General features: G+C 35.1%; 7 protein-coding genes across 19 annotated transcripts; 5 read left to right on the top strand and 2 right to left on the bottom strand.

Annotated features, from left to right (window-relative positions):
* Positions 1–1550: 1550 nt before the first annotated feature.
* LOC138692658 (gastrula zinc finger protein XlCGF28.1-like) lies at positions 1551–20898 on the bottom strand. The gene is made up of 5 exons (XM_069815769.1): positions 20731–20898; positions 18184–18284; positions 13463–13603; positions 3765–3847; positions 1551–2600 (listed from the first exon to the last, which is right to left on the bottom strand). Exons 2-5 carry the CDS (start codon positions 18280–18282, stop codon positions 1787–1789), a joined length of 1137 nt encoding a protein of 378 aa, XP_069671870.1. The 5' UTR covers positions 18283–18284; positions 20731–20898; the 3' UTR covers positions 1551–1786.
* Positions 20899–23619: 2721 nt separating this feature from the next.
* Positions 23620–97169, bottom strand: LOC138692655 (zinc finger protein 235-like). 7 transcript variants are annotated; one of them, XM_069815767.1, is made up of 8 exons: positions 87653–87787; positions 83688–83770; positions 65131–65231; positions 60053–60193; positions 55225–55307; positions 35457–35597; positions 32092–32174; positions 23649–25952 (listed from the first exon to the last, which is right to left on the bottom strand). In XM_069815767.1, the coding sequence occupies exons 2-6, from the start codon at positions 83710–83712 to the stop codon at positions 35570–35572; spliced, it is 378 nt and encodes a 125-aa protein (XP_069671868.1). In that variant the 5' UTR covers positions 83713–83770; positions 87653–87787; the 3' UTR covers positions 23649–25952; positions 32092–32174; positions 35457–35569. The 7 variants fall into 7 exon arrangements, with proteins under 7 accessions (XP_069671867.1, XP_069671868.1, XP_069671864.1 ...); XM_069815763.1 differs by lacking the exons at positions 23649–25952; positions 32092–32174; positions 35457–35597 and adding an exon at positions 44855–48761; XM_069815766.1 differs by lacking the exons at positions 55225–55307; positions 60053–60193; positions 65131–65231; positions 83688–83770; positions 87653–87787 and adding exons at positions 38783–38883; positions 39218–39386 and having other exon boundaries at positions 23620–25952.
* Positions 97170–102778: 5609 nt separating this feature from the next.
* Positions 102779–146375, top strand: LOC138693281 (uncharacterized). 2 transcript variants are annotated; one of them, XM_069817138.1, is made up of 5 exons: positions 102779–102880; positions 110113–110252; positions 112168–112305; positions 117371–117447; positions 145744–146375. In XM_069817138.1, the coding sequence occupies exons 2-5, from the start codon at positions 110118–110120 to the stop codon at positions 145772–145774; spliced, it is 381 nt and encodes a 126-aa protein (XP_069673239.1). In that variant the 5' UTR covers positions 102779–102880; positions 110113–110117; the 3' UTR covers positions 145775–146375. The 2 variants fall into 2 exon arrangements, with proteins under 2 accessions (XP_069673239.1, XP_069673240.1); XM_069817139.1 differs by lacking the exon at positions 145744–146375 and adding an exon at positions 139782–140225.
* LOC138693280 (zinc finger protein 678-like) lies at positions 130003–188593 on the top strand. 2 transcript variants are annotated; one of them, XM_069817137.1, is made up of 5 exons: positions 130003–130134; positions 171108–171208; positions 176656–176793; positions 178857–178939; positions 186092–188593. In XM_069817137.1, exons 2-5 carry the CDS (start codon positions 171113–171115, stop codon positions 187350–187352), a joined length of 1578 nt encoding a protein of 525 aa, XP_069673238.1. In that variant the 5' UTR covers positions 130003–130134; positions 171108–171112; the 3' UTR covers positions 187353–188593. The 2 variants fall into 2 exon arrangements, with proteins under 2 accessions (XP_069673238.1, XP_069673237.1); XM_069817136.1 differs by lacking the exon at positions 130003–130134 and adding an exon at positions 170288–170344.
* LOC138692572 (zinc finger protein 180-like) lies at positions 156187–164207 on the top strand. The gene is made up of 2 exons (XM_069815559.1): positions 156187–156504; positions 162955–164207. Exons 1-2 carry the CDS (start codon positions 156437–156439, stop codon positions 163958–163960), a joined length of 1074 nt encoding a protein of 357 aa, XP_069671660.1. The 5' UTR covers positions 156187–156436; the 3' UTR covers positions 163961–164207.
* Positions 188594–196928: 8335 nt separating the features above from the next.
* LOC138692974 (uncharacterized) lies at positions 196929–226060 on the top strand. Of its 2 annotated transcripts, none has more exons than XM_069816400.1 (5): positions 196929–197057; positions 202815–202912; positions 213850–213987; positions 219433–219570; positions 225576–226060. In XM_069816400.1, the coding sequence occupies exons 2-5, from the start codon at positions 202820–202822 to the stop codon at positions 225660–225662; spliced, it is 456 nt and encodes a 151-aa protein (XP_069672501.1). In that variant the 5' UTR covers positions 196929–197057; positions 202815–202819; the 3' UTR covers positions 225663–226060. The 2 variants fall into 2 exon arrangements, with proteins under 2 accessions (XP_069672501.1, XP_069672502.1); XM_069816401.1 differs by having other exon boundaries at positions 196943–197065.
* A 12545-nt stretch (positions 226061–238605) lies between these two features.
* LOC138693453 (zinc finger protein 665-like) lies at positions 238606–261469 on the top strand. 4 transcript variants are annotated; one of them, XM_069817430.1, is made up of 5 exons: positions 238606–238828; positions 242445–242545; positions 245458–245595; positions 251764–251846; positions 254015–257328. In XM_069817430.1, exons 2-5 carry the CDS (start codon positions 242450–242452, stop codon positions 255738–255740), a joined length of 2043 nt encoding a protein of 680 aa, XP_069673531.1. In that variant the 5' UTR covers positions 238606–238828; positions 242445–242449; the 3' UTR covers positions 255741–257328. The 4 variants fall into 4 exon arrangements, with proteins under 4 accessions (XP_069673531.1, XP_069673530.1, XP_069673532.1 ...); XM_069817429.1 differs by lacking the exon at positions 238606–238828 and adding an exon at positions 238945–239062; XM_069817431.1 differs by lacking the exons at positions 238606–238828; positions 254015–257328 and adding exons at positions 238946–239066; positions 259960–261469.
* The last annotated feature ends 4260 nt before the right edge of the window (positions 261470–265729 follow it).

Raw genomic sequence — 265729 nt, 5'->3', positions numbered from 1 at the left:
GCGCAGAGAGCCAAGTAGAATTATGTTGCGCTGTTATAAAAGTTGTTCCTCCTGAGATTCAAGAGTCCTCAAAACAAATTAAAAACTTACGTATCGGAGTACATCCGTTATCAACAAGCTTTTTAAATGATATATTATAAGACAGTACAACATCTTATTTCAAATGGCATTGTTTGGTGCAAAAGAAATACATAAAGTCAATTCTACGCCACCATTTGGAGTTCAAGCATAGGCTTATCATTTAAGTGGAAATCTTCCTCCAGCTGAGAATAAGAGCCTGACCAACTGGCTATTAGGTCTAATATTGTTTTTTATTTTTTGATTTTTTAGTAGGCTATTTCAAGACGCTGTATCAACACCTTAGGTTATTTAGCGTCTGAATGAGATGAAGGTGATAATGCTGGTGAAATGAGTCCGGGTTCCAGCACCAGGGTGGTATCAATCTTAAAAGTAGAGTTGACTGAACAACTTCAGGAAGTATTGCTTGATAATAACAGTCAAATTCAGAGTTTTAAGTACAACTTTCAAAACGATTCAGGAGCAAACGACTTACAACATACAAAACGCTATTATTCACAAAGTAATTTAAAAGAATGTATCTATCTTTGTCAATATTTAATTCCAAGTGCAGCGAAGCGCACGGGTATGACTATAATAATAGGAATAATAATAATAATAATAATAATAATAATAATAATAATAACATACTTATATTATTATTATTACTTTTAGTTTCACTAGTATTATTGATTTTATTATTATTATTAATATTATTATTTTCTATAAACTCACTTCTTAACAACGTTAGAGGACATCGAAATCCTTTGTTTGTTTTGTATAAAATATATATCCGTTTGAATTTATCGTTCAATGTCTAGCAAAATAACTGCCAATCAGTAACGTAAATATAAAAAAAAACCTTGAACTTAAAAAGAAGTCTGTTCCCAGGTACAATGTTATCCGTGTATTGGAGATAATTCTGTGTTCGATACAAGAAAATGTATATTCCACAATCATTATTTGACTTCAAACCTAAAATGAATACCATCTGAGTTGCGGACGTTATAGAAAAGTTAAACAGTTCATTCAATTGTAGAATGTTATTAGTCCTGACATACTTAAAAATTCGTTACTGGTGTGACTTATTTGCGCCAGATCTGTTCCGTCATGTGCTAGCATAATTCACACAATTCACGATTGTATTGTTTTCAGAATAGGTCCAAATTTAGCGATTAAAGACAAAAATAAGCATGCATATACAGGGTGATTCATTATTGCGTGTAAATACTTTGTGTGTGTATTGTAGAGGTGAAACTAAGACTAAAACGTATTATATTTTTTCTCAAAATCTTTAATATATTTAGGGCCGTTTTCTCGAAAGTAAGTTAAACTTGGGATAAACTAAACCCGTTCAACTTTATTATTCAGTTTAAACGTGCTTCCACTTTCATTTAATTTTTTTTTTCATTTCATCGTACTTCCTTGCAGCTGATCCTTACACATGAAATATATTCCATAGATAACACATTTGAAATGCTGTGTGAAGTAAATTGTCTTTTTTTTTTTTATTTTATTTTTTTTTTTTTAGACTTCCACAATGAGTGTAACTCTTTCCCCAGAAATCAAAATCAAATCGTCTCTGCAATGCGTATAGGTGGACAGATGTGTTGTTTATGAAAAAGTTTCTAGAGACATAATTTTTTTGTACTTTTAGAGTTTGTAAATGACTATATGAGTGCCTGAACACGTCTGTTTAAAGACACCCATTTGAAGATACACCACATACTTAACATTTCAATGGCCTTTCGCCTGAGTGAATGAGAACGTGTTTATTCAGAACTCCCAACCGAGTAAAACACTTTCCACATGTATTGCATTTGAAAGGCCTTTCACCAGTGTGCATGCCGGCGTGCGCGTTTAAACTCAGAGATGATGATAAACACTTTCCACACTCCTCGCATTTGAATGGCTTTTCGCCGGTGTGTATGCGAGTGTGTTGCTTTAAATTTGAAGATTCAGAGAAACACTTTCCACACACCTCGCATATGAATGGTTTTTCGCCAGTGTGCCTGCGTGCATGTCTGTGAAGACATGAAAGTCGTGAGAAATACTTTCCACATGTATCGCATTTGAATGGCCTTTCGCCTGTGTGTGTGCGAGCATGTGCATTTAAACCCACCGATGATGAGAAACACTTTCTACACAACTGGCATATGAATGGCTTTTCGCCAGTGTGTATTCTTGCATGATTTTTTAAATAAGACGAAGTTGAGAAACATTTTCGACATACATCGCATTTGAATGGTTTTTCGCCTGTGTGTATGCGAACGTGCGTCTTAAGTTTTGACGATGTTGAGAAACACTTTCCACAAACATTGCATCTTGATGACTTTGTTTTAGTATGCATATGAAAATGAAGTTTCACAGATTGCGCTGTTGAAAAAACCTCGTTGCACATGTTACACTTGATACAATTACGGCTTACATCCCTAACGTCTGAACAGTCTGGTCTGTTGCTATCACACTGTGTCAACTTGTTTTCTTCACTATCGTTGCCCGTGCGTTCACGTATCACACTCTTCTCAGCTTGATTCACAAACCTGAAAGGAATTCAAAATTAATCGGTCTCCACTATGATCAATGCGGTGAGGTCATAATATAGTAATCATTACATTACATTCACATATCAGATAATTACCAAGCGAATATGTTTTGTGTTGGTGTCTAGGTTATTATATTTATTTTGGTGTTGTTTGCGGTGCTGAGTCAGAAAATGACATTGGATAGACCACACCACGCTATATCTTAGATATTGGCTTATAAGGAACTCGGAGGTTCATTGCCGCCCTCACATAAGACCGCCATTGGTCCCTATCCTGAGCAGTTTCTACCTTTTCTACCAGAGCCTGCATTTTCCGATAATATTTCTGGTAGTTCACGTACATATACCCTTAAGGGGAATTGGACGTTATCGAATGCAAAGTAATGGTAAAAATAGTCTATCTTCAAGCGGTCAGAATTGTAATACTATTTATCACAGCTCTTTCATTTTTTAGTGATATATGTATACACATTAAGCTTTAAAATGAAAGAAGAATGGTTAATCTAGTGTAAATCTTACCCTTAAATTAATTTTTGAATTTAATCATATTTGTTATATAAATTCACTACATGTCTGTGATTAGGTACACTCTATTCACTTATCATAGCACACATTGAATTAAAATTTTGGCCACTTACTGCTAATAGATACTAGAACATACCCTACTAAAATTTATTAAAATATCTGTAATATTATGGGCATACGGCTTATACTAATCTGCAATTCCTTTTTAATTTATTGACGGTGATAATTTCTATAAGCCCTATGCCCATAATATTATAGATACATGAATCATTTTAGTAGGGTATGTTTTAGTATCTATTAGCAGTAAGTGGTCAAATTTTCAATTCAATATGTGCTATAATAAGTGAATAGAGTTTACCTAATTACAGACATGTAGTGGATTTATAAAAAAATTGTGCTTAATTAAAAAAATTAATTTAAGGATAAAGATTTACTCTAGAGTAACCATTCTTTTTCATTCCAAAGCTTAATGTGTATACATATATCACTAAAAAAATTAAAGAGCTGTGATAAATAGTATTATATTTATGACTGCTTGAAAAGAGGCTATTTTTACCATTATTTTGCATGCGATAATGACCAACTCCCCTTAAGTTATAATATAATGAAAGAAGCAAAATCTGCACAGTATACTCACCTCTCAGTCAACACTTCATCCTCTTCTGGAGATACTTTCACTTTCTGTTCCTGCTTAACTCTGTCCACATCCAAAAAATCTTTCTGCAAGTGAATAAATTATGAACAGAGCTTTAATTGACGTTACGGGCAATTGCTTTCTTATGTTACACACCTCGCTATTCAAATCTAGTAAATACAATCTATCTGTTTGGTAAGTATGTAAAGACCTTTACACAAATTCCAATAATTAGTTCCCTTAACAGCATTTTTTTACTTCCTGCTACATCCTTCCTCATACTCAGGCTACTTGCTTGTAATATGAGGCATTGGAATCAAGTTTCAACCTTTAAAATATGTGCATGTCATGTATAAATGATCTGCAAAATACGTACCGAGAATTTGCAAGATTAGTTAATGTAAACAAACAGTAAAAATTTCAAAGGCATGTTGCGTGCGATAAGTATAATAATAGAATTACAAATATGTATGGATTTATTACCGTCAGAATTGCTTATCAATAATCAGAATTAAACCATTAGATTATTACATGAAATGGTACATAATGACCGACGAACGTTTTCGCCATGAATATGGCATCTTCAGGTCCCATCGAATTATGAATGACACATAATGAACACTTACAATTATTTCTGGTTTAAATACAATCGTTAAAAATGTTTCAAAAAGTTAATATGATAGGTGGTGTAAGCATATGCAATTAAGAACATACGTGTAACATAAAATTTAAAACTATACAAAGTATAGAAAAAAACAAACAATGTGCTAATGGTTAAATGTACAACAACATAAAATAATTTGGCAATCTTCAATTGCAGATGGTCATAAATCACAAAATGTAGAATATGATATGGTATACAGCTCGCTCGTGCTGCTGTTTGAGCGGTGTATGAAACCAAAGTCCTGTAAAATATAATGGGGAAGTGTAAAAAGTTTGAAATTGAAAGTTAAAAAGCGAATGTTGAATTTAGAACCGTGGTTTTTAATACTCCCTCTGTCCCATAATAATTGTCCGGTACGCTTTTATATCTTGTCCCATAATAATTGTCCGATATCCATAATTTTTTTTTAGTAGGTTATTTTACGACGCATTATCAACAGCTTAGGTTATTTAGCGTCTGAATGAGATGAAGGTGATAACACCGGTGAAATGAGTCCGGGGTCCAGCACCGAAAGTTACCCAGCATTTGCTCATCTTGGGTTGAGGGAAAACCCCGGAAAAAAACCTCAACCAGGTAAGTTGCCCCGACCGGGAATCGAACCCGGGCCACCTGGTTTCGCGGCCAGACGCGCTGACCGTTACTCCACAGGTGTGGACTCCATAATTTTTACACTGGCGTTTACATAGGAGCAAAATGAAACACATGAATGAGTAATACAACTGTATTACTCCGGAATCCGTACAAAATTGTCACTCAATTAGCAAAAGAAAAAAATTATTAGTCCGGGATCTGTATAAATTGGCCAATCATTGAGCAAAAATAAGAACATGAATACTACTCGTACAACTTTATGAATCCAGGATCAATACAAATTGACTAGTCATTGAGCCAAAATAAATACTCCTAGGAGTGCAACTTTATTAACTCCAGGAATAGTACAAATTGACCAGGAAGTGAAACAAAGAAAAACATTCTCCTACGAGTAAAGACGAAAGAACTGCCTGTTAGACCGGGAAAGTTGTTATTCTAACAGCTTGCCTATAACCACAGATCCACTGCTACAGTGCTACTGTGGTCTCGTCGTAAATGTTCCGAGGACACTCCAAGAGAGATGGCAGGACGTTGAGGAGGTCCAGGTGTCCCTTCTGCATATGGGGAATCTTGTTGTTCTTCCCGTCACTGACTTTCATTATTTCAATAAGATTGAACTATAAAGTGAGGAAGACGTTGTTGAGCTTCTTGCGTGTCAGCTGAGAGAAAGCTGTTTCAATGGCGGCGATCAACTCATCAGTAGTTTGTGGAGCTGACTGATGCTGGAGAGACTGAATTACCCGGAAGTAACCCAGATCTAAAACATTCATAGGCCTATCCAGACTGTTTGGCAGTTGGCACACGAGTTCCAAATTGATTCCACTGGCTGCTGCAGCGTCCATCCAGGTGGGGTTATTGGGAGCGATATGCGGACGCGCATTGTCCTGCTGAACTGACACCTGAATTCTCCCTGTGCGCGGTCCAGGAGGCCATTTTGCATTTATTGCTGGGGTTAATTTAGTGGTGAGCATGGATCCACTTTCCAAAGATTGCAGCCCCCGTTGCCAAATGCAGCGTGCTATTCTTTTACTGACATAAAATTTCTCTGCCGCACCTGTTATGCACCTTTCTTCACTACGTCAGCCGTAGTGTTATTCAACAAAAACTCCTATACTGCCTGCCGTTCACTGTCTGTAAGGTTCTTGCTACCCCTGTCACTCAATTCTGCCAGTTGTGTTCCCAGGATGTCCATGTCTGTTCAAACGTATGTACTCACTGCAGGAGTATGCTCTACTAACGATTTCCAGCTTGCTTTGCTACATTGGTTTGTATACAGTGCCATACCGGTGAGTTGAAAACCAATACCCACTTTCGGTAATCTTCTGGGCGGTGTGTGTTGCTTGTCTCGATAAGATCACGTTATTGCCCTGCATAACCTTGTACACTGATCTGCTGCGCTTCTCCTCATGCGTGCACTTCCCATTTGCCCCGTCGTCTGTAATTATTGCAATACCATTGCGGTGTACCGGACAATTCTTATGGGGCTGAGGGAGTACTTCGTTATTTAACGACAATGTATCAACTACTAGATCATTTAGCGTCGACGGGATTGGTGATAGATGGTATTAAGCGTGATGAAACCGAGGATTCGAAATAGATTACCTGACATTATCCTTACGGTTCGAGAAAACCTCGGAAAAAACACAACCAGGTAATAAGCGCAACAGGGACTCGAACCCACGCCCGAGCACAACTCCGGATCTGCAGCCAAACGCGCTTCTGGCCGAGCCACGCCTGTGGCTTCACAAATAAATCTGCATGTGGGAGATTATAGTCCCTTCCTGAATCCGTAATAAATTGGCGCTATAGTTTCAAAGATAAAAAATTTAAAAACTGACATGCAGCCAACAGGCATTTAGAAAGCGAACATAGTGTGAACAGCTGCTTCCGTTATCTTCCGCCAGTGTCAGCACGTCGAAAATGGCCCTACGAGCTCAACTCTGCCGCTAGATGAACACAAATCTCTGGCAACGTGGATATTGACATTATTGTATTTATTGCTGGGATTAAATTGGTGATGAGCATGGATTCACTTTCCAAAGATTGACATGAAATTTCTCTGCCGCACCTGTTATGCACCTTTCTTCACTACGTTAGCCGTAGTGTTTTTCAACAAAAACTCCTATACCGCCTGCCGTTCACTGTCTGTAAGGTTCTTGCTACCCCTGTCATTCAATTCTGCCAGTTGTGTTCCCAGGATGTCCATGTCTATTCAAACGTATGTACTCACTGCAGGAGTATGCTCCACTAACGATTTCCAGCTTGCTTTGCTACACTGGTTTGTATACAGTGCCATACCGGTGAGTTGAAAACCAATACCCACTTTCGGTGATCTTCTGGGTGGTGAGTGTTGCTTGTCTCGATAAGATCACGTCATTGCCCTGCATAACCTTGTACACTGATCTACTGCGCTTCTCCTCATGCGTGCAGTTCCTTTTGCCCCATCGTCTGTAATTACTGTAATACCATTTCGGCGTACCGGACAATTATTATGGGACAGAGGGAGTACTTACAAATTTGGTTGAGGAGATCCTGACCTAAACGCAATGTTGTAGCAACACGACTGAGCTTTACAGAAATACGTTAGCATTTAAAGATAACTATGCACGTGGCAAACCTAGTGGATTACCAGGAATTTACTTCTTTACAATTTTGTAAAGCGGGTTATTTAAATTGGGGAATTGTTCATTAAGTAAATGCGTATTACTATTATTAGAATATGTAGCTATATAATAATCCTCTGTAGCGTTCATGTGTTTGTTATTATTAACTTATATATAATACAGAGTGTAACAATAGTTTCTGGTAGTTTGTTAAAATTATTTTCTTGTTTAGCTCCCATTTTCCCAGGAATGATGACCAAATTTTATGATGCAGGAGTTGGTACTACTTGATTGTGGTGTCATCCAATTCTTTATTAATAATTTGGCGGGAAATGACACATTGTTGACGACAGGCGTTCAATATCTTAACAGTATGAGTTAATTTGTAGTAAAATTGGTAGTGTAAATTACGAGATCATGAATGTTTCCTATAATTTGTGATTTTAATCCTGGTGAGTACTGTTTTATTTTCTTTAATCAATAAATTATCGTGTAGTAAGATTGAAATTAAGTGTCATCTTTCAATATTAATTATTCACAACACAAGAATGTAACAAAAGTTTCTGGTACGTACCAGGAATTATTGTTACGTCTTTATTTTTCTATACTTTCCGGATAATAAACCAATTAAATGTAATCTTTAATGCGTAATTTTAATGAACGATACTGACACTTATTTATAATCACCCAGGTCATCATGGCACCAAGAAAACGTGAGCATGCTCGGGCTCAGGTTCAAGCCTTGGTCAAGACTGGAATATCAGTATGTGATATTGCCAGGTTATTGGAAATGTCACCAACAACTGTATTAAAATGGAAGAATCAAACGGATGGTTCTGTTTCTGATGCTAAACGATCAGGTCGATCAAACAAAGTGTCATCTCAAACAAAAAGAAAAACAAGGGAGTGGGTGAAGTACAAGGTTGGTGTAGGAACTCGGGCTATTGCTAAAAGGCTGAATTTTTCGGAGTGTTACTGCTCTACAAAGAAAAACATTTCACACATGACAATCAGTAGGCATTGTCGTAGTCTGGACTGGGGTCGGAAGTCTTATGTACCAAGAATCAAGCCACTGCTGAGTGAAAAGAACATATCCGATCGAATTAAATTTTGTGAAAGGTTGCTGAAAGAAGGATACACAGAGGATGCACCTTCTGCCAGAATTCTAAGGGCTCATATTCTGTTCACGGATGAGTCACGTGTGGAACTTCACTCTATTCCGAATCGTCAAAATGCCAGAATTCGAACAGCGGATCCATCCTCTATAAAGCCTACGCAAGTACCCAAGTTTGGCGTTAAGATTATGGTGGCCGGAGCAGACTCGCGTTATGGAAAGACACAACTTGTTATAGTCAATGAGAAGAAAACTGTGAATGGCGAATATTACTGTACACACATTCTCCCAGCACATTCTGAAGTTCTAAGGGATACCAAAACAACATATTGTGTTCCTCATGCAAGATGGAGCCAGAGCCCACACAGCTAAGAGTACGCTGGACACAATAAAGAATTCTGGCATCAAAGTCTGGACAGACTGGCCTGGAAATTCTTCAGCTTTAAATCCCATAGAGAACCTGTGGAGAAGATTACACGACAGTGTGTTTCGAACACCCAGACCAAGAAATCGCAATGAGTTGATTGCCCACGTGTTCACTAGGCTATGAAGTGGCGTTATTTTGTGATATTTACCACATAAAATTAAGAAATAAAGTAAAATTTTCATTGCACCAGAAACATTTGTTACACAGTATATATATATATATATATATATATATATATATATATATATATATATATATATATATATATATTGTTAACGTTCGTCAGCCATTATGTACCATTTCATATAAAAATCTAACGGTTTAATTTTGATTATTGATAAGTAATTCTGACGGTAATAAATCCACTCATATTTGTAATTTTAAACCGTAAAAAGTTCATATATTGAAACATTAATATATTTCCCTGCTGAAAGTCTTTTATTACCTCAAAATGCATACTCTCTAACACGACTGTTCGCTTTCACATTGGATAGCAGAAAATAAAGGTTTCGTAACCACACCTTGCAAATTTATTTTTAATATTGATTTTTTCTGTAGATTCAGAAGACTCATAACCACAAATGAATTGAGGTATGGAACCTGGAATTAGTAACCATTGTGGAAGGTTGTAAATCAACTGAAGAGACCGGTTTCGTGACGGACACAGAAAGTTTTAGTAGAGCGAAGTCCGTATGAAACAGTGTAAATGCCGATTTAATAACTGCAATATCAAAACATTAGAAAAATCTAAACATCGAATATGAATTATGAATCAAGTTGCAAGGGACAGCAGATAAGCCGCTCAACAGAATAGCATATTTTCGCAGCTTGTATCTAACAAACAGAATATACCCATCTATTTTATAGAGATGATGATGATGATAATTATATTATTATTATTATTATTATTATTATTATTATTATTATTATTATGTTGTATAAACTCACTTCTTAACACAATTAGAGGACTTCTATATCATTTGATTTTTTCTACAAACCTTCATGTGTTTAAACCAGAGCCTTCTTCAGTTACAAGTCGGAGCTATATGTTGGCAACGCTGAAATTAACTGTCAAACGCAGGTCTACTATCCACAACATGTGTTGGTGATAATGCCGATTTTCAATTTAAATTAATGTTACAATACAAGTGTGTGTCGATGGAATTATGTTCGCGGTTGTACCAAACGTTAATTGTTGATGTATTATAAACTAAGTGCGTGTTGGCGATAAAAACAAGACAATAAATGAAAATATGGATGCAGTCTTTGGGAATTTTTACACTTATTATTAATGACAAAGTGATAGACAATTCTTCTAAATACTGAATATTGTATAAACTACATTTTTATAGTCTTACTTGTGGTTTGTGCTGTATCAGAATTGAGGCCAAATTGTTGGGTCTCGCCTGCTATATCAATAAAGTTACGCTGTTGATTTTAAAGTTCATTGTAAACAGTTGTTTTGTGATCCCATAATTGTTGCAGTTTTGTTGAAGATTCGCAATGCCTGCTATATATCAGAACTACCTATAATTTGTAGATGCATATAATCACTTTGTTGGTTTTAAAGGTTTGTTTATTAATATTATTTCTCTTGTAATAAATTACAATAGTTATAAACATGTTTCTTTTCACTTCGTATTTACAGAATTTAAAGTTAACTGAGTTTACGTTAATTGGCACATACTTAATAGATAATATTGTGTTTTGTTATGTATTATGTTGATGGTATCTTTCTTAATTTTTTCATAGATCTTTATACTCGGCCTTGGCCAATTTAAAATTGTATTTTAGGAAATTTGTAACAAATAGTTTAGGATAACAGTATTCTTATGGTGACTGACGAGGTTCGAACTAAAACTCGCTTCCTGGGCATCTAAAATATTTATAGAAACGTACGACAAATATTCACATGAAATTAAAATGTATATGATATCCTAGACCTTTCACATCAAAGGTAAAACAACATAAAGCGGCAAAACATTGTCAATTTACTAGCCATATTATGGTTAGTTGATTGGAATAGGGTACTACGAAAGTACGCCATTATTTTATTTATTTTTGGTACAAGTAACATTCCTTTAAGTATTTATTTATTTATTTTCTCTTGTACCATCAATAAAAAACACGTATGCTTTTAATTTTTTTTTAATTACAAGTGGCTGTAGGCAAGTGTTTACGCGGTATTCTGAAACTCAAATAAAATACCATTTCGGATTCCGTGATAAATTACGTACATCAATACAATGAATCTTGATCTTATGCAGTTACTTTTGTATCAATTAATGTCGAAAACGTACATATAACGAAATCAAAGCACTAAAACGTCAAAGATCCTGCCTTTATTTCGCCTCTGCTCACCTCCACTCAGCATTGCCAAACCTACCTATGCTCTGGCTTGTAACTGAAGATGGCTCTGGTTTAATCCCACTGATCAATAAGTATCAAAGTACACTCAGGGACAAAAAAACCGGACACTTCTATATTTGCTTGTATTTTGTTGCCAATTATTTCAAAATGAAACAAAACCCATTTAAACAAAATAATGTTTCATTTAGCACCTTATACGACAACATTTGAAATAAAAAAAAAACTCTGATGAGAAAATTTACAAAAAATTACAAAGTGCGTATAACTATGGCATCGTTTGGTCTAACTGTTTTTTCATTTTAAGTTGCCTTAGACATTAAAAACTCTTTTTAGTAACGGGTATTACCCCCTCTGGCTTGAATAACTGCATCCACACGTCTTGGCATGCTCTCAATTTGGTTAGCAATGTCTTCTTGATGAATAAGTTCCCATGCTTCGCCAAGTGCTCGTCTCAACTCTTGTAACGATTCTGGTCTCAGTCATCTATTCTTAACATGCCGTCCCAGTATGCCCCACACGTGTTCAATTGGGTTCATGTCTGGACTCCTTGCTGGCCATGGAAGAACATGGATTCCCACTTCTTGGAGATAATCTCCGACCGCATGGGCAATATGCGGCCGTGCATTATAATGCATTAAAACAAAATTATCACCTAGAAATTGGCCAAATGGCACAACATGATCAGCCAAACATTCATTTATATACTTATCAGCTGTTAGTCTTCCATTTTCAACAAAAACCAACTCTGTACGAGCATCTGTACACACTCCTGCCCAAACCATCACTCCACCACCTCCATACGGCACATTTTCGGAAATGCATCAATGTGAAAATCGTTCTCCCCTCCTTCTCCAAACTCTTTCACGTCCATCAGGTGAGCACAGATTGAAACGGGACTCATCGGTGAACAGAACACAGCTCCACTGTCCATTTCCCCAATCCCTGTGATCATTTACAAAACGCAGTCGTTCAACTCAATGCATCCTGAGAAGTCTGGGACCAGTTGCAGGTCTACTTGATATCAGTCCACTTGCTTTCAACCTTCTTCTAACTGTTTTGGCTGAAATTGGGCGTCCATGCATGTTAACAAATTGCTGGGCTACACTAGTAGCTGGCAGGTTGCGCTCCCTAAGAACTCTCAACACCATATACCTAACTTCATTTGGATTTGTAGTTCTTGGACGACCCGAACCTGGTCTTCTCGTATATTCTAGAGTCTCTCTATACCGTTTTATGGCATCGTGGTTTGTGCTTCTAGCCATATTCATAACATTTGCAATGTAACGTACACTGCGTCCATCATCGTAAAGGGCTACAGCTCGAGCCACATCTTCAGGTCGTATCTTGTTTTAAGACAAATGTTACAACCCCACTTAAACTCAGAAAATGTAAAAATAAAGAAATAACGAATGTTAACGATAATGAAGCACAAAATGGTTGAGACAAAATTGTTATAGCTGAGACTCCGAAAGCAAAATTGGAATATTTGGTTGTAATGACTTGTTTATAAAACAAAAAACAATCAACAATGTATACACGTCTCCATAACAAGAGATGGCTACCATAATATTTTATGAGAAGATAATATTTTGCAAAATACCAGCAAATATTAAAGTGCCCGGTTTCTCTTGTCCATGAGTGTATTTGTTAGATAAGTAACAAGAATATTTAAAAAAAATTAGTAAACTTAAAATGAAGTATGTTTCTAGCCACAATTATCTCCATGTATTCGAGATAAATCTCTCTTCAGCATCAGAAATAAATATTAGAGAATTATTATTTTATTTCAAATTTAAAATGAATCCCTACAGTTTAAGTTGTGAAAGCTATGAGTCAGTTAAAACAGTTAATACATTTCTAGACTGGTAATAGGTCTGATATACTTAAAAATAACCTAATGGTATATGTATATATTGAGAGTGAACCACTTACATCTACTTCAGTTTTCACCATAGCAAAGCTAATAGGCTCTAGTGTGGGATCTTCAACCTTTATCTCTGATTTGATATCGTAACTCTGGTCCACGCATTCTGTCTTCATGTCCGTCACATCCAGGTGCGATAAATTCCCTTCCTACAGAACAAAAACACATCGTGAATAATTTTATTACTTATTTTAAAGATGACTTGATGTGAAACAGCAACAAATCTGGTTCTCCGTGGCAGTCATTGACTAACGTTCAACACAGGCGACAAATTAGACAACAATATTGAAGACAAAATAGGAACAAGGACACTGGCAATGTCTAACAATATGGCAGCTACTACTGTCAAAAATAAATTACACAATGTAATAAATGTAAAAAAAAAAAAACTTATTTATATTGTAGAAACCGCCTGCAAATGTCTTTTCGAATATTACATTTTATTATATTACCTAACTACGATTATAAAACAAATCAATTGAACGACTTACTTACTTACTGGCTTTTATGATACCCGGAGGTTCATTGCCACCCTCACATAAGCCCGCCAATGGTCCCCATCCTGAGCAAGATTAATCCAGTCTCTATCATTATATCCCACTTCCCTCAAATCCATTTTAATATTATTTTCCCACCTACGTCTGGGCCTCCCCAAAGGTCTTTTCCCCTCCGGCCTCCCAACTAACACTATATGCATTTCTAGATTCGCCCATACGTGCTACATGCCCTACCCATTTCAAATATCTGGATTTAATGTTCCTAATTATGTCATGTGAGGAATACAATACGTGCAGTTCTATGTTGTGTAACTTTCTCCATTCTCCTGTAACCTCATCCCTCTTAGCCCCAAATATTTTCCGAAGCACTTTATTCTCAAACACCTTAACCTATGTTCCTCTCTCAAAGTGAGAGTCCAACTTTCATAACCATAAAGAACCGGTAATATAACTGTTTTATAAATTCTAAATTTCATATTTTTTTACAGCAGACTGGATGATAAAAGCTTCTCAACCGAATAATAACATGTTTATTCTGTGTTTAATTTCCTCCCGAGTATCATTTATATTTGTTACTGTTTGCCCCAGGCATTTGAATTTTTCCACCTCGTTAAAGGATAAATTTCCAATTTTTACGAGTATATTTCCATTTTGTACAATATTCTCGTCACGAGACATTATGATATACTTTGTTTTTCGGGATTTACTTGCAAACCTGTCGCTTTACTTGCTTCAAGTAAAATTCCCGTGTTTTCCCTAATCGTTTGTGGATTTTCTCCTAATATATTCAGGTCATCCACATAGACAAGAAGCTGATGTAAACCGTTCAATTACAAACCCTCTCTGTTATCCTGGACTTTCCTAATGGCATACACTATAGCAAAGTTAAAAAGTAAAGGTGATAGTGCATCTCCTTGCTTCAGCCCGCAGTGAATTGGAAACGCATCTGAGAGAAACTGACCTATATGAACTCCGCTGTACGTTTCACTGAGACACATTTTAATTAATCGAACTAGTTTTTTGGGCATACCAAATTCAATAATAATATCATATAAAACTTCTCTCTAAACAGAGTCATATGCCTTTTTGAAATCTATGAATAATTGATGCACTGCACCCTTATATTCCCATGTTTTCTCCATTATCTGTCGAATACAAAATATCTGATCAATAGTTGATCTATGATGCCTAAAGCCACATCAATTGAACGTCACATAATAAAAATCCAATTCCATTGATGCCCATTGTTTTGGTTTTCAGAAAGCTCATGGCAATATTGTGATTCATCTCAAATTTAACATTGCAAGCTTCTTCCCCTCAAAAGTAACAAAGTCATTTTGGTTATGAATATCAGTGAAATAATATCTTCTGCATTAGAAATATATATATATATATATATATATATATACAATTTATTTTTCAAGACGCTTTATCAACATCTTAGGTTATATAGCATCTCAATGTCATGAAGGTGATGATGCCAGCGAAATGAGAAGGGAGTCCAGCACCGAGAGTTACGTAGCATTGGCTTCTATTGGGTTGAACATAGTATAAATAAATAGGTATTTCTTGTATAATAAGGGGATAATATAACAAATTCGAATACACTTATGTATAAATATCTGCATTTACATTGTTATTAAACTGTACCAGTGATAGTAGCAACATTCCTAGCAATAATTTTTTGTGCACATTGATTCAGATTGTAAATAAAAAATGCATTTTATAACTTGTGCTTTTCCTTCTATATTTCCACCTGTATCAATGTTGACACATATGAGGAAAAAATTTGGGTAATGCTTGCTTACTGTTGAACTTTGTCCTTATTTCATAGCTATTTACATTTTTATATATATTGTGACGGCCACGTGATGTTCGATCTCACGACCGACGGAGGAGAGGCATCTGCTTCCTGGGACATGTACTATGGCGGAGAGAAGAGGGGAAAGGGCGACGCGGCGAGGGGAGGTTGCGCACGCATCTTCTGCTTGCCTAGAGAGGCCGAGAAGTCCGTCGAAGTGGAAAAATCGCGAACTCGAACTTTCTCGGTTACGTCGCTGTGGTTATAAATTACGGACGCGAATGAGCGACAGAATCATTCATGATTAGTTCAGTCAGTAAGCCAGTGAACAGAGCAAGCCAGCCACTCTTGTGTAGCAGTGAAGCCAGCTTCGAGACCAGAGCGCGACTTGAGTTGTGTCCGTAGCTGTGGAGCCTGAAGCCCGGAGTTCGAGTGCAGTGGACCGCAGTTGGAGGGACCTGAGTTCGGATGCAGTGGACCACAGTTGGAGGGACCTGAGTTCGAGTACAGTGGACTGTCTCTGAAGGTCTGTGGTTCGAGATACTGTGAACTTGAGTTACTGAGCTAGAAGAACTGTGAACTGACAGTTCTGTGTTGTAAATAGTGCTTTGTGAATATTAGTTAAGATTAACAGTTCATTGTTGTTCGTAATAGTCCAAGTAAATTGTCATTGTCGTTTGTGGAGTGCAATAACGAACGCTGTGTTGCTGAGCGGAGAGCAAATCCCTCTGTTGACGGGAGTAAAATTAAATTGTAGAGAGTGAAGAGTTATTGTTGAGATAATAAAATTACATTGTTGTTCAATATAAAAGTTACAATATGATATTTGTATATATACGATATCATATATGGGCGGGGACTACTTTAATGGTACAGAATCAACTATATGCTCTCTCAATTAATATCACTCAATAAAAGAATTGTATTTCAATGGATACCATAACATTGTGGAATCCTCGGAAATGAGAATGCGGATGCATTAGCAAAGAGGGGCAGCACTGATACTTACAGACCTGTTATTAAATCTACGTATTACTCTGTGAAAAAATTTATTAAATCCACATACTTAGACTTCAACAAACAAAATTTGATAACACAATCTCAAGGGAAAAAATGGAACTCTCTGCATCATAATCCACAGTTAATTCCCGATTTACCACGAAAATCGTCTGTAGCTGCATTTAGATTGGCAACAGGCCATGATTGTTTGGCCAAACACCTGCATAGATTTGGAATATATCAGTCCCCTAACTGTCCATTGTGCAACTCAAACCAAGAAATGGATTCGGAACACCTCAAAATCTGTGCTTCAGTGGCTGACCATGATAATATCTTTGAAAAATATTAGAGTGCAAGAGGTCAAATGACTTTATTGTCAAACGCCTGGCATTAGAAAACAACAACAGGATATATACGATATGCGAAAAATAACTTTGTGATTTAACACACCGCTTATTCCGTCGGATTCTGGCCACTTAGTCACTCATAATGATTGCACCTCTGCACATGTGTGGACATTGTGCCACTGTCATACATCAATGACGCAGTGCGTGAGGCTAGGCCACTAGACAGAATCCAAGAGGTGGAACTTAAACTGAGAGGATTCAATCCGACATCGGCATGGGAATCTGGTATGGCTTAGTGGATAGAGCGCCAGCAAGTAGAGCTGAAAACCCGGGTTCAAATCCTGGTGCTGGAGAGAATTTTTCTCCGTTCCACTCAACCTTTATCAACATTTGGCTATTTTCTGATGTTAGAGCATATTTAATAAGATCCAAATTGATTTAAGCTTTCAAACATCTTTCTCGAGAACAACTACAAGCTAATGTGTATCATAATGAGCACGTCAATAACAGAAGCTGATCTCAAATCAATGTACTTGTGAGCTTTCCACATGTTTAATTCAATTAAGGTCACAGTCAATAAGTGGCAGCATGTGTTTCATAAATACTGATCACGTGAATGAAAGAAGGATATTGTTGTAAAACATGAGGAAGCACTCCGGCTGAATATAATTATGCCTTAGAAATTATAATACAGAAGAAAATGTTATGGGGTACAGAGCAAAATCTCTCTCGTATGCAATCAAATATTCACCTAAGTGTCATACAGAGGTACGAAACAGAACCACCAATGGAGCTGTGGACGGATTACATTAATAACTGTGGCTTTGCATTCTTTCATCTTGATGAAAAGTAGCAGTCATAACTGACTAGTTGATCTTCCTGTGAAAATTTCTTCCCATGAGGAGAGTATAACCAACCCACACTTCATAATGTCAAAACAATTCATGACGCCTTATATCTAAACCAACAGCATGGGGCTGTAATTTAGTCTAATGGATATAAAGTGTGAAATGTTGAAATGAGTGCTTTTCTGGCACTGTTGGACAGACAAATAAACAAAATATATTGTAAGACTTTTCAGTTACCTCTGATAAAGGATCATTTTCTTCCATTTCGTATGTGCTATCATGTAGTTGTAAGTCGAGAGGATCAACTGCAGGTTCCATTTTGATCACATCCATCATAACTGAAAGATAAGGTTATGTAACTGACAGTGATTACAGAAACTCTGCTGTTGAGAAACAGTTATTACAAGTTGCTCCGAAGCATTCACATCGCACACTAACTGACTAGACACTTGTCCAGTGACTCAGACTAGTTCAGACATATTCAGGAAATTACATATATTACAGATGAGCTACTCAACAGTATGGCGTATTTTCATAGATTTGTTTGTGACAGAGTAAACTAAAATCGTTTATAAAAATATATAATTATTTTTATACAGACTTAATTCTTAACAAGGTACGACTCCAAAAAATCTATCGTGATCATTGAATATATCTTGGTATAAGTTTAAACGTTTCGCTCAATGGGTACCACAGTCATCGCAACAGTAATAACAGCAAAATAATTTAAAAAAAATGAAAATGAAATCCTGTTCCTAGTAACAGGAACTTCTTCGATGTATTCCAAATAATTCCCTGTTAAATACCAGGAATATATAGTTGCGAAATATTATCACATAACGTAAAGCTTAAACGACTAAGTTATTAAAGTTTAGGAAATATAGGAAAAAGAGAAAATCGTTAGCACTATTCCAGATTGTTAATGGTTCCGTTATATTACGTAAAAAGCGCTGCCGGTATATCTGTATACTGACAGTGAATCACTTACATGAACTTCAATTTTCAGCATAGAAAAGCTGGGTAATTTCATAGAAGACGGGCACTTAGTTGAATATAGTAAGTATTACCAACTTCTTTATTTCAGAGTTAAATGTTAGTGATCTTTTAGTGACTTTTACATGTTAGTTCTAGGTTTTTGTACTAGGTGTCGCCGTGATTTTCTTTTAATTTTATTGGTTATAGTTGTCATTTGTTCTAGAATTTTCGTTAATTTTGAATGGATAATGACGTTATCAGTTGTTCTTGGTTGTTTGATGTGAGTGGTGTTATGTTGTGTCTGATGGCTAAAGCTATTGAAAGTTTCTCATTTTCTGATTTTTGTGATTTTCTTTCGATTTGATTGGTTATAGTTATCATTTATTCTAGAATTTTCATTAATTTTTCATGGATAATGACGTTGTCCTGTTGTTCTCTGTTGTTTGACGTGAGTGGTGTTACATTGTAGATTTGTCTGCATTTGTCGAATGGGCATCATCATGCTTACGAAAAGCCACTTTTCAGTGCCAATAATTTATTTTATGTGCACAAGGTTGGAATTTTGAAGTAAGAGGGAAAGGAAGGAAACCGTGTTATGAAATGTATCTATTAAATTTTGTGTCGATTTTGGTTTAGTTCTTTCGCTGGTGAAGAAGGATTGTGTTGAATGTTGAGAAGAAAACTGTTTTTCTGTGGTTTAAAGGAATTATTTACTGAATTTTCTGTAGAAGTTAAGATGTAATAAGTGTTCGAAGAGAATTTCATTTAGTGTAAACACGTGGTAGGCTATATTTATGCAAAGTTGACTGTACGACAAAGTGTTGGTTTAGTTCTTTGTTGCCTGCATGGTTTAAGTTTAGAATACCTTAAAGCCGGTGTCATTTATACTGGAAGTGAAGAGATTGTCGTTGAAGACGTCGATGAGAATTGAATTTTATTTGATAAGATGATAAATTATTATGTTTTGTTTTATGTTTTAGTGATTTGTGGGGGTAAAGTGCGGACGAAAACTGCCAGAAAAGTACTACCAACTATGAACTTCGAATCCCACCAAACACCATAAAAATCAAAGATGAAAAATTAAACATATTTTCATTTTTTGAAGGGCTTGTTCTTCTTTAAAAATATGAATATATGTTTGATTTTCCATCTTTGATTTTGTGATGTCTGGTGACATTTGAACTTCATAGTTGGCAGAACGTTTTGGTAGTTTTCGTCAGCCATGTTGGATTTTGCCCGTCTTCTAGGAAATTACCAAAAGCTGATAGGAGTTGAAGTGTCTTCAAAAGAACGCCACTACTTACCTTTTTCAAAATCGCTGAAATAAACAATAAAATGAAAGTTTTCATTTGTACAAATAGATGTGATCACTTGGAGAGTTGTGGGCCCACCGAACCCGCCCTAAATAGGTACTTTACTTATATACGAAAATCGTCGTCTGTGAATGAAGAATGCAGACATATTTTGTTAATTTCATAGTGGGTTTCAATGTCGCCAACATAGTAATAATACTACACATCTAATAAAACCTAACCTAACTTTCCACCTGTAGCAACATTCTTCACGTTTAGTATCATTTCGTTTGCATGTATTGGCAACCCAGCTATTCGTGTCGGGGAGCCAACTAGTTGAAGTAGATCGTACTGCCAGGAAGAAGAACAGTCTGCAATATTCGTTGAGTGGTCAGTAATATACTCCATCTTGGCGTGCCCAAGCTTCACAATTAATCTGTTTTTATATCATAGCTGTGGTCCACGCATTCTGTCTTCATGCCCAACACTTCTAAATGCAAATAAAATTGCAACCTACCTCTTCAACGATGAAACACTTCAACAAACGGAACTTCTACCAGGCTATTATATCATAACATAAATATCAACAAACAATTTGCAACAAACTGTTACTCATATAACATTAATAAATGAGTTTTGATTGATATTTACTATTAACCAAATGTTTGTTGTCCTAGACAATGGCCAAGCGCTAGGATCAAAAGGGCCGTGAAGAAAGGAATATGGCGCTGATATATTCAGATGATGTCATGTTGACATGTTCTTGTTCTTTAGCAGAGTTGCCATATGTACGACTATAGTCGTACGCTTATGACTATTTTGACCAATTGTACGAGGTACGACTGAACTCTAAGTCGTACGCAATTTTGTACGACTATTTTTACTGAAGGGACAAAATTATTTTGGAACTCACAATGTCGGACTATAATTTAAAAAATTAACAGTTAATTTGCCCCTTTTCTAGACAACTTTTCTTCATTCAGTATGTCATTGACTAATATCCCTGATCACACATATACTGTATATGCTTTAAAGGGATAAAGAATGTTTGAAAATCAATATGGTGACTACACTTACCATGCAAGTCATAAATTCATCTTGGGCTCCAGGTTTCATGTATGGTGCGGTTATATCAAAGCAAGACGAATTCAGAGATATGCTAAATTCACTGTGTGTTCAGCAATTAAAGTTTTTGTTTTTATTAATGAAATAGTACCACAGTAGGATTAAGAAGTCTAAACGCGCCGACATTGATTGATAATGAATATCTCCCATTGCGCCGGCCAAAGATAAAGTCTCTGCTGACTTTCAATATAATAATGCTGTTTTTGATCAAACGTCATCGAGCATGCTTTACCGAAAATGACAGTGTTGATGAAGAAATGGTAATTTGAATGCTAAATGTCATTGTGAATATCAACTATAACTTAATTACTAATATTCTTGATTGGATGAAGGAATGGATGCTGGAATAGGAAATCATGGAGAATGCTGGGTTTGCAGTGAAGGACCTGCCCTTAGACAGAACACTATGTATGGATGAATATATATTTATAGTCCTATTAACCATTTTTTGGGTGTTATATGAAATATATTTGTGCGTACTATCTATAAAATAGTATAATGATGAATGTACGACAATTTTATGTTGAAGTAAGACAGTTATTATAAGTTGGTACGACGATTGCGTTTCATTTATCTGGCAACCCTGTTCTTTAGTAAACTGTTCGAAGATACGTCTGAACTTCACAGATGATAGGCTATCAAAACTTATCACTTATGAGGCATCTAGGAAGGAGATAATAGAGTAGGATTGCCAGTTCCTTTTGTCCTCCATTGCATACATCGCAGATTATAGGCATCCAACAAACAAAACTCAGTGCCCAGAAACCAGAGGGCGTGACTGTCTCGCGCAGATGACGTATGCTCCCTTTCCCAGCATGCTCCCAGTCTCCAATCACATCACAGCACGTATTATCTTCTTGTGCTGAACTGAACACGTGTTATTGAAACAGAGTCAGGGAGTTACATAGCATTTTACATTAAATATTAATTTAATGTAATTTAAATATGAGGACAGTTCCAGTGAAGATAGATACAAATTGTGACATAGAAAGAGACGATGTTGACATCTTGTAATGTTAGGGCCTATATTCACCTAATTGGTTATTGTTACAGCTGCTCTTTAAGTGAACATGTCCGCAATCGTAGCCGTTACAGCTATACCAATAGCCGCTTATTAAAGAACCTGCTTACTGCAAGGGGGGGGGGGTTAAGAGGAGTCTGAGCTGAGTTTTTCTTGCAGGATACTTATAGTTACACTAGAATCAGACTTCAGATATATACAAATTTGTTCTTATGACACATATCAAGTGAGATATAATGTCTGATAACAAAGGTACATATGAGCCAGAATCTCAATCTGACGAATATGGTGCCATGGTTGAGATAAACGTTAGAAATTGAGAATTATATGCTGCATTTCAGATACTAAATCTTTATCTTTCCTTAGGCTACTTGCTACTTTCACGTCTAGTTAGTCCTTCGTGCTCGTATAATTCGATGGTTCATTTCGTAAGACTTAGAGCCCCGTCATATGAAGTCACTTTTCGATGCGCTGCAACTTATGAATAAGGATATAAATGGAATCCTTCACTCAGCCACAGCCACAGAGTAGCGGCGCTGCAAACGATCTGAGTAGCTGGCGACAGCTACAAGTGAAGCTTACCGTCGAGATACATGGAATTAAATGTAGGTTTGAGACGGGACCATAGCCAGGCCATTTTAGTCGCACTGCTAACGGACATTCCTTACACAATCAAGGCAATATACAGTCTATTGTGCTACAGTGTCTTTTTTCCGAATTTTATTGGTAATTTCTGCTAGAAGCTCTTGAAATTCTGAAGCATTTTAAAATACGAAAAAGAAAAAAAATAGTCCTCATGTAAATCATCAAACAATGTGTGAAATACTCCTCGATTCAGTTTGTGGATGGACACAGATTCTTTTTCTCTTTTTACTTATGTTCTTTCACCCTATAAGCAAAGTTGCCATTTATCTCCCTGTTTCTAACGAGATATTAATGGCACTGCTAAGCAGCGTCGTCTGAAGAGACTCTTAACATCAACCGTTTATAAAAGTACACATAACGTGCAACAATATACGTCGCTGGTATTGCAAATCAAATTTTCCACTCTAGCTTCAGTTACTGACATCTTGATAAAAAAAAAAGCGCTACCACTGGGGCAAAGGAATTTAATATTTATTTTATATTATATTGTAACATTGCACCTTTATTGGTATATTTCACAAAGTTTATCAACTGTTAGGGATATTTATCAACCGAGTGAAATGAAGGTCATCATATCACCCAAGTGAGTTACGCACTGCAAATGGGTTGAAGACAAAAACTGGAAAAAATCTCAGTACTGTAAATTGTCCCAATGACTTCACCCAGAACTCGCTGGTTTCATAGTCAGCCACACTAACAGTTACTCAAAGTTGTGAGCCATTTATATAGTACTACTAATTCCGACTAATGACAAATGAATTGAAAGGTAATTTCACTTGCTAGTTTCGATTGTATGCCACGGTACAATACAAGGGACATACACTGCGCACTTACAGCCCCACTTCGAGTAAGTTATACATGCGTTTCTTTCTGTAAATTCGGTGTTATTGGCAACCGGAAGATTATTTACTATTAATATCCTGCGAAATATTACAGTTTCGCATAGTATTCATGTCAAAGCCATTCAAAGTTTCGTGAAGAGGTTACTCATAACAGCATTTAGAGTTAAACTTATATTATTTCCATTTTGTGTAAGCTAGCTTTGCGACTAGTTTTCAAATATGTAAATCCTGTTTTTAATAATACGTCGGAAATAATGTGATTTATAAAGTACTGCTATCGAATTAACTGCTAGTTGAGAATATTGCTTTTGTTTCTTTTTGTCGTACAGAAGAAAACGAATCACTTTGGGGACGAGTCACCTGCCAAATTAAAAAAAAAATGGGTACCCCGAACTCGTAAGTTATATAGAAGTGACACTTCCTAGATTTTGAAAATGTTCCTATCTTTCATCCTCTGGTGAAATGCAAATTGGTGACAAAGGCACGAACTCTTTTCTGGGAGACATACGGGACTAATATGTCCATCAAAGAATTTTGATCCACGACATTTGACTCATACATTGGCTAAATACAAATTCACTTGAAAAATTCGCATTCCGTATTCCGAAATAATCATTCAGTTATCGGCACTGTATACAGACAGTGGACTGAGAAACATCATGACTATGACTTGGTTACCGATTGCATCCGATCAATTATTTTCCAGAATCATATAATGAACTTACAAAGGAATATTAAAGACGGCAACAAACTTCGTAAAAGATCAAGAGTTCAAAATATTGAGAATATTTAATGCCCCAAAATTTTTTTGGCAAGTTTTCTCCAAAGTAAGTTAAACTTGGGATAAACTAAACCCGTTCAACTTTACTATTCAGTTTAGACGTGGTTCCATTTTCATTTTTGTTTTCTTTTCATCGTACTTCCTTGCAGCTGATCCTTACACATGAAATATATTCCATAGATAACAGATTTGAAATGCTGTGTGAAGTAAATTGTCTTCTTTTTTAGACTTCTCCAACGAGTGTAACTCTTTCCCCAGAAATCACATTAAAATCGTCTCTGCCCTGCGTATAGGTGGGCGAGTGTGGACAGATGTGTTGTTTATGAAAAACAGTTTCCATTGACAAAATTTTTTAATACTTTTGGCGTGTGTGAATGACTGTATGTCTCTTTAGGTGAACCAATTGCGTGAAACACTTTCCACAACTATCGCACGTAAATGGCTTTTGGCCTGAGTGTCTAAATACATGTCTGCTTAAAGCCACCGATTTTAAGAAACACTTACCACACACTTCACATTTGAATGGCTTTTCGCCTGAGTGAATGAGAATGTGCTCATTCAGAACTCCCAATCGAGTAAAACACTTTCCACATACATAGCATTTGAATGGCCTTTCACCAGTGTGCATGCGGGCGTGCGCTTTTAAATTTCGCAATGATGGGAAATACTTTCCGCATACATCGCATTTGAAAGGCCTTTCGCCAGTGTGTATGCGAGTGTGTTTCCTCAAATTTGAGATTTCTGAGAAACACTTTCCACACACATCGCATATGAATGGTTTTTCCCCGCTGTGCATGCGTGCATGTCTGTGAACATTGCATAGTCGTGAGAAAAGCTTTCCACATGTATCGCATTTGAATGGCCTTTCGCCTGTGTGTGTGCGAGCATGTGCATTTAAACCAACCGATGAAGAGAAACACTTTCTACACACCTGGCATATGAATGGCTTTTCGCCAGTGTGTATGCGTGCATGTTTTTTTAAATAGGACGAAGTTGAGAAACATTTTCCGCACACATCGCATTTGAATGGCCTTTCGCCTGTGTGTATGCGAACGTGCGTCTTAAGTTTTGACGATGTTGAGAAACACTTTCCACAAACATTGCATCTTGATGACTCTGTGTTAGTATGTATATGATAATGAAGTTTAACAGATTCCGCTGTTGAAAAAACCTCGCTGCACATGTTACTCTTGATACAATTACGGCTTACATCCCTAACGTCTGAACAGTCTGGTCTGTTGCTATCACACTGTGTCAACTTGTTTTCTTCAATATCACTGCCTGTGCGTTCACGTATCACACTCTTCTCAGCATGATTCACAAACCTGAAAGGAATTCAAAATTAATCGGTCTCCACTATGATCAATGCGGTGAGGTCAAAATATATTAATCATTACATTACATACACATATCAGATAATTATCAAGTGAATACATTTTGTGTTGGTGTCTCGGTTTTTATATTTGTTTTGTTGTTGTTTGGGATCCTGAGTCAGAAAATGATATTGGATAGACCACACAACACTATATCTTAGATATTGGATTATAAGGAACACGGAGGTTCATTGCCGCCCTCACATAAGCCCGCCATTGGTCTCTATCCTGTGCAAGATTAATCCAGTCTTTATCAACATATCCAACCGCCCTCAAATCCATTTTAATATTATCCTCCCATCTACGTCTCGGCCCCCACAAAGGTCTTTTTCCCTACGGCCACCCAACCAACACTCTATATGCATTTCTGGATTTGCCGATACGTGCTACATGCCCTGCCCATCTCAAATGTCTGGATTTAATGTTCCTAATTATGTCAGGTGTCACTTCCAGGGCGTCGTGGTCTAAGGCCTAGGACTCGCGTTACGGAATACGCGCTGGTTTGAGTCCTCATAGGGGAAGTAAATTTCGCATGAAATTTCGGCCAGTGTATGGGACCGGTGCCCACCCCGCATCGCGATGCACTTGGGGAGCTCCGATAGGTTGAGAAATCGGGTTGCGAATGCCAGCTATAAAGGCTGGGGGGATGATCGTGCTAACCACACGATACCTCCATGCTGGTTGAATGATCGTCCACCTCTGCCTCTGTGGGCGTGATGCCAGCAGCCGACTGGTCGCTCTAGGCCCACCACGGGCTGTAGCGCCACGGATTATTAATTATTTCAGCTGAACAATACAATGCTTGCAGTTTTGTTGTGTAACTTCCTGCATTCTCCTGTAACTTCACACCTCTCAGCCCCAAATATTTTCCTAAGTACTTTAAACACCCTTAACCTATGTTCCTCTCTCAACGTGAGAGTCCAAGTTTCACAATCATACAGAACAACCGGTAATATAACTGATTTATAAATTCTAACTTTCAGATTTTTCGACAGCAGACTGGATGGCAATAGTTTCTCAACCGAATAATAACAGGCATTTCCCATATTTGAACTGTGTTTAATTTCCTCTCGGGTATCATTTATATTTTTTACTGTCGCTCACAGGTATTTGAATTTTTCCACGTCTTGAAAAGATAAATTTCCAATATTTATATTTCCATTTCGTACAATATTCTGGTCACGAGACATAATCACATACTTTGTCTTTCCGGGATTTACTTCCAAACCTATCTCTTTACTTGCTCCAAGTAAAATTCCCGTATTTTCCCTAATCGTTTGTGGATTTTCTCCTAACATATTCACGTCATCCACATAGACAAACAGCCGATGTAACCCATTCAATTGCAAACCCTTTCTGTTATCCTGGGCTTTCCTCTCATTTGAAGGTTTCGTAATAAGTTGTTTTTTACGGTAATGGATTGTTAGCCCTTCGCCCAACCCCCAAGTTGGAGGACCACCCTCATCAGCTGTCCGCGACTGCTTATTCCATATATTCACAGCTACCCCTCGAGGCCGTCTCCTCAATCCGCAACCTGAGGACGCGCTATGCCGTGGTGTTAGGGACCCACAATATATGGATTGGATATAACGCACTATATCTAAGATATTGTTCAATTCATGTATTAATTTTATACAACACAATTTTATTAATTCGGATTTGATAGATTATCCCCAATTATCTCCACATTTATATCTTCATTTGAGTAGACTATATAATTTTGAATATCTTTTTGATAAACAGTTGTTTTCGGTGTATGTTCTTGTGTTTGGTTGTTTGTGTACAAGTTAGTAACTATTCTGATAGTGTACGTGCCTCCAATTGTAATTTTACATCCAAAACATTGGATTCTGAAATATTAGTTCTTAATTATATCATAGTGACGATCGTGTAGGATGTGTCTATAATTACATTTTCACTCTTATATTACATTTTTGGATATTGATCGTCGCAAAAGCGTAGCCAATTCGCACGGTCTTACTTGAATCAACCCCACGTTATTTGCTGACTATGTCGGGAGTACAATCTAAACGTTAATAGGATACCTACCGGCGAGGTTTTGAAAGCAGCACATTTATGTCATTTTTATGTCGAGGTGGAGATGAAGATGAACCATGGGCTCTTGATATGTTATGCTAACTTGTAAGCAGCATTTTCGCCAGTAGACAAATGGAAAGAGGAGTAGCAAGGGTTGTTATTGTTAATATCATAGGCATCGATCGAAATAATCGCTTCAGCTATGAGATCTGCGCTGCACTGGGATCTGGTACCTACACAGTCTAGTAAATACAGTCACGAAGCTCCATACTTATTAAATTTGCAAACATAGACAGTTGAAATATGCATCCATAGATAGTTGCTAACCACCAGGATCGCTACTATCGCCTCATTACAAACCCTTTCCCCAGCAGACGATAAAATGTATTGTACTTTCGATATCGTACTCTTTTGAAAAAATTAACACCTTCCTTCCACTATTGAAATATGAAATACATAAGGTTTGTATCTTATTTTCATCAAGTATATATTATATTTTATAAACTCACCTTAATGGATCTTTCGGAAGAAGGATAACTCTCACCTCTTTTCTTACAATTTTATAGTACCACATACGTCTCCTCGTCCCATATTATTATTCAAATTATTGTATTTTAGCCATTTACACTTATTACAACCGATAACGAATATTTCATAGTTTACGCAACTTTTCACAACAAAGCGAAATACGGCACAGTCACTGCCTTTTCGATCTAGACGAGGCCGTAATGTATGTTCGGGTATTCTATTTCAGTGTATGTAGCTCAGTGGAATATTATATTACAACTTTATTGCATATCATTGATCAGCTTTATTTAGTGTAATGTGTCCATAAGTTCCGTTTACTTCTTGTTGCATAATATGTTGCAGAAATAATTACGAAAGTGTGTTATTTAATGTGAAGAGAATTTTACGCGTTAACATAATGTTCGCATCAACATTTTAAGTTTAGAATGGAAGCTATTTTGAGGTTCAATAAAAAATAATTTATATTGTGATTTTAATTTAGCACATCTACCTTTCTTAATTGTAGACAGAAAATTTACCATAGCATTCCTATGAAAGTAGTGCACGTACGATTGTGTTATGTCGTCTCTTAGGTAGTAGATAAATACAATAATTTAGTACTCAATTGTAGTATTAAAATACAGACAAATAGAATATGACGGCTGTCATACATGACATTATTATGTATTATGTATTATGTATAATTGCGAATATAGGAATATAAGTTAAATATAGTAAACATAACCTATAAATTTTATATCACATAACATACATATTTAGAGGCAGGACATTGGAGACCACTAAAATTAGACAGAAAGGGAAACTGGTACAGTAAACATAACTTACAATTTCAACATATCTAAATATTCGTGCGGTGCAACTGAAAATTATTGAATCGTGCATAAATGAATGTACAAAAATTTCGCAATATTTAATCGAAATAAAGGCAGGTATTACACAGACGAACAACGTAATTTTCACACAATAAATAATATTAAGCCTTAACTCTGAGGAGGGGGAGGTGCACGATCACCCACTCCTAATCTACATTTTTTATACTGGCTGTTGTTCGCCAGGTGGATGGTACATTGGAAGATTAGATGTGCGCAGTGGAAGACTTTTAGAAATAAATAGTGTGAATTTGTATAACAGATATAATTAAATAATAAATAAGTATGAAATAAGCAAATTAAAATATCACAAGTTAATCTGAACAAGTACCAAAGCCATATCTGAATCGTAGTAGTTTAACTAGACTGGGCAAACATACTTATAGGTCATAATACAATCTAATATGCCCTTCTCTCAATAATCAATAACTGACCTATTAATCATCTAGTCATTAAAACACTCTCTGAATATATATATATATATATATATATATATTTATATATGTGTGTGTGTGTGTGTGTGTGTGTGTGTGTGTGTGTGTGTGTGTGTGTATCCAACTAGATATAAAGCTCAACACAAACGCCCAGTCACTACACTAACTCAATACATGGCCCATTCAATTACAGATACCATACAATCTGACTAACCAAACTCAACGTACACATAAATTCAGTATAACACAAAGACTTTACCCAGTACGAAGCATCACATGACTTATCACGGTATAAATTACCAATGTGTCTTACATAAACTATGCAGATTGGACAAACAACAATCTCTGTACTTTACAACAAACAATGCCCAAGAGAAAGAGAGAGAGAGAGAGAGAGAGAGAGAGAGAGATACGGTATATGATAAGTAACCGACGATAATTTGAAATCTCAATGATCGTTTGAATAGCAACGGAAAGTCAATGCACTCGATTCCTGAATAGCGGCGTGGGAACCAATAATCAAATGGAGTAGGGAAAATACTAGAACAATTAAATGAGGCCCATACTATTCTAGTTCATTACAGCGTCAAATAGGACGTAACCCAAAGATCGTAATCGCTACGCTATCACACAAACCGTCTTGGAACATCAAAACCTCACATGTCAACTCAAATTTCATCACGTAATCCCCAATACAATATAACCTCCTATATCACATTATATGTTACTCTACGTAATCACAATTACTTGACCCAAGACGTATCACCAGCGAGCGATTTTTCAAAATACGATCCAGCACAATATCTCAAAGACATACAACCAAAAATAAAAATATCACAACCCAAATTTACCTACTCCACTGATTACAAATCTGACACAAGTAGAGCACGCTAAATCACGAGATATACATCTGAAACAAGGTTCCATATAATCCATAAATACTCAAAAGAAATATAATGACACCCTATTCTCGAACAATCTATCACGATAAACTTAAGTTACCAAAGTAGAATAGAAAACAGTTCGAGCTCCATTTCGCGAGTGCACGTCAATTGCCTGAATGAAACTATCGATGCGGGCTGCAACTCCCAAGTAATATTACCCATACGGCTTCCAACTCCTAAGTGATGTTATCTCTACCAACTTCAACTGCTGAGTGATGTTATCTCTACGGCGTCCGAGTCCTGAGTGATGTTATCTCTACGGCGTCCGAGTCCTGAGAGCATTAACATATGACTACACATAACCAAGTAAACTCGCTTTCCCCCTCTCCTCGTGAGACGTAATCAACCGGCCCATAGGATAATTTGGATAAGAAAAAATGAAAGGATTCATAGTGCTATCTATAATATGACGGCTGAGAACGCTCTGACGGACGAAGTGACGTACTAGGTGAACAGCTACGATGTCGGGCACGGCTCAACTCGCAAGGAATTATGTCTGAAGTGTCTCCTAATCATTGTTTTAAATTTTATTAATACAATGACACTACATTGTAGAAAAAATATATGTTACTCTTTATGCATTCCAATTAATTTATATGGTTGAAATGCCGCCCTTTGTGATCGGGTTAAGCGAGTCACATGGTCTGCCTTACAGCCTGTATTAGATCACGATGGCAGTGACACAGTCTACTGTTCGTAGTACACACAGCGCTCCAAGCGGCTATCGCGAGAAATGCAAAAAATCATCCCAGCTTCGTGACTGTATATAGTAGACTGTGGTACCTATTCCACCCTTACATGAGTTACCACAGCTCTCATTAGATGGAAAATAATTTATGTTTGTGTCTGTGATATAGCACAGAGCATAGAAAGTGGGTACAGCGACAATGATTCTCAAACATCACATAGTGTTGCTTCCACCAGAACTATTTGACTGATAATATCGTGGCCATTTCGTAAAACTTTACCAATCTATCAAAACACAACTTCTCAAATTTTTTTACACTCTATAGAATCTCTACATTCGAAAGCTTAATTTACAGAAGAAGAGGAAATCAATAATAAACTGAACTAATGAATGATGATTTTAACAGTAAAAGTAAAAAAGCTATAGCAGAACTTGCAAATGCAATTAAAATATTGTTAAAAATTAATTTCACACACTTTTGGTATGTAGTAGACAAAAACAGTATCATATATTATACAATTTATTTCCTACGTCATCACTAAATTAAGTTATAATAGAATGAAATAAGCAAAACCAGCACAATACACTCACCTCTCAGTCAATACTTCATCCCCTTCTGTAGATACTTCCACTTTCTGTTCCTGCTTAACTCTGTCCACATCCAAAAAATCTTTCTGGAAAAGTGAATAAATTATGAATAGAGCTTTAACTGGCGTTATGGGCAATTGCTTTCCTATGTTACATACCTCACTATTCAAATCTAGTAAATATAATCTATCTTTTTGATAAAAATGTAAAGACATTTACACAAAATGCAATTAGTTCCTTGAACAGCATTTTTTTACTTCCTGCTACATCCTTCCTTACACTCAGGATACTTGCTTGTAATATGTATGTATGTATGTATGTATGTATGTATGTATGTATGTATGTATGTATGTATGTATGTACGTATGTATGTATGTATGTATGTATTTACACTGCAAGTGGGCATGCACCCGGTGGCAGTGGTATAAACAATACACAATAAAATTACAGTACAATTATACAATACACAATACAATTAGATACACAATACAATTTAACACAATAATTACAATTAATAGTAAAACATAAAATAACCTAATTTTACAATACAACCTACATATGTATAGGCCCTACATAAGTTTCAATAGTCTTTCACTTTACTCTCATCTCACTCTCTGCAGTGGCATTTCACTGACACTTCAGAGGCACTGCACACAATTTTTTTTTTTTTTAGTGATTTAATTTACGACGCTGTATCAACATCTCTGGTTATTTAGCGTCTGAATGAAATGAAGGTGATAATGCCGGTGTAATGAGTCTGGGGTCCAGCACCGATAGTTACCCAGCATTTGCTCATAATGGGTTGAGAGAAACCCCAGAAAAAACCTCAACCCGGTAACTTGCTCCGAAAGGGAATCGAACCCGGGTCACCTGGTTTCGCGGCCAGACGCGCTACCCGTTACTCCACAGGTGTGGAACCTTGAAAATATGTGTCTGTCATGTATAAATGATCTGCAAAATATGTACCGAGAATTTGTAAGATTAGTTAAAGTAAACAAATAAAAAGTTCATACATTGAAACATTAATACATATCGCTGCTGTAAGTCTTTTATTACCTCAAAATGCACACTCTCTAAAAGGACTGTTCGTTTTGACATCAGATAGCAGAAAATAAAGGTTTCGTAACCACACCTTGCAAATTAATTTTTAATATTGATTTTTTCTGTAGATTCAGAAGACTCATAACCTCAAATGAATTAAGGTATGGAACTCGGAATTTGTAATCATTGTGGAAGCTTGTAAATCAACTGAAGAGACCGGTTTCGTGACGGACACAGAAAGTTTTAGTAGAGCGAAGTCCGTATGAAACAGTGTAAATGCCGATTTAATAACTGCAACATCAAAACATTAGAAAAATCTAAACATCGAATATGAATTATGAATCAAGTTGCAAGGGACAGCAGATAAGCAGCTCAACAGAATAGCATATTTTCGCAGCTTGTATCTAACAAACAGAATATACCCATCTATTTTATAGAGATGATGATGATGATGATAATTATATTTTTATTATTATTATTATTATTATTATTATTATTATTATTATTATTATTATTATTATTATCATTATTACTATTATTATGTTCTATAAATTCAATTCTTAACAAAATTAGAGGACTTCTAAATCATTTGATTCTTTTCTACAAACCTTTATATGTGTTTAAAGAAGAGCCTTCTTCAGCTACAAGCTGGAGCCATACGTCGGCAACATTGTAATTAACTGTCAAACGGAGGTCTACTATCCACAACATGTGTTGGTGATAATGCCGATTTTCAATTTAAATTAATGTTACAATATAAGTGTGTGTCGATGGAATTATGCTTGCGGTCGTACCAAACGTTAAGTGTTGATATATTATAAACTAAGTGCGTGTTGGCGATAAAAGCAAGACAATAAATGAAAATATGGCTGCAGTCTTTGGCAATTTTTACAGTTACTATTAGTGACAAAGTGATAGACAATTCTTCTTAATATTAAATATTGTATAAACTACATTTTTATAGTCTTACTTGCGGTTTATGCTGTATCAGAATTCTGGCCAAATTGTTGGGTCTCGCCTGCTATATCTATAAAGTTTCGCCGTTGATTTTCAAGTTCATTGTAAACAGCTGTTTTGTAATCCCATAAATGTTACACTTTGGGTGAAGATTCGAAATGCCTGCTATACGTCAGAACTACCTATAATTTGTAGATGCACACACTGATTTTGTTGGTTTTCAAAGTTTGTTTATTAATATTATTTCCTTTGTAATAAATTACAGTAGTTATAAACATGTTTCTTTTCACTTCATATTAACTGAATTTAAAGTTCACTGAGTTTACGCTAATTGGCACATATTTAATAGACATATTATGTATAATGTTGAAGGTATGTTTCTTAATTTTTTCATAGATCTTTATACTTGGCCTTGGCCTATTTAAAATTGTATTTCAGAAAATTTGTAACAAATAATTTAGGATAACAGTATTCTTATGGTGACGGACGACATTCGAACTAAAATTCACTTCCTGGGCATCTAAAATATTTATAGAAAAGTACGACAAATATTCACATGAAATTAAAATATATATGATATCCTAGAACTTTCACATCAAAGGTAAAACAACACAAAGCGGCCAAACATTGTCAATTTACTAGCCATATAATGGTTAGTTGATTGGAATAGGGTACTGCGAAAGTACGACATTTTATTTATTTTTGGTACAAGTAACATATTTTTAAGTATTTATCTATTTTCCCTTGTACCATCAATAAAAACACGTATACTTTTAATTTTTTTTAAGTTATAAGTGGCTGTATGCAAGTGCTTACATGGTATTCTGAAACTCTAATAAAATACCATTTCGGATTCCGTAATAAATTACGTACATCAATACACTGAATCTTGATCATAACCACTTAGTTTTGTATCAATTAATGTCGAAAATGTACATGTGATAACCAAATCAAAGAACGAAAACGTTAAACGTCATGCCTTTATTTCGCCTCCGCTCACCTCCACACAGTGTTGCCAAACCTACCTATGCTCCGGCTTAAAACTGAAGATGGCTCTGGTTTAATCCCACTGTTCAATGTGTATCAAAGTATTTGTTAGATAAGTAACAAGAAAATTAAAAAAATATTAGTAAACTTAAAATGAAGCCTGTTTCTAGCCACAAATTTCTCCGTGTATTCGAGAGAAATCTCTCTTCAGCATCAGAAATAAATATTAGAGAATTATTATTTTATTTCAAATTTAATACAGTTAAAGTTGTGAAAGTTATGAGTCAGTTAAAACAGTTAATACATTTCTAGACTGGTAATAGGTCTGATATACTTAAAAATAACCTAATGGTATATGTATATATTGAGAGTGAACCACTTACATCTACTTCAGTTTTCACCATAGCAAAGCTAATAGGCTCTAGCGTGGGATCTTCAACCTTTATCTCTGATTTGATATCGTAACTCTGGTCCACACATTCTGTCTTCATGTCCGTCACATCCAGGTGCGATAAATTCCCTTCCTACAGAACAAAAACACATCGTGAATTATTTTATTAGCTATTTTAAAGATGAATTGATGTGAAAGAGCCACAAATGTGGTTCTACGTGGCAGTCAGTGACTAACGTTCAACACAGGCGACAAATTAGACAACAATATTGAAGACAAAATAGGAGCAAGGAACTGGCAATGTCTAACAATATGGCAGCTATTACTGTCAAAAATAAATTACACAATGTAATAAATGTAAAAAAAACTTATTTATATTGTAGAACCCGCCTGCAAATGTCTTTTCGAATATTACATTTTATTATATTACCTAACTACGATTATACAACAAATCAATTAAACGACTTACTTACTTACTGGCTTTTATGATACCCGGAGGTTCATTGCCACCCTCACATAAGCCAGCCAAAGGTCCCCATCCTGAGCAAGATTAATCCAGTCTCTATCATCATATCCCACTTCCCTCAAATCCATTTTAATATTATATTCCCATCTACGTCTGGGCCTCCCCAAAGGTCTTTTTCCCTCCGGCCTCCCAACTAACACTATATGCATTTCCAGATTCGCCCATACGTGCTACATGCCCTGCCCATTTCAAATATCTGGATTTAATGTTCCTAATTATGTCAGGTGAAGAATACAATGCGTGCAGTTCTGTGTTGTGTAACTTTCTCCATTACCCTGTAACTTCATCCCTCTTAGCCCCAAATATTTTCCGAAGCACTTTATTCTCAAATACCCTTAATCTATGTTCCTCTCTCAAAGTGAGAGTCCAAGTTTCACAACCTTAAAGAACAGCAGTAATATAATTTTTTTTTATAAATTCTAACATTCACAACTTTCACATTTTTTGACAGCAGACTGGATGATAAAAGCATCTCAACCGAATAATAACAGCCATTACCCATGTTTATTCAGTGTTTAATTTCCTTCAGAGTGTCATTTATATTTGTTACTGTTGCTGCCAGATATTTGAATTTTTCCACCTCGTTAAAGGATAAATTTTCAATTTTTATATTTCCATTTGGTACAATATTCTCGTCACGAGACATAATCATATAATTGGTCTTTTCGGGATTTACTTCCAAACCTATCTCTTTACTTGCTTCAAGTAAAATTTCCGCGTTTTTCCTAACCGTTTGTGGATTCTCTCCTAACATATTCACGTCATCCACATAGACAACAAGCTGATGTAACTCGTTCAATTCAAAACCCTCTCAGTTATCCTGGACTTTCCTACTGGCATAATCTGGAGCAACGTTAAAAAGTAAAGGTGGCGGACTCTGCTGTACATTTCACTAAGACACATTTTAATAAATCGAACTAGTTTCTTGGGAACACCAAATTCAATAACGATATCATATAAAACTTCTCTCTAAACACAGTCATATGCCTTTTTGAAATCTATGAATAATTGATGCAATGTATCCTTATACTCCCATTTTTTCTCCATTATCTGTTGAATACAAAATATCTGATCAATAGTAGATCTATTACGCCTAAAACCACATCAATTGAACGACACATAGTAAAACTCTAAGTCTATTGATGTCCATCATACCGTGTACATTTGTTTTGGTTTTCAGAAAGCTCGTGGCAATATTGTGATTTATCTCAAATTCAACATTGCAAGCTTCTACCCCTCAAAAGTCACAAAGTCATTTTGGTTAAGAATATCAATGAAATAATATCTTCTATATTAGAAATATATAACAGTATAGTATAAAGGTTATTTTTAAGACGCTTTATCAACATCTTAGGTTATTTAGCACCAGGATGAAACGAAGATGATAATGCCAGTGAAATGAGACAGGGGTCCACCACCGAAAGTTACCTAGCATTGGCTCATATTGGGTTGAACATAGTATAAATAAAAAGGTATTTCTTGTATAATAAAGGGATTATATAAAAAGTTCTAATATCTTATTTATAAATATCTGGATTTACATTGTTATTAAACTGTACCAGTTATAGTACCAGCATTCCTACCAATAATTTTTCTGTACATTAATTGAGATCGAAAGTAAAAAACGCATTTTAAAACTTGTGGTTTTCCTTATATATTTCCACCATTATCAGTGTTGACACACGAGGAAATGATTTGGGTAATGCTTGTTTACTGTTGAACTTTGTCCTTATTTTATAGCTATCTACATTTTTATATATATGATATCTGTATATATATGATATGCGAAAAATAATCACTTAGTGATTTAACACAGCGCTTATTCCGTCGGATTCTGGCCACTTAGTCACTCATAATGATTGCACCTCTGCACATGTGTGGACATTGTGCCACTGTCATACATCTATGACGCAGTGCATGAGGGTAGGCCACTAGAGGGAATCCAAGAGGTGAAACTTAAACTGAGAGGATTCAATCCGACATCGGCATGGGAATCCGGTGTGGCTTAGTGGATAGAGCGCCAGGAAGTAGAGCTGAAAACCCGGGTTCAAATCCCATTGCTGGAAAGAAATTTTCACTGTTTCATTCAACCTTTATCTACATTTGGCTATTTTCTGATGCTAGAGCATATTTAATAAGATCCAAATTGATTTAAGCTTTCAAACATCTTTCTCGAGAACAACTATCAGCTAATGTGTATCATAATGAGCACGTCAATAACAGAAGCAGATCTCAAATCAATGTGCTTGTAAGCTTTCCAAAGGTCACAGTTTTCCTTGCCAATAAGTGGTAGTATGTGCGCCATAAATACTGATCAAGTGAGTGAAAGAAGGTTACTGTTGTAGGACATCAGAAAACACCCCGGCTGAATATAATTATGTCTTAGAAATTATTACACAGAAGAAAATGTTAAGGGGTACAGAATCAAATCTCTCTCGTATGCAATGTAATATTCACCTACGTTTCACACGGAGGTACCAAACAGAACCACAATGGCGCTGTGGACAGGACTACATTAATAACTGTAGCCTAGCATTACATGCTCATGATGCAGGATGAGTAATGGTCACACTAACTAGTTGATCTTCCTGTGAAAATTTCTTCTCATAGAGATAGTAGAACCAACGCACACTTCATAATGTCAGAAAATTCATGACGCCTTATACCAAACAGCAACAGCATGGGGCTCTGATAGTCTACTGGATATAAAGTGTGAAATGTTGAAATGAGTGCTTTTCTGGCACTGTTGGACAAACAAATAAACAAAATATATTACAAGACTTTTCAGTTACCTCTGATAAAGGGTCATTTTCTTCCATTTCGGATGTCCTATCATGTACTTGTAAGTCGAGAGGATCAACTGCAGGTTCCATTTTGATCACATCCATCACAACTGAAAGATAAGGTTATGTAACTGACAGTGATTACAGAAACTGTGCTGTTGAGAAACAGTTATTACAAGTTGCTACGATGCATTCACGTTGTTCAGTTCTAGTGACATGTTACTTCAATGTAGATAAAACATTTTGAGCAGTGGACGGTAAGTGGAATACTTAAATTTTAGCAGTTTATGACTATTTTGTAGACTTAACCCCACAAACAGGCTGAGAAAGAGAATAGGCCTACTGAATATCAGTGAACGCTAGGTTAAACATTATCGTAAGTTTATTTCTAATATATACGCTTATATCTTTAGTATATTTCAAATGCAAAAAATTGCAACCTACCTCTTCAAAAATGAAACACTTCAATAAACGGAACTTCTACCAGGCTATTATATCATAACATAAATATCAACAAATTGCAACAAACTGTTGCTCATGACTTTAATAAACGATTGACTGATATTTATATTAACCAAAAGTTTGTTCACCAAGACAACGGCCAACCGCAAGGATCAAAAGGGCCGTGAAGAATGGGCTGTTGTAATAAGACCATGTCATGTTGCCACAGGGTTGCCATACGTACGACTATAGTCGTACGCATACGATTATTTTGACAAATTGTACGAGGTACGACCGCACTCTATGTCGTACGCAATTTTGTACGACTATTTCACTTATAATGTTGGTTTATAATTAAAACAAAATTGACGGTTAATTAGTCCCTTTTAGACAAGTTTTCTTCATTCAGTATGTCCTTGACTAATATGAAAAAAAAAATGCTTTTAAGAAAGGGTGGGGGATGCTTTAAAACTCGATCTGGTAACTATACTTGCCATGTAAATCATAATTGTCATCTTGAGCTCTAAATTTCACGTATACGGTGCGGTTATGTCAAAGTAATACAGGTTTAAATTTATTAACTTCCAGGAAGTCTTTTATCAATAAAATAGTACCTTAGTAGGATTAAGAAATTAAACGCGCCGACATTATAGAGCTGTCGGGTTTGAGTCTACTGTAGATGAATTAATTTGATGTAATTTTTAGCCGCCGTATTGTGGATGTGAACAATAACAGTTGTCTTAAAATTTACTGCTAGACATATACAATATATAGATTATTTTACGATTCTTCATCAACTGCGATAGTTATCTGGCGTCAATGACATGAAGGTGATAATGCCAGCGAAATGATTCCAACGCCGAAAGTTACCCAGCATTTGCTCTTAATGGATTAAAGGAAAACCCCGAAAACAACCTCAACCAGATAATTTGTTTCATCCAGGACTTGAATGAACCCCGACCCGCTCGTTTCACCAGTCAGACATACTATTCATTACCGGTACTACATAGCGGTGGACTAATATATATATATATATATATATATATATATATATATATATATATATATATTAGGAAGCTGAGAAATGTACGACAATTTTAAGCTGACGTACGATAATTTTCATAAGTTGGTACGACGGTTGTGATTCCTTTATCTGGCAACCCGTTCTTGTTCTTTTGTAAAGTGTTCGATGTGACGTCTAACTTCACACATGATAGGCAACGTCTTTAATGGTAAAAAAATGGATGGAGGCATCTAGGAAGGAGATAAAAGAGTAGGGTGGCCACTTCCTTTTGTCCTCCACTGCATACATCGCCGATTAGTTACGTCACAGTCTGTATACTAGACTGTGGTTAAATGTTACACTGGAATCAGACTTCAAATGTATACAAATTTGTTCCTCTTATGACACACAACGTCAAGAGAGATAAACTGTCTGATAACAGAGGTACATATGAGCCAGAACCTCAATCAGACGAATATGGTACCAGGGTTGAGATACAGTAAACATTAGGAACTGACAATTATTTATGCCGCACTTCAGATACTAAATCTTTCCTTAGGCTACACATCTGCTGAGTCCTCCATTCCTTACACTGTCAAGGCAATATACAGTCTATTGTGCTACAGTGTCTTTTTTCCGAATTTGATTGGTAATTTATGCTAGAAGCTCTTGAAATTCTGAAGCATTTTAAAATACGATAAAGAAAAAAAAAGGTCCTCATGTAAATTATCAAACAATGTGTGAAATACTCCTCGATTCAGTGGATGGACACAGATTCTTCTTCTCATTTTACTTATGTTCTTTCACCCTATAAGCAAAGTTGACATTTATCTCCCTGTTTCTAACGAGATATTAATGGCACTGCTAAGAAGCGTCGTCTGAACCAACTCTTAACATCAACCGTTTATAAAAGTACACATAAAGTGCAACAATATACGTTGCTGGTATTGCAAGTTAAATTTTCTACTGTAGCTACAGTTACTAACCTCTTGAAAGAAAAAGCGCTACCACTGGGGCAAAGAAGTTTAATATTTCTTTATATTAAGGTACGGTACCTGAGGGTATTAAGGCCCAGCATGTTATAAGGCCCACTACCTAGTTTTGCCATTAGTTATTCAATTTTGCAAAAGAGAGCAACAGCTCTTAAGACCTATTTCTTCTTGCATTCGAGTGAGGCATAAAGAAATTGGATTCTCGTTCTTGTTTGTAGCTGACTGGTGGCAACAAGTTATGTGTGATTATTTCTACTTTCTTCATAAAATTCTGCAAAATTTATGTTGATATTTAATCGTTTTATTATGTGTTATTAATATAATATTAAATGCACGTTGTGTAAAAATTAAGAAGTTTCAGGCTACCGTGAAACTTTCGCTAATGGACATATGAGCACTCCATAAATTAAAATTGGCGCCAAGTAAGAGAGCAGGAAATAAGGCCCATGAAATAAATACGTGGAAACGCCCACAAGTTCATAGAAGTCTCTGAACTATAAAGTTCAAACTATGAAGCACAATCTTTTTTGCAAGAAATGAAACAAACAAAAGACTGACAATTCCTAATGCAGAAAGAGCATTGGATGAACCATCAACTTCAGGATTTGTAAACATCCAGGGAACGCGGATGTGTTCTGTCTGCAAAGAGAATTGTTGTACAGTAGATATGCATGTGTGTGTGTCTCTTGTGAATGCTGGGTGCACGATGAATGAGGAAAAAATTGAAGATTTTGCGGAAAAGAATAAATGTAAGAATGTTATTCAAATCAATTATCTTACCAGCAGAATTATATAATGAACTTACAAAGGAATATTAAGAGCAGTCAACAAACTTCGAAAACGATCAAGAGTTCAGCATATTGAGAATATTTAGTTCTTTAATTAATACGTTTAGAGAAATATGAGGAACAGATATTATGTAATTACAAAACTCAAGAACTCAAACATATACACAATTCTTGTTAATGTACCGATATTATTCTTTCAGAAATTGGACGCAATTAGTATACATAGTCTCACCATAAATGCTGTTGGAAACATATGACATATATTGCACATGATGTTTACGGAGTATTAAACCACACTGTTACTGCGGCCAATATTCGACGAAATCCACTGAAGAAGCAACTGGCAGTGTCTCCGAAGCTTTACAATTGGAAAATATCGACGTCCAGAATTCTTAATGATGATCTTGGATCAGTGATGTAAATTGATGCCCATAGGAGCAAGCGCGCGCTTTAGAGCCAGGAGAGCCTGAGTGCTTTACAGCGGAAAGGAAAGAGACAGACGAAAGAGGTTGTATGTGCTGCTTGGTCGAGCTATATTCAGGGATGGCCAGCACTGATTCAACAGATAAAGCGAAGAGAAATTATTACAACTGTATCCATGTTAATTTTTAGATTTGTCTGAGAAGTATAACTGCATTATAAGGCTGTAAGTTTTAATTTTAATCCTAATTTTTCACAAGTTTGCTTTTTATTCAAAAGGAATATTTTCTCAACTTTGTTACAGAAAAGTGATATTTTCAGATATGTTTGTTCAGTAGCCTTATAGGTACTGAAACAATGTTTTCGTAAATCTAATATATCGTAAATACGTATTACTGAAGATATTGTATTACAAATTTTGAAAATATTGGCATGGAAAAATGTTTGTAAGGAAATGCATTAACAAAGCAAATACTGTTACATCACAAACAAAAGATATGTGCCTATATGTTGGTAAAACGTCAGCTCTATAGCTTCAGCAGATTTCGAGATAATTTAATATTCTGATAACAGAAAGTTGCGCACCAATATCACCTAAAAGCATAATGCGATAAGAGTTTTATTATGTAATATTAGTTACAGTTAAAACATATACCTAGGCAACTTTGCTTTGTATTATAATATTGTTTTGGATACTTTTATAAGGCTAAAGATACCATCAATATCAATTTCAACTTATGTCATATTCAGTGTCTTTCTTTGGGATAACACTTTCTTTATGAATGGTGTGTTTAATTCACTTAGTACAGTATAGTTGTAGTTATTGTGAAATGTGTGTGAATATTTCTTCTTTACTCTTTCTTATGTTATTTACGTTTAAAACATAACTGCAATATTAGGCTAAGAAATAGGTGTTAGTACTTTTGTTTTACAGACAATATAGAAAATAACAAACAGAAAGAAGCCATATAAAAATAACGACATAAAATTTCACGTTCTGTTTGAAGTTTGTGCACCACTGTTTTCTTAATCCAACAGGCTGCTTATTCCTCCTAGAATACCTAGCGCTTAATGCCCGTGCACGACGTCAAGGTCAGGAAAATGCGCTTGCTTTGACATCACTGGTCCAAATACTTGACACTTCCTAACTACAGATGAACGAGCAGGGGGTTCTGAATTGAAAACATGTGGCATATAATGCACATGTTGTTTACGGGGTTTTAAACCACATTGATAACGCGGCTGGTATTTGCCGAAATGTCGGAGCCTCTCTTGAAGAATAGGAGCTCTAACATACTAAGAAATAAACTGTGGGGTTCACACCAATTTTCTTCTCGTGCTCACAAGCCTAAAGCCTACGCAGACGTAGCTTGGGATCCAAGTTGCTAATATCATACCAACTCATGACGGGTTTTGTGGCATGGCATTCCCGACCTAAAAACATTGCACTTGAAAATGTGTGTATGTAGTTATTCACAGCAGAGTTGGTATAGGTCAGTTTCTGTCAGATGCGTTTCCAATTAACTGTGGGCTAAATCAAGGAGATGCACTATCACCTTTACTTTTTACCTTTGCTCTAGAGTATGCCATTAGGAAAGTCCAGGACAACAGAGAGGGTTTGGAATTGAACGGGTTACATCAGCTTCTTGTCTATGCGGATGACGTGAATATGTTAGGAGAAAATCCACAAACGATTAGGGAAAACACGGGAATTTTACTGGAAGCAAGTAAAGAAATAAGTTTGGAAGTAAATCCCGAAAAGACAAAATATATGATTATGTCTCGTGACGAGAATATTGTACGAAATGGAAATATAAAAATTGGAAATTTATCTTTTGAAGAGGTGGAGAAGTTCAAATATCAGTAACAAATATAAATGATACTCGGGAGGAAATTAAACACAGAATAAATATGGGAAATGTCTGTTATTATTCGGTTGAGAAGCTTTTATCATCCAGTCTGCTGTTAAAAAATCTGAAAGTTAGAATTTATAAAACAGTTATATTACCGGTTGTTCTTTATAGTTGTGAAACTTGGACTCTCACTTTGAGAGAGGAACATAGGTTAAGGGTGTTTGAGAATAAGGTGCTTAGGAAAATATTTGGGGCTAAGAGGGATGAAGTTACAGGACAATGGAGAAAGTTACACAACACAGAACTGCACGCATTGTATTCTTCACCTGGCATAATTAGGAACATTAAATCCAGACGTTTGAGATGGGCAGGGCATGTAGCACGTGTGGGCGAATCCAGAAATGCATATAGAGTGTTAGTTGGGTGACCAGAGGGAAAAGGAACTTTAGGGAGGCCGAGACGTAGATGGGAAAATAATAAAATGGATTTGAGGGAGGTGGGATATGATGATAGAGAATGGATTAATCTTGCTCAGGATAGGGACCAATGGCGGGCTTATGTGAGGGCAGCAATGAACCTCCGGGTTCCTTAAAAGCCAGTAAGTAAGTATGTATTTATTCACATTGCAAATAGGTAAACACCCAGTGGCAGTGTTGACTAATTACACTCAATAATTACAATAATAAATTACAATTCATAATATTAATAATAAAATAATAATAGCAATATATAATAATATTATATATGTAATATATTAATGTGTTCAGAGCTATAGAGTATTCACTCCAACTAAAGGCACTTCAATGTGAAAGAGTAAAGCAATGCTTGGAGGGGACAATGATAGAATTTCCAACTGAAAACATCTGTACTGCAAAACTTGAAGGTCGAACGATTTCAAGCATGTGAGTACATTAGGAGGTGAATTTGGATAAATGACTGATGTAATGTGTGTGAATCATGTCTATCACATATTAAAACAAATTTAAAATCTTCAACGAAATTTTTTTATCATCCATAAAACTGTATGTAAAAGAATTTATGGTAAAAATATGTAACAATTCCATGAGCAAAAACAATGCAAATAGTATGAATATTAGAGCAGAAAAATTCCTTCCTGTGCCAGGGATCGAACACCTGATTGTACTATGGAGAGGTTAGTTAAACACTGCAAAGTTTTGAAATGATAAATATCTATGATGTTACTACACAGCTCATCACTGTAACAAGAACGAATGTCTAAAGCTCGGCTTATACCGTTCGAGGATTTATCGCTCGCGACAATTTTACCCATCATGCATGTGCGCTACCTATCGGATTATGCTATGAACTACTTGGCTTTCGAGCGAAAACGTCCGATGCAGACCTCTGGTACACACACATAATTTTGTAATCTTCTTAGCTTGCGTGAATGATGTCTCCTTAGGTCTGCCAATTGGGGAAAAAGCTTTCCACACATCACATTTAAATGGCTTTTCGTATGTGTGTCTGAATGTATGTTGCTGAAAGCCACCAATAGTAAGAAACACTTTCCACACTTTTTTCATTTGAATGGTTTTTGGCCTGTGTGAATGCGTACTGTAGAAGTCTCTAATCTTGGAACCCGACAGGAAAGCGACGCGAGCCTACGGTTCGCGATAGTGACCCCTATTAATAATGCTAGTCTGCTATCAGATGTCTAAAAATTATGTTATCTACCTCATAGCGGAAGATATTGAGCAAGTCATGTCAGCGTCACATTTAGGTATGGTGTCACAGTTCTGACTACCCCTACATGTAATGACAGGCGAAGACATTAAATTTAGGCCTAATCAAACGAAGACGTATACGTAAAATTCTCCGGCCAAGGTTTCGAATGAGTCCCGCGCTATACTTCAGAATACCGCATAAGTATTTATATACGAAGACTGTATTTAATAAATACTCGCACTTAAAAAAGAAGTTCCCTGCACCAAAAATAAATAATTCAATAATGCAATAACGACACTACTTGTGCGGTATTCTGAAGCCGTTTAGAGTCCCGTTTCGCTGGAATCTCTCCTACAAGATATGGGACATCATATCCAACATCCAAAAGGGAAAAGTGATGCCCTAACCTCAAAGCGAGAACTGTATTGTTTTGCATTGGTTGTATAGTAGCAGTCCATTCCGTGGGTTAGCAGATAAGCACGGAATTTCTAAGATATCAGTGTGCAAAAGTGCCCACAGGGTAGTTAAGAGTTAAATTCGGGGCAGGTTTTTGATTACCAAAATGTTATTTACTATAGCACAGAATTTTTATGGTGCTGCTGGGATCACTGATGTTTGTGAGGTTATGGATGCAACATTAATAAATACTGATGGATCAACACAAAAAATTAACCTGATTTTGTAGTTAGACATCGTAATTATTTTATCAATTGCATATTTGTACGTGGAATAAATCTGTTATTTACTTATTTGACTGATCTTGGTGCTAACTTTGGTCATTTAAGTAATAGACGTATTGGTATACTCGACCAATCACATCACATGAATTTCTCTTGTCGCGAATATATAAAAATATCAATACTTTTAATTTTATTTAACAATACTTTATATTTTCTGTTGGTGAAATATGAATCAGCAAGCTTAGAATAATCTATTTTAGTACACAATATAAACATATGTATCGATAGTAGTAAAAATACAGCGACTTTAGCTCTGCTCCTTAGCGATTTTTGTAAACTGTCGTTGGCGATATTGTGTAACCAATAATGCGTATTTGTAAATTTCTTTAGGTGATTTTGTAAAGTTCGTCAAACTTTACAAACTAATAAGATAGCATTGTGAAACACAATTTACAAGCATTTGTAATCTTTTACTTGTTATTTGTAATTTGTAAGGATTGTGAAACGGGCCACAGTATGTTATCTGCTGTTTTTGATTCCCTGCTACACTCCACTACCTCACCCCGCAAGTTCCAAGATTGGAGTCTTCAACAGTACATGTACTGTCGGTGACTCAGGAGAAGACGAGAGCGGACTGAGGGGGAAGGGATGTGAACAGATAACGTACGACAACACGTCAATATTTGTAATGTAGTAAGCGGAAACATTAGGTCTCCTTCTGTTCAACTTAGCTTTAATTTCCATACGCATTGTTACTCATGTTTCCTGCACGAGTAATAACCCGGCTACTGGGATGCTTATCTGAGCGATGTTTATAATAATCAGCAGCGATAGTGAAGAAGATCACATTCTTTCCGCTCGTCTTCTCCTGAGTAACGGACAATATGTTTAGATCCCCTGATTGAGAGACACACTTTCCACACAAGGAACATTTGAATAGTTAGTCTTGTGAATGCGGCGGACATGTCTGTTTAGACTTCCTCCTTGAAAGAAACACATTCCACATATATGGCATTTGAATGGCCGTTCGCCAGTATGCATGCGAGTGTGTGCATTCAAAGTTGACGATTCTGAGAAAGACTTTCCACACACCTCGCATTTGAATGGTTTTTGGCCTGTGTGAATGCGTATATGTTTGTTTAGACTTCCCGATTGTGAGAAACACTTTCCACACACTTCGCATTTGAATGGTTTTTCGCCTGTGTGAGTGAGTACATGTTTGTTCAGATTCTTAGATTCTGAGAAAGACTTTCCACACACTTCGCATTTGAATGGTTTCTGGTCTGTATGAATGCGTGTATGTCTGTTTAGATCCCCCAATTTGGGGAAAGACTTCCCACACACTCCACAATTGAATGGCTTTTGGACTGTGTGGACGCGTACATGTCTGTTTAAATCCTCTGATTTTGAGAAAAACCGCCCACACTCCTCGCATCTGATTGATTTTTGGCCTGTGTGAATGCGTTTATGTCTGTTTAGTTCCCCCGAATTTGAGAAACACTTTCCGCACATCTCGCATGTGAATGATTTCTGGCCTGTGTGAATGCGGCGGACATGTCTGTTTAGAACCTGCGAAAGTAAGAAACATCTTCCACACACCTCGCATTTGAATGGCTTTTCGCCAGTGTGGATGCGTTCGTGTGTCTTCAAACTTGACGATTCTGTGAAACACTTTCCACACACCTCGCATTTGAATGGTTTTTGGCCTGTGTGAATTCGGATATGTTTCTTCAGATCATTCAATCGTGAGAAACACTTTCCACAAACATCGCATTTGAATGACCTTTCGTCTCTGTGTATGCGAGCGTGTGACTTTAAATTTGACGATGATGAGCAACATTTTCCACATACATCGCATTTGAATGACGTTTCGTCGCTGTGTATGCGAGCATGTGCCTTTAAATTTGACGATGATGAGAAACACTTTACACATACATCGCATTTGAATGACGTTTCGTCTCTGTGTATGCGAGCGTGTGACTTTAAATTTGACGATGATGAGAAACATTTTCCACAAACATCGCAACTTAATGACTTAATGCTACCACACTGTGTCAAATTGTCTTCTTCACGATCAATGCCAGTGTGTTCTCGTATTACTTTCTTCTCACCATGATTCACAAAGCTGAAAGGAATATCAAAATTAATCGGCCTGCACTATGATCAATGTGGTGAGATCAAAATATATTAACCAGTAATATATTTGTTAACTAGCCGTACCCGTGCGCTCCGCTGCACCTGTCAAAATAAATATAAAGTAATTACATAATTACAATAGGACGTTTGATCCAGGGAACATTCGTGTTTGATAGAAGGATAAATCGTTTAATATGTTACTAAATTTAAATTGTATTTAAATAATTAAATTGCGATCATTTTGGTCCAGAGACCACTCATTTGGTGCAATGACAATTCCTTTAACATGTTTCTTATTTGTTATTACATGCAATCATAGTTTAATGAAGATTGACATATCTTTTAGTTTTAATGTGTATACTTTATATTACTTCCTATATGTTTCATTGAATTATGGTAATAACTTAATTTTAACCCTTGTTTTCTACGTCTTCAGTAAATGGCGCTTGGCCCACTATGGTTCTGAACCCTTCAAATAACTTAAATAGTGATATAGCATATATAGTGATATGTAATCATATTTCTTTCTTTCTTTCGAAAATGTAAGAATTCACGATCTCCTATTGCCATGGAATGAATAAATGTGTTTTTTCTCCCTACTCAAAAATTTTATATGTTGCACACAGGAGTTACTGCAGGAACAACAACGCTATAATCTGAGGCGGCGGTGAAAATGTATTGTATTGTTATTTTAAAAGTCTTGCATATCCTTAAATATCGGTCCTATCAAAATTCTGCATGGAATAAAACTTATCGGAAACCATTTTTAAAAGAAAATTTGTTATATAACATTTTTCACAAAAATCAATAATAAGCGAGATATTTCTATTTATTTAATTCAGCCCCCTTATAACCTCCCTTTTAAATAAATTATTTTGAATGCCATATAGCATAAAATCTAAGTTACAACGAACTTAATTTATATTCCAATTTTCATCGAAATCCGTTCAGCCATTATCGCGTGAAAAGGTAACAAACATCTAGGCAGACAGACAGGCAGACAGACATACATACATACATACAAACAAAAATTTCAAAAGAGCGATCTTCGGTTTCAGGATGGTTAATTATACATGTTACCACCAATTACTTTTGGAAAATCAAAAATTATCAGAAAAATGTTGGCTACAGATTTATTATTAATATAGACTAGCCATACCCGTGCGCTCCGCTGCACCCGTTAGAAATAAATATAAAGTAATTACATAATTAAAATAGGACATTTGATCCAGGGAACATTCGTGTTTGATAGAAGGATAAATCGTTTAATATGTTACTTAATTTAAATTGTATTTAAAATATTAAAATGCGATCACTTTGATCCAGAGACCACTCATTGGCGCAATGACAATTCCTTTAACATGTTTCTTAATTGTTATTACTAATTACTTTTGGAAAAGCGAAAATTAACAGAAAAATTTTGGCTACAGATTTATTATTATGTTTATATTATATTATATTATATTATATTATATTATATTATATTATATTATATTATATTATATTATATTATACTATATTATATTATGAAAAAGTGTGTTGATAACGGATGTAATCGAATTAGAAAGTTTTTAATTTGTTGTGGGAGCTCTTGAATCTCAGGAGGAACAACTTTTACAACAGCGCAACATAATCTGCTTGGCTCATTACCCAATTTTTCTGCATTGCATTTATTGCATATGTATTTTATGTATTTTAACACGATTCAATTGAGCATAGTTAAAATTTGAATTATAAAATAATGGATTGCTAATCTAACATACTATTACTGCATACTAAATCAATACACTCTCGTTGTTCGTTAATTCTCTGAGATAAAAATGAATATGTTCATAAACATTATTATAAGAAATACAGGAAATGAATATACAGAATAACCTATCAAGTTTTCTGTGCATAAGAAGCTATTTTAATCTTACCTGTCCTCAATTCACTCACAAGTTACTGTAATAACATTATAGCATTATGTCCATCTAGAGAAACTACACTTTCCAATGATGAAATAATAATTAATTATACAAATCGGTTAATTTAGCTTCTGATATTACTTAATACAAGCACAGAAACATTGTCTGTAGGCTATGTTTCATAGCTTTCGATTGTTGTGTCCAAGGCCCCTTATAGATGATGTCATTTGTTTTTTATTTCAATACACCGCCTTAGAAGGCAGTTATTTTAATTTTAAAACTCATTTATCTCATTAAATATCAGTCCTATCAAAATTTTTCAAAGAATAAACCTTATCGGAAATGATTTTTAAAGAAATATTTGTTATGTAACATTTTTCATAAAAATCAATAATAAGCGAGATATTTCGATTTATTTAATTCAGGCCCCCTTATAACCCCCCTTTTAAATAACGTATTTTGAATGCCATATAGCCTATAATCTAAGTTACAACGAACTTAATTTATATTCCAATTTTCATCGAAATCGGTTCAGCCATTATCGCGTGAAAAGGTAACAAACATACAGACAGACATACAAACAAAAATTAAAAAAAAGCGATTTTCGGTTTCAGGGTGGTTAATTATATATGTTAGGACCAATTATTTTTGGAAAATCGAAAATTACCAGAAAAATTTCGGCTACAGATTTATTATTAGTATAGATAACATGTACACATATCAGATAATTATCAGGCGAATATATTTTTGTCGGTTTTTAGATTTCATTTAGGGTCGATTTCTAAAAGACGGACGAAATCGTGGTTCCAAACCTCGGCTTTTCAACCGCGATTGAGGTCTGAATCCTTATGCGATTTCTAAAACGAAGTCGAGATGCAGCTTGAGAAGAAACCGAGGTTCGTCGGTTTTATATATGGCAACGCAGCTAAGAATCGATTCACATTCTTTTGTTCTCAGGTAAGGTATTGTTATATTTACTAATTTACAAAATAAACATATGTGCATTTAAAATACTAGCATTACTTAATATTTAATAGTAAACAGATTTTTAGGTACGAGAATGATATTGCCCAAAAAATTAGCACAAATCGAGCGTTCATGTTGTAGTTTATCATTTGTTCATATCTACTACCAACATTAACTACCTAAAACCCAGGTCTAAGGAATTAATAACCTAAGAATTAAATGGATTAAAATTTCAATTGAAACTAAAATGTAGTGTAGTCCTATATATTTTCACATATACTAGACTTAGTACGTACAAAGCCCCAGTAACATAAAACTTAAAATAAGAAGACAAAATCATGTTTGCTTCATATTCTTATAGGCTCACATCAATTTCGCGTATTAAATAAAATGACCAAAACCACTGTAAAAACTAAGAATTAAGTTATATCGTCTTATAGGCATAAAGGTATAATTAATATAAAATATATCTTACTTCCCCCAAAGCAACGAAAAGTTGTGAAAAAATTGCCAACCTGCTGCCTCTTGCATTTCGTTGCAGATTATTATTTAGCATTCTTGCTAAATTTTGCGTTGATTCCTTCGAAAATCGAAATATTCGCCTGAAATTATCGTCGTTATATAGTTACAAAGCATTATTCCTGTCTCTCATCAATCTAATCAGGAGATTTAATATTGGAAGACACAAATGTTCATTTGATAACATCCAGCTGATCTCCTACCTCCATCTTATATACATGAAGCCGTAGTTATAAACCTGCCCCAGCCGTGGTCTCTGCTTCAGACCATGGTTTCAAGCCGTGGCTCAGAAAAATGAAAAAGACCTCGTTTTATAAATCCAAACTCGGTTTAGAGCCATGGCCATGATCTAGACCTCGTTTTAGAAATCGACTCTTAGTGTTGTTTGGAGTGCTGATTCAGAAAATGACATTGGATAGACCATACCACACTATTTGTTACATATTATTGATTTCACTTATTAATTTAATACAACACAATTTTTTTTAATTCTGATTTGATACATTTTTATCATACATTTTGTAGACTACATAATTCTGGATATCATCTTTATAAACAGTTGTTTCCGGAGCTTGTTCTTCTGTGTCCTAGTTTGTGTTTTTGTGTGTGTACAAGTTAGTAAGTATTCTGATAGTTTACATGACTCTGAGATGGTAGATCTTAAATATATCATAGTTATAATCATGTAGGGGGGGGGGGTCAGTATAATTATATTCTCTCTCATATTTCTTCTATTTTAGAGTAGGTTATTTTAGGATGCTTTATGAACAGCTTAGGTTATTTAGCGTCAGAATGAAATGAAGGTGATAATGCCGGTGAAATGAGTCTGGGGTCCAGCAGCGAAAGTTACCCAGCATTTGCTCATATTGGGTTGAGGGAAAACCCCGGAAAAAACCTCAACCAGGTAACTTGCCCCGACAGGGAATCAAAACCGGGCCACCTGGTTACTCCACATTACTCCACGGGTGTGGACTCTTCTTCTTCTATTTTAGAGTCGACCTGATTGGCGCAGATGTTAAAATGTTGGCCTTCTATGCCCAAGGTTACGAGTTCGATCCCGGGCTAGATCGATGACATTTAAGGCCCGATTGTATAAGCCATTTAATCTAAGATCAGAGGTTAAATAGATCCTTGCTTTAGCTGAACTTGGAATTTTGTGTTGTATAAAGTATAATCTGAGATTAATTTGTCTCAAACTAAAGTCAACTTTGACTGAAAAAATTTCTCCGATTAAGTTAGATGATCCAAGTTTAGTTATTTCTTTTCTGTTTGAAATATACGAGTGACAGATTGTGCAAATAAAATATCCATTATTATTAATATTAATAGATATGTTAGGTACATTTACATATATTTCTTTCAATTTCTTGCCTTAATACACAAACAGTCTTATATTTTATAAGGCTCTATCGTGTTCAGCAGTATCAAATAACATAACCTATAATTATATTATGTTTATAACAACCATTAATTATTAATGGATATGATAGGTACATTCATAAATTTTCAATTAACTGTATTACTAAACGAAAATTGCCGTTTTATAAAGCTTTATTATGTTTAGCAGTATCAAACACCATAACATGATAACAACTTGGAGAACAGACAACCTTCTTCTGATTGTACGCCATTAGTTACATTGCAAAAAAAAAAAAAAAAAAAAAAAAACAGTGTCTCCAACAGAGTGTAATATGGAAAGTCGCCAAAAAGTAGTTGTAAAGTCGCTAGATTTCTCATTATCAACAAAGAAAGATTAAATTTTGTCACTATGGGGTGCGAAAAAGGTCATTAAATCCCTATTTAAGCAATATAAAAGTTAAAAGAAATTGTTGTTGAAAACGAGTTAAAGTCGCTAGATTGGCAACACTGAACAAACCTGTATAACATAGTCCGCGCATCACGTATTTCACCTGTTTATGCGATGTTGCCAAATCCTTTTTACGTGAACTTAGACTGCATTTGAACCAAGGTAATTTGATCGCAGAAAAGTTTTATACAATAGAAGAAGTGTCTGAACTTGGTTCACTTTTAGATCTTCAATTAAAGTTGATCTTTAGTCAAGGAGTTTTATACAATTGGGCCTAAGTGTGCTAACATGAGACAGGTTCATGTTAGTAGATTTACTGGCATGTAAAAGAACTTCTGCGGGACAAAATTCCGGCACTCCAGCGACGCTGATATAACCTCGGCAGTTGCGAGCGTCGTTAAATAGAACATAACATTTAACATTTTACAGATCGTCATCTCAAAAGAATGCCAGTTCACAATGATCGTGCTTGAATCATCTCGAAGTACTTTGCTGTCTATGTTGGGAGTACAAACTAAAGTTAGTAGGAAATTTATTTCAGAGTTTGTGAAAGCTGGTGTCGATTATGAAGATCAAGATCAGCACTGGCTCCTCATATGATGTGCTAAACTTGCGTCAGTGCAAAAATATAAAGTGGAGTATCAAGGGTTATTTCCTTATTGTTAATATCATAGGCGCCAATTGAAATAATCGTGATAAAAGGTCACAACGTGATCTAGCTTCAGCTATGAGAACTGTGTACCTATTCCACTCTTCCACGAAATAGCTCAGATCTCACCAGATGAATCTTTTAGTCTGCATGTGTGATAAAGCACAAGGTAAAGAAGTTTGGACAGCGACAGTGACTTTCAAACTTCATATAGTGAATGCTTTGACCGGAATTAGTTGAGAGGTCATAATGTAGCCATTTCATAACACTTCATTAATCTATAAAAACACGACTTCTCAAATTTTGCTAGACATTATAAACTCTCCCTATTCAAAAGCTTAATTTACAGAAGAAGATTAAATAAATAATAAATTAGGTAAACAAATTAGTGGTTACTGGCACAGTAAAAATAAAAAAAAAGCTATAGTAAAATTGCAAATGCAAATAAAATATTAGATGAAGTTGTTAAAATTAAATTTCACACACTTTGTGGTACATAGTAGAAAGAAAAATACTATCATACATTATAAAATTTATTTACTACGTCATTACAAAATTAAGTTCTGAAAGAATGGAAGAAGCAAAACTAGCACAGTACACTCACCTCTCAGTCAACTCTTCATCGTCTTCTGAAGATACTTCTGCTTTAAGTTCCTGCTGAACTCTGTCCACATCCAACAAATCTTGCTGGAAAAGTGAGTAAATATTGAAGAGGGCATTAACTGGTCATATGGGTCATTCATTTCCAAAGTCACACACATCTCACTTTTCAAATCTAGTGAATCAAATCTAACTTTACAGTAATGTTGTAAAGACTTTTACACAAAATCCAAAATTTGTTCGTCCGAATTGCATTCATATACATCCTTCCTTAAATTCAGGTTATTTGGCTGCATTGTATGGCATTAGAATCAAATTTCAACCTTGAAAATATGTGCATGTCATGTACAAATTGAATCCTATAGATTCAAAACCCCCTATATCCATTTTCACAAATTGAAGAATTTTGACAGCAACTGGTGGCAAATAGAGAGAATTTGCAACCTAACAATGACTTTTAACAAACCTTTCTCATTAAATTTAATGGCTTTTCGAATTCGAACTATATAAATCATAAGAATTAATTCTTAGCAAGCAAAATGTGGGCATAACTAAATTATGAATAAAATGGTCTTTAGGGGGTTTTGAATCTAGAGGATTCAATTCATCTGCCGTAAAAAAATCTTGGCTTCTTTTTCGATAATAATCTAAATTGGAATTTTCAAGTTAAAGAAACGATAAAAAAAATCTGTTCCTGCATTCACCGTTTGAGTCGCTTAAGAAACTTCTTGCCCCAGCAACTAAAACTTACCCTAGTACAAACCCTAGTAATGCCGCATTCGATTATTGTGACGTTTGGTTAAGTGACCTAAGTTCTGAACTGTCAGTCAAATTACAGCGAGTTCAGAATATGTGCATCAGATACGTATGCAACATCCGATGATACGATCACATATCACCGTCCTTCGCAAGTCTTTCGTGGCTCCGACTTAAAGAACGTAGAAATTTACACTTCTTGTCATTGCTCTTTCGAATTCTGCACACTTCAACACCAAATTACCTTTCGTCTCGTTCCTCTTATCTATACTCTAACCACGACGTAAATACCATATCACTTATCTGTGGCGCGTTAAGTATACCTCTTCATAGAATATCTCGTTATTCATTATCTTTTACAGTATCCACCTCGCGACAATGGAATTCCCTGTCACGAAGTATTAGGGGCTGCAAGACAATAATCACTTTTAAAAGCAGCTTAAAAGATAACCTTCTTAGCATTTCACTCCAATCATACTGACTTAAACTATCACTGTCTACATTGTTACTCCTTCCTTTAGACATGCATCCTGATAGTGCTGTATTTTCAAAATTGTCTTATAATAATCTCTTTCTATTATCTAACATTATCTGAAATATATTAACATTCTATGTATTTTAGCTTAATTCTGCTACATAGTTTGTATTTCAGTGTTTAATTAATAGTTCATAGTATTTTGTTGTTTAATTCGTAAATAACTCTTGTATACAAGTAGCTCTTATCTAAATCAAATTGTTGAATTGTTTGTAAGTTGATACATACGTATGCATACTTTTTGCTGGTTGAGTGGAAGAGAAGGCCTTATGGCCTTAACTCTGCAAGCTAAAATAAATCATTATTATTATTATTATTATTATTATTATTATTATTATTATTATTATTATTATTATTATTATTACAAATGGCCTACAAAATACATAACCAGAATGTGCAAGAATATTTGAAGTAAATGAACTATGAAAAGTTCATACAGTATATTGATACATTAATGTGTTTCAGACTTTCATTAACTCAAAATGCAGACTTTCAAACACGTTTTTGGCAGATAATGAAAGTTTCTCCACCACACTTGCAAATTAATTTGTAGTACAGATTGTTGCTGTGGACTCATAAGATTCATAACTCGAAATGAACTGAGGTATGAAACCTGAGAAAGCTTGTCAACAATACAAGGGACAGATTTTGACATTCCCAGACACATTCCAGATTGTACCCACCGTAGGCTATTTAATATTACTTCCATTCTATATAGATTGACGAACTAAAAAAACTTAGTGCTACAATGAGCAAAGGTTTATGTCACAGCAATACATACATATAAATATCTCCAATGGCAACTGTTTCTTTCTTAGCACTGAGGGTCGATTTCTAAAACACGGACGAAATCGTGGTTCCAAACCTCGGCTTTTAAACCGCGATCGAGGTCTGAACCCTTATGTGATTTCTAAAACGATGTCGAGACGCGGCTTGAGAAGAAACAGAGGTTCGTGTGTTTTATATATGGCAACGCAGCTAAGAATCCATTTTTATTCTTGTGAACATTCGATATTAGAAAGAAATGAACATCGGGATTAATATTTTTATTGAATTCCAGTAACATTCTTTTGTTCTCAGCTAAGGTATTGTTATATTTGCTAATTTAGAGAATATATGTGCGTTTAAAATACTAGCATTAATTATAGGGAACTGATTTTTTGGTACCAGAATTATATTTACTAAATAATTAGCACAATTCGAACGTTTATGTTGTAGTTTATCATTTGTTCACAGCTACTGCCAACATTAACTACCTGAAAACCCGGGTCTAACGAATCAATAACCTAAATATGAACTGGATTAAAGTTGCAATTGATACTAAAATATTATATGGTTCTAGTTTCACATATAATAGGCCTACTGCGTGGGAAGCCCCAGTAACATAAAACTTATAATAAGAAGACAAAATCACGCTTGCTTCATACATATTCGTGTAGGCCCACATCATATTCGAGTATTAAATAAAATGTCCAGAACTACTGTAAAGACTAAGAGTTAACTTGCATCGTCTTATAGTCATAAAGGAGTAATTAGTATAAAATTGTTGGCCTATATCTTACTTCCCTCAAAGCAACAAGAAGGTGTAAAGAACTTGTCAACCTGGCGCCTCTTGCATTTCGTTGCAGATTATTATTTAGAATTCTTGCTAAATTTTGCGTCGATTCTTACAAAAATCGAAAATATTTGCATGAAATTATCGTCGTTATATAGTTACAAGGGATTATTCCTGTCTCTCATCACTCTAATCCGAGATTTAATATTTGTAATCACAAATTTTCCTTTCATAGTCATCCAGCTGATCTACTTCCTCCATCTTGTATACAAGAAGCCATGGTTTTAAACCTGCCCCAGCCATGGTCTCTGTTTCAGACCATGGTTTCGAGCCATGCCTCAGAAAAATGAAAGACCTCGTTTTATAAATCCAAACGCGGTTTAAAGCCATGGCCATGGTCTAGACCTCGTTTTAGAAATCAACCCTGAAACTTATACGCATATTTGATTTTGGAGCATTAATAAGCAAGAGTTTAGACAGGACATAGACATAAAATTCAGACAGGAAGTTGAATTTACATTGTATTTCTGCTTAAACTACATCTACAACAACCTATTACGATCATCAGTCCGAACATTTCCCATTATTGAAAACACACGGTCCGAAAATGCCTAGAAATTATTATAATTCAAAACAAAATGTTATGTGGTAGACAGGAAATTTCTGACATGAAATCCAAGATTCATCTAAGTTTCATATTGAGGTGCCAAACAGAACCGCAGTCGGACAGTGAGTCTGGATTACTTTAATGACTGAGATTCTGCTTTTTATTTTGTATAATTCCTTTATTTAAAGATTAATGCCATAAAACAGAATTTTAGTAGGCAGTAATCAGTATCTAGCAGAGTGCTGCATTGGAGTTAAATCATTCGCTTGAACTCGGTCGAGTGTCGCACCCTCGAGTGAGATATGATCGGTCGTGATACGTTCATAATAAATAGAAGCACAGTACAAGGTCATCTCACCGACATGTCTTAGCTTGTATGGAAGGCGACAGATAAAATACACATGTGTTTTGCTCACACGGTAAAAATAAGGCTTTATTATCTGAGTTTATGACAAACATTTACTGGAACGTACCAAAACAGGAACATGAAGTTATAAATAAAATAGTATGAAGAACTTCGATATACAGTTATTATTGCTAATTAATAACTATTCAATATTTGATTTACCACATATATAATATGATAGGTCCATATATAGCATTCCGCCTATATACTGTGACAATGTAGAAACGTTTTACAAAATATTACTGATATAGCAGATGATTAATAACAATATTAGTACAGAGATAACGTCACAGAAAATATAATAAAACGAATAATCATGCTGCACAACTGTTACAGACGCAAAGATTGATACACTAATTATTATTATTATTATTATTATTATTATTATTATTATTAGTATTACTAGAAAACTTGATACAGTTCTTGCATTATCGTGATTGTGTTCTCCGTTTATAATTACATTTACATCCAATAACATCTATCACATGTGGCAAAAACAAAATCACTCCTGTGTGGAAAAAAAAAAAACATTTACCTACAGCATTTATATTACATTTTAAAGCAAGTTTTGTAGTTGTACTATGGAGAGGTTAGTTAAACATTGCAAACTTTTGAAATGATAAACATCTATGATATTACTACACAGTTCATCATTGTAACAAGAACGAATATCTAACACTTGGCTTATACTGTTCGAGGATTTATCGCTCGTGACAATTTTACCCATCATGCATGTGCACTGCCTATCGGATTATGCTATGAACTACTTGGTGCTCGAGCGAAAATGTCCGATGCAGACCAGTGCTATATAGTCTTCTTTTCTACAAAGCTAACTAATTTCTTACACACGACCACCTACATGAAATTACAGTTTAAATTTTTTATACATAGATTTCTCACGGAAATATTAATTCCCTATACACTATAATTTGAAATGCATACGATATATGGATATTGTCATTGAACCACTTACGTCTACTTCAGTTTTCACCGCAGCAAAGCTAAAAGGCTCTAGTGTGGGATCTTCAACCTTTATCTCTGGTTTGACATCGTAACTCTGGTCCACGCATTCTGTCTTCATGTCCGTCACTTCCAGATGCGATGAATTCCCTTCCTACAGAACAAAAACACATCGTGAATAATTTTATTAGGTATTTTAAAGATGACTTGCTGTGAAACAGCCACAAATGTGGTTCTACGTGGTAGTCATTGACTAACTTTCAACACAGGCGACAAATTAGAGAAGGAAATTGAAGATAAAATAGGAACAGGGACACTGGCATATGGCAGGTATTACTGTCAAAAATAAATTACACAGTGTAACAAGTATAAAAATATTATTTATATTCTAGAAAACGTCTGCAAATCTCTTCCCCAATATTATTACATTTTATTACTCACGACATTACCTAAGTACGATTATACAATACATAGTAAATACGCAATCCCATTGATACCCATCATATGGTTTACATTTGTTTTGACTTTCAGAAAGCTAGTGGCAATATTGTGATTCATCTCAAATTGAACACTGCAAGCTTCTTCCTCTCAAAAGTCAGAAAATCATTTTGGTTAAGAATATCAATGAAATAATATCTCCTGTAATAGAAATATATACAACAGTATAACATTAAATTTACTTTTTACGACGCTTTATCAACATCTTAGGTTATTTAGATCTCAATGAGATGAAGTTGATAATGCTGATGAAATGAGACTGAGGTCCAGCACTGAAACTTACCTAGCATTCGCTCATATTGGGTTGAGCATAGTATAAATAAATAGCTATTTCTTGTATAATAAAGGGAATTATAAAAAAAATTCGAATACAGTTATTTATAAATACCTGCATTTAAAATGTTATAAAACTGTACCAGTGACAGAGGCAACATTACTAACAATAATTTTTCTAGACATTGATTCAGAAGGTAAGTAGAAAATGTATTTTATAACTTGTGCTCTTTCTTATATATTTCCACCTGTATCAATGTTGGCACGCATGAAGAAATAATTTGGGTAATGCTTGCTAACTGTTGAACTTTGTCCTTATTTCATAGCTATTTACATTTGGCTATTTTATGATGTTAGAGCATATTTAATAATTTCCAAATTAATTTAGGATTTCAAACATCCTTGTCGATTACAACTACTAGCTAACTTGTATCATAACGAGCACGTCAATAACAGAAGCCGTTCTCAAGTCAATGTGATTGTAAGCTTTCCACATGTTTAATTCAATTAAGATCACAGCCTTAAGCAAGCAGCTGAGTGTGGAGGTTCATTTGTGCAAGTCAGTAGAAGTAAACGTAGCAGAGGCATTGGCCTGTGTAATAAGTGAAAGAAGCCAAAGTGAAATGGAGTATAGTGAAATGAAACAAGATTTAGTAGCATTGAAGGAGACCATAGCGGAGATGAGGAAGAACTTTGACGTAATCCAACACGAAAATGAAGGTTTGAAAAGCAAATGGGAGCACTTAGAGGAGCAAAAGAGGAGAAAGAACTTGATATTTTTTGGAGTAGAAGAAAAGGAAAAGGAAGCTAGTGGTGAAACATACGAGAAGATAACAGGAGTGTGCTGGGAGTGTTTTGGAGTGGATTTGAGCGACGGACAAATTGTGGATATATTTAGAATAGGGAGAAGAAATCGAAATCGCAATCCAGATCAAGTTAGGCCTATACTAGTGAAATTCAAGAGCATGACAACGAAGGATAAGATCGTGAGAAACAGAAGGTTGCTAGGGAACACTTCCATAAGAATGGACAATGATTGGAGTTATGAAGTAAGGAGCAGAAGACGAGTTTTGGTCCCTTTCCTGAAAGAAGCTAGGAAAAGTGGTCAATTTGCAAGACTGTGTGCTGATAAATTAAAGATTATCAATTTGATCTTTAGTGTAGAAGAATGTCTCGAAAGCATCAAGGAGCCGGTAGTAGGTTCGGAAGAAATGGAGAGGAATAGGAGAGTCCTGAAGGAGAAAATTAGGGGATTCGTGTCGAGGAGCATTGGAAATGATATCAGCTCGGACAACATTCATGAAAATAGCAAGGCAAGCACGACATGGAGTTCATCAGAAAGACATGGAATGCGGAACGAAGCAACTGCAAGCGATCGAGTAAAGCCTATGACGTCATATTCTGAGGAGGAAATATCAACACGTAGCAGAAAACTACAAACACATCAAAATTCCTGCAATCAGCATTGTGAGGCGATTCCAAGGCGAGTACGTGAGTTGCAAAGTGAGGGGAAAACAACGCCAAGGCAAGTGAAGAAAAATGGAACGGATCCAGGGAGCACTGATGAAGGAATAAAGGCAAATAGTAAAAAGAAACATTACGATTTAAGTAGTTGGTGTAGTGGGGAAGTAGTGGGGGAAAATACAAGAAAATAGTAGGGGTGGGACAAGGATATCAATAGGAAGAGAAGTGAAGTGAGGGGAGGATATAAGTGTGGGGATCAGTAGTGGAGAAGTGGGGAAATATAGATGGATAGGCCGGTGAAGGAGAGGTGACAAGATACATTTAAAGAGAACATAAGTGGAAGAGACAAAAGTAAGTTATGACTTGCATAAATTTACTATGTAATAAGGTGGATGGCACTGTATACAAATATGTGAAGCGCCATCTCACCGGAAGAAAGTACTTAATGGCAAATATATATCATATCATATCAATTAAGATTACACGAAATTATTCAAATTAAGATTACAGTTTTCCTCGCCAATAAGTGGTAGCAGGTGCTCCATAAATACCGATCAAGTGAGTGAGAGAAGGTTACTGTTGTAGGACATCACATCAGAAAGCACCTCGGCTGAATATACAGGGTGATTCAGACCACCTGTAACAGTAATTTATTTCGGAAACTAGTGCATGAAAATTTTCGAGACAAAAATATTTATAACTAAACCACATGCGAACTTTCACTTGAACTTGATTTCATCAATCAGCTCTAACAGAATGTAGGGTCAGTGGCGTATCACTTTAAAATTTCAAATGGACTCGGGGTCCCATGTAAACAAGATAATTAATGTCAACATGTTACTGAAAGGCTTGACAATTCCATTATTTTTTTATAAATTTTCAAACTATCTGCCGTTCTAAGCAGCACACACCTGTACTCTTCTTCTAACACTGTCAGTGACTACTAATACTTCGGAGTGATCAAGTGACTGACAGAATAGGAATTAATAAAAACGTTTCCTATGAAAGTTGTTTGTTTTGAAGAGCTCCATCAAATGGTATCCTTTTTGACCCCGACATCCATTTGAAATTTTAATGTGATACGCCACTGCCACCACTTCCTGCTAGAGCTGATTGATGAAATCAAGTTCTAGTGAAAGTTCGCATGTGGTTTAGTTCTAAATATTTTTGTCTCAAAAATTTTCATACACTAGTTTCCGAAATAAATTACTTACATGTGATCAGAATCACCCATTGCCTTTTCGTACGTTTTCTCATTGAAAGAGTTGGAATCAATAAAACGTTTCCTATGAAAGTTGTTTGTTTTGAAGAGCTCTATCAAATGGTATCCTATTTGACCTCGACTCTAATTTGAAATTTTAAAGTGATACGCCACTGACCCTACTTCCTGTTAAGAGCTGATTGATGAAACCAAGTTCAAGTGAAAGTTCGCATGTGGTTTAGTTATAAATATTTTTGTCTCAAAAATTTTCATACACTAGTTTCCGAAATAAATGACTTACGGGTGAACCAAATCACGCATTGCCTTTTCGTATATTTTCTCATTGAAAGAGTAGGAATCAATAAAAACGTTTCATATGAAAGTTGTTTGTTTTGAAGAGCTCCATCAAATGGTACCGTACTTGACCCGACTCTCATTTGAAATTTTAAAGTGATACGCCACTGAACCCACTTCCTGTTAGAGCTGATTGATGAAATCAAGTTCTAGTGACAGTTCACATGTGGTTTAGTTATAAATATTTTTGTCTCGAAAATTTTCATACACTAGTTACCGAAATAAATGACTTATGGGTGATCAGAATCACCCATTGTCTTTTCGTACATTTTCCCATTGAAAGAGTAGCAATCAATAAAAACGTTTCGTATGAAAGTTGTTTGCTTTGAAAAGCTCCATCAAATGGTACCCCATTTTACCCGACTCTCATTTCAAATTTTAAAATGATACGCCACTGACCCTACTTCCTCTTAGAGCTGATTGATGAAATCAAGTTCTAGTGAAAGACCCTACTTCCTCTTAGAGCTGATTGATGAAATCAAGTTCTAGTGAAAGTTCACATGTGGTTTAGTTATAAATATTTTTGTCTCGAAAATTTTCATACACTAGTTTCCGAAATAAATGACTTACGGGTGATTAGAATCACCCATTGCCTTTTCGTACGTTTTCTCATTGAAAGAGTTGGAATAAATAAAAACGTTTCCTATGAAAGTTGTTTGTTTTGAAGAGCTCTATCAAATGCTATCTTATTTGACCCCGACTCACATTTGAAATTTTAAAGTGATACGCCACTGACCCTACTTCCTGTTAGAGATGACTGATGAAATCAAGCTCAAGTGAAAGTTCATATGTGGTTCAGTAATAAATATTTTTGTCTCGGAAATTTTCATGCACTAGTTTCAGAAATAAATTACTCTTATTGGTGGTCTGAATGATCTTGTAATTATGCCTTAGAAATTATAATACAGAACAAAACGTTATGAGGTACAGACCAAAATCTCTCTCACACAAAATCCAAGATTCATCTAAGTTTGTTATAGAGGTGCCAAACAGAACCACAGTGGAGCTATGGACAGAATTACATTAATAACTGTGTCTCTGCATTACTTGATCGTGATGCAGGATGAGTGCTGGTCACACAGGCTAGCTGATCTTCCTGTAAAATTTCTTCCCATGACGAGAGGAGAACCAACGCACACTTCATAATGCAACAACTATTCATGACGCCTTATATCAAACAGCAACAGCATGGGAATCTAATTAGTCTACTGGATATAAAGTGTGAAATGTTGAAATGAGTGTTTTTCTGGCACTGTTGGACAAACAAATAAACAAAATATATTCTAAGACTTTTCAGTTACCTCTGATAAAGGATCATTTTCTTCCATTTCCCATGTGCTATCATGGAGTTGTAAGTCCAGCAGATCAACTGCAGGTTCCAATTTGATCACATCCATCACAACTGAAATAAAAGGTTATGTAACTGACAGTGATTACAGGAACTGTGCTGTTGAGAAACAGTTATTACAAATTGCTGCGATGCATTCACATTGCACACTAACTTAGGCCGTGTCTCAAAGCTACAATTTCAGCTGAAGTGAATTAGATTGTTGACTAAATAGCCAGATGTGACATCAGAAGTTACGATCCAAAGCTACGTAGTGCATAGCAATCAAGCCCGTAATAGCTAGTAAACGAAAATGCTTGCTTGATTGTTGACTTGTATACTAAACAAACATGGATACCTCATTAACAATTGGGGGTTATGAAGTCTGATGATGCTTTGGAAATAAAATGTGAGTTCAATCTTGAATAACACGTTAACTTGGAACATTGACATTGTTGGTATCTGCGTTACATTTTTTAAATATTGTAATATTTCAGCCCCAAATCTTTTCCACATTTATTTCGATTGTTGATAGGCAAACGTAATTTTCATAGACATCTTTTGAACATCTTTTACAATTTCTACATCTTTCTACGTTCCTTTTCTAGTATTTCAGGAAATTACCATTCAGTTCATGAACCTGAGTATTAAGTTTCTTGAACTGTTTATTGGGGCCTGTTTCTCAAAACTCATGGACTAGTATTATTAGTCTGTACAGTAGTAATATTAGTTTATTTTACAAGTCTGTGTTTCTAGAAACTACAAGGGTAAAGTAGTAGTTACCAGTTCACAGACTAGTAATATTAGTCGATTTTACCAGTTCATAAGTGATTCTGTTTCTCAAAATGCTAATCTAGTTGATTATACTAGTATTCAACGGATATATTCCTACAAGACTCTAAAGACTGGTGATTTCTATATTATCAGTTACCAAAGACAACGCTCTCTCAGATAATCCAAACAAAATGTTGTAATTATTTTTTTAAATATAAGCTTATGTGATTTAGTGATTCCGATTGAAGTGATTAAGTTGTTGTGATAAGAGCTAAAACGATATAGAGAAGACAAAATTATTATTCCTTTATTGGAGCATTGTTTAAATATAATGAACAGTTTAGGTAAAGTGCTGAAAAGCTTGGATAGTTGTTAAATATAGTGGGACCTGCCATAACAGGATAAACAAATAGAAGTCATGAATTATCAACAAAGCTTCAAATGCAAATTGTTGATTATTTTCCAATGCCTCTGTCCTAGGCCAGCAACACTTGCAGAATTTTTTCCTAATATTCCAATACCAATTCATCAACTGCAGTAATTTTTGCTGGCTTTCCTCCTCCACTGCCAGTTCTTCTGACATTGTCAACTTCAGTCTACAAATTAAATATAAAACGACACTAATTTATGAATAGATCAAATGTAAAACCGAAAAAAATTGCGAATTTTTCATCAAGTCATAAGTGGCATTCATGTGGGCAATATATTCACTAACTACATGATATGTTCATATTATGATACTATTAACCTGAATTGGTACTTATCAAAGTTGCTTTCTTAATGTTGTCCCTAACGTATGCATAAACTTTGTTCTGAGGTAACTGTTTCATAGCCTCACACATTATAAAATTGTTTCTCCATTGGTTTACTTTATCATTTTTTGTTTATATGCTTGCAAAAGCACCGAATAATATATGCTTTGATTCATTAATCATATTGAGTATAGTTAATTTGCTTCCAATTGATGGAATTTCAACCGAAAAGAGAAATCAAAACCTAAACACAAATAACTTAGCTTTCTAACCTCAAATAACACTACCTACCAATGACTATAAAGAAATGAACTCAATCAGCTGACTAGTGAAAGAGATCATGTGACTAGTGAAAAATTGTCACAAGTTACTAGGCTGGTAAAATAGTTTGAGAAACAGAATCTAATAGAGCTGGTGAAATATATTCTGGTAAGTGGTGAATATTAAACTAGTATTTTTGAGAAACAGGCCCCTGGAAAACTGTTTATAAACAAAGAATTCCAATTTTCAAAATATAACGCAATTAAACTGGATTAGGACACTGCCTTCTTAATTTAGTGCTATACCGTAATTTCATGGCTTTGAGAAAGATAGTCTATGAGGAAGGTCATGATTCCAGCATACATATTCAAAGCTGTCTAGTGTGTTGTTTACAAGTCAGCTAGTGCTAGTCACTAGTGTGTAGTATAGAATTCAGCTTTGAGACACGGCCCACTAGACACTTGCCCAGTGACTCAGACTAGTTCAGACATGGCTTCTGGTAAACAATTATCTTATTGTACAGTAGCATGAAATAATTGAATCTCCAGTAATTTCATCTCTATATAATTATTCTGGGTTTAATGACTAATTCAGCAAGTAATTACTTGTAGTAGAACGGCCATTCCACCATTTTCGAACTTTTTTTTTCACAAAAAACGATTTTATGCTGGATTTAGGAAAGGTAATATAAACTTGCGGAATCATATAATTTTGACTCTCACCAAATATAACCCATCACAACCTCAGCTAACCCAATCTTAACTAATCCCAACCCAAGTAAAACTAAACTAACATCACATAACGTAACGTAACCTAACCTAGCCTTAACTAATCCAAACAAAACTAAGCTAACCTAGTAATGTTAGGTTAGCAAAGTTTTGCTTGGGTTAGTGTTAGTTAAGGTTATGTTGTCAGTTTTGAGTTAAAATTATGTGTTTCCGAAAGTTTTTTTCTATTATCTTTCGTTAAACGAACATAGAATCGTAGAATTATGAAAAGAAAAAAAAAACAAAGTTCGAAAATCGTGGAGTGGTTATTCTCCATAACTTTAAGTTGACTTATATATGATCAAGGTAAAAACTGCAACTTACCTCCTCCACAATTGTAATCCTACGAAACAAATCCGAACTATCTACGGAAAGTGTAAGCTTAATTATTGACGCCGCCTTAACTCACAAGAACGAAAAAGATCAATGCTGCCGTGAATGTGGTGTCGTGGCAAATGAATAGAGCTCACTGCTCCAGAGATGCACTGTCGTGTTAGCTGCGAGAGGTCCTTTAAGAGAGACGCTAAAAAAATAGAGTTAATTCTTGGGCACTACTCGGTTCAACTTTACGCATTCAAAAAATGCGTTCAAATTTGATATTTAATACTAATTAATATATATACGCAGAGAAAATTACGTTCAAAACGGTGCAACATGTAGGCACAAACTATTCATGCATCTTTCCTGAACATGCATTTTAAACTTGATTCTTTCAATATTCTTCCCTGATTCCATGGGTAATATTATTTAAATTTATAAAAAAAAAAAACATATTGTAGGATAATATGCACCATTGAACTTTAACTGCAATAGTAATTCAATAAAACCAAAATTAGCACTGTTGCGTTGTATCACGTGTTTATTTCAGTTCACAAAAGTGCTCAAACTGTCATTTATTGCCAAACAATGCATAAATCTGTATTTGAAACTGCTTAATGTTCTTAGCAATACTGGTCAACTCATCTGCTGCATTTCATCCCTAATTCTTCGCTTTAACTCTTCCAGGTCTGGTCGTCGGTCTTGGTAGATACTTCACTTCAACTATCCCCCTAAGAAAAAATCTAAAGGGTTCAGATCAGGGGATTTTGGTGGCCATTCACTACTTTCTGTTCTGCCTATCCATCTTCCTGGAAATACTTGGTGGTGGGGTTACTCATGAATGAACAGAATAGCGTTCAGAGTTAAACTTTATATTATTCTCATTATCTCTAACTCAACTTAGCGACAATTTGTCAAATCATATTTTTAACAATTAATACTGAAGAGAAAAATTCGCTCCGGCACAGGGGAGCGGATCCGGGTCCTTGGTTCTACGTACCAAGCGCTCTGACCACTGAGCTAAGCTGAATTCAATCCACAGCACCGGATCGAATTCTCCTCCTTCAATATTTCCCTTAGTGGCCTGACTCCAAGTTACACATATATGTTGACGTATATGTCCAATGTCAACTGCCATTATACTAGGAGCGCAATCAGCTGAGTGACTGTTTGGCCGAGATTCCGCAGTTACGTGCACAGTAATCTGTACAGATATATGCACTGCAGCTATGAGAATATTATAGATTTATTAATTTGTCCTACAGAATAATATCTGTAATATTGACAATTAATCCGGTGCTGTGGATAGAATTCGGCGTAGCTCAGTGGTCAGAGCGCTTGGTACGTAGAACCAAGAACCCGGGTTCGATCCCCGGTACCAGAGCGAATTTTTCTCCTCAAATATTAATTGTCAATATTATAGGTATTATTCTGTAGGACAAATTAATAAATATATAATAATAATAATAATAATAATAATAATAATAATAATAATAATATTTTTAACAGCTTTAGCTACGTCAGAAATGTTGTGATTTTTGAAACACTATTTCATCGTATGAACTGACATGTCTCTAGATTATTCTTTCCAATTTTGTTCAGAACTAAACTCACTTCGGGCAGGAGACAGCAGGCAAATTCGAAAAAAAAGTATATGTTTCCCGAAATCGCAAGGCAGATTTTGAAAATATAGGGGTAAGTATCAGAGATAAAATCAAAATTGCAGTTGATCAGAGCATAAGCTATTATGAAACTAAGAAAAAGAAACCGTGGTGTGATGAAGATGGTTATATGATAGTAGTAAGAAGGAAACAGACAAAATTGAAATTCTTACACGATCCAGCCCAGACTAATAGAGATAATATTATTTCAATGAAAGATGGGAAGCAAGTCCTATACTTAGGAATAAAAGGAGAGATTACTTGAATGAGGTGGCAACAAATAGTAGGATGAGAAGAATGACTTGCTTGCAGACTCACATTCAATCCTGAACAGATGGAAAAAAAAAAAACTATTTTGCGCAACTACTAAATGTGCATATGCTTACGACGAAATTCAAATGCAAACTACTGAGCCATTTATATCCGAAGCCATACTTCCTGAAGTAGAAATTGCGATAGAAGGATGTGAAAAAGTACGTCTGCAGTATCGATAAAATTCCAGCAAAATTAATTAAAGAGGGTGGAAGCGCATTGTCTAGCGAAATTTATAAGTTTGTATGTCTACTTGCTATTTGGGAAAAGGAAATTATACCAGAACAATGAACGGAGTACATTCATATTTACGGAAAACAAGACTAACTGTAGTAACTATACACAATGCCATCTCTTTTCATCGTTCACAAAATAACAATTCTGAGTGGCCGGTCATAGAGTATAAAAATGAAACAATTCAATATTCTAACAATACAAAATTTCTTGGTATATGGCTAGATAAACATTTACTGTAAAATGGTCCGTACACCTTCAGGAACTAGAGAAGAAATTAAGTAAAATTTGCTTTGCCTTGCGATTACTAATAAGAGCATCATCTATTGAATCTGCTCACACATTGTACTTTGCATAATTTAACTCTATCCTAACGTATGGTATAATCTTTTGGGGTAATTCACCCATGAAATCCAAATATTTAAACTAAACAACAGAGCTATTAGAGCCATAGTTCAAGTGTCTCAAACTACCAGCTGCAGACCATTTTTCAAAAAATTACATATCTTGCCATTACCCTGTATTTATATTTATTAAACCTTAAATTTTATCAAATATAATTTCATAGCTTTCCTACAAATTCAGACACACACCAGTACAATACAAGAAATAAAGATAATATTTTTATTGACAGTTTTAACACAACTCTATATAAAAACAGTTTCATTCATGCTGGTCTTCTTATGTACAACAGCCTACCAAATTATCTTAAAGAAGTATCTGCACATCACAAATTTAAGAAAGCTCTTTATAATATTTTAATCAAAAACTGATTTTACAGTATGAACGAATTTATTGAAAATTGTCATAACTGAATAGAAGAAGAACGCCTTACTACAAAAAACTTTACTTCTCCTTTTCCAGATCCTGACTTCGAGAAGGATGTCTTCCCATGAAAGACGCGATGGTTGAAACAGATTCCTGACTTCAAGACATACTGCAAACGGGAGTTATAGCCGAAATCGACCAACCTGTAGTTTTCTTCAATCAAGTTCCAAGTTTTTTTATATTTGTATTTGTGTTGAATTTAATTATAGTTATTACTTTTATGTATATTATGTAATTAATTATTAGTGTGTAAATATGACATGTCCCATATCATGTATATGATCAGTGGATGTAATAAAAGATTATGATTATGATTAGAGGAATATCACTTTAGTTGACGTCACACTAAATTTTATCCAATATTCTTTGAAAGGATTAACTCCTTATGCAGATAAAATTATTGGGGACCATCAGTGTGGTTTTAGGCGTAATAAATCGACTATTGATAAGCTTTTTGTATTCGCCAGATTTTGGAGAATAAGTAGGAGAATAAGGCCACAGTACATCAGTTATTCAAAGATTTCAGAAAGGCATATGTTGAATTTGCATGACCTTACATTCATAACTTGAAATAAAAATATATTTTTTTAGAGTTCTTCTGGAAAAACGTGAGAATGATGTGGTATTTTCTTTATGTTTGCAGGAGAAGGATTACACTGCATTAAATATTGGAAAGTAGTGAAACTGTTCCAAGCAGTGGTATAGATGTCGCACTTTTGCCACCTCTTAATGCAAAAGATGATTTGACTGATGAAGATTCGGGTGTAGAAGGCAATCCACGTATACATCATTTGCTTGTAATTCAGCTGAGTGTCGATGTATTGTAAAAGGCATGACTATCAACAATATATGTGATATGCCAGAAAAAAACTAACCAAAATGTGCTTAAATTATGATCTACTCCTCGATGTCAGTTGTTTTGTGTTTTCACACCAAGTGAAGTGATTGGTGAAAAAACATTAGTTATTGGATTAGTGAAAAAACAAGTGACTGAATTAGCGATAAACATGAGTGACTAGATATCCACAGTTAATTCATGCTATACTTTGTGACATTTATTTATGTCTGCATTTTCTCAATTGTTTCTGTTTTGTGGTATTCCAACATATCATTTGTAAATAAATACTAATTGTGTGCAATGATATCTAAAGTTTTAACAAGATTGGGCCCCTAAATGTTGTTATTTTTAGTATTTATGTTTTGACATTTCCTATGATATTGTAGTCATAGTATAACCTAGAAAGGTTATGACTTAAAACACATACCTTTCCATTCCTAAGGAGTTGGGTTATTAGGTTATTTTACGACGCTGTATGAAATGAAGGTGATAATGCCGGTGAAATGAGTCCAGGTTCCAGCACCGAAAGTTACCCAGCATTTGCTCGTATTGGGTTGAGGGAAAAAACTTCAACCAGGTAACTTGCCCCGACCGAGATTCGAACCCAGGCCACCTGGTTTCGCGGCCAGACGCGTTGACCGTTACTCCACAGGCGTGGACATTCCTAAGGATACTTAGGAACAATATACACATTGTCTTTCGAAGTTTCGAAAAAAAATAATTCAGGGACATCTGGGTTAATTTACAGGCTTGTGAGAATCTCTTATGTAACTACAAAATTCAGGAACATAAACATAATTCATGTTACTGAATCCTTATTGTCTCAGAAACTGAACACAATTTATTATTATACCTAATCTCACCATAAATACTGTACCACGTAAGTGGAGCCACTGTACATCCTGTTTTGAGGGTAATGAGCCAATTCTAAAGAAAATTGTGTCCACAACTGCGGAGTAACGGTCAGCGCGTCTGGCCGCGAAACCAGGTGGCCCGGGTTCGAAACCCGGTGGGGGCAAGTTACCTGGTTGAGGTTTTTTCCGGGGTTTTCCCTCAACCCAATACGAGCAAATGCTAGGTAACTTTCGGTGCTGGACCCCGGATTCATTTCACCGGCGTTATCACCTCCATTTCATTCAGACGCTAAATAACCTAGATGCTGATAGTGCCGTAAAATAACCAAATAAAATTAAAAAAAAAAAGAAAATTGTAACGTCCCTGGAATTCCATTTTTCGACAATTCTGATCCCCATGATTCTTAGTGGTGATCTTGGACCTGTCGTCCAAATACTAGGGGACACTTTCTGAGTCCGCTACTGAATAAGCAGCAGAGTATACTTAAGTCAGGACATTCTGCAGCAGAACATAACCAATTGTCTATCTTCAGACTTAAAAAAAAAAATTTCACCGCTGAACAGAGTTATAGTCGGAAGGATGATAAGCTTTGTAAGTAGAGTTCCCAGAAAGCATGAAAAATTGAAAAGAGCCACCACTCCACTTGAGTGATGGTTTGTAGAGGTGTGAGTTATACTGGTCCAACTCAGCTGTATATTTGTGTAAAATGTGTTAACAGCAAGGGTCAAAATATATCAAAAACTGTGTCGAAGCTCCTCTTAAAAAATATGAGCTATAATTTACTATAAAATATACAGTGGCGTTCACACTAATTTTCTGTCACAGTCACAAGGCTAAAGTTACGGTCTTGTGGCATAATATCCCCGAACTGAAAACACTGCATTTGACAAGGTGTCCAGTGCTTGAGGGCATTGTCTGCAACGAAAGGCACTGTGATGTGAAATACTGAAGCGATCTTTGGAGGGGGTAATGATAGAAATCCTAATTGAAAACATCTGTACTACAGTAGCTGACTGGCGGAGATTTTGCAAATGTGTGAGTAAATAAGGCGGACAACTTGGATAAATGACTATTATATTGTATTTGAATCACGTTTAGGTTCAAAATATTAAATACGAACTTAAAAATTGTATCAGCATTTGTTTATCAAGAAAAATCTCACTAGAGGTTTTGATTTAGCTATAAAAAAATTAAAACTCGAGTAGGATTTAAGTGACTATTACATAATTAGAAGGAAATATATAAAGATTAAAAGAAATAAAATACTCTAGTACTGAATTACTATAATTCTATTTCACTAATGTTAGCTTCATCAAAACATTTGAATGGAGCAGCCTTTTTCAGTTGACCGTGCATGAAGTAAACAAATGACGATTGCAAAGCATGTTTTATAGTACCGCAAAGAATTTGCAGCTTGAAATGTTGGCAAACAAACAAATGCTAGGGAAGTGATAAAATAAGCAAATGCTAGGGAAGTGATAAAAATAAACAAATGCTAGGGAAGTGATAAAATTGTGCGACAAGCAGCCATGATTGGTTGAAAGACGTTTTAATTTTTTTAAATTTTATTTGGTTTTTAACGACGCTGTATCAACTACGAGCTTATTTAGCTTCGATGAGATTTATGACAGCGAGATGGTATTTGGTGAGATAAGGCCGAGGATTCGCCACAGATTACCTGGCATTCACCTTACGATTGGGAAAAATCTCTGAAAAAACCAACCAGGCAATCAGCCCAAGCGGGAATCGAACCCGCGCCCGATCGCAACTTCAGACCGGCAGGCAAGCGCCTTAACCGACCGAGCCACGCCGGTGGCTTTGAAAAACGTCTTTTCGCACCATTTTATTGGTCAAAAATAGTATGACATAGTAAAAGTTAACAAAATAACTGTATGCAGCAGAATTTATAGCAGGTCTATGTAAGAAATCAATGAGTAAAATTAATAGAAATAGGATCTAATACGAAATTCGGTAGAACAAGTTCAGGTACAACCAAAAGTAAATTTGTATTGTTACTGATTTAATGCCCAAAATTGAGTACGATGTGAACAATTTTATTTTCTTTCGAATGCATGGCAACAAACTTGACCTAATGAAATTTATAATACATCATGGCCAGGAAAATCTTTCACAAAATTTAAATTCATAAATAAGGTATACACACATGTGATGAGTTACACAACGACTGAGAGCAGATGCGTACTTCTAGAATAAAATCTTCAAGGCTATATAAGGCACGCACAGGTAGCCGCTTGAGGGATGTTGTTCGGTGTGTATAAGTAGTGCATTCTTTCTAATTGAAATATGTCCTCATTGTTATCGTTCATTAAAAAAAATTACACATTATATTCAAACTGGTTTAGGTGTAAACACAATTGCCCTTTCAACTGTCCCTTATAAGAGAAATATACTCCGCAGATATCAGTTTTAAATTATCATTCGTCTGTGTGAATACGTTCATGTTTCTTTAAGTGTTCCAATTGTGAGAAGGATCGTCGACACACCTCACATTTAAATGGCCTTTCGCCAGTGTGTATGCGTATATGTCTGCTTAAAACTGCTGATGTTGAAAAACACTTTCCACAGTCTTCGCATTTGAATGACTTTTCGCCTGTGTGAATGCTTACATGTTTCTTTAAATGTTCCAATTGTGAGAAACATTTTCCACACAACTCACATTTGAATGGCCTTTCGCCTGTATGTACGCGTCCGTGCCTGCTTAAAACTGTAGATGCTGAAAAACATTTTCCACACACCTCGCATTTGAATGGCCTTTCCAATATGTGAATACGAGCATGTCTTTTCAAAACTGACGATTCTGAGAAACGTTTTCCACATACTTCGCATCTGAATCGAGTTTCGCCTGTATGTACGCGTGCATGTTTATTCAAATTTGTCGAAACTGAAAAACACTTTCCACAGAAGTTACAATGAAATGGTTTTTCGTCTATGTGTACGCGTGCATGTGTGTTTAAAACTGACGATTCCGTGAAACACTTTCCACACACCTCGCATTGAAATGGCTTTTCGCCTGTGTGAATGCGTAAATGACTCCTTAAGTGCGCCAATTGAGAGAAAGACTTTGCACACACCTCGCATTTGAATGGCTTTTCGCCTGTGTGAGTGCGTACGTGATTCTTTAAATATCCCAATTGTGAGAAACTCTTTCCACATATCAAGCATTTGAATGGCCTTTCGCCTGTGTGAATACGAGCATGTCTCCTTAAAACAGAAGATTGTGAGAAACACTTTCCACAATCCTGGCATCTGAATGGACTTTCACCTGTATGTACGCGGGCATGTTTATAAAAATTTGCCAAATCTGCGAAACAGTTTCCACAAACATCGCATCTGAATGGCCTTTCCCCTGTGTGTATGCGTGCATGTTTATTCAGTACTGAAGAATCAGAGAAACACTTTCCACAAACATCGCATTTGAATGGCCTCTCCCCAGTGTGTATGCGTACATGTCTCTTGAAATTCGATGAACTGGAGAAAGACTTTCCACACACATCGCAATGAAATTGGATCCCTCCCTTGTGTAGGCGAACATGCTTCTTCTTATCACTCAATTTCAGAAAACACTTTCCACAGACATCACATTCGAACGAGTTTTTTATTGTATGTATACGGAAATGAAGTTTCAGAGATTCTGGCGTAAGAAAATCCTCGTTACATATATCACACTTGAGAGATTTACACTTTATATCACTAATAGTACTCGAAGCATCTAGTCTGTTGCTAGAACACTGTGTTAATTTGTTTTCTTCAAGATGAATGTTAGCGCATTCCTGTGACACTCTATTGTCAACATTATCCACAATGCTGAAAGAAATATAAAAGTCCATCAGTCACCACAACAGTCAATGTGGTGACATCTATATATAACACTACAGAGAGGTGCACGAAAAACCCGCCCGAATACAGACTGCTCAATGTCGCCAGCCAATTTGTCACCTATTGTTGCGAAGCTGTTGTGACTATGTTTTGTTTTGTATTCAGTGTTGCCAAGTCAGCGGTTTTATAGCTAAATCTGGTGTTTTCAGGACTATGCTCAGCTACAGAATTTTACCGTCAGCAGCTAGCTATTTATTTAGCGTTTTTTATGATTTCGGCAGAAGGAGATGATATATTTTAAGTTGCCGTAAAGTTATTTTTAGCATAAAATGTCTTAGTAAAACAAATTTATAAATTGTTTTAAGTAATTTAAGGTTATATGTACGTGAACGACCACAAATATTATCAGAAAATGCAGGCTATAAATTTCTAAAATTTTATAAGAAAATGAACTCACAATTGGACAAAACTTACCAGGTACCACGAGACTAATTAGAACTTAAATATCTAATAAAAGTATAAAAAAGGTTAACAATAGTATTTTTGAAACCAGTATTATCAAAGCATGAAAAAAAAAACAACAAAAAATTCTGCAGTTAGCTATATCATTTGGTAACCATAACATTGTTCTGGTCTCTCTGACAACTTTAATATTTTTCCTGCATGTAACAAATACTCATTTCTGAAAAGTAGACTACTCTCAGGCATGTAGAGTTGTTTATTTTAATACAATTAATTTTTTATTTGTCGTATATAAAATATATCAAAATTTACATAATGTTTTATCACCTAATTTTTCTATTTTCAAAGAAATGGGCATTATTTTAGTCTACATTTTGCATAAATGCATGTTAAGTCAGTGTACAAATTTTCAGAATTCTATCTCTAATCGTTGTGGAGTTATGAAATAATGTGTGAAAATTTTCAAATTTTCGAAAATTTAATTGAAACTAAAAAGTGAATTCTAAAAAATATTAGTAACGTTTTTTATACTTTTATCAGTTATTTAAATTCTAATAAGTCTTGTTGTGGTAACTTCTAATTTTTGTCCAGTTGTGAGTTCATTTCCTTACAAAATTTTAGAAATTTAGAGCCTGCATTTTCTGATAATACTTGTGGTTGTTAACGTACATACGCCCTTAAGGCACAGTTAGTTTATGTGATAATCTCAACGTATATGTAATAATATTTAGGTATTTTACTTGGTTTGATTATTTTTTATTTTTGAGCATCTACAAATTGCTAACTGAGAGCGATTACTGTCATGGATAACTACATTTTGATTTAGATTCATCGACGTTTATATCCAGCCACTTTTTGAGTTAAATAATAAATAATAATTTAAAAACAGTATCTTATCACAAAATATTTTCATAATATACACGACACGAGTAGAGTTCTTTTTAGGTACAATATAAGTTGGGTAATGAAAGAGAATCATCTCGTGAGTTGGATGACTGTACAGTGTACATAATCCCTCCTGTAAGAGGATGAAGATGATTTTGTCTAGAACATAGAGCCTACAAAGTGATACAGACTTTCCATAATTTAGTCTACATTTATGTAAAATTCCTAAAACTGTATAGTTTGCCTTTCAAATTTGGAAGTGATATGTTAAGGAACCATCTGGGTTTTTTAAACTACAGTTTACCAGTTTTTTTAAGCGTGTGCAGCGGTAAATTAAAGTTATAATAAATAATAACATTGACACTGTTCAAGAATTTAAATATTTGGGTAGTATAATTGACAAGGATGGTGGAGCCTTTGAGGATGTAAAGAACCGGATAAAAAATGCAAATAGTGCATTTGTCCAATATGGAAATCTTATATTATATCTAGATCTACAAAAATTAAAATCAGTAATGTGAAATCAGTCTTATTATATGGCTGTGAGAAATGGAAAACAAATAAAATTATACAAAATAAACTGCAAAGATTTGTTAATAGATGTTTACGAAGAATTAAATAAATTAGATGGCCAGATATAATCACAAACTCAGAACTATGGAAGATAACAAATCAAAAAGAAATCACAATAGAAATCAAAAGACGAAAGTGGAATTGGATAGGGCACACAATCAGGAAAGAAGATGGAGCAGTAGAAAAAATGGCTTTGGATTGGAACCCCCAGGGTAGTAGAACAAGAGGAAGGCCAAAAAATACATGGAAGAGAACAGTTTTGGAGGAAATTGCTAGGGAGGGGAAAACATGGAGCGAAGTGAAGAAGTTGACTACAAATAGGGTCCGATGGAGGCACTTTGTGAATGTCCTATGCTCCTCATGAGGAGATACAGGAGTTTGACTGATTGATTTGATTGCAGCAGTAAATGGAATTCGGAGTTGGCAACACTGTTTGCATTGTATTGTCAGTACGAAATCCGTGAAGGCTTGGTTCAGACGTTTGAAGTAAATATCTCAGCAAGATGTATTTTCTTCAAGAAAGAGTCGCAATAGTGGATGCGTACGTGTCTATCGGTTCATTTAAGGAAACCGGGGACATTTTTGCAAACAAGTTTCCTGGCGTTTCCATACCAGCATAGAGCAGTATACAGGATTTGGTGAAAAAGTGGCGTACTACAGAGTCAGTTGCAAATGCAAAAAAAGAATCGAGTCACGTCCGTTTGTACACATGCTTTGACCTCGGATATTCCAGCACGAATGAGGCAGAGTCCTAAGAAGTCGACACGTAAATTATCTCAACAAGTGAACGATACGCGTAAATCTTGTCAACGTGTTTTACACCATATAGGGATGAAGCCCTACAAAATGACATGTATCCAAGAACTGAAGAAGGAAGGCAAGGCAAAGCGTGTGAATTATTGCACATGGCTATGTTGAACAACTGAGAGTGGAATGTTGGATCCGATGCTGTATTTCATTAGTAATGAAGCCTGGTTTCATCTGACAGGACATGTAAACTCCCAGAACACCAGATACCGGTCAACAAACAATCCCTACACGATAATGAGGAACCTCTTCACGATAGAAGAATCGGAGTGTGGTGTGCTGTGTCAGCAAGTCGGATTGTGGGTCCCATATTTTTTTAACAACAGTAAACACTGATGTGTATACACGAATCTTTGAGGAATTTTACGCACACTTGACGCCCCTTGAACACTTGTAAGCTGTCTTTCAACAGAATGGGGTGACCTGTTACACTTCACGCGAGTCAATCTAACGAATTCATGATTCATAGAACAAAGGATTGTCAGCAAAAGATTGTGGCCGCCACGTTCTCCGGACCTTACCTCTTATGACTTTTATCTGTGGGGCAGGTTAAAGGGAGGAGTGTAAGGAAATAAACCAAGGACATTAGAAGACTTGAAGAACAATAATAATAATAATAATAATAATAATAATAATAATCCGTGGCGCTACAGCCCGTGAAGGGCCTAGACCGACTGGCCGGCTGCTGGCTTCACGCCCACATGCCGAAGCAGAGGTGGACGATCATCCAACCAGAATGGAGGTATCATGTGGTTAGCACGATGATCCCCCCAGCCGTTATAGCTGGTATTCGCAACCGGATTTCGCTACCTATCGTAGCTCCCCAAGTGCATCACGATGCTGGGTGGGCACCGGTCCCATACACTGGCCGAAATTTCATGAGAAAATTTCTTCCCCCATGAGGACTCGAACCAGCGCGCATTCCGTAACGCGAGTCCTAGGCGGGATGACTTAGACCGCGACGCCACGGCGCGGGACTGACTTGAAGAATATTCGTAATTAAATTTTGAGAATTTATGCAGAAGAGTTGTGCAAAGTGCATTGAAGCACAAGGAGGTCATTTTCAGCACCTAATGTAAAAGACAAGATCGTTTGAGTAAATACAGGCTCTTGTAGTAGCTTTTTTTTTATTTCTATCATTTGTTGTTTCTATCAGCTCATGGAGGGTCAGTTTTCCGTGTGCCACCAATATAATATCACATAGAGTGTCAGTAGGGAGATATGACGGAAAGAGACCATTTGGGAAGCCGAGACATAGATGGGGGAAATAGATATGAGGGAGGCACGATATGCTAGGGACTGGATTAATCATGCTAAGGATTGGCAGGCTTATGTGAGGGCAGCAATGAAGTTCCAGGTTCTCAAAAAGCCATTTGTAAGTAAAATAATATTACATTCACACACTGATCTCTCACTTCCGAGCACAGCATCTCAGGCTGTGGCATAAAGAATAAATAAGTTAAGCAGAACTGTATGCGTAATTTCGTTACCCAGGATCTGTATTCGACAGATACTGGAGAAAAAATGGGAGTATAAGGGTACAGTACATCAGTTATTCATAGATTTCAAAAAGGCATATGACTCGGTTACGAGGGAAGTATTATATGATATTCTTATTGAATGTGGTATTCCCAAGAAACTAATTCGATTAATTAAAATGTGTCTCAGTGAAACATACAGCAGAGTCCGTATAGGTCAGTTTCTATCTGATGCTTTTCCAATTCACTGCGGGCTAAAGCAGGGAGATGCACTATCACCTTTACTTTTTAACTTCGCTCTAGAATATGCCATTAGGAAAGTTCAGGATAACAGGCAGGGTTTGGAACTGAACGGGTTACATCAGGTTCTTGTCTATGCAGATGACGTGAATAATAATAATAATAATAATAATAATAATAATAATAATAATAATAATAATAATAATAATAACAATACAGTACTAACCACAATAATTTCTTGCTTATTTATTTTTCCATTTCTCATCTTTCTCTTGGAAGGCGTTTTCTAATTTGTGAAAGAGTAGGCCTATATTTTCCTCCTGGACCTCTCTCACATTATGTTGGTAAATAGTAGATTAATACGATCTAATATCAAAATTTATTTTGACTGACGACATGAAATTCACTGATTTGACTAAACAGTTTACGATTCACGAGACCTAACCTAAAAATATATTTTGTTTGATCAGGTTGGCAATTCTAGTTATATTTGCTGTCTCCGTCTGCATAATTCCTTCTTCATTATCTTCTTTCTTCAGTTCATTATACATTATACATATGGACTCTAGATTTCTGAAGTATACTCTAAATGGCACACGATTCCTTTCTTGAAGGAATCACTACCATATTTCCTGTCTTTGACATTATTGCAATAAAAATCTAAACACGAAAGAAATTAATTAAAATGTAAAATGTAATTTCTATCGATCACCCAAGTGCATGTAGCACACGGTAAGTTATATTTATTTACACTTACGTGACTACAGTTTTGAATTGTGACCACAACGCAATGAAACACATAAAATAGTAATTATATATTAATGTTAATACTGATATTAATTAATTATAATTATTTTCAAATTTTACTAGCTTCCAGTAACTGGCTCAGAAATCTAGAACAATACGAATTTTCAGAATTTCCACTACCGACACTGCTGCCAACGTAAGTTATAGAATCACTACCAGTTGTAGCAAAGCCTTCTTCAGTTACAAGCCGGAGCCATAAGTCGGTAACACTGTAATTAACAGTCAACAGGAGGCCTAGTATCCAGAACACGTGTTTGTGCTAATGCCGATTTTCAATGTAAATTAATGTTACAATATAAGTGTGTGTCGATGGAATTATGTTCGAGGTCGTATCAAACATTAATTGTTGATGTATTATAAACTAAGTGCGTGTTGGCAATAAAAACAAGACAATAAATGACAATATGCCTGCAGTCTTTAGCAATTTTTACGGTTATTATTGACAAAGTGATTGACAATTCTTCTACATATTAAAATAATATTGTATAAACTACATTTTTATAGTCTTACTTGTGGTGTGTGAGAATTCTAGCCAAATTGTTGGGTCTCGCCTGCTATATCAATAAAGTTACGCAGTTGATTTTCAAGTTCATTCTAAATAGCTGCAGTTTTGTTGAAGATTCGGAATGCCTGCTATACGTCAGAACTATCTATAATTTGTAGATGCACACACTCACTTTCTTGGTTTTCAGGGTTTATTTATTAATATTACTTCTTTTCTAATAAATTAGTTATAAACATGTTTCTTTTCACTTCGTATTTACAGGATTTAAAGTTCACTGAGTTTACACTAATTGGCACATATATAAGAGATAATGATGTGTTTTGTTACGTATTATGTTGAAGGTATGTTTCTTCATTTGTTCATAGGTCTTTATACTTGGCCTTGGCATATTTAAAATTATATTTTAGAATATTTGTAACAAATAATTTAGGATAACAGCATTTTTATGGTGACTGGCGAGGTTCAATCTAAAACCGGCTTCCTGGGCGTCTGAAATATTTATAGAAAAGCACGATGGATGATCACATGATATTAAAATGTATATGAAATCCTGGACCTTCCACGTCAGAGGTGAAACAACATAAAGCGGAAAGTTTCTGAAACACAATTACAAATAAACCTAGAGCAAGAAGAAATGTGCGTCCCCACAAAAAGATGGAAAGAAAAGATTCAACCTGTTCACATCTGTTACAAGTTGTGGCATGAGAACAGAACAAAGGAATGGGTATAATCCTCGATTAATAATGATAATTATGAAGATAACTAAGTTGTATTGAATTGCAGAAAGTAGTAGTGTATCATTAAATATTATAATCAAAAGTAATTAAAAAACATGCAGTAGTAGCAATAATTAAGAATGTGGGTTGAACAAAACTGAACATGACATGTATCGAGGATATGGATATCCTCAGCAATACTTCACAATTTTTCTGCGGTTACATTGGGAACCTCTGAAATTCACAAACAGAACATGAACTGTAAGGCAGAGGTATGAAACCTCATGATCCTCAACAAGCTTACACCATTGCCCCAAACGAGAACATTGGACCACCAAAAGTGGACAACAGTGCCTCCCCCTAGCTCTATAAATTCGGACACATAATCAGTCCCAGAATCAGTTGCTCCTGGTACACCTAGGGAATCACTTCGCCCGCGTGTGACACGCCACTGAAGATGTCTGCCGCAGCATTAGACGAAACGTCTGGTACACACAGCACCAGTAGACCATGACCTCTCAGCCCGAAAAATTCTTGATCAATAAAATTTATGTTATTCATCATGATTAAATGAACCGGTGAAAGATGGAGAGAAAAGCAAAACCAGCACAGTACACTCACCTCTCAGGGAACACTTCATCCTCATCTGAAGATACTTCTACTTTCTGTTCCTGCTTAACTCTGTCCAGATCGAACACATCTTCCTGAAAAAAAAAATATTAAAAATTGAAGAGAACTTTAACTGGGCATTTGGAAGAAATTTCAACCTAGAAAATATGTTTACAGAGGTCCTGCAAAATACATAACCAGAAATTGATATAATATTTGATTTAAATAAACAGTAAAAGGTTATATATTGAAAGATTAATACTTTTCGCTGTATAAAACACAGCTGAAAATGCAAACTCACCAATACGACTTGCTCTTTACTCCTAACATAACAGAGTATAAAGGTTTTGCTTCCACACATGCAAATCGACCTCATTCATTGTTACTATTAAATACTCGTAATACAGGTATGTACAGGGGGCACAAAAATTTAAGAGATCATTTTCTTAATTAATAACTGTGTATATCTCCAATAAATGAGTTCTTAGCATCGCCACAGATACACTTGATTGCACTTGTCACTATCTCTGTCACTAGAGAGTTCTTGAAATTTATATTTTCCCCGCCATTCATAAAATATTTTGATATGATACCTCTTGCACAAAAGGGGAGATCTATAACTGAAACTAGATGAATATATTTCAGTATTATTTATATTTATCTTGGTAATAATGAACAGTTTCACTCGTAGACATTTTGTTTTTGCAGCATTAACTTCCCATGATTGTACGAGAAGATTCGAACAGAACGGCAGTTACGTAGACTTTCGGTTCCCCCCTACTACCAATAATGCATAACACAATGTCAATACGGCCGTTGCTGTCATCTGCAATACAACGAACTTTTCTGTTGATTTTCGAGCTCATTTTTTTCCGGTTATTATATGCTTATTTCAGTTGTGTTAACTCTCGCTAGTGGTTTTATATTTTATTTTATCCGTCTTAGTATTTATTTTATTATTGTAAATATTTTTATTTTATCACTATTATTATTATTAATTAATTATTTTGTATTATTATCTTTGTATCATCTCCGTCACGATTATTCTATTGTCATTATTATTATTATTATTTCTATCATCAGCATTATTATTTTGATGTCTGTAAAAATATATGTAGACTACTGGACAAGTACGAGCATATTCTCATTTCGGGTATCTATTCATATGTATTCATTTCAAATGTAAATTGTAAATAAATTTGAATTTTGAATTTGAATTTTTTATACTGCACATATTAAATATAACAAATCTTTCATTTAGGCATGCCAACTCTCCCAGAATGGCAGTGTGTGAGAGTGGAAGTAAGTTAATTATTGTCATAGCTAATTCAGGATCGAAAGAAAAGAAACAGAAATATTATTGCGTGGAAAAGTTGATATGAGTGGTTAATAAATAAAAGTGAATTTGAAACAGAATGTAGCGATTGCCATCATAGTTTTTCAATTAAGTCGAAGGTATCTGTGTAGTGATTACTCATGCGAATTCCTCTAAACACCAAACAAAGTACATCATTTTTTAACAAACCTTTTACGAAAGAAGATGATCTTCTCACGGAAGCAAAAAGCACAGCAACTTATCATAGGGTTAAACATTATATTTGTTACAATAGTATGGATTTTTCTAATACACTGGTCAAAAAAAGTTAAGCATATTTCCAGTTTACCCAATAATACCTGATATTTATGTCTCTTTTGGTTTTATGTGGCACGTATTATGTTTACCAATTCAAACTCTTTCATTTGTTTTATTCTTCATCACTAGGTAACGTCCAAATCACGGCTAGTAAACAAAGCCTGTAATTCGAGCAAAGTTCAATCAGTGTCGTTTTGCTTCATAGTGCAGTACAATGGCTCGGAACACCCTTACAATGGCAGACCGCATCAAAATCATCACTTTGATGGAACAAAACATGAGACAAGTTGATGTTGCTAACATCCTTCATGTGAATCAGAGTATTGTCTCCAGACTGTGGAGAAAGTTCCAGGAAACCCAGTCAATAGCAGATCGACCTCGCGAGGGCCGTCCACGCAAAACAACACCTGGTCAGGACCGGTATGTAAGGTTATCTGCACGTAGGAACCCTATAGCCTCAGCTACAACTCTGCGCCATGATCTGCGCGAAGCCACTAGTGTTGTAAGTAGCCAAACTGTGCACAATAGACTTCATGACATAGGGTTGTATGCTCGAAGACCACTCAAGACTCCAGCACTCCGTCCACATCACAGGGGTGCTCGTGCAAGATGGGCTAGAGCACATGGGAATTGGATACGAGACCAGAACTTTATTCTCAGACGAAGTGAGAATGGGCCTACACCCTGACAACAACTCTATTCGCGTATGGTGACGAACAGGGGAACGAAATCATCCCTCAATGACCGTGGAACGTCACCAACAGTTTGGTGGTTCAATCTTGTTTTGGGCAGGTGTCATGTTTGGCCGCCGCACACCACTGGTTTCAATAGAGGGAAACATGACTGCTGCCGTGTATGAGAACAACATCCTCCAACCCATAATAAGTGGTTTTGCAGAGACTGTAGGAGAAGGGTTCACTCTACAGGACGATAATGCTCGGCCTCATCGTGCTCATAGTGTGCAGCGGTATCTGGTAGAACATGGGATCCGAAGAATGGATTGGCCAGCATGCTCACCAGATATGAACTGCATAGAGCATGGATGGAGCTTTCTCAGGAGAGCCATTTCCAATCGTCCACATCACCCATTAACGATTCAAGAACTCAGGAATGCTGCCTTGGAAGAATGGGACAATTTGCCTCAGGAGAGCTTAGATGCTTTGGTACTGAGTATGCCCCGTCGCATACAAGAGTGCCTCAGGGTTCGTGGAGGACCAACATGTTATTAAACAGGGTACTGAAAGCACCATTTCCTTTTCTTTGTTGATGTACGAATTTCAACTTCTCTTATCTGTTCCGTTGTTCCAAACAATGCAATTTTTTCATTTCATATTGAGTCCATTGTTAACAAATAGTGTATTTCTACTTTTAAGTTTATTCTGTGGAACCAAGAAACCCAATTATAATTTATCTATTTTATTTTAATTAATAAAAACCGTTATATGCCTAATTATGCTTAACTTTTTTTGACCAGTGTAAATTATCTAGTGAATTATTCAGGGATTCTAGCATCGCAAAGAAAGTGAAATGTGCTCGTACTAAATCCAGCATCCTTGAGGAAAATGTGATTGCATGTGCAACAAAAGAAAAGCCTATTCAAGATCTAAAAGAGGCAAAATATTTTTTGTTGCAACAGACCTTTCCAACGTTGGAAACATGAAAATTATTCCCGTAATAGTGCAGTACTTTTTAACAGAAGAAGAAATCAAAACTAGAGCATTCGAGGCCTAGGGGTTCATTTCACTTTCCTTACTCCTCTTTCTACTTTTCTGTTCCTAGTGCTGACCTGCTATGGCACTAAAATCGTCCTCCAGTGGCTTAAGGAGGGAAAGCTGGTGATCAACAAGATCTCCCAGCTAGGTCCAATGGACCCGTCGACCAACAGCAGGTGTGGTCCTCCAGACATTCTGGGGGTTGTGTGTGAATGAAGTAGCCACCAAAACGTTAAAATATGTGTTCACTTAAATCGACTACAACTTGCCATTATAGAATTGGAATATATCAGTCCTCTAACTGCCCATTGTGCAACTCAAACCAAGAAATGGATTCGGAACACCTCAAAATCTGTGCTTCAGTGGCTGACCATGATAATATCTTTGAAAAATATTGGAGTGCAAGAGGTCAAATGACTTTATTGTCAAACGCCTGGCATTAGAAAACAACAACATATTTGCGAATTATTTTTGTTTCAAATCTAAATATGAAAGAAATATAAGATAATTATATATTTAAAAAAAAAAGAGAAAGAGAAAAAAATTAACAGTATTTAAGATTTTACAGCTCTGTCAAAGGGAAAATGCACTGCTGCCATATCCTTATACTGACAGTGAAGCACTTACATCACCTTCAGTTTTCACCACAGGAAAGCTGATAGGATCTGGAGTGTCTTCAACCTTTATCTCTGATTTGATATCATAGCTGAGGTCCACGCATTCTGTCTTTATGCCCGTCGTTTCCAGATGTGATAGAGTCCATTCCTAGAGAACACAAAACACCGTGAATATCTACTTTTATTTGACTATTTTATATGTAACTTCATGTGTAAGAACCAGAGCCTTCTTTATTTACAAGCCGGAGCATGGGTAGGTTTGGCAACGCAGAGTGGAGGCAAGCTAATACAGAATCCGATGAGACGATGAGGTAGAGCCATTACAGTGAACGCTCTGCACTTAAAATATCCGTTGTGTGCGATTCGTACGAAGAGTGCGATACAATGTAGTGAACGCTTACCTTAATAGGGTAGAGTGAAAATATGAAGTTTATGGAATCAAAATGTAATAAAGGGAAAAGCTGTGGGGTGATATCATGAAGAACAATGCAAAATATATTTCCTTTAAATTAATATTTAGAGGTGCCCCAAGAGCAATATTTTGAAATTTTCATAAAATTCTGAGGTTCAGATTTTTTAGCAACAGAACATTCTCCAGTGATTTAATCTGAACAGGATACGGGAAACATGTTAAAAGACTATGCATATTTTTGGTCCCCTCTTATTTCATCTTGAAGAGTCAAAGAAATCTCAATTAATAATAAAATTAAGAAAAATCACAAAACTCTTAGGTATGATATAATTGATATAATAAAATTAATGGAAATTCATTCTTCTTATGTTGCAGGGAATTTAAATCAACTATCTCTAATTAATACAAGAAATCTGACCTTGTACCCTGTATTCGCAATGCCAAAGGGGCTGAACTCATCAAAATTACCTGTCTTATCATGACGTAATGAAATATTATCTATGGGTCAAAAATGAATTAAAATCTGACTTCAAATCAAATGAATCTACAGTTGGAGAGATTTCAGAAAGAGTTGCTAACAAAACTAAGGAAATCCAAGTAAAGTCACTCATACAAGAATATTACAACTGATTCGTGCTTACCATGATCAATACACAAACTTAATGAAGCCTTGTAAGACGACATAGTGACGACAACTTAAATGACAACATTGCAAAATTCAAAGAAGAAGCAAACAAACTATTTGATATATACAGTTGAAGAGACCGCTGCAAGAATGATGGATGTCATTTGGAATACATTTTGCAGGAGAAGCAATTGAAAGTTCGAAATGCTTAGTGCTCAAAGCTTAACTGTGATTTTCCAATCATTACTGGACAATGACTATCAGTGTTAATGCCATATAACTCTGTATGTACATTCTATATGTCTTAAGCTATGCATTGACAGTCTTGGTTCATTTTCGACAAGAAAGTGACATCCATCATTCTTGCAGTGGACTCTTCTGTTGTAAATGCAAAAAAAGAAAAAAAAATTAATAGGCCTAATTGCGATAAAAACCGCAGTGTTCGAAAACAAGAAATAATGTTTTACTAGAGCAAAGAACAGAAAGAAGCATGACAAGTGGACCCGCTGATTTAGTTACCACTCAGAAAGAAATTAAAAAGAAAACAAGAATAAATTCTAACTTAAAAAAATTAACGGGCTGAAATGGAAATTTTGTTATATTTTATGTAAAATACTATACCTTTTGTCCCTTTGAATCCCCTCAAAAATACAAAAATACCGTATACTGCAATCCAATTTAGAGTCTTCCAAATAAAGTTTAAACAAGCCTATGTGATTTTACAACAATTCATTAGCTATGTAATGAAAAACAAAATAATAGAACAAATATACAAAGAGGCAAAAAGAATTATAATTTTAAGAAATTTCAAAACCCTTGGAGCACCTCAAAAATTAAATAAAGAAACTGCATATTTTTTAAGAAAGAGAGATGGAACGGAGAAAAATTCTCTCCGGCGCCGGGATTTGAACCCGGGTTTTCAGCTCTACGTGCTGATGCTTTATCCACTAAGCCACGCCGGATACAATCCCGACGCCGTTTAGAATCGTCTCAGATTAAGCTCCATCTCTTGGGTTCCCTCGGTGGCCGCCCTCTGCACTACGTCATAGATGTCTATGAACGCAGGACCGAAGTCCATACATGTGTTGAGGTGCACTCAGATGAGTGACTGATTGGCCGGGATCCGACGGTATGGGCGCCGTCTTAAATCACAAAGTGATTTATTACGCATAGCATATATATATTTTGATGTACCGAAGTACATATGATATTTCCATGCAGATATTCTGCGTCATCACATGATGAAAGAGAGATGGAACGGAGAAAAATTCTCTCCGGCGCCAGGATTTGAACCCGGGTTTTCAGCTCTACGTGCTGATGCTTTATCCACTAAGCCACGCGTTCATAGACATCTATGACGTAGTGCAGAGGGCGGCCACCGAGGGAACCCAAGAAATGGAGCTTAATCTGAGACGATTCTAAACGGCGTCGGGATTGTATCCGGCGTGGCTTAGTGGATAAAGCATCAGCACGTAGAGCTGAAAACCCGGGTTCAAATCCCGGCGCCGGAGAGAATTTTTCTCCGTTCCATCTCTCTTTCATCATGTGATGACGCAGAATATCTGCATGGAAATATCATATGTACTTCGGTACATCAAAATATATATATGCATATTTTTCACTTTCGTAAGTTAAGTGAAAATACAGATTTTTGTAACTATATTACATTTATAAAACGGATAAAAAAACAATTTCGTGTATAGTTTCACTCCACCCTACTACCTAATGATATTTTACTCAAAAGCTATTAGGCTAGGGTGACTATTGATTCAAAATATTGTCTACTTCTGAAGTTACAAATCGTATCAGTTAAAAAAGTATGAAAAATGAATTATGGTTTACAAAACATAAGAATGACATGGTGGTAAAGAAAACTAGCGACTATGGACTTCTGTAGTATAATTAGGCCAATAATAGTAATAATAATAATAATAATAATAATAATAATTGGACTTATTATTATTATTATTATTATTATTATTATTATTATTATTATTATTATTATTATTATTATTATAAGTCCAACTATTATTATTATTAATATTATTATTATTATTATTATTACTTACTTACTTACTTACTTACTGGCTTTTAAGGAACCTGGAGGTTCATTGCCGCCCTCACATAAGCCCGCCATTGGTCCCTATCCTGAGCAAGATTAATCCATTCTCTATCATCATATCCCACCTCCTTCAAATACATTTTAATATCTTCCCATCTACGTCTGGGCCTCCCTAAAGGTCTTTTTCCTTCTAGCCTCACAACTAACACTCTATATGCATTTCTGGATTCGCCCATACGTGCTACATGCCCTGCCCATCTCAAATGTCTGGATTTAATGTTCCTAATTATGTCAGATGAAGAATACAATGCGTGCAGTTCTGTGTTGTGTAACTTTCTCCATTCTCCTGTAACTTCATCCCTCTTAGCCCCAAATATTTTCCTAAGCACCTTATTCTCAAACACCCTTAACCTATGTTCCTCTCTCAAAGTGAGAGTCCAAGTTTCACAACCATATAGAACAACCGGTAATATAACTGTTTTATAAATTCTAACTTTCAGATTTTTTGACAGCAGACTGGATGATAAAAGCTTCTCAACCGAATAATAACAGGCATTTCCCATACTTATTCTGTGTTTAATTTCTTCCCGAGTATCATTTATATTTGTTACTGCTGCTCCAAGATATTTGAACTTCTCCACTTCTTCAAAAGATAAATTCCAATTTTTATATTTCCATTTCGTACATTTTCTCGTCACGAGATATAATCATATACTTTGTCTTTTCGGGATTTACTTCCAAACCTATCTCTTTACCTGCTTCCAGTAAAATTCCCGTGTTTTCCCTAATCGTTTGTGGATTTTCTCCTAACATATTAATGTCATCCGCATTATTATTATTATTATTATTATTATTATTATTATTGTTATTATTATTATTGAATGATAAATGTTGATTGATTGTATTTCATCTCATTCTCATAATCATTTGTTCTGTTTTGTTTTTTTATTTTGTGCTAAACTGTAATTGGCCTTGTGCTGTTGTTTTGCACATTAATATTCGAAATAAATAAAAATTATTATTATTATTATTATTTTTATTGTTATTATTATTATTATTATTATTATTATTATTATTATTATTATACATATGGCCAAGCTGACAACAGAGCGAAGAGCTACAGCTTACAGGTTCCATCAAGCTCAGTCATAAGCAGAAATGCAAGTTGCTGCTTATTGTGTGGGAAGCAGATTGCGCCCCTGAATTGTTCAAGCAGGATAAGATCAATAACTATGGCTCTGTATTACTCGATCGTCGTGCAGGGTTAGCATTCACCCACGGACTATCTGGGCCTCCTTATGGAGAAAAGAACCAACATACATTTCATAATGCCAAACCAAATCACGACGCCTTATATCACACAACTATTGCGTGGGGCTCTAGCTTAGCTTACCGAATATAAAGTGTAAAGTGTACGCTTTTCTGCCACTGTTCGAGAAGCACACAAAGAAAATAGATATAAGACTTCAGTTTACCTCTGATAAAGTCTTATTCTGTTCCACTTTTAATTTGTCATCTTGTAGTAGTAAGTGAATAGGATCATCCTCTGGCTCCATCTTGATCAGATCCATCACAACTGAAAGAAGAGGTTATGTAACTGACAATGTTTACGGTAATTGAACTGCTGAGAACCACTTACTACAAATTACAACGACTAAACTCGAATCGCACTTCCTCGTACACATTTTCATACAAGAGCAGTTCTATACAATTATTAATATAACTTATACACTTCAGCTGTAGTCCCACTACGAAACAGAAATCAGTTAATCTCATATCGATACTGGAACAACGTCCGACTTTTCTTGCAAGAATAAACGACGATGCATAACTTATATTACAGTTATAGCACAGTCTAGTATATACAGTCACGAAGCTTGAGTTGTTGAGGGTACTAGGAACAATAGCCTGTGCCGATACTATTTCGCATTGTCTGTGATGAGGCGATAGTAGCGATCCTACTGGTTAGCAACTATGCATGGATGCATATTTCCTTTGTATTGAGCTTCGTGGCTGTATAATGGTTTGAACGTTAGGTGGCAAGAATTCGATAGTTATATTTTGGTATTAAGTAACATAATTATAGATGTAATGAATAGTATGGGAATGAAGTTAGGCATAATATAAACTGGAACGTCCACACCTGTGAAGTAACGGCTAGTGCGTCTGGCAGTGAAACCAGGTAGCCCGGGTTCGATTCCCGGTCGGGGCAAGTTACCTGGTTGGGGTTTTTTCCGGGGTTTTCCCTCAACCCATATGAGCAAACGCTGGGTAACTTTTGGTACTGGATCCCGGACTCATTTCACCGGCATTATCACCTTCATATCATTCAGACGCTAAATAACCTGAGATGTTGATACAGCGTCGTAAAATAACCTACTAAAAAAATAAACTGGAACCTTTCACAAGAACAGTAGCGTACATGAATTCTTACATAAATAGGCCTATGCGCATTTCATCGTATTATCACAGTCTAGTAAGTATACAGTCACGAAGCTTGAGTTATTGAGGGTACTAGGAACAATAGACTGTGCCGGTACTATTTGGCATTATCTGTTATGAGGTGACAGTAGTGATCCTAATGGTTAGCAACTAGCTATGGTTGCATATTCCCTACGAATTGAGCTTCGTGACTGTACATACTAGACTGCGGTATTATTATAAATACGAGAGTGAGGCTAACCAACAATTCATTACAGTAAAGGTCCGCTCCCACTTAGCGGAATCGAATCGAACAGATTTCTCTTCACAATGTATTTAAATGGAAGATAGCAGAAAGTGGCGCGTCGAATCGAATCGAATCGAAAAGAACAGAAATCAGGAGCTAGATGCCGGAACAGAATTTCTTGTTTCGGGTATGATCGTAAGTTAGTTCTCGTGAAGCTTTCGTAAAAAAACAAATGAACTATATCCACTCTTGGTGGGGGGGGGGGGGGGGTTAATTCATTTACTATTGAAAGTTGTTGTTGATACAAAAATCTCAAATGAATATGAACGAAGAAAATCTTGTACAGAATTATCCTCTTCTGTATGACAAAACACAAAAGTACTGTACGGTTCGATTCTACTAGATGTGAGCGGGTGCAGACCCTTTGTTTCGATTCGATAAGTGGGAGTGGACCTTAAGAATCACACTTTAAGCCTACTTCCTCAGGATAGGCAGATTATCCTAAGTAATACTTGTGGCTTTTTATGAAATTAATATTTTAAAACCTTCTGATTATTATTTCTTTTGTTGAAACATTTAGAAACAGTGAGTGGAAAACAATCGTACTTCAGAAATGAATCTGTGTTGGAAAGAGTGACTGTAGAAGGAATGATGGTGATCAGGAAGGAAAAAATGAATTGGTTGGATCACTGCCTGAAATTTCCTGAAAAAAAATATGACTCGAGTTCAGATGGGTTCAATGAAGTCGATACTAGTGATACTGACTTTGTGAAAGAAACTGAAAAAACATTTAAAGAGAAGGTGGAAGTAGGTGATTGGATCGTAGTGTCATGCAAAGGTAAAAAAACTATTGGTCGATTTGTTTGATACATTTTAGAGTCAGGACCTGTAGAAGAATGGACTGTGAAATTCTCATGACATATAAGTGACAGAAAATTTAAATGACCACAAAATATATTTTTGTGATTGACAGTTCTCAAATTGATACTATACGTTCACAACCTACACTTATAGATAAAAATTAAAGTTTAATTTGTTTTTATTTTAATGAAAGTTTTGAAGGACTGTCTGTGGAATAGATGTAAGATGTTAAAATACATTGTAATTAGTTTTAGCAAAAATGTTATTGATAATCCATTGCACAACTCTGAAATACCTTTTCAAACTGGACTATTAGCATTGTAAACCAGAATCTCACATAAATTTTGAATATAAAATAACTATCATATATCCCCAAGGAGTGTATCACATATTCCCATGGTACGGAGAACTGATACACTTTACATTCAGGTAAAAATTGATTGTTATTTTGTGTGTTCAAAAAATGTTTTTTCAGTTCTGTATTTTCTTAATGTACTCAATAAGCTCTTTACAACCAAATAATTGAGTAAATAAAGCTACAGAAAGCATATTTTTGGCCGCAATATTCATTTCTTATCCATGAGTATCAAGCATCCAAAGTCTTCCCTACCCACTATAGGCTACTATGTTCACTTTTAACACAAACACTGTATTTTTAATAGGTGAAATTTCGGTGCCCCTCTACACTACACACAGGACAAAAATACGTACTCAGGCCGTGTCTCAAAGCTACATTTTCAGCTGAAGTGAACTAGATTGTTGACTAAATAGCCGGATGTGACGTCAGAAGTTATGTTCCAAAGCTACATAGTGCATAGCACACAAGTCCGCAGTAGCTAGTAAATGAAAATGCTTGCTCGATTGTTGACTTGTTCACTAAACAAACATGGATACCTCATCAGCAATTGGGGTTATGAAATCTGAAAATGCTTTGGAAGTGAAATAATGTAAATATAATGTAGAATAACACGTTAAATTTGAACACCGACATTGTTAGTATCTTCTGTACAATGTTTTAAACATTATTGTAATATAGGCCTATTAAGCCCTTATCTTTTCCACATAACTCATAATGAAACTGCATTAGGACATTGCCTTCTTAACCCTAATCTGCCTGGTTTTCTGACATGTGGCGATTTTTGTAATTTCTTCAACATTTGTTCAAAGCCAAATAACTTCAAAATATTATTGGCAATGGTAAAGTTTAGCGGTCCCTGCTTAGGTCGTTATTGCACGCATGCAAGTACAACGGGATTCAAAAGCACTGCCATAATAAAAGAAGGCTGACGGTTTTATGTATGCAATTGACGGCGTAGTTTACGAAGTCGACACTAGAGTGGCATAAAAAGCGCAATTATATTAATCTGTCTATGATTATAATTACACAATGAACGTCTGTCACTTTAATCTCTCCTTTAAATGTCAGTCGACGGTTCGAACCCCGAAATGAAGTTATTCTTTATTATAGGTATATAAAAAGCGCAATTATATTAATTGTCTGTGAATATATTTACACAATGAACGTCTGTCACTTTAACCTCACTTTTAAATGTCAGTCGACGGTTTAACCTCTCTTTTAAATGTCAGTCGACGGTTCGAACCCCCAAATTAAATTATTCTTTATAAACTTTACCATTGCCATATTTTCCTAACAAGGACTGGAAAGTCAGTGAGTAAACTAAACAGTGAGAAATTGTAAAAATAATCATATGTTGCCAAAACAGCGACTGGAAAGTACTATATGTACCTGTGGTACCATACGGTACCGCTAGGCAGATTCGGGTTAATACATTGCTGCACCGTGATGTCATGGTTTTTAAACAAATAGTCTATGAAGAAGGCCATGTTTCAAGCATACATTTCCAAAGCTCCCTAGTGTGTAGTTTACAAGTCACCTAGTTGCTAGTCACTAGTGTGTAGTATGGATTGAACTAGATTGTTGACTAAATAGCCGGATATGACGTCAGAAGTTACGATCCAACGCTACGTAAAGAATAGCAATCAGTCAGTAGTAGCTAGTAAACGAAAATGTTTGCTTGATTGTTGACTTGTATACTAAAAAAAACATTGATACCTCATTAACAATTGGGGGTTATGAAATCTGATGATGCTTCGTAAATAAAATGTGAGTTCAATGTAGAATAACACGTTAACTTGGAACATTGACATTGTTGGTATCTGCGTTACATTTTTTAAATATTGTAATATTTCAGGCCCTTACCTTTTCCACATTTACTTCGATTGCTGACAGCCAAACGTAATTTTCATAGATATCTTTTGAACATCTTTTACAATTCTACATCTTTCTACGTTTCTTTTCTAATGTTTCAGTAAATTACCATTCATTTCACAAACCTGAGAATTAAGTTTCTTGAACTGTTTACTGGAAAACTGTTTATCAACAAAGAATTCGAATTTCCAAAAAATAACTGTTGATAGCTTGTAATTAAACTGGATTAGCACACTGCCTTCTTAATTTAGCGCTATATCGTAATTTCATGGCTTTGAAAAAAATAGTCTATGAAGAAGGCCACGATTCCAGCATACATGTTCAAAGCTCTCTAGTGTGTAGTTTACAAGTCAGCTAGTTGCTAGTTATTGTCATGTAGTAGAGACTTGAGCTTTGAGACATGACCTTAAATAATCTCCACGTTCCTACCTCGTGTCCCCTCAATTCACCTGCTAACCTTGTCACATATCGGCATATAGCTTCCCCCTCATTTAACCCATAAAGAAAATTAAATCAGACGTCAGAACAATATCGAAGATTGATCCTTTAATATATATTATATGTAAAATAATTGTAACCCACCTATTCAACAATATACGGAACAGTTCAGCAAACAAACCCCTGCCAGACTATTAACCGAACGTTTATTGCTCTAAACAACGACGAAGCGCGAGAATCAAAAGGGCCGTGAAAGAGGAACTAGAACTCTGGAGTAGTGTTGCCATGTCTTTTCATTTAGGAGATTCTGTATAATCTACTTTCCGACTTTCAACTAATTAGAAAAAATATATATTAAAATAAATCTCCTTCTTTTTCAAAATTGTGTGAAAATCTCCTTCATTTTCTCTTTTTAAATCAACATTTTCACAATTTATAAAAGTGGCAATTCCCTTAATTTTTTACGGTCAAGTAGCTTTTTAGCGAATAGGGATTATATAGAAAGGACAATGAGCGAATTTTCCTGTTGTTTTTCTCTACCAGCCACTGGCGTAGCTAAGACGCTTACCTGCCGATCTGGAGTTGCGCTCGGGCGTAGTTTCGATTCCTGCTTGGGCTGATTAATTGGTTGGGTTTTTTCCGAGGTTTTCCCCAAACGTAAGGCAAATGTCAGGTAATCTATGTTGAATCCTCGGCCTCATCTCGCTATCACTATTTCCATCGACGCTAAATAACCCCGTAGTTGATATAAAGTGGTTAAATAACCAATTTTAAAAAAATTCTCTACGCATACGTCAGTGGCGGCTCGTGCCGGATAAATTAGGTGAAGGTCAATAGAATTCTAGGTAATTTCCTGGAATCGTTATATAGCCGTGACGTCGCGAATGCTTTTGTAACCTATACGATGGTCATATTGAATTAATGTAATATATTCACCATTTTCTTAAGTTTTATGAAAAGCACAGCATATAAAATAAACAAATTTTCAACATTTTCGGAAGCTATGTCCCCTTAATCCCGAAGAATTCACTGTCCCAGCAAAACTTCCGCACAATACATACCACAACATAATAAAACAACCACAAGTCCACATGACATAAAAAAGACAAAATCTAACACATTTTATACAACACATCAAATTAAAAGAGTACACAAGAAATAGGACCCATAACATAATTCAAAATCACAATCATAATCGTAAACTGTATTCATATTTTAAATCAACTTCGGAACATGCAACTTCCGATATAAGCTTACCTATCCAGTAAAATCAGTAGCTACGATTAAATCAAAGCAGTATTCTGTTGAACAGAAAACTTACACTTGAATGGAAAAGAAAGGGGCACTAGTAATTTCATCTCTTACAAGTCCATTGATGCATTCAGAAATACAATCAATTATTTCATTTTGAATCGTTTTAGATTTCCCAGAAAGAACAGGCCTAATTTTTTCATAGTGATTTCTAATTTTCATAGGGCCAATGAAATGAGAGCCAATAATTCTTTGAAATTCCCCCTGTTCTGTGACGAAATACTCTCATCATGACCGCGAAAAGCCAACTCCTGCTTGCTTAGAAACAATACCGTATCGATTGCAGTGTGCATTACCAGTCTATTTAAACATACGTTTTCATTAAATTGACTTACGTATAACCTATAACTTTCCTTTAGTGCATCCGCAATGGTGTTCACGTTCTTCTGCAGTGCCTTTAATTGCAAAATACATTTAATGTGTTCAGCTGAATCTGCATGGCTGTGAGGACCGCGATTGACATTTCTGAAATCGCAAAATCCAGTTGAATTCCAAGCGGGTTTCTCGTTCCCCAGAAGAAGACAAGACCAACAATATAACTTCTCGTTTTAGTGACTCCCACATAACCAGTTGCAATCGGCATACCACGAATCTTGAAACTGAATATTGTATGACCGACCATCACTTTTCACTTTTTTCATAGTTATATTAATGTGACTTGTTGTTCTGCGGTATTTTAAAATATCTTGCTTATCTTCTGCACACCAACGAGAGAACGGTGTCTCCAAAAGATTACACACTTAATCGTTTAACGGATTCATTTTTTCATCGCATTAATACACGTAGTAACACCTTCACACTTCGCTGCACTTATCACAACAAAGAATACGTAAAGCGAAATCGTTGGTCAGCGCGGGTCAAATGTATAACGTAGTTTCAAATGTTATGCCAACTTTCTTTATTACAGGGTACTCAAATTATTTCAAAATCCATACAAAACATAATATTCAAGAGATGCTAACGTTAAAAAATACCAAAATATATACGTTATATGCTAAATTTAAACAATATTTAACTTATTTACAGAATATTTTATGTTTTCTTATTTAGTTACAAAATATTACAGTTTGCCACCCTGATCCAATGTTTGGACGAGAGAGAGATTCTGTCTTTCAAGAATAGAGAAAGGAGATGAATGCCTGCTCCACAGACCCTCATAATAGCCTCGCAAAAGGGACCGGTAATTCATAGTAAGCAACTCGTTGTCATGGCAACCGGGTGTGTTTACTGAAGGCCAAAAGAAAAGTCTCATTCGGACCTTCAGCTGGTCTGCTAGCCACGTGGCCTGGCTGGTGAGGGGTTCATGTGAAGTGCTGCAGTGAATGTTAACTGAGCGGATTAAGCCGAACAAGATATTAAAAAATAGAGCAAAATATGGTTTAGTGAAGGATTCATTTTATTTTAATTTATTGATAAAATATATTTTATTAAAGCACGAAAAAAGGGGTGAAGGTGGCCTTCATGTACTTCACTTGAATAACCGCCACTGATACGTTCCATCAGTGTTTTGTTTCACCTTCAACGCTAGAGATTAGTGTAACAGAGCGCACGCTAGAATTCCTCGATAATAATTTTCTAATGTCTTAAGTCGTAGAATGAAATTAAATGAAAAACAAACAAAGTATTCGGAATAACGGTAAAAATAGGGCTGAAGTAGTTCCCGTGATTACGGAAGTGAAACTCGTTGAATTTATAGGTTTTTTTTTCTTTTGTGGAGATACAATGGATCGTATATATATGAGACATAATAAAAGCCTACACTAACCAAACCTAACCTGCCACATTTTTGTATATGCAAGGTGAATAAGCGGAATGGGAAGAGAACTACCTCAGCGCTAGTAGAGCCCCAACATATTACAATTTACGTACACTAAACTATTATAATAGCACCTTTGGTTTCCAGTACTACTGTATAATACTATCTGAAAACGGGGGTTTTATTTTGTAAATATATTCCAATTTTTTTCCCAGTACTGAATGATTCACTAATTTTTTTGTGAATCAATATATATTACGATATTGTATGTTAATGCACAACTTAAAATAATTTACACACCATATTGTATATCATATAAAGGCTGACACTTAAAACGATGAAAAATAATCACATAACCTCAATCTCTCCATACTCAACTCTATGAACTGATTCAGTACATGCAATACAAGTTCTTGCTGCATGTGTTTAACTTTTGCCACCTCTATTCTTAACGGGTTAGGTATAGCTTATAGCAGTAATATTTTTGGAAATATTCAACATTTTTTCCTCCATTACTGTATCTTGTACAATAATAGAAATTGGTATGTGTAAAACATTATCCTTCTGCTATATGAAAAAAATATATATCTTTTTACGATTTAAGAAAATATAGTATTATTATTATTATTATTATTATTATTATTATTATTATTATTATTAATTTTTTAAATTCAAAGTTCACTGTGCAGTGATGAAGCGTTTCCCTCATCTCATAAACTTGTTAACTTTTTCATGATCTCTCTCTTTTATTTTATTGCAGAAACTCATGTTCACATTATCATGCTCTTTCAACTACGTTCCTTAATAAACAATATATTTTTTTTTTTGTGTTAGATATTTGACCGTTTGTTAAAATGAATTTATTTTTTATCAGACAGTCTATCAAAGGTAGAGAAGTGATTTTACATCATATTGTAGATATGACATACATAAATATACATAAAAGAGTTCATCACAGAATGTTGGATACTTTTTGAGTTATGAGGGAAACGCTTCATCACTGCACAGCGAACTTTGAATTGTGAAAAAAATATATAAATAATTTTTTTTAATCGTAAAAACATGTGTATCATATAGCAGAAGGACAGTGTTTTACACATACTAATTTTCATTATAGTACAAGATACAGTCATGGAGGGAAAAAAAAAATGTTGAATATTTCCAAAATTTTACTCCCTTAAGCTGTACCTAACCCCTTAAGCTTATCTCTAATCTGAACTTATCATAAAACTTGACAATTATATCATTTTGACAAGTAACAAATGACGACTCTACAAATGATCAAATATCTATTTCATAAAACATTCGCCAATCGGGAAAATGGTGGCAATTCGTGGAATTGAAGCAGAAAAGTGTCAACTCATTTGCTGACAATTCTACTTATTTAATATACTTCTGACACATTTCGTATGTCACAGAAAGTTGACAGTTTATGTGTTCAGTGTGCCATATTGTAATTGAGACTATTGAATATTAGTGTGGATTTTATGGAAAATACTTCATTTTAAGTAAGTCATGTTCAATACTGGGCGGCCGGGTAGCTCAGTTGGTAGAGCAGCTGGCTACGGACTGGAAGGTCCGGGGTTCGATCCCAGGTGGTGACAGGATTTTTTCTCGTTGCCAAACTTTCAGAACGGCCCCGAGGTTCACTCAGCCTCCTATAAAATTGAGTACCGGGTCTTTCCCGGGGGTAAAAGGCGGTCAGAGCGTGGTGCCGACCACACCACCTCATTCTAGTGCCGAGGTCATGGAAAGTATGGGGCTCTACCTCCATGCCCCCCCCAAGTGCCTTCATGGGGATACCTTTACCTTTTTACCTTTTTTTTACCATGTTCAATACTACCAGCAGTAGATTTTGCATCAGATATGTCTCTTCGTGAGATGAATAGGTAGTTTTGTAGCTGCCGCTCATTTGGAAGCATCATTTAGGTGTGTACTGTGTAGATGTCTGGATTTTCAAGCCTCTTGACTTTTTAATACCGGTTTTAGTATTAATTACAGCGTCTACTTCATTGTTAGAATTCATTGTAATTAAACATAATAGCATGTACAGTACACGTCTTATGAAGCTACGTGTTGACTGGAACACATGTTCTGCAACAATGATCACAGGCCTCGTTATTAACTTTAACTATAAACTTAATTGATTAATTGATGAAGTTTAGCCACATCTATGTTTCCAAGTGCATTATGTTGTTTGTTAAAAGGGCACATGTCCTACACTTCTGTTCTCTTAACAAAAATCGGATATTGAATGCCGTCTAGTTGTCACTTACAGTGGACATTTGTCGATCCTTCTAACATAAATCAATGTCTCTATGCTCAAAGAACATCATAAGCTAAGAAAGTGATTTTCGAAATAAATGTAACTTCGGCCCTCTTAACAAAGAGCTATTCATTTACATTAATGCTCGAATCTACGTAAGTATTAATTTTTGGTTCTACAGAATATATCTGTTATGGTAACAATGATTATGAGAAGAAAATATCCGTTCCGGCGCTGGGGATCGAACACGGATCCTTAGTTCTACGTACCAAGTACTTTATGTCAACATGTATGTCTAAATTTGAGTCAGGCCACAATGGAAAAAACACTAGAGGAGAGGGATTCGATCCGGTGTTGTGGATTCGTAGCTCAGACGCCAGAGCACTTGGTACGTAGAACCAAGGACCCGGGTTCGATCTCCGGCGGCGAAACGGATTTTTCTCCTCAAATAATACTTAATTTTCGAAGCATAGCCTTCACTTTCACGGCCCTTTAGATCCTAGAGCTTAGCTGTTGTAATATATATCACATAAGCAACGCTGTTGTTGCAAGAAAGTTTTGGTTGATATCCTCATAGAAATTTCGTTTGCTACAAGTGTTAACTTGTTGTAGAGGTACGTTGCAATATTTAGATATATATATATATATATATATATATATATATATATATATTAAAGACATTAGTGTAAGTTATATATTGTAAGTGAACACAGACTTGAAATATTATCATTCTAGATTAATTACGGTATATGTATTACGTCACTAGGCCCTACTTGTAAAAAAAAAAAAAAAAAGTGGACAAACCAAAAATTTATGTCATTGATTTTCTCACTTATGAATATTCGTTTTTCATCAGTCAGGAAATGTAAAAACATGGCATAACAAAAGACCACTAAGTCATAGATTCTTATATGGAAGGCAGAACAAAAGGTACGTATCCTGCTACTAACACTCATAAAAGCCTAAAATTAATTGTGAAGCTTGGGCACGCCAAGATGGAGTATATTACTGGCCACCGAACGAATATTGCAGACTGTTCTGCTTCCTGGCAGTACGATCTACTTCCACTAGATGGCTCCCCGACACGAGTAGCTGGGTTGCCAATACATGCAAACGAAATGATACTAAACGTGAAGAATGTTGCTACAGGTGGAAGGTTAGGTTAGGTTTTTATTAGGTGTGTAGTATTATTACTATGTTGGCGACACTGAAACCGACTATGAAATTAACGAAATATGGCTGCATTCTTCATTCACAGACGACGATTTTCGTATATAAGTAAAGTACCTATTTAGGGCGGGTTGGGTGGGCCCACAGCTTTCCAAGTGATCACATCTGTTTGTACCAATGAATACTTTCATTTTATAGTTTATTTCAGCGATTTTGAAAAAGGTAAAAAGTGGCGTCCCTGTAATTCACAATTACCCTTTCGTTATGTTACCTAAGTTATGATGGTATGACTGAGGAAAGAGTCTCCCACCTATTTCTATATTAGAAAATAATATGTCGGACCCGTACGCCGTGCACTATAAGTCGCGACGCTGTTATTCCCGGCGTGACTCCTCCTCTTTGCTTACGTCTTAGGAAATGAAGGCTCTATAAAGTCTAGGTAGGTAGTATCGTTCGCCACTTTTGTTCTTTCGTTGCCGAGCTACCATACGAGGAATCTATTTGCCACACCGTTAAACATTATCATGTCGTAGCTCCTATGATAATAAATCAAACGCACTGTAATTCAGCAAATAATTGAGCGGCAAATAACGTGTTCTTGTGCTTTCTGCGAACGCCAACGAAAGAGAGAAAATGGCGGGCGATTATATTAAGTATTTATCGAGCATTAAGAAATGAATAACGTCTTCATAAGCGAATCACAAGACGCACACGCTTAAATGTAGCCGACCTGCAACGCGATTGGCTGCCGGAAATTAGAGCGACGGGACTATAATATACTCAATAGTAAAACGGGCAATCTCATCCTATACGCTGCGAGGTATCATGGCGGACGAGCGCAAGGCTACTACGTGTATTAATTTACCTTAACTCTCCATAGACTAATATCACAGTCTAGTATATACAATCACGTAGCTTGAGTTGTAAGGGTGCTAGGATCAATAGACTGTGCCGGTACTATTTCGCATTGTCTGTAATGAGGCGATATTAGCGATCCTAGTGGTTAGCAACTATCTATGGATGGATATTTACTACGTATTGAGCTTCGTGACTGTATATACTATACTGTGCTAATATGATAACGCCACTCAAAAAGATCAGCAACCTTTCTCTGCGTTTGAATATCTCCGATCTCATTCTCTGTCATCCGAATCCTCTCGTAGACCGTCGGGATAGAGTGCTTTGAAGGCTGCTAAGTTATAGTAACCTGATATAGCGTAAATTTTGATTAAATCCTTGCAATAGCGTTACCAAAGAAAGGCAGACGGCTAGAATGAAGACATTCTTAGACAATTTTGAGTGTGTGCATGGCATAGCATAACGGAACAGTGTCAAAACTAACGCGACGACGTGTGTCTCGGAGCGGTACATGGCCAGTTGCGAAACCAGTTCCTTCCTGCACTTTATGTCACTTGACTTCCAATGCACAAGTAATGGTTTATGCTGGATGCAGCCCGACCACACACAACAAATGTTGTTCTCGAATTCCTGCATCAAACGTTTAGTGAAACAGTGTTGTCCCACTGCTTTCCTCATCGTCATAAATGTGGTCAAATTTGGCCACCTCACAGCCCCGACATCAATCCCTGCGATTATTTTCTTTAGGGATTCTTAAAAGAACACGTCTTCCGGCGGCATCCTTGAGATCTGGATGTGTCACATCATACAAATGGAGTCATTGTCTGGTTTTGCCTTCTTAATATAAGGAAATTCACTCTCCAATTGTGTAACTTACACGCGCGTTTAGACATTGTCGGTGAAACAAACAGGAGTCAAAATTATAATTAGTACATAAGTCTATTGGTTGTAATGTCCGTCTTTTTTCAGTCTGGAAATTAGCACAATTATCACAATGAGATATCACTAGAGGGCGGATTTATATGCATTAAAACTAGCATGCATTTAAGCAGTAAAAATGTTGGAAACAGCCTATGCTCTAAAAATTAAGAAATATGCACCAAAAAAATGTTGATTTTTCATTGAAATTCACAATTTTCTCATCATTTTCAATTAAAGTCACAATTTTCTCATACATTTATTTACGTAATAAATGTAATGAACTAATGATAAAAATGGAATGATGTTATTCTTTCATTGAATTGGTTTGGCAATTAAATTATAATTAGGCCTACTTACATAATTCTCATTAGTCATGTGCTCATGTCATTAATCAATATATTCATTATATCAAATAACATTCACCAATCACTTCATGACCATTTGATGAATTGTTTTTTTTTTTACAATACACAACTAAATATTTCTCCAAATTTTCTAGCAAAAAAAAAAAAAAAAAAAAAAAAACATTAAATTTACTGTAAGTAGTATAACAAAAATATTTACTGCAGAGTTATATTGATATTATAACTTATAATATAATAAAGATATATAATAAAATTAACTCACATTTTTGTCACACACTTGGTAGAGTACAATTTTCCCATCCGTTGATAATGTAGCATTCCCCTCAATCCACTGTTAAAGCAAATATGTTTCGCTACTTTTTTTACTTTCCCTTTACTTTATAACTGCTGTTACCTGACCCACGTAGGGCATTGTCACTACGGCCTCATAGACAAAGAAATATCGGTTTGGGTGTAAAATTATTGAATTGTCTTGAAACTTAAACTTCTGTTTTCAGTTTTATTAGATGTTATTCTCACAGTTATGGAACAATTTTAAAATTTCAACGATCACGAATGATTGTCGTTGCTTTGGAGTAGAGAGTTTCAAACAATGAATAGTTAATATTTAAATATAGGTTTAAGAAGTCATTAATTAGTAACGATCTTCGGGTAAAAAGTGTAATAATTATATGCATCCTCATGCAAATATTTTAAAAATATGCACTAACCCCTTCAATATACATTCATATGCACTATAAAGTTCCCTCGTTGATTCACCCATAGCATGAAATACAGTCCTCTCATACATGCATATGTTTAACCTTCAAAGAACGAAACATTCAAATATGTCAAAATCTGCCCTCTAGATATCACATAGGATGAAAGCCTCACGACTTTCGGCACATAAAAATATGCTAAATCTCACCTGTTAGTAGTATCTGGCGTCGTGTTTCCAACTATGCTAGATTCAAATAAAAAAAACATAGCTGCAAGCCTTGAATAAGTCACAGAACATCACTACTTCTCAGTTAAATCATTACGAAATATGCGATCGAGAAAGTAGTGTTACGGTACGTACATTGTTGAAATTAAAGCCAGGGCTACCAACTAGGAATCCCTCAAGCTAAGTGACGCAAGATGATAGCCATAGTCATATCGATTTTAATTCGGAATAAACATGCAGTGATTTTCGGGTGCTTTAAGTGTCTACAGGCTCAAAGCGGGGCATTCGTGAGTCCCGCCCATCTTCCTTCGACAGCGGGACACTACTCTGAAATGCAGGCGGTTGATATATAACGGTTGTTTCCCAATTCGTTCTCTTAATTCAGTGGTTATGATCATGAGCAGAATCTTCTTTAGTTACAAGCCGGAGCATGGGTAGGTTTGGCAATGCTGAATGGAGGAGGGTGATTCGAAAGTGATATTGATGTAATTATGCTTGCTTATTGCGTTCGTTGTACATAATGTGTATTTTTTCAATATTACTTTATGCACAAAGGTAAGATCAAGATTCAGAGTAGTGATGTAAATTATTACGGATTCGAAAATAGTGTTTTATTGCAATCAATTAGCTATACTTCAGAATTACGGCGTAAGTAGGCTACTTACATACAAAGACCGCCACTTAAAATAATTACAAAAAAACATATTTCTTTTTAGTGATAGTACAAGGGTAAATAAATAACTAAATACACAGACAGACAGACAAACATTCCTTGCACCGTAACTAATAAAATCAATAATGCAATAAAGACGTAAGTTCCTACGCAGTATTTTTAAGTTCCATTCAGTTAACAAATTTGTGGCTAGTAAATTGACAATGATTTGCCGCTTTATGTTGTTTCACCTCAGACGTGAAAGGTCTAGGATATCATATACATTTTAATTTCATGTGATTATCTGTCGTGCTTATCTATAAATATTTCAAATGCCCAGAAAGCCAGTTATAGTTTGAACTTGGCCAGTCACCATAACAATACTGTTATACTAAATTATTTGTTATAACCAAAAAAAAATATAAGTTTAAATAAATATAACTACAGAAATCGAGGTAAGAACGTAAATTATGCCAATAAAATAAAAAGGTGAATGTTACTTATGTCCCGCCCACTATAGGAGACATAGGCCAGTTTTATACTAATCCTAAACATTTAGTATAACTTGTTGCTTGTGTAGGCAGTCTTTAACATTAGATTTGCGAAAATTGGTTTATAGCGCAACATTGGCAGTGATAGAAGTGTGAAATATTCGAGTGAAATGAGCGTTGAGCGACTTTCGCCGATTTTGGAATAGACACCGACGCACTTGAACTGCCAACATAGAAAACAAAAAATCACACTCAATCGCTTTCACCTTCATCTTGACGTGATTATAAAAGCTTAAACTAATCTAACCTAAGTGCGTCGGTGTCTTCCAAAATCGACGTAAGTCGCTCAACGCTCGTTTAGCCAATATTCGTTCAGTGGGGGGTGGATACTCTACATTGACCAATAAAAAATGTAAACAGAGGAAATTAATAACATATTATAATAAAGTATGAGGCTGTAAATAAAGTTAGGCCATTATAAAGATCTATGAAAAAATGAAGAAACATACTTTCAACATAATGTGTAACAAAACAAATCATTATCTATTAAGTATGTGCCAATTAGCGTAAACTCAGAGAACTTTAAATCCTGTAAATACGAAGTGAAAAGAAACATGTTTATAACTAATTTAGTACAAAAGAAATAATATTAATAAACAAACCTTGAAAACCAACAAATTGAGTGCATGCATCTACAAATTATAAGTAATTCTGTCGTATAGCAGGCATTCCGAAACTTCAACAAACCTGCAACATTTATGGGATCACAAAACAGCTGTTTACAATGAACTAGAAAATCAACGGCGTAACTATTGATATAGCAGCGAGACCCAATAATTTGGCTAGAATTCTGATACATCACAAACCACAAGTAAAACTATAAAAATGTAGTTTATGCAATATTTAATATTTAGAAGAATTGTCAATCACTTTGTAAAAAATTGCCAAAGACTGTAGCCATATTTTTATTTGTTGTCTTGTTTTTATCGCCAACACGCACATAGTTTATAATACGTCAACAATTAACGTTTGGTACGACCGCGAACATAATTCCATCGACACACACATATTGTAACATTAATTTACAATGAAAATCAGCATTAGCACAAACACGTGTTCTGTATAGTAGGCCTCTGCTTGACAGTTAGTTACAGTGTTGCCGACGTATGGCTCCGGCTTGTAACTGAAGAAGGCTCTAATAGAACACATTGGTAGGGAATCGAATACTGTTCAAGTAAAATATAAGTACGTATTTTGTAAAGTAGAGTATCAAATAAAATCTAGTATAGACAACGAAAAAGGGAAGGAGATATAGGAACAGAGACAAAGATAGAGGCAAAAAGCTTTCTTTTCTACTAATAAGAAATTATATTTATGACACGACCATCTCACCATACAAATAGCCACTTTCTACGATAACACTGGTGGCAAATTTTCTATTGTGCGTAGGGAAACATTTTCTTAGCCAGCGGTTGGTAATGACTCTTCGTCATTGACCCATATCACGCCAGTTGTGTAGATCAATATTATTTACCAACAGAATCGTTGTCCAGGATGTCCCAGAGCAGGCAGGTCTATGCTGTGACCCACGATGAGATAATCTGATGATGGGGATTTGTTGGAATGCTGAAGGGGAACCTGAGATAGTGCAGAAATCCCTTTTCTTCTACAGTAGAGGATTTTTCGCTATAATAGTACTAAATTTGTTCCATATGCTTATGTAGCAGATTATTGGTTTCAGACGTGTTTAAAAGTTTAATATTTATTCTACTTACTTATCCTGCCATAAGGCCTTCTCTTTTACTCTGAATACAATTAAAATAACAATTACAATCTAATGTAGGGTAATTATGAAAACACTACCTAATTAATAAAGGGTAGGCCTACACAATATACTGATGAACTAATATGTTTTTTAAATAAAATAAATTACCACATAACTGTGTTAACAATTTAAATTATGGTGTTGTTATATGTGTTTATTGTAAAGTTGTTATTTACTTAATTAAAAATAACTTAAGAATTCATCAGTGAATATACACGTGTTAAAAGAGTGTATTCAAGAATGTAAGTAGACAACTTACTGTAGAAGTTAAAAACAAAGAAGAAATTAGTTACCTGTACTGAAGTGAACATTAAACGTGGAATAGGCATGTATGGATGAAGTTATTGGAGGTTGAAATATTTTCTGCTAGAGTAAGGCAACTACTTACAAGAAACTATGTTTGAACTAGTATCAGATACTGCTCAAGTATCTAGTAAGTTTGCGTCTGAATTTAATTTTATTTTGACAGTCTCTAATACTAACAGGCAGCGAATTCCAGGGTCTTGGCAGGATTAATGTGAAAGAAGATGAGTGTGGGGAAGCTTCATTTGATTTAGATCATAGCAACCTGTAATGAAAGTTTCTCAGCAACTCAGTCTTTATAAATCAGTGTCAGTTACATAACCTCAATTGTTTCAGTTGTGATGGATTTAATAGAGATGGAAATTGAGGATGATTCTCTAAAGTTGGATTCAATCAAGATGGAACCAGAGGTTGATCCGTTGGACTTACAACATGACAACACATACAGTTTAGAAGACAATAAGTCTTCGTTAGAGGTAAAGTGAAAAGTCTTCCTGTTTTTTTTTGTATTTTTTTTTTTGTCTAAAAACACCAGAGGTGGATATATTTGTTGTTGTTCTGAGTACTGGTTAAGAAAATCTTGCTTGAAAATACATATGCAGACATGGTGTAGAATATAAATCAAATTCTTGTACACACATCATAGTATGTAAATTATTTGCACACGGAACACATGGCCCATTATCAGTGATTGCCTGTGTCCGTAAGATCTTGTTCCCTTTTGCATTCAATTGTCTTAGCTAACTTGTAGCCTGTGTTGAGAGAGATAGCCAATATCGGCATGAAGAACCAGATTGAGGGCCATCAGGAATTAAGTCAATTTTAAAACAGCGAAATAAAATCATGTCGTTGTTGTTGTTTTCTAATGCCAGGTGTTTGACAATAAAGTCATTTGACCTCTTTCACTCCAATATTTTTCAAAGATATTATCATGGTCAGCCACTGAAGCACAGATTTTGAGGCGTTCCGAATCCATTTCTTGGTTTCAGTTGCACAATGGGCAGTTAGGGGACTGATATATTCCAATTTTATGCAAGTACTTGGCCAAACAATTATGGCCTGTTGCCAATGTAAATGCAGCTACAGACGATTTTCGTGGTAAATCGGGAATTAACTGTGGATTATGATGCAGAGAGTTCCATTTTTTCCCTTGTGATTGTGTTATCAGATTTTGTTTGTTGAAGTCTAAGTATGTAGATTTAATAAATCTTTTCACAGAGTGATACGTAGATTTAATAACAGGTCTGTAAGTAGCAGTGCTACCCTTCTTTGCTAAAGCATCCGCATTCTCGTTTCCCAGGATTCCACAATGGGATGATATCCATTGGAATACAATTCTTTTATTGAGTGATATTAATTGAGAGAGTATTTTAGTTATTTCTGCTGTTTGAGATGAAGGTGTGTGTTTAGAGACTATTGATAGAATAGCTGCTTTGGAGTCTGACAATATAACTGCTTTCTTAAATTTATTGATGTGGCATAGAAGATTCCTGAGACATTCACTTATTGCAACTATTTCTCCATCAAAACTTGTTTTCCATATCCAAGAGATCTATAAAGTGAGAAGAGACAGCATGTAACACCTGCACCGGCACCTTGTTCTCTGGAGATCAAAGATCCGTCGGTGTATAAATGAAGCCAGTTTTGTGGAGGGTACCTAATATTAATTGTCTCTAGAGACTATTTATTTATTTATTTATTTATTATTTTGCTAATAATTATAACATAACATATATTATATATAGAAAGAACTTTAGCTCGCCCCTGAACGAGGAGAACTCGTGCTCAGGGGCGGATTCCTGAATTGAATTTGTTTCATTATTTCAATGCTTACTTGTGATTTCAGTATTTAGTCTGTTAAATTTAGATTATATTCTATATTTAATTGAGTTAAAGGGTTTGGTTTAATTTCTAAGTTTTCTTTTAAATTTGGGATATTGATTTTCTGTTTTAATTCTTGAACCATGGATATGAAACTTTTTTGAGTTTTCGATCTACAGAGAGGACTGTCATCATCATCATCCTTCATGCATTAGGAAATTGATTCCTGTAGCAGCTACTGAAATTGGTCCATCCATCTTTTGGCTGGTCCATCCATCTTTTGGCTGGACTGTATGAATGCCAATTGTTTCCTGGTAATCTAATAAGTTTTTCATATTGAATCAGTGCTTTTTCTTCTATTGTCATTTTGATGCTGTTAATATTAGTGAGGAATCTCATAGAATCTATTGGAGTTGTTTTGATTCCATCAGTAATGAATCTCAGAGCTTGGTTTTGAACATATTCTATTTCGTTTATGAAAGGCGAAGTAATTAAAATTTCTCCGCAGTATGTCAGCAGTGGCTGTATAAACATAAATAAAACCATTTATGTTGTCATTGTGTTCCATAGGAAGGGAATTTATCGCATCTTGAAGTGACAGGCATGAAGGCATCATACGTGGACCAGACTTACGAAATAAAATCGGAGATAAAAGTTGAAGATTCTCCACTGCCTGTGAGCATTGCATTCGTGAAATGTGAAATTGATGTAAGTTGTTTACTTTCAGTATACAAGTAGTGAATTTTTAATATGTCAAAACCATTAACAGTGTATTATTATTTTTTTTTTGTTTCCAATAATTTGTGAACTTGGACAGTGTTCATTTTTAGATTTGAAATAGAATAATAATTTCCAAGTACGGTATATATTTCTGGTAGTTAACTGAGTACTATCTGCAATATATGGACAGAGTTATTGTGCCTAGGGACAGGATTTCATTTAACTTCAAAAAATGTTCCTTTCTTGTACTGGTTATGAATTACTATGCTAGACATTCATCGATAAGGTAAAGCTGATATATACGTTTATCCAAAACTCACAAAAGATTTGGAAGTTCTCTAACTGTTTTAAGAAGTAAGTGTATAGAAAGTAATAATAATAATAATAATAATAATAATAATAATAATAACAATAAAAATAATAATAATGATAATAATAAAAACAATTATAATAATAATAATAATAATAATAATAATAATAATAATAATAATAATAATAATAATATTGTTCCGGGGCCGGGTATCGATCCCAGGACCTCTGGTTGAACGTACCAGCGCTCTCCCAACTGAGCTACCTGGGAGCTCCACCCGACACCGTCTCAACTTTTCCCTTTATATCCACACAACTCGTGTGGGCTGACGAAACGCCAGGGACCCACATCGAGTGCACACAAACTCTGTGTGACTTGGAATTGTGGTTTTCTGTTAACTTACACAGTAACGTATATATTATGCAAATCTAGTCTTTCAGGTAAAGCTTCCTGTAAAGCAGATTTAAATAATTTCAAGGGAAATTTTATTTCGGATTTTGATCTGCCCTAACTCTCTTTATCTCTCACGAAACTGTCTGTTTTTTTTTTATATAATATTTTACGAACTTCCACAATCACAAATTTCAGGTTCCATCCCTCAATCCATTTCGAGATGTTAATCTTCGAAGTCCGCTGAAACTATCTGTATTACGTATTTTATTTTCTAGCTATACTGCATAAGGCCCATTTACATTTGTGTAGGGAAGGAATTTGTCGCATTTGAAATTGACGGGCATGAAGACAGAATCCATGGAGCAGAGTTGCGATATGAAATGAGAGATGTTGACCTGATTAGCGAGCTGGTATAGCGCTGGCCTTCTATGCCCAAGTTTGCGGGTTCGATCGCGGGCCAGTCGATGGCATTTAAGTGTGTTTACTTATCACACCAACCTATGTAAATAATTATTTATTAACAATTATTTCGTTCATTGAGGAGCCCAATCTAGGCTGCCCTCAATTCAGTGTCATGTATTATATTTACATATTTAGAAATAATCTGTATAGCGCTAAATGCGCTGATCGATCAATAAATTATAAAAAAAAAAGTGTGCTTAAATGCGAAAGGCTGATGTCAGTAGATTTACTGGCATGTAAAAGAATCCTGCGGGACAAAATTCCGGAATATCTGGCGGCGCTGATATAACCCCTGCAGTTGCCAGTGTCATTAAATAAAACATAAAAAAAGTCAGAGATAAAGATTGAAGACACCACTTCAGATCCTATAAGATTTCCTATGGTGAAAACTGAAGTTGGTGTAAGTGGATCAGTATCAATACCCATATACACATTAAGTATGTTAGATCTATTAACACTCTCGATTTGTATTAACTCTTTTCCCATTTTACATTACGTTCACAAATGAGACAGGTTTTCATTTTAGATTATTTTAAATAATATAATAATTTGCAAATGTATATTTCTTATAGAGAACATGGAATTGTCTCGAATACAAGGAGAAAATTGTGCATAGGGGCAGGTTTCATTCTAAATTAACGAAATGTTTGTTTTCTTGTTACTGATGTAGCAATTCCTATGATAGATATTGAACAATGAGTTCAAACAGACGTAAATTTTTATACAAAACAAACAAAAGATTTGACAGTCCTCTTACTTTGTTACGAAGTGAGGTGCATCATCTGTCGATGTGCTTTTTGTCTTCCTCTGTTGCTTGAGTTTATTGGTTTCCAATTTTAGATCTTTCTGATTAATCTATATTCGTCCATGCTGTTTATGTGCCCGAACCAAGGTAGTTTTGTGCCTTTATGTAGTTTATTATATCTTTGTCAGGAACTAAAAATAGATCCTGCAGTTAATTTTGTTCAACAATATCGACTTCAGTGGAAAAAACATGTCGAAAGGATGGATCGCACTAGATGGCCTAAACAGATTCTTACTTATGTACCAAGAGGAAAGAGGAAATTGGGAAGACCACGAAAGCGCTGGCATGAGACCGTAACAGATCCTGTAGGGTATAATACGTGACGGATATGATGATGATTATATGTTTGTTTTGAATTAGATTCATGTTGAATCTTTCGTACACTACTTTTAACACTTGGATATGAATAATTGATTAAATGGCGATCTTACTCGTGTTAATTATGTAAGCATCTGTGGCTTACAGCTGTTTCGTAACTACTTTTAACACTTGAATACAAATAATTGATTAAATGGCGATCTTACTCGTGTTAATTATGTAAGCATCTGTGGCTTACAGCTGTTTCGTCACTACTTTTAACACTTGAATATAAATAATTGATTAAATGGCGGCCTTACTCGTGTTAATTATGGAAGCATGTGTGGCTTACAGCTGTTTCGTACACTACTTTTAACACCTGAATATAAATAATTGATTAAATGGCGAGTGGGTTCTTAGGATGGTGTCAAGTAGTTACGAAACAGCTGTAACCCACACATGCTTACATAATTAACACGAGTAAGATCGCCATTTAATCAATTATTTGAATTAGATTGTTTAATTCTAATTCCAAATTTTATTGTTTACTTCATTATTATATGGAGAAAGTTACACAATTCAGAAGTGCACGCAATGTATTCTTCACCTAATATAATTAGGAACATCAAATCCAGACGTTTGAGATGAGCAGAGAATGTAGCACGTATGGGCGAATCCAGAAATAAACATAGAGTGTTAGTTAGTAGGCCAAGACGTAATAATAATAATAATAATAATAATAATAATAATAATAATAATTCTTTATTTATACTGGCAGAGTTAAGGCCATAGGGCCTTCTCTTGCACTCTACCAGGTCACAAAGTATACAAGCAGTTAAAATTTAACAAAAAGTTAAAGTGGGAGGATAAGATTAAAATGGATTTGAGGGAGGTGGGTTATGAAAGTAGGGAGTCAATTAATTGTGCTCAGGATAGAAACTGATGGCAGGCCTATGGGAGGGCGGCAATGAACTTCCGGGTTCCTTAAAAGCCATAAGTAAGTAAGTAAGTGAGTGAGTAAGTAAGTAATTTGTTATTATTCCAAATTCCTCATTTGGCATCCCTTTGTAATAAAAGTAATAATAATTTTAATAACGATATTAATAATAATTATTATTCTAATTTTCTTTATAACAGGAGTGAGTGTATTCTGTTACATACAAATCTGTGAAAATATGCCACACTATTGAGCACCATCTGCTGTCCCTTTGCAACCTAATTCACAGTGCATGTTCCATATTCAATTTTTTTTTTATAATGTTCTTGATTTACAGTTATAAAGCGCGATTAAACCTATTCTTACGGACTTCGATCTACCATAACTTTCTGTGTCTGCGACGAAACCAGTCTCTTCAATTGTTCTACAAACTTCCACAATGACGGCAAATTGCAGGTTCCATACCTCAATTCATTTGGGGTTATGAATCGTCTGAATCTGTATTACAAATTAATTTGCAAGTGTGGTGGCAGAACCTTTATTTTCTGCTATCTTATGTCAAAAGAATAAGTCGTGTGGTCTGCATCTTGAGATTGTAAAACTTTCAATAGCGAAATATATTAATATTTCAACATGTTCACTGTGTACGTCAAATATTGTTCCAAATTCTGATTACGTTTTCTACAAGCCATTTATACATAACATGCACATATTTTCACACTTGATTCCAATGCGTTACAATACAAAGAGCCTGAATTTAAAGAAGCAAGTATGAAGGACGTAAATGAATGCAGTTATGGGGATCCAATTGGGTAAAAGTCATTACAGTCTTGCTGCAAAGTTAGATTGGAATCATTAGGTTTGAATACTGAGGTGTCTGCCATGGGAAACCAATGACACTATTGGTCAATTTAAGATATCTTTATTTCGGAATATGTATGGTAAGACTTTCCTGTGTTAAATTTCAACGTACCTCGTTAACATGTTTCGACCTCTTTATGGGTCATCTTCAGAACTGTTCGTTTTTGGTCTTGTCGCCACTTGTTCTGTTTCTTGAGAAGGTGTGTTCCTGTGGTATAGTGTAGAGTCAAAGAGTGTGTGTGTTTTGAAGTTGAGTTGTGTGTTGAGAATTTCGTTGGGGTGTGTTTTTGTGTGTCTGTATATTTCATATTGTTCTAGTGTGTTTAGTTTGTGGCTTTTTCGTTGGATGTGTAGTATTTGTATGCCTGTGTTGATGTCTCTGTGGGTGTGGTTAGCATTTGTGATGTGCTCTGCATATGTGGAAGTGTTTTGTAATTTTGTTATGGCTGTGATTTGTTCTTTGTAATGTGTTTGAAACGATCTGCCTGTCTGTCCTATGTAGAAGTTGTTGCAGGTGTTACAATGTAACAAAGAACACATCACATCACAGCCATAACAAAATTACAAAACACCACATATGCAGAGCACATCACAAATGTTAACCACACCCACAGAGACATCAACACAGACATGTAAATACTACACATTCAACCAAAAAGCCAGAAACTAAACACACTAGAACAATATGAAATTTACAGACACACAAAAACACACCCTAACGAAATTCTCAACACACAACTCAACTTCAAAACACACACTCTTTGACTCTACACTATACCACAGTAACACACCCTCTCAAGAAACAGAACAAGTGGCGCCAAGACCAACAACGACCAGTTCTGAAGATGACCTATAAATAGATCGAAACATGTTAACGAGGTACGTTGAAATTTAACACATGAAGGTCCTACCATACATATTCCGAATTGATACAGTGTTAAAAGTTGTGTAATGAAGATGTATAACTTCATTATTTACTCTTTTCCAGGAAGATTTGTTGGATGTGAACAAGCAGGAACAGAAAGCGGAAGTATCTTCAGAAGAGGATGAAATGTTGACTGAGAGGTGAGTGTACTGTGCTGGTTTTGCTTCTTCCATTCTTTCAGAACGTCGTTTAGTGACGACGAAAGGAATAAATTTTATAATGTATGATACTGTTTTTATGCACCAAATTTCTGTAGATTTTCTTATTAATGTCTCAAGACATCTTGGTACTGAAATTACGTAAGATTCAGTGAATTATCATTACCATGAAAAGTAACGCATTACAACTCCTACTATTTCTGCTGCTTTATCAATCTGCTGTCCTTCGAGAACCATGATCTCTTTTAGCAGCAGATACTTTGCATACTTCCACTCGGTAATGAGTTTTGGAATAATATTCTGGGGAAATTCCACAGATACTAACAGTATATTCCCATTACAAAAAAGAGTAATTAGAATAATAGTAGGTGCCAAATCTAGGGAATCTTGTAGGACTATTTTCAAAAAACTATAATTAATGCCCATGGCTTGTCAGTATATCTTTTCGTTAATAATCTTCCTCTTATGTAATCGTGAAAACTTAATAGCATACCAATTTAATCAAGCAAAAACTGAGCTTAAAACAACAAACAGAAGATGCAAATTTAATTTTATATTATGTAAAATCATTGCACACCCCAACAGACACCACAACATTAACGTAATAGGCTATTACGAATTATTTTATGAATTACGACAAATATAAAATTAAGATTTTAATTATATCAACAAAGCTTTACATAAATAAATTGTGGTATATATTACAAACACAATATCATAGTATTTGAAGACATAGTTTGACAACGTATTTGAATTTAAAATTGTGACCATTGTAACATCACTTTTATATATTTCAATACTAAATAGAATATAATTAGTTATACAATGTAGACTTATTTATATCCTAAAAATGTAATCAAGTAAAATACATAAAACTCGTGAGTGGTTATTACATATTATTACTTACCGTTATAACACCAATTTGAGGGTTTACTATAAGAGAAAATGAAAATTCTACTATGTAGTTTAAATATCGCAGAAGCATGTTATATCTGATGATGCCTTAAAAGGCGAAAACGTTTATTAACAAATGTTAATGTTAAATTGATAAATCGCAATATTGAACATTTTTATATTATTTATACTCGACCATGCCAAAATATAGTAATTATACACCTGGTAACAGCCCTTTAATGGACCTCATTAAAGTACACCTATTCATTAAAGTTCAGGTGTTCCACCAATCAGAAAATACCATTGTAGCAATATGAAAGCGCAAGTATCGATTATTCTCGGATATGCAATCGAAAGGCAACTGTTTTCGCAGGAGTTCTGCGACAATTTTAGTAGACGCAGGCGGCGACATCACAACGTTGAAACGTCACGGAGGCTGGAAATCCAACACTGTCGCAGAAGGTTATGTTGAAGAATCGATCCAAAATAAAATTGAAATTTCAAATACAATATTAAACTCAGTTGAAAAAGACAACACACAAATTTACGTCAATTCCCGTCATCTTCCAGCCTTTCGCAAAGCACATTTCCGCAGATTTATTTCACCAATTGCACAATAAATCACCTATATTTGAAATAAAGTCAGTTCTGTTACTATAAAAATTAGCGTTAATTGTAAATAACATTCAAATAAATTCAGTTTGTCATCTCGTTTTTCAATGTCTAATTCAATTTCAAGGTTATATCAAGATTAATGTTTATTTTACTCTCCAGATTATATCAAGGTCAATGTGGACATTTGTTTCTCGGAAAAAATCAATACTTTCGCGTCTGCGCACATCTCACAATTTACGAGGTATTTTTTTTTTAGTAGGTTATTTTACGACGCTGTATTACGAGGTATTGCACAAGGTCAGTTCCGCTCCTCAGTCAGATAAGAATAACATGAATACTTATGAATGATTTAAAGTTAGGAATATGGTCGAGCATAAAAAGTCGTATGAAACTTTAATATAATGGTAGTTAAGATGCTCGTATGAAAATTATGAAACTCGCGTCTTAATTACTACCATTATAGGCTCGTTGCATAATGTATTATTATTGTATTTATTCGTGTGTTATTATGTGATTATGTATGGATGTGTGTGTTATGTAATCATTAATATGTTTTAATCTCACCACATTGATTATATCGGAGACCGATTAATTTTTATATTCATTTTAGCATTGTGGATAATGTTGAGGAGAATGTGTCAAAGGATTGCGTCAGCATGGATGGTATGGAAGACAAATTTGCACAATGTAGTAGCAAGAGACCAGACTGTTCAAAGTTTGGAGACGTAAGCCGTAATTCTAACAAGTGTGATATATGCAACGAGGTTTTTGTAACACAGAAATCTCTGAAACTTCATTCTCGTATACACAGACAAAAAAAATTAGTCAAATGCGATGTCTGTGCAAAGAGTTTCTTGAAAGAGAGTGATCTAAAGAAGCATGCACAGCTACACAAAGGCGGCATGCTATTTAATTGCAATATCTGTGGGAAGTCTTTCAGAAGTTCTTGGGGGTTGAAGGGACATGAACATTTACACACTAGGAACAGACCATTCAAATGCGAGGTGTGTGGAAAGTGTTTCCCACAATCTGGATGTTTGAGTAGACATGCACGTATACACACAGGTGAAAAGCCGTTCAAGTGTGAGATATGTGGAAAGTGTTTCTCGGAATCGGGAGCTCTAAGTAGACATGCACGCGTACACACCGGCGAAAAGCCATTCAAATGCGAAGTCTGTGGAAAGTTCTTTTCACGATTAGGAAATTTAAGACAACATTCAAGCATTCATATGGACGAAATGTCGTTCAGGTGTGAGGTGTGTGGAAAGTGTTTTTCAGAATCACGTATTTTAAGGAGACATGCGCGCATACATACACGCGGAAGGCAGTTCAAATGCGAGGTGTGTGAAAAGTTTTTCCCTGGATTAGGAAATTTGAATCAACATTTACGCATTCACAGTGGCGAAAGGCCATTCGTTTGCGAGGTGTGTGGAAAGTGTTTCGCAGAATCGGGAGTTTTAAGTAGACATGCACGAATACACACAGGTGAAAAGCCTTTCAAGTGCGAGCTATGTGGAAAGTGTTTCTCAGAAGCGGGTGTTTTAAGGAGACATACACGCATACACACCGGCGAACGACCATTCAAATGCGATGTGTGTGGAAATTGTTTTTCACGTTTAGAACATTTGAAGCAACATTTACACGTGCACGCAAACCAAAGGGAAGTCAGTTGAGAGGAGTGTCGAAAGTGCTTCTCTTAATCGGCAGTGTTTAAACAGATATACTCGCATACACAAGGGAAGAGCCACTGAAATGTGATGTGTATGGTAAGTGCTTTCCACCATTATAAATTTTAAAGCGATAGGTTTGCACTCACAAGGGCAATGGCGTTGATATGTGATGCTTATGAAAACGATTTTTCACAAAGAAGACAACTCTTCAGTCACATCCGTCTACAAATAGGTCAGAGACCTTTTAAATGTGACGTCAAGGGAAGGAGTTATCCGGGATCAGAACGTGGAATATATCATAAGTTCCTCTGCACAGCTCAAATGCTTTCCAAATGCGATACCTTTGGAATATGTTTCAGGTATATGGATAAGCGGAAAATTGATAACTGTTTACACGTAGGCCAGACTTAATATAATGTGTGAATTTCTTCTGGATAATTAGGATTTATAATACACAAATACAGTGAAAATTTTTCAGTTGTGGTCCAGCTGATTGTGGCTGCTTTTTGTGTAACTGCAGGTTTCAAAACCGGAATATATTTCCTCCGAGTGAGTTTAATATTTTTATTTATACATTAGCTGCCATCTTCGTAGATATTAGTTTACGAATTTCTTGCCAGATATTTTCTTCTACATTAAGAACAAATACGAGATAGTCTACAGACAACGAACGCACATTGTAACATACAAATGTACACCGAGTTTCTGACAAGACTCCGTCAAACTAACTACAAGTGGCTACCCGAATAAGCATTATATGGCCTTGACGACTGGATTCTCCCTTTACGCATCCGTCCACAGGCGTCGCGTAATTCAATCTCGCTGCACGTATGCCATTATCCATGAATAAATTTCTTAAAGTGTTTCATCTTCGTGTTGTATTGCAGTGTTCTTTAGGTCAGGGTTGTTGCCATAGACTCCAAATTAAAGAAATGTTCACATCATTCACAACTTGAGAGATTAAAACAGGAACAGTACAAATTCACTTTTCGTTACACTGAACTTCCTGTACCGAATTTCTTATTAGATTATTTTTCCATTGATTTTGTTCATTGAATCTTTAATAGTCTTACGATAAATTCTATAGTATGCAATTTTATAGATGATAAAAAATGCGGTCGAAGATTTTAAATTTTATATTTAATATAGAATAACCAGAAAGCGCATTTTCGTTCCAAACAAGTTAGGAAAGTTACCGGTTAGAATATTCTGGAGTTTCATGGTTCAAACTCTAACCCTATATGCTTAAGCCAGGAGCCTACGAAAGGTAAAACTTAGTTCGCTGCATAATAATAGTATCAATAAAATAATAATAACACAGTTATTCATAGATTTCAAAAAGGCATATGACTCGGTTAAGAGGGAAGTATTATAGGATATTCTTATTGACTTTGGTATTCCCAAGAAACTAGTTGGATTAATTAAAATGTGTCTCTGTGAAACATACAGCAGAGTCCGTATAGGTCAGTTTCTATCTGATGCTTTTCCAATTCACTGCGGGCTAAAACAGGGAGATGCACTATCACCGTTACTTTTTAACTTCGCTTTAGAATATGCCATTAGGAACGTTCAGGATAACAGGCAGGGTTTAGAATTGAACGGATTACATCAGCTTCTTTTCTATGCGGATGACATGAATATGTTAGGAGAAAATACACAAACGATCAGGGAAAACACGGATATTTTACTTGAAGCAAGTGAAGCGATCGGTTTGGAAGTAAATCCCGAAAAGACAAAATATATGATTATGTCTCGTGACCAGAATATTGTACGAAATGGAAATATAAAAATTGGAGATTTATCCTTCGAAGAGGTGGAAAAATTGAAATATCTTGGATCAACAGTTACAAATATAAATGACACTCGGGAGCAAATTAAACTCAGAATAAATATGGGAAATGACTGTTATTATTCGGTTGAGAAGCTCTTATCATGCAGTCTGCTGTCCAAAAATCTGAAAGTTAGAATTTATAAAGCAGTTATGTTACCGGTTCTTCTGTATGGTTGTGAAACTCTGAATCTCGCTCTATGAGAGGAACATAGGTTAAGGGTGTTTGAGAATAAGGTGCTTAGGAGAGTATTTGGGGCTAAGCGGGATGAAGTTACAGGAGAATGGAGAAAGTTACACAACACAGAACTGCACGCATTGTATTCTTCACCTGACATAATTTGGAACATTAAATCCAGACGTTTGAGATGGGCAGGGCATGTAGCACGTATGGGCGAATCCAGAAATGCATATAGAGTATTAGTTGGGAGACCGGAGGAAAAAAGACCTTTGGAGAGGCCGAGACGTAGATGGGAAGATAATATTAAAATGGATTTGAGGGAGGTGGGATATGATGATAGAGACTGGATTAATCTTGCACAGGATAGGGACCGATGGCGGGCGTATGTGAGGGCGGCAATGAACCTTCGGGTTCCTTAAAAGCCATTTGTAAGTAAGTAAGTAAGTAAGTAAGTTATATAGTATAGAGTTTTCGTAAGTACCGTATACATAGCTTTTTTTCAGTTATATTTATTTACTAGTGTAGCATAGGTGTGCAGGGCGTGGTAGTGTATATAAAAGTAAGTTCTGCATATAATAAACTAGGCCTATATATTTGAAAATGTCAAAAGAATAAAAGGACAAAGATGTGGTTCATTATCGTCCCAAACTTTGAAGTCGTTTTTCTCCACTTTCATTTTATGTAAATTTTGCTTTAATAAAAATGATATTCTTTCTATAAATTTTGTACTACAGGCATGATTTTTGTACAGTTTCTTGAATGTGTTCTTAACAAAACTTACTACCAGGATTATACCTAACATTCATATTTGTTTTAATATTAATTTTTGTTATGCTCGAGTTGAGTTGTTTTTCTTTTGTTACACTTTGTTGCATAAGATGTTTTTAATTGTTTTATTAAAATAAAAAAAAATTGTATGGTAAGTTTTGTTTCCGAGAGTCTTACAATTATGTAGACAAATTTCAGGTGAAAATATTTGAATTTGTGGGAGGAGTAGCAAATTTAGAAAACCTAAATTTACACAATTTAAAATTACAAGATTGTTAATAATTCATACATTTCTGCTCCAAATGAATTGAAACTTTGTACAAAGACTATTTCTATGCAGCATGCCAACTGCACAAAATTTCAGAGATCTACCTGAAATAGTTTATAAAACTGAAATTTCATATCAGTCTACCCTTAAAAATGAGAATTGCATATTTGAAACCTAGTCCCAAAATTTACTTACACAGAATGGAAATAATATGAGGGGTTCACAACCAGAGTGGACCAACTCCTTCTGGAATAATTTTGGGAAATTTAGTTTTAAAGTTCCTGGGTCATGCTTAGAAACCTTCACTTTCCATACGAAACGCTGCTCTCTGTGAAGTAACAAATGAGTTATGGACTTTGTTTGTTATGGCAATGAATGAATCTAAGTTTTCTTCATCCGAAATTGTATTAATCTACAAACTGACCACTGGTGGACTTGGTCCACTCTGATTGTGAGCCCCTTATATAAAGTTTAACTCTAAACGCTGTTTTCTTCAATCATGAAGCTATCTATAGCATTGACATAAGTATTCTGTGAAAGTTTAATATTTCGCAGAGTGTTAGTACATAATCTTCCAATTTCAAATAACACTGAACTTACAGAAATAAAATCGCACATTGCATGCCCTTTGTATTGTGTTGTGGCATACAATCGAAATTGTTAGTGAATTTATCTTCCAATGCATGAAATGGCTCATAACTTTGTAGTAATGGTTAACGTGGCTGACCATGAAACCAGCGGGTCCTGCGTGAAGTCTTGTTTTCGAAAAGTTACATTATTCAGATTTTTTCCCTATATCCATTTAAAGCAAATGCTGAGGAACTTTCGGTGCTAGACCCTGGACTCATTTCGCTGGCATGTTGACCATTTCACTCAGACGGTAGATATCCTTCAGAGTTGATAACGGGTTGTAAAATAAACCAATAACAATGCAATGTTATTATATGAAGTTATAAAGACATTTTAAACTCTTTGGGCCCGGTTGTAGCAATATGTCTGCCAAAAGGTCTCTAAATCTTGCAACTGCAATACGATATTTAACTTGGAATACTAGCGACGTATATAGTTGAACTTTGTTTATGTGTACTTAATGAATGTTTGATGTCAAGGATGAACCGACTAAACCGGAAGCAATGTTCTGTTGCTCTCTGTCAGAGCTCTGTTGCCACATAGTGGCGCGAGATTCAAAGCATGTTCAGCGTTTGTCACTGATATGTTTAAAATAACTGTCATAGCTGTATTTTCAATTATTAATATAATAAAGAAGTATGTAGCCTAACGAATTCAAACATTTCAGTTGAACGAACAATGGTTCAATAATAATAGTAATAATAATAATAATAATAATAATAATAATAATAATAATGTAGAGTTAACTAAATACTGGGTGTTCAGTTCAAAATGTGTCTTGGCTCGCTGTATGCCGTCATGTGGCTAGCTGATGAGCCTAGAGAATTCAATCTTCCTACACTTCCGCAGCTCAGGTGTATAATCTAAGAGGCAGAGAAGTTGGCTAGCAAGTACGGCGTTCATTCTGAAGAGTACGTGCCGATACGTACGGTAACGCCGGTAGTGGCAGGAATGTGAACTGTTTGGAAATACGTACTGTCGGGATATGGGGAGAGGGTTAAGACGATTACTTATGTATTTGTTGACATTAACTTCGACGGTCAACATGGACACGGAGCATTTGATTTGTGTTGTGGAATGTTACCGTACGCAACCGATGATAACAAATACCCTGCGTACGACTTGCCGGCGCAAAACACAGTTCGAAAGAGGTTATGGTAGCACACAGACCGTACAGACCGCCATCTGTTGCTACGACGTTCAAGTTATACCGTACACGTTCTCAAGTTCAGATTGAGGAACGCCTTAAATAATAGGCAACTTCTCTAACATATAAGCTGAAACTCGCTTCAAATCGGTGACCCAACAACAGTGACGTCATGACACTTTGAAATGAACACCCAGTATATCAAGATATATTATAGTAATTTTTATTTTATTTTATTTTGAGTGGTTATAAATCGAATTAATTATATAGCTATTTTTGTACATCAGTAATAATAATTTAATGGATATGATGTTAATTTTATATTTATACTGATTCAGTCGTTCGAATATATTCTATTATTATTATTATTATTATTATTATTATTATTATTATTATTATTATTATTATTACTTCACAATATATCAATAAGCAAACATACAAATCTAAAAGGAAAACTCGAGCCGACTGAGTCATTGTTTAAAATAAATAAATAAGAGTATTCGGACACTATTAAGTTCACTATTAATTTACACACAATATGGAAATTAGAACAATTAAGTAAGTCACAAGCAGTGCCTCAGCCGTTTGCCGCCCTGCTTCTTCTACCGATGTGATGCCTCCATTTACACATTTTTATCGGTAATGCTTGTATACAGACAAAATCATTTCTCTCTTTCGCTCTCTGTCCAGACTTAAAAACCCGTTTCCTTTATATATCGTAGCACTCGGGAGAATTCATTGTCCAATTCAAGTACTACTGCATATAGTTCTCGATAACACTATCAACAATATTAGTAATTAAAATTACTGTTTTAAGAAAGCACGAGCTATGACACTTGTACGAAATGTGACTCGTAATGCACGTGGTAATAGGGATATCACAGTCTACTATATACAGTCGCGAAGCTTGAGTGTTTTTTTGCAAATCTCGTGATAAAGCGCTCCAAGCGGTTAGCAACTAGAAACAATAGACTGTCCATGGTCGACTTTGGACTGTGTCGTATTTCTATCGAGTGCTAGCTCGTTGCGTATTTCACATTGATGCTTGTGAAATGTTCGTTATTGGTTGTAATGAAAATGTTAATGGCTAAAATATAATAATTTGAATAATAATGTGGGACAAGGAGGAGACGTTTGTAGTGCTATAAATTGTAGCAACAGTAAGAGAAAAAGGCCAGAGTTATCCTTTTTCCGGTTTCCGAAAGATTCAGAAAGGTTCCTGGGTTTCCACAAGAATGCTATGCAGAAACAAATCTCTTAATTTTGAAGTTCTTTGTGACTGTTAGAATACATTATATCCTTAAATTTCACAATGAAATGTTTCAGTCTAACCGAAAGGACATTAGATACCGGTTAAAGTTCTGTCACTTAGGCTGCTAAATTTCCAGAAAAATAAAGGTTAGGTCTACTTTTTTCAGAGGATATATTTTTAATTGTAGCTATTAATTTTGTTATTATTTTTATGTGTTATTTTACTAGAGACGTAGAAAAATTAAGTTTGTTTTAATGAAATTTATTGGTCACGTTTTATTTTCAATTCTGGTGGGATTATTATTGCTTAGGCCTACTTTTTTTTCAAAGGACATGTTTTTAATTATAGCTGTTAATTTTGTTGTTATTTTTATTTGTTGCTTTACTAGAGACGTAGAAAAAGTCTGTTACAATAAAATTTATTGATCACGTTTTATTTCCAATTCTGGTGTGATTATTATTGCTTAACCTCATCCCACTTTGTTAACTACGTAAGCCTACACTACAAGTACCGGTACACGTAAGTTACTCCATTAATTCATATTTCCATTATTATTGTTGTAAAGAGAAATGCAAATTAATATTTATTGGTTTCATAGTTAATTATCGCTATCGCTATAATCTTGAATGAGTGAAGCTATTATAGTAAATTTCAGTTCGTTTTGCACAAACAAAAATTATATTAACTTATTTCTTGCAGGCATCTTCGAGTTTATGGTGGAATTTAATATACTTCATTAAAATAATAAATTAACTTTGTGCATTTAATATTTAAATAATGGAAGGAAGGTGTTAATTTTTCCCAAAAGAACAAGACAACGAAAGTGTAACATATTTTGTCGTCTGTTAGGGGAGAGAGCTGCGATAATGAGGCGATAATAGCGATCCTAGTGGTGGGCAACTACCCATGTTTGCATTTTTACTACATATTGAGCTTCGCGACTGTATATAGTAGACTGTGGGGATATCCTGAACTAGCATCAACAGATAGCGCTTTGCGTGTGCATTTGTTTTTCAGTATATAAACATTGAGGATATACGTTGTGTATTAGTATATTAAGTACTCTTAAAAAGAACTAATAATGGCAAATTTTTGTTATGTTCCTATATGTAAAAACCAGGGAAAGCTTTTTGTCTTCAATCAGGTCCCGAAATATTCTGAATATATGCTTTAAATCTTAAAAAAATATAAGTAGCCTAATTAAATTGCGCCTCGCGACTACTTCAAGTAAGGAATTGTTGACTACAGTTTCATTTTGGAAGAGGAAAATGAAAAATTAATAAAATCATATGCAACCTCGACAGCAAGCTATGTCAGCTTAGATTATATGCAGAAGTTATAGGAGTCTCCGAAGTTTACGCCTGGAGTAAACTCTCGAAAAAACTGAGATGTTTATTATCTAGGACGATCCATAGTGGAACCCATTTCGTGAATCTATCTATGTATTTAATGTACAGTACCCTAATTATTAAAACCATGTTATAACTTCAAATTTTCAAAATCATTCTATATAGTATTCAAAACTGCATATCATCAACCTACAAAACGCACAACTAATCGTGATACTACTGCGATCATATTATATCATGCTATTAAAAATTGCATTTGATCTTTCTGCAACAACAGAAAAAAATACAAGAATTTACTCTCGATAGTCCCTTCCCTATAAAAAGAAATACATTGGTGGCTGCATATCCTGTTTTTGGCGTACTGTTCTTAAATACTAATGATTAAATAGGGCAATATTCACCTTCGACATAGTTCCTATTTTTTTATTCGTGCTCCTCGTTCTCAAAGTTCTCGTTTAGGTACATGACCATTTAATTTAATCGTATCTATATTCTGCCTACTGCAGATTTCCCCACCCATCTCGGGGAATCGCTCAATATTATATCGATACAGGTTTACGTTAGTATTTATTGTAAACTAATAGTACATTATGCAACGAGCCTATAATGAAGGTAATTAAGAAGCGAGTATGGATATTTATGAAACGAGCGCAAGCGAGTTTCATAATTTTCATACGAGCTTCTTAATTACCATTATAGGCGAGCATACGACTTTTTATGCTCGACCATATTTCTAAATTGATATTATTAATTTTCTTTGTATCTGACCTTGGCCAATGTCCCGTATGTTGTGAGATGTGCGCAGACACGAAAGTATTGATTTTTTCCGAGGTACAGATGTTCACATTGACCTTGCTAGGCCATAAGAACCTACAGAGATAACATTAAAATTAAATTAGACATTGGAAAACGAGATGACAAATTGAATTTATTTGTATATTATTTACAATTAAAGCTAATTATTATAGTAACAGAACATAACCTTCTGCGACAATATTGGATTTCCAGCCTCCGTGACTTTTCGCTAATTCTCTTTCGATTGCATATCCAAGAATAATCGATACTTGCGGTTTTATAACGGTAGAAAGCTGGCCTGTCATTGGCTGAACAGTTGTAATCTGAGTCGTCATTGGCTGAAAGACCTGACCTTTAATGAGTAAGTGTACTTTAATGACATACATTAAAGGTCTGCTACCAGGTGTATAATTACTACATTTCGGCATGGTCGAGGATAAATTAAATTACGAGGTGAGAAAATATTGAATTATATTAAATTATACTAGGTTATATAAAATAATTGTAAATATAATTTTGACACGCACAGAAAACCAACAAGCGGGACAACGTAATCAACTATAGCATATGACATAACATAGCCCTACAACAAAATGTTGCGCCGCATGGAACGCTCCTGCCATCTAGCGGTAAAACTTCGCATAAGACGTCCCTATTTCAAATGGACTGGGAAGTTCGGCTACTCTGTCTCCGTGATTTCGTTGCCAGATTTTCGTTAGCAGACGACATTTTAACGTGAGGTCCAATGAAAAGCTCCGTTCTCCATCCCCCCCTCCATCCCGCACACTCAACGTGTCATCGCTGCACAGGCTACCCCTCTAACCCGCACTTTCCTCTCGCCCTCCCAACTACTTCCTGTTTAGTCGGTTCATAACCTGGCTTTTAGTATAGAAGAAGGGTCTGGGTCCATTCATCGCTTTTGAAAAGACAGATTCAAAGACTATTTCACACATTGTTTTTTTATGATTTACACCAGGACTATAAAAAAGATTTTTCTTCTTTTTTCAGAAGTTTGAGAAATTTCAAGAGCTTCTAGCAGGAATTACCAATTAAATTAGAAAAAAAAAAGACACCATGGCACAATAGGTTGCATACTGTCGTGGCTGTGTAAGGAATTGGTGGCCCAACAGATGTCCGTTATTAGCGCCACATACACGCTACAAATGCGGCATTAAAATAGTGGCCTGGCTGTGACCCCGCCTGAAATCTACAATTTAATTCTATGTACTGTGATGGGAAGTGCTGGAACAAGATTGCCTGTCCCCAATTAAGGTAAATCTTCACTACCCTTCTATTGGAAGAAAGTTGAGATCAATTTAAGAGTCCACACCTGTGCAGTAACGATTAGCGCGTGTAGCCGCGAAACCAGGTGGCCCGGGTTCAATTCCCGGTCGGGGCAAGTTACCTGGTTGAGGTTTTTTCCAGGGTTTTCCCTCAACCCAATATGAGCAAATGCTGGGTAACTTTCGGTGTTGGACCCCGGACTCATTTCACCGGCATTATCACCTTCATCTCATTCAGACGCTAAATAACTTTAGCTGTTAATAAAGCGTCATAAAATAACCTACTGAAATAAAAGAAAATCAATTTAAGAATTAAAGTACCCACTTTGTATTAAGTCAGGTGATATAATTAAGTCTGTGGCTGAAATGAGTTTTTTTAGTAAACGCGTTTTATCCAGATAATGTATGTGTAAAACTGTAAAAGTAGCCCATTATCCTCACAGCAAAGCCATAAATATGGTGCAAACAAAGACGTTACATTAGCTAGTATCACATTACTTTACTATTGCGCAATCCTATCTGCAAAGGTTGTGAATGGGAGTTGCGAGCTAAGAGTACAGAATAGAGTCAATTGATAATTCCATTCTAGAACTCTAGAAGAGAGGATTGAATTAGTTAGACTATTACACTCTTACTACGTCATACTACGTCATATATATATATATATAAAATTACAAACCACTCCAGCAGTTTCAAATATGACTCGCATTGGCATTCAAGAACAAGAATTAATAAAAATCACTTATCATACTTATGCATCTTCTGAAATCCGATTTACAAATAAATTAAGAGCACCATTCGGAAATCCTGAATAAGTTGAATACACCATGTAGGCCTAAATCAACGAGTTCCACTTCTATTACGCACACGTCCAATATAACATCAATTGAACCACCAACCACATTCAAATTTTAAAATTGTACATTCAATAATTATTCCTTTTAAAATTATTCATATTTATTTTTTATGTCATCGTAGTTAATTAAAACTTTTCTAACACTTGTGTATATTAGTTAGGTTATGTTATAGCTTCTGATATATGATATTGTGGATAGTCACGTATCAGACATTATTTAATATTAAGATTTATTGAAAATCATCTGTCAAGTGACGTTGATTACTAGGATTCGGATAATTGAAGTGGAATGTTGCATTTTAATAAAAATGAAACTGAATCAACAAAGGCTTCTTGACTAGTAACATTGCCATCGTGTATAATAGATCGAGAACTTCTCGACGAGAAGGCATTGCTCACTACTGCCATCTAGCATGCATCTAGCGTAATATTTGTAATGTTGAGATGGTACAATAATACATTTGAAGACAGTTGTATTTTCGTAAGTCAATTAATATTTTATTGTATTGGAGTACTTCGTTACTTCTAATCTTTATATACTTTCTTCTAATCGTGTAATAGTCAATTAAATCCCACTCGAGTTTTGATTTACTCTAGATAAATCAAAACGTCTAGTGAGATTACTGTTGAGAATGCAAAGGAACAAATTAAACATGTGATGATGATTTTATTTATGAAATTCAGACATTGTAGTAAATCAGTTAAAGCAAATGCTGGCCAGCCAACATAAAAAAGGAACTCAACTTCCACCATCTTAATGACATTAATTCTATTTTTTCAAAGTCTATCATGTTATGAAATCCTCCATTACTACCTTATTTTACCCCATAAGTGATATTTGCAGTACTTATTTCTTACGAGTATCGTTAGTGCAGAAAATTAATTCGCATTGTCCACACCTGTGGAGTAACAGCGCGTTTGGCCACGACACCTGGTGGCCCGGGTTCGATTCCCGCTCGGGACAAGTTACCCGGTTGAGGTTTTTTCTGGGGTTGTCCCTCAACCCAATATGAGCAAATTCTGGGTAACTTTCGGTGTTGGATCCCGGATTCATTTCACCGGCATTGTCACCTTCATCTCATTCGGACGCTAATTAACCAGAGATGTTGATAAAGCGTCGTAAAATAATCTACTTAAAAAGAAGAAGAATTTAATTCGCATTCTAAAGCAGACAACAGATAATTTTCCATTGATTGAAATGGGAGTAGCTTTCAATAATATAACCTCAATAAATTGAAGTGAGCAAAATACTTCGAATGTCAGTGACTTTATTCATTTATTAGATTCAAATTATTTGGACATTTCAGAGAGTGATGAAGGTGCTAACATGTGTTTGGATATGTCGCCAATTCTGTTGGCAGAAAGTTAAGTTATGGCACATGCAATTCATTACTGTAAGACAATTGAGGGCAAAATATAGGAAATGTGTTTTTTGATTTTCTACAAAGAGGAGGTTTATTTGTGGCATCTGATTCTGTGAAGGTTTTAATTGGATATGTTTTCGTATTGCAATATGCAGGGTTGCCATACGTCCCAGTTTTCTGGGATTGTCACCGCTTTTGTGTCCACTGTCCTGGTGTCCAGACATATTAGTTCAGAAGGGTCAGATGTCCCAATTTTGATTAGGTTTACAGCTTTGTGTTTTAAGGTTACTACAATATACTGTATCTATTGTGTGATTTAGCCGATCTTGTTGAAAACTTTAAATAATTTTATGCTCGACCATGCCGAAATGTAGTAATTATACGCCTGGTAGTAGCCCTTTAACGGACCTCATTAAAGTACACCTATTCATTATAGTTCAGTTGTTCAGCCAATGGGAAATCACCATTGCACCATTATAAAAGCGCAAGTATCGATTATTCTCGGATATGCAATCGAAAGATAACTAGCGAAAAGTCACGGAGGCTGGAAATCCAATACTGTCGCAGAAGGTTATGTTCTGTTACTATAATAATTAGCGTTAATTGTAAATAATATTCAAATAAATTCAATTTGTCATCTCGTTTTTCAATTCTAAATCAATTTCCAGGTTATATCAAGACTAATGTTCATGTTATTCTCTAGATTATATCAAGGTCAATGACATTCGTTCCTCGGAAAAAATCAATACTTTCGCGTCTGCGCACATCTCACAATTTAGAAGGTCAGTTCCCCTCCTCACTTACATAACCATAACATGAATACTTATGAATAATTTCTAGGTAGAAATATGGTCGAGCATAAAAAGTCGTATGAAACTTGCCTATAATTGTAATTAAGACGCTCGTATGAAAATTATGAAACTCGCTTGCGCTCGTTTCATAAACAAACATACTCGCGTCTTAATTACTACCATTATAGGCTCGTTGCATAATGTACTAATATAGAAGTGATATAATGATATAGAAAAGACATTGATTTACTTAAAAAAAAGTGCAGCTTTCAGATTATGAAGTGTTTGATCAGTTTGTTTGCTTGAAAATCTTTCTGAGTACAAACTCGGTTGTTCATGAATGAGAAAGCAGAAAATTTCAAGACAAGTGGCTTATATATCTGAGAGTGTAAACCATACAGAACAGTGTTCAGTGTTCCTGCTCACAATGCAAATCTTGAACGCAAATTTTCTCTGATGGCAGCTAAAAATCAATTTTTACACAATGAGAGGGTGTTTTAATTAGGGCCTATATGTCCCGCTTTTAGTTCCAAAGTTATGGAATCTCTGAGAATACGTACTGTTTTTGTATTTGTGGTTTTACATTATATTTAATTTTATCCAGTGTTTTAATTTATGATAAATTAATACATTTAACATCACATATCAAATTGTCCAGTGTTCATTTACATAGTAGATAAGAATAGTACGAGTAGTTTATTTACCAGAGTTTAGAGAACTTTTACACAATCTCAGATAAATTCACTTAGTGTACATAGTTGCCCTCGCAATACTGATGTATTGATGGACACTAACCATCAGTATCAATACACATAACAGAGTGAAAGTTATGTGGCAAGAAATGATAAAATCTTTGACTAGAGTGCATTGTGGATGTTCAGTATTTGGTGGCCGGTATAAAGCTATGAAGATTATGTAAAGAAATACCTGAAAAAAATTTTTACCTTTACTAACGAAATAATTTTACTCCTTCTATGAAAGTGATGTGTTTGCCAAAGAAATAGATTAGATGGAAATGTAGCACATACAGAGAATGTATGATTATAAGTAATTTAGATGAATGTAAGAAAACTATCAATTGTTGTAATTTTTTATTTCTATTCTTGTGCTGACTGTTTTATTAATTTGGTGTTGTAGGATTGTATGGATAGCAGTGCATGGAATCCGCCATGACTGTGACAAATAGAAGCGACAGCAATTTAAGAGTTAATTGAATGATAAATAAACAATTTTTGTTTCTTAGTCAACTGTCCGAAGACAGGTTTGAACCTCATAAGTGATACCATTAAGACATCATTCATACTTACTTACAAATGGCTTTTAAGGAACCCGAAGGTTCATTGCCGCCCTCACATAAGCCCGCCAGCGGTCCCTATCCTGTACAAAATTAATCCAGTGCCTATCATCATATCCCACCTCCCTCAAATCCATTTTAATATTACCCTCCCATCTACGTCTCGGTCTTCCCAAAGGTCTTTCCCTCTGGTCTCCCGACTAACACTCTATATGCATTCCTGGATTCGCCCATACGTGCTACATGCCTTGCCCATCTCAAACGTCTGGATTTAATGTTCCTAATTATGTCAGGTGAAGAATACAATGCATGCAGTTCTGCGTTGTATAACTTTCTTCATTCTCCTGTAACTTCATCCCTCTTAGCCCCAAATATTTTCCTGAGCATCTTATTATCAAACACCCTTAACCTATGTTCCTCTCTCAAAGTGAGAGTTCAAGTTTTACGACCATACAGAACAACCGGTAATATAACTGTTTTATAAATTCTAACTTTCAGATTTTTTGACAGAAGACTAGATGACGAAAGCTTCTCAACCGAATAATAACAGGCATTTCCCATATTTATTCTGTGTTTAATATCCTCCCGAGCGTCATTTATATTTGTTACTGTTGCTCCAAGATATTTGAATTTTTCCACCCCTTCGAAGGATAAATCTGCAATATTTATATTTCCATTTCGTACAATATTCTGGTCACGAGACATAATCATATAAGGCATCATTCATAAAGCAATTAACTCAGAATATAATCGGGTATGATGATCAGTTGCTTTCTCACGAATAAAGAATAAAGTTGCTTTCCCCTCGTACATAAGGAAAAAAAAAAACAAGATAACACTGTATTTGTTAACGCTGAAAATGATAATAATGGTAACACTAAACATGAAGTAGAATACATTTGGCACACAGTCTGTGTGTAATTTATATTGGGCACACCTGTCTCTTTTTTTATTGTTTTATTGTTTCACATTGTGTCCCGAATCATAAGGTTTATGTGAAAACTCAAGCGATCCGTATTTTCCATATTCGTGATAGGTACAGTAGAACCTCCATTATCCGTGGTAATGAAGGGGGTGGGCTGAACGGTTAATCCAAATAGTCGGATAATCCGTACCATAGAAAACTTTCATAAATTTGGTGTTGCATAATGCAGTTTCGTAATTTTCTCAGTGGTCATATTGTTTTATCACATTAGGTAGTGATTCAGAAGTTTCAAGTATAATAGCTCTGTTGGAAAGAATGGATGAAGAAAGAATAATGTTGAAACTGATCAGGAAGAGAAAAAGGAATTTGCTGGGTCACTGACTGAGAAGAAACTGCCTACTGAAGGATGCACTGGAAGGAATAGTGAACGGGAGAAGATTTCGGGTCAGAAGAAGAGATCAAATAATAGACGGCATTGAGATATGGATCATATACGGAGACTAAGAGAAAGGCAGAAAATAGGAAGGACTGGAGAATGCTGGGTTTTGCAGTGACAGAACACTATGAATGAATGAATGATTGAATGAATGAATGAATGAATGAATGAATGAATGAATGAATGAATGAATGAATGAATGAATGAATGAATGAAGTCCACATCTGTGGAGTAACGGTTAGCGCGTCTAGCCGCGAAACCAGGTGGCCCGGGTTCGATTCCCGGTCGGGGCAAGTTACCTGGTTGAGGTTTTTCCGGGGTTTTCCCTCAACCCAATATGAGCAAATGCTGGGTAACTTTCGGTGTTGGACCCCGGACTCATTTCACCAGCATTATCACCTTCATCTCATTCAGACGCTAAATAACCTAAGCTGTTGATAAAGCGTCGTAAAATAACCCACTAAAATGAAATAAAAAAATGAATGAATGAATGTATGAATGAATGAATGAATGAATGAATGAATGAATGAATGAATGAATGAATGAATGAATGAAAGAATGAATGAATGAATGAATGAATGAATGTCAATGACGGGTTTCTAAGTGTCAAGGAAACTTCCTATAATAGATTTCTGTGGAAAGATAGGAAAAATATAGGTCTCAGTTTGTAGATTTAAGTAATTTATACACTTTATCTTTGTTTTTTATTAAATCTCGCACAGTTGTAACTCTAATGTCGTATTTCGATGTGAGATGAACCACAGTTTCTCTTTTCCAAAACCACTCAATTATGCACTTCTCTTCTATACTTAGCACAACATGTATTCTCTATAAAAAAAAAAAATACGTACTAATGTATTGTGCAGTACTCAATATTTTTTCTGCAACCAAATAGGAGAGAATGATAGACGGATAATCCAACAATCGGTTAATAGCGTGACGGATAATCGGGGTTTTTCTGTATATAGTTTCTGTGTAGAAGCCATGCAGTATGCAATGAAACATCTATTTCCCAAAGTAGCTTGAGCAGAAAAAAGTATTATTATGATGTACGAAAGTACATATGATGTTTCTGTGCAGAAATTCTGCGTTATCATAAGATGAAGGATGGATAGAATAGAGAAAAATTCTCTCCGATACCGGGACTCGAACTTGGGTTTTCGGCTCTATGTGATGACGCTTTAAGCCACACCGGATTCCAGTTCCGATGCCGGATCGAATCCCCTCAGTTTTTCGTTTCGTGATCTACCCTTATGTGACACTGTATGGTTAGTCAGTGTCATTTAAGAACTGTTGAAGATTGCCAATGACATTGATGCTTTTAACTGCTGCGTTTAGCCTCTCCTGCACAAGGATATTGAACGTCGTTTCTGTTGAATGGACTATTATTCCTAGGTATTTATACACATTATTCTTTCTTAGTGGAGCTCCCTTGCAGTAAATCTCATCATCCTGGGCTAATCTCCTTTCTTTACTGAAGACCACCAGTTCGTTCACCTGTAGGTCGTTCATATCCGCCCACTTGACTAATGCGTCTACTGCTTTTTGAAGCTGAGTCCTATTCCTCGAGACTAGAGCCATGTCATCTGCGTGGGCTATTCCATATGAAATCGATCAGTAAAAAAACTCGCATTTTTTTATACTCTAATTTTTTTCCCTACTTATACAAGGTGCTGAGGGGAGTGAATTTTCAAAAATATACTATCGAAAGTCAAACGTTTTTCGTATTGTTGAGCGACAAATTTAGCGTATTTTATAAAAACAAGCCTCTTTCAGCGCTCAGAACTCTGGAACCATTTACTGCAGAACATTGAACGAGAGCTCATTGCGAAGCTGACATTTGGTAGGTTATGTTAAGAAGTAATCCTTATTTTTATTATATACAGAGAGAGAGATAATCTGATTTTACTTGCTTTTAGCTTTTTGGTCATTTGTAAAAATGTAAAAAAAATATTGCGAAAAAACCTTGCATTATTAAGAGGGATTCGGCATTGTTTGCTTAGTGGTACGGCAATACGTTTCGAGGGTATTAAATAGATTATTTTCACACGCCTAGACTTCAACGGTGCAGTACCGCACGCACTGGCCGAGAGCTAAAGATAAGCGAGCGTTAGGAGTCATTTTACTCCTATGTTTATGAAAACCTGTGATAAAGCTAGCACAGCCATGACTACTAGACGACACATCTCGGCTAGCTCCCGTCTCACAGCTGGTTAGTTCACGCGCGTACTATTTATTTTCTTTATTTGATATTTTCAATACTTTCTTATCAACATACCATCATAAAAAATGTGTTTATTTGTACTTTCAATGCGGAATCTAACTATATATTTTTAAAATATTTTTTCGGTGGCAAAGCCGTCTTAATGAGGAAAAATCTAAATTTCTCCATTTCCATAAAAAGTAAGAAAATCTGTTTAGATGTCAATATTAACTTTAATTTCTCAGCATCAAAATAAACCATGATTTTGATCATTGGGTGAAAGGGTTTCGGAGCTACAGCAGTTTAAAGTTGCTAATTTTATGAAAATGCGATAAATTTAAATATTTTTAATTTAAACACTATGAAGTTCTGATGCCTCAAACTTTGCACAAAGCAGTGTATCATAGTTCTCTACGTACAAAAAAAATTTTCATTGTATTTAGAAATTGTAAGGTCAATTTTCTCTATATTTAGATCGATTTGACATGGAATAGCTCGCGTAGATGTGGATGGTTGCAACCTCTCGTTTCTAATTGTTTCAACCACGTCATATGTCTAGACATTGAACAGAATAGGGCTGAGAGGGTTACCCTGTAGCCCTCCGTTTTCTTGACTTATCCATCCCGATCTGTCTATGTTATTTTATATCTCCACTTGGTTTTCTGCGAAAATATTGGAGATTAGTCTGAAGGACCACGTATTCCCTATCAGTTACCTCAGTTTCTTCAATAGTATCTGCCTGTTGACTGTGTCAAAAGCTTTGGCATAGTCCACGAACACTACATACATTTTTCCTCTTTCCTTCCGGATCTCTTCTTGTATATCTTTTATGAGACCGGCTGCTGCTGTTAATGTTGATCTGTACCTTCTAAACCCGAACTGTTCGTCTGGCAGATACTATTCTATAACTGGGTCCAGCTGTGCTACCAGTAATTTGGTTAGTACATTAATGGCTGTCGTTTCTAGATTCCTCTATATGCTTCCGATTTGCTAGTGTCGCCTTTCCCTTTGTATAACATTTTCATTGTTGCTCTGCGTCACTGAATTGGTATTCTATTTATATTAGGCGATTGGGTGAATCTTTCTTCTGTGCTAGCCACTAATAAATGAAAAAAATATCTTCAAAATGCCTTGTATTTATAGTAAAGATTAATAGAAATTGATGTGATCACTGGGAGAGCTGTAAGCGCACCCAACCCGCCCTAAATACTTATCTTACTTATAATATACGAAAATCGTCGTGCGCGAACGAAGAATACCGCCATATTTCTTGAATGTAACAGTGGGTTTCCGTGTTGCCATCATAGTAATAATGATACCTAATCAAACCAAACCTAACCTTTCTCATAATACTACACACCTAATCAAACCTAACCCAACCTCCACAATATACTCTTAATCAAATCTAACCTAACCTCCACAATACACACCTCATCAAAACTAACCTAACCTGTTACATAATACGACACAACTGCAGTAACATATCTCACATTTAGTATAATTTCGTTTTCATGTATTGCCGCCTCTGCCAATCGTGTCGGTTTCCATCTAGTGGATCGTACTAATACTACTAATTCGAAGAAACAATGGCGACTTTCATAATAATTACATTTTACATGTTTCGTGATATACAAAATGTGTTGATGTAGTAATAATTCTATATATGGTACAATAAGATTTGAAATGTGTTGTGGTTGTGATAAAAGTATTGAAAATAGGTTTTTAGCGCCAAATTGGCAGTGATAAAAGTGTGCAATATTCTTTCAGTGGCTGGCGGTGGCTCTAGATTGAACGGCGATTGTCAAGATGGCCATGACTAGACCATGATAACCACGTGACTCCGAACTCGTTGATCGCAGCCTGTCTTCTCGTTAGCCCAGCAAATAGGGATTATAAAGAATGGACACTTCGCGTCGGTGCCTTTGATGTAGCCGGACTGATTTGAATGACCTTCAAGCCAGCTAAAGCGTCAGATTCTGCTTTCTCCCTACAGTTGGCGCTGACATCACACCAGCTAGCAGTCGACACAGCGGAAATATAACACATACAATTAATACATCTAGGTACATTATGTACTCAAATAAAATAAATTGGATCCATAAAATAATAAATCCTTCATTAACTGCAATGTCTAGACTCTAGAGTTCCTTTATAATGAGAGTTGAGACGTTGACCCCAACAACAATTAAAATATGTAATGATTTGATAGCGCTGAAAGTGGAAAAACAAAACTCTTACGAGAAGTAAAACTATATATACCTATATTATATTATTATACAAATATTAAACTAATTCGATACTTAATTTTATAATGTATTATATTATTTTATAATATAATGCATTATATCTGAAATATAAAATATTATTATTACAACTAGTTTGTCACTGAGAAATAAGGAAAAGCTGTTAACTTGAATTTATTTGAAGCAAAGCGTTACTGGATTATGCAATAAGGTAGGCGATGTTTGGATCGTGTGCCTTAACTCTATTCTCAATTATTATCTTAGCGTATGCTCGATTACACTACCTCTAGCGCTTGAAAGTGGAACTAGCCGCTGGCGCACAGAGAAACAAAACAAGGGAAAATTCGCTCAGTGTCCATTCTTTATAATCCCTATTCGCTGGTTAGCCACTCTTCCTCTGTTCTGACGTTGCCACATTCATATGCGGAATTGGGTCGAGTTTATAGCCAGGTTAATGTCCTGAAAAATAAACTTAGAAATGGGATGAAAATAAATATCCTCTCAGCGATTCTAAGAATTGAGTTTGGACTTCGCCGAGTGGGAAAGTGTTGTTTTATTCAATGAACTCACATCAAGTTTTTTATAACGTTTTGGAACGAAGGCAGAGAATAGCAGAGAAACCTGAAGGTGCTGACACATTGTATCATACCAAATTTTACTCTATGGTTCTCTCTATTTTGCATTTTTCTTGCCACGTTAACAGTCAGTTTTAGAGACTTTTTGCACACTCACTAGATGTTTGCGACATTGTTTTCACACCTCCTACTATCCCGGCTTCCTTGATCATATCATCCTGGAAGTTTATGTTAAAGATTCAAATTAACTCAATTTGTAATAATGTTGATCGCGGCTATTGCTACAGATATGCTGTTATATTCTTCCATAAACGTAAGTGTATAGGTATATTCCTACATTGTATTCTATATAAGGTAATTATGCAGAACAACTATAGAAGCGATTTTGTTATTTTTGGTGGTCTGGTAGTGTTTAGTATTGAATTTCATTTATTAGTATGTGTATATTATGCGTAGGTCACTTACGGTTGAGGTAGAGTAGATTTTTTTAAATATATAGTAGAATTGAAGGTTTCTTTTCTCGTGTTTAGAAGACTTTGTTGTGAGTGCATAACTTTTAATGTATTGTGATTTGATTGGCTGAAGTGTTGTGTGTTTTTATTGGGTGATGTGTCTTCCGGTATGATTGGATGGTTGTGGTTAATTCATAAAGCGTTGTGTGTTGTTATTGGGTGATGATTTTTCCGGTATGATTGGATGGTTGTGGTTAAGTGATAGCTGTATGTTACGAGCTAGAATTTTTCTAAGTCATTGGCTGTATGATTGTAGTTTTTCGTAGTAGGTGCGTGTATTATTTTTCTCTTGTAGGTGGTCTATCGCTGTGAGTTGTAATGGATGTAGAATTTCGTTTTTTGTCTGTATAGAGTTGAGAGAGGAGGATATTGTAGACTATTTCGTGAATCACGGTATTATTAAGGATTACATGATTTTCGAAGTGTGTTGCCATGAGTTGAGAGTAAGGCCGTGTCTCAAAGCTACATTTTCAGCTGAAGTGAACTAGATTGTTGACTAAATAGCCGGATGTGACGTCAGAAGTCATGATCCAAAGCTACATAGTGCATGGCAATCAAGTCCGTAGTAGCTAGTAAACGAAAATGCTTGCTCGATTGTTGGACTTGTTCACTAAACAAACATGGATACCTCATAAACAATTGGGGTTATACATCTGAAAATGCTTTGGAAGTGAAATAATGTAAATATAATGTAGAATAACACGTTAACTTTGAACACTGACATTATTAGTACCTTCTGTACAATCTTTTAAACATTATTGTAGGCTAATATATTAAGTCCTCATCTTTTCCACATAATTCGTAATGAAACTGCATTAGGACACTGCCTTCTTAATTCAGTGCTGCACCGTGATGTCATGGTTTTTAGAGAAATAGTTTATGAAGAAGGCCATGTTTCAAGCATACATGTTCAAAGCTCCCTAGTGTGTAGTTTACAAGTCATCTAGTTGCTAGTCAGTAGTGTGTAGTATGGACTTGAGCTTTGAGACACGGCCTAAGTACGACGGATTTGAACTTCCGTTGCGGTAGATTATACCGGAAGTATGCGAAACGGAAGAAAGTTGGTCGTTCTGGTACCTTTCTGGCACGTAGTAAACTTAGTGTTGTGGACGTTTTTCGTTTGGTTGCGCCATTGGATATTTGGGAGAATATATGTCAGAGTGTAAATATCTAATGGAAGATAGAGAATGTGTGTATTCTTTAGAGCAGCTGCAGCCCTGTATCTTACGAATTATTAAGGTAAGGTTCATCATGTTTGACATTGTTTGACGAATTTGTGAAATTGATTCAGTCTTTGTGTTGCTATTTTGGTTAGGTTAGGTTAGTTTAGATTATTGCTGCTTATATTTGTCCTCTTGACAAGGAGTGGAAATTAAGGTTTTTGATAAAAAAAATATTACATCAAGTTTTTGCAGTTTACGTTGTTTTCCTACTTTTGTTATCAAGTGTTTTTGAAAAAGGGGGTAAAAATGTAGGGTTTTGTGAAAGAATAAAATTTAAAATCGCTTCTGTAGTTGTTATGCATAATTGCTCTATATAACAATAAGTTGCATGATTTATTCTTCACAAACGGACTTCAATCTCTCCTTCGTGGTACAGGTATGCTTATAGTGGAGATTTGGAGAAATGGAGTTGTAAGGTTCCATTCATAAGTAAGTTCCCATTTTGAAACAGCTGTATCTTGTGTACATAAAAGCAGTTTGATTTCATTTAGGTACCATTACTTTTTTTTATCTATACATGTTTCTTGCTATGGTAACTGTGTCACGCTTAATTGTTTAGAATAATTTTAATATATTTTAAGTTACAATGGATTTACCTTAACGCGTTCCAATGCAATATGCTTATGCATTGAGAAGATATCGAATGTTACATAAATTGAGAAATGGACCCTGCTCTGTAAAATCATTTCGTAAGTTAATGAACAAATTAGAGGAAACTGGTTCAGTTGCCGATAGAAAGCGATCGGGTAGACCAAAATTAGTAGAAAAGGAGGTGAGTGCAGCTCCATTTTGACGACATGTCCAGGAAGTTAGTGAAATTCAGATTATAATATTTGTTGTATTAATAAATTTACAGAGCGTCTGGACACGAGTTATTCGAAAGTGTGGCGAATTCTGAGAGACAGCTTCGGTTCTATCCCTACAAAATAGAAATGCGTTTTGAACTCATAGAACAAGATAGGCTGATTTCTGTCAATTTCGCTTTGCAAATGTTAGCACAAATTCTGATTAACGTTTCTGTTTAGACGATATCTTGTCGACAGATGGGACACATTTCGAATTGAATGGAGGTGTTAGTACTCATAATTGCAGGATATGGGCAGAAGATAATCCGAATACAATTAAACAGCAAGGATTACGTGATATCAAGATTACTGTCTGGTGTGGTTTTACGTCACATTTCATAATAGGGCCGCATTCCTATGAAGAAATTGAAAATGGACAAATAAAAAGTGACGGGAACCTGACAGTGATATTTTAAAATGCTGCAATACCAGCGTTACAGAATCATGAAATCGAAAACATTGTTTTCATGCAGGACAGCGCTCCATCTCACATACACAACAATGTAAAAACACTGTTGCGCAACACATTTGGTGATCGTGTAATTAGTATGTATTTTCCGAAGAGTTGGTCTTCTAGGTCACCAGACTTAAATCTAGCTGACTACTGGTTATGGGGTTATCTAAAATAAAAGGTATTTCTAAGTAGATCTACTACACATGAGCAACTCAAACAGTCAGTATTGGATGTCATTGAAAACATTCCTACGAATGTGGTTACTAATGCCGTTTATAGCATAGAAGAAAGACTATTTCTTATTGAACAAGACTGTGGTGGTCATATTTAATTTTTTTCGTGTTTTAATATAATTCCATTTCTTTACTAATAAATTGGTGTTTTTATTTTTGTGGAATTAAAAAATTTGACAAACATTACTATTTCAAAATAGAAACTTACTTTTTAAAAACCTTATATTTCACTTTTTGACTCGTGTATCAAAATTGGACAAGAAGGCGACTCATTTATGGCCCATTTGAAGGTATTATGCTATCCTATTGTATTGTATTTATTAACATTCCATGGTATTCATACATGCTTACAGCTAGAATATGGAACATGTCAAAAAACTTAATACTATTATAAAATCTTAATTTATAGTCACAGTCTAGATGAAATATATACAGACGAGATTTACAATATAGTCTACTAGTACAACACAAAGTTTTAGTATCAATTTCATGAAGTGTTATGAATGTCATGAATTCACCTACAGAATAGAAGGCATGAGAAATTAGGTACTTCTTTAATTTGGCCCTAAATAATTTTATGTTTTGAGTTTCATTTTTTGTATCAATAGGGAGGCTATTAAAAATTTTTATTGCCATATAACGCATTCCTTTTTGATAGCATGATAGACGTGCCGATGGAGTATGAAAGTCATTTTTTTGACGTGTATTTATGCTATGAACTGTTGAATTAGTTACAAAGTTTTCACGATTACATACGGGGAAGACTATTAATGAAAAGACATACTGACAAGCCATGGGCATTATTTGTAGTTTTTGAAAATAGTCCTACACGATTCCCTAGATTTGGCACCTATTATTATTCTAATTACTCTTTTTTGTAATAGAAATATATTGTTACTATCTGTGGAATTTCCCCAGTATATTATTCCAAAACTCATTACCGAGTGGAAATATGCAAAGTATATTGTTTTTAAGGTATTGATATTTACTATCTTTAGCATAGATCTAATAGCAAAACAAGCTGAATTTAGTTTGGGGGTAATTTCTTTAATATGATTTTTCCAATTTAACACATTATCGATTTTTAAGCCAAGAAATTTGGTTGTTGTTGTTTCTAATAGGGATCTATTGTTAATTATTGCGCTAGAAATTTGCGACGTTGAATTTGGACAGGATTTAAATTGAATTATGTTAGATTTGTTACAGTTTAATACTAATTTATTGACTGAGAACCAGTCACATATTTTGAAGAGAATTTCCTCTGTTGAAGATTGGAATGTGTTGGAATTATTGGCTGTAATTACTATACTTGTGTCATCTGCAAATAATAAGGGATGACCTACATCTTTTATAAGGGGGGCAAGATCATTTATAAACACTATTGTTTTGATTATCGTTGAATTGCTAGTATAAATATCTTTCTGGCAACTTCAGTCTTCAATTCTCCGGATTTGTTTTGTAAAGTAAATACTGTAACAGCCCTAGAATCGACATGATCATCTGTACTGTGTGTGTGTGTGTGTGTGTGTGTGTGCGTGCGTGCGCTACGGAGATGCGGAATTATTATTACACATGCTAGTAAGAATATCCAGATAGCTGAGAAATTGCATGTCTATTTAAGTTTGTTATTTTTTTTTTTTTCAGTCGTGATGGACGTGATCAAGATAGAACGTGAGATCGACCCTGTGGCAATAGAAAGAAGTAATATAACTGATCTAGTAGAGGATAATTATTTATCTCAGGTAGCCTATATTAAAAGTAATTACTAATTACAATTTATTGGTAAATATCCAGAACAACTGCTGCTGTCATTTCGATAAAAATACATTCCAACACCCATCTATTTTTCTCCCAAAAATGAAAACACTAAGAAATAATGAGCGGAAAGCGTTAAAATTTGGAATACGTGAAAAGAAAAGTAACAACTCCCAACTTTCGCAAGTAAATTGAAAACACAAAAAGTTCACAAACAAGAAATAAAAAGCTTTAAATATAGACAACTTCAAAGTTACACTTAATGGTGAAACTCGCGCTGAAGTAGTCCCGGTGATTTCTGAAGTCAAAATCGTTGAATTTATAAGCGATTTTTTTTCTCGCGATGCAATTGGTCGTATATGCAAGGTATAACAAAAGCCTAAACCAATCACACTTAATCTGTCACAGATTTATATATGCAAGGTGCATAAATAGAGTATTCAAGGAATTACTGTACCTCTGTGCTAGTTTAGTCCATTCAAATTTATAATAGCGATCAACTTAACATTCTTAATCTAAAATAGTCTAACCTAACCTAAGCCATGTTAACGACGAAACAGTTCAGTAAATAGCTAACTACGATACAGTATAATTTTTGCTGCAAAACATTAGATAATTAAAAAGAAAATAGAAAGCCGATTTTATTATATAAAGCCATATGTGTTTAGGTATGACCTACATCAACATTTATAAAAATATTAAATAAAAATCCTAATTTTTCATATATGTTTGTACACATTGTCATCTATTATGTATCATAGTAAGAGAGCACAAATTTCAAAGGAATCATTATTTAATTTGAAAACTTATGTCCGCTACAGAAACTTGCTTTCATTGTTTCGTTCAAACAATTTGGATGTGTTCAGCCCTAGTGATACAGCAGATGTTAAACCTGTAATCAACCTCTTACCAGATATCCAGTGACATCATGTCCAGACGCAAATGAACTGTATCATTGCTTTGATCATTGTTGCCATTGATATGGGAGGCCACTGGTGATATTTTCATAAACTGTCACATATATCATTATCAGGGAACGGATTTATATGGACTAAAAATATATGAAATATGTAAATATATATGTAGTTATTTTTACCAAAATATGGAATTAAATATGGATTTTTACCAAAATATGGAATTAAATATGGACTTAAAATTATAAAAAAATGACTATGTACGTTAAATATTGGTACATTTTAATCAAACTAAACAAAAAATATAATGGACGTACCTTATCTTCCAATGTAGTTTCAACAAAACACAATTTTTATTGTCTGTTACCATAACAATAGGTTACAAACATTTCTTTCAAGTGCTGAAAAGTGAATCTTCTTCTATTGTCTCTGAGGATAGATTTATACTGACTAAAAGAGCGTTCGACGTCACAAGAAGTAACTGGTACATAATTCAATTTCACAATGTCTGCTGGGGATAAGTCCAAGTTAATCTTCACTGTTGATTCACCACTCATCACAGCAACAACCTTTTGTAGTTCTTCATATCCAGGGTTTTTTGAAAGTACAGTGTCCACCTTAGCTCTTACTGCATCTGCAACTTTACCTCTACCACGATTCAGTTGTTCCACAGTACTATTTATAATTTCAAAACTTTCAGATAGTGAAAGGTGCCTATTTTGGAGACTTTTGAGCGTTTTTATGATGCATGAAAATGTATGCTGAATGTGAGCTAAGTCATTCTTCACACTTATGTCACAGGTAACTGTTTTCGCAGTATCAATTGAGACTGCATCTTCAGAGTCCAATGCAAGGAGAACATTGTTAATAGAGTCTATATGTTCGGCATAATATTCAACTGCTTCTAGCCATGTACCCCATCTAGTTAAAATTGGCTTTGGTGGCAATGGAATTTCAGGGTACATTTCTTTCAACACGTTAACTCTACTGGGAGCTTTGAGAAATACTTTTTTCACTGATGAAATCAACAAATCTACTTTAGGGAAATTGTCTCTGACCACTTCTGCCACACGATGAAATGCATGCGCCACACAAGTAAAATGAGTCAATTTAGGATATACAACAGATAATGCTTGTCCAGCTTTGACCATATAAGGGGCAGCATCGCTAATAAAGAATAACACATTATCGTACATAATACCCTTTGGCCACAGGATACCCATAGCTTCGTTGAACAGTTTAACTATAGTTTTGTTATTGCACTTTTCTAGAACATCACAATGTAAAAGAATTCGTTCAGAATATTGTTCACTTAACAAACCGATAACTACATTACCAACAAGTCTACCTTCTTTGTCGGGAGTCTCATCAATGGAAACCCAAATTGAACTATCTTTAATTTCATCTCTTATCTTCTGTATTGTCTCATCGTAGATGGATGGAGCATACGTCTTCCTAAGTGTTGACTCATCCGGGATTGTATGTTGAGTATATTTTTCAAGGAATTCCCTGAAGACCTTATTCTTTAGTTTGTATAGAGGAATATCAGCAGAGATGAGAGAACGGCACAGGTCGATGTTAAACTCAGATCTTACATTCGATGTTGTTGGTTGTGTTAAAAACAATTGTCTCTGCTTGGAATTTAGTTGTTTGTTGGCCTGATGTTTACTAGTTGTAATGTGTTGTTGCACCAGGAACTTTTGTGTAGATGATACTGCACACTGACACAAATTACAAAATAATATTTTATTGTCAGTTGATAAACCATCTTCTTTAAATTCTGAAATGTAACTTGTTAGTTTTGATTTTAAATTGACTGAATGACGTACTTTTGGCATATTTACCGTCTTTATAGTATGATTTACAAAACTGAACCTATGTGTACTCTGACTGGCATTTAACTGTTGAGCTGCACAACTGAAGTCTGTTAAAAATTTTAAATTAAATTAATACAGTTTTGTAACTTACTTTCCCATTGTTGATAGGACTGCTAATTTTCAAATAACTCTGATGTTAAAGGGATTACTGAACATGTGTTTAAATCTCTATTGTTGAAATGTATTTTTAAAAGTTAATGGAATTTTGTTTTGTTTTATTGTTAAACCTAATATAATATGGACTGTTTTATATGAAATATGGAAAATATATGGAAATTAACGAAAATATGTACTAAACTCTAAAATATGGAAAAATATGGAAAATAAAAGTAGGATTTTTCAACCCTACACATTGTGAAACATAAAGATAATGCAAAATATAAATTATATTAGCTTTATAAGTAAATATGTATTTACATATAAATCCTTTCCCTGATCATTATATATACCGGAATTTTTAATTAGGAAATTATAGACGTCGTAGTATTATATCTACAGGGACATCATTTTATTTTTACTTGCATTTTTATTGTACCTGCATTTCTGAATGTACTTCACTCTCACCCCTTCACTAATGTCCTTGCTCCCGTCAGACACACAAACTTACGGCCGCTGTTGCACTCAAAGTCTTCAAGCAGTGAATTAAACACTGCAGTGTCTAGTGTGTTTCATAAATATGATTGCATTTTCTATAGAAGAAAGAACCTATATTAATAATATCGTACTAAAAAATTATATTTAAGAAACGATAAATTCAATTTCAGAGAATATGCTTCAAAATGTTTTTAGTAATATGCGTACTGAATTGAAGCCTGCATTGTAATGAACGGCAACCATTTTCAGCAACTTGTTTAAAAATTCAGATTAGCTTTTTTTGAATTGAGGTGGCTAGAAGCAAAGGAATGCTAGTGACATTTGTAATAACATGAGTTAAGTGCATCCAATGTAAGCAAAAGTTTCTAAAATTTTAGTGGCAAAGGGATGTTTTAATCACATCACACATTAAAATTTAAATAAAAAATTTCACCGATTTTACGAAAGCTTAAATATTTAAACCCCATTTTCTCAAAAGTAACTTAAGTGCACTTACAGCCCTTTACTTATGACCCCCTCAATTTAAATGCACTCTCTATATTGCATGATAACATCAATAATTAATATGCTAAATAAAGTAGACATTACATAACGAACATAGCCGCCTGAAAAGTTGAGTTTTTGAAAAAAAATGTTACTACTCTACTGTATTTTGATAAATTCCGTAAGAGTGATGATCAAACTGAAAATCGTAATATCGTATTTCCCTACAACATAAATGGATACACTACTTTTCTCTCCTCCTGTACCTAGTAAAATGATTTGTTTACATATTGCACTAGTAACATCAAACTCCTGTAATAGAAGGGAGCAACAGTTTTTCCGAGTATAGCCAGGTTAATGTTAAAAATGTTGGTAAAAATAAAGCGATGTCCCTGTACAAACCAGACATGATGAATATGTGTGTGTGTTCGTGTGTGTAGTTAATTGTATGTTGCGTGTTTGTGTTTTTTTATGTTGAGCCATCCTGGAGCTGTTACATAATATCTACTTCCCCTTAATTAAACATTGAATTTTTGTCACCTATAATATAAATTCTGCAAGTAATGACCAGGTCCTGCCTATATGGGACCAGTGAAACTTCAAATCATGTTCGAAAGTGCGAATTGATGTAAATCCTCATTTTATTATGTGTTTCTGACCTTTAGGAAGTTAATTTATTTGAACTACGCTTGAATGACGTAAAGATGGAATGCATTTTTATTTTCTAAAGCTCCAACACACTCTATAATTTCTCTCTTTCTCTCTCTCAAAAAAAAAAGAAAAAAAAAAAAAAAAGAAAGGAACATTTCGTCGTTGTTCCTGCAGTAACTCCTATGGGACATATTTATCGATTTTCACATTTTTGCTCTATTAAATAACTTAAATTGTGATACCCCAAATAATAATATCTGCTATATGTAACTATATTTCTTTGTTTCGAAAATTTAAGAATTCACAGTCTCATATGTACGGCTGCCATAGGATGAGTAAATGTGTCTTTTTTTTTTTTTCCTCCTGCGTTATTGCAGGAACAACGACGATTTGTTTTTTGTAGGAAAACTTTGATCTTTCTTTAGTTGTAACTTCATTGAAGACTCTTCTCTTGTCTGCTGATAGTGGTATGTATTATGTGATACAACGTGGTCATACAGATGAAACTAAGTTCCATTGGAAGAGAAAATCGATCTGGGTTCATTTCCCACACCATTTACGTTTCCTGGCAGGTATTTACATGAGAGATATGTAATGCGTGAAGAATTAACTTATGCAAAACTTTTAATGGCGTGTTTTAATGGAGTTAACATCACCGCTCGTACTGTTAATGTACACTCATGGGAAGAAAATGTGAGTGGCTTTGAAAAGTCTTCATGACTTCGATACCTGTCCACACCTGTGGAGTAATGGTCAGCGCGTCTGGCCGCAAAACCAGGTGGCCCAGGTTCGAATCCCGATCGGGGCAAGTTACAGTATCTGGTTGAGGTTTTTTCCGGGGTTTTCCCTCAACCCAATATGAGCAAATGCTGGGTAAGTTTCGGTGCTGGACCCCAGACTCATTTCACCGGCATTATCACCTATATTTCATTCAGACGCTAAATAACCTAGATGTCGATACAGCGTCGTAAAATAACCCGATAAAATGAATAAACTTCGATACCATTCTGTGTACTAAAATTTTGCATTATACCACAGTCTAGCATATACAGTCATGAAGCTTGAGTTGTGAGGGTGCTAGGAACAATAGACTGTGCAGGTACTATTTCGCATTGTCTGTAATGAGGCGATATTAGCGATCCTAGTGATTAGCAACTATCTTTGGATGCATATTTACTACGTATTGAGTTTCGTGACTGTATATACTAGACTGTGATTGTACTATCGTTATGATTCCACTTACTGATTTCCCTCCCAGGCCTTTAATACGAACATAACCCTGTTGTGCCGTAGTCTGTTTCTAATTTGGATAGTGATGTAGTTCACTATGACACTGAATAATTTGCAGGTCCCACAATGTTTCCCACTCATACTTGTCGAAAGAACGTTCTCAAAGTTATTTTGTCGAAGTGTGTGGTAGCTCAGTGGTGTAATGTTTGAGTACTTCCGGTACAAAACAAAATGATGCTAGTACGGCAACTCAGAATAAGTGAAACATAGAAAAGGACGGTAGTGGTGATAAGAGTCACGTAAGTAGGGATGTTTGAGAATGTTTCTTTTTGTGCAGAATTTTAATGGAACAAAAGCAGGCCGTGGTGGAAAATTTTAGTAGATCCTGGAATTCTAATATTCTGGTATTTGCCGATGATATGATTGTAATACAAGATACTGAAACAAAACTACAAAAAGCAATATATGAACTAAATAAAATATGCCAGAAGCATGACTTTAACATATCAAATACAAAAACAGAAGTAATGGTATTTCAGGGCAAAAATACTGTAAGATCTAAGATTAAAATAGATAAAGCTGTAGAACAAGCAACAAATTTGAAGTACCTAGGATGTGATGTAAGTTACAAAAAGGATAATGATATAAAAATAAAATTACGATGATTCCAGACAGTATGTGACACAATTAATAGAACTTTGAAGAATAAAAGCAGAAAGGTAACAAAAATGAAATTCTACAATGTAATGGCAGTTCCTACTCTTTTATATGGAGGTTAAAGTTGGGTTACAACAAAACCTGAAGTTAGTAAAATACAATCAGCAGAGATGAGATCTTGCGGAAAGTAAAAGGATGCACGAGATTAGATAAATTAAAAATAAAGATATTAGGCAGGAACTAGGTGTATACCCACTTATTGATAAAATAGACGATTACAGACAAGATTGAAAATTACATGTAGAGAGAATGGACGAGTACAGACTTCCTAAGAAAGCAATAAATTATAAACCAAAAGGACGAAGAGATCAGGGACGACGGATGAAAAGATGGAGGGACCTTTAAACCGGAACGGGCAATTGCCCATACCATGAAGTGAAGAAGAAGAAGAAGAAGAAGAAAAAGAAAAGAAGAAGAAAGACTATGCAAACATTATTGCTAATCTAACACATTGTTGAAAATATGCTACAATATAATATATAATATAGTATATTATATTTCAGTAATGGCCGCAATATTAAAAAACTTTAACAGTTAACTTTGCATATTCATCATCACAGACGTTAATAACATGTATAACAAATGTTTTTGCATGAAAATATGCATTTGCATCATAATGTAAAGCACATGCTGTGGGTTGCGATCAAACTCTGGCATGAGGACACATAGAGAACAATTTGTAAAGTTAGAAGTCGTCTTCTAACACCCTGTAATAAATTTCTCATTTAAGACGTCTCTTTCTACTGTAGGAACGGAGTTTTTCGGATCAGCATGTGACTGGTATAAAGGAGGAATATGAGGACCAGAGCCATGATCTCACAACTGAGATGAAATTTGAGAAAGATCCAGACCCAATTTCCTTCCCTGTGGTGAAACGTGAACCTGAGGTGAGTGAAGCTGAAGGAATGCACTGTGTTCTTCTTCCAGTGTTTATCTTATGTTTTGATTGTAACAGACACTGCCGCTTTACAACAGTACTTGCAGCGCCTTTCAGTCTATGATAGTAGAAGAAAAATCTCATGTCCCTTTATTATTATTATTATTATTATTATTATTATTATTATTATTATTATTATTATTATTTACGTCTTGTTGCATTGTTATCACGTTTTTGTTTTAAATTTGAAAACGAAATTGCTCGTAATACTCAGTCGTAATGATTGCCACACATTCCCACAGTGTATTATGTTGATAATATGTTGTACTTCACTTGATTTCTTTTTGCTTTCTCAATGCCTATGTCTAAATATGCTTAAATATATGCACAATAGTACATTATATGCAGGAATGGCTGAAATATGCACAATCAGCTTTTCGCATTATTACAGATGTTCATAACATGTCTAAAAATTGTTTTTTTCATGAAAAATTTGCTTTTGCATATGAATCCTTGCCCTATTCATCATGTCAAGCCATTACATGCAGATATATAGAGACCGCTTGTAACATTAGAAGTCGTCTCTTAATATCATGTAATCAATTGTTCTTTTAAGACGTCTCTTTGTACTGCAGGAACGGAATTTCTTGGATCATCATGTGACTGGCATAAAAGAGGAATATGAGGACCAGAGCTTAGATCTCATATCAGAGATAAAATTTGAAGAAGATCCGTTCCCTGTGGTCAAACGAGAACCAGAGGTGAGTGGAGCACAAGGAATGCACTATGTGTGCTTCTTCCAGTGTTTATCTTGTATTTTGATTGTAACGGACACTACGTCTTTACAAGAGTACTTGCAGTGCCTTTCACTCTGTGATTCAGACAAAAAATCTTATCCCTATTTACTATTACAAGTCATGTAATGTTCCAGAGAACTAATGTTCCATCGTTATCTCGTTTTATGTTTTAATTATGACAACGGAATTGCTTGTTACGCTTACTCTTAATGGTTACCAAGCTACACATTCCAACAGTCCGTTTGAAAAGACGTTGCTCTTAAGGTCGCGACTTCTTTTTGTCTCCTCTGTGTCTTTTTCTAAAATTCTCAATACCTTTCACCGTTTCCAAATAATTGAGATTGCTTTAGATGTATGTGCAAACATTATCACCTCTCTTCCTTGATTTCAAGTATTTATGATACCCACAGAGAAAAGTTATTTTGTAAGGTTAGTATATATATGTAGCTTATTTTCAGTGGATCCCAGAATAGATTCTCAGTTTTGGAAAATATTCTGATATATATGTGCAGTTACAGCATGTATGAAACTACTGTTTATTTCTTTTACTCTTTTCAATTATCAAGTTCACGAAATGGCGGAACGAATTTTCCAACCAATTTTATCTTTACGATGAGGTGTAATGATCATTATGGTCACAGCAAAGGAATCTTTGTATACTGGAGCTTTAGTATAATTGCATAGTACACGATTTTGCCAGGCAGAAATTATGGAGCTAAAATGGCATAAATTAGACAGTATTAACATTGTTATTCACATATGCGCAACATTTAATTATCAATAGAATACGTTTTTTTAACTGCTGGTATTATGAGCACAGAAGTACTATCAAAAGCAAAGTGAATCAGACTATTATGTAGGTACCTTCTAATGTAAGAGTTACTTGGTTGAAATTTTTTCTGGGTTTATCCTTTAAACAGTTATTGAGAACAAATGCTGGCAAACGTTCGGTGCTGGATCTTGTACTCATTACGTTGCCATTGCCACCTTTATTTAGGTCAGACATTAGAGAAACATTACAGTTGATAGTTCGTAAAATAAAGCACTTAAATAATGTACCATATTCGTCACTATAAATCAAATTCATTGATAGATAAACTTCTGTTATTAGGGCTATACAGTAGTTAATTAGTTATTCTATAACAGCCATTTTCCACCAGTTTGCCACGGCACACTGTAGTGATCCGCTCGTGTGTGGCAGAATGCCGAATGCAGCTCAAGTCAGCCTTCAGTAAACACAGCGTAGGTGTACGAGCAGCAGAAAAAAGAATGACTGACGCGCATTTAGGGTAGACAGATCAGTAAGATTAGAATATAAATTAATTTAATTTAATTAAAATTAAAATTTTATTTCTCTTTATGAGAGAAAATGTTTTACGTATTAAATACTTAGCAAGAATGTGCTGATATTGTATGTTTTCTAATTTCCTAAATAACAAATTAAAAAAAAACACGAATAATTATCACACATTATTGCACTGGAAAATTCTCTGTCATTAAATTTTGCACTTCTATCATAAACTTTAAATAAAGGTACATAAATTGTTTTAGTTCAATTTGTGAATAATACGTATTTTGTTTCTCTTCTCTAAGTTTTTTTTTTTTTGCATCATTTGCCTGAACACTATTTATTGCCCGGTATTTTGAGTAAGAAATAATTAATATGATATTAAAACTGTGCCAAGTATAACATCCCTCTCTTCCATTTGTCAGTGACAGGTTTATTTTTTGGTGCTCGGAGTTCTTTACAAAAATTTACATGTAATTTTTTAAAACAATGATCAATATCATCTTTTGAAATTAAAAAAATCATCTCGCAAATTCTTAAAGAGTCCCTGCCGATTATACAGTTTCATTTATACCACTCAGAAGGCCTTAATTAAGGATACGCTAATTTCAAATAAAATCCTTTATTTATAAGTATAATTTTATAGTCATCTTCTAAGATTTTATTTTATAATTGATAATCAATGGTGCTTAATTATTACATTTTATTTTTATAACAATATCCATATTTAATTGATTATATTTCTTTGCTATTAATTTCCGAATCGTCGTGGTCATCCTTAATTAAGGCCGGACGAGTTATTTCTCTCTCTCTCTCTCTCTCTGTCTTAATTCATATATATTTATCTGCCTTATTTGTATTTTGTAGCAATCATTCTCTCTTGAAACCCTAAAAATTCCCGTCCTGCTTGGAAACAACAGCTTTATATAGAGTGCCACATGTTGAAAAAGGGTGGAAAACGCTTTTGTATTAGGAAAAGAATTATCCCATGAAAATCTACTCCAAGAATTAGCTTCTTTTATCTAAAACTCTGGTAGCCCTAATAAGACTTGAATGCAGTTCTGTGGAATCTATACTTGATGCGCTTTTGTTAATGTAATTAGTGCTATCTTTCTGTTTTATTTGCTCTGTATTTTTAGGTAGAGCAAAGAGACATGCACACAGTGATTGAGGAGCCAAAGATGGAAGTAACGGCAGAGGACAACGAGGTTTTCATCGAAAGGTGAGTGTGGTGTGCGAGTCTTCACACAGAGAGTTCATTGTGTTTGATGTCTCTGTTTTCTTGACTGTCTAGAAACATCTTCAGAAGAACTGTCTGTCTGAATCATCCAGCAATAATCAATCATCACATTCGCATCCACTTCCCTTGGTATCTAGTTTCCATAAGTACTGTTCAAACTTTTCGTCATGTTGTTCACTTGAAGTGCGTAGATTTTCAGAAAAATCATGTAGTGGGCCTTCTCACTCAAATTGCAGCCCAGGGAAATATTGAACTACCATTTTGAGTCCATTCCAAGTGTTTTTCTGTGAATCGCTCATCACCTTTACAGTCACTGTGTAACATTAATTTGTCTATTTTATTTGTTCATTTATTTATTTTTTTGTTTCTTTGTTTGTTCGTTGCTCTGTTCGTTCTGGTGTGGTTAAGGGCATCAGTCTTTCACTTTCACACCACCAAAATTACAACTACAACAATACATACACGGGTTCATGAACAATGCTTCATGAGGGGTTGGATTTCGTTATGTTTAGCCATTGATTCTTCTTCCACTGCACAGACCTAGCCCTACTGTCCCACTCAGCCACAAAACATGTTGGTGTTGTTATTAACTAATGCAGAGGTTTTAGCAATAAAGTCGTTAACTCTATTACTCTTCGATATTTCTCACACTTTGTGAGTTTAGAGCAGTGCTCCTACGAAATCAGTATAGCAACTTATGATTTAGAAGTTATGGTTATGGGATGGCCGGGTGATTCTGTGTAAAAGACTGCATATAACTGTATGACTACTCAGCGTTCAGGCAGGGATGTACAAAGTGTTACTGTAAGTAACGTATTGTAGTTATAGTGAAAATCACAATCATATATGTGAAACAATTCATGTTATTAGTGTCTGAGATACGTCAAACACAATAACATTCAGCAGTAAATTAAGTGTAATGAAATTATACAGGGTGTTTCAAAAATACGGGGCATAATTTCAGGTGTGTATTTGCCACATGTAAACAATCAAAATAGTTCATTACAACATGTGTCCGGAAATGCTTTATTTCCGAGTTATGGCCTTCACAACATTGAAATTCACCGGAACGTTTTTCTTTCCGCAGGTCGTTGCCGTCGAAGGAGACATTAAGAGGGCACTCTGACAGTTCATTCCGAGGCGAAGGTTACATTCAGTGTTGTGTAGGCGTTAGACTGTGCGACATGTATTCAAATCAAGAGCTGGCAGAGATACACTTCATGTACGGTAAGGCGGACGGCAATGCTGTGCTGGCTCGTCGTTTGTACCAGGAGAGGTACCCACAGCGACAATGTCCAGATCGGAAGACATTTGTACGTCTCCATTACCGTCTGTGCGAGTATGGAAAATTTAACTCTCCTGGTTTGAGAAGGGGACGACCAAGATCTACAACTCCAGAAGTACAGGAGGAGATTCTGGAGGCTGTGAAGATGACTCCTTCTATCAGCACATGAAGGGTAGCATTGCAAGTCAATGTTCCTCATACGACTGTCTGGAGACTGTTGAAAGAGTATCAATTGTATCCTTATCATATGCAACGTGCACAGGCCCTGTCACCAGCAGATTACCCTGCACGAGGTAGGTTCTGTCAGTGGTTCTTGCAGCAATGTGGTGTAAATCCGAACTTTCCTGCCTTAGTATTATTTACAGATGAAGCACAGTTCACACGAGATGACATAACAAATTCCACAGTCAGCATGTATGGGCGTATGAAAACCCACGTGCAACTGTTCCATCTCATCACCAGGTGCGGTTCTCCCTCAACATGTGGGCCGGTATGATTGGTGATCGATTAGTTGGACCCCATGTACTTGGTAAACAGAGTTACGGGACAGGCGTACACAAACTTCCTGGAAAACACCATACCTCATGTTTTAGAAGACACTCCACTGATCAATCGTCAACACATTCACTTCTTGCATGATGGCGCTCCTGCACACTTCAGTCGTATGGCTCGCTGGTACTTGGATCGAAGGTTTCCTGATCGATGGATAGGTAGAGGTGGCCCAATTGCTTGGCCTCCACGCTCACCTGATCTGAGCCCTCTCGATTTCTACTTGTGGGGCCATTTAAAATCATTGGTTTATTCGTCTCCGGTGCCTGATTTGGAATCCCTTCGGAATCTAATTGTGGCATGTTCTGAGGACATACGCAATACTCCTGGAGTTTGGGATCGTGTTCGCAGGTCAATGAGACATCGATGTGAGGTCTGTATTCAAGCAGGAGGTGGACATTTTGAACATCTTCTGTAATGTCAACGACCTGCGGAAAAAAAAAAACGTACTGGTGAATTTCAATGTAGTGAAGGCCATAACTCGGAAATGAAGCATTTCCGGACACATGTTGTAATGAACTATTTTGATTGTCTACATGTGGGAAATACATACCTGAAATTATGCCCCGTATTTTTTAAACACCCTGTATAACAACTTCTACAATAGACGAAGAAATAAGGGATAAACATTATTTAAAAAACTGGAATATTTTGTGATGTATTTAAGAGTTTATGACTGTTTGCTCATAAATTAGCAATACGTCACGTTAAATAATATATAATATAGTAGTTATTTCCTAAGCTTTTATTTCATTGCTTATTTGTTACAATTGCAATGTCTAACTTCTAACATTTTCTTATATTAGAAGATCTAATTTTTGTCACCTGAAGTACCTGCTGCAGACGTTTATTTAACGTTTATTTTTATATATAACGTTCTCTATGTCGGTAATATTACGTTTGCAGCTGCACTCTTAAAACTGAATGCAAATTATTGTCCGCCAGTCTACTTGTTAGATTAGATTTGATGAAAGGGAAGAACTGGTTACATTTATATGTACTGCCGATCATGGATATAATTGAGGATATTGTGATGATGCCTTCAATGCTCTTTGCTCTTTAGCATGAGGTCGAGTGATGCAGTGTATTAAGGTACAGCCACAAAACGCAAAAAATGATGAAAAATTAGAATTTTCAAAATATAACTATTTTAATACAGAATTTTCTCTCCTTTAATTTGATATAAGAATGTTCGATTTATGCCTTATGCTTTTTCAGATAAGACCCATTTTCCAAAATGCTGCATCGTCAGCCACAGTCACTTAGGCTACTTTGGAGTGCATTACTTTTGGAGTGATCTTCGTAACGGTCAATCCCCTCGTCCAGCATTGCTTGTAAAATAAACTTCTTTCTATTCCCGAAATAGATGCATAGATATCTGGGCATGATCATTAGATTGAAAAAACGTTTGTACATAATGAAGTAATTTATAATCTTTTACTGTTAGTCATAAAACTGTAAATTTGTGTGTCAGTGATGTTGTACGTCATTTTAATAAGAGTCCAAAAGGAGAAATTACAATTCTGAGGAGGATGGGCATGAACCCTGGGACAAACACCATCGCAGGATTTGTTCCATCAATGGTAAATAAGGACAAAAATGCCAAAAAAAAAAAACATTCAACACCTGAAGTTAAAACAAGGCGGAGGTATTTGAGAGGCAGAATGAAGCTGAAACTGGACTGATATGAAGCTGCTTAAGGGGTGACATATGATCAGGAGTCTTCTAGGCTCTGAAAGTTTGTGGCTCATTTCCTGTAAATAGTAATTTTAGAATATTTAATTCTTTCAAACATGATATCTCAGTCAAATATGGTGATACCAAGAAGATATTGGTGTCATTTTGAAGCTTGAAATGTCCCCCAGAGCCTGACACTGAGTAAAATAACATTAATATAATTAATATCTACGGATTTTTTACATGATTTCTGCAACATAAAATATTATTGTAAGTTACATATATGGTAATATTTAATTAATGTAAATTAAAATAAAAAATAGCTATATGTCAGGCACTAAAGAATAGTTTTAGCTATAAAACAGTGAAAAAACTGTGGCTCTATCTTAAAAACTGCATGAGCTATCAGATTTCAAGTTGCATGTCAAAATTATAAACAAAGTAATTTTTAAAAACAATTTGGGCATAATTTCAAGGGATTTGTTCACTTCATTCTCTTTCTGGTACCATTCTCAATTGTATAAAAATTTCACAGAGCAAAATTATACAAAACAAAATTTTTTGTATCTGAAGATGTACATATGCCTTAAATTTGTACTTACCTAGGATGTAAAGCATAAAACTGCGGGTAGGATAAGGATATCGAGGGGGGTGATGTTAGAACGCGTGCTGTGCTGGAACAAAATTGAAGAACACCAGGTAAGAGAACTTGATGACGCCGCTGGTTTAGAGATATGTGCTATATATCGCTGTTAATGATTTTGATGCGCTGCTTCCTAAAGACTGCACACTGGACAAAATGGTGAAAAAAAATTCCAATTTTGTTTTAGTGTTTGCAGGTAGCACTCTTGATAGTAGTTCTGCGCCACATATAGAATCGAATGGCATTATTACTAAATACACAGACTTTTTTTGTGTATATATTTGTTCTTGTTTTTTTTATATCTGATGTGTTTCTCGTTCCTTCAGGAAGTGATACCAATATTAATTTTGTTTATAAAGCCCTATAGGTGTTGGGCAGTAATATTTCACAAGAGAACCGTAGCAAATTTTATTAACAAACGCCATTTAACATTTAAAATAAATTAATTGAAAGTAAAATAATGAATAATTTTACGCTACCGGGAAGCCAAATCACAAGCCATGGTACGAAAAGCGGATATCTTATTCCTACGTCACACACACCTCGTAAGGTTGACTATATTGTAGACGGACGAGTTTCAATGAACAACCAGAACAGCAATACCTTCAAGTGCAGTTCGTTTTCTCGTGTGAACTGCGCGGCAGAGCTTAGAATTTCTAACGACTAAGAGTCAGCCCATTTTTTTGCCGCAAAGCGTACATCCTATTGTGTCAAATCATTAGTGATCTATGGTATGATTCTTTATTATTGTTATTCTGAATGTTTTCATTAGTTTGTCCAATCTATTTGTTTTCCATTATCAAAAATGTGGCCCACCAACATCTGCAAATACTTCAGACTCGAAATTCTATCAAATTTGAAATGCCACTTTCCTTTTCTTATACAATATCACTAATAGTGTAAGGAACAGATCAACCGTAATCAAGTGCTTGAGTGGAGTAACATGGGAAGCTCATAGCAGACACTGAACCAAACTTAGATTGTATTCATCCATCCAACACTCCGAATCGTTCATTCATTCACAGTATTCTGCTCGTCGGCAGGTCTGTCTTTGCAAACCCAGTATTCTCCAATATTTCCTATTTCCTGCCTTTCTCATAGTCTCCGCATACAAGCCAAATATCTTAATTTCGTCTAACATCAGAAGCTTCAGGTCAGTTTCCTCTCCGGCAAACTTGGGCGCATGTGGCAGTGTCCACTTTTCCTTCCCTTTCCAGTTCATACATTGGTTAATGCGGGGTTCATTCTATGGAGTGTGTACCAAGTGCTTCCATGCAAACACGCTCTAGCTTTCTGAATACTACAATCGTAGATCTCTGTGTGATTCAGATACGTACCAGCTGGTCGCCTAGTTCAAGTAGGATTATGCGTCCATGATGTTTTGTTTCTTTTTCCATTCAGGATTCTAGAGAATGTTCACAGAACTGACGTCTTTTATGTGGTACAGACCATCTGACAAGATGTGTACTGTCTAGCCTCTTGACCATAGTATCGACGCCTGCTTTGGTTTTGTTACACTGGAGTAGGCTATTATTTGTGGCTTAAAATTGTTGTCTCTCATTGAACAAGACTTACCACGTGATGATAGCAGCACAACATAGTCTTTTTTTTTTTTCTTGGTTTATGGAATGTTATTCAAATCACCATGACCCCAAAAAGAAAAGAATAAACTTATACTTATCATTATGGCAGATGAAAAAATTATATTTAGTTTGCCTATATTCTTTTAAATTGTAATTTAAATTGTTGGAGAACTTTTAAAGCATTGTTATTAATTTAACTTTCGCAAAACAACAAATATGAAGTTAGAGATAATACCAATACAGATTTTCTCATGATGACGCTACTACGAAATGCAGTCAGTTATGTTCCACTGCAAATTTTTCTAATTTTAAAGTGACACAATTAGCAAACTATAAAGATCTTATATATCACAAGAATAAGAGATAGAAAACGTTATAGCACATTTGCAATCCCGAATTTCGAAACAATAGCATAAAATAGCACGATTGTCGAAAAATATTAAGGCAAAGGCAGGTGGCTTTGAACAGAGAGGTTTATTAAAAATAAAAGCTAAGAGTTGACTAACGTGGTGTAATCCTTATAAAATTTATTGCACAGGTGAAGTCCAAATTGTTGCTCATTAATCAATTACAAGACTGTATCTTTAATTGTAATATACCTCCTCATGAAATAGGTTTGTTTTCATTTGAATATTCAATAATACAATGTATACTTGTTGCGACTATTTTATAGACTGATAGTATATTTACTTCAGGGTTGCAGCTACCAATCAGAGGACTGTATCATCAGAACTGCACAGTATCGCACTTGAAGAGAACGAGACTCTGTGCGAAATTCCCAAGAATTCAAGTTCCTTGGGAAAACCTGTGCGTACTCGTGAAGATCAGAAACAATTGGAATTAGAATTATCTAGAATATGTTTCTCAACTAAGGAAAAACTGAACAGTCTTTTATGCACTGACATAGGCAAGAAAACTTCCAAATGCGATGTTTGTTCGAAGTATTTTTCAAACTGTTACAACCTAAAATCTCATAAACGCCTGCACACTGGGGAGAAACGTTTCAAATGTGATGTTTGTGGCAAGCTTTTCGCGCAGTTGTGTTACCTAAGAGCACATCTACGCGTGCACACTGGCGAGAAACCATTCCAATGTGATCTTTGTGGTAAGTGTTTTACGCAGTCGGGTAAATTAAAAGTCCACAAACGTCTGCACAGTGGGGAGAAACCTTTCAAATGTGATATTTGTGGTAAGTGTTATGTTCAGTTTGGTAACCTAAAACACCATCAACGTCTGCATACTGGCTCGAAACCTTTCAAATGTGATGTTTGTGGTAAGTGTTTCTCTATGTTGGGTAATTTGAAAGCCCATAAACGCACACACACTCACGAAAAACCTTTCAAATGTGACGTTTGTGGTAAGGATTTCACGACATCGAGTGCCCTAAAAAGACATCTGCGCAGGCACACAGGCGAAAAACCTTTCAAATGTGACGTTTGTAGTAAGGATTTCACGACATCGGGTGCCCTGAAAAGACATCTGCGCCGGCACACAGGCGAGAAACCTTTCGAATGTCATTTTTGTAGTAAATGCTTCTCAGATTTGAGTGTCCTAAGAAAGCATGAACGGCTGCACACAGGCCAGAAACCTTTCAAATGTGACGTTTGTGGTAAATGTTTCACTAAGTCGAGTACACTAAGAGGACATGAATGCCTGCACATAGTCGACAGACCTTTGAAATGCGATGTTCGTTTAAATTGATTATCTGAGCTTCGTAATAAATGCCATGAACTCTAGCACAAAGACGAGGCCTCAAAGTGAATGCCGTCAAATGCTTTCCGCTAATAGCTGTATCGTTGATGTAGTTCAAGCCCATTGGTTACAATCCTTTCTATTGCGAGTTTTGTGGTAAATTTTTTTCGTGGGTGGGTATCCTAAAATGCCCTTAAGTGAACGGGGTAGTGTTGCCTTTGGGATTAAAAATTTTCAGTACAAAAGTTCAGTTCAATATTTCTAGGCTTTTAGTGCCCAGAGTTGAATAAAAATTTCCATGCTTATAGAATCAATCATTCTGAATTCAGTGGTGTAAAAGACAACTAATTACTTTCGTATCCATATGCAAAGAAAGACCCTAACTGATAACCTGTTTTCCCAATTTGCTAAGTGTACATAATTTACAGGGGCACATTATTTGCTACAATTTTCACTCATATGCCTTGTATTTTTTTTAATTATCTAGTAATGTGTACTGTAAATTTTAAAGCAAAATTTAATTCAGTATTTCACCCCTAGTGAAAGAGAAAAATATTCAACTTTGTTTAACATTTTTTTCAATGCATATATATTTTTTTCTCGCGTTATGTGTGTGGTATTCTTAAATCATAGGTCTGCTATGTAGAACCCAGGCTGCAAAAAACACTGTAAAATTTTATGTAAATTGGTTGAGTAGTTTCCGAGAAAAATACACTTAATTGTGAAAAATATCAACTTATGGAAAACTGCATTTAAAAGAAAGAAGGATGTATGAATTACATGCACCGTTAAATTGCAAGAGGCTTTTTAAAGGGCTTATCTGCAAAACTACCCCCAAAATATTTATATTGTTTTACAGAGCAAGTTTTGTACTTTTTAATACAAAATAAAAAGTCGAAGTTTTGACACTTAATCACTACCTGGTTCCCTTAACGCCTATAGACGAGAATCCTTTCAAATCTGATATCTCTTGTAAGAATATTTGAAATTTGTTTTCTCACAGCGACGAAAATATTAGATAATGCGATGTCTGTGGAATGTGGTTTTCTCAGTCCTGTAAGGTAAAACATTGAGGACTAGTCCACAATAAACTAGGAACAAAAAATACGAGGACAGAAATAATGTTAAAGTACATACTTTGAAAGGTGAGCATTCATAATTAACGAGAAAATTGCAGGGAACGTGAAAGTTGACTCAACTCTGATGTCAGCATAGAGCTATTTCCTCGTCGTATGTTTTGTAGCAAGGAGGCCGTAATGTGATATCTTCTTCATCTATCGTGTCTAATACGTGTGTCTGACCAGATTACCACTTGAATTCTTAAAAAATTCTATGTTGTAAATTTGTTCGTGTCGTCAATACTCCAGGCTTGTCAGTCGTAATTCATATCCAGTCGGTTCTCGAGATCTGAAGTTTAGATGTTGCAAGAGTGTCTTGAGAAACACTTTTAAAGTCATAGATCGCAGATGGATGGTCAGTTATTTTATAAAACAATAATTACTTTTAATAGATGTAATGGTACTTGACATTTTTTGCCATTTTCACATTAAATCCCTTAGTCTTGAGGTAAAACCATAAGAACAATAACATCCAATTTTCTATACATCTTGATTACACAGCTTCAATAGCCAGTGGATAGAGATTCCTTTAATATGAACACGATAATAAATAAAATCTCTTCCTTTCCTTACTGTGAACGGTTTGGGAATTTCAGCTTTGTTTTCCTAATGGCTCCAGTGAGAGTTAGGTTTGAATCTAAGAGCTCCTCTTTAAAATTAGAGATAATACCAATACATATTTCGTCATGGTAATGCGTATTACCAAATGCATTTCAGTTATGTTCCATTGCAGTTGCGACCGTCGTTAATTAAATACCATTATATAATTTTTTCCTTATATTTTTTATGTATGTATTTATTTACACTGCAAGTGGCTAAGCATCCGGTGACAATGGTATACACAATATAAACAATACATAAAAAAAATGATAAGCAATACACAATAAATTTACAATACACAATACAATTGAATCGGTCGGAACTAAAAGGAATTAAGCCACTTTTGACAACTTTTCAGGAGAAGCGAAAAATATTCCACTAATAACACAAATATTATATTTTTATGTTATAGAAGACAAAAGAATATTTAAAAGTCTTAGTTCCTTCTTCCACCATTCGATGTGCATGACAGCAGTTGTTCAAATTGTTGCATAACCCAAAACTTCATATTTTGACTTAATTCCTTTTAGCTCCGACTGATTCAATTATACAATACACAGTACAATTTTATACACAATATAATTTAACACAATAATAATAAAACATAAATAAAATACCTAATTTTACATTACAACCTACATAATTATGTATAGGCCCTACATAAGTTTCAATAGTCTTTCACTTTATTCTCATCTCACTCACTGTAGTGGCTCTATGACGCATTTCACTGACACTTTAGCACACATTTCACTGACACTCTGTAACACATTTCACTGACACTATAGAACACATTTCATTGACGCTATAAATTATCACTTATCGGAACTATTCACTGCACTGTAAAACCATAACTTCACTGACTCACCTCGCTTCACTGATACAACAGTTCATATAAGTCAAATAATTACACCCTTATGCATACTGTACTTATAAACAGAACTACATTTAAACTAAACATTTCTAGTCTAAGGCCCTCTTACACGCTATTTTTAAATAATTTACAATTCAAACCAAGGAAATAACTCGTCAGGCTAAATAAATACATGTCACCTTAAAAATTAAATGTTAAATGTCACCTTAATTTTAATTTGCACTTGATACACAACTTTTAAAATTATTCTTGAAACTCCTTAAGGAAGGACAGCCCTCAAAGACCGCTGCAGGTAGGTCATTCCAATCATTTATAGTTCTATCTAAAAATGAGAATTTACCTACATCCGTAACCCAGAGATTCATTCTCACTCTCACATAACCCCGCCATCAGTTACTATCCTGAGCAAGATTAGCACAGTCTCTACCGTCATATCATAACTCCCTCAAATCTATTTTAATATTATTATCCTCCCGTCTTTGTCTCCGCCTCCCCAAAAGTCTTTTACCACACACTGCCTACCAACTAACACTCTATATACACCTCTGGATTCTCCCATACGTGCTACATGTTCTGTCCATCTCAAACGTCTGGATTTAATGTTTCCTAATTATATCAGGTGAAGAATACAATGCGTGGAGTTTTCCGTAATGTCACATCTCCATTCTCCTGTAACTTCATCCTTCTTAGCCCCAAATATTTTCTTAAGCACCTTATTCTCAAACACCCTTAACCTCTGTTCCTCTCTCAAAGTGAGAGTCCAAGTTTCATAACCATACAGAACAACTGGTAGGCCTAATATACTTGTTTTATAAATTCTAACTTTCAGGTTTTTGAGAGCAGACTGGATGACTAAAGCTTCTCAACCGAATAATAACACGCTTTTCCCATATTAATTTCCTTCCGAGTGTCATTTATATTTGTTAGGTTACTGTTGCTGCAAGCTGTTCGAATTTTGTACCTCTTGAAAGGATAAATTTTCAAAGTTTATATTTCATATCGTACAATATTCTGGTCACGAGACATAATCATATACTTTTTCTTTTTGGGATTTACTTCCAAACCTATCATGACTGACGCTTTACTTGCTTGAAGTAAAATTCCCGTGTTTACCCTAATCGTTTGTGGATTTTCTCCCAAGATATTCACGTCATCCGTATAGACAAGCAGCTTATGTAACCTGTTCCAATTCCAAACCCACTGTTGTCCTGGACTCACCTAATTGCATATTGTATGAATGTAGAAAGTAGTGTAACGAAAAATTTAGAATCCGAAACGCTACTTAAATAATTCTCAATCCATAACGTTTATCTCAACCATGGCGCTATAGGCCCCTGAGGTAACATAAAACGAAATCTGTTTCTAAACACAATTTTCACCGTGAATTCGAGATAATTCTCTTTTCCTTACCAGAATTATAATTGCGAATTATTATTTAATTTCAAATCTAAAATGAAAGCCATCCAATTTGTGAACGTAATGGATACAGGGAAAACATTTATTGCAATTCAGCTCTGATAATAGGTCTGATATACTTAAATATGCACTACTCCTGCGATATATCAGTATACTGACAGTGAACCACTCGCATAACTTAGGTTGTCACCAAAGGAAAGCCAACAGGCACTGGTGTGGTGTCTTCAACCTTTATCTCTGATTTGATATCGTAACTGTGGTCCATGCACACTGTGTTCATGTCAGACACTTCCAGATGAGATACATTCTATTCATACAGAAGAAAAACACATCGTGAATAATTTTATTACTAGCTATTTTAAAAATTATTTGATGTGAAACAGCCACATATCCGCGGTTCTGCGTGGCATCATTGGCTAACTTTCAACACAGACGACAAATTGCAGAAGAAAACTGAAGGCAGAATAGCAACAAGAGCTTAAAAGACACTTGAAATGAATAGTAATAGGGCAGGTGTTAGTTCTGTAAATAATTTACACAGGGTAATATCTGTACAAAGAATTTGACTTATTGGCTACTCTAGTAATAACTCTGATTGAGGTTCTGGCTGATATGTACATACATTATCAGCTAGTATAGTCGGACCATCGGATGTGTTCCCTCGTAAGATATGCGAACAGAACCCTAATTCCTTCTCAGCCTCGGTAATTCATTTCTCTCCCCCACTACTCACAATTTTGAGCCTTCTTATGGGACAGTTTATTTCCACTTGCAGTCCAGTGTTGTCAACTGAAGGTGAATACTGTAGCACGGAGTGGTGAAAAAAAAATATTAAGCAAGTAATAGCATTTTTCGATTAAGATAAACACACAGGTCAATATCTGTTTCCTATCAATCGGGCAACGAAAAGAGCAGCTGCGATCACAGGTGGGGCTTATTTTATTTCAATTGATTGCCTATTAAAATTATTAAACTAATTCTGATATAATACAACATTCTTATGTAATTTATATGGGCAGATCAGAACGCCTAATAAAGTAAATCAGGAGAGCGAGATTCTGTGCAGGAGATGAAAAGCTAGAATCACCAGGGAAGAACAGACCAAGGGAAACTTTAATTCTAGTAGATGATATGGACCGATGTATTTTAAGAAGAAAGATGCAAGAATTTTTATACTATGCAGAAAGAAGTTCCGACTTTGAAGAAATTATTCAAGGTTGCGAGAGGAGCAATAAATTTCCAAGATGGAGAGAAACGTTACGGATTAATAGAAGAGGTAGTAGCAAGATTTGTTATCAACTTGGGTGAAGATAGTAGCAGTAGCAGCAGCAACAGCAGGAATAGTAATAAGATTCAGGTATGTCCGGAATATGCCTCTGTAATTTCATGCATAATACAAGTATTGGGCTTTTGTAAATATGTAAATTATTTTCATAAGCATTAATTAGAACTCAAGTATTTTATCAGTATGTTATGTTATAAAGTATGTAAATAAGATCGTTGCATGTAGTACCTGTCTTCGCCATAGCCGGTCCCTAGCCCGGATGAGAAACGAGTGTACATGACTATGTGTTCATTCATTCCTACAGTTTTATAATTTTACTAGAACTTCAAGATCACGTTCCAAACCGAATAAAATAAGATAATGAGGTGAAGGAGAAGTAGGCTTATTTATGAAGAAAATATTTCTCTTTAAAAATTAAATAAATTCCCTTCACGTAATTTCCATTTAACAAACAATTAATATCCACTGTAATCATATAATTATCTCCAAATAATCGCAGAAGTCAATCAGCGTCATTGGACCTACTTAAATTAAATTATAAGTAATAATTAACCTCACATTATTAGTAAACAATATTCAAGAGACATGACATTGTTTGATGGAAGTTTGTCAATGTCCCTATTCTGCAAGGATCGTGGCCTGGTCTTTGACGTGGTGGGAGGAAAGCTGGTGGAATGGAGTGAGTAGAGACGTTAACTTTTCCAAGAACGACGACAGCGCTGAAGGTGCACAGATCTCGCGGAACTGGCAACCATACCCCATTATCTCCTGCCTAGTAGCTTCATAACTGGTATCTTTTGGTATCATCTGTGAGGTTCTGACCTGTCTTCGGACAGTTGACCAACTTTAAGTTGCGCGCAGCATGGAAAAGTAGGGGGCAGCAAGTTCGGCAGCCGCTACTTTTCGGGTTGCACCGTTGTTCACACGTCGCAGTACGAGAGTTGCGCAGTTTTTTGTACTGCAGCGCTGCAAAAGTAGCGACGTGTGATCGTACCTTTATGCAGCGTCATACGCGTCATTGTCCTCTCTTTCACGGCCCATTTGATTCTCGCGCTTGGCCGTCGCCTTGGCAATCTGTTTGTGATTAGCTGGTAGAAATTTCGGTAGGACAAGTGTTTCATTGTTGAAGAGGTAGATAGTAATTCTTTACATTTAAGATATAATAAAGATACAAGTGTATTATGTTATAAGTAAGCGTATGATAATGGATAACCTAGCAGGCAATGACTAATTCACTATTTGGAATATCAGTTCATTTGTGGGTGTTAAATCTTTAAAATAGTCATACACTGGAAATAGGCTATTTATGACCCATACTTACACTGCTGAAAATGTTTCCTCCACATTGAAGTAACATGTTGCGAGAACTGAACAATGGCGGAATTATAATATGTATTTTGAGAAAACAGTTTTCTCCTGGAGATGAATTCAATAGAAGTGGGTAAATAACGGAATCCCTAGTGACTGAGAAAGTAAGCATACTGTGGTCTATTTTTGGTTAGCCTGATCCTAATCTTTATACCAATAGGTCAAGATGAAATGCTCATATTTATGTAAGAATCCGTGTGCGCTACTGTATACATTAGATTCTATAAATATTGCAGTTATAGTTTTTTTTTAGGCCTACGTTCGTTTTCCTATCGTTCATTATAATCTTATATTATGTAATACCGAACTTTAACTACCGAATCCTTAGCACTGAAAGTTGAAACCATTGTTTAGGCGATAGGTGCACTTATAAGCTATATCTTGTCGTTTCTTCTTTCGAGTGAGTGCGATTGAATTAGATTGTTGTAACTTGTAGTAAGTGTTTCTCAGCAGTTCAGTTACCGTAATCTTTGTCAGTTACATAACCTCTTCTTTCAGTTGTGATGGATATGATCAAGATGGAGGCTGAGGATGATCCTTTCGGCTCTCTACCACGTGATGATAAATACAAAGTGGAACAGTATAAGGCTTTATCAGAGGTAAATGCATGCCTTTCCACGTATTTTCTTTAGGTATTTGTTGAACAGTGTCAGAAAAGCATTCATTTCACCCTTTATTATTCAGTTGGCTACATTAGCGTCCCACTCCATAGCTGTGTTGTATAATGCGTCGTGATTTGGTCTGGCATTATGAAACGTGCGTCGTTCCGCTTTCGTCAAGGGAAGAAATTTTCAGACCATGTTCAGCTGGTCTGTGTTTCTGTGCTAACACTGGACAAGATATTCGTTTTATAGGTAATTTGTCCATGCAAATACTTTTGACTTCAATCTGTTTATATATTTCTAATTTTGCTTTATGTGGCATACCATTTTTGGCCGGATTTTATTCAAAGGATTTAATTTTGGAAATAGTATCTTTGAGACATGTAAATATTTTTGGATTTTTTTGTTTTATTTTTCTACGGGTTTAACTGTTTGTTATTCTTTTCGTTTATTTTGAAAGATGATTGAGTAATACAGAGCCATAGTTATTAAATTAATCCGCCTTGAAAACTCAAGGGCTCAATGTACTTCCCACATAATAAGCTGAGTTCTTACATCTCTGCTTAGGTTAAGTGGACTTGAATACAACTGTAAGCTGGTACTTCTTCGCTCTGGTATTTACTTAGCTTTTCGTATTATTACCACAGTTACTATATACAGTCACGAAGCTTGAGTTTTGAGGGTGCTAGAAACAATAGACTGTGACAGTACTATTTTGCATTGCCTGTAATTAGGCGATATTAGCGATTCTAGTGGTGAGCAACTAACTAATTTTTGTATATTTACTACGTATTGAGCTTCGCGACTGTAATACTAGACTGTGTTATTACTACTATTGTACTACAGTAGTTACAATGAAGTCCAGAGTTGTTCGGCTCATTTACTGCCGTGTCATTCTAATGTTCTATAAACCATAGTATAATTGTTCATACTAATACGATTAATAAGTTCAGAAATACAAATTATGTTGAGTCAATAATCACCGGTAATTTCCTATAAGACGGGCAAAATTCAACATGGCTGACGAAAACTATTAGAGATGGGTAAAAAATAACACAACAGTTATTTTGGAACTGTTCCGGTCTCGGAACTGTTGCAAAAATGAACAGTAGATCGGAACCTCTTGTTCCGAAATAACAGTGTTCCGACTCCGAGCTGCTCACTTGCCCAGCTGTTGCGGGCTCGCAGTACCGCGTTGCACAAGGCATGTTCCGACTCCGAGATAACAGTCGGAACGTCGGAGCTTGTTCCGATGAACCAACGACAGCAGCAGTTACACTGTTCTCGTTGTTCTTTATGTTGTACTTGGAACTTCGTTGGATGAAGTTGGTATTTGAAACTCTCACGTGGTTGGAGGGGGGCGCATGGAAATTGAAATCCTTGCGGTGGCGCGAACTTTAATATCAACATTTGTAAGACTGGCCAATCATCTGTCTTGTTATAGTAAGTATTTAATAATCTGTAATATTCATTCCCGCTTTATGGTTTATTTCACCATTAGTTGACTAATTCTGTTTTATAAACATTCTACAAAGTCATAAAGTACGTATACTATTATTAATTCATTGATCAGTTGATTCTATACAAAGGTTAAAGTCGTAAATAGTAATGAGTGGTTTAGTTACAATGTCTGTATGTCGTTTGTTGAGGTTAAGTCTGACAAGCACAAGTTTTTGTGCTATCTTCTCTGTTATCAAAGAACGACAAAAATGTTGTAGCATTATTTGTTGGAAACTACCCATATAAGTACTGATTTGGAGAGCGATGTTTAATGCGAAGTTTAAATTACACTTTGGTAAAGATGCGATTCCAACATTTTACTAACCCACTGCGGGGTTTCCAGGTTTCTGTACTGCCAATATATATCTTTTTTATTTATGAAATTGTAATATTTATTATTATTATTATTATTATTATTATTATTATTATTATTATTATTATTATTATTATAACTGTGCATTAAGAAAAGTAAAAATAAAAATTAATGATTTGTTTTTTTTTATTATGTAAGAGAGAGAACAGAAATTACATACCATATGTTTTAAATGTTATGTTATTTTTTTAGTTGGCTACCATGTCTTTATAACTTTATGTACGAAAACAAAGTGTTGTATTCTGTCCTTGTAGTCAACAGCTGTGTAATTACTAACATTAAGCTTTTGAGTTCTGTCCGCATGCACAGCAATTTTCCAAAATCGATTCGAATGTGCATTGCAGTGCCATCTATAGATAAGAATGTGTACTATGTCATGCCTATGAGTGCTCCAGTGTTTGCTGCATGGTGTTATTTGTCTATGGTGAAGAGGGAGGGTACTGTACCGTTCGTTTGAACGACTCAACGACTCCGACTCATCACCACTGGTGACTGTTATTTGGAACATAGTATTTTTTCGGAACCGGAACCGTCGGAACTGTTCCGGGAAAAGAACAACTTCGCCCATCACTAAAAACTATCAACAACGATCTGCCAACTATGAAGTTCAAATGCCACCAAACATCACAAAATCAAAGATGGAAACTCAAACATATATTCATATTATTAAGGAAGAAGAAGCCCTTAAAAAAAAAATGAAAATGTTTAATTTTCAATCTTTGAATTTTTTTTTTTTTTGTTAGCATTCGAACTTCATAGTGGGCTGTACTTTTCTGTCAGTTTTGATCCACACTTTACTCCAAAATATCACTAAAATATATAACAAAACATAATAATTTATCATCTTACGAAACTAAATTCAATTCTCATTGACGTCTTCAACGACAACCACTTCACTTCTAGTATATGACACAGGCTTCAAGGCAATCTAAACTTAAACTATGCAGGCAACAAAGAACTAAACCAACAATTTGTCGTACAGTCAACTTCGCATAATTATACCATGTATTTACACAAAATGAAATTCTCTTCGAACACTTATTACACCTTAACTTATTCGGAATATTATGTAAATAATTCCTTTAAAACGACAGTCTTCGACACAATTCTTATTCACCAGCGAAAGAAGTGAACCAAAATCGACACAAAATTTAATACTCTGTTCTATGTTCACACATCTTTCACAAAAATATCTTAAAATGACAAACTTTCAATAGCTTTAGCCATCAGACACAATATAACATCACGTCACGCGAAACAACCAAGAACAACTGACATCATTACCCATTAAAAATTCTAGAATAATTGGCAACTATAACCAATTAAATCGAAAATCACGGCGACAACCACTTCACTTCCAGTATATGAAATAGGCTTCAAGGCAATCTAAACTTAAATCATGCAGGCAGAAAAGAACTAAACCAACACTTTGCCGTACAGTCAACTTCGCGTAATTAAACCATGTATTTACACAAAATGACATTTTCTTCGAACACTTATTACACCTTAACTTATATGGAAAATTCAGTAAATAATTCCTTGAAACCACAGAAACACAGTTTTCTCCTCATCAATTGTCACAATTCTTATTCACCAGCGAAAGAACTAAACCATAATCGACACAAATATAATACTCTGTTTATATACACACATCTGTCACGAAGATCATAAATGACAAACTTTCAAAAGCTTCAGTATCAGACACAATATAACACCACTCACGTCAAACAACCAAGAACTGACAAAGTCATTACCTATTCAAAATTACGAAAATTCTAAAGAAATGACAACTATAACTAATCAAATCGAAAGCAAATCACGAAAATCATTAAATGACAAACTTTCAATAGCTTTAGCCATCAGACACAACACAGGCTAACACCACACACGTCAAACATCAAAGAACAACTGACGTCATTACCCATTCAAAATTACGAAAATTCTAAGTCAAATCACAATTATAACCAATCAAATCCAAAGAAAATCACGACGGGACCTAGTATAAAAACCTAGAACTAACATATGAAAGTCGCTAAATATTACTAACATTTAACTCTAAAATAAAAAAGTTGGCAATACTTACTACATTCAACCAGGTGCCCGTCTTATATGAAATTACCTAATTACCTATATAGACTTTGAGTAAAATATCATCAGTTCTGTTTGTCATTTCTGTGTGAAACAGATCAACTTTGGATGTCATGTCAGCAAAATTTTGCTCTGTATTTGTTAATACAAGTATCCCATAACATGTTGTTTTGAATTACAATTTTTTGTTTGGTCAACTGTCCAAAGACAGGATGAACATCACAAGTGCTACCAAAAAGGCACCACGTATGTGGAAACTAGGCCAGAAGATAATGGAGCAGAGTAGCTTTTCCTTATTCTTTCCATTGCATCCATCGCCAATTAGCTACATAGGCTATTACTAAGGCTAGAATTTTGATGAAATTGCATCTTTTTTCTAGTAAGCCAGAAACATAACTGCTTTAGTATTTATATGTTATGTGATGAACTGAGTGTTTTAAGACATATTTGTGAGGACATTTTTTGCATTTTTTGCCTGTTTCAACTCACAAGAGCATTTTTTTTTGTTTTATTCGGTCATGTTTTAGGCATTTTCATTTAATTTTGACTATAAATCTCCATTATTAATGTAAAATAATGTTTATTTCCTTTGATATTTTCTTTACATACTTTGCCCATTAATACCTATTATTTTGTATAATATTTTAATCGTTTTTCTACACAAATATTGCCATTTTAACGTAGTACACCCCATGTAATGGATCAGTCCAACCACCCTTTCAATATAGACCTGCTAATTCCGGATAAGAGTGGCCTTATGGTAGACTACATGGAAACTAAAGGTAAAGTAAATCCATGGCGCTACAGCCCATGAAGGGCCAAGATCGACCAGCTGACTTCTGACCTCACGTCCACATGCCGACACAGGGGTGAACGATCATGTATGGAAACTACATCAGGTAAAATAATTAATTAAAGTGTACTACTTAGAAAAAATTATGTAACATTTATTTTAATTACTAGTCTAAATATTAAGTAGTACAAAACCTCTTTTCCTACTAAGCCAATTATGTAAGATCAATTTTTAGGGTATTTTGAGAGCATTTTTAAAAGATTTTTTAGGACATTTTTTCATGATTTATAGGTCATCAAAATCCTAGCCCTAGCTATTACACTAGTCACACTTCAGATGCATACAAACAGTTGTTCTTCCTCTGACACATATCGTCAAGTGAGATGTACTGCCTGATAATAGATGTACATATCAGCCAGAATCTGAATCAGATGTATTTCTAAAGTATAAGTCAATTTTTGGTATAGATATTACCCTGTGTAAATTATTTACAGAACTAAAACCTCCCCTATTGTTATTCATTGCTGTCCTTCAAGCTCTTTTTCCTAATCTGTCTAAAGTTTTCTTCTACAATTTTTACCTGTGTTGAAAGTCAATGACTGCTCGGAAAAGCAGATTTACAGCTGTTGCACATGAAATAATTTTTAAAATACCTAATAAAATTATTCACAATGTCTTTTTCTTCTGTAGGAAGGGAATGTATCGCATCTGGAAGTGTTTGACATGAAGGCAGAATGCGTGGACGAGAGTTACGATATCAAATCGGAGATAAAAGTTGAAGAGACACCAGTGCCTATTAGCTTTCCTATGGTGAAAACTGAAGTTGATGTAAGTGGTTCACTGTCAGTATATACATATATCAGTAATGCATTTGTAAGTATTTCAGATCTGTTAACAGTCTCGATTCATATTAACTGTTTTCCCTGTATCCATTACATGCACAAATTGGATTGCTTTCATTTTAGATTTCAAATAAAACAATAATTCGCAATTGTATTTCTGGTAAGGAACAGAGAATTAGCTCGAATACACGGGAAAAGTTGTGTCTGGAAACAGATTTCGTTTTAAGTTTACAAAATTATTTGTTTTATTGTCAATGGTCTAGCGTTTACTATGCTAGACATTGAATGGTTAGTACAAACAGATGTAAAGACAATATTCACAGAAGTTTTTGAAGTCCTATAACTTTGTTAAGAAGTAAGTTTACAAAAAAAAATAATAATAATAATACATATAATAATAATAATAGTAATAATAAATATAATAATAATATTATTAATAATAATAATAATAATAATAATAATAATAATAATAATAATAATAATAAAAGTAACAGTAATAATATTAACGTAATAATGTCGCAACTTTCTTCACAGTGCGTGTTCCATATTCAGACTTTTTATAATGTTTTGGACTCTCAGTTATAAGTTATAAAATCGTCATTTACATCGTTTCCTACTGAATTCGATATCCATAACCGTCCTTGTCTGTCACGAAACCCGTGTTTTCAATTGTTTTACAAGCTTGCACAATGACGAGAGATTCCAGGTTCCATACTTCAATTCATTTGAGGTTATGAATATTCTCAATTCGCAGCAGCAATCTGTATTACAAATTAATTTGCAAGCGTGGTGACAAAACCTTTATTTTCTGCTATCAGATGTCAAAAGGAGAAGTCGTGTTAGAGTCTGCATCTAGAACTAATACAAGTGTGAACAGCGAAATATATTTACGTTTCAATGTATAACTTATTTACTGCATATTTATTTCAGATATTCTTTCAAACTCTGTTTACGTTTTTTTCAGTTATTTATACATGACATAGGACATTTTTTCATGGTTTAAACCTGATTTCAGTGCCTCACAATTAAGCAAATATCCTGAATTGAAGGCAGGATGTATGAAAGACGTAAATCAAATCAATTCGGTGGTACGAATTTTGGATTTTGTGTAAAAGTCATTGCAGCCTTTACGAAAAGCTAGATTGGAGTTGCTAGCTTTTAATAGTGAGGTGCCTGACATAGGAAACCAATGAACTACAGTGAAACCTCTCATTTACGGACATCGAAGGGACGTAACAATCTGTCCGCATCTGGGAGGTGTCCTTTATTGGGAGGGAGGCTCCCCAATCTAACAGTAAATTTATAATATGCATTATGCATCCCTTCACGCTTTAAATGAAATGTATTACTCTAATTTAATTCTAAATACAGTGTACTGTACTACAGTAAATTCTTAGCAACTTTGAACTACATTAGATATGACCGAAAAAGGAAAATACAGTACTGTGCCATGCAATTTTATTCTAGGACTACAGTTATGCAGTACTGTAATTAACAGTTTTCAAATTAACCTTTACGTTCAGGTGCCATGTCTCTCGAAACAGAACAACTGATTGAAGTGAAGAGAATAATCCTGTTAACCTATCGTGTGTCGAATATCATTTCACGATCGCTGTAAGTTTGGACCCATCAGACAGGTTAAATATTATGATTTGGTTTATCCACCTGCTCCCAGATAACAAGGGGTAGCCGACTGGGCTAGTGGTAGCCTACAAGACCCTTGTTGTCTTCCTTCATGTTAAAGAATTTCTGTACAGTTCTCAAAACTAAATATCCCATTTTTGTAATACATTAGGTCTTGAAATCGAAGTTATGTCCGCAGTCAGGAGGTAAAGCAAGCTTTAGGACTGTGAAACAATTGTCCGTGTTCGTGTCTGAGAGTGTCCATAAACGAGAGCTTAATTTATCATTATTTCTATATTATTTCAGTTGAGACATAAAAATCTGTCCGTATATGAGGAGTGTTCGTATTTTGGGGGTGTCCGTAAGGAGAGGTTGCACTGTATATGGTCAGTTAAAGCTCTCTTCATTATTTACTCACTTTTCCAGGAAGATTTGTTGGATGTGGACAGAGTTCATCAGGAACTGAAAGTGGAAGCATCTTCAGAAGAGGATGAAGTGTTGACTGAGAGGTGAGTGTACTGTGCTGCTTTTGTTTCTTATATTCTTTCAGAACTTCATTTAATGGCGACGTAGGATATAAATATTATAGTGCTTAATACTGTTTTTATTTAGTATATTTGTGTGATTGTTGTTATATAAGACTCAATATGTCTTGGTACTAAAATGACAAGATTTACTACAACGATCACTACCATGAAAAGCAACACACAACAACTCGTACTATATCTGCTGCTTTATTATTCTGCTGTCCTTCGAGAACCATGATCTCTTTTGGGGTACAATCACGTCACTACTTTGTTTGGTAACATTTCTACTGCGGCTATAATCCCTGTGCATTGTCCTAGTTAGCTGTTTTGGTGCTGTTCAATTCGAGTGCTGCGAAAGTTGCGACAAATTTAGTTGGTCTGTACTTCTGTACATAAAGGTTGCTTTACTTTTGCAGTGGCAGCTAGCTGCAGCTTTTCTTCTCTGTATTTATACTTCACTACAAATTTAGATTGTGTTCCCTGTCAGATTTTCATGTTATGAAATGCAGGAAAATACATCTTAAATAGCTGTTATTTTTATTATGAAACAAAGAACTAAATTTTGAACTATCAGGATGCTTCCAGGTTATAATGTCCATAACAAAATGTCCACAAGTATAAAAGGTCCACAAGAAAATGTCCATAAACTAAATACAGTAGCGTGCAAATTAATCCGAACATGACATATTTTTACATTTTCTGTTATTGTTGGCCTCATAGCTGCTCATACTGCTTTAATTGACACCTGTAGTACGTGTAATTCCATTGTTGAAGGTCTGTCATTATTTTTTTTATAATATGTGACATTCTGCCTGTCGTTTTGTACTTATAAGCATTTCAGTTGTGTTGAAAACTTAATACAGCAATCCTGTGTACATTCTGTCGTCTTCACAAATAGATACAACTCCACGAAAACGGTCTAAAATTATAACATTAGCAGAGCATTCTTCTATGACACAGAGGCAAATTGCTGCAGAATGTCACATCGGTTTGGCTACTGTTAATTCGATCATAAAACGACACAGGGAGACTGGATCGATCACACCCCAGAAAAAAGGAAACTGTGGCCGGAAAAGGAAGACTTCACCTGCAGATGATCGTCAGGAAAAGTAAATTAAATCCTAGACTAACTGCTGTCGACTTAACCCGCGAGTTAATGGTTACCACTGGGGCGAATATTCACGTCACAACAGTGCGGCGTAGGCTTTTGGAAGCTGGATGAAGGGCTCGTAAGCCTATTAAGAAGCAACTGCTAACCCCTGTTATGTGCAAAAAAAACGCTTAATGTGGGCAAAAGTACATCATCACTGGACAGTGAATGACTGGAAGAATGTACTTTTTTCCGATGAGTCTCATTTTGAGGTCCACGGCCACCGTGTTTCTTACATACAGAAAGGATCCGAAAAAGTAACAGCAGCTCATCTACAACAAGCACCCAAATACCGCCCTAAAGTAATGTTTTGGGGTTGTTTTACACATGAAGGGTCTGGAGCATTAATACCTATCAAGGGAATGATGAATTCTGACAAATATATTCACTTATTGGAAACCAGAATCGTACCCCAGCTGCAAAAATCATTTCCGGATGGCAGAGGTGTGTTCCAACAAGTCCTGGCACCATGCCATACGTCTCGAAAAACTACAGAATTCTTCAACAAGAAGAATATTCAGGTACTCCCTTGGCCAGGCAACTCACCCGACATCAACCCCATTGAGAACTTGTGGTCAATTTGCAAAAGAAGAATGCAAAAAATGGATTGTTCTACAAAGGAGAAGGTGATTTCTGCCCTCATTGGTGTATGGTTTCGCAATGAAGAAATGAAGAATATTTGTGGGAAATTAATGGAATCCATGCCAAATCGTCTCAGAGCTGTTATTAGGAACAAGGGAGGCCACATAGATTACTGAGGTATGTCTTTTATCCCGTTTGAGTGTTTTTGCATAAGTAATTACGTTGTTCGGATTAATTTGCACGCTACTGTAGTCCAACATTTAAAGTCGTACAAAAGGTCCATCTTACGAAATCAATTCTTTCAGCTTTTCACACTCCATTGGATTGTTTGAGGTTTTGTATTTCCTTTAGTGTATTGCCTAACTGCAACTAAGACTGAAAATAGTTACCGCACTATTTATAATGAGATAAATTATTCAGCACATTTAAATCTCACTTGCAATCCTACCTATACAATGTGTGATTTTGAAATCTCCAATATGAATGCTTGTCGACATAGGCATAGTGAATGGGTGTATTTTTCACTTCAATCAAGCAATACGGAGAAATGTAGTCAACAGGGGTCTGAGGCCACAATATTTGGATATTGAGAACCCTGAAGTAAGAAACCAAATACAGAAAATTATGGGACTGTCATTTATTCCGCTAAATAACTTTCAATTTGTTTGGGATTTTTTTAATTGAAAGATTTGTGAACGATGTCTTGGACTTAGCATATTACATTGAAATTACATTTATTGCTGGTCATCGGCAAGAGGGCGAAGGCAAGCAGTTCCTCATAGATTTTCTCCTGAGACATGGAACGTCTATGAATTAGTAATTAATGGCAGACAGCGTACGAATAGTATGGTTGAAGGATACCACTCTTAATTCCAATGACTTGTGGTGGAACATCACGTGACCATTTCGCGATTCATTAGCCATTTGCAACAACAGAATCGGAAACAGACCATTTAGTGAGTCAGGTCCTTGGTGGGGATACAAATATTAAGTGGCCAGTAAATAAACGGTAGCCTATATCAATAATCAAACGAGAATTTTCAACATTGGCGGTAATTATCAAGGTTAGAAAGATAGGAATTTAATTTTTCAACATAATTGAAATGATAATAAATTTCTCGGCACATTCCTTGCAGTTTTCCTTGTCGGACATTTTAGGGAAATGGACGAGTTTATTTGTGGACATTTTAAAACGTAGGACATTTTTAAGAAGAGGACCTGCTGCCAGTGGACCTTTTCAGGTACAGACAGTTGTATGGCATGGACGAATTTTCTATATCGACATTTCTAAACGTTGGACATTTTCGTGGAGAGGACCTATTCCAAAGTGGACCGTATCTCACTTAACCATCAGGATAGGATAGGATAGCTAGCTGGACCATTTCGTCTCAAATATATCTGAAATAACTGTTTTTTATAATTAACAATATCTTCAATTATATTATTATGATGTACCGAACTATAGATGATACTTCCGTGCAAATATCCTGCGTCATCATATCATGAAAGATCAGTGGAACGGAGAAAAATTCTCTCTGGGACCGGGCTTTGAATCCGGGTTTTCAGCTCTACGTGCTGATGCTTATCCACTAAGCCACTCTGGATTCCCATCCCGATGTCGAATCGAATCCTCTCAGTTTAAGTTCACCTCTTGGGTTCCCTCTAGTGGACTACCCTCATGCACTGCGTCATAGTTGTATGACAGTGGTACAATGTCCACACATGTGCAGAGGTGCACTCGTTACGAGTGACTAAGTGGCCGGCATCCGAAGGAATAAACGCCATCTTAAATAACTAAGTGATTATTCACATATCATATAGGGTAGGGTCCACACCTGTGGAGTAACGGTCAGCGCGTCTGGCCGCGAAACCAGGAGCCCGGGTTCGATTCCCGGTCTGGGCAAGTTACCTGGTTGAGGTTTTTTCTGGGGTTTTCCCAGCAAATGCTGTTTAACTTTTGGTGCTGGACCCCAGACTCATTTCACTGGCATTATCATCTTCACCTCATTCAGACGCTAAATAACCTGAGATGTTGATAAAGTGTCGTAAAATAACCTACTATAGGGTAGGCCAGTAGAGGGAGCCCAAGAGGTGGAACTTAAACTGAGAGGATTTGATCCGACATCGGGATGGGAATCCGGTATGGCTTAGTGGATAGTGCATCAGCACGTAGAGCTGAAAACCTGGGTTCAAATCCCAGTGCCAGAGAGAATTTTTCTTCATTCCACTCATCTTTCATAATATCTTAAATGTTAAATAAAGGAAAGGAGTTCGTTAAGAACTGACTGAAACCGGAGAACATAATGAAGTTAGAAGATGTATTTCCCGGAAACTACTTTAGATTTTCAGAACGGTTAATTTTTTGTTTTTGTAGCCCTTTATTCTACTGAGCCCAAAGTGTGTAAAATTTATTTCCTAGAATATCATTTATTATTTTCTTTGGATTTGCAAATTCTGCTCTAGGTGTTTATTTTTACTGTGGCAGTTAGCTGTATTTTCTGTAATGTATTATCTATTTCATATTCTTTAGTTAATTAAACTTTCGAATGTAAAGAATTTATATTGTTTGAGAGTTGTTAAGAAATTGCGTTTTGGTATAGGCAATTAATAAAATATCATGAAATGGTTGCATTATGGTCACTCAACCGGTCGTTGTGGAAGCATTTCCTATATGAAGTTTGAAAATCACTGTCGCTGTCCCTACTTTCTTTACCTTGTGCTATATTACACATACAGACATAAAAGATTCGTCTGGTGAGAGCTGTGGTAGCTCATGGAAAGGTGGAATAGGTACCAGATTCGAGTCCAGCACAGATCTTAGATCAGGTTCTGACCTCTTATCACGATTATTTCGACTGATGTCTATTTTATTAACAATAAAGAAATTAGCTTTGGTACTTCTCTTTCCATTTCTCCACTGGCGCAAATGCTGCGAACTGGTTTTATTTACCTTACGAGGAGACCATGGGTTCTCTTGGTCTGTAGTCTTGACACAAAAATATCGTAGATATGCTATAGTCACTGATACAGACATAGGTTTCCTACTTCTTCTAAGTGTTTACTCCCCATACACAATAGCACAGTCTAGTGTATACAGTCACGAAGCTTGAGTTGTTGAGGTTACTAGGAAAAAATAGACTGTGCCAGTACTATTTCGCATTGTCTGTGATGAGACGATAGTAGCGATCCAAGTGGTTAGCAACTATCTATGGATGCATATTCCCTAAGTATTGAGCTTCGTGACTGTATATACTAGACCAGAGGTCTCAAAAAATCGTATCGTCATTCGTGCTCTCGATGCTGCCCGCCGAACAGTGTGCTGTAAGGCTAGAGAAGGGGAAAAGACTTGTACCTCAACAGATGGAAGCGATCAGTGGGGAATCGCAGCAACGAGGTGCTTAAATTTACAAATAATAATATCAAAAGAATAAGAAATATATGATTGTATATTATTTTGACATACTATGAAGCAGGAGCCCCGTCTGTTGCTATTGACACAAGTCATTGCAAATTCAGCTTCTTCTGTTCTACAGTGCCTTTCAAGGCCTGGAAAAGATCTTCTCCAGTTGTATTTTGTAATTACATCTAGAAGACATTCACACAGTAAAATGTTCGTTAACTTCTCAGATGAAAATGGCTAGGTGAGCTTCGTTATTTCTATCTGTGCTTTCGTCCAATGCAAGTGAGTAAGCTACAAACTGGTTAATTGTGGTTTCGACTTCAGAATCAGTTACGTTTACAATCTTGAAATTCCTTCTCTGAACTGTAATTGGAAATATTTTAATTTTCTTAAACTTTTACTTTGTTTTGGACACAGTATTTTAGTACTTGTAACGTTCTGTATGCACGATTATACAAATGATTCTTCTGTAAAGGTCTTCTTTGATTTTCCAATATTCCAAGCTAAAAGATGGCTAGGAAAAAGCTTTTTCTTTTGTTTAAGACTGAGGACACGTGTGTGATTTGTGTTTGTATTTTCTTATTTTATATTGATCAAAATATTTCTAGGCCTACGCATTTCACCTACAATTAAACGAAAAACTATATGTTTGTCATGCGGAGGTGAGTGTAAACGTATTGTAATGTACTGATTATTATGTATAACAACAGTCATACAGATAGCCCCAAAAAAATAAGTTATTTTCATATGTCCAACATGCCTGTAATTGTATGATATTCTTCGTGAAGAGTCAAGTATTGTCGTCGCATGTTGAATTTTAACACACCGTTAAGAATTTTCGAACAAATTATGAATTTCACATTCTTCCCACTAACTCAAAAAAAAAAAATTCTCTTCCCATTCATCCTTGAATGTACTACGTCCATGATTGTGAAAAGGTGGAACACACCGGCCAACACAATGATAATGGCAGTCCACCACTGCTCTTCGTTTGCACATAAACATTAAGTACAGTACAGGTGGGGATGGGTGAAGCAGAGTGCGCTCATTATGTACTGGCTACGGTTCCGTTCAGGGGCTTACTCGCGAGTACGCTTTTGGAGACGTCTGTACTAGACTGTGCATATAGCATGATACGGCTGGATGATTCAAGCACACGCATTTTGAAGTAGCCATTTCTTTGCTACTCTCGATTTCCACAATTGAAACGACATGACTTAAAATGTAATTAATCGGACCTCCTATACGATGGTGATTTTGATATAATTAAGAAGTTATGTTTCAGAATGTAGTATTTCGCATGTAAAATTACACTAAGATGCAAGTAAACACTACATTTACGCATGGAAAAGTACAAAATAGACAAGAAACAAAGTCATGTGATCAACTGTCTATAAAGACGATATTTAAATTGTTTGTAGTATGCAAAACCATAAGTCTAATCTAAATGTTAATATGATTAATGTAAGAAATCAGAATAATGATATATTTTAGTATATAACTTACATAAGTTCCACAATGGCTAAGAAACTAGAGCTGGTACAGTTTATCCTATGTTACTTTCTCATTGAGTGCCCCAAATAACCTCGACAACAGATCTAAAAACCAAGACATCAATAAGAATCTTTATTCGCTTGTGTTATTATCTCATATTGTGAGTAATACTATTGAAGGAAAATGTGATAACTGTAATTTTGATAGTTAAATATTCAATTTTTACAAACACTTAATGAAATAAAAGACGAGCTAGTCAATGATTATTCAAATAAAATCAAGGTTTTACCCTTAGCTATTGTAGTGCCTGTTACTTATCGACAATAAGAGTACATATTCTTTGATAATTAACAGAAATTAAAATTGTTATATATGCTAAAACTGGTCAAAAATAGGGCAGAAATTTGGATGTGCATATCTGTGTGTGTGTGTGTGTGTGTGTGTGTGAGAGAGAGAGAGAGAGAGAGAGAGAGAGAGGCAGACCTATAAATTTTTATATTGATTTCAGCATTGTAGATAATGTTGAGGAGAGCGTGTCACAAGAAGGCATTGATCGTGAAGAAGACAATTTGATGCAGTGTGGTAACAACAGACCGAAGTCTTTAAACATTAGTGACGTCAGCTGTAATTCGTTCAAGGGTAATATATGCAATGAGGCTTTTGTAACACCGCAGTCCCTGAAACTTCATTCTAATGATGTCAGTAGAAAATGTTTCTCACAATTAGAATATTTAAAGCAAAATGCACGCAAGAAACCGTTCAAATGCGAAGTGTGTGAAAAGGGTTTCTCACAGATAGGAAGTATAAAACGACATGCACGGATTCATTCAGGCGAAATGCCGTTCAAATGCGACGTGTGTGGAAAGCTTTTCTCACAATTAGAACATTTAAAGAAACATGCAGACATCCACACAGGCAAAATGCAATTCAAATGCAAACTGTGTGGTAAATCTTTCTCACAATTAGGACATTTAAATCGACATGAACGCATTCATACAGGCGAAAAGCCGTTCAAATGCGAAGTGTGTGCTAAGTGTTTTTCACAATTCGAACATTTAAAGCGACATCAACGTATTCATACAGGCGAATTGCCGTTCAAATGCGAAGTGTGTGGTGACTGTTTCTCACAGATAGAAAGTTTAAAGCGTCATGTAAGTTTTCACACAAGCGAAGTGCCGTTCAAATGCGAAATGTGTGGTAAGTGTTTCTCAGAATTAGGACTTTTAAAGCGACATGAACGCATTCATACAGGCGAAAAGCCGTTCAAATGCGAAGTGTGTGGAAAGTGTTTCTCACAATTAGGACATATAAAGGTACATGAACGCATTCATACCGGCGAAAAGCCGTTCAAATGCAAAGTCTGTGAATGGCGTTTCTCAGAATTAGGACATTTAAAGCGACATGAACTCCTTCATACAGGGGAAATGCCGTTCAAATGCGATGTGTGTGGTAAATGTTTCTCACAATTAGGGAGTTTAAAGCTACATGTAGGTTTGCACACAGGCGAAGTGCCGTTCAAATGCAAAGTCTGTGGAAGGCGTTTCTCACAATTGGGACATTTGAACCGACATGAGCTCATTCATACAGGAGAAAAGCCGTTCAAATGCAAAGTGTGCGGAAAGTGTTTCTCACAATTAGGAAATTTTAAGCGACATGAACGCATTCATACAGGCGTAAAGCCATTCAAATGCGACGTATGTGGAAATTGTTTCTCACATCCAGGAACTTTAAAGCGACATGTATGCATTGTCACACGTGAAATAGTATAAAAATACACAAACACAGTGAAGTTTTCGCCGTCTAGTAAACGGAAAATGTATGATCGCTTACACACAAGCCATAAGGCATAAAAGGTGCAATATATTTGGACGATATGAATGGAACGTTTGGTTGAGTTCTGTTATGGAAGTAATTAAATACACTTATCAGTGCCCAAGGTTTATCGTATAACAGATTGGACTGATACACTGTTTCGTACTACATATGATGTTCCAATATTTCAATTCATGTTACGAGAATACCATTCACTATCTTTGTGTACCTGCCGAACACGGTAGAGTGTTGTTGTGCCTAAACATAACTGTAATACAAAAAATCGTATCTTCAGCGTTTTTTCAAGAAAAATCATTTGATAATTTTCTTTTGTGTGATGTAAACTTTATATGAAGGACATAACATTGATCATGAATAAAAAAAAGACTAATAACAAAAAAAAAAAGAGACAGAAAAACTGACATATATCAGTGTTCAATAAAACGTTTGATATCAGTTCTTAGTATAGTACATCATTATTGAACGGACATTTATACACAGCAGTTATTGGGAATGCACTAAGAGATTTATTACCATTAAACAAATGAAGGATTTGAAAGAAATTGGTTGTTCCAGACACCATTACAAGATTGTAATTGCAATGTATTATATGACAACGCTATATAATTATATTGATTCACTGCTAAAGATTATAAAGATTATGACAAGGCTAATACTTGTAATGTAAATTATAATGTAAACAGATAAATTTTTAGCACACCCCAGAAAAAGTAGAACTCGTGACCAGATACGGATTCCTGAATTTAAATTAAGAAGTATATGATACAGTTTTGTCTTATGTCTACTACATAATAAGAATATATAAATTTAAATGTACAATTTTTCATTATTTATAAAATCCATACATACATTTTTAATTTAATGCTAGAACTATTAGAATTAAAAAGATTAGGATATTTAAATAAAAATTTGTTATATGTTTTTGGGCCTAAATTCCTACTCTGATGAAATACTGTAACAGTGTTGCATTTTGGATCAAAGAATTTTAAAAATATCATACCTTTTGTTTCAGTACTATGAGAATACAATTCAAAATTATTTCGATATTTATGTATGAATTTCATTAATACAATACAATAAATTTGTCTTATATTGAGAACATTAAGGTCTGAAAACAGTTTTTGAGATGGAAAATCAATAGCTTTACGAAGACATATTTTAATTATTTTCTTTTCTAATAAATGAAGTGGATTAATTTTTTTTTTTAAATAAGCTATCTCCATCCTTTAATTTCATACATAATTAGCGATTGAAATATATATATATATATATATATATATATATATAGTAATAAACTTGACAAATAATTCCTCAATAAAACAAAATAATATATTACTTTACTTAATTTACTAAAAAAGTAATTAATGTGTTGGTTCCATTTGAAATGATTGTCAAAAATTATGCCTAAATATTTAACCTCAGAGGACTCCATCATCGGACATATACACTGTGTAAAGAAATAATCAGAGTTATATAATTTAATACTTAATATATATGTAGGAGGCTTGTTACATTTTTTAGATAATGAGATTGGAATAATTAAAGTTTTGTTTTCGTTGGTAGAAAGTTAATTTATGTCAAACTATTTTTTTTTTAAATTTAATTGCATTACTTGAATTATATGTATCATACCAGGTTTTTCGACCAAAAAGTAAAACTGTGTCATCTGCATAAGAATAATGAACATCACTGTATTGCTGTAAGCCAATTTTTAATAATTCATATGTGTATGCATGTGTGTGTGTGTGTATATATATATATATATATATATATATATATATATATATATATATATATATATATATATATATATGTGTGTGTGTGAGGTCCAAGCACTATACCTTGGGGAACACCTGTAGTAATAATTGAAGGTTCACTTGAATAATTGTCAATTTTCTTTATTTGAATTCTGTCATTGAGATATGATTTTATTAACTTTAAAGCATTACCTCTGATTCATAAAAAGTCTAATGATACAGCAAATCAATTTGTGGTGACAGCTTTGGTGAAAATTTAAGACCATTGATTCCTAATCCTTTTCCAATAACGTTACGGACTAATGACGGAGCTCTGAAAGTAAATCCTGCTAACAAACTTTCTTTAGCAGTTTGCAATTTCAATGTGTCTCAGAAAAGTTGACATAAGAAATGTAAGGAATTCGGAGGATATACCACGGAAAGGAGAAATTCTGAGGTTAAGTCACATTAACATTACACCTGCAAATAGGGGAACAGATACATTATTTCTATTGAATAAACTTTAATATATACTCTTTTATATCCAAGCCCCATTTCAGAAAATATAGCAAACTGGATTTCAAATTTAGTGAAAGATCACAATGTGATCAGAATTCTCTATCCATATCTGTTTTATATTATCCATCGTTAAATTATGTGAATGTGCTGTATTGATATTCCCAGATCACACAAATATATATGTGACAATAGCGTGAATTATGAGTGAAAATCTACTTATAGCAAGTGATTTAGAATATATTCTTCGACATTTTTCTACCTGATGACAAGCATCAATAAGTAAGGAACTTTTTATTAACAAGAAAGAGAAGTAAAAGAAGAAAATGTGTAGAGAAAATTTTAAGTAAAGAAACATGGACATATATTGATTGAAATTGTGCTCAGAAATAGAGCAGTCATTGGGAATGCACTAATAGATTTATTAGCAGTAAACAAAGGAAGAAGGGTTCGAAACAAATTGATTGTTCCAGATACCATTACAAGAATGTAATTGCAATTTATTATGTAACAACGTTATATAATAAATAAATAAATCTTCTCACCATTCGTGAGCTGCCACAAGGGACAGAGAGTTCTTAAGCAAAGAAATTTTTACAAGTTCACTGAACCATTAATTTTGTTTTAACAATGAAATTCCTACAAGTACATAGCTGCAAATAATTTTTTGAGATTAGTGGAAATATACCTATTTTAGTGAGGCAATGTTACAAAAAAAGTAAAGAATGCTACTGAACTTAGTTTGATTTCGAATATAGGTGATTCTTCATTAGAGCAATTGATCCTTTCAATGCAGCTAAGGTTACAATCGGAATAATTGATGTAGGTATTCCAAGCCTCTTAAACACATCTTTCATGAAGAGAGTAGCGGTACCTCTTGCTCCAAACAGAAGTCCGATTACTTCAAGCTCTTTTAACTGGTATTTTTGGAGGTAATAGGGAATGGTAGGATTGTAGATATTCTTTTTTTCATTATCCACTTCTGCTGGCTGTTCCTCATCCATTTCGAAACGCACAGTGGGATCAAATATGTGTCCAGATCTTGTAGATTCCTTGAAAGCTATTATATCTATGCGCCGTGTACTGCCAGAGAGACCATGTACTTCTTCAAAGGTGTTGTAATCGGCATCTTTAAGGGCAGTGGTTATAATTGATCGTACTTGGTGGTGTCTAGCGTTTCGCAGAACTTCGCCGTGCGGACAGGATCCTAGGACGTGTGCAAGAGTTTCAACCTCGTTGTGGCAATGCCTACAACGGTTGTCCTGAGATCTTCCTGGCACAGCACGTACTGCAGCAACATTTCCAACCATTTTAATGCCATCACGCCATTCGCTGTTATTCGCTGTTGGAGAGTCCTTCGTGTTTACAAATCCATTTGTTGGCACCAGGATATTGTTTAAATAAAACTACGCCTTTCCCTTTCTGTGGATGACGACACCAAGTATCAAATTCTCTGTTCCTCAGAAGGTTACGAATCTTTGTAGCATTTAAGAAATGTTCATTCTTATGAAATAAGTCATCTTCTGGAACAACGTTCAGAGATTGGCCACATCTAATGCTCTCCTTATGAATCTGACGTGTTTGTATGATGTATGGGTTTTGAGAATAGTGTAAACATCGAAGGGCATTAATTTGTTGTAATAGTGCTTCCCTTTTTGTTCGAAAAATTCCTAGTCCTTTGTACTTCCTGGGACTATAGACCATTGCATCAGGAATGTCTGTAGGGCAGATTCATTACCTCTTTCAGTGCACTTTTTATTAATTTGTCGGCGTCATCCAAGAACTTTTTTGGTATAAGTGCAGAAGAGATGGTTTGAAATTGATATATTAAGGAAGGACAGATGGAGGTATTTAGAACACAATATTTCTGCTAAAGATTATAAAGATTATGACAAGACTAATAATAATAATAATAATAATAATAATAATAATAATAATAATAATAATAATAATTGTTTGGTCCAAAAAAGAAATGAATTACTTTTGCTCGACTTTTGTGAAAAGTAAGATATTTTGTTTGTTTGTTTTTTTTTTTTTCGTACAAATTATATGTTTTTAGCGATTTGTGCAATTTGGAATTTGTAACGCCATTTTTGGACGATGTAATGATTACTGCAAGAACGAAGCAAGCCTTAGTAGAAACATTCACAAAACTGAAAAAAAAAAAAAAAAAAAAAAAAAAAACTATCTGAAGCATGTGGTCTCGTAATAAATGAAAATAAAACTAAGTATTTGAAATGTGGTAACCAAAATTCTATTACAAATAACCTGAAAATCAATCATATGCAGATTGTTCAAGTCAATAAATTTAAATGTCTGGGAACAATATTAAATGGCAATATCTGGATAGAAGATGAAACTAAACGAATTACCAATGGTAACAGAGCCTATTTCGCCAAGCAAAGGTTATTTAAAAGCAACTAATAACAAAAGAAGCCAAATTAAGATTATATTGGACCATAATAAGGCCAGTTATCACATACGCCTGTGAAACTTGGGTACTGAAAGAATCAATTAAGAAAAATAGTTAATTTTCGACAGGAGGATTTTAAGAAGAATCTTTGGAGCCTCAATGATAGAGATGGCAACTGGAGAATAAAAACTAACAAAGAACTAAATGATTTAATACACAATCAAAATATAATAAATTTCATCAGAGCTATGATGTTAAGTTGGTTTGGCCATGTTAAAAGAATTGAAGACCAGAAGCTAGTGAAAATGGAAACCCCTGGGAATAGAGTAGTGGGTAGACCGAAAAGCCACTGGGAATATGATATTGTGAATGATTTGAGGAAGCTAAGAATCAAGGATTGGATAATGGTCGTACAGAATAGTAATTTCTGGAAAAAGATTTTTGACAAGGCCAAGACATTGAATTTTGAAGTTGTAGTGCCTTAAGAAGAAGAAGAAGAAGAAGAAGAAGAAGGCCATTTTTGTAGTAATTTGGATTCTTGAAAAGCCATAAAAGATGGTAATTTTGGAACAGAAGTAAATAAGGCCATGTTGAATCTTTTGTACACTATTTTTAACACTTGAATATAAATAATTGTTTAAATGGCGATTTTACTCGTGTTAATTATGTAAGCATGTGCGGCTTACAGCTGTTTCGGTGCTATTCGACACCATCCTCAGAGCCTACTAGATCTCGCGGCTATCTCAGTTTCGCTGCCTGTTGTATGGGTGCGTTCGTGTGATGAAGAGTTGTGTCAAATAGTGTGTGTGTTCTGAAATTTATCTGTGTGTTGAGAATGTGACTATTGTGTGTTTTAGTGTGTCTGTATATTTCATATTGTTGTAGTGTGTTGAGTTTTTGGTTTTTGGGTTGTATGTGTAGGATTTCCATGCCTGTATTTATGTTATTGTATGTGTGGTTAGCATTAGTTATGTGTTCGGCACTACAAAGACATTTCAACACACAAACAACACAAACAAATAAATACAACTACACAGGCGTATACAAACTCACATGCAATAGTTGCGACAATTTCTACATTGGACAGACAGGCAGATCATTCCAAATTCGATACAAAGAACACATTAAAGCAATAACCAGAGGACACAATACATCTACATATGCCGAACACTTAACTAATGCAAACCACACATACAATAACATAAATACAGACATGGAAATCCTACACATACAACCCAAAAACCAAAAAATCAACACACTAGAACAATATGAAATATAGACACACTAAAACACACCCCAGTCAAATTCTCAACACACAGATCAATTTCAGAACACACACACTATTTGACACAACTCTTCATCACACGAACGCAACCACACAACAGGCAGCGAAGTTGATATAGCGGCGAGATCTAGTAGGCTCTGAGGATGGTGTCGAATAGCACCGAAACAGCTGTAAGCCGCACATGCTTACATAATTAATATGAGTAAGATCGCCATTTAATCAATTATTTAAATAAGGCAGTCATGATGGGCAACGTCTTTACGACGTATTGTTACATTCTATTTCATTTAAGCGTAATATACATTCAGGCAATTGCACTGTTTGAAATTTCTGTCAGGAACCATGGATTTCTCGCTGTGCCTCGGAATTTTCAGACATTCCTTAAACTAAAAAAATATATAATTTATATAATATATTTCAATTTGATATGATTTTCAGTAATAAAAACAAATTTTGTTATGTATATTTTCAGGCACTTGTGTGCTTCTATCTTTATTGGCCTGCGGATCTTTATTATTTGAAATTTTGTACCGTGTTAATTTTCAGTCTTGCCAAGAAACATTACATTCCTTATTCGTGAAATGTATAAGTGGTTTTCGTGTTCTACATTGTAATGCCTGGCTTATGTATGTATTTATTTACACTGCAAGTGGGCAAGCACCTGGTGGCAGTGGTATACACAATATAAACAATACACAATAAAATGATAAACAATACACAATAATTACAATACACAATACAATTATATACACAATACAATAAGAATACACAATACAATTTAACAAAATAATTACAATTAATAATAATACATAAAACAACCTAATTAATAAGTGAACCTAATTTTACAATACAACCTACATATGTATAGGCCCTACATAAGTTTCCCATTGGTACTGATAATAATCTTTCACTTTACTCTCATCTCAGTCACTGTAGTGGCACTATGACGCATTTCACTGACACTATAGAACACATTTCATTGACACTATAAATTATCACTGATCGGAACTATTCACTGCACTGTAAATCCATAACTTCACTGACTCACCTCGCTTCACTGATACAACAGTTCAAATAAGACAAACAATTACACCCTTATGCATACTTATAAACAGAACTACATTTAAGCTAAACATTTCTAGTCTAAGACCCTCTTAATACGCCATTTTAAAATAATTTACAATTCAAACCAAGGGAGTAACTCGTCAGGCTAAATAAATACATGTCACCTTAAGAAATTTAAATGTCAAATGCCAACTTAATTTTAATTTACACTTTATGCACAACTTTTTAAGTTATTCTTGAATCTCCTTAAGGAAGGACAAACCCTCAAAGACCGCTGCAGGTAGGTCAGCCCAATCATTTATAGTTCTACTTAAAAATGAGAATTTACCTACATCCATTTTCTGTTTCCTACATTTGATTTAAAAATCATGATCGTTCCTACCATAGTATGTTGGCTTTTCTAACCGAGCCGTTAGGTCTACCCATGCTTTCTGAGCTAGATGTGCCCAATACAATATATTCTAGTTTTCCTACGTCTGTTAAAGATGTATACAACACTGTAAATTGTGGAAGTGACCCCTTACAAATTCATGAAATGTGCAATACTTGTTGGGTGTCTATTGAACCAACCGTGAATCGAATTTCGAACAATATCATGAATTGATTTTACATTTTAATTTCGCGCGGTTGAAGGATCATTGCTATACTGCCATTTCGGCAGTTGCACAATATCTACAATAATCCTGTTGACAAGATCTATCTGAACTACATAGAAATAATTTCGAATGAGGAAGTGAAGGCTCTATAAAGTCTAGGTCTATCGTTCGCCATTTTTGTTCTTTCGTTGCCGAGCTACCATACGAGGAATCTATTTGCCACACCGTTAAACATTATCATGTCGTAGCTCCTATGATAATAAATCAAACGCACTGTAATTCAGCAAATAATTTAGCGGCAAATAACGTCCTCGTGTGCTTTCTGCGAACCCCAACGAAAGAGCCAAAATGGTGGGCGATTATATTAAGTATTTATCGAGCCTTAAGAAATGAATAACGTCTTCATCAGCGAATCACAAGACGCACACGTTTAAATGTAGCGACCTGCAATGCGATTGGCTGCCGGAAATTAGAGTGACGGGACTATAGGTCTAGTGTGGTGCTGCCCACGTCACTTCCTTTGTTCTCATTTCAGGAGGAGATCCGATTAAGGAATGCGAATTCCCTCCCCCCCCCCCACTTGGTAAACTATTCGAGTCAGAAAATTATTGGATTCACTAACAAATATGATAGGTACGTTTAGTAAGTGACAGAATTTTAAATCCGTTGGCTAGAATATTGATCTTTAGAGCGTAGAATTGATGACCGAATTGGTACATTCCGATATCTAAAGTTTTCGGTTCAAAATGACTTGAAAAGTTGCAACTTCTCAGGCGACATCCAGAATAACGTCCGCGAAAGGTGTGATATGTAATTTGCGAAAGAAAGAGCCTAACATATCAGGAATACGCTTCCAGAAAATGTAAAAATGCTCGAGAAAATGTCACTGTTTAGTGCCAGTGAAGTTGTAAAATCAATTAATCCACCTCTTACTGATTTCGCTATAAGTTTAGAGTATGAAGACGAGACTAATAAAATTGAAAAGCAGTGGAGAAACATACACTTAACGAATGGGTCAATGAATCTACCATTGTAGAATTTTAGAAATATGTTAATATAAAGATGCTGCTGGTGGAAATCCTTTTTCCGAGTTAGTTTCATTGGCTAATTGACTTCTCTTCTAAGGTTGCCACATTCAAATGCGGAACTGGATCAAGTTTTTAGCCAGGTTAATATTCTGAAAAAAAAAAAAAAAAAAAAAAAAAAAAAAAAAACACACACACACACAAAAACACGATGAAAATGAATATCCTCTCAGCGAATCTAAGAAATAGATCTGGATTTTGCAACGTGGGGAAATGGTTTTTCTATGAAATCCCATTAAGTGTTTTACAGCATGTTTAACAAAAGCACCATACACACAAGCGAAAACATCAGAGAGACCTTAATGTGCTAAGAGGGGATTTCGGTCAACGCGTCTGGCTGCGAAACCAGGTGGCCCGGGTTCGAATCCCGGTCGTGGCAAGTTACCTGGTTGAGGTTTTTTCCGGAGTTTTCCCTCAACCCAATACGAGCAAATGCTGGGTAAATTTCGGTGCTGGACCCCGGACTCATTTCACCGGCATTATCACCTTCATATCATTCAGACGCTAAATAACCTAGATGTTGATACAGCGTTGTAAAATAACCCAATAAAAAAAAAGTAAATAAAATATAAAAAAAAGACGGGAATTGACATCAGAAGGGAGGAATACACGACAAGGAGGATGGCGTATTATGTCCTATTTCTGTTACGCGAGTTTATGTTGAATCATATCATATCAAATTTTACTTTATGCGTGATCGGTACTTGCTGGTTCCCTTTAGCATTTTCTGGCCACTTTAATAATTTTAGACACTATTTCCTCATTGTCACTGGGTGTTGGAGCCATTGATTTTACACAATTTACTATCACGGCTTCCTTGATCATATAATTCTGAAAGTTGCTATTGAATAAAGTTTCAATATTATCCTTATTAATATAATATATTAATATTGAACGCGGCTAATGCTACAAACTATCAGCAGTGCATTATATTCCTCCACAAAGGTCAGTGCGTAAGTATATACTGCTACATTATATAACCATAAGTTGCATGATTTATTCTTCACAAACGGACTTGAACCTATCTCCCCTTTGTGGTATACGTCCGCTCATAGTGGAGAAATGGATCTATGTATTTCATTCTTTGACTCGTTTATCAAAATTGGACAACAGGAAGACTCATTTAGGTTGGTCCAGGGAGCATTCTCTTTTGGCACAAGGATGATTTATGTAACATGTTTCTAAATTAGTCTTTTAAATACCGGTACATTCTTTAATATAATTTGGTCCAGGGAGCATTCTCTTTTGGCATAAGGATGATTTATGTAACATGTTTCTAAATTAGTCTTTTAAATACCGGTACATTCTTTAATAAATCGCTGAAAAACATATGTGAATATAGAGATGTGCAGTGAGTACGAAATTATTATTGTTTTTTGGCGTATCATTTTTACGTAAATAACGACAAATGAAAACTAACATGTCACATGACATTATTTTAAGAAATACAGGAAACAAGCATGAATAATATTCACCATTCTTAATGATCTTGGGAGAGAAAAAAAAAACGTATGAAATAGAAATTACATACAATCAATGTGCGCGTAATAAACAATAAGCAAACCATCTTCGATTAATCATTTCAAAACAACGTCAATATAGTGTGGATTGTGTAGGAAAATAATTTCTTATATGTTGCTCCCAATGTGAATCATTGTTAACATATGAAAACAAATGAAAATTAACATGGCATATAAACACTGTTTGAAGAAAGATAGGAGATATTAAGTAATATTCATCGCTTTTAATGATCTTTGGATGGAAAATAACAATGAAATATGTATAAAATAGAAATTACATACAGGTGAGCATATAAAAAACAGAGTCAATGTAGAGTATCCACTGCCCACTGAACGGATATTTCACACTTTTATCACTGCTAATGTTGCGCTATAAACCAATTTTCGGCAATCTAATGTAGAAGACTGCCGAAAGATATTTGGAAAGTTTCAGAGAAAATACACAAATTCAGTCTTCTAACACCATTTTTGTTTTTTGTTTTTTTTTTGTTTTTTTTTTTTATGAATTAAGTAATTTTCTGGGAGACATCGTTAGATATAGACCACTCTTACACTAAACCTGGAGTAATTTAAGCTTATTAATCAAATAAATGATTCTACTTACTGTTTTTTGGAGATAGTGGAGTAGGGTGGCCTGTTAATTTTCCCCTCCATTACATACACCGCCGACTAGCTACATATGTCGGTGGTAAAATATCTTTCTGACAACTTCAGTCTTCATTTCTCCGGATTTTTTTTTTTCGTAAGGTATATACTGTAACAATCCTAGAATCGACATGATCATCTATGCCCATTTTTTGGTGTGGGGGGGGTTGTGTTTGTGTGTGTGTGTGTGTGTGTGTGTGTGTGTGCGCGTGCGTGTGTGTGTGCGCGCGCTTTTCTTTTATTTTTCCAAGCTCTATGTTCAGTTCAAGTTTGTCGAGCGTGACAAGAATCGGTGTGCCCCTTTTAGCTGCGTAAGGAACAAATCTTGTGAAAATTTATTTAAATTTAAGTATAGATAATTTCTATTACAAAACTATCTTTAAACATTCACACAAATACAGGTGCATATGGGTAAATCACATTTCGTTTTAAACATATGTAACTCTTTTTACTATAGGCCTACCAGTTACCGACAGAAAGTAGCTATAATTACATTCTTCGCATAATATTCAAATAAATCACAGATGCTCGCTAACAATACATGTGTGACTATACGGATGATGAAAGAAAGGGTTCATACCTGTGGAGTAACGGTCAGCACGTCTGGCCGCGAAAACAAGTGGCCCGGGTTCGGATCCCGGTCGGGGCAAGTTACCTGGTTGTGGTTTTTCTGGAGTTTTCCCTAAACTCAATACGAACAAATGCTGGGTAACTTTTGGTGCTGGATCCCAGACTCATTTCACCGGCATTATCACCTTCATTTCATTCAGACGCTAAATAACCTAAATGTTGATACAGCGTCGTAAAATAACCCAAGATTAAAGAAAGTATTATGTCGGATATAAAACGCAATGTTACTTCGAGTGTCGAACTCACAATTTTGTCAAGGTGTTATTATTATTATTATTAAAATTGTTTACAATTCACATTATGGGTATTTAAATTTTGTGTATTATTATTATTATTATTATTATTATTATTATTATTATTATTATTATTAGTATTATTGTCGGCCTCGGTAGCGTAGTCAGTCTAGCGCTAGCCTTCTGTGATCGAGGTTGCGGGTTCAATTCCGGGCCAGGATGTCAGTATATTTACTGGCATATAAAAGAACTGCGGGACAAAATTCCGGCACACTGGCAACGCTGATATAACCTCTGCAGTTGTGAGCATCGTTAAACAAACCACAATTTAAATTTTTAATTATTATTTAACGTATATTTATTAATAAATTATACTATGTTATAGTAGAACATATTCCTGAATATCCTTATAAATTCTTTGAAACGTAAATTTTTCAGAGCCATCCAATTTTGAACAAATTTTAATGTCTGTTTAATTTTGAATAATTAAAATTCATGTGTGATTATTACACTTAGATAATTATCATTAAGACGTATATATTTTTGTCGACATTTATCTGTACATGGTAGGTAAGAGACTTTATTTTATATAACAGGAAAGTCCATGGAGACAATAAAATATTGTAACTTTTATTTAACAATAATGTGACTTTTATGTCTAACTTGAATCACACACCCGTCAACAATGGGTATTCCACTCAACACAGCAATACAGTAGTCGTTAATGCACTCCACCGAAAGACAATGACAGTTCACGTGTATTATTTGGAAGAACAACAGTGTACTCCTAATTCCAACTAATGTTCACAACACTATGTACAAGACAAAACTGTCAGTTCTCAGTTCACAGTTCGTTCCCCTTGGCTAGTTATTCTAGCTCACTCACTCGAGGTTACGGTACATCGAACCTCAAGCTTTCCATATACAGTTTACTGCACTTCGAACCGAAGACTTTATAATACAGTTCACTGCACTTCGAACTCAAGACTTCCGGATGCGTTGCCTTCTCCTGGACGCTGCCGCAGTTACTGAAGTTCACTGCACTTCGAACCCAAGACTTCCGGATGCGTTGCTTCCGCCTGGACGCTGCCACAGTTACTCAAGTTCAGTGCACGTCGAACCCCGGTATCGAAGGCTGGCTTTCTTGCTCGCTGACTGACTGACTCCCGGCTCTCTCGCCGCTTTTCAATTATTAAATCACACGTTCTCGAATATACTGCGTCCAGAAGTTTTTTACAACAATCGGTCTCCAGACGTTTCTTTACCTCCGCCGCAGTCGGTTTCCTTCCCCCTCTCTCTGCGCCAAGGCCCCGCCGCCGAAGCTTGCGTCTCCTCTCCCTGCGCGCCTCCTTTCTCCTCAGATGCGCGCGAACTCTCCGACGCGGCCTGCTGCCACAATACATTGAAATAAATTTGATCAAAAATGATAATGGAATATGAAACTCATCAAAGATGAAAAATGACGCTGGTATGAAGAATATATTGAAGCAGAGGTAGCAGGACTATGCTTTATGTCGATGTAGAAATTGTTTACTGGAAGAGTTAAAAATAAGAGAACGAACAACGTTTAAGGATTAAAAATATTCAAATCGAAATGTATTTTTTTTAAGTTGGGGGTTGGGGTTCAAATCCTGTAACCGCCATACGTGTACGCCCCTGGTTATTTTAAAACTCATATTTCGTTAAATATCGACCCTACACAAATTTTGTTGAGAATGAGACATTTTTAAAGCAACGTTTGTTATGTAATATCCTAAAAAATCAATAATAAGCAAAATATTTCGATTTATTTACTTTAGTCCCCTTTCTAACTCCCCTTTTAAAGACAGTATTTTTAATGTCATATGGCCTAAAATCTAAGTGGGACCTAACTTATTTTGCATACCAATTTTCGTAGAAATCGCTTCGGCTATTATCGCGTCATAATGTAACAAACATACGGACATACAAACAAAAATGTCGGAAATGCTATTTTCGGTCTGAGGACCGTTCAATATACATCTTAATACCAATTATTTTTTTAAAAGCGAAAATTACCATAAAATTTAGGTTACAGTTTTTTAATATTGTTGTTTATTTATTTATACATATATATTTGTGAAAGTTTAATAATATTAATAACAAGGAAAATTACCTATACTCATTACTTTGCGTAACTTGCAAGATATGTACACGGCGCAGCTAAAACATAATGGCGCAAAGAGAGGAGGAACTAAAGAGAAAGTCACCGAACATAGGTTTGTAAGGAAGGGGAAAGACTGAACAAATGCGATGGGAGCTTCGATTCTACAGAGACTGAACAAACTTGAGCCGAACATAGGTTTCCAAGAGACGTGGGTGTTTCAGTTTACATGCTTCATTTCGACGTACTGTTGGGTTGCCTATAGAGTAGGGCGAAGTTCGTAGTATCTTGATATACCCTCTCATGTTCGAACAGAGCACGACACTAGTGTATACTGCGGAGATGTGGAATTATTATTAAACATGCTAGTAAGAATATCCAAATAGCTGACAAACTACAAGTCACTTTAAGTTTTTTATTACCATTATCCGGCTAAATTAAAGCAGACGCTTGTACAGACTCTTATTATGCCCCATTTCGATCATTGTGACGCTTTATTAAGTGATCTCAGGGTGGATTTATCCCAGAAAGTGCAACGTGTTCATAATGCGTGTGTTCGTTTCATTTGTAATGTCCGCTACTACGATCACATTTCGCCTTTTGGATAAATTATTGTGGCTCAGGTTAAATGTGAGGAGAAAGTTACATTCCCTTTCTCTCTTATACCGAATTTTGCACACCTCTACTCCCTCTTACTTATCTGTCCGATTCTACAGTCTTTCTCGGTATCATAACTTAAAATACTCGATCACAATATAACACGCTAGAAATACCACTCCACATATCATCTCTTTATTCTTCATCTTTCACTGTTGCTACTTCTCGTCACTGGAATTCTCTGCCGCCTGAAGTCAAGGGCTGCCGAACTTTAATTTCCTTTCAATGTAAAGTAGAAAAATATCTTATGATGAGTTGCCAGACCTAACGCGTTGAAAATATTTAACGGAATGTGTTCCACTGTATTTATTTTTATTTTTATTTTTTGTTGTTTCTTATTTTTATTATCTAAATCGAGTTTATTTATAACTTAACGCCAATATGTATCCCACTGTGTTGTTTCGTTATTATTAATCTATTTTTTTGTACATTATATTCAATTATCGGTTTCTGTTTTAATTATGTAAATCCTACTTAATTGTAATCTAATACTAATATATATATATATATATATATATATATATATATATATATATACTAATGTGTTTATTTTTATTTTTACTGTTACATTTTTTTATTGAATTATCAGCTTCTGTTTTTATGTGATTCGTATTTGATTCTAACAACATTAATATGTATCCCACTATGTTTATTTTATTTTATGAGGTAAATTTTTACGTAACTACCTCTTTTGATCTCATTATGTACCTAAATTGTATCAGTATGTAATTACTTAATTCCGATCCAGTTTTAAGTTCAACTATGTAAGCAAGTTTTAATCCTGGTTGAGTGCCAGGTTAAATAAAGCCATTATTATTATTATTATTATTATTATTATTATTATTATTATTATTATTCTTATTATTATTATTTTTATTATTATTTTCTTTTTCAGTCGTGATGAACGTTATCAAGATGGAACGTGAGATCTACCCTCTGGCAATAGGCAGGAGTAATACAACTGATATAGAAGAGGAGAATTCTTTGTTTCAGGTATCCTATATTGAAAGTAATTACTGATTACAATTTATTGGTAAATATCCAATACAACGGCTCCTGTCATTTCGAGAAAAATACATTCCCAAAACCTCCTATGTTTGCCTCAAAAATCAAAGTACTAAGAGAAAGTAGCGGAAAACGTTAAAATTTGGAATAAGTTAAAATAAATCTACAGTGTCGCTAGTAAATTCAAAACAAAAAAGAGAAAAACTTTAAATATGGGTAACTTCAGAGTTACACTTCAAGGTGAAACTAATAATAACGATGAACTGAACATTCCCAAGCTAATGTAATCTGACTTAACCTAACCTATGTGAAGGACGAAACAGTTCAGTAAATAGCAAACTACGAACACTTACCTCACATTAATGAAGAGTTGGCTACAGTTCTCCCACTTCTATGAAAATATAACGCATGTGTTCATGATCTGGATATATCCTGTTAAACATGAATTCTGCTAAATATCTGATATCCGTAAATTAAACCTCCACACAAACCTTCATCACGAGACGTAGAACTACACACTCTTCTTATTCTTCTTCGTTGTCTTTTTTGGCCTCGGGTTCAATTTAATGATCCCATGTAACCAGCTAAATTCTCTAATATAAACTATATTATGTAGTATACTGAATAAGGAGTACTAAAGTATCGCACCCACAGGTTACTAACTAGTTTAAAAAACGTAAATGAATAATGGATGATAAAAGATGACAATGAACATGCCTGCACTTAACGGAGACACACCGATGACTGAAAACTACAGGCTCCTTCCATTACCAGAACTAATGTCAAAATGACAGAGACAAAAAGTTTATTTCATCATGCAATTGGGAAGGCGTTCCGAACTCCTTTCGACGAATGCGCGAATTGTATTCAGTCTCAGAACTAGTTCGGCATTTTTCGTTTTTGGATCGTTTCTTGAACTGTTCTTTCACTACTTTCGCAGTTTCTTCTTATATTAAAATTATATTCATCTTCCGAACTTAATTCTTCGTAAAATACATCGTCATCACCTTCCAAATCACTTGTGATGGACTCATTTTTTATTTTAACCTGCGTAGTGTCGAAGGATTTTAACCATTACTTTAAATGCAACGATATGCGCATGGGTCAACATTTCAGAATTTCCATTTTCCGCTCTTGAGAACCAATTTCACCCATTCCGAACGAGTTCTAAAGCACGTTGGAACAGGAGTGGGAGTTCTGTATCGGTTCCGAATCAGTTCTAGTCGTTGGAACATATAACGAGCTACTGCACATGAGCAGGCAGTTCAGAATCGATTCAGAACCGTGCTGGAACAAATAAAAAAAGTAAACAATCGAATATCGAGTTAATATCACATCTGCAAACATGGACTTATACACATGTCTCGCGACACGATTATCTTGCTTGCGTGCACTTGTTTAATAAAAACCTAAACTAACCAAACCTAACCTTCGTATATGTAAGGTGTGTAACCGGATTGCGAAGGAAACTTCTTGATTTGATCTGCAATGTTCACGCGAAAATAAATTCAGGTAAGGATCACTGAATACAGTCAAACTGTTTCTGTCCTATTATTCCAACGAGTTAGAAGAGGGATTATCGAATGGCCATTGCACCGCCATGTTTGAAGCAAATTGAAAGAGCGTCTGCCATTCAATAAGCACGCAAAACAAAGTGGGCGCGACGACGAGTAAGGTTGGAGTTCATTCATTCATTCATTTATTTTATTCCATAGATCTTACATGAGCAATGAAGCTTTAAGATGTGGAACAAGTCAAATATTTTACAATATTACAATTACAGTTTTTACAAATTTTTATAGTTTTACAATTTAGTAAATTTCTACAAATTTTACAATATTCTGCAATTTTTTACAATATTTTGGCGAGATGTAGTGAGATGAGGTGAGATCCGAGGATTCGCCAAAATATTACCTGGCATTTGCCTTTTGGTTGGGGAAAACCTCGGAAAAACCCAACCAGGTAAACAAATCAAGGGGGGTAATCAAATCAAAGGGGTTGATGCCGAGGACTTGCTATAGACCATCCGGCTTCAGTCCCACAGCTGTGGGAAACCTCGGAAGAAACCAAAGACTAAAGGGGGATCCAACCCAAGCCCGAACGCAGCTCCGGATCAGCAGCCCAGCGAGTCTGCCGACTGAGCTACATCGATGGCTCTACTAAAAGTATACAATACATAGCCAATCAGATTATTAAATTTACAAACGCAAACGATCATTCATCAGTTGAGCTATATTTATGATACAAAACAAGTAAGTTAATTAAATTTAAGGCATGAATAATTCAACCAGTTGTGATATACAGAAATTGATAGTACATATCATGCAAACTACTTCAAATTACAAACACAAACAATTTATCAATAGAGCTATACAGATTACTATTCAATTTAAAGCATATACAATTCATCGGCCAAAATTATAAAAATATATACAAGACAAAGTAGCATACTTTCATTAAGCTGTCAAAATTTCGTTCACATTAATCAGTTAAACAGAAGTGGAAAAACCTAGTGTTTTGTCACAAATTTAACGTACTTAATCTAAAATAAAGAACTTATCTGACGCTAAATTTAAAACACCTGATCTATTCCTAGAAGGAAAGCTTAAAAGAATAACCTAGCAGAGGAAAATTGTCATTTACGTATGACAAGACTTCAGCAAATATACTGAAGGAAATGTTAATATTCTTAAGTTCTTTTAATGTGATCTGCTAGACTGCCTATAATATGAACGAGTATGATTCGGATAATTTTATTAAATTGTGTTCCCAGTCTCTACACATTGCAAAACTATTTATTATACCATAAGATATTACAGAATGATAGTAGGCCCTAACTGTGGGAAAGAATTCTTACCTCTAAGCTTGTAACTTGAGTAAAGCATGACCCAACACGCTTTTAGTTTTTATTTTGTTACAGTAGTGTATAATTTTCGGAATGTGAAGGTGAGGTCAACAGCCGGCTGGTCTGTTTCTCCTTTCAAGGGCTGTGGCGTCACAGATTATTATTATTATTATTATTATTATTATTATTATTATTATTGTTATTGTATAATTATGTTGTGTCATGTCCCTCCAGTCAAAGTAATAACAACAATACGGCCTACCCAAGGATTTTGCAGAATTTTTTATGCCAGTGTCAGAATAAAATTTGAATATTTTATTGCTATTCGGTTTCAACCGGGTTTGAAACGGAATTGTAGTGGTCTTATCTGTAATTATTTTAAGTTTATTATTAGTGAACCATTTTTTTCGTTTATCGTTTGTGTTTGAAATAGGCCAACTTTTTATGAACTACAGCTTATCGTCTTCTTCTATAAGCAGTAAGGACACAAGGAGCACAAGTAAAGTATTGCAGTGTCGAAATAAAATTTTAATATTTTATTGCTACCGGGTTTTAGCTGGCTATGAAAGGGAATCATAGTGGTTTTATCCGTATTTAGGTTAACTTGATTACTAATGAAAAATTTATTTGGTTTATTGTTTGTCTTCGAAATAGGCCTACTTTTCGTAAGCTACAGCTCATCGTCTTCATGGAGTTGTTCACTTTATATTTATCCTCGAAGTGTCGTGAACACAAAAAGCTATGCTTGGATGGACACCATTTGTCTCCTTTCATATTTATTTAAGGGAAAGTGCAATAAAATAAAAATAAGACTGTAGCCTACACTGCGTATGGTTTGCTGGTCTTTGTTACACATTTACGAATGAAAACATGCTGCTAATTAACAAAACTATTGACTTAACTTCATAAAATTTACTTGAAATATGATATATAATTTTTGTATGTTTTCTTATGCTATTGCAGTTATATGCAGGGCATGTGTGTATATATATATATATACCGTAGAAGAGGGTAAAGTCGATCAAAATTTTGCAATTTTTTTATGATATTGAGGTTATGCAATGGAGCGAAGTTCCTCAGAAAATAGCATTTTGTTGTCATATCCTTCACTTATGAAGGCACTTACAAGAATTGAATTAAACTCTATCAAAAACTGATTTTTTTAATTTGACTTGTGATCGAAGTAGCCTGCTTAAATGGGGTAAAGTCGATCACCATTGAAATTTTAGTTTAAGATCGATTTTAAAATATTGCAGAGTAAAGTCGATCACTGTTTATGTTTTTAAAAACAAATTAAGTGTATTACATATATTTTATTTTTTTACAAGGGGTGTAAAAAACAATAATCTCCAATATATGCCTATAGCATTATATAGTGTATCTTTTGTTACTGTGATCATAATATTCGATACAATTAGGCCTATAAGTCTCCACTGTACAAACGTGACTATGATTGCCAACTTATAAAACATAAAAACATATTTAAATACTTCACATACCAACAAACAAAGATTTAAGAATTCAAAATTTATATTGAAATACCACACTTCAGTTATAATCTAAAATGCAATTCAACATTGCTTAGGCTTATATCAGATGTTATTTTAAATCTTTCCTTCCTGTCATTTTAGAAACTACATTGTTCCCATCGTCAGGTACAGAGGGGTGTACAAAATATGTTCCTTTGGCAGTGCTTCTCTTACGCAAGAAATTCACCATAATTTCGTCTTCCTCTTTCCCCACTTTCCCCATCAATATAAGCTAAACTGTGACACTTTTCTGTTTATAAATGTTAGTTGGAGGTATTTCGGTGAACAATTTATTCTTCCTGCTGGTCCTATCTGCTTCCAGTAGGTCGATTTCATGATCGACTTAACCCTACAAAGGTGCAAGTTTTCTTAAAATAATAAGTTTCAATACTAACATTTACGTACTGCAAAACCATTATTTCAGGATACAATCTCAACGAAAAGTACTTACGTATACTTCCTGTCTCCTTTCACTGCTGACGATAATTTAGAGTTTGTAAGACTTTGTTTTCGTTTAAGAGAAAAAGTTGAAAATCACAATTTTCACTCCAACGGTAATTACACTGTGTTCCCATTGTTGGCATTCCCATGCTTTTTGTTCCCCTTGCTTACATTTGCAATGTCAGGCAATGAAGTCAGCATATATATATATATTGTTTCTTCCTAACTCCTATCTGTGTTATATACATGAAACAGAACAATATTGCAGAGCAGCACTTCCAAACAGTCGTTTCCGTATATAAACTATAATTGTTTTCCACTCACTTTTCCTAAGTGTTTCCACATTAAGAATAATAATCAGGAGCTTTTAAAATGTTACTTTCATTAAAAAAAACCATTAGCACTACTTGCAGTGATTACGGTTTTTTATATTATATGTAATGTGGTCACGATACTACGCTTCTTTCGTATTTCTGTTACGAATCTGTTTCAGGTTGCGTTACGTTAGTTTAGTCTCTTGGAATGCCTGGCATATACGAATCTGTGACACATCGGATTAGTTTAGGCTTTTGATTTGCCTTGCGTATACGAATTAGGTTCAGGTTACGTTATGTTAGTTTAGTGAAAGATCGCTTTAACAGAGAAAAATTCTCATCGGCATCGGGATTCGAATTCGGGTTTTCAGCTTTACGTGCTGACGTTCTTTGCACTACTACCACAAACATGAATACCTTTTCTTAGAAAGCCTCCAGCACTGGGATCAAAACCAGTGTTTTCAGCTCTATGTGCTGATGCTCTATTCACTAAGCCACACCAGATTCCAATTCCGATGCCGGATTGAATCCTTTCAGTTTAAGTTCCACCTCTTAGTTTCCCTTTAGTGGCCAACCCTCATGCACTGTATCACAGATTGTGACAGTGGCACAATGTCCAATGTGACTCTGTGCAGAGGTGCACTCATTACGAGTGACTAAGTGACTGGGATCCGACGAAATGAACGCAGTCTTAAATCGCTAAGTAATTATATACCCATATCTTATTGTTGCAATGTACTGGTGTGGCATAGTGCATAGAGCGTGAGGACGTAGAGCTGAATACCCGGGTGCGAATACCGATGCCGGAGAGAATTTTTCTCTGGTCCACCAATCCTTCATCATATGATAACGCAGAATTCCAGCACGGAAATATCATATGTACTTCGGTACATCACAATAATAGGTTAGTTTAGGCTTTTGTATTCTTGTGTGTACTTAAAATTGTTTATTACTGCGCCCTGTCTTTGCTGTGATGACCTTCCTTTGGTTACGCTAATGTGAAGATTTATCAAAAGTCAGTAGACTAATCAAAGTCTTCAAGTTATGACCATCATTATTATTATTATTATTATTATTATTATTATTATTAAGTTAGCTTAGATTAACTTAGATCAAAAGCCGTCAAGGGCCTTTATCCTGGCTGGCACATGAAGATTTTTATGACAGCGAAGGTAATTTTTTGTTAGTGATGTTGTAAGTACTGGTGACTGAGAATCAAGGAAGTATAAACTAAGTTACATTGCGAAAATTATGGATTTTTTTTTTTTTGTAATTAGGCCTATTTGTTCTTTTTTACTTTTTTTGATTCTGTATTCCATTATCACAAGTGAAGCAATCTTCACATTACAGCACATGGTGTCTTTCATATTCCTTGGTTTCCTTTTCTGACTAGAAAGCGCAACATATTCACCTCTATTACGATGCAACTCTTGTCGAAAACGTAATTTACTACATTTTGCAACAATTTTTCTCCCCCTAAAATATATAGCTATAAAATCGTACGTTTTTAAACTCCAGCTCCACTAAAACTGCCTTACAAATTAAACGATTTTCAGTTCCAAAATCACCGAAAGTACTTGTGCGCTAGTTTCTCCGTGATTTTTTTTCTGAAGCTATTCGCATATCATGCTAAGTAAAGAGGTGCAATAAGGTTCAAATATGGTATGGTATGGTATGGTATGGTTTATTCTCACTCAAACCTTTGGTCCTGCTGGCCCTTCACATTATATAGTATTCGGGCCAGCAGTCCCTTCCATATACTATTTACAACTTGCACAATACTCGATGTTAATGACCGACATCTCTTCAACATTTAATGTTCACCCACTAAGTCTTTCATGTTCGTTCACCACACTTCCTATATTTCTGCGTTTATTAAATATTCCTTCTTTCCCTCTACTCCTACCTTCTACTATTTCCTAACAACGTAACAATTACTTTTTCTATTCCTCATTTTCACAGACCAACTTATTTAACATATCACTACAATCATTTACTGTACTATAGTCTTAACTAAGCCTACCCTCTATTATTTGCTTTACATCTATCTATATTACTTCTTTGTCCTACTGATCCTATCTAGTCTAGTCCTACTTTTAGCTCCTCTACTCTTCCTATATTTACAATACGTCCTACTCATTCCTACTAATTAAATAACTCATCATGACCCTTCTCATACTAAAACACTATTCACCCATTTAATTAATCCTTCATTCCACTGACACACCATTTCCTTAGATTGTATGCTGGTTTGTCCTTGCTGCTCTCCGCCTTATCCCTATCGACTTTCTTTTGCACATTAACCTTTCCCAGCTCTTGTCTCACGTTGCCTTAATTTCTTTCGCTGACACCACACACGTCTATATTACCGCTCCTATTCGTTTGACACATTACACAAGGTTCAAATATAATGGGCTGGTGACAAATGTCTAAGTTTCCGTCCCCTTGAAGCTCCAGCTCACAAGATGACACAAACCAATTTTAAAAATATGTTTAACTACAACATTAAAACATGTTACCATTGCAAACATGGAATTTAGTTCCGTTTGTTTTGAATAAAAGCAATACTAAAGTGATACTGTTTACCATTCTTCATTTCATATTGGAGTTTAGCTTTCTCTATCTTTTGTTTGCCAATATTCTTCATAGGGGGCATTGACATTTCTGCAGTCGAAGTCCTGCTGGATAGTAGCATAAGTTAGACGATTCATGACATGATCCATTTTCAAATGTTCTTTCGTCGCAGTTCGTCGAGTCCTTATGCCACACTCTCTAAAATGTCTCCTCATGGTTAGTTGTGAGCCGAGAAAGTTTGACGCCATCTTCAATTCAAAAGCACGTATTAAGGGTGGTTTTGAACTTTCTGTTTAGGATGGCGTCCTCTTACTTTGTAGAGAAGCGTGGCCGATTGGGTGGTTTGTGGACGAAATACTAGTTCCCAACACAGGCCTTTTTTTTTATTTATACATGTGTTTTGCATATTTTTTTTTAGTTATATTTGATGTGCTTCTTATTTTTGAGGAAGCAAATAAACTATTAATTTTGTATAGTATATAGGCCAGCCATACCTAATAATAGCCCATGATGTTCGCAAGTCTCGCTTAACCAAGTATATTAACAAATTCCATTAACGTTTGTAATTAAAAATATAAAATAATATAATAAAAAAAATCAACCCTGCCGGGAAGCGAACTTACAACCTTTGGTTTCGATATCAGAAAGCTTACACCTAAGCTGTATCACTTCATACCACTCGCTGCATTGTAGATAGATCCCTATCAAAGAATCTACCACAACAAACACCACAGCATTGCCCTTCGAACACAATAAGTTTACTCGTGTGAAGCTGAGTTAAAAACTTCACATTTAAACTACCAGGAGTCAGGGCAATCTTTTTCAACCCAATTGCACATACACCTGTAAACGACCGTGGATGCCAGAAAATATGCAAAACTATTTATAATGAATAAATAAATAAAAATATAATTAAATGCTTGGTATATTTATTCGATGGTGGAATGATCTGCAGTGTCCAGTAATAATCATAATCATAATCATTTATTACATCCACTGATCATATACATGATATGGGACATGTCATATTTACAAACTAATAATTAATTACATAATATACATAAAAGTAATAACTGCAATTAAATGCAACATAAATTCAATTATACAAAACTTGGAACTTGATTGAAGAAAACTACAGGTCGGTCGATTTCGGCTATAACTCCCGTTTGCAGTATGTCTTGAAGTCAGGAGTCAGTTTCAACCATCCTTCTCGAAGTCAGGATCTGGAAAGAAGAAATAAATTTTTTTGAAGTAAGGCTTTCTTTTTCTATTCAGTTATGACGAATTTTCAATAAATTCGTTCATACTGTAAAAGCAGTTTTTGATTAAAATTTTATAAAGAGCTTTCTTAAATTTCTGATGTGCAGATATTTCTTTAAGATAATTTGGTAGGCTATTGTACATAAGAAGACCAGCATGAATGAAACTGTTTTTATATAGAGTTGTGTTAAAACTTTCAATAAAAATATTATCTTTATTTCTTGTATTGTGCTGGTGTGTGTCTGAATTTGTAGGAAAGCTATGGAAATTATATTTGATAAAATGTAAGGTTTCATAAATATAAATACAGGGTAATGGGAAGATATGTAGTTTTTTGAAGAATGGTCTGCAGCTGGTAGTTTGAGACACTTGAACTATGGCTCTAATAGCTCTCTTTTGTAGTTCAAATATTTGGATTGCATTGGGTGAATTACTCCAAAATATTATACCATACGTTAGGATAGAGTGAAAGTATGCAAAGTACAATGTGCGAGCAGATTCGATAGATGATGCTCTTATTAGTAATCGCAAGGCAAAGCAAATTTTACTTAATTTCTTCTCTAGTTCCTGAAGGTGTACGGACCATTTTACAGTAAATGTTCATCTAGCCATATACCAAGAAATTTTGTATTGTTAGAATATTGAATTGTTTCATGTTGATACTCTATGACCGGCCACTCAGAATTTATTGCTGTCAAGATGTGATACGTACAATTAATAACACTCGCATTAAATTTTAAAAACTCTGTCGTATTTTTTAATTCTTCTTTTCAATTGATATGCATCGTATCTGATTCACAAGTGCTTATGGAGCGAATTCTGAGTACTATAATAAAGTATCGTACTTAAACTGAAGAAGACAGTTCAATCTTATACATTGTATTCTTTTCTTTAGTCGTAATTTTGGTGTTGATATTATATTGTAAATAATTCCGAATATATACTACAGTAGAACTTCGTTATAACGACATCCAAGGGACCTTAAAAATTATGTTGTTATAAATGAGTGTCGTAGTAACCGAGATTCACATTATCAATCTAGAGGTGGAAAATGAAAAATGACAAGTTACTTAGACTTATTTTAGATTTATGTATTGACTTTTAAGCCTACAATGAACATAATAAAATACACGTAGGCCTACAATTATAAATACAGTATTCTGTATTAAAACATTTTGTTCAGTACTCACCAAACTACTTTACTTAGAAGTGAAGTAATCTGTTGTCTTCTACTTGCCCAATACACACTTTATAGCGCTAAATTACGTTCTATGTTCATAATTTCAGTTGCAATTTCACTGCTCCCTCCCCTAGCTTCATAGAACATGTTCATAATTCTATTGGCTTCTAAAGTGTCACTCGCTTCTTTTAGTGGCCATACTGCGTTAAAATGCGTGCACTTAGTGAAAACTTCCTATCGAAACTGATCTAATACCGCATGAATTCGGGCAGATTACAATGGGATGGGGAATCCGCCTGCATTCCAGAGGTCTATGACAGAAGGAGACTGTAAAGAATTTGTCAGGGTCAGATTTCAACAAAATATATCTTAAAATACTTTGCTTCTTAGAAAATCTTATTCCAAACTGAGGTTGAAAATGACGTTATATGCGATGTAGACGCATATACGTTTGTCGTATTAAGCAAGATAGGAAAGCTTATGTCTTATGGGGAATTAGTTGGGACCACAGAATATTTGACGTTATAGGCGAGGTGTCGCACAAAACGAGGTCGCTATAACCAAGTTCTACTGTATTTAAATTGGGATATGTAAAATCGTGTAATTATTGTTTTCATAATAATTTTGTTTATTTGATTGTTATGTCGTCTTTACATCGGCCATTTTGCAAAATCATTGTGACCATGTGACGTCATTATTTGTTAAATTTTACGAAAATAATTAAATATCCTTATGTAAAAGAATCCCAAAGTGGCCAATTAAAAAGTTTCGTTTTGCTGCAGGAACGTAATCTTTTGGATGTGCATATGTCTGGCGTAAAGGAGGAAGATATTAACCAGAGTCATGATCTCATAACCGAAATGAAATTTGAGGAAGATCCTATGGCAATTTCATTCTCTGTGATGAAACGTGAACCTGAGGTGAGTGAATCACATTGTGTTCTTCCCGTGTATATATTGTATTTTGATTGGCTTATGCATTACATCTTTGGTCTATGATGGTATTAAGTAAGCTGATCTGGACTATAGCTATGTTCAGCCATCCTCCTACTGTTAATGTCTGCTTCCCATTAATGAAACATTGAATCTTTCTTGCCTGTAATACAAATTCCGCAAGTACATTAATAATCAGGTACTGCCTACATGGAAGCAGAATTGTTACGGTATGCTTGTCTTTTATAGGGATATCTTATGCGAAGTTTTATCGTCAGATGGCAGGAGTGTTCCATGCTGTGTAACATGTTGTAAGGCTATATTTTGTCACATGCTACAATTGATTACGTTTTCCCGCTTGTTGGTTTTTTGTGCGTGTCAAAATTATATTTACAATTATTTTGTATAACCTAGTACAATTTAACATAATTCAATATTTTCTTACCTCATAATTTAATTTAATTTACAATAAATAATAACGTAAACCTATATAATATTGAGCGATTCCCCGAGATAGGTGGGGAAATCTGCACTATGAAGAATATAAATACGAGTAAATTGAATGTTCATGAACCTAAACGAGAACTTTGAGAACAATATGCACGAATAAAAAAATAGGAAATATGTCGAAAGTGAATATTGCCCTCTTTAATAATTAGTATTTAAGAACCGTACGCTAAAAACAGGATATGCAGCCACCAATGTGTTTTTTTTTTATAGGGAAGAGACTATCGAGATTGAATTCCTTGTATTTTTTCTGTAGTTGCAGAAAGATCAAATGCAATTTTTAATAGGATGATATAATAACATATGATCGCAATAGTATCACGACTAGTAGTGTGTTTTGTAGGTTAAGGACATGCAGTTTTGAATACTGTGTGGGATGATTTTGAAAATTTGAACTTAAAACATGGCTTTAATAATTGGGGTACAGTACATTAAAAACATTATTCACGAAATGGATTTCACTAGGGATCGTCCTGGATAATAAACATCCCAGTTTATCGAGAGTTTACTGCAGGCGTAAAATTCGGAGACTCCTACAGCTACTGCATATAATCTAAGCTAACATAGCTCGCTGTCGAGGTTGCATATGTTTTTATTAATTTTTCTTTTTCCTCTTCCAAAATGAAACGTAGTCAACATTTCCTTACTTGAAGTAGTTACTTTTATTTAATAGCTAGCACTTTCGAGGCCCAATTTTATTACTTATATTTTTTTAGGTTTAAAGCATATATTCAGAATATTTCGGGACCTGATTGAAGACAAAAAGCTTTCCCTGGTTTTTACATATAGGAACATAACAAAAATTAGCCATTTTTAGTTGTTTTTAAGAGTATTTAATATACTGATACACTACATATATCCTCAATGTTTATATACCGAAAAACAAAGGCACACGCAAAGCGCATTCCTCATAGTACACGTGCGCTATCTGTTGGTGCTAGTTCGGGATATCCCTATTGTTATCCGACAGAATGAAAAAAATTACTTATTGTTTCCTCTATATATATTTTGTAACATCGTTCCCGGTGTATCAAAAAAGTTTAGTTATTGTCGTGTGCATGCATCGATCCACCTCCACCTCCTACTTGAATGTTGGAGGGGAGGGGGATAGGAGAGTGATCGTGACTCGAACGTGAAGGCAGTGCTTGACTGGCTCGAGACGGACGATGAAGAAGGCAGAATTAGCCCAGCTGGACGGATCAGGCAACAAAATTGACGATCCTATCCGATAAGTATACACCGGGAACTACAGGCTGTGGCTGTGAGATATGAGACAGGAATGGTTTAGGAGTTTCTTTAAAGTTATGTAAAAGGGGTTGCTGTTCAATTTTTTTTTATTGCATTATTTTACGACGCTTTATCAACACCTACGTTATTTAGCGTCTGAATGATATGAAGGTGATAATGCCAGTGAAATGAGTCCGGGGTTGAGGTTGAGGTAAAACCCCGGAAAAAACCTCAACCAGGTAATTTGCCCCGACCGGGTTCCGAACCCGGGCCACCTGGTTTCGCGGCCAGACGTGCTGACCGTTACTCCACAGGTGTGAACTTGCTGTTCAATGAAATAGTTTTGGTTATTTGTTCTTTTCCCTGAAGGTTTGTTGTGAGTCTATATTGAGAGACATTATAATGTAGGGAGAAGTTGCAACTGATGGTTGGAAGTTTTTGGTTAATTCCCTTTTAAAATAGAGATTGTAATTAAAGAGAATATTCTTGTTGTTGAATGTTTTCCTTTTAATTCTTATCTAAGAGATAACGGCAATGAAGGGAGGTTTTGGTAATTTTTAAAAATTTATCCTTTTTTCTGGAATTCATTCTCGTTTTTCCAAGTTCCCTATTTTTTTAATTTTGGTGTAGCTGAAGAGCCGTCACAGAATGCAAACAGTGAAATTTCAAATCCTGATCGAAACTGCAAATATACTGTATATAATTACTTATTTTATTATGTGTTAGTGATTTCCAGGAAGTTAATTTGTTGGAACTGCCCTTTAGTGAGGTAAAGGTGTAAAGCATTTTCTTTTTCTAAAGCTACAACACTCTCTATGATCGCTCTCTAAAACATCTTTGATCTTTCTTTAGATGTAACTTCATTCTAGATTCTTGTTTTGTCTGCTGATAGCAGTATGTGTTATGTAATATAATGTGGCCATACAGATGAAACTAAGTTTCATTAGAAAATAAAATCGATTTGGTTTCCTGACAACCATTTACGTAAGAGAAGCGTAATGTCTAAAGAATTAATATATGCGAAAAATTTAATGCCGTATTTTCACCAGGATAACATCACCGCTCATACTGTTAATGTTTACTCAGCGAAAGAAAAGAGGCGAAGAGCCTTCCTCCACACACTTGGCGAGTTCTCGCTATCACAGATCACACCTCGCTATGATCATCTATGCACTGCCTTCATGCAGAAAGCATTTATCTGATTATAGTAATGACTCGGGGGGGGGGGGAATATTATAGGTTATGTATTTACGTATATTGCCGTACTTAAATACTGTATATAACCTGTACGTATATTGTCGTACCTTACAAATTACGTACGAACGCTTTGTTGGATCTGAATATTCAGATGATGAGGAAATAGAGTTACATGAACTTATTTTGTTAATGAAAAGAAAAAGTAGGCCTGAAATTAAAGCCAGAAATATCTGAAAATCACATTGTATCTCACGAAAATAAGGGCGAGTTTTGCACACTGGTTTCGATGTGAATGATGAAACGTTTAGACATTATTTCAGGTTGAATGGACCTCAGTTTTTTGCCATTCATTATATGATAGAGGATTCTTTGCTATGTTCTGATTAAAATTATGTAAACTGTTAAGACATATACATAGATACAGTATTTAAAATGTTTAATTAATACTATTAAATCTCATCAAAATAAAATATAGCCCTATTTATTTTCAGATAATCTGATATTTGTCTCCAGATTTCTTCTTTAAGTTTCGTGTTTTTATAGTTTTCATCCCATGTATCATATAAATAGGCCTATGGGTGACATCATACAAGTTCGATAAGTTTCTGACTGCAATTATCAGCCATCTTTTCCCATTTTCAAATAAAAACAACACAATTCATCGCCACCTGTGTTATCTCTTTCTACATTCAATTGTCATAAAGAGTATAAATGTCAAACATCTTGGATAAACGTGTCAAGAAAATTCGCTGAGCTACCGATTTCAGCGAGAAACGCGCGCGAGGTTTTTGCCTCGAACGAGAATCTCTTCCAGTGTGTGGACGTCCATTTGAATCTATGTTATTAATTTTTTAATTTTCTCGCAACACATTTCTCGCTGGCGAAAACTCTGCAAGTGTGTTACGGGCCTAAGTTTGTATTGTGTACTAAAATGTTGCCTTATACTATCTTTATAATTCCGCTTACTGATTTCTCTCCTATGCCTTTAAAGCGAACATAACCCTGTTATGACGTAATCTCTTTCTAATTTTGACAATGTTACATTTCAGGAAACTTCCAAATACGAATATGACACTGATTAACTGTCATGTCCCACAATGTTCCTCACTTATTCATGTTAAAAGGTTATTGCCGAAGGCTTGTTGTCGAAGTGTGTGATGACTCAATGGTATAATGTTTGAGTAAGAAACTAAATGCTCCCAATCAGAATAAGTCAAACATAGAATAGAAGATTAGGGGTGTTAGAGTCAGGGAGGTAAAGATGTTTGAGAGTATTTTCTTTTGTATTTGTATTTATATTTGTATTTATTAACATTCCATGGTATTCATACATTGCTTACAGCTAGAATATGGAACATATCAAAAAACCTTCATACTATTATAAAATCTTAATTTATAGTCACAGTCTAGATCAAATATATACAGACGAGATTTACAATATAGTCTGCTAGTGCAACACAAAGTTTTAGTATGAATATCATGAAGTGTTGTTGAATATCATGAATTCACCTACAGAATAGAAGGCATGAGAAATTAGGTACTTCTTTAATTTGGCTCTAAATAATTTTATGTTTTGAGTTTCATTTTTTATATCGATAGGGAGGCTATTAAAGATTTTTACTGCCATATAACGCACTCCTTTTTGATAGCACAATAGACTTGCCGATGGACTATGAAAGTCATTTTTTTGACATGTATTTATGCTATGAATTGTTGAATTAGTTACAAAGTTTTCACGATTACATACGAGGAAGACTATTCATGAAAAGATATACTGACTAGCCATGGGCATTATTTGTAGTCTTTTGAAAATAGTCCTACACGATTCCCTAGATTTGGCACCTACTATTATTCTAATTACTCTTTTTTGTAATAGAAATATACTGTAACTATCTGTGGAATTTCCCCAGAATATTATTCCAAAACTCATTACCGAGTGGAAATATGCAAAGTATATTGTTTTTGAGGTATTGATATTTACTATCTTTTGCATAGATCTAACAGCAGTAGTTCATTGAAACAAAATCACACAGTGGTGGTTTTTCCACAGTTTCTATTCATACATAAGGAATTTCAGCCATCAAATACAGTTAACCAAAAAATATTGTGGGCTGACAACAGAGCAATCCAGAGTGTTATTGTTTCTTTAAAAAACTACTCAAATATTGTTGTTAATCTAACACAGTGTTCAAGGTATGGTACATTATATTGCACAGTAGAGTATTATATGCAGTAATGGCTGAAATATTAAAAAAACTATGGACAGTTAACTTTGGGTATTCGTCATCACAGACGTTAATAACATGTTTAAGAAAGGTTTTTCCATGAAAATATGCATTACCATATAAATCCTGGCCTTATTCATCATAATGTAAAGCACATGTTGTGGATTGTGATCACGTTGTAGAATGCTTAAACACAGAGAGTAACTTGTAAAGTTAGAAGTCGTCTTCTAACACCCTGTAATAAATTGCTAATTTAAGACGTCTCTTTGTACTGCAGGAACGGAATTTCTTGGATCATCATTTGACTGGTATAAAAGAGGAACATGAGGACCAGAGCTCTGATCTCTTATCTGAGATAAAATTTGAGGGAGATCCAGTCCCAATTTCGTTCCCTATGGTGAAGCGTGAACCAGAGGTGAGTGGAGCACAAGTAATTCACAGTATATGCCTCTCCCAGGGTTTATCTTGTATTTTAATTGTCACAGACACTACTTTTTACAACGGTACTTGCAGTGCCTTTTACTCTGTGATGGAGAGGAGAAACACTTATTACTGTTTACTATTTCAAATTATGTCATGTTACAAAGAACTCTAATAATGTTGAACTGTTGTCTCTGTTTATGTTTTAAATGTGGAAATGAAATTGCTTGTTATGCTTACTCTTAATAGTTGGCAAGCTACACATTCCCACAATGCGTTTGAAAAAATGTTTTTCTTAAGGACACGACTTTTTTTGTATAAAATTCTTAATAGTTTTTACCGTGTCCAAATAATTGATTTTGCTTTAGATGTATGAATAAATAAATATTCAAAGACAAGGAATGTTAAACGGTGACATTTAAGGTGACATTAAAAATGTCTTACAAGAAACTAAAATGTACAGTAGATAATATTTCACATAATGAAAATATGCAGTAAAATATAGTATACAGATAAAAAATAGAATGAGAAAATTGAATTTGAATTGAAGTACAAATGTCGCCATAAAATCAGCAGAGAATCCTTCAAGGCTATCAAGGAATCCTTAATTGTTGTTGTTGGGACTACAGTGTGACGTGGCATCATTTCTTCGGCTTTTGTTTTTGAGTATGTACTTATTTTCAATATATCCTTTGTAGAATATTATCATATTTGCAGAGAGAAGATATTTTGTAACTGCACGATAAATTACATAGCTGATTTTTATTCTGTCACTAAAGTGTATATAATTTTAATACAGGTAGACAAACATAAAATTACAAACTTAATTTTGCCAATTTTAAAATTACTAGAAATAAACTTAATTTCGTTTACCTCTTATGACTAGACTCCAAGTAGACCTTGAAAGTAGCAAACTGGTTTGGTGCAAGTTACCCGGTTGAAGTTCTTTCAGGGCTTAGCCCTTTAACCATTGAGAACAAATGCTCGGTAACTTTCAGTGCTGGACCCTGCATTCATTTCGCTGGCATTATGTATCACCTTCATTTCAGTCAGAAACTGGATAACCCTTGCAGGTGATAAAGTGTCGTAAGATAAATCACTTACAAAATCCACCAAATTCGTGATTAGAAATTGAATTGTTCGTTCATAGATAATTTCTGCTGTTGTACAGTAGTTAAATATTGATTCTATAACAGCCATTTTTCACCAGTTTGCGTTGGCACACTCGTAAAATCCGCTGGTGTGCGGCAGAAAACCGAATGCAGCTCAAATCAGCCTTCAGTAAACATAGAGTAGCTGTGCGAGCAACAGAGAAGAGAGTGACTGTCGCGCATCTAGGGTAGCTAGATGAGTAAAATTATAATATCGTGCCAACCTTAAAAAAATATCGTATTTTACTTGGCTTTATGATAGAAAATGTTTCATGCATTAAATACCTTAACAGCACATTTAATGATATTGTGTTTTTTCGAATTTCCCAAATAACAAATTAGAAAAGACATGCATAATAATTACAGTATCTGTAGTAATGTCACGAGAGGTCTGAGATTTATCTGGGAAATCTCAGACCTCGAGTGGCATTTATTAGGACTATTTCGTGAATAAAATAAAAATGTAAATAGTATATCCCTAAAATTCAATCACAAAATGTTAATAATTTTGTTTATTAACGAATACTTAACCTATTCAGACATTGTGAAGTTGAAATACTCGTAGATGAATATCGATTACTGCAATAAAGAAATTCGACGTTATTATTCAGTAATGCCAATTGTGAAAAGCGAAATATAGGTTTAACAATTTTAATTACATGTACTGCACTTTTCTCTTATTATTATAACATAAATACATTTTCATTATCAGCTGAAATCATAATTTAATTTAACAGTAACAGTGGGGACAGCTATGTACCAATGCTTATGTATTCACAACGAGACATGATGCTACACAGTGAAACCATCTCTGTATAGATAGGCCTAATTAAAATACGAATTTTATTACGCCATACGGAAGGCAATTTGATGAAATGACCTTATTATTACTATGCAAGGTCATTGGGTTTGATATGCAATGATGTTACATAAATTTGAACATCTGACTTTCTATTAAATGTTTCATTTCATTCGCAAGATACAATTTTATAGGCTACTTATAGGACATGTTACCTGTGGCAGCAGGACCAATGTCATGTGTCTTATTTCGACCGTTACAATCAGTGCTACACGAAAGCATTTTTTATAGCTCGACAAACGCATTCTCGCTGTAGTGTGTAACGGAACTAAAGCTGCATCTACACCGTACGCAGTGATCTACACAATTCAATATCCCAATCGCATATGCGTGCAATCTGGGAAGAATATTGAAAGAATTAAGTTTAAAAGGTACGTTCAATTAAGATGCATGAAGATTTTGTGCCTACATGGTGCGCCGTTTTGAACGTCGTCTTCAATGCGTAAATATATTAATTAATATTAAATATCAATCTTGCATTCATTGCTTTAATGTTGAAAGAAAAGTTTAACCGTGTAGTTGCATCTTAATGTATTCATGATCATCAATTTACGGTTAAACAGTTGGCGACAACGACTAAAGAAAAGAATCACCATGCCATTAATTGATAGCGATAAATTTAGCTGCAAAAATTATCGTGAAGTCTGACTGATTGGTTGGAATTAAAAATTTCATTACACTTCATTGGTCGAAAATGGAATGACGTCATATAAACGAAATAGTCACACTAATATAGGAATAATTTTGTATCATTAAATTTATCATTATAGACATAAACCTTAAATAAAAATACGAATATTTTGTTAATTCAGTATGTGAATAATGCTGTTGTTTCTCTTTTCAAGGTTTTATGCAACATGGACCTTTTTATCGTTCATCGTATTATCATTTCCCAATATGTTGACTCAAAACTAATTGATATAACATTAAAAATATTTTATTTAGTAGGCCTATATTAATGCATATATTTTTTTTCTCATTTATAGTGAGGAACTCGTAAGTTTAGTTCCTAAAAGTTTAATTTGGCTGTCCTTTCAGTGTTGCCAACTAATACCAAATATATGATGAAAGAGGGAAAAATCACAATGCTATGTACTACAATAATAATAATAATAATAATAATAATAATAATAATAATAATAATAATAATAATACAGTATTAACAATTACAATGTCTTGCATGTTTACTTATTTATCACACGTCATCTTTATTTGCGAGATGTTTCCTAAATGGTTCAATAATTTATGAAACAGTATATTTTCTTCCTGGACTTCTCGCATATTACGTTGGTAATTAGGATTAGGATATGATCTAATATTAAAATTAATTTTGTCTGGCAAAATGAAATTCATTGCTTTGACTAAACAGTTTACAATTCACGACACCTATCTAAAAATGTATTTAGTTTGATAAAACAGAATACAACTTTGAAATGTGTACCCTACTAAAAATACTTACGAGCACTTTATTTTTTGGAGAAGTTGCTACAATGCTATTTCCTCTCTTGGAAATTTTAATAAAAATCTAAACACGAAAGAAATTCATTAAAATGTGAAATATATTTCTGTCCATGTTTCATACCAAGTAGATCTATAACCTATTTCTTATTTAATCGCACTTATCTGAATATAGAGTTGAATTGGAATCACAACGCAACACAACTGAATTGCGTATTGATATGAATATTAATACCGGTATTACTAAATACAGTAATTATTAATTCACAGGCTTAGGTACTTGCATTTTCATCAGTTTCCTTGACTGCAAACCGAAATTATTGCTGCCAACATAACAGAAATAACTTCCAGTTGTATTTGTTAGTATTCGGAATTCGAAACGAAGTTGGTAAAAGAAAATTCAACCTGACATCTAGAAAATCCCTATAATCCATTAGCATATGTAGTAATAGGTGGAAAATGGATAGGTTTCACCCTTAGGGTATTAAGTAAGCTGATCCGGACTATATTTGTATTTTCTAGTACTCATTCCTTTCTAAAACCTTAAAATTCCTCTCGTACTTGGAAACAACAACTTTAGATTATATGAGTGTTCCTCAGGATTTTAAATTGTGCCACTGATTGGAAAAGGTTTAAAAATGTTGGGGATTAATTTACTATAGGATATCGCTTAATTTTCGTCAAGTTGGACAAACTATGACGTCACAATATGGCCGCAATCACGTCACAACATGGCCGACGTAAACCAAAACAAGAAATAAATAAAACTATCTAAAAAAATTAAAAAAACAAATTGACGATATCCCATTCTACAATATTACCCATCCGCTATTATCCAAAATACGATATGGCCAAAACAATTCGCGATGTCCCATACTGGAACAGAGCCCATCCTCTCTTATCCAAAATACGATATCGCCAAAACAATTCACGATATCCCATTCTGGAATATAGCCCAACCGCTCTTATCCAAAATACGATATCATCAAAACAATTCACGATATCCCATACTGGAACAGAGCCCATCCGCTCTCATCCAAAATAGGATATCAGCAAAACAATATCACAATATCCCATTCTGAAATATAACCCATTCGCTCTTATCCAAAATACGATATCACCAATACAATTCACGATATCCCATTACGGAATATAACCCATGCACTCTTATCCAAAATACGATATCACCGAAACAATTCACGATATCCCATACTGGAACAGAGCCCATCCGCTCTTATCTAAAATAGGATATCAGCAAACCAATACCACAACATCCCATTCTGAAATATAACCCATCCGCTCTTATCCAAAGTACGATATCACCAAATCAATTACAAACATCCTATCCTCGAATATAACGCAACCCCTCTTATCCAGAATAGAATATCAGCAAAACAATTTCAAAACATATATTCATCTCATGTCACTAAAACATCCCCTCAACGAGCCCACTAACCTTCTCACATACCTCGGCTTTCACACAAATAATAGAAATACAACACAAAAACATAATAAAAACTTCGAATTTAAATAAACTAACCTTCAAATCATTTCCAAAAAACCACTTCCTACTGCTGTGCTCTCACAATTTTGAATCCCAAATAAAAACATTAAAAAGAAACAACGAACAGATCCGCACACACACACCCATATATACAAAACCAACTAAATTAAAAACATATTTTTACAATAAATAAATTAAACATTATCCTCGATACGTAATTACTACCCTAGCAAACGAAGTCATCATTATAAAAAAACAAATAAAACGCTCTCCCTAGCGAAAAAAAAATGTAACCTCTACAAAAACAATAAGGGTAATAACAACAAATAATTAAAACGAAAACAAAATAAAAATCACTCCTAAATAAAAAAAACTCACACATCCTTATTCTCAAGAACATACAAAACACATCTCTCAAAAACGCACTAACAACACAATCACCCACATTAACATTCTTCCTCCAAACATACTCATCTAAATGTCCCTGATCGACCCTTCGCTTCAAACCTCTTGGCCAGGAACACACTCCATTCCAAAACAAATAACCAAAAACACAACCTCTCATCAATGAAACAAATAACACAATGATTTCTAAACGACGACTCAAGAATTAAATAAATAATAGAACGATTTACTCACCATCCAAACACAACCTTAACCGGTATGCCATTCAAACTTCATGAATACCAACCACGAACAAAATTTACCTATCTACCAACCTATCCACTTCCATCCAAAAAGTGACGTCTTCAAGTGACGTCATAATATCACATCACTCCATTCTCCAATCTAGCCAACATAAATTCTCATAAAAACAATAACGATATCTTATAATCAAGTAAACCCAAATGTTGATCTTTAGGGAAAAGAGTTATCCCATGGAAAATCTGCCCAAGAATTCTCTTGTGTTATCTTACAGTCTATTATGCCTAATACGATTAAATGCAATTCTCTGAAATCTAATATCGATGTCCTTTTCTTAATCTAAATTGTGCTATCTTTCTGTTTTATTTTTTCTATATTTTTAGGAAGAGGAGAGTGATTTGGACACAGTGAATGATGACGCAAGAGTGGAAGTATCAGCAGAGGACAACGAGGTTTTGACGGAGAGGTGAGTGAGGTTTGCGAGTCTTCACGTAGAGAGTTGATTGTGTTTGAAGTGTCTGTTAGCTTGACTGTCCAGAAGCAGCTTCAGAAGAACTGTCTGTCTGAATCATCCAGCAATAATCAGTCATCTCATTCACACTCCGCTTCCCTTGGTATCTGGTTGCCATAATGTACTGTTCCAACCTTTCTTCATGTTCTTCACTAAAAGTGCGTAGTTTTTCAGGAAAGAAATATATATGGACATGCAAGAAGTGGGCCCTTATAGTCATATTACAGTCCAGGGTCTCTGCAACGTAATTGCTACTGTTTCTTTATAATTGAGGTCTTTATAATTCCCTAAGAAATTATGTACTAACATTTTGAATCTATTTCAATAGTATTTCTGCAAATCTTTGATCACATTTACAAAGCCACTGTGTAACATTAATTTTTCTGTTTTATTTATTTGTATATTATTTATATATTTGTTGTTTATGTGTTTACTTACTCCTTTACTTATTTATTTATTTACTTATTTTTTATTTGTTTATTCATTCCTTCATTTATTTGTTTATTATTTCATTTATTTGTTTATGTGTTTACTTACCTTTTTACTTATTTATTTCTATATTTTTATGTACCTATTTATTTACTTGTGTTTTTATATTCTTATTTATTTATTTACTTATTATTTATTTGTTCATTCACTTATTTATTTGTTTATTCAATTATTTATTTGTTTATTCATTCATTTATTTATTTATTCATTCATTTATTTCTTTATACATTTACTTATTTATTTATTCATTCATTTATTTGTTTATTCATTAATTTATTGGTTTATTCATTCTTTTATTTGTTTATTCATTCATTCATTTATTTATTTGTTTATTTATTTATTTCTTTATTCATTCATTTATCTGTTTATTCATTCAATCAATGATTTATTTATTTAACCTGTCTGTCTATTCATTCCTTCGTGTAATTAAGGACATCAGTCTTTCATTTCCACACCACCAGCAATACTACTGCAATAATACATACAATGGTTCTTGAACAATATTATTTCACCAATGTCTGATATGTTTCTGTTTGGCCACTGTTTCCTATTCCCCTGCATAGACTAGCCCTATTGTCCCACTCACAGAAGAAACATGTTGGTGTTGTTATTAACTAATGCAGAATACTTAGCTGTAAAGCCATTAATCCTCTTGCTGTCCAATATTTCGCACATACAGTGAGTTTGGAGCAGTGCTGTCACGAAATCTGCACCGCAACTTATGATTTTGATGTTACGAGATGGCCGCGTGCGTTTCTATAAACATCTGCATGTGAGTACGATAATAATGAGACAGTTGAATGCTCGTAGTTCAGTTTCTATTTGTAATATTCTTTTAATCTTACAACAAAAAAAACCGTACTTTACTATGAAATTCAGATTAGTGTAACTCTGAAAATATTGATATTAGGATACATGTTTGTATGACATATTTGCTCATAATGTCTTCGAAAATAAGCTGTGTAAATGGCGGAGAATCCTCGTGAATCAGCTTTTGTATAACATGAATAAGAATTCTAAAAATTTATAGCATATTTGTAATACGGAATTTGGAAACAATCGCATATAATAGCACCTCATGAAATAGGTTTGTGTTCATTTGAATGTTCAAAAATTGTATGTATATTCGTTGCGACTATTTTATAGATTAATAGTATCTTTGCTTCAGGATTGCAGCTACCAATGGGAGGATTATATCATCAGAATTGGACAGTCTTTCTCTTGAAGAGAACGAGATTGTGTGCGACATTCCCAAGAATTCAAGTTCTTTGGGAAAACCTGTGCGGACTCATGAAGATGAGAAACAATTGGAACTAGAGTTCTCTAAAGTATCTTTCTCAACTGCGAAAAAAAACAACGAGCATTTACCCATCGACGTAGGCAAGAAACGTTTCAAATGTGATGTTTGTGGTAAAGATTTCAAGAAATTGGCTTGCCTAAAAAGACATGAGCGCGTTCATACAGGCGAGAAACCTTTTAAATGTGATGTTTGTGGTAAGTGTTATTCGCAGGCTGGTAGCTTAAAAGTCCATAAACGCGGGCACACAGGCGATAAACCTTTCATATGCAATGATTGTGGTAAAGATTTCACGACTTTGGCTTGCCTAAAAAGACATGAGGGGGTTCATACTGGCAAGAAACATACAGGCGAGAAACCTTTTAAATGTGATGTATGTGGTAAAGATTTCACGAAAATGGCCAGCCTGAAAGGACATGAGCGCGTTCATACAGGCGAGAAACCTTTTAAATGTGATGTTTGTGGTAAGTGTTATTCGCAGGCGGGTAGCTTAAACGTCCATAAACGCGGCCACACAGGCGAAAAACCTTTCATTTGCAATGTTTGTGGCAAAGATTTCACAACATTTGCTTGCCTAAAAATACATGAGCGCGTTCATACAGGCGAAAAACCTTTTAAATGTAAAACTTGTGGTAAGTGTTTCTCTATATTGAGCAATCTAAAGAGACATAGCCTGTGTCACACTGCTTTCAAATGTGATAACTTGAAATCTAATAAATTGAATGGGCATGATCATCTATACTCTGGTGAGAAACCATTCAAATGTGACATGTGTGGTAAGTCTTACTCTATGGCTTATTTACTAAAGAAGCATGAACGCGTGCACACTGGCGTGAAACCTTTTAAATGTTCCAGTTGTGATAAGTGTTTCTCTTATTTGAATTATCTAAAATGCCATGAACTTCTGCACACTGGCAAGAAACCTTTCAAATGTGATGTTTGTGGTGAATGTTTCTTGCAGTTGAGTATCTTAATAGTCCACAAACGCAGGCACACAGGCGATAAACCTTTCATATGCGATGTTTGTGGTAAAGGCTTCACGACGTCGGATAACCTAAAAACACATGAGCGCCGACATACGGGCGAGAAGCCGTTTGAATGTAAAATTTGTGGTAAGTGTTTCTCTGACTGCAGTAATCTAATAAGACATAACCGGCTTCACACTGCTTTGAAATTTGATGTTTGTGGTAAGCGATACTTGAAATCGAATAAACTGAAAGTGCATGAACGCCTTCACAGTGGCGGGAAACCTTTTAAATGTGACGTTTGTGGTAAATGTTTCTCCCACTCATATAGACTGAAGAACCATGAACGTACACACACTGGCGAGAAACCTTTCAAGTGCGATGTTTGTGGTAAGTGTTACTCGAAGTCTTATACCTTGAACGTCCATAAACGCGGGCACACAGGCGATAAACCTTTCATTTGCGATATTTGTAATAAAGATTTTGCTACGTTGGCCGGCCTGAAAGTACATGAGCGTCGACATAGTGGCGAGAAACCTTTTAAATGTGAAATTTGCGGTAAGTGTTTCACGGATTTGACTAACGTAAGAAGACATAAGCGGATTCATACTGGTTAGAAACTGTAGCAATGTGGTGTTTGTGGTAATTGTTACTTGCACTCGGGTAACCTAAAAGACCAAGTTCTCTTTCGCATTTGCGAGTAACCTTCCAAATGTAATGTTTGTGGTAATTGTTACTCGAAATAGGATAACCTAACAGCTCATGGACGCCGACACAGAGACCAGTAACCTAAAAATACAATGTTCGTTGTGAGTGATTCTCTCACTACTGGTCTTTAAGCCATGAACTTCTGTGAAACATAAATGTGTGAACCGTCAAATGTGTTTTACTATTGCTAAATATTCAAGTACTCTTACCTTATCGTAACAAATATTTCTAATGCTATTTTTGTGGTGAGTTGTTTTTTCACTGTGGGGTATCGTGAAAAGCTATTGCCATGTATAGGCGAGGTGCCTGAAACGTGTTTCCTTTGCAAAAGTATTTCAAATATGTTTGCAAAGATACTGATGAAAAGATTTGGTAATGCCACGATTGTGGAATGTTTTTGTCAGTTCTGTAATCTAATGTTTTTGGGGTTTGGTCCACAAAATAAACCGGGAACGGAAAATACAACTAGAGGTTAAATACTGTTCAAATACATTCATTAAAAGGTGAACGGGAAATTTGTAGGAAAAGTGAAAGTTGATTCACTCTGTTGTCATAAAACTATTTTCGTGTCGTGTATTTTGTAGCATGGAGGCCGTAACAGGACATCATCTTCATCCGTCGTGTCTTAATTCAAAAATGCAGTAGAATCACGTTCAGTATTATCCTACGTATATTTGATCAGATTACCGAGTCAATTGAATTATTAAACAATTCTGTGTCATCAATTCGTTAGTAGGTTAATCTATGTTTGAAGAATTGTTTTGAGATCATGGGATGAGTGATAGCAAGAGTAAGAAGGTAAACTATAGATGAGGCGATACCTGACATGTGAGCTGTGTCAGAAAGGAAAGATTGAGCTTTCAAAAATAGAATTTATTTCATGATGTTTAATAAACGAATCTAGAGACAATTAAGGTCATCTCATACCTAAAACCTGTTTTCCACCTCCATACTGATTGGTGACATAGCCACGGTACATAGTAATGTCACATAACAGATCTTGCGTCCCGTGCTGTACATAAGATTTGCTGATGATATGGCGATTGAAGAAGAGATCATACTAAGAGGTAAGCTGCTGGAGCTAAGGGACATCTCCAAGCAATATGGGATGAAGATAGATACAAATGAGGCGAAAAACATGGTTGTAGGTACAAAAATAAACAAGATAAATTTACTAATTCTGAATGAAGCAGTAGAACAAGTGGACAAATCTCAGATACTTGGGGTTTACTATAAGCAGTAACATGAGCTGCTGCCAGGAACTCAAACATAGGATAGCAATGGCCAAGGAAGCTTTTAATAGAGAGAGGTGCATCTTCTGCGGACTTCTGGACAAATAACTAAGGAAGAAACTACTGATGTGCTTTTTATGAGGAATGGCATTGTATGGGGAAGAAGCATGGACATTACGACGAAGTGAAGAGAAGTGAAAAGAACTATTTAAATGTGAATATGGAGAAGAATGGAACTTGTTAAGTGGACAGTCTTAATAGGAAATAAAGCTGTGTGGGAAAGAGTGGGTCAAAAAGGAATGATGCTGAAACTGACCAATAGGAGAAAAAGGAATTGGTTGGGTCACTGGTTGAGAAGAAACTGCCTACTGAAGGATGCACTGGAAGAAATGGTGAACGGGAGAAGTGCTCGGGGTTGAAAAAGATATATAATAGACGACATTAAGATATGTGGATCATCTGTGGGGTGAAAGAGGAAAACAGAAAATAGGAAAGATTGGAGAAAGCTGGGTTTGCATTGAAAGACGTGCCCCTTGCCGGAACACTGAATGACTGAGTTTGTGTTTATGTCAACTGGCTTGTTCTCATGAAAGAACGCCATTTTTCAATTATGCACATTGTCGTTTCCGTTGCCGGTTTATTGTGAATCATATTGCAGTTTTGTACTCATCCAGTGAATGTATCAAAATTTTATTAATGTAGCCATAAGTTTACACATTTAAAATGTTATTTCTTATCTGTACTCCTTGAAATACTGATTCGGTCCTCAATTTATGTTAACATTATTGTATCGCCTTTATATTGTTTGTTTTATTTTATTTCTATTTCTTACTTACTTACAAATGGCTTTTAAGGAACCCGAAGGTTCATTGCCACCCTTACATAAGCTCGCCATTGGTCCCTATCCTGTGCAAGGTTAATCCAGTCTCTATCATCATATCCCCTCTCCCTCAAATCCATTTTAATATTATCCTCCCATCTACGTCTCGGCCTTCCCAAAGGTATTTTTCCCTCCGGTCTCCCAACTAACACTCAATATGCATTTCTGGATTCGCCCATTCGTGCAACATGCCTTGCCCATCTCAAACATCTGGATTTAATGTTCCTAATTATGTCACGTTGAGTGGAAGAGAAGGCCTTATGGCCTTAACTCTCCCACCTAAAATAAATCATTATTATTATTATTATTATTATTATTATTATTATTATTATTATTATTATTAAGAATACAATGCATTCAATTCCGCGTTGTTTAACTTTCTCCATTCTGCTGTAACTACATCCCTCTTAGCCCCAACTATTTTCCTAAGAACCTTATTCTCAAACACCTTTAATCTCTGTTCCTTTCACAGAGTGAAAGTCCAAGTTTCACAACCATACAGGACAACCGGTAATATAATTTTTATAAATTCTAACTCAGATTTCTTGACAGGAGACTAGCTGATAAAAGTTTTTCAACCGAATAATAACAGGCATTTCCCATATTTATTCTGCGTTTAATTTTCTCCCGAGTTTCATTTATATTTGTTACTGTTGCTCCAAGATATTTGAATTTTTCCACCTCTTCGAAGGATAAATCTCCAATTTTTATATTTCCATTTCGTACAATATTCTGATCACGAGACATAATCATATACTTACTCTTTTCGGGATTTACTTCCAAACCGATTGCTTTACTTGCTTCAAATAAAATTTCCGTGTTTTCCCTAATCATTTGTGGATTTTCTCCTACCATATTCACGTCATCTGCATAGACAAGAAGCTGATGTAACCCGTTCAATTCCAAACCCTGCCTTTTATCCTGAACTTTCCTAATGGCATTTTCTAAAGCGAAGTTAAAAATTAAATGTGATAATGCATCTCCTTGCTTTAGCCCGCAGTGAATTGGAAAAGCAACAGATAGAAACTGGCCTATACGGACTCTGCTGCACGTTTCACTGAGACACATTTTAGTTAATCGAACTAGTTTCTTGAGAATGCGCAATTCAATAAGAATATCATATAATACTTCTCTCTTAACCGAGTCATATGCCTTTCTGAAATCTATAAATAACTGATGTACTGTACCCTTATACTCCCAAATTTTCTCCAATATCTGTCGAATTAAAAAAATCTGATCAATAGTCGATATTTTACGCCTAAAACCGCACTGATGATCCTCAATAATTTCATCTACGTACGGATTCAGTGTTCTCAACAGAATATTGGACAAAATTTTGTATTCCTTTATGTGGCGTCTTTCTCTTCTGTAGGGGCGTGTGCATTTATAACTATGATGTTGCACCATCTACCCTAAATATCCTCCGGACCCTTTACATCCGGAGGTTACATTTGTTGTTTTATATTTGATTTTACATTGTTGATATTTCGGACTTTATACTTCCGATTATTTTATAAAATTTTATAGTTTGAAAATGTGATTCACAAGTTATCTCTGGTGGCCTTAGTTTTATTGTTTTGTTTTATTTGTTCGATTTGAATACCACCACTGCTAAAGTACTAAATATGATAACCTGTCACTGACAAATTCGACCTTGTTTACTGCAGATTTTATTGTTTTATGAAAAAAGAATCCTGTTCCTAATTGGTGTTTATTGTTTTCTTCCCCATAAGACAACAAATAAACTCCTATTTGTCATATGGCATTCCCACCTAACCTGACCTCTTGCACGTCTACGAAGTCTATTCTATATCTAGCTAGTTCTTTTGCTACTAATGTTACCCCTCCTGTTCTATAAAGACTAGTTAAGTTCCAAGTATCAAATCTCAAAACCTTATTCCTTTGCTGTAGTCATGCCAGAGAATGAGTCCTTTTCCGAGGCTTATTGTAGGGATTCGTAACAAGCTGTTTTTTACGGTGATGGGTTGTTATCCCTTCGCCCAACCCCCAAGCTGGAGGACACATCCCTTGTCTGCTGTCCACGACTGCTTATTCAATATATTCGCAGCTACCTTCCATATCTGGAGGCCGTCTCCTCTATCCGCAACCTGAGGACGCACCATGCCGTGGTGATAGGGACCCACAATACATGGGTTTCTATTTATATAGTTGTAATTATATTCTGTAGTCTGATGTATTATTTCCACTATTTGAGGTTCTGGGTGATATGCACATTTATTATCAGGCGGAGGATATGTGTCAGTCGAAGAATAACTGTTTGTATGCATCTGAAGTCTGACTGGTGCATTGTGTAGCTAGTCAGCGATGTATGCAATGGCAGAGGAAAGGAACTGGCCACCCTACCCCGTTATCTCCTACCCTAGTTGCCTCATAAATGGTGTCTTCTTGGTATCACTTGTAACTTTCAGACCTGTCTTCGGACAATTGACTAAACAACAACAACATGTTCTGTTCTCTATTATTATATAAATTTGTACTTGACCATGTTATAGCATCTTCCGATGCATTAAAATTTGTAATTTGAAATCTTGTTCCAGTATTTGAAATGTTTCATTCATCTCCTAACACTGCTGGCGTCCATGTACACATCTTCGTATGCATGCTGAAGCCTGAGGTGATTTTCATCAGAAGATTTTTTCTCTTTAATGAGGAATTCAATAACAATGTGCTGTCGAAGCAAATCATTGTTGTAGACCAATTTGCAAACAGCCTGTGATCTATTGTTGGAAGCTAATGACGTCACAACATGTCAACACGCGATTATGAACATGCAGTCGTTTTTATTACGTTGTTGGAAATGGATTGTAATATTCTGAAGAGACCCTATGTTTGAAGCTGTAAGTTTATGGTTCTCAAAATTCTTACATATAGACATTCCTTATCGCATCGCAGCTGTATAAACATCGTCCACTACTTCAGTGCTGGAAGTCAGCACAAAAGCAATGAGACAAAGGCAACTGTGACGGAAAAAATGGAAATCTTACGAAAGTACGATGAGAACAGTACTCTTAATCAGAAACAACTCTCTGATTCATTAGAAATCACATCATCCACATTAAGCACAATAATAAAAAATCGCTACTTAATCTCTGCAGCTCCGACTTGGGAAGGATGTAAGCGCAGGAAAGTGAAGGTGATAAACATGAGGACTTGGAAACACGCACGCGACAAATAACTATAAAATACTTTTTTCCGAAAGAATTGAGTGGAGTGTATATTGTAAATGTCTTTGACGTACAATATAGTATTGACTAGACTTCGTGGAATTGCCACGAGAATCGCAAGGTTTACTGCGCACGCGGTATAGACTGTATGAGTAGGGGGCGTGCAAAGGATGGAGTATGCCTCAGATGTAAACACTGAGCAATATGCTGCGGTTACAATAAAACCTGTATCCTGCATTCAAGAAATATAATGAATGATCATTGATGTAGGAAGTGTCTAAACATGTAAATACAAAATTAGTTTATAGTGAGATATATTACCTATTAAAATTTGATGTAAGATACTCACATCATCCTTGAATATGTACATTGCAGTGAACAGTTACGTACATTTTGAGCGACTGCAAAGTAACCTCCTCCGATTGTTACCTTAAAGAGTTGTTATTTTGGGAAAATGTATGTTCAACATCACACGATGTAATACGTGCATATTTGAAGAACGGAAAGTCACTACTTTTTAGTACACCAACTTCAGATGTCTCGTCGTGACCTGATGGGACATCATTTATTATACGAAGTTGTGAATAGGCAGAATTTTTAGCAATAATGTTTCTCAACTTACATTTCTCTTTTTCTGAAATTAATGAATTGTTATTTTGGATAACGGTTTGTGATACTTTATCTACTATATTAAGGGCTTCTGAGAGTTGTAGTTTAGACGATTCTAACAGGATGATGCTTTTGGACACGATTTTCTAATTAGAATCAATGAACAGATTATCTTCCAATAGCTGTTCTAAAGCAAAGATTTTACAGCTGCAACAACTGAACTGTCCGTGCTATCCAATGCATCAATTACCTCCATTATATTTCCGTAATGTTCTGCATAATAATTAACAGCAAAAACAATTGTTTGGAACAGCAACACTCTCATTGTAGTATGTTTGATTGAATTCTTGTCTGCACTGAACAAATGTTAAGCTTTGACTCTTCCAACCACAGTAATGCAAAAACAAGTGCTTACATAGGTATACATTAGCTGTAGCTGCTCTATCTATTTCAACTGGTCACATCTCTTAACATGAACTGCTTATACTACGAGACCGGGTGGTCGCTCACCACCTCTATACTACCGTACATCGGCAACCTGATAGCATGCTGTGTGTGGCAATTCAACGAAGTCTAGTAATTACATAATGGAGTAATGCTGTATTACCTTTGATGAATCATGTATTTCAATAAAGAAAAATGCTAATAGTTACCATATATAAGTGAAAATTAGTATACCCGTCTAATACGCGATCCTGATAATACGAGGTTTACACGCAGTCCCTTGAACAGCGTCTTATCTGGGTTTTATTGTATTAACCCATAAAATTGGATCCATTGGGGGTATAAATGTGATTTTTGTTTCTATGTGTTCAGAAAACATGAAACATTCATCATATATACATGCAGGGTCCCAGCAATATACCAATTTTCCCAGCACACTTGTTATTTGATTTTGAGATTTCTAAGCGACGACTATGCGGCGGGTCTGCGTAGCCCATATGTTGCAACACAGCACTGCCGCTATTGGCTATCGCCGATAAGCAGACACTCCTGCAAAAGTCAGAAGGTTTGAGCGCGACTGTATGTATTTGAATGCGATATAGGATTACTTTCAGGTCGCATTTTATTTGGCCGTTCTTTATTAAATTTTCAGTTGTTTCATAGCACACTTTATGCTAAAAGAAGAATTAATTAATGTTTTTGTCACGTGGCCCATTGTATATTTATTCATTTACTTAAACTCTTCAAGTGATCCTGTTTGACAAATCTTGTCATGATCGGCAAGCATCAAACTTGCGATTTTTTCTTTCATCTGCAAGAAAATAGTCCACTGTACACAAAAATGCCAACATGATAAATCATTCTTAATTGCATTCTCTTCGACACTACACAGTAATCAAGATTGTGTATACATTGGTTACCCTGTAAGACGGTGCTAAATGTTTCGTACAATATATTATTAAGAAAGCTAAAACCACTTCTGTGGAATTACGGCCACCATGTCACTCAATTGAGTAGGCTCCTTGTATAAAGGTGGTTGACTTAATATATGTCAACATATATGTCGATCTTGGAGTCAGGCCATAAAGGGAAAAACACTTCAAGAGAAGGATTCCATCCGGTGCGCTGGATTGAACTTCGGCGTAGTTCAGTGGTTACAGCTCAAAATTTCATAAAATAGTTCATTTATAAAAAAGAAAATTCTGAAACTAACCCACAGAAGGGCACATAAGAAATAATGCGGAACTGTAAGTGACATTAGTTTGAAAAAAATGTGTATATTTTTTTTCGTAATTAGAGTGAGATGGGAAAAGAATGTGAAGTTCCAAACTTTGAGTTGCTGGAGTTTACAAATAAAATATTACATAATTCTGTGGCAGTCTCGTCGCGTTACAATAATGACTAAGTGGGATACTTAATGAAAAATATTTTTCATTTGACAGGGTATTAAGAGTAGGACTATGAAGTTTTCATAAGACTACCATAAACTAGTTTCATAGAATGTATGCGAATTGCCTAGAATGAAACTCCGCTTTCTCCAAATTATGAAATTTGGTTTAAGGACTAGGGTTCCCAGACATATTGGGGGGGGAAAAAACACGGGGACACATCAGTAATCACTGAGTAAGTTTAGTATGCGCAACTATCAAAAATGCCAATCTTACAAATTGTGTGTGTAGTAAAGTTTACTACACAAACACTATTTACTAACTAAGGGTAAGTAGACAAAATTGCTAGGGAACCATATTTGCATTAAGTTTATGCTTCTTTATGTATTTATGTTTTTATTTATTTTAGTAGGTTATTTTACGACGCTTTATCAACATCTAAGGTTATTTAGCGTCTGAATGAGGTGAATGTGATAATGCCGATGAAATGAGTCCGGGGTCCGACACCGAAAGTTACCCAGCTCCTTTGTATAAGTTGCCTTCAAATTGTTTATACTAATTTATCACAGAAATAGCTGCAAAATTCACTACTCATGTAATAATATTCTTATAAATCAATCCGCATGGGCTTTGCAATATTCATCTGAAAAATTAATTTCACTTAACAATTGTTTATTTTGGAGAATCAAGTCATGAAAAACCACACAATCCTCACTGAAGAATGATTTTACACCAAGCATTGATTTTATTGTTTTCATAGACAATTTATTTTTCTCATCAGTTCATAAAGCATTCATGTGAGAAAATAATCTTTCGACAACTCATTTGTTTCAGGGATACACATAATGAACTGCACTACTCCTTTCAGATATGAGAGTTCTCCTTCATTACTTTAAAAACGATCCACCTAGACTTCATCTATACATTTGGTTTTGCCATCATTCGCCTTCAGAAATTAATAACTCAATAATTGTTTCATGATAGCCCATCTACAGTAATGTAGAATATACATTGTAACATTTACATTTCTGTTTCGACATGTTTCAGTGCAGAATTTTGCAGGGAATGTGATAAATTGCCCGTTTGGAGTCAAACTGCAATTTATATGCCTCAACTTTATAAGAAAAATCACAGTTTGGAATGTAACAGCACTAGTTTTTCGTCTTTCCTGCAAAATCAGGTCTTTGGTTAAAGTACAATTTGATTCTAGACGACTTATTTATTATTATTATTATTATTATTATTATTATTATTATTATTATTATTATTATTATTATTATTATTATTAAGCACGCATCACTCTTCACTTCGTTGCTCTCACGCCTTCTATTCTGTAGGGGAATTCATGACATTCAATAACACTTCATGAAATTGATAGAGTACTAAAACAATGTGTTGTACTAGTAGACTACAGTATATTGTAAATCTTCTCTGTATATATTTCATCAATTTAGACTGTGACTATAAATTAAGACTTTATAATAGTATTAAGTTTTTTGACTTGTTCCATATTCTAGCTGTAATGCAATTTATGAATAACATGGAATGTTAATAATTACAATACAATAAAGCTATGTTCGTAAACAGCGCTTTGGTCATAGCCCACGACAATTTAGATCGTAGAGCTTTGCGTTTTGTCCACAGTGTTGCCAACTGGACGGAAATTCCGTCAAAACTGACGGAATTTCAACGTAGCGGACGGGGAAAAAAGTGGCTTTGACGGGTGACGAATTTTCTGGCGGAAATTACGATTTACATCATCTTTAGACATTTTTAGCTGGTGACATTTTTAAATCTTTAATTTTTGGAAGATTTTACTTTTCATTTGAACAGCCTTGCCTGTTCCGTCCTATGTTTAAGAATCCCCGGTTTTAAATTTCCTCGTAATCAAGTTAGATGTTGACGAATTATTATTTTAATCAGGATTGGTAAGTAATTTTTGGGTCTCATTATTTTTTTTTTTAATTTTGACGGATTCTGGTGGATTTCAAGAAGTTATACTGACGGGGATACAATTTATGTGTTGGCAACACTGTTTGTCTAGGTTAAGGTTTGGTTAATGGCTAATGGTTGATAAATTGGAAGATACGAGCTTAGTTTGGTGCAAATTTTATATTGTTGAAGAGGCATGCTCCAATTTTGTAAAGATATACATTAAGAAAGTAGGTATAATTTACAAGTATACATAGCCTTTAGTCTCGAATATATTATCATTTGCCCATTCAAGATTCATTACAGTTATATGTGTACATCAATTTTGTTGGGTCTATCGTTATTTTGTTATTATTGTTATCCGTTAAGAAGTTTTAGCTTGAACTATAATATCAAAGCGAATTTTAAAGATATTTAAGTACAAAGTTTATTTAATTCCGTTATTTGTTATCATAGCAGGCTCTGATTTATTCGCTATTTTGGAACTCAGTTCATTTGTAGGGACTGGGTTTTCCAAGTAGTCATATACCGGTGATACTCAATAGTATTCTCCTTACTGAAGGATTATAAGCAACGGTAGGATTGCTTAAAATGTTTCCTCCACACTGAAGCAACATGTCACGAGAACTGAACAATAGTACAATCATAATAGCATGATGAACTTGCAACAAATAATTTTATTTTAAGTTTAATTATTTTAATTAATACTACCGTTCATTGACATATTTGTGTTAATATGCGAACTGGATCATACATAAGTGAGAGAACTACAAGTAACCAAGTTATTACAAAATGCTGTAGGCTCGTCGTTTAACTAGTCAGTTTGTAATTAAAAATTTAAGTTAACTGGACAAATATTGTTACTGCGTGGAAAGTACATATACGTAAGTTAATATAAATCCACACTTCTTTGAAAATGTAAAGTTCTCAGGGAATGCAGGAATATTTTTAGTAAAACATACAGTACCTATATACAGACGATTGTAACTACAAAAATCATTATCAGACTTATGATTTTATATATATATATATATATATATATGGCTGGGAGGAAAAAGGTCTTAAGTAAAAATTCTATACTTTTCAAGAGAGCAGTAGAAAGATTGAAATTTGTTTCAGTTATAGAGTTTTTTAACTAAGAGATTTTTGCTGGTTATTATTTGTTTATATTTCTTGTAAAATAGGTAATGTTGCTCATTTAACAATTTTCTTGATTATTTCCAAAAATAGTCGCACTTAAGCCCTTTTAAGACTACAACCCAAACTGAGTAGAAGGGACTGTTTAAACATAAGACCTTTTCAATATCAAAATAAGTTAGAAATGTAATTTATTAGGAATACAAAATGGGTCTTAAACAATTATAGGACTGTTTGCCCTGGTGCTTAAAGTTTTAAAAGGAAAGGGCATCAGTATGTGATAAAATGGCTAAAATGCAAGTTAGACCTTTTTAATAGGGAAGCATGGAAGGAAAACATGTGATGGTTTGTAAGAAATAAAGTATTAAATATTCTTAAGTCCTTTATTCTGTGTGTGCTCGATTCAAAAAGTACTTAGGACAGTTGGTGACGCTCTGTAAATCCAGTCAGGAGTCTTATTTGACTTTAGCCGTTTAACCAGATTGTAGAGAATTGTTTCCACTTTCAGAATATATAAAATCCCATTTTAAGAAAATATTGACTTATGACCTTTTTCCTCCCGGCCACAGATATATATAAGATATATGGATCATATGTGGAGTCAAAGAGGAAGACTGAAAATAGGAGAGATTGGAAAATGCTGGGTTTGGAGTGAAAGTCCTGCCCTTGGACAGAACACTAGGAATGAATGAAATGCAGTTAATAAATTTGCAACAAATAATCGCTTTGCAGAAAATAATATCGAACAAAATATCACGAAAGTGATTAATTATCAGTTATAACCGTTAGATTACAGGAGTCGATTCTTCGCTTAGCGCATGAATGCTCTAACGTCTGAGCTACCCCAGGAATCTTACGTGACTCCGTCACAATTCTTCCCTTTATATCCACACAACTCAAATGGGCTGACAAGACGCCAGAACCCAACTTGCAAATGCACTATGTACCTGGCAAATATCTACTGTTTGTAGAGAATATGAAAATAGTGTATCTTTCAATAAAATACCTAGTATTCATATCGGTACTAAAATTGTTACTTGTTCTTCTGCAACACATTGCTGGTTTCAGACGTGTTGAGAAATTTAAGATAAAGTGTTTAGTATATACCTCTTTCCCCTTGTGGAGATCAGACCACTAGACCTTCCTTTCCTCTCTACCAAGACATTACAACCACAATTTCACGAATACAATTAAAATTACACTTACAATAGATTCTAGATACTAAAAAAACTGACTCATTATATAGACACTAGACAGATTCTTGTGAAAGTTAAGAACAAACAAGGAATTAGTCCCTCAATTAGAAATTCAATTCAGAATAATTGTATAGGCATGATATCACTGTTGATGGAAGTATTTTATGCTAGAATAAGATAATTCTTTTCGAAAAGCCATGTCTGAGTCTGTCTTAAATATGTTGTTTTTGTTGTTTTCTAATGCCAGGCATTTGACAATAAAGTCATTTGACCTCTTGCACTGCAATATTTTTCAAAGATATTATCATGGCCAGCCACTGAAGCACAGATTTTGAGGTGTTCCGAATCCATTTCTTGGTTTGAGTTGCACAATGGGCAGTTAGGGGACTGATATAGTCCAATTCTATGCATGTGTTTGGCCAAACAATCATGGCCTGTTGTCAATCAAAATGCAGCTACAGACGATTTTCATGGTAAATCGGGAATTAACTATGGATTATGATGCAGAGAGTTCCAATTTTTCCCTTGAGTTTTGTTATCAAATTTTGTTTGTTGAAGTCTAGGTATATAGATTTAATAAATATTATCACATAGTAATACATAGATTTAGTAACAGGTCTGTAAGTAGCAGTGCTGCCCTTCTTTGCTAAAGCATCCACATTCTAGTTTCCCAGGATTCCACAATGGGATGGTAACCATTGGAATTGAGTGATATTAATTGCGAGAGCATTTTAGTTATTTCTGCTGTTTGAGATGAAGGTGTGTGTTTAGAGACTATTGATAGAATAACTGCTTTGGAGTCTGACAATATAATACAATGTCTTAAATACCATATTGCCCAAGTTCTAGTAAGTTATTTTGAGTTTGAATTGAATATTATTTGGATGGTCCCTGATGTTAGCAGATAGCGAATCTAGAGTTCTTGTCGACCTGGTTGGCGCAGTTGGTATAGCGGTTGCGTTCTATGCCCGAGGTTGCGGGTTCGATCCCGGGCCCGGGTCGAACGCTCATGTCAGTACATTTACTGGCATGTAAAAGAACTCCTGCGGGACAAAAGTCCAGCACATCGGCGATGCTGATATAACCTCGGCAGTTTCGAGAGTCGTTAATTAAAACCTAGGCCTAACATTTTTTTACGGGTCTTAGCAGGGAATTGTGGAAGAAGATTGAGTACGAGGTAATGAATGCGATGTGAACTAGATCGTAGCAATTTGTTATAACTGTTTCTCAACAGCACAGGTTCTGTAATCACTGTCAGTTACATAACCTTTTCTTTCAGTTGTGATGGATGTGATCAAAATGGAACCTGCAGTTGATCCTCTCGACTTACAACTACATGATAGCATATACGAAATGGATGAAAATGATCCTTTATCAGAGGTAACTCAAAGGTCTTACTATATACTTTATTTGTCTGTCCAACATTGCCAGAAAAACACTCATTTCAATATTTCACACTTTATATCCAGTACACTAAATTAGAACCCCATGCTGTTGCTGTTTGGTATAAGGCGTCATGAATTGGTCTGGCATTATGAAGTGTGCGTTGATTCTACTCTCCTCATAGGAAGGAATTTTCACAGGAAGATCAGCTAGTCTGTGTGACCATTACTCACCCTGCATCACGATCAAGTAATGCAGAGTCTCAGTTATTAATGTAATCTTGTCCACAGCTCCACTGTGGTTCTGTTTGGCACGTCTGTAAGAAACTTAAATGAATCTTGCATTTTGTTTGAGAGAGATTTTGCTCTGTACCTCATAACATTTAGTTCTGAATTATAATTTCTAAGGCATAATTATATACAGCCGATGTGCTTTCTCATGTCCTACAACAGTAATCTTCTTTCACTCACTTGATCAGTATTTATGGAGCACATGCTACCACTTATTGACAACGAAAACTGTGACCTTAATTGTATTAAATATTGTGGAAAACTTACAAGCACATTGATTTGAGATCTGCTTCTGTTATTCACGTCCTCATTATGGTACAGGTTAGCTCGTAGTTGTACTCGAAATGAATGTTTGAGAGCTTAAATCAATTACGAAATTATTAGATATGCTTCAGCATCAGAAAATAGCCGACCAGGGAAAATGTTGATGTGAAATAAGGGCAAAGTTCAAGAGTAAGCGAGCATTACCGAAATTATTTCTTCATGTGTTACAACATTGATGCAGTTGAAAATATAAATGAAAGAGCATAAGTTACAAAATGCATTTTCTACTGACTTTGTTAATGGATGTATAGAGAAGTTACACAGGCGTATACAAACTCACATGCAATAGTTGCGACAGTTTCTACATTGGACAGACAGGCAGATCATTTCAAACTCGATACAAAGAACACATCAAAGCATTAGCCAGAGGACACAATACATCGACATATGCCGAACACATAACTAATGCAAACCATATATAAACACAGACATGGAAATCCTACACATACAACCTAAAAACCAAAAACTCAACACACTAGAACAATATGAAATATACAGGCACACCAAAACACACCCTGATCAAATTCTCAACACACAGATCAATTTCAGAACACACACACTATTTGACACAACCCTTCACCACAAGAACGCAGCCACTCAACAGGCAGAGATATCGAAATGCCGCCAAGACCCAGAAGGCTCTGATGATGGTGGCAAGTAACACCGAAACAGCTGTAAGCCGCACATGCTTACATAATTAACACGAGTAAGTTCGCCAGTTAATCAATTATTTATTAATTATTAGTTAAAATTTTTCCTTTTTTTTCATTTCATTTATTATATTCCATAGATCTTATATTAGCAATGAAGCTTTAAGATGTGGAACAAGTCAGAATTTTACAAGATTACAATTACAATTTTTTTACATGTTTTTACAAATTTTACAATTTTCTACAATTTTATGACGAGAAGTACTGAGATGATGTGAGGCCGAGGATTCGCGAAAAGATTACCTGGCATTTTCCTTATAGTTGGGGAAAACCCAATCAGGAAATCAGACCAAACGGGGGTGATGTGAAGTGAGGCTGAGAACTCGCCATAGATTATCCGACATCAGGCCATGGCTGGGGAAAACTTTGGAAGAAAGCAATCAATCAGACCAGTCGGGGACTCCAACCCAAGCTCCGGATCTGGAGGCCAGCGAGTTGTTCTATTAATGTTTTTGCACAATCCTTCTTTGGTATTGTCCTGAGTAATCATCATCATTATATTCCAGGCACGAAATTAGGCCATTGTTGGCCTGTTTCGGTTGCAGCTATACAGGATCTAATAGACGTTTCTGTGGACATCCAGGTCGTCGTCGTCCTTAAGGGTGGTATTTTAGCATTTCTTGGGGTGTCCGGCCAGCTCCCATACGAGAAATGTGTTCAAGCCATCTATTTCTGTATTCTGTAATTTTTTCTTCTGATGGTTGCATGTTGAGTTCCTGCAGTATATCCTCGTTCCTCTTGTGGTCCAGAAGCTAGTATGAAAGTCAGTTTTTTTACGTGTATTTATGCTATGAACTGTTAAATTAGTTACAAAGTTTTCACGATTACATTCGAGGAAGATTACTGATGAAAAGATATACTGACAAGCCATAGGTATTATTTGTAGTCTTTTGAAAATAGTCCTGCACGATTCCTTAGATTTGGCACCTATTATTGTTCTAATTACTCTTTTTTGTAATAGAAATACACTGTCACTATCTGTGGAATTTCCGCAGAATTTTATTCCAAAACTCATTACCGAGTGGAAGTTTGCAAAGTATATTGTTTTAAGTTATTGATATTTACTGTCTTTTGCATAGATCTAATAGCAGTAGTTCATTGAAACAAAAGCACACAGTGGTGGTTTTTCCAAAGTTTCCCTTCATACACAAGGAATTTCTAGTCATCGAATACAGTCAACAAAAAAATATTATGTGCTGACAACAGAGCAGTCCAGAGTCTTATCGTTTCTTTACAAAACTACTCAAATATTGTTGTTAATCTAACACAGTGTTCAAGATATGCTACATTATATTGCACAGTAGTTTGTTATATGCAGTACTGGCTGAAATATTAAAAAACTGTGGACACTTAGCTTTGCGTATTCATCATCACAGATGTTAATAAGATGTATAACAAATGTTTTTGCATGAAAATATGCAAGTGCATATAAATTCTGGCTTATTCATCCTAATCTAAAGCACATGCTGTGGATTGTGATCAGACTGTGGCATGCGGAAACACAGAGAGCAACTTGTAGTATTAGGTGTCGTCTTCTCACACCATGTAATAAATTGCTAATTTAAAACTTGTCTTTGTACTGCAGGAACGGAATTTCTTGGATCAGCATGTGACTGGTATAAAAGAGGAATATGAGGAGCAGAGCTCTGATCTCTTATCTGAGATAAAATTTGAGGGAGATCCAGTGCCAATTTCGTTCCCTATGGTGAAACGTGAACCAGAGGTGAGTGGAGCACAATTAAAGGCACATTCACAATGAAAATTAAACATAACGTAAGCGTTAACTTAAGAATGTAAACGTTACGGTAAAATCAAGAAGTTATACCATCGTTCACGATGGGTACATAAACATAACCGCAAGCATACTTGGTAACCATGGAAACATAACAACGACGCATTTCCTCATATCCTGTCGTATACTTCAGCGCTCCACGATTGTGTTCTGTTTTGCAAATCACGTAAGCATAAGCATGAAAGTTTGGAGTTTGCAAACTTTCATGTTAACGTCTTACAGTAATGTTTATGTCAATGCTTATGTGAATCATTGTGAATCATCCCATTTGGTATCCTGGGCGCAAACTTCTGCGTTTATGTTACGGTAATGTTTAATTTTCATTGTGAATGGGCCTTAATGCACAGTATATGCCTCTCCCAGTGTTTATCTTGTATTTTCGTTCTCACAGACACTACTTTTTACAATGGTACTTGCAGTGCCTTTTCCTCTATGATGGAGAAGAGAAACACTTATTACTATTTACTATTACAAGTTATGTCATGTTACAAAGAACTCTAATAATGTTGAACTGTTATCTCTGTTTATGTTTTAAATGTGGAAGCGAAATTGCTTGTTATGCTTACTCTTAATAGTTGGCAAGCTACACATTCCCACAATGCGTTTGAAGAAATGTTTTTCTTAAGGACATGTTTTTTTATTGTATAAAATTCTTAATAGTTTTTATCGTGTCCAAATAATTGATTTTGCTTTAGATGTATGAATAAATGAATATTCAATCTTTCTTAACGTGGTGAGGTCGCCAAGGACAAAGAAATTTGTTTACAATAAGCTAAAATTTACAGTAGATAATATTTCACATAATGACAATATGCAGGAAAATATAGTATACAGATAAAAAATAGAATGAGAAAATTCAATTTGAATTGAAATACAAATGTCGCTGTAAAATCTGCAGAGAACCCTTCAAGGCTATCATGGAAATTTCCTTAATTGTTGTTGTTGGGACTACAGTGTGTCGTGACATCATTTCTTCGCCTTTTCTTTTTGAGTATGTACTTATTTTCAATATATCCTTTGTAGAATATTATATTTGCAGAGAGAAGATATTTTGTACTGCACGATAAATTACATAGCTGATCTTTATTCTGCCAGTAAAGTGTATTTTATATTAATACAGTTAAACAAACGTAAAATTAGAAACTTCATTTTGCCAATTTTAAAATTACTAGAAATAACCTTAATTTCGTTTACCTCTTATGACTAGACTCAAACTAGACCATGAAAGTAGCAGACTAGTTGGGACAAGTTACCTGGTTGAAGTTCTTTCAGGGCTTATCCCTTTAACCATTGAGAACAAATGCTCGGTAACTTTCGGTGCTGGATGCTGCATTCATTTCGCTGGCATTATCTATCATCTTCACTTCAGTCAGAAACTGGATAACCATTGCAGTTGATAACGTGTCGTAAGATAAATCACTTACAAAATCCACCAATCATATAGACCCCAAGTAATTTACACGAGATTTATCTGTAGTAATGCAATTGTTTTAATGAACTGGCATAAAAACATACATGTTTACCTTGAAAACAGGACAGCTATGTATATGAACATTTTTACATTTTACACTTTGCCATCCTTCTGCCTTCATCTTATACATTATTACATTTGAAACAAAACAACTCGGAATGTTGTTTACAGACGAAAGATGAAAATCTTATACACTTTTCTGGATTCTTTCTGTCCACAGAACGTTCACATAAGTGGCATCGTCCACGTTTTGCCCCACTTTGCACTTGTGCTGAAATACGAGCAGGAGAAACTTTGGTGCGCCCACTTCTATTCTTGTGTACTAAAGATGTTCCCAGCTCAAGAAGAAATTCTCTTCTTCTGTAGTTGTTTTTTTTTCTTCCAGTCAGGATTTAACTCCAGCCAAATTATGAACGCATTGAGCGCACTAATATCCAAACTATTATAAAAAAAAATAACCATGGGCCACCTCCCTGTCATAGGTTTTTTAGTGTATGTCCTGACTAATTTGTCCATTGTGTCTACACCTGACTTTGTTGCGTTATAGTCTAGTACCATAATAGGTTTTCTTTTTCATCTTCAGCTATTTCCTCTTTGAAATGCATAGTGCTCAGCAGAGTCACTACCTTACCCTTTTTTGGGCAATAGGAAACTATCGTAGCGGATTCCTGGAATCCGAAGAGACTTGAAGCTGCTTTCCTTCCCTTTGCTATGACAAATTCTGCGGGTAGTTCACGGCGATTCTTTCTTATTGTTCCTAACAGAGTCATCTGTTTTCTTTCTAATTCCTTTGCCAGGTCCGAACTTGTGAAGAAATTATCTGTTGTGATGTTTCTACCACTGAGGGATAAATTTTGAGTTAAGTCCGATACTACTCTTTTTCCCTGATTCGATTCTCTAGGCTGGTCTTCGCCCCTTCCTGTGTACACTTGCAGGTTTGTGACATAGTAATTGCCATATTTTTCGGGTTTTGAGGGGATATACTGCCGAAAAGGACACCTGCCCCTGAAAGTTACCAGTTGTTCATCAACTGTAATATTCTCATGTGGTTCATACGCATCATGTAATGTGCTTACCCACTGCTCAAATACGTCCCTTATAGCAGCCAATTTATCAGGGCTACGATTCTGTCGTCGCTGTTGAGCGTCATCGAACCGAATACAGCGTGATATTTCGGTAAAACGGTTCCTAGCCGTAGAGCTATTGAAAATAGGTCGGCCATGCTCTGTGTTCCATAAATTCACTATTTCCTCATTGTGACCTTTGTACACTCCTGCGAGTATAAGCAGGCCAAGAAAGCACTCAAATTCTTCTCTATCAAGATCTATCCATTTGTTACCCTAAGTAATGTTACCTTCTTTGTTGGTCACTTCAAAATATTCTGCAAAATGCTAGGCTTCATAAATAATTCAAAATCTAATTGCCCAGTGTTTACATTCCTCAGACTAAGCCGCGTTGGACCTGGAGCCGTCTTCATTACGTTTCGTGCTGACTGCCTCCCTTGATGCAATCTAACAGGACTTTTGTTCCGTACTTCGTTTCCATTTCTGGACATCAAAACAACGGTATCACTATTTCAGATATTTACTTAGTGATTATCTATTATTATAAAATGTAAAGGTAATCTGTGACGCTACACCCCATGAAGGGCCAAGACCGACTAGCCGACTGCTGGCCTCACGATCACATGCCGAGGCAGAGTTAGGCGATCATCCAACGATAATGGAGGGTTCGTGTGGTTAGCACGATGATCCCTCCAGCCATTAGAGCTGGTTTGCGAAACCGGATTTTCGCTACCTATCGCAGCTCCCCAAGTGCATCAAGATGCTGGATGGACACTGGTCCCATACACTGGACGAAATTTCATGATAAAATGTCTTCCCCATGAGGATTGGAAGCAGCGCGCATTCCGTAACGCGAGTCCTAGGCAGAATGCCTTAGACCACGACGTTACGGCGCGGAACATCTATTATTATTGCTGCTGTTTTTTGTTGTAATAAATAATTGGTAGGTGAAATATACTTACTTGATAACATTATATTTGAGATGTTAGAAACTTCAGGAACAGTTTCTAAATCTCCATCATCATCATCATCATCATCATCATCATCATCATCAGAATTTTCAGCCGATTGACAGTCTTCGATTATAATAGCATCAATCTCTCCGTCGTCATCAGATTTTTCTTCCATTATATTCCACTTCCTCGTTATCTTCTTCTTTCACAATTACGCCTATTCCCAAACTAGTCAAATATCTTGCACTCTTCATGTAATTCTACATCACACTGAGGAAAAAAACACTAATAAAAACTTAGGCAACAAACCTTAACAATGGATAAGAAATGAGCGGCAAATATTATTTCATTGTTGCACGTGTTCCGTATAACAGATGTTGAAAGTAATGGTCAGCATTTCTACTTTTATAATTTTACATTCAAAGAAAAAAGCCAAATTTAATGTGGTCTTATAGACCCAAATGGTACTCAGTGAAGAAATAATGAATATTTTTTAAAGTGTTGAAAATATAAAAATTAATGAAAGATTTTTGGATACAGTTGACTCAAAGGGATAAAGTCATACATTTTGAAAATTATAGTTTTAAATATGGCGGAGATTTTTCTTTCAAAAGAGCTACTGGGGTCATATTGACCCTAGTGGTACTAGGAGGGTTAAATATGTATTCTATAACAGCCATTTTTCACCAGTTTGCGGTGGCACACTCGAAAAATCCGCTGGTGTGCGGCAGAATAGCAAATGCAGCTTAAATCAGCCTTCAGTAAACATAGAGTAGCTGTGCGAGCAACAGAGAAGAGAGTGACTGACGCGCATCTAGGGTAGGTCAGTAAAATTATAATATCGTGCCAACCTTAAAAAAATCGTATTTTTTCTTGGCTTTATGAAAGAAAATGTTTCGTGCATTAAATACCTTAGCAGCACATGTAATTATATTCTATTTTTTTCAAATTTCCCAAATAACAAATTAGAAAAGACGTGCATAATAATTATCACACTAATATTGGAATAATTTTCAATCATTAAATTTTGCATTTATGACATAAACCTTAAATAAAAATACAAATAATTTGTTAGTTCAGTATGTGATTAATGCTGTTGTTTCTCTTCTCAAGGTTTTTTGCAACATGGGCATTTCTAGCATTCATCTTATTATCATTCCCCAATATGTTGACTCAAAGCTAATTCATATAAAATTGAAAATATTTTATTTAGTAGGCCTATATTAACGCATATAGATTTTTCTCATTTATAGTCAGGATCACGTAAGTGTAATTCCTAAAAGTTTAATTTGGCTGTCTCTTCAGTGTTGCCAACTAACACCAAATATCATGAAAGAGGGAAATATCACAATGCTAGGTACTACAGTAGTAATAATAATATAATAATAATAATAATAATAATAATAATAATAATAATAATAATAATAACGATAACGATAATGATAATGACAATAACAATAATAATAATAATAATAATAATAATAATAATAATAATAATAATAATCACAATGACAATAACAATAATAATGATAATAATAATAATTTCCTAGTTTACTTATTTATCACAAGTCATCTTTATGTTGCGAGGTGTTTCCTAAATTGTTCAATAATTTATGAAACAGTATATTTTCTTCCTGGACTTCTCGCATATTACGTTGGTAATTAGGATTAGTATGATCTAATATTAAAATTAATTTTGTCTGGCAAAATCAAATTCATTGCTTTGACTAAACAGTTTACAATTCAGGACACCTAACCAAAAAATGTATTTAGTTTGATAAAACAGAATACAAGTTTGAAATGTATACTCTACTTAAAATACTTACGAGCACTTTATTTTTTGGAGAAGTTGCTACACTGCTATTTCCTCTCTTAGAAATTTTAATAAAAGTCTAAACACGAAATAATTCATTAAAATGTGAAATATATTTGTGTCCATGTTTCATACCAAGTAGATCTATAAGCTATTTCTTCTTTAATTACACTTACCTGAATGTAGAGTTGAATTCGAATCACCACGCAACAGAACTGAATTGTGTATTGATATTAATATTAATACCAGTATTACTAAGTACAGTAATTATTAATTCACAGGCTTAGGTACTTGCATTTTCATCAGCATAACAGTTAGAAAATAACTTCCAGTTGTTTTTGTCAGTACTCGAAATTCGAAAAGAAGTTGGTAAAAGAAAATTGAACCTGACATGTAGAAAATCTCTATAATCCACTAGCATATGTAATAATAGGTGGAAAATGGATAGGTTTCACCCTTAGGGTATTAAGGTAAGCTGATCCGGACTATATTTGTATTTTATAGTACTCATTCCTTTCTAAAACCTTAAAATTCTTCTCGTACCTGGAAACAACAACTTCAGATTATATGAGTGTGCCTCAGGACTTTAAATTGTGCCACATATTGGAAAAGGTTGAAATATGATGATCTGTAAGGAAAAGTTATCCCATAAAAATCTGCCCCAATAATTCTCTTCTGTTATGTTAAAGTCATTTATGGCCAATACGATTAAATGCAATTCTATGGAATCTAAAATCGATGTCCTTTCCTTAATCTAAATTGTGTTATCCTTCTGTTTTATTTTTTCTGTATTTTTAGGAAGAACAAAGTGACTTGGACACAGTGATTGATGACCCAAGAGTTGAAGTAACAGCAGAGGACAACGAGATTTTGACGAAAAGGTGAGTGTGGTGTGCGAGTCTTCAACTAGAGAGTTCTTTGTGTTTGAAGTGTCCGTGTTGTTGACTGTCCAGAGGCAGCATCAGAAGAACTGTCTGTCTGAATCATCCAGCAATAATTAATCATTACATTCATACTCAACTTCCTTTGGTATCTGGTTTCCATAATGTACTGTTCCAACTTTCTTCATGTTCTTCTCTAAAAGTGCCTAGATTTTCGTGAAAATAAAGTAAATGGACATGCAAGAAGTGGGCCTTTACAATCATATTGCAGTCGAGGGCCTCTACAACGTAATTTCTACAGTTTCTTTATAATTGAGGTCTTTATAATTCCTTAAGAAATTATGTAGTACCATTTTGAATCTATTTCAATAGTTTTATCTGCAAACAGTTGTTCACAGATACAAAGCCACTGTGTAACATTAATTTTTCTGTTTTATTTATTTATATATTATTTATTTATTTGTTTGTTTATCTTTTTACTTAATTTTTTACTTATTTTTTCTATATTTTTATTTATTTATTTACTTACTATTTATTTGTTTATACATTCATTTTTTTTTTGTTTATTCATTCATTTATTGATGTATTTATTTATTTGTTTATTCACTCATTTATTCGTTTATTCATTCATTTATTTGTTCATGCATTTATTTGTTTATTCATTCAATTATGTGTTTATTCATTCATTTATTTGTTTATTCATTCATTTATTTGTTTATGTGTTTACTTACTTTTTACTTATTTATTTCTATATTTTTAATTACCTATTTATTTACTTGTGTTTTTATTTACTTATTATTTCATTATTTATTTGTTTATTCATTCATTTATTTATTTGTTTATTTATTTATTCATTTATTTATTTATTTGTTTATCCATTCATTTGTTTATTCATTCATTTATTCCTTTATTTATTCATTCATTTGTTTATTCATTCATTTATTTGTATTTTCATTAATTTTATTTATTTTGTTATACATTTATTTGTTTATTAATTTATTTAATCGTTTATTCATTATTTTTTTTATTCATTCATTTAATTGTTTATTCATTCATTTATTTGTTTATCCATTCATTTATTTGTTTATTCATTTATTTATTTGTTTTTCTTTCATTTATTTGTTTATTCATTTATTTATTTATTTGTTTATTCATTCATTTATTTGTGTCTTCATTCTTTTGTTTATTCATTCATTTATTTGTGTCTTCATTCTTTTGTTTATTCATTCATTGGTTTGTTCACTGATTCATTCAATCAATTATTCATTAATTTGGTTATTTATTTATTCATTCATTTATTTATTTATTTCCTTATTTATTTATTTACTTATTTTTTTTATTTTTGTATTTATCTATTTATTTATTTATTTATTTAACCTGACTGTCTGTCTATTCCTTCGTTCATTAATGTATTCTTGTGTAATTAAGGAGATCAGTCATTCGCTTCGACAACACCAGCAATACTACTACTATAATACATACAATGGTTCTTGAACAATATTATTTCATCAATGTCTGATTTGTTTGTGTTTGGCCACTGTTTCCTATTCCCCTGCATAGACCTAGCCATACTGTCCCACTCACAGAAGAAACATGTTGGTGTTGTTATTAACTAATGAAGAGTTCTTAGCTGTAAAGCCATTAATCCTCTTGCTGTCCAATATTTCTCACACATAGTGAGTTTGGAGCAGTGCTGTCACGAAATCTGCACCGCAACTTATGATTTTGAAGTTACGGGATGCCCGCGTGCGTTTCTGTAAACATCTGCATGTGAGTACGATAATAATGAGACAGTTGAATGCTCGTAGTTCAGTTTCTATTTGTAATATTCTTTTAATCTTACAACAAAAAAAAAACCGTACTTTACTATGAAATTCAGATTAGTGTAACTCTGAAAATATTGATATTGGGTTACATGTTTATATGACATATTTGCTCATAATGTCTTCGAAAATAAGCTGCGTAAATGGCGGAGAATCCTCGTGAATCAGCTTTTGTATAAAAAGAATAAGAATTCGAAAAATTTATAGGATATTTGTAATTTGGAATTTCGAAACAATCGCATATAATAGCTCTTCATGAAATAGGTTTGTGTTCATTTTAATGTTCAAATATTGTATGTATATTCGTTGCGACTATTTTATAGATTAATAGTATCTTTGCTTCAGGATTGCAGCTACCAGTGGGAGGATTATATCATCAGAATTGGACAGTCTTTCTCTTGAAGAGAACGAGACTTTGTGCGACATTCCCAAGAATTCAAGTTCTTTGGGAAATCCTGTGCGGACTCATGAAGATGAGAAACAATTGGAACTAGAGTTCTCTAAAGTATCTTTCTCAACTGCGAAAAAAAAGAACGAGCATTTACCCATCGACGTAGGCAAGAAACGTTTCAAATGTGATGTTTGTGGTAAACATTTCGCGAAATTGGCTTGCCTAAAAAGACATGAGCGCGTTCATACAGGCGAGAAACCTTTTAAATGTGATGTTTGTGGTAAGTGTTATTCGCAGGCTGGTAGCTTAAAAGTACATAAACGTGGGCATACAGGCGATAAACCTTACATATGCAATGTTTGTGGTAAAGATTTCACGACGTTGGCTTGCCTAAAAAGACATGAGCGGGTTCATACGGGCGAGAAACATACAGGCGAGAAACGTTTTAAATGTGATATATGTGGTAAAGATTTTACGAAAATGGCCAGCTTAAAAGTACATCTGCGCGTTCATACAGGCGAGAAACCTTTTAAATGTGATGTTTGTGGTAAGTGTTATTCGCAGGCTGGTAGCTTAAAAGTTCATAAACAAGGCCACGCAGGCGATAAACCTTTCATATGCAATGTTTGTGGCAAAGATTTCACGACATTTGCTTGCCTAGAAAGACATGAGCGCGTTCATACTGGCGAGAAACCTTTTAAATGTAAAACTTGTGGTAAGTGTTTCTCGGAGTGGGGCAATCTAACACGACATAAGCGGATTCACAGTGCTTTTAAATGTAATGTTTGTGGTAAGCCTTACTCGAAATCGGATAAACTGAAAGCTCAAGTACGCCATCACTGTGGCGACAAACCTTTCAAATGTGATGTTTGTTGTAAATCTTACTCGATGGCCTATTTACTAAAGAACCATGAACGCGTGCACACTGGCGTGAAACCTTTTAAATGTTCCAGTTGTAATAAGAGTTTCTTGCATTTGAATTCTCTAAAATGCCATGAACTTCTGCACACTGGCAAGAAACCTTTCAAATGTGATGTTTGTAGTAAATGTTTCTTGCAATCGAGTACCTTAAAAGTCCACAAACGCAGGCACACAGGCGATAAACCTTTCATATGCGATGTTTGTGGTAAAGGCTTCACGACGTCGGATAACCTAAAAACACATGAGCGCCGACATACTGGCGAGAAGCCTTTTAAATGTAAAATTTGTGGTAAGTGTTTCTCTGACTGCAGTAATCTAATAAGACACAACCGGCTTCACACTGCTTTGATATTTGATATTTGTGGTAAGCGATACTTGAAATCGGATAAACTGAAGGTGCATGACCGAATTCACACTGGCGAGAATCCTTTTAAATGTGACGTTTGTGGTAAATGTTTCTCCCACTCATATAGACTGAAGAACCATGAACGTACACACTCTGACGAGAAACCTTTCAAATGCAATGTTTGTGGTAAGTCTTACTCGAAGTCTTATACCTTGAACGTCCATAAACGCGGGCACACAGGCGATAAACCTTTCATTTGCGATATTTGTAATAAGGATTTTACTACGTTGGCCGGCCTGAAAGTTCATGAGCGTCGACATAGTGGCGAGAAACCTTTTAAATGTGAAATTTGCGGTAAGTGTTTCACGGATTTGACTAACATAAGAAGACATAAGCGGATTCACACTGGCTAGAAACTGTAGCAATGTGGTGTTTGTGGTAATTGTTACTTGCACTCGGGTAACCTAAAAGACCAAGATCTCTTTCGCATTTGCGAGTAGCCTTCCAAATGTAATGTTTGTGGTAATTTTTACTCCAAATAGGATAACCTAACAGCTCTAAAGTTTTAGAGGTCTGGTCCACAAAATATACCGGGAACGAAAAATTTAACTAGAAGTTAAATACTGTTAAAATACATTCATTAAAAGGTGAACGGGAAATTTGTAGGAAAAGTGAAAGTTGATTCACTCTGTTGTCATAAAACTATTTTCTTGTCGTGTATTTTGTAGCATGGAGGCCGTAACAGGACATCATCTTCATCCGTCGTGTCTTAATTAAAAAATGCAGTAGAATCACGTTCAGTATTATCCTACGTATATGTGATCAGATAACCGAGTCAATTGAATTATTAAACAATTCTGTGACATAAATTTGTTAGTAGGTTAATCTATGTTTGAAGAATTGTTTCGAGATCATGGGATGAGTGATAGCAAGAGTAAGAAGGTAAACTATAGATGAAGAGGCGATACCTGACATGTGAGCTGTGTCAGAAAGGAAAGATTGAGCTTTCAAAAATAGAATTTATTTCATGATGTTTAATAAACCAATCTAGAGACAATTAAGATCATCTCGTACCTAAAACGTGTTTTCCACCTCCATACTGATTGGTGACATAGCCACGGTACATAGTTATGTCACATAACAAATCTTGCGTCCCGTGCTGTACATAAGATTTGCTGATGATATGGCGATTGAAGAAGAGATCATACTAAGAGGTAAGCTGCTGTAGCTAAGGGACATCTGCAAGCAATATGGGATGAAGATAGATACAAATGAGGTGAAAAACATGGTTGTATGTACAAAAATTAACAAGATAAATTTACTAATTCTGAATGAAGCAGTAGAACAAGTGGACAAATCTCAGATACTTGGGGTTTACTATAAGCAGTAACATGAGCCGCTGCCAGGAACTCAAACGCAGGATAGCAATGGCCAAGGAAGCTTTTAATAGAAAGAGGTGCATCTTCTGCGGACCTCTGGACAAATAACTAAGGAAGAGACTACTCATGTGCTTTTTATGAAGAATGTCATTGTATGGGGAAGAAGCATGGACATTACGACGAAGTGAAGAGAAGTGAAAAGAACTATTTAAATTTGAATATGGAGAACAATGGAACTTGTTAAGTGGACAGTCTTAATAGGAAATGAACCTGTGTTGGAAAGAGTGGGTCAAAAAAGAATGATCCTGAAACTGACCAGGAGGAGAAAAAGGAATTGGTTGGGTCACTAGTTGAGAAGAAACTGCCTACTGAAGGATGCACTGGAAGAAATGGTGAACGGGTTAAGTGTGGGAGAAGTGTTCGGGGCTGAAAAAGATAACATGTGATAGACGACATTAAGATATGTGCATCATATGTGGGGACAAAGAGGGAAACAGAAAATAGGAAAGATTATAGAAAGCTGGGTTTGCATTGAAAGACGTGCCCTTTGCCGGAACACTGAATGCCTGAGGCTGTGTTTATGTCAACTGGCTTGTTGTCATGAAAGAACGCCATTGTTCAATATGCACATTGTCGTTTCCATTGTGAATCATATTGCAGTTTTGTAGTCACCAGTGTATGTATCAAAATTTTATTAATGTAGCCATAAGTTTACACATTTAAAATGTTATTTCTTATCTGTACTCCTTGAAATACTGATTCGGTCCTCAATTTTTGTTAACATTATTGTATCGCCTTTATATTGTTTGTTTTATTTTATTTCTATTTCTTACTTACTTACAAATGGCTTTTAAGGAACCCGAAGGTTCATTGCCGCCCTTACATAAGCTCGCCATTGGTCCCTATCCTGTGCAAGGTTAATCCAGTCTCTATTATCATATCCCCTCTCCCTAAAATCCATTTTAATATTATCCTCCCATCTACGTCTCGGCCTTCCCAAAGGTATTTTTCCCTCTGTTCTCCCAGCTAACACTCAATATGCATTTCTGGATTCGCCCATTCGTGCAACATGTCTTGCCCATCTCAAACATCTGGATTTAATGTTCCTAATTATGTCAGCTTGAGTGGAAGGGAAGACCTTAATGCCTTAACTCTCCCACCTAAAGTAAATCATTATTATTATTATTATTATTATTATTATTATTATTATTATTATTATTATTATTATTATTATTAAGAATACAATGCATTCAGTTCCGCGTTGTTTAACTTTCTCCATTCTCCTGTAACTTCATCCCTCTTAGCCCCAAATAATTTCCTAAGAACCTTATTCTCAAACACCTTTAATCTCTGTTCCTTTCACACAGTGAGAGTCCAAGTTTCACAACCAAACAGGACAACCGGTAATTTAACTGTTTTATAAATTCTAACTTTCAGATTTTTTGACAGGAGACTAGCTGATAAATGTTTTTCAACCGAATAATAACATGCAGTTCCCATATTTATTCTGCGCCTAATTTCCTCCCGGGTTTCATTTATATTTGTTACTGTTGCTCCAAGATATTTGCATTTTTCCACCTCTTCGAAGGATAAATCTCCAATTTTTATATTTTCATTTCGTACAATATTCTGATCACGAGACATAATCATATACTTACTCTTTTCGGGATTTACTTCCAAACCGATCGCTTTACTTGCTTCAAATAAAATATCCGTGTTTTCCCTAATCGTTTGTGGATTTTCTCCTAACATATTCACGTCATATGCATAGACAAGAAGCTGATGTAACCCGTTCAATTCCAAACCCTGCCTTTTAACCTGAACTTTCCTAATGGCATATTCTAAAGCGAAGTTAAAAATTAAAGGTGATAATGCATCTCCTTGCTTTAGCCCGCAGTGAATTGGGAAAGCAACAGATAGGAACTGGCCTATACGGACTCTGCTGTACGTTTCACTGAGACACATTTTAGTTAATTGAACTTTCTTGGGAATGCCAAATTCAATAAGAATATCAGATAATACTTCTCTCTTAACCGAGTCATATGCCTTTCTGAAATCTATAAATAACTGATGTACTGTACCCGTATACTCCCATATTTTCTTCAGTATCTGTCCAATTAAAAAATCTGATCAATAGTCGATATTTTACGCCTAAAACCGCACTGATGATCCTCAATAATTTCATCTACGTACAGAGTTAGTCCTTCTCAAAAGAATAGTGGACAAAATGTTGTACTCCTTTATATGGTCGTCTTTCTCTTCTGTTGGGGCGTGTGCATTTATAACTATGATGTTGCACCATCTGCCCTAAAGTACTAAATATGATAACCTGTCACTGACAAATTCGACCTTGTTTACTGCAGATTTTATTGTTTTATGAAAAAAGAATCCTGTTCCTAATTGGTGTTTATTGTTTTCTTCCCCATAAGACAACAAGTAAACTCCAATTTGTCATATGCCATTCCCACCTAACCTGACCTCTTGTATTCCCACGAAGGTTATCCTATATCTAGCTAGTTCTTTTGCTATTAAGGTTACTCCTCCTGTTCTATAAAGACTAGTTAAGTTCCAAGTATCAAATCTCAAAACCTTATTCCTTTGTTGTAGTCATGCCAGAGAATCAGTCCTATTCCGAGGCTTATTGTAGGGATTCGTAACAAGCTGTTTTTTACGTTGATGGGTTGTTAGCCCTTCGCCCAACCCCCAGGCTGGAGGACCACCTCTTATCGGTTGTCCACGACTGCTTATTCAATATTTTCGCAGCTACCCTCCATATCTGGAGGCCGTCTCCTCTATCCGCAACCTGAGGACGCGCCATACCGTAGTGATAGGGACCCACAATACATGGATTTCTATTTCTATTGTTGTAATTATATTCTGTAGTCTGATGTATTATTTCCTCTATTTGAGGTTCTGGCTGATATGCACATTTATTATCAGGCAGAGGATATGTTTCAGTTGAAGAATAACTGTTTGTATGCATCTGAAGCCTGACTGGTGTATTGTGTAGCTAGTCAGCGATGTATGCAATGGCAGAGGAAAGGAACTGGCCACCCTACCCCGTTATCTCCTACCCTAGTTGCCTCATAAATGGTGTCTTCTTGGTATCACTAGTGACTTTCAGACCTGTCTTCGGACAATTGACTAAACAACAACAATATGTTCTGTTCTCTATTATTATATAAATTTGTACTTGACCATGTTATAGCATCTTCCGATGCATTAAAATTTGTAATTTGAAATCTTGTTCCAGTATTTGAAATGTTTCATTCATCTCCTAACACTGCTGGCGTCCATGTACACATCTTCGTATGCATGCTGAAGCCTGAGGTGATTTTCATCAGAAGATTTTTTCTCTTTAATGAGGAATTCAATGACAGTGTGCTGTCGAAGCAAATCATTATTCTAGACCAATTTTTGAAACTGCCTGTGATCTATTGTTGGAAGCTAATGACGTCACAACATGTCAACACGCGATTATGAACATGCAGTCGTTTTTATTACATTGTTGGAAATGGAATTGTAATATTCTGAAGAGACCCTATGTTTGAAGTTGTAAGTTTATGGTTCTCAAAATTATTGACGTACAGTATAGTAATGACTAGACTTGGTAGAATTGCCACGAGAATCGCAAGGTTTATTGCGCACGCGGTATAGACAGTATGAGAAGGGGGCGTGCAACGGATGGAGTATGCCTCTGATGTAAACACTGAATGATGATTGGTGTAGGAAGTGTCTAAACATGTACATACACAATTAGTTTATAGTGAGATATATTACCTATTAAAATTTAATGTAAGATAATCACATCATCCTTGAATATGTGCATTGCAGTGAACAGTTACGTACATTTTGAGCGACTGCAAAGTAACCTCCTCCGATGGTACCTTAAACAGTTTTTATTTTGGGAAAATGTATGTTCAACATCACATGATGTAATACGCATATATTTGAAGAACGGAAAGTCACTACTTTTTAGTACACCAACTTCAGATATCTTGTCGTGACCTGATGGGACATCATTTATTATACGAAGTTGTGAATAGGCGGAATTTTTAGCAATACTGTTTCTCAACTTACATTTCTCTTTTTCTGAAATTAATTAATTGTTATTTTGGATAACGTTTTGTGATACTTTATCCACTATATTAAGGGCTTCTGAGAGTTGTAGTTTAGACGATTCTAACAGGATGATGCTTTTGGACACGATTTTCTAATTAGAATCAATGAACAGAATATCTTCCAATAGCTGTTCAAAAGCAATGATTTTACAGCTGCAACAGCTGAACTGTCTGTGCTATCCAATGCATCAATTACCTCCATTATATTTCCGTAATGTTCTGCATAATAATTAACAGCATCCAACCACGTTCCCCAACGGTTTAAGACTGGCTGCGGGGGTAAGGTATTCCAGGGGCAATTGTTTGGAACAACAACACTCTCATTGTAGTATGTTTGATTGAATTCTTGTCTGCACTGAACAAATGTTAAGCTTTGACTCTTCCAACCACAGTAATGCAAAAACAAGTGCTTACATAGGTATACATTAGCTGTAGCTGCTCTATCTATTTGAACCGGTCACATCTCTTAACATGAACTGCTTATACTACGAGACCGGGTGGTCGCTCACCACCTCTATACTACCGTACATCGGCAACCTGATAGCATGCTGTGTGTGGCAATTCAACGAAGTCTAGTAATTACATAATGGAGTAATGCTGTATTACCTTTCATGAATCATGTATTTCAATAAAGAAAAATGCTAATAGTTACCGTATATAAGTGAAAATTAGTATACCCGTCTAATACGCGGTCCTGATTAATACGAGGTTTACACGCAGTCCCTTCAAAAGCGTCTTATCTGGGTTTTACTGTATTAACCCATAAAATTGGAACCACTGGGGGTATAAATGTGATTTTTGTTTCTATGTGTTCAGAAAACATGAAACATTCATCATATATACATGCAGGGTCCCAGCAATATACCAACTTTCCCAGCACACTGGTTATTTGATTTTGAGATTTCTAAGCGACGACTATGCGGCGGGTCTGCGTAGCCCATATGTTGCAATGCAGCACTGCCGCTATTGGCTATCGCCGATAAGCAGACACACCTGCAAACGTCAGAAGGTTTGAGCGCGACTGTATGTATTTGTATGCGATATAGGATTACTTTCAGGTCCCATTTTATTTCGCCGTTCCTTATTAAATTTACAGTTGTTTCATAGCACACTTTATGTCAAAAGAAGAATTAATTAATGTTTTTGTCACTTGGCCCATTGTATATTTATTCATTTACTTAAACTCTTCAAGTGATCCTGTTTGACAAATCTTGTCATGATAGGCAAGCATCAAACTTGCGATTATTTCTTTCATCTGCAAGAAAATAGTCCACTGTACACAAAAATGCCAACATGATAAATCATTCTTAATAGCATTCTCTTCGACATTACACAGTAATCAAGATTGTGTATACATTAGTTACCCTGTAAGACGGTGCTAAATGTTTCGTACAATATATTATTAAGAAAGCTAAAACCACTTCTGTGGAATTACGGCCACCATGTCACTCAATTGAGTGGGCTCCTTGTATAAAGGTACTTGACTTAATATATGTCAACATGTATGTCGATCTTGGAGTCAGGCCATAAAGGGAAAAACATTTGAGGAGAGGGATTCCATCCAGTGCGGTGGATTGAACTTCGGCGTAGTTGAGTGGTTACAGCTCAAAATTTCATAAAATAGTTCATTTATAAAAAAGAATATTCTGAAACTAACCCACAGAAGGGCACATAAGAAATAATGCGGAACTGTAAGTGACAATAGTTTGAAAAAAATGTGTATATTTTTTTCGTAATTAGAGTGAGATGGGAAAAGAATGTGAAGTTCCAAACTTTGAGTTGCTGGAGTTTACAAATAAAATATTACATAATTCTGTGGAGGTCTCGTCGCGTTACAATAATGACTAAGTAGGATACTTAATGAAAAATATTTTTCATTTGACAAGGTATTAAGAGTAGGACTATGAAGTTTTCATAAGACTACCATAAACTAGTTTCATAGAATGTATCAGAATCGCCTAGAATGAAACTCCACTTTCACCAAATTATGAAATTTGGATTTAGGACTAGGGTTCCCAGACATATTGGGGGGGGGGGGGAAACACGGGGACACATCAGTAATCACTGAGTAAGTTTAGTATGCGCACCTATCAAACATGCCAATCTTACAAATTGTGTGTGTAGTAAAGTTTACTACTCAAACACTATTTACTAACTAAGTGTAAGTAGACAAAATTGCTAGGGAACCATATTTGCATTAAGTTTATGCTTCTTTATATATTTATTTGTTTTATTTATTTTAGTAGGGTATTTTACGACGCTTTATCAACAGCAAAGGTTATTTAGCGTCTGAATGAGATGAATGTGATAATGCCGGTGAAATGAGTCCGGGGTCCAACACCGAAAGTTACCCAGCTTCTTTATGTAGGTTGCCTTCAAATTGTTTATACTAATTTATCACAGAAATAGCTGCAAAATTCACTACTCATGTAACAATATTCTTATAAATCAATCCGCATGGGCTTTGCAATATTCATCTGAAAAATTAATTTCACTTAACAATTGTTTATTTTGGAGAATCAAGTCATGAAAAACCACACAATCCTCACTGAAGAATGATTTTACACCAAGGATTGATTTTATTGTTTTCATAGACTATTTATTTTTCTCATCAGTTCATAAAGCATTCATGTGAGAAAATAATCTTTCGACAACTCATTTGTTTCAGGGATACACATAATGAATTGCACTACTCATTTCAGATATGAGAGTTCTCCTTCATTACTTTAAAAACGATCCATCTAGACTTCATCTATACATTTGGTGTTGCCATCACTGGCCTTGAGAAATTAATAACTCAATAATTGTTTCATAATAGCCCATCTAGAGGAATGTAGAATATACATTGTAACATTTACATTTCTGTTTCGACATGTTTCAGTGCAGAATTTTGCAGGGAATGTGATAAATTGGCTGTTTGGAGTCAAACTGCAATTTATATGCCTCAACTTTATAAGAAAAATCACAGTTTGGAATCTAATTGCACTAGGTTTTCGTCTTTCCTGCGAAATCAGGTTTTTGGATAAAGTACAATTTGATTCTAGACGACTCATTTATTATTATTATTATTATTATTATTATTATTATTATTATTATTATTATTATTATTATTATTATTATTAAGCACGCATCACTCTTCACTTCGTTGCTCTCACGCCTTCTATTCAGCAGGGGAATTCATGACATTCAATAACACTTCATGAAATTGATACTAAAACAATGTGTTGTACTAGTAGACTACAGTATATTGTAAATCTCCTCTGTATATATTCCATCAATTTAGAATGTGACTAAAAATAAGACTTTATAATAGTATTAAGTTTTTTGACTTGTTCCATATTCTAGGTGTAATGCAATTTATGAATAACATGGAATGTTAATAAATACAATACAATAAAGCTATGTTCGTAAACAGCGCTTTGGTCATAGCCCACGGCCATTTGGATCGGAGAGCTTTGCGCTTTGTCTAGGTTAATAAAGTTCGGTTAATGGCTAATGGTTGATAAATTGGAAGATACGAGTTTCGTTTGGTGGAAGTTTTATATTGTGAAGGGGCATGCTCCAATTTTGTAAAGATATATATGAAGAATATAGGTATATATTGCAAGTAAACATAGGTTTTAGTCTCGAATATATTTTCATTTGCCCATTCTAGATTCATTATAGTTATATGTGTATATCAATTTTGTTGGGTCTATCGTTATTTTGTTATTATTATTGTTATCCGTTAAGAAGTTTTAGCTTGAACTATAATATCAAAGCGAATTTTAAAGATCTTTAAGTGCAAAGTTTATTTAATTCCGATATTGGTATCATAGCAGGTACTGATTTATTCGCTATTTTGGAACTCAGTTCATTTGTAGGGACTAGGTTTTCCAAGTAGTCATATACCGGTGATGTTCAATAGTATTCTCCTTACTGAAGGATTATATAATCTCGTAAGCAACGGTAGGATTGCTTAAAATGTTTCCCCCACATTGAAGTAACATGTGACGAGAACAGAATAATAGTACAATTATAATAGCATGATGAACTTGCAACAAATAATTTTATTTTAAGTTTAATTATTTAAATTAATACTACCATGCATTGACATATTCGTGTTAATATGCGAACTGGATCATACATAAGTGAGAGAAGTATAGGTAACCGAGTTATTACAAAATGCTGTAGGCTCGTTGTTTAACTCGTCAGTTTGTAATTAAAAATATTAGTTAACTGGACAAATATTGTTACCGCGTGGAAAGTACATATACGTAAGTTAATATAAATCCACAGTTCTTTGAAAATGTAAAATTCTGAGGGAATGCATGAAGAATTTAGAAAAACATACAGTACCTATTTACAGAGGATTGTAACTACAAAAATCATTATCAGACTTATGATTATATATATATATATATATATATATATATGGCTGGGAGGAAAAAGGTCTTAAGTTAAAATTTTATACTTTTCAAGAGAGCAGTAGAAAGATTGAAATTGGTTTCAATTATAGAGTTTTTTAACTAAGAGGTTTATGCTGGTTATTATTAGTTTATATTTCTTCAAAATAGGTAATGTTGCTCATTTAACAATTTTCTTGATTATTTCCAAAGATATTCGCACTTAAGTCTTTTTAAGACTACAACCGAAACTGAGTAGAAGGGGAGTATTTAAACATAAGACCTTTTTAATAGCAAAATAAATGAGAAATGTAATTTATTAGGAATGCAAAATGGGTCTTAAACAATTATAGGACTGTTTACCCTGGTGCTTAAAGTTTTAAAAGGAAAGGGCATCAGTATGTCATAAAATGGCTAAATTCCAAGTTAAACCTTTTTAATAGGGAAGCATGGAAGGAAAACATGTGATGGTTTGTAAGAAATAAAGTATTTAATATTCTTAAGTCCTTTATCCTGT

The sequence above is a fragment of the Periplaneta americana genome, chromosome 17, assembly GCF_040183065.1.
Source record: "Periplaneta americana isolate PAMFEO1 chromosome 17, P.americana_PAMFEO1_priV1, whole genome shotgun sequence".
Taxonomy (NCBI): domain Eukaryota; kingdom Metazoa; phylum Arthropoda; class Insecta; order Blattodea; family Blattidae; genus Periplaneta; species Periplaneta americana.
Note: the sequence above shows the minus strand (reverse complement) of the source record. Positions and strands in the feature narration are given on the sequence as shown.

Coding starts and splice junctions, on each gene's coding strand:
- LOC138693281 (XM_069817138.1), top strand. CDS start 110,118: ATGGATTTAATAGAGATGGAAATTGAGGATGATTCTCTAAAGTTGGAT. Junction 110,253..112,167: donor ACAATAAGTCTTCGTTAGAG/GTAAAGTGAAAA, acceptor TGTGTTCCATAG/GAAGGGAATTTATCGCATCT. Junction 112,306..117,370: donor TCGTGAAATGTGAAATTGAT/GTAAGTTGTTTA, acceptor ACTCTTTTCCAG/GAAGATTTGTTGGATGTGAA.
- LOC138693453 (XM_069817427.1), top strand. CDS start 238,967: ATGGTTGATAAATTGGAAGATACGAGCTTAGTTTGGTGCAAATTTTAT. Junction 239,067..242,444: donor GATATACATTAAGAAAGTAG/GTATAATTTACA, acceptor CTTTTCTTTCAG/TTGTGATGGATGTGATCAAA. Junction 251,847..254,014: donor AACGAGATTTTGACGAAAAG/GTGAGTGTGGTG, acceptor TCTTTGCTTCAG/GATTGCAGCTACCAGTGGGA.
- LOC138692658 (XM_069815769.1), bottom strand. CDS start 18,282: ATGATGGATGTGATCAAAATGGAACCTGCAGTTGATCCTCTCGACTTA. Junction 13,604..18,183: donor AAAATGATCCTTTATCAGAG/GTAACTGAAAAG, acceptor TTTGTTCTGTAG/GAAGGGAATTTATCGCACCT. Junction 2,601..3,764: donor GATGAAGTGTTGACTGAGAG/GTGAGTATACTG, acceptor AATTCCTTTCAG/GTTTGTGAATCAAGCTGAGA.
- LOC138693280 (XM_069817137.1), top strand. CDS start 171,113: ATGGATATGATCAAGATGGAGGCTGAGGATGATCCTTTCGGCTCTCTA. Junction 171,209..176,655: donor AGTATAAGGCTTTATCAGAG/GTAAATGCATGC, acceptor TTTCTTCTGTAG/GAAGGGAATGTATCGCATCT. Junction 178,940..186,091: donor GATGAAGTGTTGACTGAGAG/GTGAGTGTACTG, acceptor TATTGATTTCAG/CATTGTAGATAATGTTGAGG.
- LOC138692572 (XM_069815559.1), top strand. CDS start 156,437: ATGCACACAGTGATTGAGGAGCCAAAGATGGAAGTAACGGCAGAGGAC. Junction 156,505..162,954: donor AACGAGGTTTTCATCGAAAG/GTGAGTGTGGTG, acceptor TATTTACTTCAG/GGTTGCAGCTACCAATCAGA.
- LOC138692974 (XM_069816400.1), top strand. CDS start 202,820: ATGAACGTTATCAAGATGGAACGTGAGATCTACCCTCTGGCAATAGGC. Junction 213,988..219,432: donor TGATGAAACGTGAACCTGAG/GTGAGTGAATCA, acceptor TTTGTACTGCAG/GAACGGAATTTCTTGGATCA. Junction 219,571..225,575: donor TGGTGAAGCGTGAACCAGAG/GTGAGTGGAGCA, acceptor CTATATTTTTAG/GAAGAGGAGAGTGATTTGGA.
- LOC138692655 (XM_069815762.1), bottom strand. CDS start 92,307: ATGGATCTGATCAAGATGGAGCCAGAGGATGATCCTATTCACTTACTA. Junction 87,786..92,211: donor AGAATAAGACTTTATCAGAG/GTAAACTGAAGT, acceptor TGTGTTCTCTAG/GAATGGACTCTATCACATCT. Junction 83,771..87,647: donor TGGTGAAAACTGAAGGTGAT/GTAAGTGCTTCA, acceptor TTTTTTTTTCAG/GAAGATGTGTTCGATCTGGA.